The sequence below is a fragment of the Zonotrichia leucophrys genome, chromosome 10, assembly GCF_028769735.1.
Source record: "Zonotrichia leucophrys gambelii isolate GWCS_2022_RI chromosome 10, RI_Zleu_2.0, whole genome shotgun sequence".
In the NCBI taxonomy this organism is placed as follows: domain Eukaryota; kingdom Metazoa; phylum Chordata; class Aves; order Passeriformes; family Passerellidae; genus Zonotrichia; species Zonotrichia leucophrys.
In genome coordinates, this window is record NC_088180.1 from 12,703,105 (window position 1) to 12,984,486 (window position 281,382).

Here is a 281,382-nt window from a genome sequence, read left to right on the forward strand (position 1 = left end):
AAAGAAGCATCAAATTTGTTGAGATGGAGAGAACAGCTTTTTTTTTTTAACACTGCTTCCACCTACAGGCTTAAGCTGAAGCTCCAGAAACCTTGCACAAAAAAAGCCACAACAAAAGCTGTCCTTCCCCAAATAAGCCAGACTCAGTCAAGTCACAAGTGATTTGAACAGTTTTAGATTCAAGTGCAAAACCAGGGCAAAGGAACAAGACAGAGACCCATGGTACTTCTGTAGTGGAGAGTTTCAGAAAGTCCACAGCACTAGCACTTCTGAAGGCTTGAGTTGTGGGGTAGGAAGGAGTACTCCTCAGAAAGGCTCTCCAAGTTTAAAGAAAAATCTCTACTTGATTAGACAAAGCTACAGGTCCTGCTGCTTTAAGAACTGTCCAGTTGCTCACCTCATTTTGGGAGACTTAGACACCTAAATTTATACTGTAGCTATTTGATGTGTACATGTGTTGTTTACACTCCACTTCTGCTGAAGTGAGGAGATATTTAAGTCATACCCAATGAATATTACATGAACCCTACTTAAGCAAAAAAACTGAAATGTCTTTTATGACATACTTTAGTGATGCAGTATGAATAAGAACATAACACAGAGACAAGAAATCCATCAGCTAAGAATATCCTTGCTAACTGATGCCCTAAAATAGTTCTTAAGGAACAGCCACAAGCACAGCCAAATCTTGCTGTAGCTTTACTTAGTTTCTCATCTTCTCTTTGAAGAAAAAAAGAAGCCCAGATTTACTGACTAGGAGAATGTGCAGACATCCACAATTCACCGTGGATCACAGGCCAAGGTGTTTGACCTAAGGCAAATGAAAGGAATTTCCTGATATGACAATGCATCTTTGCTACAATAGTTAATTATTGCTTTATTAAAATGAAACCCCACCTACTCAACCTACTTAAGTTCAGGGACAGGGCAGTCCAGGAGGCTTGTTCCCCAGGTTTGTTGTTACCAGCCTGAAGACTTGCAGCTCGTTTCACCCTTAAGCTATAAATTAAAGTGCCTGAACACAGACCAAGGCTGAAGCAATAAAGTGCTGATGAGGGAAGTTGTGACAGGAAAAGAACTTCACTGACACTGTGATAAAGAAACCCTATCGATGGATTAATGACTCTACAATATTGAGAGAACAAACAGTAAGGGAAAAAAAAAAAAGATTTTTACCACTAGTTTCAGTCTCCAGATTGTCATGAGACAACTTTCCTTTAATAACTATTTTGGCACAGACCATAGCTGCCACTTGAGGGAAAAGCACAGGTGAGTAGCCAGCTTTCCTGAAAACAGCTTTCACACTTCACTTTGCACATTAAAACTAGAAGGGGATGTCTGGTTGTGGAAAAAAAATTCTAGTGAGAAAGAGCCCAATGTCTTACTGGAGCCAGTAATCCTACAGATTACACAGATCTGAAAGTAGTCAGCCATGCAAAGATGTCATTTCAGCTGCACAGGGCTGGGGACACCAGTTCCACATCAACTCTAAGGCAAGTCACATGTCTCAAGCCCACCTGATGCTCTGAAAGCTAATGGGAGGAATTTTGGTATTATTTACCCTGACATAAAGGGAGTAAATCTAAACAGATACACCCTACCCCCCACCAATTAATCCCTAAGAGAGTACAATAGCTCTCCATAAAATAGTCTTTCAAGCAAATTGAGCTCAGAAAAAAATCCTGCAGATTCTTAATCATGGGTTTCCATTTGGAAGCTAGAGCCAGCTTTAAAAAGACCCAGGTCAAACAAAGAATCCAGTACTGAAAAGATAACAGTATTTCAAAAGAGGCAAAGGTGACAAGAAGGTGACTGATCAGGTCCTGAAATGAGAACATGTTTACACAGAAACATTAACTGGCGTTACCAGGCTGCAGCTTTTCTCTATTTGGAGATGCAGCATAAAGCCACCCCAATCCACTCACAGCTCAAGCATGGAAAAGTTGAATACTTTTAAAGTGATTCACTTGTGCAAGTGCATTCCTAGGTACTAAAAGGTTTCCCTTGAGATGGTGCAAAGCTGACACTACACTTGCAGTCAAGCACCTGTTTTTCCAAGCCATACTGTAGTGGCTTACAGGCTGAATCACTCACTGGCTTGTGGCTTGGTACAGGGATTTTCCAGCACCCAGAGAGAGAAGAGAGCCACAGTTATCCCATCATCTACACTTAAACAAATGCTGCAGATCAAGTTTTTGACCAGCAGGTAAAGAGATTTTGACATGTGAAACTTCTGCTATATTAAAGCAAGCAGTCTTTAGCTCAGTAGCCCTGGAACAAGCTACAGACAGCAACCCAATTCTTCAAGCAGAGCAAAATTACAAATCCACGTGACTGGATATCCAAAGAGGCTCTGACCAGATGTTAACCTCTGCTTTAAGTCAATTTTGGAAAAAAACACATGGTGATCAAACCCCAGCCATAGGATATCAAGGAGAATGGAGACCTGAAGCAGCAGGTGAGGGAACAAGATGTTCCCAAATAGAGATTTACTGAAGTGATCCAGAGTCTTTGGGTCGATTACTCCTGGCCAGACACAGCCTGCTCAGCATCAGAGCAGTGAGGCTTTGTCTTCTCCCACTGGCAGATGGCATTGGCATACTGCACCACGAGCTTATCCATCCAGGTAAGAGGCTCTGGGAACAGCACAGACCCCTCAAAAAATCCCAGGTGGCCTCCATGAAGGGGCAGCACATGCATGACATTCTCCTTTTTCTCTGTAAAAGAAAAAGAGGCAGAAAGTTCCAGGATAACATCTTCAAGCTGAGAATGAAAGCATCTTGAGTTGCCAGGACAAAGGCTGCCCCAAGAGATGCTGCTGACTGGGCCCTAACAGTAATAATAATAATAAAAATAATAATAAAAATATTGCTGTAAGAATGCTCATTCTTTAACAAATGAACACCTTTAACTCACATTCCCTGGAACTAAGACTGTTTGCATCGTGTCAAGCTGCACTAAGCTCTGATAGAGCATTAGCCATCTTGTTGCATGGACAGTGAAAAACTCCCTGTGCTTGCTTCTCTCTGAAAGCAGCTGGGGATAAATTCTCCGCTCACAGCCTCTGACCAGGAAAAGAATGAACCCTGCTTCCATCCCTGTACACCCACTCTTGGTGTGATGAAGCAGCAGCAGCAGCTCCCTCTTCTGAGCTTCTAAGTGTAATTTACCTTCTGCCTTGTTTGAAGACAGACAGCTCAACTCCTTGTAAGGGAGAGATCCCAGTTCAGTGCCAAGTGACAGAGCCATGCATGCACTGTCCCCATTTCATCAGCAAAGGGGGAGTTTATCTGCGCTTCCTCCAGACTGTCACCACCACCCATCTTCCTACTACATCCCAGTGAGCAATGGAGATGTGAGGAAATCTTTTTTCATCCAGGAATGTAACCTGCTGCTATTAACACAAGCAACAGGTGCCTGAAAGGACTGAAGTTCCTCCTGCTCAGGATTAGCCTTGTTAGTTCTAGCAATTGGTAACTTAAAGAGGCTTAGCACACCTCCCACAGCATTACAGATGTAAGGAGGCAGGTCAAGCTGCTTTGAAATCAGGAATTGTGATGGGAAGCAAGCTGTAGGTACACAAATATGCCCAGCAGGAGGAGACTGTTTCAGCATACCTGAAAGAGCTCTTGGAATTGACAGAAGACTCTCATGAACAAGAGGGTCATCAGCAGCATTAACCAACAGAAGAGGAACATTGATCTGCATCAGGAAACACAACATAAAATGAAGAAACCAAACCAGAAAGGGGTTAGTATTTGAACGTCAATCTACCAACTGTAAAAGTATCTTAGCATAACTCAACTAAGATCTTATTTCAGAGTTAATTTTGCCTCAAAGAAAGAGGCAGAGAGCAAACAGACTGAGTCCTCACTCTTAGAATTGAAATAACCACACCCTTTTTTCACTCTGCATTGCTTTGCATGTCAGGCAGCTATTGCCAGCTCTGTTATGGACACCTTGGTTGAAGTCCAGGAAACTCCCTTGGAACATCTCCATTCTCTGATTCAGTAGAAAAAGGAAGAACTGATCTCAATTACACTTTGGCAAAACTTTGCTCAAGCATCTGCCTGTCAGTGTCCTTAGTCTCCTCCATAGAATCCACTAAGCCTTTCTTCCTTGGAGGTGCAGGCTCCATGCAGGCACCCATTTCCCACTTTATCCTCACACACTCAGAGCAGTTCAGCTGAATGTGTGGCTTTGTCTCCATCTCTTGGGTGCTATCACCTACTAAAGTTATATGCACTTAAGAGCCCAGAGAATTCAGCCCCAGTGTTAGAGGCAGCAAGATCTGAAATTCCACTCCAATATACTGTGGGTGACTATTTCTGAAAATCCCAGCTGAGGCATCTGCAGGTATCAACAAAAAAAACCCCACAGAATATTTTCCCTTAATGCAAGAACAGCCTGCTGCAAGAGCTTACCCTGTGCAAGTAATGCAGGCAACTTTCCTCTTCATAGTATTCCTTCAGTGAGCTGTAGCCATGGAATTTCCTGAAATAGAGCACATTGTCATTAATATCACCTGTTCCAGCCATGTCACTATTACTTTTAAGTGAGGACACATGCAGAAACGGAAATAATGGCTCAATTTCCATAGACAATATTTTAATACCCAGTCTCTTTGCAAAACCCTTTTGCAGCACATGCCTTGATGGTTTCTGTGCCTTCTCAAACATTCTGAGAACATGGGCAAGTCAAACATGCAAACTGAAGAACAGCAGCCCTCAGGGTGTTTCTTTTAAAACACCCCACTTCACTTAATTGTACATGTGGATGAAAAAGTTAGGATCTTGTTCATCTTTCCCTAAAAGTCTTTTCAAATACAAACCCAGCATAGCTTATAAACCTCAAATTTACTGAACAAGTCCCCCAGAATTCACCATGGTTCTACTTGATCTTTTCACACCAAACCAAGAATTCAGTAGGCCTATATTTAAGTGCCTTTTTTTTTTTTTACATAAGGGACAACATAGCTGTTGGTCCAAACTAGAAAGGTCTCAGTGATGGGGGACAAGCAGGGAGAATTCCCAAGGAATGTTTTTTTTTTTTTTATAAGCAGCCAACCATACTCCCAGTTTGCCAAAAGTGTCATAGCTTTTTAGCTAACACTTTGCAGCTTTATTTTGGAAAGGGGTCAATGCCTGATACAGAACATGCCATGGTATGAACACTGCCACTTAAAGTGCTATGTTGCTGTCAAGGACACAGGCAGTAACAGGCTACTGCTTAATAAAGCAGAGCACTTAATTAGGTGTTAGTATGACAAATAAGAAAGGTTGCATTATCTCAGCCAGCCCTATTGTGTATTGAGAAAGCAGAAGTGTTTCATGGGGAGAAGACTTTTCAGAGCTAAGGAAATCCATGAGGAGTTCTGAGCTTCTTTCCACATTCCCCTTTTTTATTGCTAGAGCTTGGCCTCTTCCTACCTTAGTGACGGCTGCAGGTTCAGGTGTTACTAATAAAGAAATGCCTCCTGGATGATTTTAAAGAAGCTGTGACTGTAAACAGTAAGTTTGTCTTTTTCCTCTCTTCTAAGTTTTCTCTAATGTGGAGGCAAGTAAGAGTTTGAAGTTGTGTTCACTGTACTTCAGCAGAGTCCCACAGGCACAGCAAGGGGCATGCAAGAGCAACACTGGGAAGAAAAGGTACCTGGAGTTCTACAGGGGAGCAGGGAATTGCCCTTCATACCTCATAACATTATCATCAATCTGCATAAGTGATGTTGCTGTATAGAGCTTGCCCAGATCAGCTTCTGACAGGCTATGTGGCTTCTTCATGTTATCTCCAAAAAGAGCTTGCCTGGAAGAGTGACATCAAGAATTACATCCAAATAACACAAGGGCAGCAAAACCATGACCTGTTCAAGGACAACTGAGTTTACCAAATCTGACAAGATAAGATTAGAAGTGGGTTATATAAACATGAGGCTTCCTTGGGACCAAGAGCAGCTTGTTTGTCCACTTACCTTAGCAGCAAGACATAACAAACCCCAGAAGCCTCTTCATAGGAAAAAATGTTTCCCTTATCTACTGAAAAATTGCATGAGGGGGCCCTCCTAAAAGAAACTTCCCAGAACAGAAGGCACTAAGGGTATTTGGACTTGAGGCTACATGTTAGAGGGAGAGATTTTTGGCTTCAGATGAAACCTGTGGGTAGTCTGGGTGAGAGCACCAGCAATGCTGGGCACAGCATCTCCTGCATCATCTGGTTCTAAAGTCCCAGCACAGACTTCTGGCTACTACACACAGAAATTACTCAGGGTATTCCCTTAGCAGAAAGCTTTTACTATGGACACTTGTCATAGCTGGTTATTGCCCTCAGGGAAGGATGTGTTTCTTTACCAGAACAAACTTCTTCCCAAACTAACAGAACAAAGGCCACAAGTTGGAAAGGGGTTTTTATTCCCTTTGAGAGGCAGCTGCAGGGCAGGCTAGGTTTGATTTGGGCAAGGTAGAGCACGTGATTCAAGTGATTATGGAAAAAGTTTGCTTAACACACTTCCTTTCAAATCAGCACCAGTCTTTTGTGGGTTAAGAATTTAAGCACCGTTTAATGGGAGCTTACCTAACTTCACTTGTCAAATTTGTTCAAGTTGTCTAAATATTTGTAAACCTGGAATGAATTACGTGGATCATCCTACACTGGCCACCCTCCTTCTACAAGTGTTTCATACTGCACAGGAGTGTAAACACAGAACCAGAAGTCTGAAGTGATACATGCTCCTTCAATGAAATAGGCCTTAAGATATTCCCCTCCTTTCTCTTCAGTCAGGCCAATTCCAATAGAGATGAGGTATTTTCTTGCCTACCAAGTACCACCCAGAGAACTTTTGATGGGGAAAACACCAACATGAGCATGTCACCTGTTTAGCACACAAATTTCTTTTGTTATGCAAGAGCCACGGATCAGCAAGAGCAGCACAAGGATCCTACAGCACTCCAGGAACAGCAATGTTAAGTGTTTTGCTGGCTACATGCTCTTTCTAGAGGAACAGCTAGAAGCCAGAGCTACAGGTTTGACTATTTGCTTATTTGATATGCAGCAACTCCATACAGCAGATCTGGAAGATTAGTCCTACCTCAGGTAGGTGGCAGAACAAGAGGCTCCTTCAATAGGGAATTCTTTGGCTAGAAGTAAAACAGATGCAGAGTACTCCACTTTGAAGTCTAATTGCAATGTTTTCCTGTGCATGTCTTGTTTATTCATTAAATAAGTTTCCACAAAACACAAGGAGACAACAATGTCTTCCTCCTAACAAAATGGCCAAAGCTTGTTTGTCTATTTTACAGTATAATGAGATTGACAGGGGCTCACCACCTCTGTTGATTCATCTAAAGATCTATCAAGGAACTTGTGCTAAACCTGTCAGGAGTCCTATTTTAAAGGACCAGGCAGACAAATCCAATACTGCAATCGACCCAATCAATACTGTCAGTGTGAATGATGTACTGCAGTACCTGTGAGAAAGAATGATCTTCTTCATGTTATCTGCCATGAGGAAGTTATAAAATCTTCTGCAATGATCCCACTGCATGAAGGTTTCCTGTGCCCTAGAAAAAACACAGCAGAACAAACAAAGCTGTTAATGGAGCCCTTGAAAGATCAGATTAATACACTGTTAACATCTTATGGCAGCCTGGGGGCTGTGTAAACAAACCTCCAGGCCTTCTCTGCCACAGCTTAACCTTTTCCAGGAAATGACTTCCACTTTGATGAAGTCTGTTAGTATCAGAAAACAGATCTGCAGTCTCATCTTGCACAATACAATTAGCAGTTTTGATCAGAGCATTTAAGAGCCATCAATCAAGATCCATAACACTGACAAGAGGATTTTAGTATCCCTTTGCAGAAGTTGAATGTAATTTACATAATGGGACTTTCAAGGAAAGGGCTAAAACCTGTTGCTCAACAGTGTTGTCTATTGTGTAATACAGCTCTGCAGAGGAAACAATTTGTGCAGATGTTTCCAATATATACAGATACTATTATTGTTTCAGTTCATTGGCAGGAACTGTAGGAATAAATACTAGCTGCAGCTGCAAGTGGCATCTCAGTTGAAGTCTTTACCTATTCTCAAAGCAGAAGAGCACTTCATAGCTTATCTGTTGTTAAAACAGAATTTAAGCCATCCAGAGTTGTGTGAGCTCTGGCAGACACCAGCACTGCTTTGCTATGCAGGGTCATGGGCAGGTTAGAGCTTTACTCCTAGCAGGGTTTGCTGTTGCTGAGGGAACACACTATCATTTACTGAGAGACTCAAGAATGCTGGGAGCAGCTTCAGCTACTGAAGCTCTCTTACCACTTAAACATTAACATACCATGAGAACTACTGTAGATTTAGCATGACCTTCCAAGCTACAGCTTGCAAGTCCCCTGCCAGGCAGGAACAAACTGTTTTCTTGTAATTAGCCATGTTGGAGAGTATGGATTTTAAAAAAAAGAAAAATCCATTATCTTTTTGTCTAGCCAGGTTATACCTACCACACTTATGCCAGGGCAGGGGAATGAAAGAAGACTGGAAAATGCACATTTCTTTCTTCACAAAAGGTTTTCCAAGCAAATCTATTAAGTTATCACAAGATGTTTGAAGTTGAAGCTACTACATTTCCCTGCAGTTCCTGTGGTGTACAGCAGTTCTCCTAATATGAAGAGTTGCAAGCATTAAAAAAAACCCCACAGGCAGCTTTCAGTATTGTGAGGACTGCCCAGGTTTCAGAGCTGAGGTCTCTCCCCACAGCCTGGAGCTATGATGAAGATGCATTCCACAAGATCAAGAAGCAGAATCAAGCCTATGCAGGCAGAGATTAAGGAATAAGGAGACCTGTCCCTGTTTAGCCTCAGGGAACACATTCCCTAGCCTGTGTTAATTCATTAAAGATCTCATTGTTCTGGCAGGTCCTAGTATTGCTGCTGCTCTGCAAAGGCTTTACTATTTGAAACATTTGGTTCACCTTGCTCACTAAATTTTTTTTCCTTTGCTTATGAAAGTTATTTGGGGAATAAATGCTGGACAAGCCAATATTAAAAAAAAAAAGAACTGTAAATTAAACTGGTTATGTTACCAGGGTAATCCACTTCCATGTAGCCCTGAAGGCTGAAGTCAGCTATTTTCATGTACCAGACCAAGCCCAGGAAGCCAGTGGCTTCACCATTCTACCTGGAAGTGCTTTACACTTCCTCCCTCCCACTTCTATAACCAGGGCACAAGGCACCCCCTCCTCCTGCCCTTTGCCCAGTAGATGTTGCTTCCCTCTGGTTCTTCAGCTAATTAGCACTTACAGCAGATGTGGGTATTAGGAAGGGAGACACAAGACCTGAAATCCTTCCCACTGGCTGTCCAGTAATACAGAGCAGATGTTTTGTGGCAGGAGCTTTGCTAGGAGATGTTTACCCAGCAGGTGGAGGCAAGAGCTCAATAATCCACACAGCCCACACCATGGGGTGCATTAAACTCAGGGGGAAAAAACCCAGTGAGTTGTTTTTCCACACAAATATCCAAGTGGAGAATTGTTAATCAGGTTGTCCTTGCCATGCAAGCATAATAGCATTACTCACAACAGCATTGTGGAGATCAGGAATACAATATTGCATAATTGTAGAAGATGAACCAAGTGGACCTCAGCCAGATATCCCTGCAAACCCTCTCTGATGGTTGCAATTAAGGAGCTGGCTTCAAAAGGATGCTCTGTGCTCTATGCCAGAATCCCAGGACAGCTAAGAACATTTTACTTGAAACAAAACAGAACAGCTGTTCCTGTAGCATCTGTTCAGATTTTGAGGGTGTGAACTAGCAGCAGATTATACACGTTTTTAGCAGTAGTCACATCTGACCTCGAAAGGGATTAGATAGCAAGAATATTACAAGCATATCAAGCTTTTACTGACATCTTAGTGCTTCCAGAAAAGCTTTTTGCTTTTACCTGTAAGAGCCCAATTTATAAAAGGTGTCTTCAGGCTGCTGAATAACAAACTGGCCCCTACACAGACAGGGCATCATCAGCATCAAGAGTTCCAGCTACCCTGACCAGGCTGTGAGGCTGAATTCCATAGCAAGCCCCTCACAGACCTGCTACAGTTTCACCATTCATATCAGCCCAAGGGATTATGACTCAAATACCTGAGTTCTAACAGTCCCTTTTGGCTTGTAGGTAGTCTCACAGCTCAAAACTGCAAGTAAATTACTGCAGAGTCAGCTGCACCTTAGTAATTGTCCATATGTACAGACAGTAAAAACTGAAAACAGCAGTTTAGCCAGTTACAGAGTTTAAATCTCCATTACCTGTGCATACATGGAAAGGTTAAAGTGCATTAGTTGAGTCCAGTTTTCAAGCAGCACTGCTGTGCCTGGACCCTCCATCAGCACATGCAAGTGAAGTCATCACAGCTCCTAAGTGCCACAACCTTGTCTTCCAGGTGGGGAAACATGAATGTTTTCAGGCTTAAGGGCTGTAATACTTTTCCACCCCACCTTCCCAGTCCTATAACACATCTGTGAGCACCTCTCCATCCCTTGATCACCCACAGCACTGTTTCAGTGACAAACACCAAGAAAGGAGCATAGACTGACAGAGTCTGTGCTGTGCCTTTCCAGTCTCCCTGGGTAAGAGCTGCCAGATGAAACTGCACACTGAGGCCAAACAAGCTATTACAAACCATGGGATATTTCTCAGAGTGATGAGACAGTGTAAACTATTGCTTGCAGACCTGGCAGCAGCTCAGCAGCTGCTCAGGCTGCCCAGCCTGCCTGGTTAATTACACCAGGATTGCACAGGGAATGCCTCCTCTTCACTCTAGCCATGAGACAGCATCACATGCACAGACCAGAAGCTGCCAGCATGTACCTGGACAGGTACACAAAACCTGTTTGCACTGCTGACCAAGTTTACTTGTGCTTGCAAATCAGCAGAGCTCCAGGTGCTCCTTCAGGAGGGTGTTATCCTACACAGTCTGTCAGACCAGTTCATGCAACAGAAACACCCATCTTCACCTTGCCCTTCCAGAGATCTGCTCCCTCCTGCACTTCCAGAAGAGAGGAGCACAGAGAAAGCTCCAGACCCACCTGAGTGCGCTGTACCCCTGGCACAAGCTGACACAGCACAGCACTCGCTCCTGGTTGGCCTGGCTCTCTCCCAGGTATTTGCACACTATGTTTCCACCCAGGCTGAAGCCCACAACAATCAGCTGGGTCTGAGGGTAGGTCTTCTTGATGTAATTCACCATGGCACCAAATTCCCAGGTGCATCCTAAAAAGAAGAACAAAGTTTAAAAAAATCATCTAATATATTTAAATTCTCATTTGAAGCCTCAGTTGCTTTGAATTCAGCTTCTTACCCTTTCTGACTTTTCAATAGCCTTAAGGTTTTAACAGCTCTGATTCACATGTGTTCATACATCTGTGAGTCCTGTGGAGCTTAGCTCATGCTTAAAGCAAGTGCCAAAGCAAGATGAAATTTAGTTGCTTAAAAATCACGGTGACAGTTAACATGACAATCAAAACGCTTTGTTTCTAAAACAGCTTTAAAAAGCAGAGTCCAGCAACTCTGGGCTTGACATTACCATGCAAGAACAGCACACATCATTGCTTTCCTGAGGCAGTTTGCCACTTCTAAAGTGAAGCGAGGTATTTGGAATGCAGTTTCCTCCTTTGTTTTTAAGCAAGACGATATGGATCCCTAAATCCACACTGCTGTGGGGAGGGGAAAGGAGTGGCTTGCCAGGAAGAGCTCCCAGCAGACTGCTGCAGAGCCTGACTAAGCAGGTGATCTCTGGAATCAGGGAGAAGGGTTTAAGCTGAGATATTCAACCCTTTGTAGCCAGTGAAAAGGTAAAGATACTGCAGCTCCCTGAAAGACACATGGGTATCCCCACATGAAGAGAATAGTTAAGTGTCGCTATAGAGATCTGTTCCGCTGTCAGTAAACACCCACTTGCATCCCACAGGCACTGAGGGATCCAGTTTCTGGCAGTGCTGGCATCCTCCAACTGTTTGACAGACTTGAAGGCCTCCACACATACAACAATGTGAGTACCTACAAGTATTTCTCCTGCTTGTGAGTATGGGAAAAGGAGATATGGAGCAGCAGCTGCAATAGTGATGGCGTTAGTACACTGGTTTCAAGTGTTTATGCAGCTTGTTAACCTTCCCTTTGGATTTAAGGCTGCAAACCACAGGAGGCATCACATGGACAACAGAAATAGAACTCCAGATGTTTCTTCTTGTCCAGAGTCAGAAACTCAGCTCTATTCTGTGGAACTCATCCAGAGAGATAAATCCTAGGATTCCAGCATTCCACCCTGTACTAACCTAACACTGCTCCACTGCATCCCCACCCCATCTGTAGCATCCTCAGTGGACAGACTCCAACTTAACCTAGCTCTGGAGTAAACCCTGAGCACCAGAGCTTGTTTGCTTCAGTGCAACAGCAAGCTCCTGTCTGAGTGTTTCAGCAGGGCTTGGGCACTTCCTTGTGAACATTTTTAATGAACAATCTTCAAGATAAACTCTGCACTGCTCTGGTTTCCTCTGGAAGAAGCCAGCGGTCAAAGTACTTGAGTGTTTGACCTTCATGATTTCAGGGCAGCTCAAAAATCCAAAACTATAAAATCAACAGGTCAAGCTTGATATAGAGGCTGGGATTCAGCAAATCCCAAATTTAGGCTACTTGTTCCTCAGCAAGCATGCCTGGAACACAGCAAAGCTGAAAGGGCACTGAGTTATTTGGGTAAGAGGCAGAGTAAAGTCTACTGGACTTGCTGGCACGTTACTTCAGAAGCAACTCTGCCAAGTGATTTACTGGCTTACTCAAAGGAAGTGCTAGTCATTCTTTGCCCTTTCCAGGGCTATAAAAGATTCAGAAAGGTATGTCCCAAGAGATGCACTACAGAATAGCATCCTAAGGCCTAAAGTAAAGCTTCATGAAAGCAAACTCTTAACTTCTATCAAAACAGCAAATGCTTTAACATTAAAATTTAGTTTTCAAGACATGGTAGTCTTGCAGCCATAAGAGCCCAGGGTCTCACTACAAATGAGGGTGTTTGGTATTCCTGAAGTGTTTCCCAAAGAGGAGTATATTTAATAATTCTAAAACAAGCAACAAAGCATTATTATTTGCCTGCCAGACTTTGGCATCTCGAAGCACAGTATTTCTGTTTTGACAGTTTAAGTGTTCAAGATAACTATTCCGTTAATCCAAAATCTAAGCAGTAGTGCAGCTAACTTTAAAAAATAAATCCTAAAGTCTGCTAAACACAGAATTGACAGGGTGCCTATAGATACTTACAGTAAAGAGGGAGATGAGGGCTCAAGAGAGCTCAGGAACAAGCAGATTAGGTCACAGGCAAAGAGGCCCCATTCTACAAGGATCACATTACTCACCAAAAGGGCAATTAAGGCTGGAGTCACCCTTCACACAGTTTCAGATCATTTATTCCTTTTAATTTCTAGGTTAAGAAAGACTTCCTTATACTCAAGGTGAGAGTATGCCACAATCATGGCAGTTAAGCACAACCCACTTCTGTAGTTTTATTGTCACACTCCTGTACTCTTGCTGTTGTTGACTTGTGTTACATCCAAGCGCAAATCCTCACATGAACCCCCTAAGATATAAATGTACTTTCTGGATAGGCTGGTACAAACTCCTCTCAGGCTGTATTTTACAAAGCCTCAGAAGTGGCATTTATCCTTCAGAGACGTGTTTGTTTCACATTCCATCAAACTGGCAAATTTAGTATCACTAAAATCATTTGAATAGGCTCTGGGTAGGCACAAAAGGGCTTTTTTCCCCAAAATTTTTCTTACAAAAAACTGCTTCCTTGATGAGACTACATGTGTAAAAGCTTGCAGAAGAGACAAAAGTGAATTTAGTATTAGCCTCCTCTCTTCCTACCATGTAAATTCAGTTTAGTTCTTAAGAAACAGTACAAAACTGTTTTACCCCCACTGAGGTACAGCAGTTCTGTTATTCTGGAGGAGGCTGATCAATCCCTAGAAGTTCCATGAGGCTGAAAATAAATTGCCCAGGTGCCATGAAGTACCTACCATAGGTAAACATCCGTGGTGAAGTGAGCTCAATGTTTGGCAGGGCTCCCAGGTGATTGAGCACAGCACATCTGTAGCCATTTTTCTGGGCATAGTCAACAAAGGTGCGGATGTACTGCTTCTCACTGTGGTTGGCAATCCCTGGGCAGATCACCATTGTGACATCCTCTGTGTTCAGAAAGAGAGGGAAGTTAAGCAAATGTCACTTCATGCAAATTAAGAGAGTCAGAAGGTTTCCATTTCAGATCCGTGGGAAACCACCCACCACAAGCAAGCTAGAATTCCTACCAGTCTGCCAAAAATCCTGTATGGGACAGGAGACCAGCAGCTCTAGTGCTTCAGATGGGAAAAAGTCATTCATGCTATGGGAGAGGAACAGTTTTTAGCTTCAGGGAAAGCTGTGCAAACAGTCCTCCAGGCACTGATGAGAGACCCAGAGTACATTCTTCTGTCTGAAGGACATTTTTGATGCTACACATGTTCTGCCTTCTGACAGCCTGTTGTGACTGCAACGTGCGTGGAAGCTGTGAAGCCCAGCACTCCAAGGAGATTGGTTATGCTATTTCTCCCTCATTTCCCCTCTAGAGCTGGGTGTAATGCAGATTTTCCAAATGCAGCTCTGCTAAGCACAGACATTCTGATCAGCTGACATTAACCATCATCTACTTTGTGGCTAATCTAATGATATTTGATCTGCTGACACTGTTCACTAGTTTAACAAGATATCATTTCATCAACCAAGAAAGTAATTGCTGTAATTCAAGTAAGCACAGTAAATTACATTCAGGATTATCATATGCACTTCAAATTAACTGTAACTCTCTTGTGCAAAGCTCCAACATTACCAGCTCTAGCCACTGAATTTTTATCTCATTAGAAAAGCACTGCTCACAGCAATAAAGATAACACTAACTGTCCTAGTGCAGCACTGTACCACGAAGATCTCAACACTGACAGTTTAAAAAGAGAAATCTGCTTTTTCTGAGGGCCAAATGGGAGCCACAGGCATCTGTAGATGAGGGACAGAGCACACAGTCAAGGTTAGCAGCTAGATGCAGGGAGCAGCTGTTGGACTGACCTCCAGTGCAGTGCTCAGAGCGTGGCTCAAAGAGATCAAAGGTGGCTGTTGCTCCATCTGGCATGGTCAGGTACTTGCGATGTCCATTTGGATGTGGTGATCTCACTCTCCCCATTTTTCCATAAAGAGCTGTCTGGATATGTCCACTCTTTCCCCAGATGAGGGGTGGAATGTACCTGAAAGGCAGTAATTGATTGCTTACCCCTGCTGTGTTAACAAGCCCTTGAGAACACATCAGCACTCCCATAACAAATCTCACCAGCTCCCAAATAGAGCAACAAATATGGAATTGCTTTTGCTCTGACTCAAATGGCAGCAGTGATCTTTGCAGCCTTACACAAGGGGAGAGACCAAAACACTCTCCAAGCTGAAAAATCAGCACTCATAGCAGCAGCAGGAGCCAAACCCCAGACATTCCCTATATTGAGATGTTAGAGTGCTTCTCTATGTTCTCACTAAATACACAGAGGCCTTGTGTCTGGGCGAGATTGAGACTGCCTGTTGCCAACCAACCACAGTGACCTCCAGAATTGTACAGTGCTGTAAATCTGTTTTAATTGAAACACTGAAGCCTCCTGGGTTGAGCCACATGAACCTGTGTAAGCACTTGACTGTACAAGCCAGTGGCACAAACAACAGGATTCACACCAAGTTCCAGAAAATGGAAAGCCCCAAGACTTGCTGGTTGGGACCATTTTACACAGAACTGTTTGTTTTACTAAGTTAAGCAAAGAGCACAGTACAGGCTGATTTTGCCTTTCAGAATTAGGTAAAAGTTGGGACAGTGTTAAGAGAATCAGTCAGAACTGACCAAACTTCACTGAGTAACAAATCCCTTTCAGTAAGAGGGGTGAGTCTACCAATTACTTATGCTTATCAAGGGTATATTTAAAGCTATGTGACAAAGCAGATTGTCTCTCTTTTCCTGGCTTACAGGGCCTCAAAAAAGATATGTGAGAAACACTGCTATGAGCTGGAAAGCATTAAAGGCTCTGTTATCAGATTTTTTTAGCACAAGCAGAACTGCAAGTGGTTTAACAGGAAACATACTGTGCCCTAGCACCACCACCATGTGGGCAAGTCACCTGGTCACTCTAAGGAGACTGAGCCAATGCCTTGAAAAAGAGAGTTACATCAGCTCTGAACAGGAAAGCATGAATGATTTATTGTTGAGGAGAACAGCCATCCCAAGGAACACACTTCCAATTAAAGAACTGTGGTCTCTGGTGCACAGACCAGGGTACCCAGAGGAAGCTTGAGAGCTTCTGACTTCACCTTGGATCCTGAGGATTAGCAACGCCCTCCCTGTTGTGTTTAGGGCTTCCTGCAATTATTCCTTTTCACTTTGAGAGAGCTTATGAAGCAGAGATCGTGTTCTTCCGTGTTCACAAAAAACCTAGGCAGCTCAGCACACAAATTTACTGCTTAAGCCCATAATCCACTAGAATGTGGCAGAAACCCTACCTCTGTGCTCTGACACTCCCTCTTCATACAGCTGGACCTTTCCCCATGCCAGTGCTTATGTGTCATATCCGCAACTCCCTCCTCCCCTACACGCCATAAAAATGCTTCCTATCAAATAAAAACCACTTGGGGTTGTTTAGCAAGACAAAAGCAGCAGTATGGCCTCTTTCTCCCCATGCTTTTCCCTCATCTATGAGGGGGACTTCTTACAGTCAAAGCTTCAGCATGAGTAATGTGCATAGCACTCTGATGCAGAGATTTGTAACCCCTACTGAGGCATTAGACATATTTCTAGTTTGCTCTAGAAATAAGTTTTAAAGCAGCTGAAGCTCTGAAATACATGCAAGTGTTCAGGCAGAAGCTTTTTATCTCACCAGTCTTTTTGTTTAGGCCCATCAGCCTTTAAGCAACAGACTTGTGAAGCAAAATACATTCCTTAATCCAGGCTCAGGACACTGAGCACGACGACACTTTAACAGCGAAAGGGAAGGAAGCTGCCCAGATAGCACAGATCTTGTATGATCAGTGGAAAAACTAAGACAGATTAGAATTTACCTTACCAGATTGATGCAAAACCAGGCAGCTAATAAAAATATTACTTCTGTTTACCAAGCCAATTTAACCTACTACAAAACCCTGTAAAGCCTTTACAGTAAGAGTGATTCCTCTTTTACTGAATTCAGGTAAAATCTGTTCTCAGCTGAGGACAAGGTACCCTTATAATCTATAGCAGAATCAGACATATGATCTGCTTGTCACACTATTTCTGTTGACCCTCCATTTTGCCAATGGGCAAATCTATTTTTGAAATCTTCATGTGACTTTTATGTCTCTTGCTGAGACAAAATCTACAAGAACTTCCAAGAGCAAGTACTGAGCCTAATGGTGCAAGACTGCACAAGGCTGAAGGATGGCTCATCTTTTTATACAGGGTTAGTGTGGACTTTCAGCTTTCTTTTACTAAACCCACTGAAAGAAGAAAGTATGGAAAGAACTCTTCAGTCCTGAAGGTACATGATACCACACTGGTGAGGGAGAAAACTTGCCAGGAATTGTGCAAAAGCCTTTCTCCGCTGAAAGAACAGATCAGATCAATTTTATTTAAGCCTATCATGTGAAAAGCAGCTCCAAAGACATTCCTATCCTCAACTCAGCTGAAAAAACCTAACTACCCAGTGCTGATAGCAAGAGCTAGAACAGATTGTTTTGTAGTGAAGTTAACATTCCTCCGGGCAAACAGCTGAAAAAAGATGCTTCTCCAAAACAACCATCCTGCAGACAGAAGAGCATGTACTCAGGGCATTGTTCCTGTGGTTTACCTTAAGAAAACAAGCTCAGCAGGATGCAACACAACCATGCAGACTGAGCAACTGAGTATTCAGTCTAAGGGGCATTTGAATACTGCCCTTCACATTTTATGCTAAAACTATAATTACTGCTAAATTTAACCATGTCTTCCAAACAAGAGCCCTTCACTCAAAAGCAGGTAGCTTTCCTCCAGCATTCATAACAAGTAGAAACAAGGAAAGCACTCAAGGACACAGCAGATTTTCAACTCCTTCCTCTCTGTCTGCTATAAGCTGAAATGCTTCTGAAAAGCAGTGTGCTGCAGAGATTACTTCAGCACAGCACAGAGATGGTTCAGTACATATTCCTCTGTGTCCTGCTCCAGAGAAGCTGCTCCCAGATGTACAAAAACCCAGGAACAAACACCATGTCCCATAAGCAGCATTTCCACTGTTATGCAATAGTGGCTGATGGTGACAGGAGCAGTGAACACCAGCCAGGAGGACCTCTTGCCAAGGCCTCCATATGAGGACAAGGACTGCATAACACCACAACCCAGACAAGCACGTGCTGATGATAAAATTCCAAGGGAAAAGTTGCGTTGTACCAAAAATGGAGATTTTTATTTCTGTGAACCAAAAATGGCTCCTGAGCTTTCCCCAGACACAAAGGCTTTTTAACTGATTCATTTCCCTGTTTTGGTCAGTTGCAATAGATAGCAGGCACCCTGAATCATGATAAATATTTAAAGCAGTTATGTCTTCCAGTAAGCAGCCCTGTAGCTTCCAGTAACTCTGTAACAGAAGGCAGAGAGAACAGGCCTGGGGATGACATTTACTCATTATGGAAGGTCACTTACATGGCCCAGCAAGTACAGAGTTCACCACTCCTAAGTGGCTAAGTGAATTCACAGCCAGTTACATAAATCTGCTCACCAGTGTCAGTGTTTGAGCTCCAAACCTGCATTCCAGCTGTGCAGCACAGCCTCACATCTTGATAGGTGGCTGCCCACAGTGCTCAAGAACAAGACAACTCTTCAGTTTTCCCAAAAAATTTATCCTGGCATTTTAATATTTAAAACAATTCCAACATGTGATTATAGATTAAATTTAGTGGCTCTCAGGCAGTAGATTATCATTTTAAAGCACATACATAATCCAGTATGCAGGAATTTAGGAAAGCAGCAGCTGTATAAGCAGCTCACACAAAGCACATAAAAACTGTGCTATTTTTATTAGCAGGCATCAGCATTCAGGTCCTCAAAGATGTGAAGTGGAAGTTCAGCAACAGGCTTATTTCTGGTGCATTGCTTCATTTCATCTGTGGAGATTAACACTTTAAACATTAACTCTTACATGGCCTTTATGTGCACACTGGATACTGATGGTGAGAAAACAGTCTACAAATTGTCAATGTCAAGATATTCTAAGAACTTTTGCTTGCATTACAACAGGTAAGAAATTATTTTCCCCTTTACAGAGCAGTTTGGAGGTATTTAAAGAATGCTTTACAAAATCAAACTTTGATCCTTGTTCTTTATTTGATGCTAGGGAATGCAAATTAAATTCCAATCAAGAAAACTCTTATAAAAGTCTGCAGGGTTCAGCCCTTGATCCCAAATATGTAGAAAGCAGCTTTTTCTGCATCAGCTCAGCTAGACTGCTCAGTGCGATGAGGACACAGCAAAAAAAAATTGCAAGAAAAATTTTTAAGCAAGTTATGGAGCTTCTACATTCCCTGAGTCTCAAAAAAGAAACAAATGGAGTAGAAGTGTTTGTCTGCTGCCCACAGCACCTGTGTGAAGTCAGAACTATTTAAAAGTACTGACTGACCCCTTGGCTAAACCACCTCCTTCACCATTTAAGAAGCTTTTATTTAGCAAAGAGCCCATCACACCCCTCCTCCCCCACTAAAATACAAGAAGTATTTTAGTCAAAACAAGGCATGAGGATTTACAGCACTTCAAATCTCCCTTGCTGATAAGAGCTGGAGAACACAAGGCTTCTGCCAATACCACAGCACCCAGCAAAAACTCAGACCCCCGAGGCTGCTTCCTCTGCAAGGTCAAAGCTTCAACTTACCAACAGGGAGCTGCCATTCTCCTCTACCTCTCAGCATGTTCACTTGCCAAAGCTTCAGGGGTAATACTGTTCTTCTAGTTTATTATTCTCCTGGAAGTGTTCCTCCCAGACTAAAACACCTAGGAGTTGACAGGGATCAAACACTGCTTTGCTATTAGGGGGAAGAAAAGAGCACTGAAAAGCTTGAAGACAGCTTTTCTGACTACTCATCTCCTTGCATCTAAGAGAAAAGCAGTGACAGTGTAAAAGAGTCTTCTGGTACCAGGCAGCCTGCTCACCCAGCATAGGTTGGTGTGCAAACAAAGGATAAGAAGGATGTAGACTGGATCTTTGACAGTGTTTACTAACAGGCTTGACAGTCATTTGCCTCAATCTTTGAGGAGCTTGCCTTTACTGATGATAAAAAGTGTGCAGACAGCAAGGATAATTATTTTCGATACGGATGGCACGTGCCACATCTCTACAGAAATAAAGATACCCACACTTTGTTAGAATAAACTGTAAACAGCCAAAAATGTCTAACCTAGCACAGCACGCACTGGCCAAATTTACCCTCATGAATCAAAGAGCCAGCACTGCATTTCTACAGGAATAAGAGCAGATGAAGGACTTTCTGTACCCTTTTGAAAGGCAGGAAAAGGACACAGCTGCCACCAGCAGTTGGGCCCAAGTGCTCAAGGGCACCAATAGCTGTGCTGAATGGCAAGAGCTTCCATATGAGAAGCAGCAATTTGCATGGAAAAGCCTGATTATGGTACTTCACTTGGTAAGCCAAAGTACAGAGCTGGACAGGGTCAGAGCAATGGAAAAAGGGGTAAGAATATGAGCTCTAGGAAGACAGATTCTCTTGCTTCCCAATGTTTGGCAGATACGTAGAAGGTTTCTGGCAGTTTACAGAACTGTAAAAACCAGTACTAACATCTACAAGTACAAGGTACCTGGCACACAGCCATCTCAGGCAGTTTTACAATTCAAAGTTCTTAAATTATTCATCCACCACCACTTGGCTTACTGAATGACACCACAGTTACAATGCACTGAATTAGACCAGAGGGGAGGATTGCGCCATAAAGGGAAAATAAAGTCCAAAAGTGTTTACTCTAGGAATTTTTAAACACCTGCATAGATAGCAGAAATAAAGTTATTCTTTCTCCCTGCCAGCCTGTTTTTCATAGCAATGCCCTCACCCCTTCCTCCCTTAGGCAGGAGCTGAACAAGCCAGGTCTGAAAGTCAGCTCACAGCTATGAACATTCCTCTGCACCAAAGAATTGGTCTTAAAACAGATTTGACAACAAACCCAGTACTAATAGAAGGGATTGCTGGGCTACTTATTTTGCTTTCATGGTAGAATCTGAAAAGAGCTGCTTAATCAGCTTTCCTAAGACTCTGAATAATTAGCAAGTAATCAAAGCCTTGCAAGATTTTTTGGTGGAGTACTGCACAAGCTGTTTTCACATAGCTTTTTCCTAATTATCCTACAAACAGTTTCATGCATAATTGCAGGAATTTAAATACATTTGTTTCCCTGTAGTCTCCAGGTGACTTTTATGCCTAAAGACAGGATTTCTTTGATTTTTAAAAAATTCCTACATTGAAAAAAAAAAGTTTGTGATAACATCACTAGAATAGTAAAAAGAAATAATCACATATACATCTTAGAGCTGTCTTTCCTGTAAACCCTTTCAATACCTAACAACAATTACATTCCTAACAGTGCTGTCTTCCTTAACAGAGATAGAGAGGTTAGAGGACTGAACAGTTACCTATTGACACATCTTGTTTGTTTCAGCTGAGTTTGGTTCCTTTTGTCATGGAAGTCTTTCAGACAATATTTTGCCCAAGAGCCAGGTACTGGAGAGGACTGCTACAATTTTCAGAGAAGCTGGCAAGCCTAAGCTCAGCTGATCCACAGAAAGCAAACAAATCAAACTTGCACACAACCAACACAACACCAGGGTTCTGCAAGCAGCTCACCACTCCTGCAATTAATGCGCAACAGATGCCTAAATACTGCCGGCCATGTTTTGCATTTTCACTCTTTTGGGAATGCTGTATTCTCCAACTGAAAGTCAATAATACAGCAGTGCTAGGAGCCTGTGCTGTGAGAACAGAGCTGAAATAGCAGGGAAATGGACTCTAAATTAGCTTACAATCCATTTCCAAAGACTAGCCTGATACCAATATGCCTTCAAGGCAGGTAATCAGCTTCATGCTTGCTCCTTCAGTGACTAGGGACATGTCATACTGGAGTACAACACTGGGATGGCAACTACCAGAAGTACCACGTAACTCAAACCCCCTCAAGATATTTTTTAGGAAAGGAATTGCTTCGCATTTAAAGCAGTACACATAATCAAGAATACAAACACATTTATGTTATCACTAACATAATGGAGTACATCACAGAAACCTCTCTGGGTTCCAATTTCAACAGATAACAATGCTTTGTTTCCTCTAAAAGTTTACAGATCCCATGGCCTAACATCTTAAACCTTATGTAATCAAGGCACTGAACACAGCACTGCTAAAAGCCTCTCATCTCCCCTAAAATGACTATCCTTAAGTCAGCTTGACTTTTGAGATCCAAAAGGAAAGTTCATGCAGCTGCACTCAGCACTTACTATATAATTGATGTACTTAGAGCTTCTAAATAGGACTTGCAAGTTTTCAAAGTGATTGCAGAAGAGAAATACTGTAATCAAAGTCCTTGTCCCTCCAAAGCCTCATGAAATTGTACTAAATGCTTGCTATTATTGGAGAATGTTCTTGGTGAAGCTGAGGGCAGCTGCACTGATTCTGGGGGTCTTGGAATGGAAGATCAGGGATCAGCCTGCTCAAATACACAGCTGACACAAGGTCAATTTCAAAGTGCATTCAACAGGCTTGGAGCTGACCTCTATGTCATTACTTTATTAAACTAGTTAGGATGTGCTCTACCAGTAATAAATTTCATTAGTTTTCAATCAACTTGAAGTACTTCTGATAAGAGCAGGCACTTTAAAACTAATAGCCAACCCTGTGTTCATTATAAGGGCACTGACACACCATGAAAATGCTTCCCTCCTGTGAGCCCCAACAGACTCCTTCCCTAATAAAAAGGAGTACAAGATCATGAACAAGTGCTAACTGCATCCATCCCTCCCCTATTTGCACAGTGAGCTCTTGGTGCTGCTATAGTATAACATCAGCATACAGATGATATTCTGTATCTTCTTCTATAAAGATGGACAGTGATGACTTTTTCTATGTATCTGTGAAAGACTTCACACAACAAGGCTTGGTCAAATCCAGGTACCTGAGACGAAGAAATGCTAAAAAGATTTATTTTAGTAACCGTATACCCTGACATTCATTTGAACCCAAGTCTATGAAACACATGAGGAAGAATGGATAAATGCAGGTCTTCTTCCTATAATACAGGTCAGCATGGAAAAAATATACCACTTACTCTTTGGTCAGAAGTGGGCAGGATTTGAGTAGAAAGCGAGCCAAAGCTGAGTCCTGGTAAATGAGTTCAGGAGGGGCAGTGGGGCTTTTTAAATTCAAGCAGCGAACGATAACATACAGAACAGCAGCAACTGCAGCTAGCTTCACCCCATCAAACACTGCTGGCAGCTCAGAGGTTTCCAATATTGTACTCATTTTCAGCCTGCAGATAAAAAACAACATTGCAGCTTCAAGAAATATAGCATTGGATATGAATATCAACTGTCATGTTAAATACACAAGTAGATTTGTCAGCCAACACTGCCAGGAAATCCTAGCATACCAACATCTGAGTTGGAAGAAAATTTAGTTAGTATTGTTCTAAACACCCAGACCAACAGAAGGAAAACTGGATGATCAGCTGTGAAGGAGATTTTTTCCTAATCAGTGCTGCCCTAGAACTGCACCAGTGTCTCAGGTATCAGCAGCCAGTCAATAAATGCAGGATCCTGGCCAAGACTAGCCAGGTCAAACAGGAGCTGGGTGAAAAGACAGGCTATAAAGGCACCTTGGCAGCTTTGGACATGTGTTCCTTCACAGGTGTCCAAGCCAGATTTGAAAAGGAGCACCTGAAAGAACTACTGTCAGCTCCTCAGCCTGAGTCTTGCAGTTCCATGAGAACACTGGTACTAAATCCTGCCTGCACTTAAGATGGCCACTTTATGTATTGGCATTTTCAGCATTTCTTTTTATTCACTGCAGTTCTGCAGCTGAAGGACTAGATGAATATCTAGTCTTCAGAGTAAAGGAACAGAAGCAAAGTAGTATAAAAAAATATATCCTTCCTGCTTGAAATCAAATTCTTAAACTGATCCAGCTTATTTTGAATATACAGTTCAAACAGCTGGCTGCATTTACTGGTGAAAGGACAGGTTTTTCCCTGGGTCTTTCCTAAGAAACATGGGTAACCCAAATAAGCTAAGTGACAAGCCAAGTCTTACCTATTTCAATTTTCTTCAAGCTAGAAAAAATTGCCAGTCCTCAGCAGACTTGTCACCGATCCACGTGCTGCCTGAGCTACCCTGTGTGGGGAAAGCAAATTGATTATTAATGATCAAGCTGCATTCCTCAGCTGGAAAGGATGAACATAAATTTATACAAAGGTACCATCACAGACATGGCAAGCTATTTATGTAAGTCATAACCAACTCTGATCCATCTGCACGTGAAATTCATTGAAAGTGGACAGACCCCAGACTAGCTCACTTGCCTACAGCGTTAACTCATCTGCAGTGTGCAAATGCAACTTCACGAGCAGAGAGACTCCATCTCTGCAAGGCAGCGAGACATTGTACTCAGAAAACCTACCCAAATCTGTTCCTATTTAAAGCACTAGGATTAGCAGGACACTCTTCTCTACTTTGCAGTATCCACAATGCTACTGAAGTGTGAAGCCAGTCTGAAAGAAGTTTCTGCTACTTTTATTCAAGATTAGCAAGGCAGCTCACTCCTACAGATGGAAGCTTGTAAACACTCTCTGCCTGTTCCCACACTTGCTTTTTGAGATGTTACAATATATCACACTTCACCACGGTGGGAGCCACAGGAGGCTCAGACACAGCCACCTAATTAACACCAGTGCACATGCAAGAAGGCTTGTTACAAGAACTTGATGCTGCCAATAAAAGAGAAAGCTCTTTCACAGCCTGTGCCCATACCAGTGTAAGCAATACTTGCCATTAGAACTGCCTTCCCACAGGCACAACAAATCGATGGGGACTCGGGGCTTCCAGGAAAAGCTCCAGAACTGTCTGCTCCCTACCACAGCTGCTGCTTCCAAATGGAAAAACACTACCAGCACACACCATACCAAAGCCTAACTCTCCTTTACAGCACGAGTAAAGAGCCTCAGAAGTACTTTCTGTACTCAGTGCAGCTACATCAAAACCCCTTGGAAGAAAACACGTGTGACATCAGCTATTGACAACAGCATGCTGGAAAGCTTCAAGTTTCTGCCACCACAACCATCTGCACAGCAAAACAGATTGAGGGAAGCAGAGACATTTAATCTTAGACAACTCTTCAGCTCTTCTTTTCCAGTTCTGAGCAGCACAGCAGAAGTGAGAAGATGGGCCACAAAAAGCCTCCTATTCTTCTGCATGGGCATCATGAGAGGAGTGCCAGTACAATGTTTAGCTGCAGGATGTTATCTCACATCTCTGCTTGGTAATATTTCACCAACACTACCATCAGTTCTGTAGGAGACAACAGGCAAAATACAGCAATGGTTTCACCAGGGAAGGCACAACTGGCTGAAGAGCAGACCAGGTTCCTGAACTCAAGGACAACCAGGTGCTCAAGCAAATCTCCCTCATACCAAACTCCCAGAAGTTCTGTTGACATCTTCCTATCATTGTTTTATTCAGAAAGTTAAGAGGTACTAATACCTGAGACCATCCTGACACCTGGATTTTAAGCTAGTTTACTGTTTACAACTTTCACCTTAGTGAATTTTTAAAAATAAAACTGAGCACAATTAGTCATTAGGATTTTGTAACAGTGACTCAGTCTAATTAATCCAACTAAACCCTACCTCCCTTAAAATGTTCTCTCCTATTTGATCTTCAGATTACAAACACACCACATCTTTTCTCATACTTTTATATCTCATGTTAGCCTGTCACTCCCTTAAAACAGCATACAAGCTTGCCATTACTTTCAGAAAAATCAGCTGTTGGTAGGCAGGATTATGTTTGACACTTATGAACTAGTATTTTCCATTTTAGACAGTCTAAAGCACACATTCACAGAACTTACGCCACAAACATGTGCTAGAGGTTTATGTATTTGTCAAAATCTTTACCCAAAAGCTCAGATCAGCCTGTAGATGTAACACAAAGCTGGCACTGCTTCAATGGCACAGCTTTCTGCAGTGATTATTTCAGCAGTGGATGCAGCCCATGAAGACTCCATACTCTGTGGATTCAGCTGTGTCACTTGAGGCACTTGCATTAAAGCCTGGCATTTCTGAAGACTCAAACACACCTGTCTCAGCCAGGGCAGATGTGCAAGGGCTGAGTCAAGCTCCAAAATTTCAAGGGTTTAGCTTACTAAAATGGATTTGAGCTTTGCCTCTAATCACCTAGGACAAATGTCTCCCTCTTTAACCAGCTGCGATGAGGTCACCTTGCTTCTGTTTTGTTAAACCCTTTTTGCATTAATAAATTTGCATTACCCAATAAATTTGTCTGTTTAAACAAAAAAAGATAGATAACCACAGGGTTGAGCCAGACAAATTTTAATCTAGAATCTCCCCTATCTGGGTCGCCATTAATCTAAGTGGACACACATCTGGCTTTTTCCATATACAAAACATTGGATTGACTGCTAGGCAAAATTACAAAAAAGCACACCACTGGAAGCAATCTAGCCTGTCCATCCATCAAAGCATTTGAAATTAAGGAACCCAAGGAAGTTGAAGCTCTTGGCCTCAAGCATGTTATTCTGAAGCATCCTAATTGCAGAATTCTTTTTTTTTTTTAAACCACTTACAGGCATGACAGCCCCAAAGACCTGCAGGCCTCTCAAGCAAAGTTGTTAAATCCCAATTTTAACTGAGGGATAACTTTAAAATTAATCACTGGACAGTGAGTGCTGGATTTGTGACCTTGTCATATGCCCTTTCATCACAAAAAGCTGAAAATCATGTTACAGGAAAGATTTCAGCATTACTGTTAACAGAGTGCACATCATCTGTACAAGTATAATGAGAAAAAAAATCCCAAGTCTCACCCTTTCCAGACAGAAAGACAAGTACAACAAAAGCCAGTAGAGCTACAGTAAATTCTTTATGTGGCCTTTCAAAAACACTGGGTTTTTGGGAAATCCATCATCAAAATATTTACTTGTTCAGTAAGTGAGTTCATAACTATCAACAAATCCAAGACCAGTACACATTTCAGTTTCTGGTTTCCTGTGGAGAGGAAACTTCCAGAGACAGAAGCCACTGTGACTCAACAGGGCACACACAGGATTTGGTAGCTACCAAGCTTTACAGCTCCTCCACCCACGAAAGCAGAGTCTGACTCTTCATACTGGAAAAGCAACACTAAAAAAGCAAAGATATTAAAGGGAGCCATTCCCACAGGATCCTCCCTCCTTTTAACAAGCCATTGAAAGCCTGGCAGACTCATTTATTTCACTGAGGCATTAGAAATGCTTTGGGCTAATGCAAGGATGCAGCTTTATGGAACACAAAGAGCAAAGGGGCTGCACTAACAAGATGTGCTATTCTCCATTACATGGCCTGAAGAATCTGGAAGGAATGCCATTTCCAGGAAGGGCAGCTTGGTACAAAAGCCTCGTGGATGCCTCCCCACCCCTCAGCATTTGGGCTGACTGGTGCTCTCAGAGCTCAGCTGGACACCACAACACTGGAAACAATGCCTGGCCAACAGCGAGGCTTTAACAATTCCCTTTCCTATTCAGTTACAGCTTACCAAGCACAGTAATACCCACTAGGACTCAGAAGAGCCAGAGAGGCCATTTCTGACAGATATAAGCAGGCAGACTTTGTTAACTAACATATTCGACATTTCTCAGAGTGGCTTCATACATTTTAGTTTGGGAATAAAACCCTGAAAACAAATATATCAGACAAGAGGAAAGCAAACCCACCCTACTTTAGAGTTGCACCTATGCAGACTGAGATGAGAAATAAGGTGGGGGTTTTTCCCACCTTTTTAAGGAGGAAGGCTGAAGTTAGTTCTTTATGGAATGTTTCCAGGAAATTAACATCTTTAACATCAGCCAAAGCTAATGACCTTTCTGAAAGATACACTGCAAAACCAGAAGGTACAGGCTTGTCACTGCCAGGTAAGATATTTAGAACCACATTATGTGGAAAGGAACTTCATTAAGGAAAGGGTCAAAAGTAGAGCCCTGCATAGTTTTTTAAACAAAGACAAGTTTCGTGCCAGCATATTACTCAAATGTCACTCCAGAAGTGCACAAAGTGTCACACTGCTGAGCTTTCAGCAGTTTAAATGCAGAGGATAATGTTTAAAAACCATGCAGACAAAGATGAAAATACTTGAGAAGGGCTCTGAAGCATGTGTCCTGATGGGAAAGGTTGCCATACTAAGCACTGGAGGACAAGTACAGAACCTGTGTAAGAGGACTCATGAGGAAAGCCTCAAGCTTTATTGCACAGTTCCAGATCCTTTTACCCAGCAGCTCTATAAAAAGTGCCTTTGTTTTCATGGGAAAATGTTAAGTCTAAACTGCTTTGTTCCCTGAAAACTACACAGGCACAAGTATTTTAGGGCCACACCAATACTATGCCTCATCAGCTTAGGCACAAAAAGCAAGTCATAACAGCATTTATCTTGAGACTGGCATCTACCCAGTCCAAGCTCACCCAGTGCAGAACCTCCCATTACCTTCAGCGTGGCTCAGAGAACACGTCAGAGGCAAATGCTGAGATCTTGATGCATCACTCAGTACTTCTGGCCATTTAAAAGAGCCAGCTAAGTCTCAGAGCACAGAGGGTATAATTAAGAATTAGCTGAGCACATAAGGCACTTAAGTTTAGGGTTAGATGTGGCCATGAGAGATAAAGTGCAGTCCTCAGGAGTTTGGCAAAGCCCACCACAGGTTTGTTGCCCAACATGTGACAGATTTCATCTCCAAAATAAAGAGGGCACACTGACATGCCCCATCATAAGGATGTTTAAAGAACACTATTTGGACAGCCTTTTGAAGTCCTCAGTGCAAATCCCTCCCTGGGCCAGGGCCATACCCAGGTCAGGATTTGGCTGGTTGGCAAGTACAGAAACCAACAAGTATTGTTTACACCCTGCTCTGAAAAAAATTCTTGGCTGGTGCCTTCATTGGAACTTGACCTTTTCATCAGCTACAAACTTGGCCCACACTAAATTCAGAGGTACTGTGAGGTTACAGGGATAAAGTTCACAGCACAAAGAACCATCAGCACAGTCAGAAAGACAGGTGCCTTGAACTAGAGCTCTTCACCTTGCCCTTGAGGAGTTCTACACCTTCAGAGCAGAAATCAAGCATCTCAGAGGGCTGGGTGTACAGCCCAAGGCAGGTTGCTTAAAAATGCACCCAAGAATAAATCTATAGCCAAGAGGGGCAAAGGCTCTTCAGCACTTTCACTTCTCCAAGAATGTTAATTTGCAGTCAAATGAGCCTTGATATTCACTTCCTCCTAACTACAGGAACTGCCATTGTTTCCCCACAATATCATCTTAACTAAATCAGAAACAGTTCTATTTCAGGACAGGCAGCTTTTAATATATTAGTTAAGGTTGCTATGTAGAGTCCTTGTTATATCACCTTATCCTGGTTCCTGTTTGTGTCAAATGGATTGAAAACCTCTGCATTACCTTTTATTGCACACACCTCATGAACATGATTAAACCAAGACAGGAGCAGACGCTGACTTCACTGAAATCTATTAATTGCAGTAGTCAAATTATGTTTGCTCAAATAACATGAGCCTTTCCTATAAGATAAGGTGCAGAGACTTGGGACTGTCTCTCCAACCACTACCTTATGTAACTATAGGTCCTTGAAGAGGTCAAGATAACTTCCAGGTACAGAGAGGAATGTTGGATAACACCTTTGCACAGTCCTACAGCATTAGCAGGTGTGCCTTGCCTACCACATAACTGTGCCAGGAAGCAGCATTAAGCTCCAGGGAAGAAATGGAGTAAGCAGACTGTAGAGAACCCAACAAACCATGCTCAGTAGCTGAGGGAATGCTGCTGGAATCAAGCCACAGAGAGCTAAGTGAGCTAATAAAAACTGCATTATAGACCAACTCTTCTCAAGGAAGACTGCTCTATTCCTTCATTATATTTTGAAGCATCACATTGTTAAAGCCTCATTTATCCTCTGACTGCAACTCCTCCATTCCCACACTGCCACAGGGCTCAGCTGAACATACTGGAGGAATAGCTCAAAGTCCAAACACATCACAGCTGTTTGCTCAGCCAGAGGGCTGAATACGTGGGGAACAAGCTCCACAGACAGCAGAGAAAGCCCACCTACAACAAATCACAGGTAAGACAACTTTATTTGACAACGGTCCAGTTCAAGCAGCCCGAAAACAAAATATTGAACAGGATGAAAAGCTGAGGTGCTGTTTCACTGAGGTCTTTAATAACAAACACCTTGCTTACTTTGTTCCCCTGAAGAGCAGCTCCTGTCCGCAGGGGAGCAGGAGATTTGCAGAGTCATTCTCTCACAGCCTGCCCATGACAGATAGAAGGCTTGCACTAGAGGAGTAACATAATTCACACAAGTAACATTGAAATTGAAGCAAAAACGTTTCAGGACAGAAGAACTACATACAAAGAGACAGGCTGACCAACACACTGCCACCACCATTGCTGAATACTCAGGTTCTCCCACACTGCAACCAAAAGAGAGGTTTTGGAGCACTACAGCAGTCACCAGCAATTCAATGTGCAAAGAGCTGCATTGCCCTCTCTCCTGCTGAATCAGTGACAGGCTAGGGGTATTACAGGCTCGTGTTTTAGGACATTTTGTCCTTACCTCTTACAAGGAGGGTCACTGTAAATGACTGTGCATGTGCTTATTTCACTTAGTACAACCCTTCATATTCACATATGCTCTACCAACACTTCACAGAACTGTGTGTTCCAGATAAGAGCCAGGCTTGAATCCCCTCTGCACAAGCTTTTTGGAACCTGCAGCTCTATACAAAAGCATCTTTGAGGATGCTTTGAGGTAAGTTTAGAAGCAGGACAAGGTACTCTCAGCAGCAGTCACTTGTCCCTTCCTGTGAGGAATCTGTACTATACTTTTTGAGTACTTGACGCCCTGAATAGGGCTGCAGCTCAGTTACCTGCAAGTAAGACATGAGACAGTTCAGAAAAGTTCAGCATTTCCAAGAGCTCAACTCATTTTAAGTTGTCAATGTAATTTGTTTCAGTCAGACTGAACCCATGATAAGAAGAAATGAAAACATTACTCAACAGCAGAGAGAGTAATAAGCAGCTGTACAGGTTGGTCAGTCTGGAGATACAGATAAAATCTGTTCTCTGCCAGGCCTGGCACTGCCTTCCACTGCCATTACCTCTAAGAACTCAATGACGTTTCAAGCACCTGGTTTGTACTGAACTGCTTTGCAAAGCATTTTCAATTACTGCTGCCTGACACTGGCAGAGTAAGGCTGGCAAACAGACACAATCTTTATTATTAAGTCAGCTGAGGGAGCTAAATGAAAGGCAAGCCCTTGGGTGCAGAAGCCTTGCTAGAGCCAGAAAATGCTAAGACAGCTGCCCCACAGGGCACCATCCCTGCCACCCATGTATGCTGGGCAAGGGGGATTCTGCTTCTGCACAAGAAGGACAGTCTGCCCTTGCACACTGAAATGAAATCAATCGAAATTCAATCAATCAGCTGAGTTTGATCAGATGTTTAAATGCATATAAGAGTAAACTCTGCAAGGTATATAGGCAGAAGAAGGGTAAATACTCGCACACAAGATCAATTGAACTACAGCACATTAAGAACAGCAATTCAGAGTGTAACACATCACAAAACACACTTTTCCAGAGAAACTCAGAAGTGTAGATGAAGACTCCAAAGCACTAACAAACCATGATTGTTTAGGCTTTTGCTGCAAAGTCCAAGTGACCAGTTTCAGGCTGGTCTTGGCACCTTTCAGTAGGAATTACAAGCAGCCAAGAACCCAGCACTTACACTCCTAACAGAGACTGAAAAATCCTGTTCTTGGTTAGCTTAATCCAAGTTCTGGTACAGAGCTGGCAGTGTGGAAGTCTGGATGAAGAGACAAGAGAGATGGATGAAGAAAGGTAACAGGACACTGTAAAGCCAGTAGCACCCAGGCATTTCACTGCTCTAAAGCACTCATTTCCTATCCTACACCAAATCCCACCTGGAGTATAGCTGGAACTTAGAAAACATCTTCATGTGCCTGTGTCAAGGTCAAACAGTCTTATTTTGCCACCCTTCCTTCCCAGTACAACTCTTTCAATGTGTTAATCTCTGAGTTTTCACATGACAGGTTTAATAAAGCAGCTTTATGAAGCACTAAGAGTTTAAGCTGCTATTCACTCTCTGAATAGAGAAATACAGCTTTTAAAGGAAAATAAGAACAAGTTAATTTTTAAGTTTCTTCAGAAACAGTTCTGCAAGATAGAAGGTTTTATCCACAACCTCCACCTCTCTTCCACACCTAAAAAAGACTGCCTGGCACAATCTTAGGTCAGCCTCATCTTTTGTGCAGCTAATTCACTCAGTAAGGCAGAGGACCTCCCATGCAAAAGCACTATTTTCAAGACTAAGACAGGAGAATGGAAGAACTTAAACATTAGCTTTTACTTCTCTTTTCATATCCTTCCTGCTCTTACTCTTGACGTTGAGACCAAAATAAGTGAGGTCTAGAATAAGAAGAATGGCTGAATGTCCTCTGATCTAAGAAGAGGCAAGAGAAGCTATTGAAACTTCTCTTGTGATCTGAACTAAGCAAGCACCTTAGAGAGTGGTGAGTCATGAAAGATAAGAGAGCAACCCAAGACAAAACTCCCTGCACAGGAAATACACCTTATCAAAGAAAGTCTAAAAATGAGATATCACAAATACAAACAACTGAACTGAGTGCTCTATGGACACCACATCAGCAGGGACTTGAATATATCAACCTAAGCAATATTATGAACATGGCTGAGCATGATAACAATTGATAAATGAGGCATGGAAGATGAACACACTGTACCAGCTAGCTGACTAACAAGCCAGGAACATTTGTTACAGAAGGACACACCAGCGCTGTGAAAGCCAAAAAGCAATCTAAGAGGCTGACAGGAATCTTTATACTTGCCAGATCAGTGACAATTGTTCATCAACAATAAGAGGAAGCTGCTAGGAATTCTCTGAGAGAACCTACATGAGACTGAAAGTACAGAATGCAATCCCTCCAGCCATAACTGCATGGATAAAACCGCTCCTGACATACCTCTGCAAACAAGATAGCATCAGGTGAGACATCTCAGCAGCTGTAACTCATCAATTGTGATAGACAGATGGACACCTCCTGTGCTGGAGGAGATGCACAAGTTACACCTGAAGGTGCGGGATGGAGCAGAGCCCCATCACACAGGGTAACAAACAGCAGGCAACAAAAGGGAGCCTGCAGCTGATGCACGATGCTGAGAGCAGGGTCAGGACCTTGGAGCGGGAGCACCAGGGAAGAGCCTGATTTATCGGGAGCAGAATGGCCTGACAGGGGCACGATCCCCCGGCTCTCATTTACACAGGACCATTCTCCGCTCGGCTCCCAGCCCCGATCGCATCCCTCCCCTCCCCTCTCTTCCCTGCGAGCCCCGGGATCGCTGCCCACACTGCCGCCCCTGTCCCGCACCCCAGGCAGCCACGGGGGAAGCTGTCACCGCACCGCCATCCCCAGAGCTCCCAGCGCCGGGAGAACCGCGAGGGGCCCGGGCCCCAACCGCCACAGCCCCACCGAGCGACATCCCCACCGTCCCCCGGGCAACGAACACGCGGGGCCGAGCGTGCTCACAGCGCACGGCTGGGCAGGGACCGCCCCGGCCGCGGGCAGCCCCCCAGGCGCGCCGAGAAGAACCGAAGGAGGTTCAGCCGTTCCCCGAGCCCTGCGGGAAGGTGCTGCCGGGCGCCCCCTCCTCACCTGCAGCCCCGGCCGGGCACAAGGGCCCCACCGGCTCCCACCACAGCTCCCGCCCGTCTGCCCCGGGCCCGCCGCCCGCTGCCCTTTACCGGCCGCCCTCTCCCTCCCATTGGCCACCGCAGCGCCGCTTCCGCCCAGACCCGCGAGCTGATTGGTTAGAATGCTAGCTGGGGGCGGGCGCTCCATCACTGACGCGCGGGTGCTATTGGCTAGAGCAGAGCGGGGGGCGGGACACTGCGGGCCCAATGGCTCGGGAACCTGTCAGTCAGGCGGAGGACGGTGATTGGCAGCGGCCGTGAGCTCAGGGCGGGGCTATGGGCAGCGGCGGTGGCCGTGGTGTCGCGACTATGACTGAGCGGGGCCTGAGGGCACGGCGGGCTGGGAGGGGTAGGGGCAGCCTTAGCCTTTTCCTCAGCTATATTTTCAGTATACCGCCACTTCCTGCCGCCACAGTCACTCCCCATGGTGTGGGGGACGCAGCCTGGGGAGCGGCTCCAGCTGCAGGACACGGTTGCTCCTCCGTGCTACGGAGCTGGGTGGTGTTGAGGAGCAAAGATCCCTCCAGGCTGCCGATAAGCCGTGTGATGTACCCGCTGCTGCTTACATAATACTGCGTCTTTTACAAACAGTACCTTCGAGCCTTAGGAATGATGGCTGGGCCGTCAGCACGCAGGGATTGTTTATCGTGGGCCCAGCTCTGGGTGCGAACGCTGGGAGCAGCCTTGGCTCTACCCTGGTCCCTCGGAGCAGCCTTGGGCTGTGCTGGCAATGGTGAAGGGTCCCTCAGAGCTGGCAGCAGTGAAGGCTCTGCCCTGGTCCCTCAGAGTGCTCAGCACTGTCCCACCAAGTGGGGTCTGTGATGGGGGCAGCAAAATCCTCTCAGGTAGATGGACCCTACCCCATCTCAATGGCACTGGGAGGAAAATAAATTATAAGTTAAAAAACTGTCCCTGATGTGATGTTTATAAGCCTGTGTTTTTTATATTCTTCCAGAAGAGCCCTGCGTTACGTTGTTGGTAACATCAACCGTTCTGAGCTGTGTTAATGGTTGCTTTATATAACTGGATGGAAAAATCCTTCCTCTCATTTCAGATATTTTAAATGTTTCCTCTGTTTACTGGGTGTTGGAGCTTCCTACGTGGAGAAAGCTCTCAAGGAGCAAGTCACATTTTCCAGGGCGCTGTGTACGTGGAGGGATGAGTAACTGCTGTAGCCTGAGTCACAGGGAAGGAGGGAGCTCTGGGTAAGGGCAGAGAGGGAAATTCTGGAATGAAGGTGGCAGGACAAACAGCATCCTCCTCTCTCCACGCTTGCTACAGGTGTGATCCCACACCACTCAAGTCAAACAGAGTTGTATTCCTTATCTTTTAATTAACCTTGTGAAAATACCCAGGGTTTTATGGTTGCTAAATTTGTCAGTGGCTCAGCTGGGCTGAGGTTTGGTGTGTCTCAAGGCAGCTATGCTTGTATCAAGTTAGCAGATAGGCTCAGCAGATAAACATCCGGTATCAGACTCAGCTTTAGGTATTTGAGGAATGTGTTTGAGTTTGATTGCAGAAAATTGCAGTCCAATTGATTCCAGGTGTACCTTAGCTCTTTCACCATCTGATCCAGGCAGGAAAAAACAGATCCGGGCAGGAAAATATGTCTCAAACCCGAGCTGAGCCTCCAGGCAAGGCTTTTATTTTAAGTCCTTGAGACTGTTGGAGTGAGAGAAGCTCAGCTGTTAGAAGAGAGCATTGTTACAGACCTGTCACAAAACCAAGCAAACCAAACTTGCTGCTCACTTCTTGATGAGGAGAGCTGAACACTGAAGGGGTGGCAGCATAAATTCACAGGTGGCTGTGGCAGTGTGAGCCAGAATCCTGAGCTGTGTTCCCAAGGAGGGAAGTGATGGAAAAGGTGCTGTGTCTCCAGAAAGGGAGGGAAGAACCAGCGCAGGTCACTGGTGTTTTACTCTGGGCAGTGTTGAGGGGTTCCAGCTGCACCTTGTAGTGTGGGAGCAGGGATGTCTGAGGGGAAGCAAGAACATTTTGGGAATGCAAATCTGACTTTGGGCAGTTAAAACAGTTGGTGTGTGGGGGGTTGCTGTGGCTGGTGGGCTCTGCAGGGTTGGTGCTGCAGCAGCCCTGGGTGCCCGTGCCATGGGTGGAGCACTCTGGCCCAGAGCCAGGGACAAGGCTGTGCCACTCACAGTGAACAGCTCATACCCAGAAAATGCCATCTGAGCCTGAGCCATCCCCAAAGGAACAGTGCTGGAAAGAGCTGAGCTTCATTTCCAGCCTTCTAGGGAAGGATTTATCTGCTTCAGCCCAGCAGATATTTCGGCCTGCTGGTATTGCTGAGAGGTGGGGTGGGAGTGTCCAGGAACACCCCAATGCTTTGGAGACAGGAGGATCCCTCTCTGAGCTGTGTGGCAAAAATGGACAATTGTACATGCTGGGAACTGCAAGCACAGGAAGAATGCAGCTTTGCCTTGTGCTTTGGGCAGGCAATTACCTCTGTACAGAGAGGCCAAAAAAAGCCTAATGAAAATCCCACCTTTTTAACTGCAGCAGTTGGAAAGGTACCAGGCACAGAGAACTCCACGTGCTGCTGAGCCAGCCTGAGACACCCCCGTGCAACACCGTGGTGACAATCACCTTTTGTTCTTCACATCCCTCTCTCTTTTGGCTGTTGCTGCCACAACTCTGAACTGTTTTTCTGCTTCATTTCCCCTGGCCCAGCTTTTCTCCTGCTCAGCAAACGTGCTGTGCACTGAAGGACTCCTGCAGACTTTGCACCCCTGAGGAAACCGTTTTGCCAGAGGAAACATCAGGGTGTTCATCTATGGCAGTGTGTGGCAGGAGCAAAAAGGAAAACACCTCTTAGGCAGGGTTTGATTGCCAGCTGAAAATAAGCAAAGTGCCTGTCAGTGACATGTGAGCACAAAAAAAGCTTTGCAGATGAAAATAAAGGCAATGCTTTTTCCTCTTCTCCTGCTCTGCCTTCCCTGCAGTGCCAGTGAGGCTTTGGCTTGTGGGCTGCAGAGCCATGCTGTTCCTGAGCCTGCTGGATCTGGAGGCACAGTGCTCTTTGGACTCTTACATATTTTCTGAAAATGGTGTCTAAAAGAGTAATGGGCACTTTGCAGAGCTCTAAATAGACCAGCCTCTGTCCTGAGGAGCTGGCAATGAACAGAGGCAAGTGCCAGGGATGGGAGAACGGCTGCATCATACAAACCAGCTGGGGAGGTGGCACGTGGCCCACCTGATCTGTATTTTTCCATCACATTCTCATTCAGCTGCTCCTTGCCAACTTCCAGCTCTGTTACACTCCTCAAAAGCTTCTACTCTGGGTTTATTTAGCACGCTATTTATTTCCTAATTATAGAACTGAAGTGATTGACCTCAGCCCTTCTGGGTACTGCTGTCCACCTTTTTGTCCCCTCTAAATCATAAACTCTGGTCTCCTCTAATGGCTGAAAGCCATTGCTAGAGACTTTATGACTATTTTTTTTTGTTTGTTTTTCTCCCAAACCCCAGAGGGCTGAGACTGCTTGTACAGAGAGCATCACTGATCATTTCAGAGCAGATGGGCTATTGCATTCCCAAATTCTTTCGGCCAAAAGAGAAATGCCACTGAGCTGAGCACTTTACCATGCTGTGTTCTGCTGCTTCTGTCCACAGTTTCCTAGCAGCCAGCTCACTGCTTTTATCCCACATCCAGCCACAGCTGCTGCCCAGAGGAAGAGGTTTTAAAAATCACTTCCTGGCATCAGCAGTGCTGCTGGTCCTGCTTTTGGTTGCTCCATGGCGCTTGGACCATGCCTGGCTCCACAAACAAACTCAGTGGTCTGGGAGAAGGATCCATCTTGCATCTCCCTGAGAGGAACCTGTGCCACGACACTACTCCAGGGAATCTGGTTAGGTGAAATTCCTACCTTCAGGATGCCTTCTGCCCCAAAAGCTGCCAGGCTGAGCAGACTTGCTCTCTGCAGCCACCTTTAATGCCCCCTCTAGTTCAGTTAGAGCTGTTTCTGCTGATTTCACACATTTTGAACTTAAGATACAGCTGCAGGTGCCAGACAGTGCTTTGGTGTGGCACCTGTCCCTAGAGCCACCTGCAGAAGCAGGGGAGTTCTGTGCAGGGAAGGTGGCACCAGAGCAGCAGGTGTTTAGCAAGCACCAAGAGCAGGGAGAGGAGGCATCTCTGGGGGAAAGCAGGGTGGATTCAGAGAAATGGATGTACTGGAGCCAGAAGGATGTATGAGCTTCTGGAGAGTTTCCAAGATGTCTTGCTGAATAAAGGAAACCACTAGTCTTCTGTTTAATCCCAAGTGGTCTGTCTGACATTTGCCACTATTGCCTCAGTGTGTTGCTGAGGTTGGAGTCTGGAAAGGCTGTGATTGTCCCACCTCAGAAAGCTGGCAAAGGAGTCTACTATGGCCACAGTCTTATGGGGTTTTTTTTTCAGTGGCTGCTTGCAAAATTCTCTCTGTGGGAAAGTTTCCATAGAAGTAGTGGTGCCTGAGGAGAATGCAGGGTTGCAATCCTGCAAACTGTTCAGTGAACTGAACAATGGGATTAGCAGTCCCTTGTAAAAATCCAAATTTTAGTATTGCCTGAGGAATGGGCCTTTTCCTAGAGAGCAATATTCATGGAAATAAATTGAGTGGAGGCGGAAGATTGATTTTGTGCCAAAATAGTGGGAATTGGGATAGATGGAGGAGGAAGGGAGGGAGGGAGGGAGAACACAACATTGTTTGGATGATGGCAAGTACAAAAGAAATGGTTGCAGTTGTGATTTGGGAGAATGAGTGATGGTGTCTGAGAGCAGAGAGCCAGAGCTCTGTTTCCTGGAGGTGTAGAAGGAAGGCAGGGGTGAGAGGAAATGGGCTTGATGCTGGTGCAGGGAGGAGGGTTGTGGGTGAGGCTGGTGGGTCCATGTGAGCCAGAGTTTGGCAAGGAGGGTAGGTGAGCAGGAAGCTGCAAAGAGCTGTGGGATGGCTGGGATGAAAGGCTAATCCAGAGCATCTCCACCTGCCTGATGGCTTCCTGGGGATGCACTGGCAGTCACAGCCAAGCAGTGAAGATTTGCCACTATGGCCATGGTGAGCTGAGAGTGACCACCCTTTTCCACTCACAGGCACCTGGAAAGCTGCAGATCAGTGTCCCAAGGAAACAGAGCAGCTGCAGAGCTACTGGACTCCATTCCTCTGGCTGACCTTACCTGTTTTTGCAGGAGCAGCACTTCCCTTTGTACCATCTCTGATTTAATGCATTGCATGGGCAGGAGGAAATAAACAGTGCTGCTGATGCTGTGTAATGACCCCATCTCCAGGCTGACTCCACCTTGGCTCATTGCCGGCTCCACCTTGCAAAACTGATGTCTCAACTTTTGGGAAATGACGTCTGATTTGCCACCCATCTCCTCAGAGCAGACCAGCTCTAAGATCCTGAGCTCCGGATTCCCATGAAATCCATCCTGGGATTTGGCAGTAATGCTGCAGGAGGATTTTGTTATGCAGGAGTTATGCGGGGAGCAGGGCTGGATGTGTGGGGAGTGTGGCAGGATGGGAGGATGCGTGGCTGAGTGATGATGGTGAAGGTTCTTCCTTCCAGCTCAGGAAAGAGCTACCGCCCCGGCGGAGGCTAGAGGGTGCTGTGCTGCAGGGAATGGGTGTCCTCCTCCTTCCCTGCTCAGCATCCCTTCAGAGCCAGGTAGAAATTTGCAGGAAATGCTGCCTCTGAGCTGGGATGAAGATGAAGGTGCTGGCTGGAGTTAGGAACAACCTCCAGGGCTTTTTTTCAGACCAGAATAGTTCATTAGTTCATTATTCAGCACACAGAAGGTGGCATACAGAAAAGAAGGGTGGCTTTTCTCAGATGGGTATAAAAACAAAAAGTGGATAAAAGGAGTGAGAAAATGAAGAACAGCTCAGAAGATAGGGAAGCTGAGTGGAATAAAAGCAGAGAATAGAAGGATGAAGAAAGAAAATAAAAGGATAAAGAAAGAAAATAGAAGATGAAGCCAATGCAGTTGATCACATCCACTGCTGTGTCTAATTAAGGGCTTCAGATCTGCTGAATGATGAAAGGGAGATTTACTTGGGAGAAAAATAAAAGAGCACTTCTTGCTTGCGGCAGCTGAGGCTGCAAAGCCCCTGGCTGATGGGCAGGATCAGCTCCTGTTTACCCAGCTGAGGTGTGGCTAATCCTGAGCACCGCAAAGAGCCGGGCTGAGGAGCGAGGAGAGGCCGGGGGGAGATGGGAGACAGGGCTGTGTTTGTACAGCAGCTGACAGGCAGCTGCAAGCCCAGGCAAAAACACAACATGCTCCTGAACAAGCAGCTCTGTGAGCCGAGGGCTGCTCCCTGGAAAGCCTGCCAGGAACCACAGGCAGCAGGAGCAAACGTGCCTCCTGCGTGGGGCTGCACGTGCTCTGCAAAACACAGCCCTGCTGCTGGCCTGAGGCTGGGGTCACTGTCCTCACAGCTGGCAGGGCTGCTCCCCTCTCCTCTCCCTGCCTGCAGATGTGCAGGTGTAGCTAGAGCAGGAGGAAGCACAGGTAGATGTGTTCTTATGTTCTCAGGTCTTGCAGAAAACAACCCACCCTAAAGGGAGAAGATACAGGCAGACAACAGAGGAGGGAGACAGTAAATAAGCCCCGTTCACAGCTAAAGGGACTGCACCTCCCTCTGGGCCGAGGGGAGGTTCTGGGGTTCTTTCAGGTGAGTGGTGTGTGCAGCACAGTGTCAAGAAGCCAGCCCTGCTCATAGAAATGAGCCACATCAGATCTTGATGTGACCTCCATTCTGTTTTCTACCTCAGTGCTGAGGTGGGTTAGCAAGGAGTGGAAGAGAGCTTCCTAAATTGGACACAGATTACCACACGAGCCCCTAATAACTGCTCTGGTGCTAAAGGAGGTGCTGGGGCTGGATCTGTAGGTCCCCGGAGGACATCTTAAAAGAGATACAAACAAACCTGGCCCAGAGCATGGACCAAAGGGAATGCTGTAAGCTGCAAAGCCCTGTTAGGAGCTGAGGGCTGTTGAACCCACATGTTTTCACTCTGCGTCTACTCTGCATGTCTGCAGTGAGAGTCACTGTTTTACTGCTGGGGTTTGCAGGGCAGCAGCCCATTGCCAGCTGGGGACATGTAGTGGGACTCAGCACTGGAGCTGCAGCTGCTTAGCTCTCCAAGAACACTAGATAGAATAGGTGGGATCTATTATTATTAACTGATCTATGGAATAGAACAGGGAGGTGAGAGGGAACAGTGAAATGTGAAAATGCCTGGAGGGGGAGTTGATGGCAGAAGGCAAATGGGTTCACGCTCTAATAAAGGCTCTGTTGGAGGCTGGACAAAGTAGTTGGTGTGATGGGAGATCCCACTGAGAAGGAGGGGTGATTGCAGAGGACATATGGAGTATGACTAACAATGTCAGTTGTAAAAACATGTTGGTATAAACCTCCTGGCAGGGATGGGGAAACACTTGGGAGTCTTCACAAGGGCCACACAACTAAGTGCTAGGAAATATCACTTGGAGGAAATTTGTCAAGCAGGTAGGGGAGATGGGTGGATATCCCTGCCCATCAACTCACTCTTGTTTCTTCGAGGGAGCTCTTCACTGCTCCAAACAGTGTGTATGGGAACTGTATGGAGACATCTGTGCATGTGCAGAGCTATCAGCTGGCTCCTTGCCTGGAAGTTGTTGTCGCTGCTGAGAGAGGAGGTAGCACAGCCCCAGGCAGAGTGCTCAGAGAGGACACAGCTGCCTGGCCATCCCGTGGCACCCCCTGCTCCAGCCTCGTGTCCCCTTGGGTGCGTGCTGCCTCTGGGACTGGCTACGTGCGCTTCTCCATGGTAGGACCGGACACCCTGACCAGAGCCCAGTGGGACCATGGCTATGGCTCTGACAGATGGCTTTCATTGGGGACACACGGCTGCCTTGGAGCTTGTTTTTATTTCCTTCTGAGAGAAGGAGGAGCCATGGGAGAGGAGTAACTGAGTGGCTGAGCCGGCTATCCTGGACACAGAGCGCGGTGCCAAACAAGCTCTTGCTGCGGTTTCCGCTGCGGCTCCGGAGGCTGCAGCCCAAGGGGCAGGAAGTGGTTGAGAAGGAGCTTCAGCTGGTGTGCCAGCAGTGCAGGATCGATCCCGGATGGGAGAGAGACAGAATCATCAGGGGAAGGCTGTGATGGGTCACGGGATGAGTGGGATGTTTGGCTCTGTGCCAGCACAGGAGCTCCTGCAGCAGCTCCAGCAGAAGGCACCGGTCACCAGGAACTTCCTTCCAGAGCTGAGGAGCCAACATCCTGCATCAGTGGTCACCAGCCTCTCCACTTAGGGGCACAAGTGGCTCCAGGTGGCCTCCAAGAGCTGCTTTGGCCTGGGGGAACCAAGGGAATAAGGAGCTGCTTTTGAGATGTGATCACCCTGGATTCCCTCACAGGGTCAGGTGTGTTTGTGAGAGAGAGGAAGGTGTGCAGGGGCTGATGCTTTCCTGCTACGTCAGCCATGGTTGTGGTTACTGAAGCGTGTTTTAGAAGGCCACAAAAATGCTTCTCTCCAGGAAGGAGAGAATCCTAGAGCTGGGGCAGCTCTCCCCTTGCCTGCCAGGTTCTGAGGGATCAGAGCAAGTGGGAGGTATGGAGAGGGTGGGACGGGCAGAGTTCAAACCTTCTCATTATGCTTCGAGATACGGAGATCAAAAGACAACTTTACAAATTATAATAAAGCCTCCACCTGGGCAGAGCCTCTCTCCATGGATGGGCGGGAGGGGAGCGTGCACTAATGAGCAAACTGCCTCTTCTCCACCAGCCGGTAGGACAGGTTCTGGGCTCCTGCAAACAAACCCTGTGGTCTAGCTCGTTAGAGTTCATTAGTGTTGTTCCATATTCATACAGCATTAGCGCCATCAGGCCCATGTTTAATCAGACTGTGAGCTTGCCTTAAGCCCTGCAGGCGTTGGAGGACCTTCCATCAAGCATGTGCCAGAAGCACATGCACCAAATTGGTGCCCTGAGTAAGGAAGGGTCTTGTGAGCGTGGTAACAGGGTGAGGATCAGAAACCTGCCACAGAAACCTGGGTTATCAGAGGGACCTGCATAATAAAGCTATCAAGTACACAATTTAGTGCTTTGTGTCAAGGCAGGAGCTTGCAAAAAGCTTCCTGAAAAAGAACAAAAGAGCCATGGTTTATCTTCCTGTGGTATCTGCTCAATGCACAGGCCGCTTGAAGCTTCTAATCCATCAGGGATTAAGCACCCTGGTGTACCACAGAGTTTGGGCTCGTGTTACAGGTTGGTGCTCCCAAGCAACAGGCTACAGAGGGACTGGACTGTGCCCCCGTCTGTCCTGGGCAGTGCTCTGAGATGAGCACCACAGGGAGCCACTACCACAAAGGGCTTTAATCCTGGCCTGAGGTCGATGCTAATCCATCATCAGTGAGGAGACAGGTATTTCCCAGGGTAATTCCTGCTGTAGCATTTAGAAATGACCTTAGGAAGTGGTGCTGTTACCACTGGCTGATGAGGCCATGTGTTAAGAGGCCAAGCCTGCATGTCTAGCTTTTGGATGGACAAAATAAAGGGAGACACATCCTTCCCTCGAGCCCTTCCAGCCCTTGGTTTCCAATCTGCGAGATGAAGATGAAGGCAACACCTTTTCTGCTGGAGATAAGCATGGATAAATCCTTAAAGACTGCAAAGGATTCAGAGAGGGGGGTTATATAAAGGTGCTTATATTAAGTACCTTACACAGACACACCAGCTCTAAGCTGGGTATAATCTTGTTTATTTAGGTTAGAGCAAAGGACTTGAAGTTAAACTGGCTGGAATCTCATCTGAGCTCCGACAAGATCAGCAGCAGGCAGCAGAGCGAAACCAGGGGATGGTGCTGCCCTTTGCCTTCTTCCTTTCAAATCAGAAAGTTTTAGATATCCTGAAGGGCTCTCAGTAGCCTTATGGAGCTTTCCATGCCCCAAGGATATTCAGTATCTTGGTTTTTTGATTAGTCCTGAAGATTTCTAAACAGTAGCATCCCTAAGTGTACAGCCTGTATTTAAAGAAGCTATTACCCTTTTGATGGAGAGGGCAGAGAGTGTGAAAGGCTTTTGTTCCTCAAGAAACTAAACAGAGGAGTCAGGCTACATGCAAGGGCTGTCCCAGCCAGTGGATGTCTTGGGCAGCTGTTGGAAACCTCGTGCTGGTAGGCCAGTGACACTGGCAGGGGCTGCAGGAGGTTAGAGGTGCTGGCACAAGCCCTTGGTTATCCTGTTAGAGGGATTAGGAGCAGACTGGGGCTTAATCCACTGCTGTGGTGCCACAGATCATTTCTCCTTCCCACTCCGAGTGGCTAACACGTGTGGCAGGATGGGAGGCCTGATCCCACATGACAGGAAACTTTCCCAGGACCTGTGTTGTGGCCTGAACCACAGCTTTGAACTCTTAAAGAGTGGTGCCGGTGAAGGATGAGGGCTACCTCTGTCGGGGATTTTTTTGGGGGCTCTCAAAACTGGGGTGGGAGAGGAAAACCACGTTTCAAGGAGTTTTGTGGGAGCATTTTGGGTGAGGAGTCCCTCTGGGGTGTAACAGCTGACTTTTGAGATACACCTAAACCAGTGAACTCCTTTACAGAACAGATAGTTGAAACAATAGGAGCTGCTACCCAAAACAAGATCCATTCAAGGGCTGAGCGGGGGGTGGAGGAGCATCTTTACTACCTGATTCTGGTGGGGAGAGGTCCTGTGAGTTTCTGAGAGGGAGTGGAGAGAAGGAACATGAAATTGTGCTGATACCAAAGCTGTCGCTGCACATTCATCAGCCACGAGACGCGCCCTGGTCAGTTTTATGGCAGATGGGGGCTTTACACTTGGGCAAGGGATCACCTGTGCAATGCTCACCTCTCTTGTTCACAGGAAAACACCTTTGTATAGGCTGGAAAATAAATAAGATAGCATCAGAGAAATGCATGGCTCCCATCTTCACCTATTTTCTCTTTATCACCCCAGCTACGGGAAGCAGGCTATCTGCTATCAGCACAGCTTGGAAAGGGTTACGCAGAGCAGAATCTGGCAGATCTCTCTGCAGAAGAAACCAAACCCAGTGGTAAATACTGCAACAGCAAGGCCTAAGTAGTCCCTGCAGAAGGGAGTGAAATTATGCCTGACCTTCGACCTACCCAGCTCTTTCAAGTGGAGCCATCCCTTGCAAAAACTTGGCGCTGTAGGAGCCCGGGCGTGGTGCTTGCCTGTGGGAGCTGCCTCTGTTCCTCCTTTGTTCCCTGTCCTTGACAGGTTGTTCCTCTCTCCTCTCTGCTGCCCATGTCCAGAGCTTCCCACTGGGACAGCAGAGACACTTCCCAAGTGTGGTTTCTCATGGAATGCCCCTCTCCATCATATCATTCAAAGAGCCACTGGAACTTGCAAGCAGCACTGTCCCTGTGGAGAGCATTGCTGCATCTGGCCTCCACAACTCGCTTCTTAATATCCTTTCCCATGCACGCTCCTAGAACATTGGCATTCATGCCTCTGGGGACAGAAAGAAAACATTTTGCTTTCTGTTTTTAGAGAGGCTGATGCTTTTTCTGCAGCTCCCTCTGGGTCGTGCATTCTCTCTGAGACTAATCCAGGCTGTAGCCCCTCAAAAGGCCGAACAAACACCCTTGTCCTAGTTGCTTGTGCACAGCCCTGGGAACCTTGCCCTGAGCTCTCCTCCTCCTGACCTTGTTTTCCTCAGAACACCACAGCAGTAATTACCCTGAGGTTGAAGGGTTATTCGAAAGCAAGTCCTGTGTCTTGTGTGCTCCCTCCTTTCCAGCTGTTGTTTCTCCCTACACTGGAGTTAAACTCTACCTGGAGTTTTCCTTGTGTGGTTGCTAATTTAGGGAAACACCAGCAGTGAGGGTGGTGGGTGTGGGTGGGAATACGTGTCCAGTCCCATGTGTTTCTCATTCTCTGATGCCCTGAGAAGTCACAACACAACAGGGCAGCTGGATCTGCTACTGGGTCTCTCCCTAGGGTGCTGCTCATGCTCTGGATGCTCTCATGGGCACTGCATCTGACAAAAGCATTAGCTGGGCACTGGAGTGGAGGTGGGAAGCCTGGTCAAAGTGCATGGCATGAAGCTGCACTGCCCAGCTCACAGATGACTGCGTGGCTGCATTGCCAAAGGCAGGAATGTAGCAACACTCTGCCAGAGTCAACACATAAATATGAGCAGCCCAAGTGTCTGAGGTGGGTTAGTTAATGCTGAAATGGAGGGTTTTGCAAGAAGAGATAAAATCAGCTTCACCTTTAGGAGGAGGAGGGTTTGGAGTGGATTTCCATGACAGGGTCAAATGATCCAGCATTCCTGTGCTGTGCAGTCCTCTTTTCCAAAGAATTTGCTGCTGAATATGGATTTAGCCTGAATATGCTTTAGTCTTCCAGGGCTAAATATGTTTTTGCCTTCCAGGCCAGAGCTCCCCACAGGGCACCAGCTCCTTTCAAGAGCGTGGCTGGGCTTTTCCAGCTCTTGGTGGCCAGGCACAGCTCAAAAAGGAGCTAGTTTGTGGTCAAACCAGTGGAGCTGTGGCACAGTGCTTTGGGCAGAAAGCTGTTATGTCACTGCCAATCCCTTTCACATATTTGCTGGACCTGGCTGCAAGCTGATTTCCTTGATGCTGGTTAGGAGGAACTCGGGAAAACCCCATGCCACTGGCATGCTGGATGACACAGGGCACACACAGGGCACACACAGGGCACTTGTGTTCACCGTCCATCGGAGGGGAAGCCCTCTCCAGCTTTCATCCCACCCAGAGAGAGAAAAGCGGGGTTTATGCTGCAAAACAGCTCTCCCTTTGCCAAGTGCTGGCAGCCCCCAGCACATTCCGGTCCAACTCTGCACCCTGTGCCTGCCAGCCAGGGCCAGGAGCCGTGGGCACTGCCAGGCTCGGCAAGTCCCTCCCGGCCACCCGAGGGACATGGGGTGAGCCAGCAGTGTCCCTCGCTGAGCATCACCAGCGTGCCCGTGGTGGCTCTCCCTTGCAGGGACACTTTCGCTGCTTTGTGGCTGTACCCTCCGTGCTGCTGCACGCCGGGGGCGCGGACCCTCGGCCGGGCTGTCCCGGGCCGGTCCCGCCCCGGGGGCGGGCGGCGGAGCACGTGGGGCCGCGCCGGGCCGGGCTGAGTCACTGCCCGCCCCGAGCCCGCGGCGGAGCCGAGCCGAGCACAGCGGAGCGGCTCGGGGGGAGCTCACGGCGCGGCACGGCACGGCTCGGGACGCAACATGAGCGCGGCGAGCTTGTTTCGGGTGCTGCTCGCCGTGGCGGTGGCGTTCCCGCTGCTGCTGGTCGTGTCCGGTGAGTGCCGGGAATCAGGAGTGCCGGGGAACCGAGGATCAGGAGTGCCGGGATCCCGGGGATCTGCGGTGCCGGGGAACCGGGGCTCAGAGGATGCGGGGTGCAGGGAAACCTGGGCGCCAGGCAGGCTGGAACGCTGTGGATCCTGAGCGGTGGGGATTTGGAGTGCAGGGCTGTCCGGTGTGCAGGGATTCCGGGGTGCGGGGGGCAGGCAGAGTGCAGAGAATCTGGAGTGCTGGGTTGCCTGGTGTGCAGGGGATCCGCGGTGCAGGATAGGATGAGTTTGGGGGGATCCAGAGCACAGGGGAGCCCGGAATGCCGGGGATGTGGAGGGCAAGGGATCCGGGGCGCAGGGGGTGTCCGGGGTGTAGGGGGTGTGTGTAGGAGTTTTGTGGTGTGTAGGGCCACCCGAGATGCCCGGGATCAGCGGGGCCGGGGATCCGTGAGGTGCAGCGAGAGGAGCTGGGGCTGCAGGGTGAGCGGGTCCAGAAGTGGGACAGCGTGCAGCCCCACGGCTGCTTCTGCTGCTGCTGCCGGAGCGGGGATCGCGGGTCCACGGCCCCGTCCCTTCTCCCAAGGCGGGAGTCTCTGGGCCGGGCTGTCCTGTGCTTTCAGGCTCAGATAACCGTGCTCGCAATGTAAACAGCGTCCCTGGGACCGCCTGGTACGCGCCCAGCTGGCCTGGCCAGGGCAGCCCCGGGGAGCAGCAGCTTCATCATAACCCCGTGGGTCATGCCTGGGGCGCTTGGCTCCCAAAGGGATGGATGAGATCAGGGAAAAGGGGAGCAAAGCCTAAGTGGAGGCTCCAGGTCAGGGACAAAGGGCAGCAGGAGGGGGTGAGAAAGGCCTTGTTTATGTTTGCTCTCCCTGCATGGTTGAGGTGCCCTTTTTGCCCTCTCAAGACCTGACTTCCCCCAGCCCCGCTGGGATGAGCTGTCCCAGTATTTGGAGGATGTTATTTTTGCCTCCCAGCCAGCCTGTGGGTTCATATAAGCAAACATTTCCAAAAGCGGTGGTTGATCTTTGTTGCCTTGGTTCCTGAGTGTTCAGCCTGTGACAGCTCTGTCCTTGACTGGAGAAAAATGTGTATGTGGAGGATGGAGATGCTGAACAGCTCTGAAACCAGGCCTGAAACAGCCCAGAAACAGGAGCATCCAAAAATGCTTGCTACAGTGGAAAAAGTGACCTGTGTGCCTCACTGCTAGGCAGGGGGCTGGCTACCAACATCCACTCTGTAAGGGATTATTCCTGGGAGGGGATAAAAGGGAGTCCAGTTACTTGCAATAGCTGAAGTGTAAAACTTGGACCCCTCCTGCTGCAACCCTGGGAGGAGACCTTGCTGCTTGTCACACCCCAGACATTTCTGTCCTGGGGGCAGCACTGATGCTGGGGAGCATCAATGTGCCTGGGGGAGCAGCCATGTCCCACTGTTGAATAAAAGTAGCTCAGTCTGTGTGGCCTTGACTGGCTGCTGGGAGAGATCCGTGGGATGGAGTGGGTGGATGTGCCCAAGACCTTCGGAGGGGTGGAGGGGCGTGGAGCAAAGGCATCCCCACTATCAGCAGGAGCCCTCTCCTCCCATGCTGTAGCTCATGGCAGCGCATTGATGGAGCATGAGGTCATGCAGAGCAGGCTGGGCAGCACAGGCAGTGATTTGAACTGGTGCCCAAGTTTTTCTGCCTCCTGAGGCTGGGCTAAGGGAGCTGCAGCATCCTTATGGAAACCTCCACCTGATGCTGGCCTGCCTGCCACCAGTGTGTACCCTACACATGTGGAGTGTCAGGAAGAGTAGGATTAACTCGAAGGAGTCCTGCTATTAAAGGACTAATGAGTAGGAGCTCACTGAGTAGTAGCTTAGGCAAATGAGAACTGTGTTGTTTGGTGTTCGTCTGGGCAGTGAGCCCACAGCTCATCAACTTCCACCTTCTCCAGGTCATGCTGGTAGTGAAGGGTTATTCCTAGGTCTCCACCTGGGTTCAGCCCTTGTTCTGGCTTCTGCAGGGTAGCAGAGAAATGTTTGACATCAAGGGATGTGCTGTCCTGTTTGATGAGGAGTTACTGAGGCTTTCAACCAGCCCTGTGGAAATCTGGTCTAGGTTTATGGAATGTTGCTGCCTTGCAGCTTTTAGGCAGAATAAATTGAGGGTGGGAGGAATTTCAGCCCAGCTTTTGCAATCTGATTCAGCCCAGCAATGGAGCGTAGAAGGTTGGAGGGTGCAGTGGGTTGACATCATTCACTTCCCTCCTCAACAGGACAGGGTGGGGAAAAAAAGGAAAATATCCAGAGTGGATCCTTCCCATGGGCTGCAGTTATTCATTAACTGCTCTGGTGTGGGTCCTTTCCATGAGATACAGCCCATGAGGAGGAGATTACTCCAACCTGGAGCTGTCTGTGGGCTGCAGTGTGGAGCTCCCCGTGTCCTCCACAGGCTTCAGGGAGACAGGTCTCCTCCATGGGCTGCAGTAGAATCCCTGCTCCTGGACCACTTCCTTTCCTTCCTTATTCTCTGCCGGGGGTGTTTGCAGGGCTGTTTCTCTCACATTTTTCTCACTCCCCTTCTACAGCTGCTGCACAGTATTTTTTACTTTATCTTGGATATATTATCACACAAGCCGTGCTGGTGATGGGCACCAGCTTTGAGCAGCAGAGGGTCTGTTTTGGCATTGGCTGGACTGGCTGTCTCCAGCATGGGAGCAGCTCCTGTTGTCCTCTTGCTGAGCCACCTTTGCAGTGTGCCCTGCCACCACCACCTTGTCACTTAAACCTTACACCATGGCAGATGCTGGGGATGGATGAACAGGCAGGGAAGAAGCTGCAGCCTCACCAGCTCCCTCAGGGAGCCAGGGCAGCCTTGTGGGAGCTGCTTGGGGAATGATGGAGGTCTGGCAGGCGTCCTGCAGAGATGGACCTTGTGCTTCCTCCCTGCCTGACTCCAGCATCTGGGAACTGAGGAATGCGAGCTCCCCCTACAATGATTTTTCTTTTTGGTGTTCTTACAAGTGCAAACTTACATTAGCAAACCCCAGCAACAGCACCAGCCCCATTCCCTTGAATCATTCTGTCCTTCTCATGCATGAGCGAGCCCCAGCCTGGCCACTCACATTTTCCAGTCAAGTGTCAAAAACATTTAATGCACCAAAACCTGGGTTTCCCCTGTTTTCACTTTGTCATATAGTGTCTGCTCAACCTCTTTTTCAATGTGCCAGCACAAGGCAGGTCCTTGCTGCTGGTTATGCTCCCAGTCTCAGCCATTGCATTTGAATGCCAGCAGCCCTGTGCAAGGTCCAGCAGCCTGTCCCTGCCAGGCTCCCTTCCCTGTGGGGTTTGCAGCAGAGCAGTTCCTGCTGTTGGGCTGGGATGCCTTTGTGTGCGTGGGGCTCTGGTGGATGGATGCCTTAGGGATGGCTTGCAGTGACACCTGGCTTTACTTCCAGGTGACTTCTGTGACGTGAACCACTGTCAGAATGGGGGCACCTGCCTGACTGGGATTAATGAGGCCCCCTTCTTCTGCATCTGCCCTGAGGGCTATGTTGGAATTGACTGCAATGAGACAGAGAAAGGTGAGGAGCTGACCCTTTCCCAGGTGCTCCCCTTGTCCTGGCCCTGCACCACTGGGGTTCAGCCCTTCTGATGGCTGATGGAGACACAGAGCACAGATCTGAGTGGGGATATGGTGACGGGATAAACTTGGGGGCAATGCAATGTCTCTGGGGAGTGGAAACACACTGGATGCTCTCATTTTCCACCTGTGCCTGTATTACAGTTGTTTTTCCCCTTCCCCAGGGCCCTGCCACCCCAATCCTTGCCACAACAATGGTGAGTGCCAGTTGGTCCCAAATCGGGGCGATGTCTTCACTGACTACATCTGCAAGTGCCCTGCGGGATACGATGGGGTGCACTGCCAGAACAGTGAGTACAGCGGGGGACAGGCGGGGGAACCTTGTCCACTGAGAGCCTGGGGACCCCTGGGGTGACAACTAGGGGCTGTGAGCAGCTGTAACTGTGTGGGGCACCAAGCTTACAGGGATCATGGGCTGGTTTGGAGCTTGCAGGTTGGAGGGAAGGACCATGGTGTGGGGTGGGTTATGTCTGAACCTTGCTCTGCATCTCTGGAGGGACTTGATGTCTCAGCTGATAACACAAGGGGTGCCTCAAGGCTCAGCCTGCTCCATGCAGGCTCCCAGCCTTGATGTGACTGTGTGTCCTGGTGCACCTGCATGGCTGCACTCTGTGGGGACACAGCATAGACAGATCCTTGGGTTAGAGCTTCTACCTGTGCCACCCTCTCTTCAGGGACCCTGCCATGGCCCTTGTTCAGGGGATGCCTCCCCCTGTTCTTGTTGCACTGAATGAGGGGTCTCTTCTCTGGGGCTGGTTTTGTGATTGCCTCCTGAGCTGCTTCTCTCTCTCTCCCAGACAAGAACGAGTGCTCCTCCCAGCCTTGCAAAAATGGAGGCACCTGCCTGGACCTGGATGGTGACTACACCTGCAAGTGTCCTTCTCCATTCTTGGGCAAGACCTGCCACAGCCGTAAGTCTTTGGCACCGGCTGTACTGAATTCCATTTCCCTCCTGTTCCCCACTGTCTGTCCCTCATTGCCAGGAGGGATCTCACCAGCTGGTTTAGGGCTTCTGGAGGGCAGCTGTGGCTATCCTTGATGCCAGCAGGCCTGGTGCTAATGGAGGGAACATCCTTAGGAATTTCTCCTCTCTGGAGTGTCCCAGGAAGGTCCTTTCTCCTCCAGACCTCTGTGCTGTGAGGGGAACTGATGGATGGTGTGGTTTTGTCTAAGAGATGAGGAGGAGAGGACACCTAGGGGACAGCCAGGCACTAGGGCTGGCCTCCCTCTCCTGTTCTGCCTCCAAACAAGAAACAAATGACCCCTAGTTCTGCTCCCTGGTTACTGTCTCTCTTGGATCCTGATCTCCCCTCTGCCCCCAGGCTGTGCTGTTCTCCTGGGCATGGAAGGAGGAGCTATCTCTGATGCCCAGCTCTCAGCATCCTCTGTCTATTACGGCTTCCTTGGCCTCCAGCGCTGGGGCCCAGAGCTCGCCCGCCTCAACAACCACGGCATTGTTAACGCCTGGACCTCCAGCAACTATGACAAGAGCCCCTGGATCCAGGTACCTGTGACAGGACTGGAATGCCAGCACAGAGAGCAGCCCAGCAGCCATGGCTGGTCTTGCACTGCTGCTGTTATGCTATTTCACTGCTCCTGGTGGCAAGTGTGGGGCTAAATTGCTGCATCAAACTGCCACCCAGGGGTGTCTTGGGATGTGCCTGGAGGAGGCAAGTCCATTGGAGGAAGATGGGACATGGGTTGATGATCCCCCTTGCTCTGCCCACCTTGGGATGCAAGGCTGGAAGGATGGAGTGCTTCCTCCCTAAGGAACTTCCAGCACCATGGGCAGCCCCTTTCCTTGTGCCAGTGCCCACCCTCCCACGCAGACTTGGTGATCCTAGTGGGTGCAAGGGCTGTGCAGGCCATCCACACTGCACCCCAGTCATCCTCTTCTCCCCCCCCAGGCCAATCTGCTGCGGAAGATGCGGCTGACTGGGATCATCACGCAGGGCGCGCGCCGCGTGGGGCAGCAGGAGTTTGTGCGCGCCTACAAAGTCGCCTACAGCCTGGATGGGAGGGAGTTCACCTTCTTCAAGGATGAGAAAAAGGATGTAGACAAGGTGGGCTGTGATTCTGTGTAGGGGATGTCCCAGCTGTCCCCATCCAGCGGTGCTGTGGGTGGTGGAGTGGCTGGGAGCTGCATCCCTGTGTGTGGGAAAGTGCTCCTGACCTGGGGCAAAGCTGCATTGGGATGGGAACTTTGCTAGCAGGGAGATGGCACAGGCAGTTCCAGTGCCAAGCAATACTCCCTGCCTCTGTTTAATTGACCATAATAAGCATAACCAAAGAAGCAGCACTGCCTGATTTAGGTCATTCAGATATTATCTTTATCACTGACACCCTGTGGGAACTGGGCTTGGTCTGGGAGTGCTACTGAGCAGCTTGGGTAGCTTGGTGATGTATCTGCAGGAAGCACCAGCTGACAGGGTGTCTCAACATGGGAATACTTGTAGCTTGCCTACTCTCCACTTGCAGTTCTTTATGGCAGGTGTCTCCTGCTGGCTTTCTGAGCATCCAGGGAATGGCTGGAAGTATCTGGTTTGCTTTAAAAAAAATAGAAAAATTCCTCTTGTTTCTGCAGCAGTGGAAAAAGTGTGTGAAAGGCAATTTGATTCTATTTATTATGTTAAAAAGGAAGAAGTGAGCCACCTCTCTGCTTGTCATGATTTGAGGAGCATTGTGGTGGTGGGAGTGGGTGTTGCTGCATGTGTGGCTCTGTGGGGGTGACGATGAAGCAGGGAATGTTGCAAAGCTCTGTTGGGAGTGTTGGAGCTCCTCCAAGGTCCTGCACTGTTCCAGGGCACAGAAACAGAGCCCAGCTTCCCCCTCCGTGCTCTTTTGCCATTGGCAGTGCCGAGATCTCTCTGTCTGCCGTGCAAGGGATTTGCTGCAGGGGTCTGTGAGAGATGGAGCACTGAGCCCTGCTCACTGTTGCAGGTTTTTGAGGGGAACGCGGACTATGGCACCATGAGGACCAACATGTTCAACCCTCCCATCACAGCCCAGTTCATCCGCATCTACCCCGTGATGTGCCGCCGTGCCTGCACGCTGCGCTTCGAGCTCATCGGCTGCGAGATGAACGGTAAATGCCAGAGCTGTCCCCTCCCAGGGCTGCAGGCCAGGGGGTGACACAGGGCAGGGCAGCACCCCTAGGCCTGCTTCTGGTCCCTCAGGACAGGGGGTTTGTCAGTGCTTGCTTTTCCTCATGCTGGTGCCTGGGAATACCCAGGGGTGCCTTTGGGGAGCGCAAGGCGTTAATCCCATTGGCTCAGGCAGCTCGAGCTGCATTCTCACCCTGCTAACACCTTCCCAAGGCAGGAGTTTTTACCGTGCCCCTTCCCTGTCTGAGCTGTGAACCCGCTGCTTTTCCTGCTGGAGAGCTTGAAAAGCAGCAGAGGATCAAAGTCCTCTGGGAAATGTAAGGGATCATCAGCCTGAGCCGTTTCCCTGTGCCTCCTGCATTCCTGCCCTGCAGCACATCCCTGGGAGCTGAGTGGGACTCGCCTGTTGGTGTGGGAGTGGGATCTTGTGGGGGCTTGGGTCCTGTCCTGCTGCTGTGTGGGTGTGGTGGCATCTGTGCTTTTGGCTGGGGATGTCTTTGCGTTGCTCTTTCCACATCCTTCTCTGCTTCCTGCCAAAGCTTTCTGTATTCCAGGGCTGGGCTGGGCTGGGCTGTGGGGCCATCTACTCATCCCTGCAGCAGGAGGCACTGTGAGCCAGGGAATAGCTGGGAGCTAAAAATCCCGGGAAAAGACTTCCCTGCTCATCTGCAGAGCGTTTCCCTGCCCGGCCCTGGTGCCTCTCTGGGCAGTGGAATGAGAATGTGGGGATGGCTTCTGACAGGTCTGCGGGGTTGTGCTTGCACTTGTCTCTTTCCTTTTCACTGCCTGTGTAAACTGTTGTGTTACAGTGTATTTCAACACGGCAGGTTGCTCGGAGCCTCTGGGCATGAAATCCCGCCTCATCTCCGACCAGCAGATCACAGCCTCCAGCGCCTTCAAGACCTGGGGCATCGATGCCTTTACCTGGCACCCTCATTACGCTCGGCTGGACATGACAGGCAAAACCAATGCCTGGACAGCCCTGAACAACGACCAGTCCGAGTGGCTGCAGGTGGGTCTCTGGTCTCTGTAACCTGATATCTCCTCACCAGCTCCTCAGCTGTGCCCAGGGCCACCTCCTGTTTCAGGGGAGCTGAACAGCTGGGTTGGTGTGACCAGAGCCTTGTTGCGGGTCACAAAGTCCAGCAGTGCTCTCCCTGAGCGGGGATCACAGGGGCAGGCCAGGATGGGACAACAGCCACCGGTTTTAACAGCAGTCCTGGAGCTCTGGGTCAGAATCAGCCCATAGGAGCAAGGTGGTACCATATCTGCACCTTTTGTGGGGTGCACCAAGCATGCAGCACCCCAGTTCTGTCTCACCCCCTGAGGCAATGCCATCCCAGCCTGGAGTGACAGTTCCAACACACTCTGGCTGCCCAGAACACCATGTTTCTGTTTTGCAGGAAAAAAATCAGGCTTGCTTTTCTCTTCTCAGTCTGGAATAGAAACAAATAGTTTTGAAATTTCCTTCTCAGTTTCCCTTGCTCCCCTGTTTTTGTACTTTTCACATGATTCCATGACATAATAGGACAAAGCAGTTTAGATATTTGTCCCTCTTTTTATTTGGGAAATGATTAAAAGCAGCTGTCTCAGAACTCTAAATAAACCAGCTTATCGAGACATTGGCTGATGACAGGGTCAGGATGACACGCTGAGCTGGGCTATTGCACCACAGCCTGCCTCTTTGTATATATGTGCATAGATTTACATGTGCACTCAGGATTTATGTGTATTGTATCGCTGGAATTTTCCTCCATGAGCATGAAAACAGAGCTAAATTAATGAGGCTTTCAGCTCCTTTGGTGGTTTACCCTGTACCGTGCCAGCAGCAGTAAACACAGTGTGGCAGAGCAAAGAGAATAGAAACCGTCTCGCTTAGAACCCAAATGTCAGATTGTGTTGAACTGCATATTTTCTCAGCCAGAATTACTTTCCAGTGGAAATGCATTTCCTCTGTGAATCCTGTATTTTTTTTGAGTTGAAATTTTTTGCTGTCCTTCCCACACTGGTGTTTCCGGCACAAAATGTGGAGGTGGCAGGGGTGGGCAAGGGAGCTGAGATGGGTTTGTGCCTGCTTCTGGTTGCTTTGAGTGATGCTGTGAGTGTTGAAGGATGAAATATTTCACAATCATGTTTTATGATTTGTCTGGCGTGGGGGTCAAGTGGTGTTTTCTCCATTCTTGACCCCTGGGGGCCAGCTTTTCCTGACTGCCTCTGGAGCGTGAAGGGTGCTGTAGTATGGGAGCACTGCTCCTGCAAGGAGCTCTGACAAGCCTTGTCTCTTCCAGATTGATCTTCGGGACCAGAAGAAGGTGACAGGCATCATCACACAAGGAGCCCGTGACTTTGGGCACATCCAGTATGTGGCAGCTTACAAGGTGGCCTACAGTGACAACGGCACGTCCTGGACCCTGTACAGGGATGCCCAGACAAACAGCACCAAGGTGGGTATGAGGAGGGCAAGGTGATTTCCTAGGGCACAGGCATGCCATGGTGGTGTTCACAGGGATCACAGGAAGAGACGAGGATCTGACTCTGTGTTTCACAAGGCTTGATTTATTATTTTATAATATATATTATATTAAAACTATACTAAAAACAAAAAAGAAAATATTTCATCAGAAAGCTAGCTAAGAATAAAAAAATGATAACAAAAGCTTGTATCTCGAACAAAGAGTCTAAACTAGCTGATTGTGATTGGCTATTAATTAAAAACAACTACATAAGACCAATCACAGATGCACACTTTGCATTCCACAGCAGCAAATAATTACTGTTTACATTTTGTTCTTGAGGCTTCTCAGCTTCTCAAGTGAAAAAATCCTAAAGAAAGAATTTTTCATGAAATGTTTCTGTGACATGCCATGGTGGGGAGGGATGAGGGGTGGGGCTGAGGTCACAGAATCACAAAAAAATGCTGAGTTGGAAGGTACCCACAAGGATCATTGAGTCCAACTCCTGGCCCTGCACAGGGCACCCCAAGAGTCGCACCATGTGGCTGAGAAAGGCTTCTTGAACTCTGTCAGTCAATGCTGTCACCGCTGCCCTGGGGTCCTGGCAGCCCTGATAACCCACCTTTCTCCTCTAGATCTTCCATGGCAACAGTGACAACTACTCACACAAGAAGAACGTGTTCGATGTGCCCTTCTACGCCCGCTATGTGCGCATCCTGCCCGTGGCCTGGCACAACCGCATCACCCTGCGCGTGGAGCTGCTGGGCTGCGATGAGTAGGCACGGGGAACAAGGACGGGGCTGCTCTTCCCCGCTGCCCAGCCTGCACCCTGCCTGCCCTGCCCACTCCTGCTCTGCCCTCACACCCCCCTCTCCACATCCCCACACTCAGGAGGCAGCCAAGAGGGCTGCCCTGCCCCGCGGTGGTGCTGGGGCTGCAGCACTGCGCTTTACGGGGCCCTTGCAGGTGGGATGTGGGGATGGCTCCTGCCCTCTTGCTGCTCCAGCCAGGGCTGAGACTCCCTCCTGCAACTGGGGCTTTCTTGGGGACACCATCCTGCAAATGAGGCCTTGCTGGGGGACCCTGTACTGCCCAGGGCTTGGCTTTATCTTCTCAGCTAAGCCTGGGGACAAATTTTCTCCTTCTTGCTTCTGCTTCCAGCAGAGAGGCTGCAGCCAGTGGCAGCCTCTTGCCTGAGCTGTGTCGTGGGGCTCAGCAGTTTTCAGGGTCTTAGGGCAGGCTCCCCTGGCTTCCAGCCTCCAATGTCCCTCCTGGTCCCTGCTTGTCTGCAAGCAGGGGCTGTGAAAATCCTCTGATAAATCTCAGCTGTTGTCCCCTGCCCATTTTGCCAGGCCCTGAGTCTCCTTGCCTGCGATGTCAGCGCCACATAGTGCGAGTGGAGTGATGAGACAGCTCCTGTCGAGAGGCACCAGATCCCCACTGGTGGTGGCTCTACCTGCTGGGCACTCTGGCAGGCACTGCCCATTCCCCTTGCTGGGATGCCAGCTCCAGCAGCCTCCCAGGCTCAGCATTGCCATCATCCCCAGCTTACTGCAGTTTGGCATGCCTGGCCGTCCCTTGTCCTCAGAGCCCAGTGGTGACCAGGGGGACTGTGATCTGGTAGTGGGGAGAGTTGGTTTGTAGCCAGAAGGATGCAAGGAAAAGATGGGAAAGGCGGTAAGTAAACCACCCAAATGCAGTGGGCAGAGGGCCATGCCATGACCCTTTTTGTAACCTGATTTTTTCCCTGTACATGGGGTGGAGGGGAGCCTCTTGCAATGCTCAAGCCCTCGGGATTAGCAGCAGGAGATGAGTGAGCCCCAGGTGGGAGCATGGGCAGGCTGTCCTGGGCTGGCAGCGATGCTTCCCCTGCCTGCTGGGATGCTCACAGCCGTGGGGCTGGGCTGGCAGTGGGTTTGCTTTGGCAAGGGCTGAGGGAACCCAAGTGGGATGGCAGCGATAGCCCCACTCTGGGGTGTCTCTGACAGTATTAAAACCAGCTGAAACTTTTGGGGGTGTTGGCTTGTTTGATCTGTGCCTCCCCAAAGGCCATCTCCCAAAGCCTGGCTGGTCTGGTGATCCTCCAGGATTGCCTCTGAGCCCCTCCACCCTTGGGGGTGCCAGCTGCTGTGCTGGCCCTGCACCTCTCCTGCCTTCACAGACCCTCCTAGCTCCCTTCCCTGCCTGAAAAACAGGGTATCTCAGGGCTTTGTGTGCATCTTTCCCACCGTCTCCACCCTGTCGCAGCTGCTGGAGTCTGCTCGCAGCTGGCCAGGCGCGGCGGGATGGGACCTGGGGAGGGGAAGCCTCTATCAGCACCCACACCCTGTGTCTCCTCCTTTGGCTTTGATCCTGGAGCAAATCCCCCAGCTTGGAGCTAGATCGGCTCTTACACCCAGGCATGCTCCCAGGGCTGGAAGGAGCTGTGAATTTTGCAAGAGCTGCCTGTGGGGATGTTCCCAACAGAGCCCTCTTGGGGAGGGCTGGGGCATGGATGCTGCTGGAGCAGGATCTGCCTGCACTGAGGGTGTGATCCCATGTAGGGAACATTGCAGTGAACAGGACAGAGGAGCTTTGCTCATGTCCAGAATCTGCCACACTGGGCAGGAACCCCTGAAATTGGCATAAATAGCCAAGTGTCATCCATGTTTTACCACAACTCTCTGTCCCTGCAGCTCTGGACAATCTTCCTACATCTCCCTGTAGCCAGCAGTGCCTTACTCAGCCAGGCATCTCCTCCTTGGGCCTTGCCTATGGGAGGTGGGCTCTTGCCTTGCCCTGGGAGTGCCAGCCGTGGGCATCAGAGGAGCTGGGGATCTGCTTGTGAAGACTGGGCTGACTTCATTGTGGCTGTGGCTGCAGCTGCTTGGTGACAAATAGCAGCCACAGACAGAGACAGGGACAGGGGGAACAGTCTGCCCAGTTCACCTCCAGACATGCCACCCTTATCATCGGGAAGCTGAGGCAGAGATAAGAGCAGTTCGCTTTGAGTCCAGCCAAGAGAGCCGTGAGCCAGGGATATGGCAGGGGCTCCATGAGGAGGGTGGTAGGAGCAGATGCTGCACACCAGGGTGGGGGATGCATCCTCAGCCCCCTGCTGCTGCTCCCCCTGCCCATTGCTACCCCCCAAGCAAACCCCTCTGATGGATTCTGAACCCCTTCCCAGCCTTGTGGCATTTCCTTCATCCCCCGGAGGATGGGGGGATTGGGAGAGCCAGAGTGCCCTCCCCACCATGCACAGCCCCTCAGGGCTTATCCCTATCTCCTGGATGCTCTTCCCGGACGTGGCTGGGTTGCTGGGACAGCAGGAAGGCCGGGATGGCCGGCAGGCTGTGGCACCCTGCTGGCTGCTGCCAGCTGCTGGCAGCTGGATCCTCAGGAAGCAGCCGTCGGGGAGAGCATCCTCTCACACCACCCGGAAAGCCCAGCACAGATCACAAATCCTCCTCCATCCCACCAGGAATGTGAGTGTTCCTGCTGGAATCATCCTGTGCAAGCAGCATTTCATGTACAGATCTCTGGTGAGGCCACAGCAGAGCTGTCAGGCGCTGGCTTTGAGGTGGGGAAGATGGGGATGACACTTTTATGGCTCCCATTCAGCCAAATGTTCAGCCAGCCCTAGACACGTGCCCTAAACATGTGCTCCCAGGTCAGAGCTTCCCTGACCCTGCACAGCTTTGCTCAACCTGAAACCTGTGGTCACACCCAGGTACATCTCTGGGAATAGAAAACAAAAAGAGGATGAGAGGTGGGAAGGAATGAAGGAGATCCCTTCTTCCTCAGGGTCTGCTGGTGGCCAGATCCTTCCTCATGCCTCTGCTCTCTAGGAGGAGATGGAGAAATCACTGCCCATGTCCAGACAAGAGTGGCCCAAGGTGAGGCAGGAGCTAGTGCTGAGAAGAGGTGCCAGAAACATCCTTGTCCCCCTCCCTGCTGCTACTGCTCCCCTGCTCAGGCCAGGCAGAGGATGGCTGCTGGCAGGTGCTGTGGTGCAGGCAGTGCAGGACACTGTGGGGCTTGTTCCTCGCTTCTGGAACAATGGGACAGCTATGCCAGGGAGCAGCGTGCCCCCTGTCTGTTCTCTGCACAGCCCGGAGGTGGAGGGAACCATCCCAACTGCTGGATCGCCAGAACAACTCGGGCAAGCAGCTGCAGCGGGGCACTGACAGCCAGGATGCAGCTGGGACACCATCCCACCACCTCCTCCGGCCGAGTGGCAGGGCTGGGGGTCAGCAGCGACCCTCGGCCAGGATGCAGGCAGTGCATGGCCCCATGCCGGAAGGTGTAATTGTGCCTGCATTGTGGGCAGCGGGACAGGCTGCTCCGGGCAGGCGAGCGGGCGGCGCGCCCGGCCGTCACACTCCCGGGTCCGGGCAGCCCGGCTCCGCCGCGTCCCGCCTCGGGGAGCGCTGCCAGGGCTGCGGGTGGCAGGGAAAGGAGAGCAAGAGAGAGCAGTGCCTCCAGACCCCGGGAAACAGAGAACGAGGAAGAGCAGTGCCTCCAGACCCCGGGGAAAAGAGAACAAGGGAGAGCAGTCCAGACCCCGGGTCGTGCAGGGAGCACCCCTGGTCGAGGAAGGCTGGCAGGGCTGGGGGTGTGCAGACACAAGGAGAACAAGGAAGAGCAGTGCCTCCAGACCCCGGGTCGTGCAGCCATCCCTGCTCGGGGCTTCCCACGGGGCAGCTGTGGTGCCGGCGCTGGCGGCTGATAACGCCGTTTCCTTGCTGGCTGCTCGCTATCAGCGCTGCGGCGGCGGGCAGGCAGCATCGCACCCCGAGCGCTCCGGGCTGGGCTCCCGGCTCCCTTCACCCCCAGCCAGCCTCGGGCCGTTTGTTTTTACACGGGTTGTTTTCTTTCCGGCTTGAAGCCATCCTGCACGGCGGCAAGAGCTGGACAGGGGCCCCCGCGCCTCATTTCCTCGCCGTAAAACAACAAAGTGGGGGGCGAAGCGGCGCGCTGGGCTGGGAGAGCGGGTCGATGGGTCAGGGCACACGCCGCGTCGTGGTTCCTCTGTTTGTCCCTTCTGTCTATCCCCTGACCGGCATCTCCTGGCGGTGCCGCCGCGGTGCTGCCCTTCCTGAGTACTCGATCCTCCTGGAGCTGCGTCTGCCTGCCTGTGTGCCAGGGGGAGCTGGCATGGAGGGCATCACCCAAGTTTAGGGATGATGCCCCCACATATGGGTGCAACTCGGCACTCAAGAGTTTTTGCCCTGGTTTCTGTACCTGTGCCTTGTCCCCACAGCATCAAGCAGACCCTGAAGAGGCTGAACTCCGCAGCTCAGCTCTGTCTCTCCTGAATTCCAGAGCAGGCAGGCAGGCGCTGGGCACGGATCACTCCGTGCCACAGCCCACCTGTCCCGAGCTGCTTGTGCCTGCAGTGCTCCTGCCACACGTGTGTTGGACACCTCCTTTGTCTGGAGACTGTGGCCAGTCCCCTCCAGTGGGATGTGGCACAAGGAATGTCTCTTCTTCCCTGGCACTGGGGCTTTGCTTGGGACATCACAGGATCCCACTAGCCCCAACAGGACACGTTTCTCCCCACTGCTGCCCCTTCCAAGTCGGGGGCAGTGCAGGCAGCTGGCACACCGCAGATAAGGTGTGTGAGCAGCATGTGGGCAGTGTGAGGACACACGGTGAGGCCATCACCCAGGCATGGTGGGCAGGCGGGGGCCGGGGGCACCCACCCCAGCTTCGGGCTGGGAGCAGGGGGTTGGGAAAGGCGTGTGTTTCCCTTTAAGAGGCAGGCCCTGGAGCTGCTTCCTCTCAGCCTTGCAAGAGCCCTAAACACAGTGCATCTGCCTGCAGCCTGCCTGCACGCCTGCCCGCAACCAGCGTGAGTAGGGCTTGGCCCCAGTGCCGGGGCTGGGGAGGGCTGGCACCCCGGGCGATGGGCACCCTGCTTGCCGCGAAGGGCAGGGGGGGATGGCATTGCCATGCAGAGAGCCGGGCATCCCTGCTGTAGTGCCAGGCATCGCTGTGCTGGGTGCTGCAGCACGATGCTCACAGCTGAGAACGCTGGGCACACTGCACATCGCTGGGTTCTGGGGGGTCACCCGGTACTGGGGCGCAGGGGGAGCGGGGCTGGCGCCCTGCACAGCGAGGTGTGAAGCTGCCGAGCCTCGAGCCCCCCCTGTGTCGCGTGGGTAGCACGTGTCCCCGCGGTGTCCCCGCGGTGTCCCCGCCGTGCCAGCAGCGCCGCGCCAGTGCCAGCTCCCAGGCTGTGCCCGCACCCTGCGCCCTCGGGCACCGGCTATGCTGGCCACACTGCGTGGTGGCAAGGGTGAGCAGAGGCACTGACTGCAGGGGAAAGTCAGGGATTGAGCAAGCTTCGGTGGGAGCAACTGGTTCCATACCCCGGACCCTGGAGAACACCACTGCACCCCGTATTGGACCCTTCCGGGTTGAGCATCTGCTCTCCCCCAGCCCGCTGGCCCGGGATATCTTTGCAGGCACTCGTGAGCCTTGTCTAAGCAGGGCACGGATGTCAGACCCCCACCTCGGGATGGGAAGGGGTCTGCCGGAGGCTTGCCGGGTGCCGGGCCCCCTCTGCCGGCTCCGGGAATGCTCACAAGCAGCCAGTTCTGCTGGTAGCGCCCTGGGTGAGCCCCGGGCAGGGCACTTTTTAGCGTCCTGGCTCCCAGAACTCGGGACAGTGCACATTTCTGGTGTCGTGGGGTAGCCAGGCTACCCCTCACCGATAGGATGTGCTTTGGCAGCCAAATGTGTCGCGTGGGGTCGGTGCCAGCCATGTCTGTGATGCAGAGGGGCAGCCCTGAGTTGGAGCAGGGGGTCCTTGGCCAGGACGGTGAGTGCTGCAGGGCTTTGTCCCGAGCCGGGGCAGCGGAGGCAGCCCGAGCTCTCTCCCCCACTCCTGGGTCGGGCTGCACGCTCGGCTGCCTCTGTAAACCGAGCTTGCAGCTTTGCAGTGGGGCTCAGCCACTTCTCTCCCCCTGCACCCCTGCGTGACCTTTTCCCAGTACTCCCTGCCCAAAGGACACCCTGGGATCCCATTCCTCCAGCTGCCCCGTCCCCAACTTGCTCTGGGGCCAGGTGCTCCCCTCAATGGGCACCCCCACGATGGGCAGGGAATGTGGAGGTGTGAGCCAGGCGGGAGGATGAGGATGGAGGGGACTGGAGGCACGGCTCAGGTTGCCTGCACTCTCCCCTGTGGGCAGGCAAGCTGCTCTGCTGGCTCTTCCCACCCTCTCCTTGCACCCCTGGTATGGTTGGCACCACTGCCAGGCAGTGCTGGCTTTCTCCTGGCTATTTGGGGGTGTCACAGCAGTCCTTTCCCCCTCTGCAGCCCGGGTTTGCTTCCCAGCCATGCTGCTGCTCCCACTGCTCCTGAAGGCCACCCTGCTGCACCTGGCCAGTGGCTCCTACCACCCCTTCCACAACGGCTTCTACTACAACCACATCATGAATGACAATAGCGACGAGCAGGACAAAGGTATATTGAGGACAATGGGGGCTGACAGGTTGTCACAGGAGGCCGAAGTACCTCTCTGCCTGTGGGTGGGGTGGAGACTCAACACTTGTTGGGATGTGGGGCCCAGAGGAGTATGTGGGAACACTTCAGGGATACTTGGGGGATGCTCAGAAGAGGTGGTGGCTGGAGGGAAGATTTGGGGATGCCCAGCCCTGGATCCTGACATGCCCATCACACCTTCCTTCTTCCCCCCAGTGGATTACTTCAGTGGATCCAGGCTAGTGGTGGAAGCCTCCAGAGACCCTGTCTACAGCTACAATGGTGCCAACGTCACCCTGCCCTGCCGCTACCGCTACGAGCCTGACCAGGGCCCCAAGCACAAAATCCGCATCAAGTGGTCCAAGGTGCGGGACGACTACTCCAAAGAGCAGGATGTGATGGTGGCCGTTGGCAAGACCTACGTGGCCTTTGGGGACTTCAAGGGCCGTGCCCACATCCGCCAGGCCGGTGAGGAGAGTTGGCATGGGGCCTCGCTGGTCATCAGCGACGTGCGCTTGAAGGACGATGGCAAATTCCGCTGCACGGTCATTGATGGGCTGGAGGACGAGAGCGACGTTGTGGAGCTCCGGCTGCAAGGTGGGGGCATGCTGGGGACCACACCACCCTCTGTGCCGAGCCAGTGAGCCTGGCCTTCCTGTGGTACCTTCTCCTTTGGGCTTTGGGAGCTTCATCACAGCAGAAAAGGGCTGGGATGCTTTTGGCTTGGGGCTGTGTGGCTTTGGCCTCAGGAGTGAGTGAGCCCAGAGCTGCCTGCCCAGCTGGGACACCAAGGGTGCTGTTGGAGTCAGAGTTGGGAGTGACCCCACAGCCGCAGCATTTCCTGCCTTTATCCTCCCATCTTTCCACTGTGCTGCATTACGTGGAGCTGTTCCCTCCCCTCCCAGCTCTGGATATCCCGATGCATCTTGTGCTGATCCTTGGTGACTGCTCCAGCCTCTCTTGCTCACTTGTCATGAGGGACTTGACTCAGCCCTGACATTGCTTTGAGCTCAGAGCTGTGGAAACGTCCCCTTTGCTTGTCCCTGCCCCACCCCCTTGGTCCCTGGCCCTGCCTCCCACAGTGACTCGTCCCTGCCAGTCCTTGTGACTGTGTCCAAAGTGATGTTTGTGGTTCTGTTGTTCATCCATCCCCGACAGAGTTTCATTCTTGCCCATGCTGGTGGTCCATGTGTCCCCTGGCATCATGGGGATGCTGACCCTTGTATCCCTGTTCCTGAAGCCTGTGCATCTCCATGGCAACGATCTCTCCATCCCCACAGGGGTGGTCCATGCCTCCCTGGGACCACTGTCTGTGTGTTGCCAGGACCGTGGTGGTGCTCCCTGCATCCCCATTATAGTCTGTGCATCCCTGTACATGCAGGTGCTGTCCCCGTGAGGGGGTCGTTGTGTCCCCAGGACCGAGCCCGTGTGTCCCTGTGCCACCAGATGTCGCTGGCAACTCGCTGCTGGCGCCTGCATGTCCAGAACGACCCCATAACTGCATGCCCGAGCCTTTTCTCCGCCACACGGAGGTGGTCCCTGTCCCAGAGCCTGAATTTGACACGGCTCAGGGACCCCTGTGGCTCCTGCTGGGGCTGGGCTCGGATTGGGTGGGCTGCCCGCGGAGCCAGCTGAGTGTCCCATCTGCCTCCAGGCATCGTGTTCCCCTACCAGCCTCCCCGCGGGCAGTACAGGCTCAACTTCCACGAAGCCGAGCGAGTGTGCCAGGACCAAGGTGCCATCCTCGCCAACTTTAACCAGCTCTTCCAGGCATGGAGCGAGGGGCTGGACTGGTGCAACGCGGGCTGGCTGGCTGATGGCACGGTGCAGTACCCCATCCGCCTGCCCCGCAAGCCCTGCGGGGGCGTGCACCTCGCCCCGGGCATCCGCAGCTACGGCCCGCGGCACCGCCACCTGCACCGCTTCGATGCCTTCTGCTTCTCCTCCGCGCTCAAAGGTGCGTTCTGGGCCGGGGAGGGGCTGGGATGCTCGGAAGGTGCTGTGTGTCCCTCCCTGTTAGGGTCTGGGTGGGGCTGTTCCTGGCGTTCCAGATGGGGATGCTCGGGATGGTGCTCCCCTCTCACGCTCTGCTCTCCCTCCTAGGAGAGGTTTTCTACCTGGACCGCCCGGCTGGGATGACGCTGGAGGAGGCCAAGCAGAGCTGCCAGGATGCCGGGGCCGAGATCGCCCGGGTGGGGCAGCTCTACTCGGCCTGGAAGTTGGCGGGGCTGGACCGCTGCAATGCCGGCTGGCTGGCAGATGGCAGTGTGCGCTACCCCATCGTCACACCCCGGGCCAACTGCGGCCCCGCCGAGCCCGGCGTCCGCAGCTTCGGCTTCCCCAGAAAGGGCAGGTTTGGAGTCTTCTGCTACCGAGAGAGATAAGGAGCCGGGAGGGATCCTTCTTGGATGAAGGACGTTTCCATCCTGCCAGCGCCCAGTGGTGGGCATTTCCAAGGGCTGTTCTGGGGGTGACTGGGGGAGGTGGGGTGGGGAGAGATTTCTTTTTGTTTTGTTTCTTTTTGTTTTGTTTTGTTTTGTTTCCTTCCTTTATATTTTCCACACCTTGCTCAGCAGCTGGCACCCACAGCTGTTTGGGGTGGCTGCCAGCTGGGCAGCGTGGGACAGTCCCTGTCATGGGATGTGTGCAGGGATGGTCCCCATGGGCTACTGCTGCCATCCCCCTTGGCCGTGCCACCCCATGGGTGGTGGCCCCTTCCTGCAGTGCCAGGTGTTCACTGACACCCACCTGCCCTTCCAGGCTGGTCCTGCCTCCCAGTCCATGAGGCAAGGCCATGAGGGAGAGAGGCAAGGCTGGGTTTGGCCAGAGCAGAGAGCAGGAATCTCCATTGCATCCTGGCCCCTCTTCCAGCCCCATCCATGTCCTGCTGAAGGATGCCATTGTGCCTGTCCCTGCTGGAGCACAAGTGCCTTATCTCTACGTGCCCCTTGCCTGAACTCCATTTGAACTCTGGTGCCTTCTTCTCTGAGCATTGGCTATGAAAAGATGTGTTTTTCTGGACATCTTCTAATAAAATGGTGGAGAAAGCCCTGGAGTGACATGGCTGTGTCCCCATCTCTATCCCAACATAAGGGTCTGCTGTGGAGAAAGGATTTGGGGGTCCCTGTCTGTCTCATCCTTGGCTGAGCATCGTCTCATTAGTGCTGGCTCAGCTCAGCTCCTGCAAGGGCCTCGTGTTCCCTCATTAGTGAGTGTTAATTAACCCCCTGGGTGTCAGGACTGAAAGCTGTTCCTGCTGGTCATGGGTTTTAGATGGGTTTTAGGCATGTGGGTTAACCCCCTCCCAAACTGAGAGCTGAGCAGGGAGAGCAGTATCCTACTCCAGGGTCCTTTTTCAGTGAGGGCTTGGGACACCCCTCCTATCTCCTTTAGGTCCTTTAGGTACTGCCTGGGGCTGAGCCATTCCTGTGTAGCTTGGAGCACCCTCTTTGGGTTCCCTTTCCTTCCTTTTTGCCTTGCCATGGGAGACCCCTCTCCTCCCAGCCCATCAGACATCCCTCTCTGCTATAAAAAAAACCAACACTGACCAAGTGCCCGTTCCGATTTCGCTTTCTTTATTATTTATCATTCTTTCAAAATAGGATATGTTCAAAAATATAAATAGGTGCAGGGAACGCTGGTGCCCCGCACGGTCCCCTGGAAAGAGCACGTTGTCCCAGGACGAGTGCTGTGCTGCAGAGGGGGCAGTGGGGAAGCACGGAGGGGTCTCAGCACCTGGGTCTCAGCATCCCCTCACCTCCCTCCTCCTACAGCTCCTTCCACCACAGCCCCCCGGCCCTCCCCACTCATCCTGACATGCTGCAGCAGTAAAAGGATTCTGGAAAAAAAAATAAAATAAAACCCCAAAAGGTGCTGCTCACCCTGGAGATTAAATAACAGAAATAATTACATTGTTCGTGGATAAAATCAGGAAAAAATAATCATCTTTATTATTTAACTTAACCCCCTGCCCTTTGCAAACCCACCCCCCTCCCTGTCCCCAAAGGCACGAAGATAATTGGAACCGGACGGTTAGTAAAAATGCTGAGATCTAATTCGTTTTGCTTTGGTGCTTGGAAAAACAATTTTTTTTTTATATATATACACAAAGGTGGGTTTGTCTTTAATATAATTTTTTTTCCTTATATGACAAAAAAAGCAACAAGAAGAAGAAGAAATCGACTCTGTTAATATAACTGTTCCGTTAAAAATCTCTCTTTCTCGCTTTCCCCCTCTCGCCCCGCTCTAATGGGTGCTGTGCGCGGCGCTGCCGCTGGGTTTCGACCGGCTCCTGGGGCTCCTCTTGTATAGCCTGCGCTGGTAGCTGGAGGCTGTGAAGGAGAAGAAAAGGCACCTTGTTGGCAGGAGAAGCCGGCACAGAGAAGCTGCTTGTCCCTCGCTGGCCGCCCCGGCCCCCGGCTGCCTGGAAAAACACGGGGGCGCCAGCCCGCCCGCACAGCACAATCGGCCCTTCTCTCGCCCTACCCCGGCTCTGCCTCACCCAGGGGAGAAGGTGCCTGTGGCTCCGAGAGAGCCTGGGCAGGAGCATCATCTCCGTGGCTGCTCGTCCCATCCTTCCCTGTGCTCGTCCTCTCATCCCCATCTCATGCATTGCCCTATCAATCCCTAAATCCCCAACCCCAATATGCATGCAGTGGGATGTGCTCAGGGCACAGGAGGGGAAACAGCCTGGCTTGGCTGACAGGGACAAGGTTTCTGCCTGATCTTTGCTGCCACTCTCCCTGGAAGCTGGTGTGTTCTGGTGTGATAATTGCAGGAGGGTTTTGGTGGAAGCAGCAGCAAAAGCTGGCTGGGAGCAGACCAGGACTGCCAGCATCTCTTGATCTCTAGCAGTCCGTGCTGGGAACAGCCTGCAGCTCTCCAGACCCACAGCAGAGCCAAAGGAATCAGCATCTTGGTCTGCACCAGGCAGCCGCCCTTGGACACCTCCTCCATCCCTCCTCCTTTCATCTCCTCCCTGGGCAGAGGTTTGTTCCTTAAGCCTGTATCAGCTTTCCCTGGCTGTGGGACCATTGCTTAATCTGCCTTATCTGGAATTGCCCAGCAGGACCTGGCAAGGAGGCCACCGGACAGATGTGATTTGTCTGAGGCCAACAAAATTCTTGGGAAGCTGCAGGCAATCAGGGATGGGACACGGGTGTAGGCAGGCCTGGGAGTGGGCTGGGACACCAGTGGAAGAAGGCTGACTGCCATCAGCTGGAGGCCTGACAGAAAGAGAGTCAGGAACCCAGCCCTGTGCCTTGGCTTGTATCTGCTGCAGGACTCCTGTCTGCTCCCAGGGCAGGGGGACACCAGGGAAGGGCTTGGGGGCCCCATAGCTCTCCCATCCTCTTCTCTCTGTTGATGCAAGTTGTACCAAAACCTTTTAGAAGGTTTTGGCACAACCTGCATCACCCTTTCAGAAGCCATTTACTTTTCTTTCTCTGAGTAGCGTGGGCCATTGCTAAGCTCCATATTGCCCTTTCCTGACTCTGAAGCTGCCCCTACTCTGCCTTGGTGGGTCTCCAGGGCAGTCCTGCAAGCCAAACTCCATGGTCCCCACCTGCCCCAGAAGACACCACCTCCCATGTCCCCATCCCAGGGGAAACTGCCAAAAAGTCAAGAGAACCACGGCATTCCCTTCTGCCTGGCTCAGAGCTATCCTGCCCCACAATAATGCCCCACATTCCCAGCTCCTCCCAGCTGCAGGAGGGCACCAGCCCCAGCCCAGACGTACGGTTTAGGCAGGATATCCGTGGCTGCTCCCAGTGCCCGTCGGGCTGGCAGCGGATGGTGGGCACGTGTCTCTGGATGAAGCCTGGCTCGCACTGGTACCGCACCATGGCGTTGATCTCGTAGCGCTCCTTCTTCCTGCCGAAGGTCCTGGCATTCTCCACGGCAGGGGGGTCCCCGCAGGCCACTGTGGGAGGTGGGCAGAGGTTGTATTGCACTAAATGGTGTATTTTGTTTGCTGTTTTGCACTGGGTTATTAGAGATTTGAACTGAGTAGTCTTTATATTGCACTGAATACTTTATGTAACATCACGTGGTTTGTTCTTCCACCTCTCCTATCGCATGGCTTCTCCCTCACCCACCCCTGTCCCCAATAACCCCTGGTCATCTATTCCCTGGTCACTCCCTTCCCTCAGCCCTCCTTACTGGTATCCCATTGGTCCCCCATTCCCCTGGGATAAAAGTCTCCTGCCATGAGCCATGAGGTCTCTTCCCAGGTGGGTTTTTCCATCTCAGGTCAGTAAACAGAGGACACTTGTCCCTACATGGAGAAGAGCACCTTTGGTCTTTTGCTTTTGTCTGTGTAAAATCATTTGGGCTGGGGTCCATAGCTAGCTGGATTACACCCTAACAGCCCAGACACGTCCAGACATGGTTCTTAAAGGCAGAGACTGCAGAGTGAGTGAGAGAGCACCAGCCTGGCTGAGCAGGCAGCTCACACCCAGGGCAGGCTGGGTGGGCAAAGCCTTGACACTCTTCCACAAATAAAACCTGAACTCCTTCTGAGATTGCCTCTGTCCACTAGGCTTAGGGGCAGGGGGATATGGAAATTCTGTGGTTTGAAATTAAGGACGGGTTTGCCTCAGTGCTCCTCTCATGCCTCCTGGAGAGGCTGTGAGAGCTGAGCATCACAACAGCTGCCTGTGTCTGTGGGAGGGCACAGAGCTGGTGTGTGTGGGAGTGATGCTGCAGCCAGGCTATGACTCTGCCTGGGGGTGTTGAATCTTAATGGCTTGTCCTATTCAGTTTCAAGTCCTTGAGAAACTTTCTCCTATACCCTTGGCTAACTTCTGTTTCTAATTCCTTCTATCTCTTTGATCATCCCTGGCAGTAACAAAACCCACATCCTGGGCACTGGGCTCCCTGCTCCAGACCCACAGCCACCTACTGAGTCCCTCATCCTTTCCAGTACGGCACAGGGTGCTGACCTGTTCCTTTCTTGCAGGTGAAAGGGAGGTGATAGTTGCAGGGAACGTCGTTCCATTCGCCTTTCTCGTGCCAGATCATCACAACGCAGTCCTCGCCCGCCGAAAAGAAGTTATCGGGTTGGTTGGGCCGCCAGTTCTCATATTGCTGCCAAGAGAGGACAGTCCTTCTGCTAAGGTTGGGCCCTGGTGCCTCTTACTCCCTCCCTCATCCTCACTCCACCACTCCTACACCTCTCCAGCAGATCCATGGGTTGCCAGCACCACCCCACACCAGTTATTTCTGTTGTGACGCTGCCTGGGATTCAACCAGCTTTTCTATAGGCTTGGAAAAACTATGAGCCTTACAAAGTTTAAGGTTGCCTCCACTCAATGCCCAACCCATGGAGGCCATGGGGTCCTTCCCACCACCCCAAAAAGCTGGTGCCTGCTCGTGCTGTGGGCTCCAGCTCACCAGGGAGTGCCCGTCAGACCAGCGGAAGTCGTTCTCCACAGCTCTGTCACTGAGCCCGATCCACTGGTAGTCCTGTGCATGACCTGGAAGAGCAGGAGGGGGAGAAAAGAGTCAGGAATGTCCTACACATTGCTGGAAGCATTTCTTTGCCATCTCAGCTGTCCCTGGAGCCTCTGGCTCATTCAGCTGCCTCCCAGTCAATATTCCCTGATATTTTTTTTCCTTACATCATGCTTGTCCAGCTCCCTCCCCTCTCAACTGCCATGAGCATGGGTGCACCCATACAACGATGAGGCTTTGTCAGGATTCGTGGTGATTTTTACACCACTTTGGATAAATTTGCATGTAGAGTCAGAGCCCAGTGGTTGGACCCATGGCCAGTCTTAGGCTGCCCTCAGCACTCACTGTTCACAAACTCTTGCTCCTCTGGGGTGATGATGCTGCTCAGGTGGGCTTGATGTTGTCGGCACCTGGTCTCTGCATCCATCCAAGTCTCCCTCTCTTCAAAGTGCCTGTAGCAGTGGCCCTGGAACTTGATCCAGCCTTCCTCACAGTTTTCCAAGTCTGGAACACACAGAGGGGGGATGAAAAGGAGTTGGTGCATGTGTCTGAAAGCTTTCAACTCACCTCTTAGCAGCTTGTGTTCCCATGGCATGGGACAACACATGGTTATTTTCACTAAAAACCACACCCTGACCCCTTTGCCTGTAGGAATTCCCTGGGAAAGTTGTCAGAAGGCATCCAAGGCCCTGTGTCTGCAGTGACACAACCAGTGCTACTGGAAAGCTTGAATGATACAGACTTATTCCTGAGAAATTCAATCCCTGTGTAATGTTCCTGAAGTCTGCTTTTGAGGAACTGACCAAGCAAGAACACCTCTCTTCCCACTTGTGCTGGCCTGCAGAGTTTTCTTGCTTTGGGAAAAACACCCCAAACCCCATACCCAGATATCCAGAATCAATGCATATGTCTTGAAAATGAAAGAGGGGACCACCAGAGGTGGTTCCACCACTTGGTGTGATTCTGGAGCTCTGGAGGAGAAACAAACCGACCAAGATGGGTGAAAAGAAATGGGGACAGAAATTTACCACAGTGGGGAGAGAGAACTAAATCTTAATGAAAAAGCTTGAAAGCTGCTAAAGAAGTACAAACATTTCTCAGCTTTTCAGAAGATCTTTTACCATCTGAGAAATATTGAGGAACTGAACCCACTCATTAAGAAAAATAAAACCACAGATGGGGGAAAGTAGAGACAAATGGACAAACCACCAGAAAAGACCTTCAGTAGTACCCACACAATGCAACACCACACATCTGTCTGCTACATGTGACTGAAGGAAACAGAAAATGAAATGAGTTTAATCTCAGCCTTTCAGATGCCTGATCTACCATCCTTTCTCTCAGGCCCTTGCTGCTCTGAGAGTGGTGGGCTTCCAGGAGCCCTCATGCCTCCCTCCCTTTTCAGTAAGGTTTCCTGTGCTCAGTTTCTTTCTTCTTTGTTAAACTTGGTAGGTCAAAAGGACTTGTCACTTTCAGTAACTCTAATTCCTCCTAATCCACCTTTCTTCCAGCTGGAAATTGCAGGAACTCCGTAGATGTTGGAGTAGTTGGTAGTTAATTGAGACATTAAAAGCATTTCTTGCCTTCTTCAACAGATCAGATGGGTTATCTGCAAGTAGGTGAAGCTCAGGGGATTTTTTGGTTTTGCAGGCAGATCTCTTGCAGAAAGTTAATGGAGAACTTGCTCTGTCTTTTGAGATTAAGACTTTTTCCCATTATCTTTAATGGCATCCCTTGTTGTCACAGACTGGGGATGGGACAGTACATGATAAAGAATCTCAGCAGGCCATTTTCTAGGCTTTCTTACTTAATTTTTTCTTACAGTCAAATATGACCAAAATTTTCATGGAAAAGAATGATGAAAATCTTGTTCCCTGGTAAGGACACTTTCAGGGTCTGTGTGCATTGTTCACCTGCAGTGTCCCATTGTTCTTGGACACCAACAGCAAGGATGGTCAGTCTGAAGGGAATATGAAGATTTTTATTTCCAACAAGTTTTGGGGCACTGGCTTCCTCTTGCATTGCTCAGACACCAGAGCCCATAATTCAGAGAAAAGAGAAAATTAAGTCTGACTTGGATGAAACAAGATCATAAGCAGCGACAGGGTGGAGAGTCTGTGGCTGGATTACAAGGATCTTCAACAACAGGTATCATGGGTGGGTAAATCAAGAGCTGGTGAGGTTGCATTGGAAAATTGATGTTAAGACAGAACAATTCCTGCTCAGAAGGTCCAATAATCCTGAGCCTTCTCCTCTTGGTCCACTCCATATGTTTGTATTGGAAGCAGAAAGATGTGGAGAAAGGGAAGGGGAAAATCCAACATCTATTATCATTATTCATGCCAAGGTGAAGAAGACACTGCAACCTTATTTCTCTTTTGTTTGAGCAAGGCAGGAGAGCTTCCCCTCAGCTAAGCCGGTAAAAATTTGGACTTTCATCAGCTTTTAGGAAAAAAACTCTTTTTCTTTCCTTGTAGAAACAAAAAGAAGCATTAGTGCACTAATTTTGATGGAAATATAGGTTGCTTCCTGTTTTTTCAAAGACACATTCCCTGCTGATTTTGCCACAGGAAGCCAGTGGAGATGACAAAAATGTCATGCTCTGTCAAATCAGTGGAGATTCCTGGAGTGAATGATGCCTCTCTCAGCTGCATCTTCCCTGAGAGAAACACAATCATTTTTCATGGCTCAGTTGAAGCATTCCTCCACGAAGTTCCAGTCTAGCAGAGAAAGTTTGCCTGGGGTGAAGATGTACTCAGAAAGTTCCCTATTGCTACAGAAGAACAGAATCACCCTTGACCCAAAGAGACAGCAACTTCCATGATCAACATTGCTCTGATCTGTGTGGAGCTTCACCAGAGACACGTGAAAAAGAGAAAGATGAAGAAGACACCAGAAACTCCTGCTCAGGAATCTTAGAGGAATCATGGTGCTGTGAGGAGCAAACTTATCAAATTAGACACTCAAAAGTCTCAAAGCTTTTCCCTTGTGTGTTTTAAGCTGCTGTTAGAGGTTAGCTCACTGAGATGAGGGCAGCACTGGTGGGATCAGCTGTTTTTGGGGGGCAGAGTGGGAACAAGGAGATGTTAGTGGGATTAGCTGAAGCCAGGGAGGCCGTACCGATCTCACACAGGTCCCCTCCGTAGCTGGGAAGGCAAAAGCATTTGAAAGAGTCGATGCCATCGACGCAGGTGGCTCCATTCACACAGGGGCTTGGGTGGCACACATCAGTGTCTGCAAGAAATCAAGGGCGTCCATTAGGGCTCTGGGAGGCAACTCCACCAACAGGAGAACTTGTTTCCTCGCTTGTGTAGGAGGGAATATCACAGCCCTTGGGAGGGTTGTGTTTTATAACATAACTGCCACTGCTGCTGCTGGAAGAATGAAGGCAAGAGACCCAACCCACCCTACAAGGAGGACATTGTTTTTCTGGTGGTTGAACACCACTCTGAAGATATCAGGACAAAGTTTAGCAGGATGTATCCAACACACAGCACTGCCTGTGGTAATTCTTCCTTGTCTGCTGCATCCTCTGCCTGATGCATCAAACATGTAAACTTGTGTCTGTGTCTCCACCAGCTAAAGGTCTATGAGGAGGAATGTGGAATTCTTCCATAAGTCAGAAACATCCTCAAATAGATCTCTATGTCCTAAGCAGTGTTCCTGGGTCCATTCTCACTAATAGTTTCTTCCTAACCATAATTTAGATGAAGTTCTGCATCAAGAAATCTCTTCTCAGTGAAGATGAAGAAAGTGCAGAGAAGAAAAAAAGTGGGTTCAAAGGTGGTTCAGAGCCCCTCAACTTTTTCTCTTTGAGGATCTCAGACCTGGCTATGGGTGCTTATTCCTTGGTGAGGGATACTGCAGTGCAGTGACATTTTCTCCAGACCTGTCCCCACTATGTGCTCTTCTGCTTGTGCTGAGAATGGAAGAAGCTGGTACATCTTTTCCAGCTGTGGACTCCATATTGGTGGAGAGAGCTTTGGAATCAGAAGAAGGGTCATTCAGAATGGAATGATTTCAGATACATTCAACTCAGAAACAAGGGGGAATACTGAGGAAGGAAATGGGAACACATCCACGCAGGCTGGATTAAATGATGGCTGGTCAGATCCTCGTGTGAGACAGCGTTCCTTTCACACTCAGGAGAAATGTAAGGCTTTAAAAGTGGTGACTCCATGCTCTTCTTGTGGATGACAGGGTTAGCAAGGAAAGATTCAAAGATGATAAACACACTGGCTGTGGAAATAGCAGAGCAGAGAGTCCCCAAGATCTGTGTTCCTCTTCTGACTGGGGTGTATTTGGTTGGGTATTGTTTTCTTGGAGCTGAGGCCCAGCTGCTCAGTGTCCCCAGGCACAGTAGAGCAGATGGGCGTTACACTCCCTGTGGCTGTCCAGTGACTCAGTGGCCAAGGTCTGGTACGTCATCTAAAAGCTGACATGCTCTGTAATGTGCCTAAGTGATAGAAAAAATCCTTTCTGGCCTTGGATGGTGAATCTGCGTGTGCTTTGGAGCAAGGAGATTGTCATCTTTACTCTAGGCTGTATCACTGTGAGCAGTGAAATCATTCCTCAGATGGCTGATGAGCCTTTACTCCAGTTTTGCAGTTCTTTGAGAGAATGAATTTTTCACTCTGGATTGCCATTCTAAATCTCACGGATTCTTTTTGGATTTCTTTGTTCACTGCAAAATGAAGATAATCCCTGTTTCCATGATGCTAGCAAATACTTGAGACTTTGCAGAACAAAATGGGAGTCACAAGCCTAGAGGAAGAATAGAGGAGCTGAACTTGGCTGAGTATTGCTTATTAGTCACACTTGGAGTTCCTAGAAGATAGAGAGCATAGAGAAAAACAAGGCATCCTGAGGGGTGATTGCAACTCAAGAGGTCCTTTGGGCTTCTTCAACAGCAGTGGCAGCAGAAGTTCATGTTGATTCCAGTGGGCTCCAGCTGAACACGTAAGGAAAGGCTTTCCTTCATTCGTCAGGCTCCATGAAGTGGAAAGAACACTGCAGAGGAGGGAGGGAAGCACTCACAAGAGCTCAAGCTGAATGTTTAGCAGTGGATAATGAGCCTTCAGCTGTCTTCAGCCATGTGGAATAAAACTTGGCGTGTCCAAGATCTCTTCTGAGATGCAGGAGACCTGCTGTGTGCTTCCCTGGCCTTGGAGGAGGGGGAGCTGGCACACATGTGCAAAGTCATTGTCACAAATTTCTAGCTGGGAAATAAGTCTGGAACAGAGTTTCCTTTTACAGATATTGCATATAATATGGTTGCACATATTATATATGCAGTAAAAAAAACCTCTGATTATAATATATATGTTACATATCTCTCCACACGTATACATATATATTTTTGTATATAACATGTAGAGAAAGGGTGTGTACTTGTAGGTAATGTTGGAGAAAAAAACATCAAATACAAGTGAGACATAGGCAGGTTTTTCCCCCAGAATTATGCTTCAGTGTTTTAAACACGTGATGGTCATAAACACCAAATTCCCCTTCAGCCTATTGGGCTGCCGAGGCAGTGACCCTCTCTCCATCTAGATGTAGAATCACCTCACCAAGCTGATATTGAAAAACTCAAATATATCTGTCAGGTTGGAGAAAGTGTTGCTGATTCTGATCCTCCCAGAAAATCTGGATCTCAGAGGTATTCAAGAAAGGTCTAAATGGTAAATTTGGCAGTGACATCACCTCTGGAAACCCTGGCAATTGGTTTGTGGGTGTTTCTAAGATAAGGCACGTAAGCCACAAACACGATTTAGGAGGTGAGAACTCCATTAAAAAAAAATCCATCTATTACACAACACTTAGTATTTGTTTGTGGGTTTTTTTTTCCATAGCCTTTTATATGCTATAAATGTGCCTAATTCCACTTTGTTCAGAGCTAGATGGGGTTAGCAAATCACTGCACGCCTCTTGAGGCAGCTGCAGAGCCTGCAGCACGCTAGGACAGCACAGAGCTGCCTGCCAGGTACCCTGACACTCAGGCCTTAGACAACACGAGCTATTTATTATTTGCTTGGCTGAGCAGTCATCCAAAAAGTCAGTGCTGCTTCGCGAGGCAGCTCAAGCGCTTATCAGCTGACAAGGAGACGGGACCGCTGCTATTATTGCCCGAGCTGACAAAGGACAGCGATAGGCGATAGTCGAGGAATGCAGAGGGGAGACAGCGCTCGCCTTCGAGAGCTGCAGCTGTAAAACAAAGACGGGGAGAAAATGCCTGGCTGTGCCAAGAATAGGAAACCCAGTTAGAACTGTGTTATTAACTCACTTCTTGAGGATAACGCAGAATTAGCAATTCTTCTAAAGAGGATTCATGCTGCATTTAATATTGCCCAGAAGTTGCAAAAATTCCCCCAATTCTACTGTCACAACATTTTCTATTTTTTGCTACTAACAGGACCCAAGGTCTAACTTTTAGATCTTTTTCTTTTCTTTGTAGTAAACCAATTACAACAAAATGGACAATGTAAACCAGGTCTTGCATCTGGAAGATGTAAACTGTTGGCTGGAGAAAGCAAGGGGAGTCACACAGCTGCAATGCAAAGTTTGAGTTTGTTCCACCATTTTCTTCCTAAGACTTCTTCTCCATTGCCAGATATACACTATATTTAGTCAGAATAATTTTCTTTTTGTGCAACTAAAAGCAAGAGAAGTATTCTTGTCATTGCTGACCCTGGTAGGGGGAGGCTTGAGCTAGATCATCTTTCCAACCCTGACCATTTTATGACTGTATGATTCTCCCAATGCCTTTGAAAAAAAATTTTTGTACTAGATCATGGAAATTGGAAAGAGAAACATGGAAGAAATGAAAGAAAAATAGTTTGGCCCTGGTTTTGCTCAGAAGGCAATGTAAAAGTGAACATGCAGTGTCAGTGGTGAGAAGGAAATACTTTTGAAATTCTCCATCTCAAGCTGAGACAACAACACCAGAAACAATGCTACCATTTCCTAAAATAGTGCAGTCTGTGCATTTCTCTCCATGGCTGCCTATATGGAAGATGAGCAAGAATATCCATTAAACAAGGTTATCTTTGTGCTTAAAACATCTACCAGGGAGAAGCAGCTGGTGAACAGAGAGGATGCTGTCACCCAAACCCTGAACAAACTGTAGTTTACCTGAAGCTGTGAGTAAGAGGTTTAGTAATATATTCTATGATATTTCTATACCCTCCTGTTTTTGTTCTACAGAGCAGAAAAGGTCAGAGAGAAGGGCAAGGCATTTTCAGGATGCCCAACAGGATCCCCTGTTGTGCCCCTCACCCTTTCTTTGTAGGCCTTCTTGTAAGTGCAATTATCCAAAGAGGGAATCAGAGACCAACTAGATAATTATCTCCTAGAGACTGGGTGAAAAAAAATCCAGGTACAAATTAAATTTGCTTTTCAGAGTCTGCTGGGAAGTTGGAACTACTGATCTGATAGCTCAAACATCAAAGGAAAACATTGGAACAATTGTAGGGTGAGTCCTAGAAGAAAAGAATAGGGTGAGTTGGGGAAACCAGTTCTCTCACATTTTAAGTTAGATGCTAGTATTGAACATCACGTAGCCAGCCACTGACTTACAATGAGCAATTAAGTAATTAAAATAATTAACTACAATAATTGAATGAAAGCCTCCCTGCAGCAGAAGGGGCTGGCATTGCTGTAGCCTTAAAAAAACTATTTTACTAGAGACTGGGAATTTCCAGGAGGATTTGTTGATCTGTTGGAACCTTCAATTTGTCCAACGCTTTCATAGAAGAAGAGCTCAAGAAGTTTGGATATCTCCGTCTCCGAATATTATTTGTAAAAGTAAATGGACGTGGAACTAACACCAGTCCAAGACTGCAGGCTAGGCTTTGTTTAAGCAAATTAACTTGTGATGCAAAGCAGACAGTGGGTCCAGGAGACACCAAATCACCTGCTTGGCCACAAAGGGTCTGTGCCTCTCAGCCAGGACTGGGACCTCCATCTCTTTCTTGAGAGCATCATTTGCACTCCACATTGGGTGAAACATTCTGAATCAGGGGAATATTTTCTTGACTTTTTTTCTAGATGATTTTCTCTGGACCGACAAAACTCAATCCCTTGGACTTACAGGTTGTGAAGAATGAGGAAAGCCCATTGAGACCCTTCCTCATTTGTATTCTAGCCTTCTCCTGTGTGGGGCCATAGGCATCAGACTTTATGGACTTGTTTCACCAGAGACAAGCAAAACTTCACATAAAAAGATGCCATTTCAGCACATTTCTCTTTTCCCCCACAATTGGAGTGAAGTTTTTCAGTCGCTGACTGGTCTGAGAGCTCCAAACCGCAGCCTTTCACTGAAGTGCCAACATGTTTTTTCAGCTAATAATTATTTGTCTTCAAATGTTACCAGAAGCAAAAAGACCCGCTGACTTGGCAAAACCCTGGGTGAGGAAGCCAAGCCTATGGACAATTCTTTCAGCTTGTGGGGTTCCTGTCCTCATGGAGGAATCAAATGCTGACTAAAGACATGTATATGCACAGCCTTCAATTTGGTAAAACACTAAAACATACTGGCACTCCAAGTGTTAATCTTCAGTCTTCTGGCTCTGGCTTTTAGGGATACTTTTAGGCTCCAGCAGAGCAGAATAATATCATTCTTTTTAAATCATCCCACTAAATAGACTGCTGGATCTAACTGGAACCCTCCAAAAACAGGGCCAGAGGGCAAAATCCACATATCTTCCTGTTCCTCTCTCTAAGCTCCTGGAAAGCTGAGCCAGCTTCACCTGTGCTTTAATGTCAGTGAAAATCCCTGCACTGCATGGGCACCCACTGCACCCTCCAAACCCTGAGCACAGTCCAAGGAATGCACGTGGCAGCTGACAGTTTTTGCAAGAGCTAAATTTCAAGACTGGGAAGCTTCAAGTGAAAAGGCAGCCACAACATGGAAAACAGCATTTTGGGATCCAGCCTACTGTTCTTCCATGTAGACTTCCCATGTTCACAATCCCCAGACCTCTGTAAAAAGTAACAACCCAAAAAAAGAAACCTAGGATTCCTTTTTTTTTCTTTTTTTTTGTACTTTTTTTTCTTTTGTCATCTCTTTGCTGTAATTCTCTAGAAAAGGTTTGCTTTGTTTTAGGGGTGTTCTGAATTCATGGTCAACAAACTTTATTGCCACCTAGATGAGCTTACTTCATACCCTGACCAGGACTGCATTTAACTCTGTAGGGACATTGTAGTAAAATTTACCAATATAAAGAAAAGTTTCACCCTAGAATATCTTCCCATGTGGGAGTTCCAGCCATACACATGTGTTCAAGCCCACTTCTAATTTATAAAATGTACAATTAAATTTCAGGCAGTGTTTGCTTACCTCTTGCTGTCTCCTGCTAAGAAACCCCAGCTGTTACATTGTCCTCTCTGTGACTTGCAAATACACATATTCCATTTCAGAACATTTTTCAAGATTCTTCACACATGAGCTGCTGAACACATGGTTTTCTTTCAAAATACTTCACAAAAATGTTGGCTAACAAATGGTCTGAGGAATCTGGCAATTGCCTTGTGGTTGATTTTTAAAAAGAAAAAGCAGTGGAATAAAATCCATATTTTGGGGCCAATATTTTTTTTAATTTTTTTTTTTTTTTTTTTTTTTTTTACTAAGCCTCACTGTCTTCCTTCCTTCCCCTCAGTGCTGCCTTTGCTGGCTTATTTTTGTCTCTGGGTTTGGACGTGGCAGTGGGCATGGCCCAAAAGCAGAGCCTGCTTTTGCAAGAAGGGTTTTTGGGGGTCCATGACTCCTGTGCCACCCGGTGCTGTGCCAGGCTGGTGCGGTGCACTGGGAATGACCCTGCTGTCATTATTCTGCCCTCACCCACTCCTGCAGCATGGCCAGGGCACTGCTCAGCACGGGCAGAGGGCACTGCAGGTGTGCTGTGAGCAGGGCTGAACAAAGGTTTGTGATTACCTGTGCTCACAGAGGGAAATGCAGTGACTCATCCGGGACACTTAGGGGGTGGAAATGACGTTGGAAACCAGGCTGAGCTTCACAAAGCCCTGCACTTACAGACCCTTACTGAGTCCAGAGCTAGCCATGCTGAATGCTGTAAATTGACCCAAAAGAAGCAGTTTAGGAGGTAGCATGGGAAGCAGTGGAACTGATGACACTTTTGCCAGAAGGAAGTGAGGAAATCTCTCTGCACATCCATTTTGTACCATACTTAAGCAATGTGTGGCCCTGCAAGAACATGTGGCCCTTTGAGAACTGAGGACATGCAGGACATTAATACAGCAACACAAGCACTGATGGCTTTCCAATGAGTCCTGTCCCCAGGTGCCAGCTCCTGATGGCAGCAAAGGGAACCAAGCTGTGTCCAGGGTTGCTGCAGGATGTCCTGTGTTACCAGGACTGGGCATCTCCCTTGGCCAAGAGGCACAATATTTTCCATTTTGGTTTTTTTTCCTCCCTATAGTGCACCGATGCTTTCACAGCATGCAAACTCCTCTCAGGAAATGTTCACCAGAATGCCAGGAGAGCAACAAGGGGGCCCAACCAAAGACAGAGCACTAAAACACTAAAAAGGCAGGGTGGGGAGAAGGGCATTTATCAACAGGGCTGACAAAAGCTAGTGATGCTCTGAGCATTATCTCACACTTTTATCCCATTGTAGCTGCAGAGAGCAGCATAAGACAGACCAGAGGGTGGCCACAGGCTGAGCAATACTTGGGGGTAGGCAGCAAGTCAGCCCAAATGGAAAAAGAAACAGGACTGAGACTAGCAGCCCATCTTCTCCAACTTGTCAGCTGCATGCAGGCTGGAAAACTCTGGACATGTAGAGGTGGCACTGAGGGACATGGGTTAGTGGTGGACTCGGCAGTGTTAGGTTAATGGTTGGATTCTGTGATGATAAATGTCTTTTTCAACTTAAACAATTCTATGATTCTGTGATCATGACCTGTGGAAACCCCCATGTTTATGGCTTTCCATCAGAACAATGCTCTGCTCAAGTCTGCTTCCGTGTTAATGCTCTCTGCTGTATAAAAACCAAAAAAAAAAAAGTGACAGCTATGCCCCCTCCTTCCCTTCCACAAAGCTTTCCCTTCCATATGAGACACATTACCTTCTGTAGTGGGTCCTAATGCGTCAATTGCTTCTTGTGAGACTTGGGGCAGGGCAGCAGTGGTGGTGGCCAGCAGATGGGGATTGTCTGGAGCAACAGCTGTCTCTGTCTCTTGTTCTGACACCACAGGAGGGGAAGGCTCCATTTCAAGCTGAGCCTCTTCAGGGTTCCTGAGTCCCTGTGTTGGTTCAACATCTGGAGTCCTGGTACTAATTACAGTGTCTGGGGCAGAGGTTTCCCTCGAAATGCCTGCGATAGAGTGTGTCACAGCTCCAGATGTTGTGTCAGGAATCTCCCTCTCCTCAGGAGTACCAAAGGGCTCCCCGCTGGCCAAAGATGTGGCAGCTGTTTTGATGTTATCAGTCGGCAATGCAGATGCTTCCCCACTGGTTTCATGGAGTGTGGATGTTTCTATGCTGATCTCAGGAAATGTCTCTCCGCGGGCTTCTTGACTTGTGGGTGTTCCTATTCTGATTTCAGGAAATGCAGAAGTTTCCCCACTGACTTCTTGAACTGTGGATGTTTCTATGAAAATTTCAGGATAGGCAGATGTTTCACTCCTGGCTTCTTGACTTGTTGGTGTTTCTATGCTGAACTCAGGGAATGCAGATGTCTCCCCACTGATATCATGGACTGTAGAGGTTTCTATGCTAATCTCAGGAAATGTGGATGTTTCACCTCGAGCTTCTTCACCTGTGGATGTTTCTATTCTAATCTCAGGAAATGCAGGTATTTCACCACTGGTTTCATGGATTGTCGAAGTTTCTATGCTAATTTCAGGAAAAGAGGACATGTCCCCACTGATTTCATGGACTGTAGAAGTTTCTATGCTGATTTCAGGAAACGCAGAAGTTTCCCCACTGGTTTCATGGACTGTTGAAGTTTCTATGCTAATTTCTGGGTAGGCAGATGTTTCACCCCTGGCTTCTTGATTTGTGTATGTTTCTATTCTAATTTCAGGAAATGCAGAACTTTCTCCACTAATTTCATGCACTGTTGAAGTTTCTATGCTGATTTCAGGAAACGCAGAAGTTTCCCCACTGGTTTCGTGGACCGTCGAAGCTTCTATGCTGATTTCAGGATAGCCAGATATCTCACCCCTGGCCTCTTGGCTTGTGAATGTTTCTATTCTAATTTCAGGAAATGCAGACGTTTCCCCACTGATGTCTTGACTTGTGGATGTTTCTATTCTAATTTCAGGAAATGCAGATGTTTCCCCACTGATTTCTTGTATTGTGGACGTTTCTGTGCCACTTCCAGGAAACGCAGAGGTTTCCCCACTTTCTTCTTGACCAGTGGATGCTTCTATGATAATTTCAGGATACCCAGATGTTTCACCCCTGGCTTCCTGACTTGTGGACGTTTCTGTGACAATTTCAGGAAATGCAGAGGTTTCCCCACTGATTTCTTGAATTGTTGATGTTTCCGTGCTAAATTCGGGAAATGCAGATGCCTCCCCACTGATTTCATGAATCGTGGATGTTTCTGTACCCGTTTCAGGAAATGCAGATGTTTCACCACTGATTTCATAAGCTGTTGATGTTTCTAGAGCACTTTCTGGCAGTGCAGATGTTTCCCCACTTAGTTCACCAGATCCAGAGCCTTCACCACTTGTCCCCAAACCATAGGGAAACGTGACAGTTTCCCCACCCAGTTCCTGTGATATCGTTGGTCTTGTCACGACTTCTACTAAATCAGAAGTGACTAAAGTGATTCCTGGGAGCCCTGAGGCCTCCCCACTGATATCAGCCACTGTTGAAGACTGTCCACTCAGATCTGTGGCTCCAGAAAAGTCTCCGCTGATGTATGGGATTCCAGATGGCTCTCCACTCAAGTCTCCTGAGGGAAAACCACTGGTCTCCACAGCTCCAGACCCTTCTCCAGATAGTCCTCTGTCTCCAGAAGTAAATCCACTGATTTCTATCATCCCAGATGGTCCTTCTCCCACTTCTTGTGCCACTGATGGCTGTGTTACAACTTCCACCAAAGTGGTATCCACAAGAGACACCGTGGGAAAGCCAGAGGTGAGTCCACTTTCCTCTCCAGAGAGCAGACCACTGGTGACATCAACTCCAGAGATGTCTCCGCTGCTGTCCGTCACTCCGCTCGGGTATCCGCTCATCTCCAGCCCTCCAGAAGCACTCCCACCAAAGTCTACATGCCCAGAAGTCTCACCACTGATGTCTAAACTCCCAGACACCATGCCTGATCCATCTTCATCACCTGAAGGCAATCCACTGGTTTCCAAAGTCTCTTTTGCCTCTGCTCCTGTAACTGGTGAGGTTGTTGTCACTTCCTCCAGAGTGGCATCTACGAAGGTGACGCCAGAGGCCTCGCTGCTTCCCTCTGTACCAGAGGTAAGGCCACTCAGGTCCACCTGGCCACTGATCTCGTGTGTTCCAGATGTTTCTCCACTGCCATCCAGTCCTGAGGGAAAGCCACTAAGCTCAGACCCTCCCGAGGACAGCCCGCTGAGCTCGGGTACCCCGGAGGGCTCCCCGCTGGCCTCAGCTCCTGAGGGCAAGCCATGGGTTCCACCACTGCTGTCCCACTCAGAGGAGGGTAGCCCTGACAGATCTCCCTCACCGCTGACTCCAATGGACCCTTTTCCCTCCTCTTGCCGTTCTGTCGCTGCTGTTACAACTTCCACCAATGTGGTATCCACGAGAGACACAGTGGGAAAACCAGAGGCCACTCCACTCTCCTCTCCTGATGACACGCCGCTGATGAGCTCAGTGCCAGAGATTTCTCCGCTCGCTCCAAAGGGCAGCCCGCTGCTTTCCACTTCAGGTGGCATCCCACTGATTTCTGGTATCCTTGAAACAGATACCGATGTCTCCCCGTCTGCAGAGGGCAGGCCACTGATATCAACAACGCCAGAGGACACACCGCTCAGGTCTCCTGAGGGCAGCCCACTTTCTCCAGGTGGGAATCCACTGGCATGCAAGTCTACTGATGGTAATCCGCTCTCTCCAATGGCCGAGTGGTCTCCACTAAGATCAAAACCTCCAGAAGCTGGTTCTCCACTTGTATCTGGAACTCCAGGAACCCACCCAGACGCTGAAGATTCACCACTGACTTGATGCTCTCCAGACTGAGTCACCTCCTCTGACACTTCGCTGAGGGAAGCGTTGGTACTGGTTTCCTCTGGTACTATGGTAGCTGGAGGAAAAGCAGATGGACTCACTGGAAAAAAAAGAACAAAGAGAAGGAGTTGGGAAAATTATTCATACTTTGTGAGGGTCCCAACCCTACCCCACCAGCCCAGCACGACACAGACTACAAGGAAGCTCTGAACGCACCTGAGAGCAGTGACACATCTGTTGGAAAGACCTCTGTGCCCCAGGCTGTCTGATTCTCAGGCTGAGTGGCAGACTCTGTCTCCATGGTCACCTCCTCTCCTGAGGGCACCCCCTCCACTCCAGGGATCACTTGTGTTGCCAGCACATCTTCAAAGAACGGGGTGACCCCCTCCTCCTCCACAGGAGGCAGAGCTGGAACAAAAAGACATTGGAAGGAGTTTCCAAAAATTCACAATCCAAGACGCCGGTGATGTGCTGCGTTCAAACCGGCACTCCAACATTCCCAGCCTTCCTTCTGAAATCCCTTTCCCTGAGGAGACAGGTTTCTGTGCCCTGCAGCGGCGGGAGGCTATTGGAATTATTACCAATATAAGCAGATGGGACGTGCCTGAGCTAGTCTGGCCTTGTGTTTGACCAAAGGTGGCAACTGTGGTGTTTTCACCTCAGAGACACCTTTAGCTAGCTGGATGCTGCAGCTGCATGCTAGAGACAAGTCCAGGCATGCAGGAGCTCAGGTTTACCTCTGGTGGAGAAGTTTTAAGGTGAGGTAAAGGAAAAGGAGTCAGGTTCTGATGGAGGGTTTCAATCCAGAGCTTTATTCCTGGCCCACAGGCCTCTGAATCCCATAACAGCCCTAACAGAACCTTGAACCATGTGGTTGCTCTTCCTTTTAACCCCGGGGAGAGGGAAGGGGTAGGCATCCCAGCAACCAGGTAAGGGGTGGGGAAGTCTCAGGGGACAAATGACACTTGGATGGCCCAATGTCCTCCACGGCTGAGAGGCATCTTTTGAACTCTGCCAATCACTGACAGACAGCACTCAGCAGGGCAAGGGATGGGGAGGGAGAGGTGGCTGGCAGGCCTGGGGAAAGACTGGGATAAACTGAGGCAAGCTATGGCCTCACACCACAACAGGAGGGTGGGTACCTCTGAAGCAGAAGGCGTGATGCCGGGACAGCGGGTCGGGGAAGCCGGTCTGGTTGTGGTGCTGGTACACGGTTCTGACGCCCGGCGCGTCGCCACCGCACGCGGGCCGGGGGCTCACAATGGGGTAGCGCAGGCTGCCGTCCGCCAGCCAGCCCGCGTAGCACCGATCCAGGCCCTGCTTCCAGGCGGCGTGCAGCTGCCCAACAGAGGCCAGCGTGGCGTTCTGGCTCTGGCAGAACCGCTGGGCTTCGGGGAAGGTGAACTGCTCCGGCTGGGTTGCGAAGAACACATCGCCTGAGGGGTGGGAGGGAAAACACGGGTGAATCCCTGCATGCCAGACATCTACAGATAGAGGTGGAGGTGTGGGGCACATTTCTGCTCCACAACAGTGCTCAGGGGCTGGGGAGGATGTACCCTTGAGCCTGTCGATGTAGCAGTACACGTCGTAGGTCTCTGAGGCCGGGCGCATGCCGTATGACCGCACGCCTGGAGTGTTCTCTTTGTCTCCTATGCAGTTATTTCGGGGATTCACAATGGGATACCTACCAAAAAAAAAGGAAGAGAAGAGGTAATCCGAGGTCAGCCTTATGTAGCCAGAACTGAAGAACCTCAGTGTGCTTGGGAGTGGGACATGAACTCTTCACTGTTTGAGGTGCTCAGAGCCAGCAGTGTGACTTGGAGATCACTTACAGCTTGAGGCAATAAATACAAATTTCCTGCTACTCTTCTTCCACACCAGGAGGGCTCACTGATGCAAGATGTATACACAGGTTAAGAAATGAGGAAAAGAAGTGGGCAAAACCATGTCTGTTGGCTACTGAATGTCACAGCCTGGAGAAAATTTTGGGTCAACAAAGCTTTTGATCTTGAGGAGAGCAGCAGGACAACCCAGAGTAAAGCCTCAATGACTGAATGGCCATTTTGAAGGTTGTCTTCCCCAGGTCAGTGTAACTTTACCTGACTGTCTGGTCCCGCAGCCAGCCAGCATCACACTGGTCGAAGCCAGCCTCGTAGGCAGCCTGGAGCTGCTGGGGGGTGGCAATCACAGCGCTGTTCTCCAGGCAGGCCTTCTGGGCTTGGACAAAGGAGAAGGCGTATCTGCTGGTGGCTGCACGGTAGTGAAACACCACGCCTGGGGAAAGAGAAACTGTGGTGAGACAGCTGGTACAGGACTCCCCTGCACTGAGATGTGTGACCAGAAATGGTCTTCCAAAAACCAGTGCAAGGACCAGGCCCTCTCAAACCCCTTTTGATGGAAATGCCTCATTCATGGAGCCCTGCTGCCATTGAGGATGATGTTCTGGGGATCTCTTTAGTTCTCTAAGGTCTTCTTGCCTTGACTTTCCCCTTCTCAGGAGTCAGGGGGATATGGGAGAGGAGAGTGTGACCACTGCAGCCCAAGTATCAGCCAGCTGAGCTCTAGTCAGCACATGATGGGGTGGCCCACAGCCTTCTCCTCTCCCCTCCCGCTCCACTGTGATGGAGGCTCTCAGCCTGACCCCTAACAGGCCTGTGCACCTCTGTGATGGCAGAAACTCAGGCTGTTTTCAGCTGAATGGTTACCTCTAGAATGAGCTGGCCTTCAGGCTTCTCTCAGTCCTGGTGCCTTACCTGTGGGGGAGATGGGCTGCTCGGGAAGGTAGCCGGCACCGGGGGCAGCTGTCACTCGCACAAGCTGATCTTCCACTGTGAACACTGAGGCAGACTCCAGTTCCGGGGTGGCAGTCATCCCCACGACCTCTTCCGCCGAGCTCACCTCTGCTGTTTCAGTGCTGCTAGCAGTGCCAAAGGCTAAGGTGGTGAAGGCAGTGCCTAAATCTATGGTGGTGGCCTCTTCAGGTACAGTCCACACCGCTGTGCCATCCTCCCTGGTCACATTTTCCTCCTCTGTGGCAGCTGTCTCGGGTGTGAGAGCGGTGGTGAAGAGATCAGGCAGGGCAGTGAAGCTCTCGTCCAGCCTGGTGGCCGTGGGCGTGATCTCAATTGGCTCCAGGGTGGCGATGCTGCCGCGGGCCTCCTCCTCCGTGGCGTTGCGTGACAGGGGCAGCTCCACCTCGGTCTGGGTGACAGTCTGCACAGTGAAGGCACCGCCCAGCCCGCTGCCCAGCTCGTCAATGAACTGCCCCGGGACCAGGCTCTCAATGTCCTCCCCTGCATCAGGACACAAAGCAGCAATCAGAGGGGATAATGTCTGTGACAGTGTTCACAGGGGTCTGAGGATGAGGGAAGAGATGAGGATCTGACTCCATGTTTCAGAAGGCTTGATTTATTATTTTATGATATATATTATATTAAAAGTATACTAAAAGAATAGAAGAAAAGATTTCATCAGAAGGCTAGCTAAGAATAGAAAAAGGAAGAATGATAACAAAGGTTTGTGGCTCGGACAGAGAGTCCGAGCCAGCTGACTGTGATTGGCCATTAATTAGAAACAACTCTATGAGACCAATCACAGATGCACCTGTTGCATTCCACAGCAGCAGATAATCAATGTTTACATTTTGTTCCTGAGGCTTCTCAGCTTCTCAGGAGAAAAAATCCTAAGGAAAGGATTTTTCATAAAAGATGTCTGTGACAAATGTCAGCCTGATGAGCTGAGCTGCACGGGTGCTGCCTCCAAGGAGCAGCTGGGTGTCTCTGGTACGGGAGGATCAGGGAAATCATGACAGTTTGATAAGAGAAATGGTTTTCCTTCCTCCACTGTGGCTCTGTGCAACGCCTCAGCACGGAGGGCAGTGAGGAGGCACTGAGCCACCTCGTGCTCCAAATGTGGTCAATCAGCGGGGACATTGCCCTCGCTCCTGCCAGTTCCCCTTCCCGGGAACACCTTGCCCATATCCGAGTCTGCACTGACCCCTAGTGCCTGCCGCAAGGAAATTGGGTTGGACGGAGGGAAGTTGGGGGAACTTGGATAACCTCCACGGCAGATCCGTCTGAGAAAGACAATGGGATCCTCACACTCGGTGCATGAAACCTCAGCAGGATCACGATCTCCTGCTCTGCCTAGGCAGTGACTTGAGCTCATCCCCGTATGAGCATCCTAACCCACTGCCAGGACAGCCAAGGCCAGTTGCTGTACCAAACACACTGAAACAGCTCCCACCTTTCCCCTTCCAAATCACTTTCCTGCTCAAGTCATATCCCTTGGGTCTAGGACAACGTGCTTTACATGGCACTGAGCAGCTCAGCTGACAAGGGCAGTGGTTTGTAGAGCAGCATGAAACAGAACTGTGAGGGCACCTAAGGGAAGGGTGGATCACATCTTGGATGTGCAGCAAGGCAGGTCTTGGCTGGGGAGGAAAAAAGGATGAGACAATGCCCAGATTTTCCTCTAATAATGCTTTCCCTGCTCTATTTCCAATTCCATTTTACTGCTGGTTCATTTTAGGCAGTACTTTTCGGATCTCAAGGGATTCAGAGATTTCTATAAAGATGCTCAGAAAAGGACTGACCATATGCGGCAGTTTCAGAGGCAAACCCTGAGATAACCAAAAGGCTGTGGCTTGGTGGACCAGTCTTTAGCTTTGCCACATAACTGGGTACCTCCATGGGTCTGGGAGATGTACCTGGGCACAGCAGATTTGATCATAAGGGTTTCAACAAATATTTTAAAATACTGTTATTTTTTTAACTGTGGCAATCCTACTTGAATGTTAGCTTCTGGTTACCCTGAGTAGACAAAATATCACTGTTTCCCCCTCTTCTCGCTGCAGGGAACAGTGTAAAGTTAGGAGAAAGGGGGAGCAGCTGGGATGAAATTTTAATCCACAGTTTCCCAGAGACTGCATCAGTCTCAGATTTATCCCAGCATGGAAAGTCAGTCACGCATCTGTTCCACACCACATCTCATCACTACACACATCTTCAGGGTCAGACCTGTTCTCTTTCTCCTTCACCTCCTTCTCCAGCATTCAAAGTCTCCTATGTGAAGCACCTGAGCTCTGCTTCGTGTCTCCAGGAGAGCTTTAAAAGCAGGAGGGTGTGGGAGGACTGGAGAGATGGGAACTGTGTTACCCCCACCTCCACAGAGCCCCCCATGTGCAGGTCAAGCAGCCTTTCTAGATCTGCTTTCTACCTCAACACGAGCAGAGGACTTAGTCCTTTGCTAAACCTGCTTTCTCTTCTCTCTTTTTTTAAAATAACCTCAACATCAAAGAAGCAAGAGGTTGTCTCTGGCCAGGGAGCTCCTCTGTATTGTAAAAGCAGAGTGGCCCTGACAAAGGGGGGGAGAATGACTGCATCTGACTCCATTGATATCAGAAGGCTAATTAATTACTTTATTATACTATATTATTCTATACTACATTACACTGTATTACATTACATCTAAACTGAATCTTCACAAGCACCCAACTCAACTCAACTGCCCAGAATCTGGTGACTGTCTCCTGACCCACAGGAGACAAGTAGAAAAAAGGTCTCAGGATTTTCCACTGCAAGAAAACTGAATAGCAACTTCTAGCTTAAACTGTAATGTACTAACTTTTGGTGATTGGAGAACAGTAACATGAATGTGGTAATTATAGTAGTTGTGATAGGCTATAGATAATAGTTAAGGTATAGATTGGTTTTACTGTACTAAGATGCCCAGCAAAGAAAAGTTTATAATGCAACGTAACCAAAACCAAAGGGTCTCCAGGCCTGCCTGCAGCTGGAGCTGACAGCTGTAGACACAGGCTCTGGGCTGCTGTAACATCTTGGATGGAATAAACTGCATTTTGGAGAGCCCCTGGAGTCCTGCATCCGTCATTTCAGCTCTTACACAGAGTCGCTGTGAGCAGCAGAGATTTGAGACTCACCGCTGTAGCAGATGGCGTCGTAGCGCGAGTCGGGGTGCGGGTACCCGGTCTGGTTGGCGTGCAGGTACACCGTCCTCACGCCCACCAGGTTGCCCCCGCAGTTGGGGCGCGCCCGGGAGATGGGGTAGCGCACGCTGCGGTCGGCCAGCCAGCCCGCGCTGCACACATCCATGCCGTCCTTCCAGGCCAGGTACAGCTCCCCCGTGGTGGCCAGGCGTGCTCCCAAACTGCGGCATTTGTCAAACGCTTCTTGAAAGGTGAACTTCTCCGGGGCGGTGGCGTAGAAGACTTTGCCTGCAATCACATCATCCGTTAGCGCAGGAATTATTGAGAATCAAAGGAGACTCCAACAAAGGGGAGAGAGAATGGTGCATCTGACTCCATCATCAGGAGGGTAAAAATTACTTTATTATACTATACTATGTACATCGCATCTAAACTGAATCTGCCATGCACTCACTCTTGCTCACAACTGCTCACACTGCACTCATCTCTCCTTCTCTCATGACTGTCCCATGATAATCTGACACACACACACACTTCTTGGCCCTCATAGGCCAAGGGAACAAAACATCCTCACTTTGGCTTGCTGTGCCTGTGTTGTGCTAAAGTAGAATGCAATCTCCATATTGCGTTCTACTTTAGCACAACACAGGCAGAGCAAGCGAGATAAGAATTGTGTTTTCCTTCTTCTCTGCTTGTCTCACAGCTTCTCTCAGTTCAGAGGGCATGTGAATACCACAAGGAATTATCTGTTAGATTCTAATCACAATTCCCTTTCTGGCTCCCTCCCACTCATAAGAGTTTGGATAAGATGAGGACTCCTGTGTATTAGAGCTGAAATGCAAGCCCATGTTGGTGACTTTGTAAAGACCAGAAGAAAGTGAGTCTTACAGACCAAATCAGATTTGAGCAAAACACACCACACCAGCTGGAGCCACAGGGCAAGGGGGAGATAAAGGACAATTGCATTCTGTTGTGCTGGATATTTCAATATCATAAGCATGAATGATTAGTGCATCTGAATGTCACACTCAAATGGCTGACCAAGCAGGATGGCGTGGACTCTGGTGGAGGTTAGACGGACTCCACCCTCTGCACTGCATTAGTCATTTGACATTAAAATTGTCCAAGGTCTAATAAAAAGACTGTAAAGAACATCTGGGCTGGCCAGGGAATGTGCTTTTCCAGCTTTAACCTGTCTTTTCTCTATTTGCTGTTGTCCGGTCTAGGCATGATCAGGGCTTTGACTGCTTCTGCCTCTAGTAACAATAAAAACCCCAAATCACCTTGCATTTGCTCTGCATAGCAGTAAACGTCATAGGTTTCATCTGGCTCACGGACACCATAGGTCCTCACTCCTGGGAATTCGTCCTTGTCGCCATAGCAGCGCTCCCGGGGCCAGTGGATGGGGTACCTGAGGGAGAGATTGTGGATAAGCAGGGGAGGCAGGACCCTGGCAGTCACCGAAGGCTGGGAGGAAGCTGCAGAGCACTGCCCAGTGGGGTGATTTGTGGCTTTTCCCAGATTATGGAAAAGTGAAAGGATGATCTGCTGTCCTGCCCTCACTCTGATGGTCCTTGGAACCCTGACCAAAGACACCAGGACAAGGTGCCTCCGCATGGAGGGGATGCACAGCTCAGTCTGGTTGAGCCAGAATTGTGCATCTTGGCACAGCACTGGTTTTGTTCGGGGAAGATGGAGGATCAGGATGAAGCCATTGTCCACTCAGTTGTCACCACCAGCCCAGGAGGACAGTGGTCTCTCTGCTTTCCTACTAGAGATCCACCTCCAGCAGAGAACGACTTGCAATCCACCACCCCTTTGGAACACCAGCAGTTACAACAGCTGAGATTTAGCAACCATTTGCAGTTGGTGGCTTCATCACAGGAATCCTTCCCTAACAATGCTGCTGTGGCTTTCCCTTCCCCTGCATGGCTTCTCACCTGACAGTCTGATCAGCCAGCCAGCCAGCATCACACTGCTCGTACCCATCCTCGTAGGCAGCCTGGAGCTGCTCGGGGGTGGCAATGACAGCACTGTTCTGGATACAGGCCTGCTTTGCCTTCTCAAAGTTCAGGGTGTACCTTGTGGAGATCGCTCTGTAGTGGAATACGATGCCTGGAAAAGACAATGGACATCAGTCACAACCACCAGCCCCTGCCTTCCAGAGAAGGCACAAGAAAAAGGCAAAATTAAACCACACCCTGTACAGTCCTGTAGTGGAAGCAGTCTCCCTGTCTTATACAGAAAGCAAAAACCACAAAAAAGAGAAGGATTGCACAAAACTTTCATTATTTTATCCACCTATTACTAGGACAGGCTTTGCAATATGGCAATGGAAGTTTTTCCAGAACAGCCCAATTCTCCAGATGAGGGCATCCCATCTCTTAAAATGTTTGGAAAAAATTAAAGGTCTGATAAAGGTTCTGTTCCAGCTTTACCCATTTGAGTAATAACCCAGTGTGTCCAGTACCACCTCCTGACAAGGATGTCGTCTTGCTGCCTCTGTAATTCACCTTTTGCCAGAAGAGACATTTTCTTGCCATATTCTGCCATGAGTCATTTTACTGGTTTGTTTAGTCTGCTCCTAGCCTGCTAAAATATATGCTTGGCCTGTGGCTTCTCCACTCATCACCTTATCTGTGACCTGAGAGAAAGGGCTTAGTCCTACAAGGAAAGCACTGCATTCTCTGCCTGTGTGCCTGTCCTAGGTTGACTCTATGATGCTTTTATCCCAAATCATCTTTTTCTGCTTATGCTGAATAATAAGTGTTGTACCTTTAAGACTTGTTACAGAGAGTGAAGGGGGGAGAGAAGAAGTGTGCAGTTTGTTTTCAGACACTGCACTCACTCCTCCACATGCCTGCTCCTGCACTGTGTTGTCTGCAGATGGACAGACAGCGGGACAGAGCTCTCCTTTGTTTTAGTTAGTTTTAGCTAGACTGTGAAGGCTTTTTCCCTTTTCTTTGGAGCTGTTTAAATCTGTTCTGGACTGAACACCCGGCAGAGCACAGCCAGCTCCACCTGTGGCCTACCAGGCCAGGCCGGGCCTGCGACATTGCCAGCACTGAGGGACTGACCAGAGACTGAGTGAGCTGAGCTGCAGCCTGGGGAGGGAACTTTCTGAGTTTGTCATCTCTTTTGGAGCAGCAAGGGGTTTTATTGTTTAATACTGTTTAGGTTTTATTGTTTAATAATCACCTTTTTTCCCCATTTCCCCAAGGAGATATTTTCTCCCGCAGTGGTTGGGGCGAGGGGCCAATTGAATTTGCTTTTCTAGAGGAGCCCCTTTGGGCGTTCTCTCAAAATTTGCCCTGAACCAGGAAAGTGCCTCTTCCTCCCTTCAGGCCAAGCACAAGACACAGAGAGAAAAGAGCAAGGTCAGCACCCCACCTTTGACCAGGACCTCGATTGTGTCCTGTCTGTCCTCAATGCCGTACATCACTTCGCAGCGGTAGATCCCGGTGTGGTTGGACCTCAGCGCCTTGATCTCCAGCGTGGCATCCGTGGGGATGGCAGGGTAGTTGGGCAAGGAGATCACCTCCCTGTACTCGCTGTTGAGCCGGATCCTGCCACCCGTGGCCACCAGCAGGACAACCTCGGTGCCGTTGGACAGCTTGCTCCACTTGATGCGCGGGGTCAGCATGACGCTGGTGTCCTGCTCCTCAGGGATGTTGAAGTAACAGGGGATGTTCAGGGAGCTTCCCAGGATAACACGCAGGGGAGACTGCTCAGGTATCTTGACTTCCAGGCCATCACTACTGTCTGCCAGTTCCCAAACAGAGCAATGGTTGCGTCAATGACACATGTAATACAAAATGTCCTGTGTTTCCATATGATCCAGTGCCTGTATGTGCTGTGCAAACCCACATATTTAGACATGATCTTTTTGACTAGTCTACAAAGGGAAGTTGTGGCAATGACCACTGCACCATGGCTGCTTTTGGGATTTGGACCAGTGCTGGATTTGGGAATGAAGGCAACAAAGGGCTCTGCTGCAGCCTAGCTGCTGCCCACACTATGAGTTCACACCTGTTAATATTTCAAAAGAGAAATGCTGAAATTCTCTTCATTTCCCACAAATCTGCAGCTATCTGCCTGGCTTCCCAAGCACCAGAGCATGAGAGGCTGTGACACAGCAGCCATCCAAACAGAGGAGCCTTGTGTGTGCACAGCACAGACCTTGGGCACATTTATTCATTTATTTCTGAGGGCTGCCTGTCCTTGGGGATGGGACCAGGGTGCAGCACATGCCTCAGTCCTGCTTTGCCATGCCCTGGACACGTACCTGAGAGCTCCACAGAGTCGGCTGCGGTGATGGCTTGCAAACACACAAACACTAATAGCAAAGTGGTCATAATTTACCTGCAAGAAACAACACAGGGAGAAAGGATTTGTGTATGTCCACAGGAGCTGAGTGCTGTGCATGCTGCTGCAAGGCAGTGCAATGCTTTCAGCTGCCCCTAAAGCCTCCTACACTCCTCACACCAGCAGGGAAAGCCTGTCCTTGGGGAACGATTCTGCCCCAAAGTGCTGCTTGCTTTGGGACATCAGTCCATGGGACAAATAAATAAGATGCTCTGCTATGTACCACAGTCTGAAGTGTTATTATACACCATTTAATATACTGCTCTCCCACTCCCTCTCTTGTGATTCAGTCTTACCTATGGAGCAGAAAGACAATTTTACAACAGGTTTTACACACTTGTTATGTATTTACTCATGAGGGACCATCGCATCCACTAAGCTTTGTCTCAGAACAGGAGCTGTTTCTCACTGGGCATCCCAAATCAAGTCAGCACTGGCTTTCCAGATGGTTGGAAGAATTTTCTATTCCTTAAAATGCTCTGAAGGGAAAATTGCCCTCTGCATGGGGGAAAAGGGAATAGTCACAACTCTTTTTGCACAGAGAGCCAGCATATCCTCAAGTGCAAATTGATCCAGAACTAATACAAGAAATCCACAGGGTACAGTTCTGGGTATCTTAAATCTGCCCTAAAAATATCTTCTTGGGATCCCTCCAATTTGTCAGAGCAGCCTGCTCCTTCTGAAGGCTTCAGGAAAAGAAAGGATGGTCCTGCTGACATTGAGTGACAGAAGCAATATAGGGAGGCCAACTAATTTAATCCTAACTGGATTACCATGCATAATATCATGCTGTGTTAAATCAGCACAAAGACTCGAGTTGGTTTCAATATTTCAAATAAAAAACAGGTCCTCTGGCAACCCAGCATAGTTTGGCATCACTTTCCAGCCCTGACTCAGAAGGAAGGACCACACCTACTGAATCACTGGTGTTTCCTTTGAGGTCTGGATATTGGCTGTTTCACTCCTGTGATCTAGAAAGATTCCAGATGACTTCAGCTGACAGGTAACATTCCAGGTATATGCCTATTGGACTTGTAGAAAACTCCATTACATATCCTCACTGGCACAAGAAAAGGTCTGAAATAAACCCATCATGTACAGTTCAGCATTAACCTTTCACCTGTGAAAAAGCTGAGCTACATGCACTCATTCATTTTAATCTGACACACCACAAACACTTATCTTTAGTGAACAGAGACTGCTCTGCTGGCAGAAAATGGGAGAAACAGGGATGGAACACATTGGCAGAGGAGTGTGGAGACTGCAGTTTGCAGCTGTAGGGCTGAACAAGATCAAATGGAGATATTTTCTGCTGGGTGTGGGATAAAATTCCAGGTAAGAGCTAACCTCAGGGAGAACTGTGGGAGCTGTACATGTGTTTGGGTGTCTCTCTGGTGAGGGGTGATGTCTGCACAAACAATGCATTACAAACCTCTTCTGCAGATGACAGCTGACTTCACATTTCCCTGCAGGGATGGGCAGTGCAGAGCCATTGCCCTGTGCAGGGGAGGTCAGAGGGTCTGGCAGCCCACAGGATGGGCTCTGGGGGCAGTGAAAGGCCTGTTGCTCCTCAGCAAAGCAAGGGGAGTTGGAAACACCAGCCTGGAATCAGCTGGGCCAAGCAGTACCCAGGAGTCCTTAAAGAGCTGGCTGAGCGAGCTGCTGGCCCACTGATGCTCGTTCATAATCTCTGCTGGGGCAGGTCCCAAGCACTGGAGCTCTGAGCCCACAGCCAGCCAAGATACACAATGATGAGCCTCACAAATACGTGCTACTTTGATTGACATAAATTCCAGACAAAATAATGGAAAATCTGATCCAGGGTTCAGTTCATTAAGCGCTGAAGAATAGATGTAATGGTAATCTTAGTTAAGGCACTTGTGTATAAAACAGGTGCTTCCAGCCTTTTATTATTTGGCATGATTCTAAGCTTGTTTGATAAAGCTGCCTGCATGGCTGCAACACAATGTAATTAGATTTTGATAAGGTTTGAATTTTTCAGTGTTCTATGGTATGAAGATGTGTAATGCCAGTAGTACACCCATTAAAATGGCTTTGCAGAAGCCAGGCTGGTGGGTCCCTAATGGGATCCATCTGAGGGGCCTGGAGGGAAATATTTCTAATGGGCATCTACAGGGTTGGTATTAGAGCCAATGGGTTTCCATATAGACTGTATTTTAATAGAATCAAATATAAAATTGTGCAAGAAATGCATTTCTGACAATGGGATGTTGAGTCTTAGAAAGAAGTCACTCAGGAGAGCTACTGCTAATATCCAACAGTAAACCAAACAGGAATTCCTCTATGTACTTAGAGGTGAACAATGGGAATACTTTGCACACCCCTGGGCTGTCATAAAGATATCAGGAAAAAAGATAAAGATATCACTAGCAAGGATCTGAGGGCTGGACAGATGCTATATGGGGGAAGATTAGAAAATAGGAAGTTTGAACCTAATTATTGTAACAAATAAAAAAAGAAAAACTGAGAAGTTGACAACTGTGCACAAGTAGCTTCAAGCAGAGACTGCTGGTGCTAAAAGGCTCTTTAATCTAGCAGAAATTCATGACCAGAACTAATAGCTTGGAGACATATGTTGAATAAAATCAAATGGGAAACAAAGCCCACATTCTGCACAGTGGGTGATGGATCACTGAAACTGGTACCAAAGGAAGTGATGGAGTTTCTGTCAGGGTGGATCCTGCAGGGCAGAAGGGATTTGGGTAGAGGACACTCTCCTAATCAATAGTAAAATACCTGTTTGAGCATTGAATAAAAGCTCTTGCTTCTCCAGACTGCTTAGATGAGGTACCTTTAACTGACTTGCATTTTGCCAGAATCAAAGCAAGCTGAATAGCTCTGAGTGTCATGAGAAAGACAGGCAGACAGCTTTAGGCCTGGGTTACCTACTAAGAAATAGAGATATCCTAAAGCAAGGAGACACAGATATTTAAATATAACAGGAGTTGCCTGCTGAAAAGACTTCTAGGGTCTGTGGCTACAGCAAATAGGTGTTGCTCTGAGTTGATATTTCTGTGTACACTGGCAGTGGATAGGAGGAGAGCAGGTTCATCTGCCCATCAGGTAGGCATCACACAACAGAATGTCCTAACCAAGAGAAATTTCCTTTGTCCCAAAAGCTAAGACAAGCTCATGTACTCTTATTTAAGCTTTATACTGATCTTCCACAAGGGAAAACAGCCTCATATGACGACAGCTGACACCAGTGGTGTCTTTGCAGTTTGCTTTAGCTATGGAGGAAAAAACCCAACCTCCTCCTATCCCACAGAAGCCCAGAGGAAATGGATTTTCCTTGTGAGCAGCGGTTAACAAATCAGAATAACAATGTTTTGGGTGTATTCCGCGAAAGTGTTGAGTCCCCGCCAGCGAGAAACCCAACCTACTCCTCAGGGTGCTGTTTGCAATGTTGATCTTCATTTTTCACTGCTCTGCAGCATGCCAGAGATCCAGCCCTGAGTCTGCAGGCAGCTCTGGTTGGATTCAGTGCTCTGGGGATGCCTTTGATCCCTGTCCTGCTGTTACAGCAGTGGTTCCATGCTGCAATGCCCCTGCTCCCTGGGGTCTGCAGGGATGGATGTCCAGGCACAGGATAATGGGTAAACAGCTTCTTGAAGAAGCAGCTCTGGGAGCAAATGAGTAAAGAGGGAGGTCTGTGTGAGCAGATGTGGATAGCATGGGTGGTGGAGACCTGCTCTGCCTTGACAAGGGGAGTGGGGAGGTTGATCCTGTCATTCTAAACCCCAGACTGAGCAGGGTGAGGAGCTCCAGTGTGGATGCTGTCTCTTACTGAGGTGTAGGTTCAGGGCACAGGAAGGTGCAGTTCAGTGTGTGAGAGGGTCAGTGTGTGCTCACTCAGATGGGATCTGGCGCAGAGGAACAGTGCTCAAGGATAAGGAAAGGCTTGGTGTCACTGTCATGTTTTCTGAAAAATCCCTTCGCCATGATTTCTTCTCCTGGGAAGATGAGAAGCCTCAGAGAAAAAACAATATTACCTCATTTGCTTCTCCCTGTTTTGCTGCTTTGGAATGTGGCTGGAGATTGTTTACCAACAGGTGCATGTTTGATTGGTTCCATGTGAATTGTTTTTACTTAATGACCAATCACCATCAGCTGTGTGGGACTCTGAGGAGTCAGTCACAGAGTTTATCTTTCTTGTTAGGCCTTCTGATGTATTCTCTATTCTTTGGTATAGTTTGATTATGGCACTCTTTATTATCATATAATAAAGAAAAATAATATAAAATAGTAAATAAAATAAAATAAATATAGTATTAAAATAAAATAAAATAATAATAATAATATAAAATAATAAATTTGCCTTCTAAGAACATGGAGTCAGATTCTTTCATCTCTTACCTCGTCCTGGGGACCCCTGCAAATGCCACAGCTCAGTACAGCCTGGAGCAGGCTAAGCAGGGGCAGGAACATCCCCTGCTCAGGATCTTATTGGTTGGCCCCCTTGAATGGCTAAGGAGAGAAGCCTTGGAAACATGCTGGGAGCACAGCCAATGCCCCTGCCATATGTGTCATAAATAACACAGGCCTCTGGACATGTCCTCCTTTGATTTCTTTGAAAATCATTGAGGTATTCTGGCTACTAGAATAAGGAACTGCCAGGTCCCTGCTGGAAAACTCCAGTTCAGTTGCAGGATCCTTCTCTCCTGGCAGAAGCTGTTCTGCACACACTTTGGTGGAGCTGAAAAGAGAAGTTTGTCCAGGCCCTAGTGGGGAGCCCTGTGAGGGGTAATTCCTGCAGCACAGAGCCCTACAGACAGGCAGCAATGATCACACCATGCTTCCTGCCAGGTCCATGCTACAAAAACACCATCCCTGCAGACTGTCCTCCTGCAAAACTCCATTTGCACCTTCTGAGGGAGCAGCTGGAGCAGGCAGGTTTGTGGTGAGAAGAGAGGAGGAGGCAGGAGGAGTTACACAAGGTCAGGGCTGTGCCTCTGTCCCTCTGCGGGGTACCGAGCAGCCTGGAGCAACAAGAATCCAACCAAAGTGTCACAAAAATTCCAGCCGTCCTACCATCTCCAACCAGTGCCCAAGACAGAAACAAGGCCCTCTCCAATTCACCCTGGAAGAATTCAGGAAAGAACTCTTGCCTTTCTGAGAAGGACAGGGTTGGGAATTGCTGCTCTGCTCAGGAGCTCCCCATCCCAGAGTACAACTGTCCCTTTCACTGAAGTTTATTGCCACTCTATTTTACTCCTAACACTGTGCTTCTGTGTCAGGTTGTGTGCAGTGTCCTAAATTGGCTGCATATAAATGTGTTTATTTGAGAATCCAAGTGTGTGTGGAGGGAAGTGTGTGCCTGTGTGCAGACAGGTTTAATCCCTTGCTCTCCCAACCACATCCCCACCTTTTCAAAGGCCTGAAGAACATAGAGGGAGCAAGAAAAGGAGAAGTCTTCTACTACAGTGGAAGTTCAACAAAGTACCTACACAGTCAGACTCTACAGTGGAAAATAGCCAGATGGCCCAAATTTGCAGCACAGTCAAAGATGCTTACTGGAAAGCATTTTCTGTTCTAGTCTATTTTAATTGAGTCCCAGCTGCAGTTTTTCCTGTGGCCTTTTCTTGCTCCAGACCATGTTAATCACCCTTGTTGCAATTGTTTTCCTTTTTTTTATTTTTTTTTTTTTTGGGCAGAGGTGTCATTTTTAAGCTTCCTTCTTTCTCAGTTTTGGAAAGCCTTACAGTACACTTCCATTTTGCTTCTGGCAGCTGACAAAATGTCACTCATTACCTAGAAGATATGTCTGGATATAAAGGCATGTCCAAAGACAATATTTCCTCTAAAATTATGGATATAAAGAGGCTCCTGAGCAGGAGTTAAAATCACTTCTGTTTATTTAGCCTTGGATTCTCTTTCTTCAACAGATTTTCCATCCCGAGCTTATTCCCCACCAGGAATGGACTTTAGTTTCTCTAGGACACGTGGTCGCCTCCATTCAGCTTTATCTCAACATTATAATTTTCAGCTATCAGCATTTGAGACCAGGGGTCTGAGGAGACCCCATCACCCAGCAGGGGCATCAGGAGAGCACACCCCATGCCCTTGTAGGTTTTGGAATCAAGCAGTGGTTTCTGCTCTCCTCTGTGAACCTACAGACTGCTCCTCTGTGATCTCTACTAACAAACACTTTATTGTCCCTCTGTGTGTTCTCAGCCTCTGTGCTGGAATCAGGGTTTGTCAGTTAAAAATCTCAGACAGGTCCAGGAAAAGGGAGGGAAGGAAGGGGAGGTGGGTGAAGTGAGTGAGGCAGGCAAAATCAGTTTTATTTCTTCTTTTCTTTATAATAAGGCAAAATTTTGGAACAGAAACATGGCAATAACTGCACTCCTGTAATTTTTCATGTTTTTTCAGCTGTAAAGAAAATAAGAGAAATATTCCATTCTGTCTGGCTTCCTAACCATTCTGCAAGGTCTTTATGTGCAGAGCAGCTTGGATGCTGCTCCTGCCTGCTCAGTTCCTGAAACTATCCCTGCAACAACAAAGTCTTTTCATTTTTTTCCCAATCACAAAGACACACGGCAGCAACTGCTCAGACATTTTGCCATGGAGGCATGTGGTCCTGACAGCCCTGCAGGATTGCTCCAGGGGATGGCAAGCTGGTGGCACTGAGGCACTTTAGGTGCACAAAACAGACAACATTTATTGAAGATGAGGGATAATGTGAGGTTTCACCTCAAGCCTCAGCTGGCTCCTGTCCTCAAGCACCCCTTGCCACTGCAGGTATGGACATGGTCAAACCAGGGTGTCTTTAGCCATGACATGAGTTCCAGAGCTCCTCTCTGTCCTCCCACACAGACAGCCAGAGCTGGTGCTTGCTCTGCCCTTTCCAGTGTCTTTATGACTTCTCTTCCAATAAAACAGTTGCAGTCTGTTATAATTTATCTGATTATACTGTTCACACACTACAGGAAAATCCAAAATGTTCAGGGTTGTAGGCTCATGCTTTGAATGAGAAAGGTTCCAGAGGAAATCTTGACAAAACCTAGAGTCCCATGCTAGGTTCAGTTAGTGATCCAAGCCCAGACAGATGGGCTGGAACCAAACTCCTACAAAATACAAAAGGTTTCCCAAGCATTTATCTGATATCTGCCACAGAACTGCTCCCATCTTCCCCTGATGTACATTGGTTTTACATTATATCTCCACTGATTTCAGCAAGAAGTTAAACACACAGGCTCCAGGACACCACCAGTCATTCCAAAAACATCCCTCCTGCAGGAAAACCAGAACTGTCCGCCACTAGCAACACCCACCATGGTAATTTTTCTATCCTTCGAGGACAGGGAAGTTGTAAAACACCCACTATGGCAAGCAGATGAAAGCTGGAGCCTTTCAGGCAAGGTGTGGGATCAGCACCAAGCCCTGGGCTGCCGTGGCTCCAAGTGTCTGCTTGATATGGAAAGCCAGAGCTACACTCACACAGGCACTGGAGCCTGTGAATTCAAGGGAACAATGAGCCTTTGAGACTGGCTGAAGCTCACACTCAAAATCCTCTCTAGTCCAAGAGAGGAACTGAAAGTTCTTAAAGAGCAGTTAATCTCCTTATAAAATAGGTGTCTGAGCTGAGAACCTTTAAAGAGGAGTTCAGCCTTTTCTGTCAGCTAGAAAGGGAGCCTGGAGCACTGTTAGACATCTAATTTTTAGAAATTTGTGGGTGATTATGCACTCCATAAAGTCTTCTTATATTCTGTCCACTTTTTCTGGAGCTGCTGTCAGCCTTAAGTGAAACTCCCCCAGACATGGGAAGGAAAACCAGCACAACAAAAAAGAAGAGAAATCAGATTCTCCCCAGATGTGAGGTGTGAAGATGGCAGCTTGGGCCATGACCCAAGGAGAGACCTTAAACTGACAACTTTTAATATAGACCTTATATAATATTTAACTTTTAATAAGAGACCTTAAACTGACAACTTTTTCCACCCAAATGCACAGGCTCACTATAAATCCCATGAAAACCACAAAAGCTGTTCTTTCTGTGCACACAGGATTGGAGCTGCCAAAGCCCAGTATGGAGGAGGAGGAAGAAAAGATTGAGGGGCCTGGAAAATCCTCTGAGGGAGATTGTGTAGGATGGGTAAAGCTCATCTGAGGGGCAGCATCCTCTTGTCCCCATCTCAGGATGTCCTATTGCTCTGCTGGAGCGTGTGGATGATGCACAGACTGCACTGGAGATTTTCCCTAGTGCACAGTTTGACTTCTCTCTTGTTTCAGGAGAAGGCCGAAACGTCATTTGTACAAAGATGTGGCCTTAACAGTGAGAAATCATCCCTCTCTGGCTGCAGAACAAGATGTGAATGTGGCTACAGGACAGCAAATCTCTGCAGTGCTTCTGTGCTGGCAGAGGATTCCAAAGAACCACGGAATGGTTTGGGTTGGAACAGAATCTTAAAGGGTTCATGGACAGCCCTTCTGCCCTGACCCAGCTCAGCCCTTCAGAAGAATGGCTTTCCAGAAAGTAATGAAGTCTTTGAAACCATGTTTTATTAGAGAATCTGTAGGCATGGAGACCTAAATCTTCACAAGCTCATTACTGCCCAGGTCTGGTAGCTGGTAACACTCTGCTATCCCAAATCACCTTGGATGCTCCTAAGAAATGCCATGTGGAAGTTCACCTAACAGGGCACTGGGTGGCACTGGAAGAGACACTGCAAAGCTGGTTCCTGCTTGATTTTTCCAGGTGGACAGAAAACATCAAGCTAGCTTGGACTAACAATAACCTCAGGAGGCTCAAGGTGGGAGCCACAGGACCCTGTGTGTGGCTGTAAGGTCTCTCTAGTCACTGTGCCACACTGATGCCATGTTGTAACCCCATGGCCCCATTGCATTAATGTTATTAATTAATTAATGGGAATGGACACCTCTCACAAGATACAAAACTGCAGCAACCTCTGGCTAAGGACACTTTCTCCTTTCTTCACACATCAGACTCCACCATGATCTTGGGTGAGGCTGTCCATCCTGGGAATACACACAGCTGGTGATACTAAGCCTCCTCATGGTGTCACAAAAAACCAAAAAAAGATAGGTGAGCAATCAAATCCTATCTGTGCCTTGATTTAGAGTACAGTATGCTGCTGGTGCTTAACAGCAGTAAAAGCAACCTTTCATCCAGCTTGGAGGAAGAGCTTCCAGCTTCATCACAGCCTCACTATCTGCCTCTTTTTGCTCCCCATTTTCTCTTTCCAAAGTTGGCACCTGAAAGTTTTCTCTGCATTAATTCCAGACATTGTGTAAACACTGTGCTTAGATTTACTTAAATGAGGCTGTTTCAGGCCCAGTTTTCCTCCCAAGTGGATTTCCTGTCTCATAAATTCAAGACATGAACAGTTTAGTTTTGCTAGGAAGGTGGACTCTCAAACTGATCCTCCCTTTGGGATGACCTGGAAGACAAAAGGGAAAATGGCATGGGAGAGGGCCTAGGTTTTTCTGATTACTGCTGAAAGAGGGGAGCCATCCTGCCATGAGCTGTTCAGGATGCAGTGCCAGTGCTCCAGGAGCCTGTTGCTATTTGCCATAAATAATCTGCAGCTTTTGAAATCTACCAATTTCTTGGCATATTTTTTTCCTTCATAACGCCAGAAGATGGAGAACAATCTTTTCTTACTGAGCAGATCACTGGTATTTTCATTGGAAAAGTATTTTCTCCTGCATCCAGATCCTCAAAGTATTTGTGACTCCTTAGAAAGGCACATGCATACCAAATGTTCCCACACACTCTTTGTGCAAGGCAAGCAGAGGAAGTCCCAGGAGTAAAAGAGCTTTTCCTCCCAGCCTCTACTCATTGGGACTTCAGGTAATTTCTCTGGCAGCAATGTGAACCCCCAGCCACAATGAAACTGTGAGTTTTGCTAGTGCTGCTGAAGGATCTCACACACTCTGGTGTCAAAAGAAAGGTCTTTGCCAGAGCATTGAGGTGGGTTTTCACCAGAGTGGTCTGTTGTCTGGGAATTATATGATCACTCTCAGTTCTGAAGGTCCTGGGCTCACTCTGCCTTCCAGCTTATGGAGAGGGCATGCAGCACAAAGAGACCACAAGCTCCACATTCAGACTATAAATGAGGGTTTTGCTGCCTTGGCTGTGTTGAACAAGACTCTCCTACTTCTCCATTTCCTCTGCCAGCAAACTTCTGACAACTAAATTGAGCACAAAACATCCATGCCAGCTTGTATTTCTCCAGGAGGTTGAATGGCACAGGAAGGATTAAGGAAGAGAAGCAGCTTTTCACTCCCATCTCTGGTTCTAGGAAAACTCAATCAATGCCTGGGCACTGCACCCCCTGAAACTGCCTCATGCATGACAGCAGGAGAATGGTTCGCTGTCTCCTCTCATTTCCTCCTCAACCAGCTCTCCCAGACCACTTTGTCCCCCTCTTGACAGCTTCAGCAGTGGTGACAGGTTTTGTGGGTCCTGGACAAAGCTCTGCCTCTTGGTCCGGTCCAGGGATGGAGCCAAACAGCCGGCGGGTCCTGGTTTGCCCTGGCTCTGCAGACCAGGGCCTTTCCTGGAAGTGTGTGGATGGCTTAAGGCCCTGCTGAAATCTCACCAGATAATCTCTTCTTTCATGTTTTCCCTTTGTATTCATCCCCAGTCACTCTCCCAGCCGTTGCCATCTCATGGCACTCATAGAATGATAGAATGGTTTGGGTCTGATGGGATGTTAAAGATCATGCAGTGCCAACCCCTCTGCTGTGGGCAGGGACACCTTTCACTAAACCACTCTGCTCAAGGCCCTGTCCAACGTGGCCTTGAACACTTCCAGCCATGGGGCATCCACAGCTTCTCTGGGCAACCTGTGCTGGTGTCTCACCACCCTCACAGGAAAGGATTTCTTCTTAATATCTAATGTAAACTCCCCTCTGTCAGTTTGAATCCATTCCCTTTTGTCCTGTCACTACATGTTCCTGTCCCAAGTCCCTCTCCAGCTCTCCTGCAGTGCCTTTAGGCACTGGGAGGTGCTCTAAGGTCTCCCTGGAACCTTCCCTTCTCCAGGCTGAACACTCCCAGCTCTCTCAGCTTGTCTCTAAAAAGCGCTCCAGACCTCTGAGCATCTTCATAGCATTGCATGCCTGCACAGTTCCTTCCTTTTTTTGTGTGCTCAAACTCTTCCTGTACCAGGAGACCATTCTAGTGTTTCTTAGTGTTTCACTCTAAGCTGAGACACACAGTGTGTGTTTAACTTAACTGGCTCAATCAATAAGTTCTGTGTTTAATTTAGTGCTGCTCCGTTCCTTTTGGAGAACAGAGTGCAGCCAACTGTCCTGTCCTGCACCAGCCATTCCAAGGGGATTTCACAGTGCAGGGAACACCAAGGGATGCTCAGCTCTCCGTGCTAGGGGTGCTTCCATTGGGCACGGACACTCACCCACTGCTTCTATTCACTTGTCAGGTCACTTTGTCCAAACAGTAATTCCTGCCTTTGGTTCAGACTGTCCTTTTCTTCTTGGGAAGAAACCAACGGGGACTCCAGGCAGAAAATAAATCTCTCCCTTGTGTTTTTCTGCTACGGTGGTGCTTTAGAATGGAGCCAAATTGTACAGAGGAGAAGAAACCACAATGAGAAAGAAGATAAGGACAAAATGGCTCACAGCCAAACTAGCTTGTTTTGGGGCTGCCACAGAGGGGGACCATCCATCAGAGACCTCAAAAGCTTTAAGTCCTATTTTATGAGACTGGCAAGGGAGCTGGAAAGAAAGGAGTGATGTGATGGAAAAGATGCCTAAGAAATTGTTCTCCCTGCAATGGATGTTGTTCTCTGGGTGATGTATTCACCCACCCAGGAGGAAGGTAATGGGACTCTGCATCATAAGAGAGAGAATAAGGGGCAGAAGAGTTTCAGTTCCTTGCCTTGAGATTCTCATCTTGGCTCAGGCCAAAACATCACCAAGAAAACCCTTCAAACAAACACTTCCTAAAAAAAGCAACACAGATAAAAGGGTAAGATTTTAATCATATGTGACCCATTGCTCAGTCCAAAACTCAATCACAGCCTTTTCCTTTTTTCCCAAATGAGGTCTTAGTGTCTTCTTGAAACTCTGCCCACACTGAAAAGTCTGTTCCCCTCAAACACATGGTGAAACTATGCTAAAGAACAGAGACACTGCACTGGAAATACAGCCAAATTCTGTGACCTGAATGTACATTTTGTATATAGAGATCCTTCAATCTTATAAATCTTATAAATGGGTTTAGGTATGGTATAACTTAGGAGAAAACTGTGTGGATGTGACATTGAAAGAGAGAACACGAGGAAGACAATTACCCTCTCCAAAATGGGTTTCAGTCAAGGGTCAGTGAATGAATATCAATAATCTTTTCATTCCAGCTCACATCTCTGGGCTCCCCTGAATAACCCCAGCACAGACAGATGACAGTCTCTGCCTTAGGGATCTTGGAACCTAGAAAGGTTCTGCTGGCCAAGCTTAGACAGCCCAGATGTGAATTTGGGGAGACCACGGGAATCCTGAATAAAAGCAAGGCTCTAACATGAAATATAAAATTATTCTGTAAGGTGTAGACTGTGAAGGGAAAGAAATGTAACCCTAACACAAGCCACAGACATTTGGAGAGCTGCAGCTGCTAAGCCCAAATTTGCAGTTTGCTAAGCAAACTCTGTATGTCATACGTTCAAAAAGAGAAAGTGAGGTATGGAGAAAACCCAAACAGCAATTAGATGAGAAAAACAAGTTTTCTGAGAGGTAAATAAATAAATTCCTATGTATGAGATGTGGCTGAGGAAGAGCTCCAAAATGTTGCCCAGTGTTTGCTGAAGTGTTCTGTAAGGGCAACAAAAAATGTTTTTCCAGAGATATGTGGAACACCTTAAAACTAACAGTGCCCACATTTTGAGGCACAGAAAGGCACCAACACAGATCCCCTTGTAGGCAGAATAACTGCCTAGCAAAGAGTTTAAAATATGCACATATGGTCCAGCGTTGATGGAGGAGATGTGGGCTTTAAAATGGACCCTAGAGCACATTATGCTGGTATTTAAACTCAAATATGCAACAATATTAAGGGAAACTGTATAAAAGTAAATTTGTTTTGTACTATTGGCATAAAAGACCAATTCAAAGGCAAGTAATAGTTATGATTTATTTTAACCTATCTTGTCATTCTTCCAATAAGACAGGCAGGTAAATTTTTTGTGGCTATATCCAGTTACCACTGGAATCAGTAGTAAAGATGCCATTTACCTCTGAGCCTGGGAACATTAATCCCAAATTCTTCTATTAAAACCTAGTCTAGACAGGTAACTGCTTGCAAGTCCTGAAAAGACAGCAGGGAGAGCCCTCAAAAGGATGTCTAAATCCCCACAAGTTTGCACAGAGAACACTGCTTTCAGACAGAAGAAGAATTGATTCCTTAAGACAATACAGCAAGGAAAATGCACTATAGCTTTTACACACAGTGTGAGAATTGGATGAAATCATACATAACATTTGGGCACTGTCACACAGCAGCCTGCAGAGCATGGAAATTCCACAGCCATCACAGCTTTAGTGGGCATTGATGCACCACTGAAATAAACCACACAACAGGAGAGATGCTCAGGAAAATAGCTGACAACTAAATGTTCAAACCAAAAATATTCTCTCTAACATTTAGAATGAGCATTCCTGCAATCACTGTTAAATGAGTCATGTTTTCAGTTAATGGTTTTTAGTGAAAACACAATGAGAAGGTGAGGGCCTACAGTGAGATTCATTTTGGCCCCTTAAATTTGGTCCATACAGACTCCAGCCTTGTCCAGGCAATATCTAGAATCCCTTGAACCTCCTGTGGGCATTGGGAATGTACAAAATCCATCCAAAATGTACAGAGGGACATCCTCTCCCTTCAGGCTGTGAGCCCTGTGCCTGCTCTCTGCACAGCTCAGTGTATCTCATTCCCACCATACGGAGATTGCAAAAGGGAATGAAAACTAAAAAAACCCAAAAAATTAAAAGCAAGTATTTTGGAAAGCAAAAGACACCAGACCCACTGGCCATTAACAAATTTAACGGATTGCTTCTATAGGTGCTTTCAAGGATCTTGAGTACAAATTTTGACATTATAGCAAAGGGTATAGTGCTTTCTCATGGGATGCTGTGAGATTTCTGGGGATGTCAACACTGTGCAGTAAAACTCTGCTGGTCTGCCCAATTGTGCAGGCTATTTCAGAATTTAGAGATGCAAATGGATGAGGAAGGCACATAATGGAATTTGCAGAATTGCTTCTCTCTGTCTTTGGGTACTCTGCTGTAAAACTGGCTTTGAATCCCTAAAGCAGCTTCTGGGAAAGGACTGATTTTATAAGGGAGATAAATCCAATCAGCTATCAGAGCATCTAATGACACTCGTAACCAACCAGTTTAGTAACATTATTGTTTAATTATATCAAACAGCACAGAAGAGAGACGTCTCTAATGGGTGAGGTACTGCATGCAGATTTACAGAAACCCAGTCAGCTAGACTTGGTGTTACAGAGCAGAAAGTAATCCAGTTGGAGAGTAGAAGAAACTGGAAATGAAATGTGCCAGGGTTGAAGAGAAGGTGCCAGCCAATGTATTTATCTTCTCTTTTGCCAATACACACAATGGAGAAATGAGTAAAGCCTGAGTGTTAAACTGAGACTGCAGTGTGAGAAAGTTTCCATTCCAAACACAAAAAAACCCCAACCTTCTTGTCTTTTCTGCTAGACTGTGATTCTGAAGTTGCTAGAACACCCTTTCTCCATCAATACCTGTGCAGATGAGGTGCCATGGAATACGCAGGAGGAAAGAAGAACTTTAACATCTAGGAAAGAATAAGCATAACATTCACAAAGTACATGTGTTTATGTCAGTTCAATATGCTTATCCAAGTAGGAGGCCAATGGCAATTGTAGGCAAATAACCAAAACAAGAGCAGAAGTGAGGTGTCCTGTGTGAATTTAAAAGCTGAAAAGGGACAGTGTGATATTCATCAGAGATCAGCTCACTTGAGAACTTTTTTCTCAGGAAGGCTTCACAGACCACACTGAACTTGAAGCCATATTTCTCAGGGGGGTGATGGTGCCTGGGTGAGATAATTCAGGTATATTTTATGCGCCAGTGCGAGCTGGAAGCACATCATTGAAGGTGAGCTGAAATGGAGATCTTAGTTGTCTCTGGGTTCTTTATTAAATTCTTCACATTCCTGCTTGCATATGGCAAAAGAATGACCAAAATGGTCCAAAACACACTCATCTGCTGATGGGTATATGGAAGGTGCATGTGCCTATCTCTGTGCTGATATGGGAATGATTTTGCAGATAAAATGGGTGCAGAACTGCAGAGGGGATCAAGGGCATGCTGGGGTTGGCCTGGAGCATTCAAAATGCTGGACAGATTCAGAGCTGAGCAATGAAGAGCCTTCTGTCCTCTGCTAAACACATCTGAACATCATTGGTGGCACAGAATCCTTTCATGTCTCCTGTGACAGGCAGGAGCCACACAAGAGGACCAGCAGGTGATCTCTGCTGTAAGCAGCACCAAGGGGTTTTTCCAGGAGACAAACTGCAGGGAATCTGGGAATTATGAAGGCACAAGTATTTTGTTCTGACTCTGGAAAAGTGCCTCCTGGTTATGAAGGACACGAGGAAGGGTCACAATCCCACAGGCTGGCTGGCTAAGCAAAGGGGTGATCCCTTTTCCTGCTGACACAGAGAGATGGCTGCAGGGTAGCTTTAGCTCTGTGGCCACTGACCACCCTGTTTCATGAGAGAAGGCCCAGCTATCAGTGGTGAAGGGCTGAGCTGGCAGCCCAGTGTCCCTCTCTGCACAGGGCTGGTGTAGCAGGCAATATTAGCAGAGTAAGGACCCTGCAGCCTGATGGAATCACTTACATATCAATTACTACGAGGCAGCAGGGTATTATTTCTACAATAAGGGTATTATTTATACAATAAGTGCTATACAAAACAGCAGAGCAATATTTAGAGGGCAAATACTATGGACAGGAAAGCTACAATTTGCTCCGCACCAGCAGGATGTTCTGTGCACTCCAAAGTGCCAGGCAGGATGAGGGTGATGCTCACATGCCAACTACTCTGTGAGGACAGGTTATTATTTAAACCCCAGATACAATGGTAGGGAAAGAGTATTATTTACTAACCAGACCAAATGCAATAGCAGCAGTGGCAGTAACTGCATGGTGTAATTTACAACAGAGGAAAAGACATAATTTGCAGGCCAGTTATTACAGATTGGGAGGGTGTTTGTTGTGGTGGAGCACTGAAGTATTACTTTGAAGCTGAGCACTACAGAGGTACAGGGTATTATTTATACACCAAACACCAGAGAAACTATTTTTTTGGGGTAAGTAACAGTGACAGTTAATCATTTATATGAAAGCCATTCTGTAATTTCCAATATGTAACCTACATGACTATTTCAACCTTGAAGCTGTGGTACAGATGATGTAATGTTAATTATACTGAGATCTACAGCTGCTCTACCACAGGACTGCTAAGCTGGAATAATCTTCTGCAGTCAGTAGATTTAGGCCAGCAAAACTCCTGAATCTGCCCTGCCCTGTGCAAAGCCTGTGGGATTTCCAGGGGTGTTTATCCCTGACCCTATGCAGGGTCCCAGCAGGAGCTGCAGGTTCTGCCATGGATTACAGGTTATTCAATCACCAGCACAGCCACTGCTCTCTCAGCAGAGGTGCAAATGATGGATGGGAGCTCCAGCTGGAAGGGATCAGCAGCATTTTCATCTGTTTATCAGCTGCTGACCTTTGCATTTTTTTTTCTACACATCTTTCTCGTCCAGTCTGTGATCTAACCTCAGGCAGGAGATGTTCCTTGGTTATTTCCTTTTAGTTTCCCCTACAGATTTTTGTGTCCTGTCAAATTATTCCTATTAAGTCAAATAAATCTGTATGTCCTACAGCCATGACAAATGATTTCTTTTGTCTTTCAGTGGTTGTCTACACGACTAAATAAACAAATAGTGGTGTCCAAGTCTTCTGCCCACTGCTAACCAAGGGCACTGAGAATCCAAAGGCACATGGAAATTGCCAGACCAGATGAAACCAATGGTGTGTGCTCAGACCAGCATCCTGTCTTAGACAAGACCTATATTACCAGCCTCAGAGCAAAGTTCTCATCATCGAAAAATAGGGAGTAAATTGCTGAGGAGGAAGTTTCTCTGAACACGAGGCATTTAGTGGTTCCCTTCTGCCTTGAAGCATGAGTATTTACATTCCATATTCTCCCACTAATGTACACCAGGTTTATTTGGCATGGTTTGATAGACAATTTTACTCCTCTCAGGCCTAACCCGTGAGCACTACCCTGCCAGAAGAGATTTCCTGTCCTGATCACTTCATCCCCATGACATGAGGTGGCTGCTTTTGCCTTTTTGTCTCTTGTCACTTGATGTGGGCTCTGTTGAAGTGAGTCCCTTTCCTCCAGGACCTGCCCTGCCCAGCGCTGGGCACAGAGGCAGGCTGGGTTCATCTCCCCACACCAAGGTGTCTCAGGAGATCCCTGGCTCCCTGATAACCTGGTGGCAACCAGGACTATCCAAGTGTTCAAGGGTCATGTGGTGCCTCACTAATATCATAGCAAGCACTGGGGTCAAGCTGTGCAGACCTGCTTCTCAGGGGACATCCCCTAACCCAAGTTCTTCACAGCAGTCACTGCTCCTTTCCATCATAAGCCCCCATGCAATCAGGACACAGGAATTGAGCAGTGAGGTAGGGCTATTCATTCACCTGAGTTAATTTTGGGTCTTGTCCAAAATTTTCTTTACTTCTTCAAGTGCCCCAGGTATCCTCTGGCTTGATCTATTCTATGGAAAAGCCATGAGTTGCATAAAGCCTTGGTTAACATAAAGAGAAACTACAAAGGTGAAAACACAGAGGATTATGCTTGTCAGAGGTCTTTAATTATCCTGCTTTAATGTTTAATCTGCTCCCTTCTCTCAGCAGAACACTTTCTGTGGCTCTCCTCTTGCCCAGCTCCCTAGCACAGCAAGTTTTCCCCTCAGCCATCCTCAGGAACTGCCAGACCCATGGAAACCCACCGGCAAAGCAGCTTCCAGGCCACTTCCATGCAGCATGTACAGCAGGAATGGGGTCCTGGCGGCCTCTGGACATCACTGTGTGACCAATATGCTCCACTCACAGCATCTCCCTTATCCTTGCTTGGTCACAGCAACAATGATACGGCTCCAGCTGCCTCCATCCATCTGCTGGAGCCTTTGGGAGCATTGGATCACTACAGCTGATGGCACAGCAGTGGGGCTTGCAAAGCAGGGGAAGGAAGTGGGAGCAGGATGCTCCATGGGGCTGCTACTTAACACTTCAGGGCATTTCAACAGCTGAAGCACATGGAGGGGCTTGAGGTGCCCAAGCAAAATGGTTCTGGTGTTTCTCATCCTTCCCCCACCCCTCTGCTCTCTGCTCTGTACGGATCAATCATCGGCGAGGGGGGATTGAGACGTGGAAATTTTTCTTAAAAAAGGAAAGTCCAGTGAAAAGCATACGGAGGGGAAAAAAAAAATCTCGGTGTGAAGCGTCTCAAAAAAGACTGCGACAAAACCCCCTGCCTATTCATCAGGCCAACAAAAAGCTTCTTTAGATTTATACTGTGAGCCCATTGAGAGGGAGGGGAGGGAGGCAGCTCACACACCGCCCTTGTGCACACAGCAGAGCCCGCAGACCTGCCCCGCACACACAGGCCGGGCTGTTCTGCCCGCTCACAAGGAAGCTCTGAGTTCTTAAAAGTAAACTGTAAGGTTTCCGTTGTTGCACTGGGCTCAAGTAATTTTTTTTATTTTTTTTTTAAATATATATAACAGCTCCCTCTCTTTGCCTGTCCCTCTCTCTCCTGCACTCTTTAAACAGCCCCGGCTGCTCTGGGCTGCTCGGCAGCCGTCGTGTGCTGGCTCCCTATGTGGTCCAGAGCCGCTATGAAGACGGCTTTTGTTAGGGATGCTGGGAAGCTGCCTGAGAGCGGCACACACAGCCCAGCTTGTTCCACACGTGGAGCCTGCACAGGGCTCGGGAAGGGGGGGAAAGGAGGAGGAGGAGAGCAGCTTGGGTTAGGATGTCTTGTGGTAGAGAAGCCGTGCCACCGCTGGCAAGGGAAAGGGGGAAGCAAGGGGATGGAGGAGGAGGGTGGTGGAAAAGATGCCTCAGGCAGCTAAGAAAGGTCCCTTTGATTTTTAAAATGGGACCAGCTGGCCCTCCACCAGCCCACGTTGCTGCTGGGTGTCAGTCAGCATGGGAAGGCAGTGAAGTCACTGGGTCCGTGCAACTGGCAGGGGATCTGCCCCGGAGAGGGAAGAGGAAGGTAAAGATGGAGTGGGTCTTGGAGTTCTGCAGCCCCTAATCATTATGTGCATTCCTGCACTTAATAACAATCTCACCATTCTTTCCATGTACATTCATTTATTTCTGTCTTTAAAGTGATATCTTCCATTCTCTTTTCCTTTAAACCCCTTAATATTCCTCACTTATTGGGAGTGTTTTACAGCGATAATGAGCTGCAGTTTGCTCTGATGGAATCTAAGTCTGCTGAATCTTGTTTAGTGTCCTCTTTTCCTTGGTAAGTTTTCCCCTCCACCTCTTTCACACCCTCAATTTCCTATCCTGTCTGCCCTCCTTGCCCATCCATCCCTCAGGCCTCGTGGTGCTGTCAAACCTGGCTACTGTACAGGGAGGTGATTATATGAAACATTAAACAGCAGCTCAAGTGGAACAGATGGAGCGCCCCTCCAAAGGCTGCCCAGGCTGCAGAAAGAGCTCAGCCTCTGTCCCAGCCAGCGATGGTGGGAGGTGATGCCTCCCCTTCTCCACTCTGACAACAACGTGAAACATCTAAGAAAGAGGCAATGTCCCCTTTGACCTGTCAGGGTAGATACAGTCTCTTCAAGCCGGCAGGAAAATATAACATCAAACAGCCAAAGCAAAGAAAGGAATAGTTCAGCTTCCAGTAGTGCCTTTGCAAGACTTGAAATCCCACAAATTTCAGTCCCCAAACCACTGGCCCCTCTGCCCAGCCAACATCCCTTACCGGGAGCTTATAGATGGAAACCAAAGTCATAAGGAATGCTAAGAAATTCCTCTCTCCCAACTATTTCATTGTGGGATGTTTCCCCCTTTTCCACATCTGGCAAAGCTATTTTAGAAACCAAGGAAAGCTTAACAAACTGACGTCTTTTTAGCTAAACAACTCAAAAGGGAAAGGTTAAAATGCACTCTTTATTCTGTGTGCAGAGCTCTACTGAGCACAAGATGTAAATGAGAAGTCTTAAAGAGTAGCAAATGAATGGAAAGAAGCAATTTCTGATCGAGATTCTGACAAATAAAACCTTTTTTTTTGCTCACTCTACTTCTGGAGAAGAGCTCAGTTCCCTGAAAACTATTGCTAAAAATATACTTCATGTGTGAATAGCTTTGGAAAACGAGCAGGTACTGAGGAACACCCAGAGCAGCTCACTGGAACCAGCCCAGGGGGCTCTGCCAGCCTCCAGCCCTGACATCCTCACGTACGGGGAGAGCTGTCAAACCCTCAGGCACCCTGGATATTTTCATTCTCTTTCTGAATTTTTCAGCCCCTCCTGAGCTCAGCCCCTGAATTTTTCAGCCCCTTCTAGCTCAGGGCTCACCCTTTGCCTGCCCTGTGGCAGAGCAATGACACCGAGCAAAGCCCTGACCACAGGAAACCCCTGTGCTGCTTGGGAACTCTCCACAAATCAGCAGGAGAGCAGCCTCTGTCCCCAGAGCTCAGGAACAGGAGCAGACACATCACCTGAGCTCCAGCAGCAGCTGAAATCCACACAAACACACACTGATGGCTCGGAGGGAGAATGGGATAACCCTGTCTCTGCTCTCCCACCTCATGGTTCTGACTGCAGCATCTCTGAACCCATCCTTGCTTCCCCTCTCTTCCCCGAGCCTACAAACAAACTTGGCACATAGCTGCTGCCCCTGGCTGGGGGTCTGCTCCCCATAAGGTGTGGGGTGAAGCTGAAGCCCAGCGCGGGCTCCCCTTCACAGCTGGCAGGACAGAGAAGCTCCGGCTCAATATCAATTTTACAACTTATCTCACATTTCTCTGCTGGCTGCTCAGCAGGGAAACAACCAATCCACTGAGAGCCTGCTTCTCCAGAGCACTTAGGAAAGTTAAGGAAAAGACACCAAGGAGAGAGAAGGGAGGAAAGTGCAATACATTACCTTTAACAGTTCAGTGCAGTGCTTCCAGAATCTAAGTCCCATACACCTGGCAGAGAAATGAGGTCTTTTTCGGTGTTCAAGAAGTAAAGAGCTTGCCACTTCTTGCTGTTACTGTATGTCTTCTTCACAATCTCCAGATGAATTTTCCTGCGTTTTTGATTTTTGGGTTTTTTTTCCTTCCCCGGCTCCCCAGAAGAAATCAAAATTCCCTATGTGGTATTTCAGGTCCTTTCAGGCAGTGGCAGCAGCAGCAAGCTTGAAGAGAAAGTACTGTGTGTGAATGGCAAAAAAGAGAGAGAGGGTTTCAGACCACATTAGCTGCCACTGGCTGCAAAAGAGACCATCAAACTCCTGTCAGCCTCCTTAGATACCTCTCGAAGAGCTGGCACTCTAAGTGTATTGGATCCTCCTCTGGATTTTAGAGTAAAGGTAGGCAGGCATCCAGGGGGCAGGGGGAAATAGGAGGGCTTATGGACCAAAAAGGAAGCCCAGCCTCTTGGAAAGAAGGAGGGAAAAAGGAAAAAAAAAAAAAAAACAAAACCAAAAAAAAAAAAGAAAAAAAACAAAACCCAAACCAAACACCCAACCCAGAAAAGAAAAGAAAGGGGGAAAAAAAGCATTACTGAAAAAAAATACTGTAAATGGAGAAAGCCAAATGGGGAGTGGGGGATTAAATTTAGCCCTCTGGTTTGGAAGCAAACTGGCTGGGGCACCACAAGTGGTTGAGAGAGAAGAAATAGTTTGTGTAATAAAAAGAGAACGTGGTTTATGCAAACTAAAATAAGATGAAGCTAATTAAGGAACCTGAGCAAAATGTGGGTGTCTGCAGTGCAGTCAATATCACTGCAGTCTGAGCAGAAAGGAGCTGCTGGGCTAGCCTACTGGGATAGCCCAAAAACAACAGCAAACAGGACAGTTCAGGGAACTTCTGCATGGCCCCACTTGCTGCTGAGGTAGGGAGGCAGGTGATGGAGGGAAGGAAGGGATGCTCCTGGAAAAGGGAAGCACCTGGAGCATCAGTGACTGATAAGTGATATGAAGGCAGAGAAAGGAGGTGTTTGGGAATAAGTTTGCTTAGAGGTTATCTGGGGTGAACTGGGGAGAAATGGAGAGCCTGTACACACACCTGGTAATGGTGGAGCCTGAAGAGACTACCCCAAAACTGAGGAGGATTCCATAACTGAATCCTGGGCAGTAGTGAAGTTGTGAGAAAGTGCTGAGAGAACTGTAATGTGTTTTCTTTTTCCTTTTTTTATTCTGTGGGGGTGCTGTTACCTTTGAGATGGATAAAAAAGCTGTGACTGGGGGGAGGAAATGGGTCTGTGACTGCAGACCTACACCTTGGCTTGTGCAGGGGCCAGATGACAGCTGGGAGCAGGTGGGAAACTGCTGAGGTGTTCACAGTTGAGAAGCACTTCTCTTTGAAAAACTGTTGTTTCTAACGTGGAATAGAGCACCACCAGCCTAAAGTAGAGATAAAGTCTGAAACTGAGCACAGGCAGGTCCCCCTGTGCACCAAAACCACATGGCTACCCTCAGTATCTCTCCTTCCATTTCTCTTTTATTCTGATCTTTAATATCTGCACTTCCCGCTCTTTTCCCAAGATCCTGCTTTTCTGTCTGGTTTGTGATATAATAGTTTTTCCTCTCTCCATAAATTATTTCGGTCCCATGCCTCACTTCAAAACTTGCTTCCTTGACTGCCTCACTTTTTAACCTGGGGCTCATAACCACCAGCCCTGCATCCATCACCCTGACAGGTAATGCTCCCAGACCACAGAGCATGGAGCCTCACTTCTTCCTGCAAGTACCTCATTCCGTCTCAGAGATTCAATACCAAATTTTGGTTGTGAATTTCCCTTTGGATCACCCCCACACACCTTTTTTTCCCCCAGTAGATACCAATTTCAGAACTTTCCAGGTGCCCATCTGTAAAAAGTGCAAAGGGCAGTGAGGGAAAACTTTGGGGAAAGTGTCTTTGCCATGTGAAACACTGCTTTTGGTGCAGCCCAGGGCATGGTTGGCTTTCTGAGCTGTAAGTGCACATTGTTGGGTCATTCTGAGCTTCTTATCCATCAATACTAAGTCCTGCTCCTCAGTGAGAGTAAACTCTGAACCTGTTCTCTGCCCAACCTGTATTGTACTTGCTTCCCACACCTCACAAACCTGTCAGTCTACACAAATGCTGTCAGCTCATATCAAATTTAATTCTTCATCTGCTGAGATAAACCAAGGCCCTACTCAAAGGGCATTGGATCCATCCAAGGGCTGCCACCACCTGCAGGTGCTGGGTGGGCTGGGACAGCGAGGGCTGTGCTGGACCATCACCTGCCTCCCCCCTGCACTAGCTGGGGTGTTTCCTCATGGACAGCACAGTGTAGCCATGGCAATGGAGGGAGACAGGCAAAACACACTGCAGATGGGCCATGACAGCTCATGCTCCAGGCAGGACTCGGTATTTCCAGCTGGGCATAAAAGACACATAGACAGGATCTATAAAATGTGACCTGGCTGATTTTGCTCAGACTCACGTACGTGAGACACTCCGAAACAGCTCATGCCTGACCACAGCCCTTTCTCCCCTGTAACATAAAGATCTTTTGGGAAATGTACATGTTTAGTTGTTTTGCTGTGGAATAACTGAGCCCTCTGTACCCTCTGCTGCTGCCGTGGTTTGGCAGAGAAAACCTCATTTGAACCTTTGGTGAGCTTAAGCCAGGGAACAGAGAAAATTCCACTTCAGAGCTGACCATTTAGGAAAATGTGATGCTCCACACATAGTGGTTTCTTAGCAGCTTCAGGAAAGGGATAGAAACTGCTCAGTACCTGCTGGCTGTCCCAGTTTTTTGTCTGCATCAGGAAGGATTGGAAAAACAGCTAAATATGTTCAAAGAAATTGTGATTCATAAACTGCTCTTGTGTTTGTTTGTTCTTTAAGCTGAGGAGCGGCCAGGTCAAAAAAAAAAGTCACATAGATGACTTTTGTTTTTTGTTTAAAGAAGGAAAGCAACAGTTCATGGCTTTTTGAAATACAGGTAACACATTGCAAAAGTGCTTGCACTTAGGTAAGTTTTTTACATGTCATTATAAAGTTAAAAGGAGGCTTATGTCTATTCCCAGTCAAGTTTAGCCTTCAGGGTGCATGAATATTTGAACAGAGAACAAACCCTGTGGCCAAGTAAAAGTAGATAATAGTTTTTCTGTGAAAACTATTGAATATCCAGAATTTATATAGTGGGAGCAGTCACTGAATGAAAATGGCCAGAAAAGGGAAAAACACCAGACAGAAGAAGGTTGTGTCAATTAAGGTGATAGTTGCAGTTTTTCAAAAACAATCAAAAATGGGCTAGGATGGGTTTTCAGGCAAGAGAGAGGGAAAGAAAAAATAAATAGAATAATAGTAGAATAAAGAATAAACTTTTCAAACTGCTTCAAAAAATTGTGCTAATCAAACCACTCATGGTTGTGAAGTGCTGCTCCTTTCCTACAACTACCAGAGCAGTCATCTCACAGCTGCCAGCTTGTCTTACTCTCAGAATGAAAAGGGGGGTATTGTGTCCCTAAAACACTTATCACTTTTGGAATGATTGTGTTCTATTAAAATATAATTTGGCATTTTTAAAAAAACCACTGGGGACACAAGAAGGGGCTGTGGGATCCCAGCTGCTCTGTGCACAGGTAGAGGGGAGTGCACAATTTCAGTCTGTGCACAATTTCAGTCTAAGAACACTCTTTGGTTCTGAGGATTTAGATTGGATTTTTGTCCAAAAAGTATTGTTCATGCTTTTACAGTCAGTTATCTGACATTGCAACAGACACTTCTTGATCAGCTGCCACAATTTCCTTCAGAGATCGATATTTGAGCTCTCCCTGCCCTGCGGTGCTGCCGAAGCTCTGACACGATGCTGAAGGCACACAGAACCCAAGTGCCTTGCTCAAAGCTATGAGTGAAGGCAGTCTTAGAGCTAGAACATCTCCATTCCCAGCCCTCTTCCCTCTTTCAAAGCCAGCAAAGCCCTTATCTGCTGCAGCAGATCAGGAGTATGTTTGCTGCTCTGCTAAGCTGTTTTTATGGGCTGTGATGCTCTGTAGAGATGAAGCTGCCATCTCAAATTTGGGTTCTGCATTTCTCCAAGCCTAAATCCCATGATGGAGATAACATTGTGTCATATAGAAATGTCCATGCCATTTCTTTAGTCACAATGAGGGGGGTCATTGTATAGCTTTACTTTGGAGTTCCACTGGAGGGATGAAAAGGGACAGCGCTGACACACCTCTAGCTGAAAATTATGAGGGGCCCAAAACCTCCCAGGAGATGCTTTGTCTACTTCAATTTTATCCTGAAAGTATGGAAATGGACTGAAAAGAAATGAGTCAACATCCAGGGGTAAAAAGGACACAGAGGAACCTCCCCACCACACACAGCACCTGTGCCCCTTTATTCCAGCGTGAATATCGGCCTTGTGGGTGCAGGTGGAAAACTCACCCCATATTTGAAGAGCCAACCCCATACACACACACATCTTCTCTCAGGCCTGTTTGCATCCCAGATTGGAAATGTTGCCCTTCCTGAACCTCCTGTGCTGGACAAAGCACCTATTGAAGCTGCAGTGGCCAGGAGCTCTCTGAATGAGCTGCCTTTGCTCCCAGCCCGTGCCAGCGCGGGCAGACGTAAACAGCGGGGCTCGCCCCCACCCCAACCTTGTGGCTTCTTCATCCCCTGACTGAAATAGAATCCTGGGCTGGAGGGTGGCATGCTGCACACAGACCCAGGTTTGTTTGGTGGTGGATTTTTTAAAAATGTTTTCTTCTTTTTGCATCTCTTGTCCCCTTGGTGTCTTTCCGATTGCGCAACGGGACCATATGAAGGGAGTGGGGATGGACACGTTTGGTTAAAGATTTGGACAACACTGGATTGTAGCTATAATATTTTCTGAAAAATCTTTTCTTTAGGATTTTTTCTCTTGAGAAGCTGTACAAAATGTAAACAATGATTATTTGCTGCTGTGGAATGCAAAAGGTAGATCTGTGATTAGTTTCATGTGGTTGTTTTTAATTAATAGCTAATCACAGTCAGCTGGCTCAGACTGAGAGAAGCTTTTGTTATTAATTCTTTCTTTTTCTATTCTTAGCTAGCCTTCTGATTAAATCTTTTCTTCTATTCTTTTAGTATAGTTTTAACATAATATATATAATAAAATATTAAATCAAGCCTTCTGAAAATGGAGTCAGATCTTTGTGTCTTCCCTCATCCTTGGACTCCTGTGAACACTGTCACACTGGATCACCAAGATGAGGCCTCTTAAGCTTATCCTGGCTGCTTAGCATCTCATTTTCAGCCTTGAATGGCTAGAAGGAAGGTCTGGAGGTGATGGGCACCACCAGCTTAGAATATGTGGTGTCAGAGCTCACACCAGCATTTGGGCTGGGGTTTGGCACTCAGAGGGAATAGCCGGTGTCCTGGGGCTGCTCATCCCTCTGTTCTTCTGGAGGGCTCCCCAGGGATACTTGCTCTTGTGTTTTGAGGTGCAGGGAGGGGCTGACATCTCCTGGGTGAGGGGAGAGGGCAGTGGTGAGGTGTCAGCCTGGGTGGCACAGGGCTGTTAATGGGATGAGACATGGCTTCACAGTCCATGGTGCACAAGGGACTTGCTGTCCCTCCCGCTGCCCAGCACCATGCTCACAGTGTGTGACACATGTCCAGCCTTCCTGGCCATCCCTGGGTGATGGTGAAACAGCTTTTGTGCAGGCGGCACAGTGTGGATTGCTCCCTTGGCTGGGGCGAGGCTGTGCACAGCTCCCTGCCCTCACACACAACTCAGGGCTGTCCCTGTCTCCTTTTTCCCCCACTTGCCACACTCATGCCCTCACCTCACCTTGTTAATCAGCTGCTGGGACTGAGCCTGGCTTCGCCCCCCTCCCAGCCTCCCTGATGGAGACTTGCAGGCTCAGCAAGGAAACGTGGGGGTGGGCACGGCGTGGAGTGTTTGTACAATGAATAAATGAAAACAGCGCTAATTTTATGTTCCTCTCGACTTGGGACGGAGCAGCACGGGAATACAGCCCTTTTTGTACGGGCATGGGACATCTCCTGTGTTTGCCTTTCTCCCAGAATGCCTCTCCTCGCCCTGCACAGTGCAAACAGGGCGCTGTTGACCTTGGAAGCCTGGCAGGGGTTACGTCAAGCCCGGCAGGTTTGCTGGGCTGGGTATTTCCAGCCTTGCACCCCTTGCTCCAGCAGGGCTGACGTACCCTTAGCGCTCCCAAGGGGGGTGCCCACCTCTGCCCGTGGCAGCAGGGAAGCCTGGAGGTCTCCCTGACCCCCCAGTGAAATTTGCTGCTCAGGGGAAGCTCTTCAGAGAGTTTCTCCTGTAAGCTTTTGTTTGCCCTTTTTGTGGAACAAGGTTTTTTATGGCATTTGTGTTGTTCCAGTGGAAAGTGTTTGCTTGTCTGAGGTCAGCAAGGAAGAGGCAGGGAGTGGATGTGGGAGAGCAAAGAGCAGGAAGCAAACAGGCTCTGGTAGCAGGTGTAGCTCCATCTGCCTCCTTCAGAAAGCCTCTCTGGGCTTGGTGGGATGTGCCAGGTGCTTTGGAGGTGGGAGAGGTCACTGGCACACCTGAGCACACCAATGCCCCTTCACTAGGAAATGCTGAGCTGATTTGTTGATGGTGAAAAGAAAGCTCAGCAGAAACACCAGCAGCAACCTGACCCATGGGAAGGGCTGCTCCAAGCTCTGGGTATGGCTTGTGCTCTGCACAGGCTTTGCTGAAAAACAGGAGGGATGAACCTGTGCCCTCAGTGCTGAGAGATGACTGAGGTGCTCCCACCCAGAGTCTCTTATTTCTGGAGGGGTAAAGGCTTTCTCCTGAAAGCTGGAAGAAACACTTCTGTATTTCCCACCCTGAAGGTCATTGCCACTGTGTTGATAATTTAAAGCCTCTGCAGAGGACCAGGCCAAGGCACTTGGTGGCAAAGAGCTTTCCAGGAATCCTCCAGGCTGAGCAGCTTCAGCTGAGGAATAAAGGGATTGCAGGGAGACTTGGCTCTGCTGGCATGCAACAGCCCAGAGGTCATTTTGTAAGCAGACTGTCCAAGAACACTCACAGCAGGCAGTGGGCTTTTCTTACAAACTGGTTTTCAGCCCTCAGCAAGAAGTGTATACTCATCTCTTGGCCTCTTCTGTCATCTCATTAACACAAGAATCCCCTTGAGCCTCTTAACCCTCTCAGTCCTGCCCAGAATATTCATTTTCCCTTTCCCATTTATATCTCACTTCTTAATTTGCAAGTGAAAGAGGTTTCATTCTGGTAAACAAGAAAATGTTGTAAAAAAGTCGATCTCACAACCAAAACCCCCGTAAAAGCTTCCCTCAGCTGGGCAGTAATTGCACAGACCCACATATAGCAGATGTGGATGTAAGATCAGTGCTGGATGTTGCTATCTGCAGCTGCTGGAGCTGCCAGAACTCAGCTGCAGACCTGTACAAATGGAAAAGAGTGTGGGGGGCTTCTTGAGGCATGACACATGGAAACCTCGATAAATTATCCAACCTCAGGGTTGGCACTGAGCAGGGAGCTTGTTCCTTCCCCTTCTCCTGCATTTATTATTAGTCTTTCTCTTTCTTTTTCAGTTTAACTATGAAATCTCATCCTCTGGTTCCATCATTCCACTCTTTGTTTTCCAGTCTACAGCAAATGTGTGTTTTTGTTTGCAGCAGAAGAGAGGACATATCTCTTTCTGGATTGTTGGTTGGGTAGGTGGAGCTGGAATTTTAGGTCGAAAGGCCCAGAAATATCCTCAGGGTTTCTCCTAATAGCACAACCTCTGCTTTTTCTGCCAGTGGAATATATACCCCGCCTCACCTTTCAGCTCTGAGTACTCAGGGGGACAGATAAACCTCCCATTAACAAGACCATGGTTAGAGAGGAGGTTGTGACCCCTCTCATCCTTTCCCCAGCACTGGACTGTGGTGCTCAGGAAAGCATCCAGAGTCAGGGAGATGCTCATATGGTTCTCCATTATTAAACACGCCTCCAGCCAGCCTCCTCCTTTTCCTTAGCTCTGTGCTGCTGGGCCCTTCCCTCAGGCTGATGTCTCTTTCTGCCCTCTGCTGAGTTTCTGGCTGGAAGAGATGTGTGACGGTGGTCACAGGGGTTTTCAGGTGAGGGAAGAGATGAGAATGTTGACTCTAGGTTCAGAAGGCTTGATTTATTATTTTATTATATATATTACATTAAAACTATACTAAAAAGAAGAGAAGAAAACGTTTTATCTCAGAAGGCTAGCTAAGCTAAGAGTAGAAAGGAATGAATAATAAAGGTTTGTGTTTTGGACAGAGAGTCTAAGCTAACTGGTCTGTGATTGGCCATTAATTATAAACATCCAAGATGGGCCAATCAAAAATCCACCTGTTGCATTCCACAGCAGCAGATAAACATTGTTCACATTTTGTTCCTGAAGCTTCTCAGGAAGAAAAATCCTAAGAAAGGATTTTTAATGAAAAGATGTCTGCGACAGAGATGAACAACAGAGATTTGTGCCTGGGTTGAAGCTCATGTGGTGTGGCTGATAAGAAAAACCTGCCTTGGCTTGTGCTGGTTTTAGGAGAGAACATTTTGAACTGCCCCAGGCTTTTGTGACTGTGCTGGGATCAGATCTGCACTCCCTTCCAGTGCTGGGCCCAGCAAGGGGAGAAGTCCTCAGAGCACCTTCCCAGCAATCTGTACATTCTACTTCCCTGCTTTCTTAAAAACCCAGCTGGGACCCTGCTTGGAGCTCTAAACAGGTCTCCCTTTGACCACTGCTGCCTCCTGGCATCTGTACATCTTTGGGAAACATCCCCTGCAGCTCCGAGAAGGCATTTCTGTGCCTCTCTCCAGAGGTTCCTGGGGCCTGGAGCTGGGTCAGGGCTGGACAGGTCCACCTGAGGAGTCGCTATAGTGGGGAGGAAAGCAAAGGACAAAAATCCAAATTCCCCCATCTTTATCAGAGCAGCTCTGCAGATTGCGGGCTCTCAGGGTATGTTATTCCTCAGCTGGGATGTTGAGATCCCAGTGTCAATATTTGTGAAGTGGGAAGGGCCCTGCCAGACGCAGCATTCCCAGAAACAGCCTCTGTGCACAGGCTGGGGCTCAGCCTGGGGCACCCCACACTGCTGCAGAAGCCCCTGGCCATTCCTTGAGGGCTGGGGGAGGCAGAGGGATGGCTCTGCTCACAGCCCTAATCTGCCCCTTTGAGGCTGGGGTGAGATTTATCTCTGTTTTTCAGAAAAGCAGGCAGCAAGCATTGCCCTAATGCTGTAGAGTTTCAGCAAAATGCATAAATGAGTTGACTTGGATGCTGCAGCAGAGCTGTATGAGGGCCTGGAGCAAGAGCCTTGAGACCTGCTCAGGAATGATGCTGTTCCAGCACAGTTCCTGCACCAAAACTGTGCCTTCCTTCCTTCCTCCCTCCCTCCCTCCCTCCCTCCCTCCCTTCCTCCCTTCTCCATATGGATAGTGTTCCCTTAAGTGGTAAGTGCTTGGTATCGGTGTTGAAAAAACAACAGCAACCATAACAACAACAAAAAACCAAAACAAAACAAAAAAAAATTTCTTGCATGGAAGGAGTGGCATCCTTCACCTTCTGTCCCCTCTTTCCCCAAGCACTGTTAGAAAAGGATACATGCAAATATGTCCTGGATACAGGGAAAAGCCAGATCCATTGCATGGGAAGGTGGAACAGAGCAGCAGCTGAGGCTGCAGAGGTGGAAGCAGAGTTAGACCAAGGAAATCCCCACACCAGGGAGCGAGGGCTGTGGGGATGTGCTACCCTGCCCCTTTCCTCTGCTCTCTTCAGCCCCCACATGTAGCACAAACATTCAGCAGACAGCCTGTCCTTTGGCTTGGGGCTGCTCAGGTGGGAAATGGTCTTTCAGGGCTTTTGATTTGTTTTACCCTTTCCTTTGTTGGGTCCTTTTACAGGAACCCAAAAGTAGCTGTTTTGAGAAGACAGCAGAGGCTGTGTGGACCTTTGGTAACTTTTTTGACGACTGTGAGACCTGCCAAACAGCCCGAGAGAAAGGATCTTACTGTGTTGATTTGTTTTCTTTGGTTTATGGGGGAAAAAAATATTTCACACATAATTAGCACAGCCACAGAGAGATTGTATTAAGGGCGCTTTACTGGAAATTTCAAGGGACAGAACAAGGGAAAGCTGTGTTAACACTAGCAGCCAGGAGAAGGACCCTGCCTGCAAAACCGAGGGGAAGGACAATGTGGAGTGTTCAAGCTGCAAGAAAGAAACTGTTCAGGAGGGCAGCATGTGCACCAGGGGCTGGGATTAAACTGAGCTGCTGCAGGCCAGGATGCCCCTGCTGCCTTCCCCCAGCCCCACCAGGGCTGCAGGCTGGGTGGTCAGCCCTGGGGGAGACTCCACTGCCATGCATGGAGGAGAGCAAGGGCCAAGACACTGCTCAGTATCAAAATCCTTGGTGTCTCCTACAGATAAAGCCACGCAATTTCAGTTTTACCCCCGTGCCAGTGTGAGAAACCAGCCAGTCCTTCTGTCTTCAACATAATATAAGAGCTCTCGCCTGCTTCCTCCATCTGCTGAACCCACTCCTAAGAAAACAGGAGTTCTTTCAATGCAAAAACTTCCAAGACAAACGCAAGCTGCTCAGCCTTGTCCATACTCTGGTGAAAAGCCCACCACAAGCCTTTCTCTCCCTGGGTTTTTCTATGAAACCAATCACTGTGGGCTCTGCATTCGCTGGAGTTCTGAGTTTCCTGGTGGACCTTGCTTATGTCCAAAAAGATAGTCATGTGAGTGAGGTATGATCTTCTCAGGTGGCATTTTTTGATCTCTGGAGCTCAGTGAAATGCCTGAAAATGAAGAACCTAATTTTCTGTTTTACTCTAGTTTGAGGGGCGCTGATACAGGAGCAGAGGACTGATGTGTCCATGAGACCCACACTGGTACCTTATTGCAGGGCACCTTCTGTTGAACTGTCTGAGCTCTCTACCCACACTGAAGTGTCACTTTGACTTCAGACACACAGAAGTACCATGATTTAAGAGCAGAGATGTGAAGTGCACAGCCCTGCCCAAGGCCATGTTAAAAATCTCTGCTTTACACGTATTTAGCTGCCCACAAATCAACCTACAGTGCCCTGCTACAATTGTTCCCAGGCAGGGGAAGCAGCATTTAGACTCTCCTGCTCACAAATCCTGCTGTTTCCTATGAAAATAATGTGCTTGCTGCTGGCTGGTTTGTCTTCCTTATTGTTTCTGCTTGTTTGGTTTTTAAAGCTTACATCACTCTGCAGCCAGCAGTGTCTTGGGTGTCATACAAGAGCCACTCTTTCCCAGGTTACCTGAGGGCAATGCCAGGGCTGAACAGCAGCTCTACAGAAGGCAGGAATATACTGTGGCCATTTATTTCCTGCTGTGCTGTGCAGAGGAGTGAGGCATATTTGTGGTGGCTGCTGTTGGACATCAGGGAGGAGCAGTGCCTGGTGGTTCCAGAGGGATGGGCAGGGGCTCCTGGGTTACATTCACAGCAATGCCACTGGCTTTGAGGGGCAAAATGACACGACCTGGGCTCCTCATCCTCATCAGTATATTTAACTGTTCCACAAGTGAGCTGGCAGCACCTGGATAATTCAGTAATTCAACAGCAGCTCAATTGTTTGTGTGTCACCTCAGCTGCCACCGAGTGCTCTCTGGCTGCAGGGTGGTGCTTGGCACAGCACACACACTGAGGGGTGCTGAGCAGGGAGGGCTGTGGAAATAAAGCAGTGCAAAATGCTACATTCACTACATTCAAGTTCTACCTATCCATTTTTCTTGGGAAATCATCTGTACCCTTCTCCTTCCAGACTTTATGCCTTCCCCTGTACAATATTCCCTGCTGGAATATCTCTTAGGCTCTCCTGAAGCTTCTGACCTCTCTCCAGTCTGAAAGGTCACTTTTTTGTGCACATCTCTGGCTCCCAGCTCATGTTCCCTCTGCTTTTCCATGCGCCAGCTTTACAGCAGAAGGCAAAAACACACTGAGGCTGTTTATTTCCTGCTGTGCTTTGGAGAGGCGTGAAGGCTGTTTGTGGTGGCTGCTGTTAGCCATTGGGGAAGGCCAGTGCCTGGTGCTTAGTGCAGGGACTGGAAAGGTACCCAAAGGACCTTAGGCAGGAGGATCTGCCCAGGGAACCCCCCTGTCACAGCTGAAGGTGCTGCACTGGTGCTGAGGGGCTGAGAATGGACCTGAGGAACACGGCATGCATCAAACCCCTGCTGGCCAAGGAGAGCAGGGAACTGGGAAAATGATTAAGCAAATTAGTGTTTATTCCCATTACTAAGCTGCTGCCTGTAACTCAGGCTGCTGATTAATTGGGAAGCAGTACCAGGAGGCAGGGCAGGCCCTGGGACAGTGTTTACAGCTCCTCTTTGGCACAGGGTGAAGGTGGCCAAGAATAACCCTCTGTTAGCCACCAGCAAGGTGTGCTGGTTGGATTTTTCCATTTGCCCTGTGTGTGGCTCTCATCTTTGTCCCTGACTCTGGAAAAGCCCCGGCTCCAGCTGTCCCCAAGGAGGCTCCTCTATTTAACACTGCTCAGGTGTGGGGATGTGGCTGGGGTGGGAGGAAGGACAGCTCCCACCTCTGGGAGCCCTGGAGACACTCAGGCTCCATCTGCCTCTCCACTGCCACTCTTCTCTCATTTAAAGCCACAATGTACATCCCATTCTGGCTGCAGAGGTGAAGGGCTGGCTCAAGGTGGCCTCGGGGCAGGAGACAAAAGATGGAGGAGGGAAGTAGGGCTGGTGGCAGAGGCAGCCAGGTCGGCAGGGATTTTCCTTTGATGTGTGTCTGGCAGCACTGCTCCATGCTGCTGCAGCCTCTGCAATTATGGGCCTCTCTTCCTTGCCAATTTTCCGTGTCCGTTAGTGCTGAGGTTGGGTTGTGACATTAATTCTTTCTCTGCTGACGTGGGCAAATAAGCTATTGGTGTGTCTCTGATTCAGGAAAGCCAGTGGTCCTGCACTCCTGCCACAGCCATGCAGAGTGTGGCACACCACAGGCAGAGGACAGCAAAACAGGGCAGCAGGAGTGGTGGGAAAGGGGGAGCTGGAAACCCAGTGCCGCAAAGTGTCACAGACATCTTTTATGAAAAATCCTTTCCTTAGGGTTTTTCCTCCTGAGAATCTGAGAGGCCTCAGGAACAAAATGTAAACAATGGTTATCTGCTGCTGTGGAATGCAACAGGTGCATCTGTGATTGGTCTCATGTGGTTGTTTCTAATTAATGGCCAGTCACAGTCAGCTGGCTCAGACAGAGACTCCAAGCCACAAGCCTTTGTTATCATTCTTTCCTATTCTATTCCTAGCTAGTCTTCTGATGAAATCTTTTCTTCTATTCTTTTAGTATAGTTTTAATATAATATATATCATAAAATAATAAATCAAGCCTTCTGAAACATGGAGTCAGATCCTCGTCTCTTCCCTCAACCTGAACCCCTGTGAACACGGTCACACCAAAGCATCCTCCCTTCCCACTGCCTGGGAACTGCTGCCCCACAGCCCAGGGGTCCTTTCCACAGAGCAGAGTGCTGCTCTCAGGAATCCCCTGCCTCCAGGAATGCCTGGGCCAGGTGCAGGATCCCTGCCCCAGCTCAAGGCTGCAGTCCCTATCCACTCAGAGTCCAGCACATTCCCAGCCATTTATTCAAGTGGATGCTGAGAGCATCCCCTCCCTGCTGCTGGCCCTGCCAAACTCTCTCACTTTTGTCGTCTCTGACAGTCTCATAACAAAGACACTTCAAATTTACCTTGCCTGCATCACTTTAACCTTAAAGGCAGTTTGAGCATGAGAGGTAAACTGCCTCCTTTCTGTGTGACAAGGAATGACTCAAGGATCCCAACTCTGAGCAGGAATCTCATTTGAAAAACACCTGGCAAATGAATACAAGCATATAACATGAAACAACAATTCAATTATTTTAAAGTCCCTCAAAGCCTGGAGAGAGTTGATGGGAAACTTCTGCCTCAAGATCAAAATCAGAGATCCAGGATCAGAATCCAGATTGGGATATAAATGGTCGTTTTTATATCCCACAGCAAAAGAAATAACATGATATTTATGAGGCTGGGGGAAGAAGACATTGGTCTGGTATAACAGCTTCTGGCTTTCTTGACAGCAATGTATTTGCCTCCCCACCCTGGGTCCAGCCTCTCCATGGGGCCTTTCTGCACTGCAGGGAGCTCCTGCTCAGGGAATTCAGGGTGTAAAGATGGAGAAAGAGGTTTCCTTTCTAGGTGTGAGCATGAGTGCAGGGGAGTGAAGGGACTGGTCAATAAGAGCTGAAGCCTCAAGGAGAGGCTTGACAGAGCTCAGAGCAGGCTGACCTCAAACACACTCAGACAGAATCTTCTGTCCTGGGGTGGTTGCTAGCCTGTCTTCTGAGAACAGCCAGCCTGCTGCTGTTGGAGATTCACAGGTTCTGACTGCAGGGCCTGTGGCTGCCTTCATATTTCACTTCACACATCAGACACCTCTGCACAAGCTCCAGCACCCAGCGGGACCAGAAAATACCAGCAGAGAGAAAGCAAGAGCAAGAGAAAAAGAGATTTTAAGGTTTGATCAGAGATGCATTTCCCCTGGCTGGAGAAGCACCTGCCTGGCCAGATGTATGTGTGGGATGAAGGGCTGGAGGTGCAGCACAGTTTGGGCAGGTCTGCATTACTGCACTCACACATTAAATTTAGGTGGCCCTGCCTTAATTTAGGTGGCTCTGACTGTCAAAGCCGCAGACTGCAGTGATGGAACTGTGGGCTCAGTGGTGTGCTGGGTGTCTCTCCTGGTGACACTGGGGTGAGCCCAAATCCTGGCTCCTTACTGGGGAACAGGGCTGGGTCCACAGCACTGAAAGCTGGACACCTGAGGCTGGGCTCCTTCCAGTGGTAACTCATTTAAAGCTCCCTGGATAACTGTGCACACATGGCCTGAGAGCAGCCTCTTCACAGAAACTCATGAAACACTGACTCAATGGCTTTAAAGGCTGGGACCAAAGCTGCAGATGGCCCTGGGGCTGAAAAGTGGGAGTCTTCTTCCCAGTTCAGTGCTTAGTTCACTAAACAATCCACTTCAGAATATTGAAAAGTCCCTATCTGAGACCAAGGACAGCATTAGTGTCTCAGCAGAAAAGCCTGCTGAGCTCTAATCAGCTGTAGAGAGGGATTTTATGGAGGATGTCTTTTCTCCAGGCCCTGCTCCAGCTGCTAGGCATTTGTTCCAGCAACTCACCAGTGAATCTTCCTAAAAACACCAGTGAATCTGTTACAATAGGTTATGTTTATTATATAATATAATAATCCATCATGAGGTATCCTGGCTGGGGAAGAGGCAAAGTCCTCAATTTCAGAAAAGTCAGAAGCAGAACTTAAAGCAGTATGGTGCTCTGGTGTGAAAACAGCCAAAGTTTCTGAAGCTCTTAAACAGGAATCTACAGAGGTTTTAGGGCAGTGCCTGTGTGGGGAAAGCAGCAGAAATATGATGGGAATGAGAAGTGGCCCTAACATAGCACTCAGGGTTTGAAGGCACCAATGAGGACATAAACCCAGGGCTCCTGCCAGTGATGGCAGGATGAAGTCCTTTGGGAGAAGGTTAAGATTCATCAGAAAAACAGCATGAAAGTGCATGGAGATGGGTTTCTGGGTGATAAAACAAAAACACTGAGGACTGTGTAGGCTTAGAGTACAAACTGGATTAGCTCTGCTTGTTGGCCCTGATTTTCTGATTTTCTTTCAGGCCCTGGGCAAGAATTTAACATACCCTCCTGGTCTTAATGGTAGCACAGATAGCACTGCAACCTTCAGGTAAAAAAAAAAAAAAATTAAAAAATCTATGTTTAATTTAAAGGAATATGTTAGGCCAATAAGCAAGTTGCATAACTGTGATTTGAGGAGAGAAGAGGCAACTCTGGTCATCTTGTCCTGGCTGCCAGTGCCCTGGAGCTGGTGACCACAGGCATCTGGCAGGGAACAGCAACTGAAGAGCTGGACTTGTGGAAGAACTGGAAGTCCTGCAGCTCTCTGTGCACAGAGCACTCTTGTCTAGCAGGGCTCAGAGTGGGCCCTGCACTTTGCTGCATGCTCCTCAGCTTAGTTGGACAGCTGTTTTCTACCTGTCACCCTTCCTAAATCAACAGGCTCCTGTGCTTGCTGCTTTTGTATTTTTCCCCGTAGAACTCAACAGACACATGCTGTTCAATCCTTTAATGGAATTCAGTGGAAGTCAAGCTGTTATCTGGGGTTAAATGGTTATTTGTGAAGTCTGAGAGCAGCCTTGAGCTTGGGCAGTGCAGAAGTCAGGCTAAAGCCACCCATGGCATCTAATGGAGACACCACTGCTCCTCCTGCTTTAGCAAAGCTGAAAGCTTGGTGAGAATGTTGGAGGTGTGAGGAATGGCTTGGTGAGGTGGTTGGAGGTGTGAGGAGTGGCTTGGTGAGGTGGTAGGGATGCTGCTCTCCAGTTCCCTCCCCTCCCATTTTACCATTCCGGGATCTTCAGAGCAGGATCACTGATGGCATTGGGGCATCACAGAATCAGAGTCACTAAGGCTGGAAAGACCTCTAGGATGATCAAACCAACCATTTACCCAGCAATGCCAAGCTCACCACTAAGCCATGTCCCTTAGTGCCCCATCTACACAGCTTTTAAATACCCCCAGGGATGGAGACTTAACCACTTCCCTGGGCAGCCTGTTCCAGCACTTAAAAGTCTTTTTGGTGAAGAAATTTTTCCTGCTATCCAACACCAGGAACCTGACTGACAGCAAATCTCTGTCAATAAATGACATCATACAGCAATAAATGACTCCAAGGAGTGCCATGAGTCAGACTGCAAGTTGCATTAAGTGCTTTGTACTTAGGGGCAGTGATAAATTGCAGTGCTGCTCCCTCCATGGGTTCCCTCCACCCCGGTGGGAGGAAGGATGTCTGTGTCATGCAGCGTTGACCTGTTCAGTTCCCTGCATTGCCTCTGAGTGGACATTGTGGCTTTTGTCCTGTCAGGAATGGGATTTCCTGTTACAGAACAGGAGTGGCAGCACTGCCCTAGCACAGGTGTGTGATGGTAATGCCTTTGAAGAGCAGAGACACAGGAGTAATGAAAACTGAGGAATGAATTCAGAACTGACCACTGTAAGAGCCGAAATGAGAGATGTGTGACTCCAGAGGCTCTCCAAAATGCAGTTTATTCCATCCAATACATTACAGCAGTCCAGGGTTGTGGGTGACAGAGCTCCAGCCTCAGGCAGGCCTGCAGACCCTTTGGTTTTGGTTACAATGTGTTATATACTTTTCTTTGCTGAGCATCTTCATGCAGTAGAACCAATGTATACCTTAACTATTATCTATAGCCTATCATAACCACTATAAATACCATAGTCATGTTACTGTTCTCCAATCACTAAAAGTTGGTACATTACAGTTTAAGCTAGAAGTTGTTATTCAGTTTTCTTGCAGTGGAAAATTCTGAGACCTTTTTTCTACTTGCCACCTTTGCTGACTTGTTTGCCTGTGCCATCTTTCTGCTTGGTAAAAACATCATCTTGTTTGGGGTGGGTTTATCCTTTGCTCCAAGCCATAAAAACCCCTTCTAACTAACACACCCTTTGCCTCCTTGGTTAGCCAGTGAAACTGGCTCAGCAATTCTTTTCTTCTGTATCAAAACTTGCTTCCATCTCTATTCCTTCATCAGACTCCACATTTAAAAATTTTTCTGCTAAGCATACATATCTGTGAGATTTTCTTGTCAAAGTTTCATCCTTCCCAACAGACTACCTACTGCCCAGTGAGGCTGAAGAGGGAGCCAGGTCAATGATTTATCACCTGTACAGCAATGCAGCATGTCACCTTTCCCCTTGCCCAGACAGAGGGGACGTGCTGTGCACACTGTGTTTCTGTGACAGAGAAGGGTGACTTGCACAGGCCCCTGCACTCCTTGATAGCTGCAAAGCATGGAAGGGGTAGTTGTGACATTAAATGGCAGGAAAATCATGAAGCTAAATGTTCTTGATGATGCTGTTTGGAGTAGAGGGCAGTGACACTTCCAGAAACCCCCTCAGAGTTACATGATCTCCCATCCAGCTTACCAGAGAGTTTGTGGGACACATTTCAGGGTGGGAGAAAGGGCCATAAATAATGAGCTGAAAGAGCTAATTCAGATCCAAAGCATTAAAACTTCAAAGACCCCCTCTAAGGATGCTAAAAAGCAAGGAACTAGTGTGGCTGCATTCACTAGTGTGATTACCTGCAAATGAAGGCAGCAGGTCTGACTCATGTGCTTATGGAGAAGAATTATAAAGAGATCTGTATTCCCAATTATTCCCCAGGCTGGAGGACAGGAGCTGGGAGATAATGGGCAAATCAGATTCAGAGGTAGAAAAAAGATGTTTCTCTTTCTCTGCATGGCTGCATGAAGCCCACAAACATGAGATTTGAATTTTCTTATCTCCTACATAGCATCAGCTTAAGAAAATATGGGCATGACTCCACTGCCAATATTCAAACACAGGAGCTGCCTTGGCAAGCTTTTGCAGTATCACACCACAAACAGGGCTGGAGGCACTTGCTGCTGGGGGATCAGGGCACACCCTGACCTGAACCCTGATCCCCAAACCGATCCTGAGGCTGTTCAGCTGCTGAGCTGGGGAATCATTTCATAAATAAAGGCAAATGAAATTTGGTTTCACGCAATTCCCTCCAGTTTCTCTCCTGCTTACTGACGGAGAGGAAATGCTTTTCAGATGCCAGCTGGTGACACTGCTTCATTATAAATTGCTCATGTCCCGTTTTTAAATAGTGACTGCAAAATATTCATCCAGCTCTCAAATCAGGCTGTCTGTCCTCTCTGGCTCATCTACTCCTTCTTGGGCTTGGAGTTTGCTAAGAGCTGTCTAAAGATTTAACACCTTTGCCAGCAGACAGGCTTGGAAACCCTGAGTCTGTCCAAGTGACCCCTCCATTGTCCTTGTAATGCACTGGATCAGCTGTGGGAACAGGGCCAGCTGGAGACCTTTTCCTAGTGCAGCCCTGCAAGGACCAGGTCCTGTATTCCCTGTGCCCTCCCTGCTCCCACTGCAGGGTCGGTGACCCTCGAGGCCCTGTGAGAGCACCACAGCCCCGTGTTAAATACCACAGCAGGGCTGTGAGTGTGTGCAGGGTGTCTGAGAGCCCCACAGGAGCAGGAGGAGGAGGAGGGCTGGGAGCTAGCACTCCCTGGTACTTTTCCATCCTCCTCCTCACAGCCTGCTGGCTGCCTCGGTGGGAGCGGCTCGTAGGGCTGAAGCCAAGAAGTGCCCGTGACGTGGCAAAGCCTCCTGTGCCAGAAACCACCTTTTGGGAGCCTTTTCTCCCTCAGAGTCATCTGTGTTTTCATTTCTCTCTCCCAGCTCTGCAGGGAAGGGAAGGCAGCCAGCGAGCTGGTGGGGATGGAGATGTCAACTGCACGGGGAGAGGCAGGAATTTAGCAGTCCCTGGGCAAACTCAGCATTTCTGACAGGCTGACTGCCATTTGCACACCTTTTGTGCATTCCAGCCCATCAGAGGTGCTGCTGGTTTAACTCCTCCAGTGGCAGTGTACCACAGTGACAGTGATGATTATGGTCCTTTCCCTCTCAAAAGGCATCTCCTTTCATCTCCTTGTGACACAAGATGGTGGTCAAGTAGGAGGTTGGGAAGTTCCCCAGGGGCAAGGAAAAGCTCTGTGGCTCATTTCTGTGCCTTTCTGAGTAGCTGAGATAGTTTTTGGCCTCTGTTAGGGCAGCATTTCAGAAGCAATATGTGTCTATGGTCAGAGGTGTTTTATTTCATAATGTGACCCTTCCATGCTGTAAAATCAATAGAAGTAAAAAGTCACCTGTCAAAGCAAAATTGAAAAGAGGTCTTCAGAAGCCATGTTAGCCTTAAGAGCTGGAGATTTTTAACCTAGTCCTAAGGACCTTGATGACATTATAGATGGGAGCACTGATGTTTGTGAAGGTTCATGTAGAACCCTGCTTGACCAAGCTGGCAGTGTCCCATTGTAGACACTTCACAAGCAACAAACACCTCAAGGAGGAGAGAGGATGTTATCTAATTTTTCAGCCAACTTCAGTGCACCTGTTAATTGCCACTGGGTGATGAGGTTTGTCCCAGTGCAAGTGAAGGGTGGGGTGTATGGATGGCCACCACTTCAGGGCTTTACCCCTTCAGAGTTCCCTCAGTGCATGGCAGAGTTTCCTGTCCCTGTGTGAGGACAAAGGCTGTGCTTGAGGCACAGAGCTGCATCCTGTACTCACCTCCATTGCAGCTCTCCGTCAGGTCTTGGGTCCATCCCTTCCATGCATTCTGTGATGGTTTTTAGCACAGACACCATCACAACCTCTGCATTTACATGGTGAGGCAGAAGAGAGTGACAGGACCAGGCTGCCACAAGAAAGCCACATTTCCTGGAGAAGAACAAGCAAACCAAACCAATGTGTCTCATTTCACCAGAGCACGCTGACACCAGCTCACACACACACCACAAGTGACAATAAACAACAGGAAAAATACAGACAAAACCAGTCCTGGATGAAAAACCCAACCATGAACAACACTGTGTTTTGTATTCTGCTGGCACTTGTGATTTGCTGGGGTTTTTAAAAAACATGATGTTCCTTTGGGTGGACAACAGAAAGCTGTTTGAGGAAAGGGGAGCTCATGCAGCTCCACAAATCCCTTGGGCCAGCATCCCCATAACGCAGTCCCCTCCACTTTCCTTGTCCTTTATTCACCTGAATCTCTCAGTCACTTCTGCTCTGTCACCATTTTCCTCCTGTTCACAACTCAGAGCATTCCCTGGTCTATGGCTCTGGCTGGAACAAGTGAGGACCTGTGTCTGCTCCAGCTGGAGCCAACTTCTGTGTGAAGGGATTGAATACAAAAATTAGAAATGAAAAGGAGATTGGGGTGAGGCGGCCAAAGAAAACACACATGGCAAGCGCATGGGGAGAAGCAAAGCTTGTAAGATCCCTGGAACTGGGCAGCACTTGGAGTGCTCTGGCAGATGCCAGGGAGACACTGTGGCCTGGTTTTGCTCTTGGGGGCAGTTCTGCCAAGCTCACAGGACAAGGTCTGGTCACATCAGGGCAGGTGGCAGCACTCTTTGCCCCAGGGATGTTTTGGAGAGCGAAGATGGGCTGGGATTTATGAGCAGTCCTCAGGGGATGGTGCAGCTCTGGGTGTTGCTGTGGGAGCATTGTGTCTTTCCCATAGTTTGGTTTATTGCAGAGCTTCCCCCCAGCTTGCCATTACTCCCTGTTTCCTGTGCAAAATCTTGCTCAAGCCCAGCTTCTCTTTCTGTCTCAGTTCACCTGGAAAGGAGATGCAGCTTGGGATGGAATTGATGGGAATTGAATTGATGCTGTTCAGCATCCTGGCATCCCCACCACAAACCCTGGCATGGGACCAGGCCCTCAGCATGTTCTCCTTCATGTTTTTAAGGAGTTATTGAATCACCCCAGCCAGCCCATGGGCAATCTGTGTGATGCATCCTTCACTCACTTGGCATCCACATTTGGCAATTGGCCACCAGAGTCCAGCACCCTGGGTGTATAAAGCATATTTTCAAAACCAGGACAATAATGATGTGATTCTCCATAAACATCTCCTTCACAGGCAGGTCTTTGAGATGCTGGGTGCACTGCACTCACAAATATTTTTGCAGGTTCCCAAAGGCTGGAGGAATGTTTGTGTACAACAAACATGACCCTGGTGCCAAATGGACCCTGGTGCCTTTGGGGGGAAGAGTTGTCTCCTGCACAGCCAGCAGAAGTACTGAGAGAGCAATACAGCTTTTCTCTAGAGCAACAATCTCTGTTTTGACACTGGCTATGTCCAAAAGCCATTACAATCTGGTAATATTTTTAGTTGCAGGAATTGGGAAATCCTAGTTTTGATCCCAGTGACAACGTGTTTAAAACCAGCAGCTGTGGAGTTTGGTGTTGCCTGGCTTGGTGATTTGGCAAAAGGATCAAGGTCACTCTGTGTGCTCCAGAGTCCTCCATGTGCTTCTCCCACCAGGTTCAGCTTATCTTTGACCAATACTGACTACTTTGACCTTACTGACCAATGAAAATCTTCTGTCCCAATTCTGCCCAGACTACCTGCACCGATAACTAGAGGTATCAATCCAAGACGCTAAGAATGTCTTCAGAGAGTTGACATACATTGAAAAGATTTCAAATTTCCCCTGAAAATCAGCTTCATAGCAATTATGGGGACACAGAAGTGTATTCATGCAAGCCTGTAGGGCACTGGAATTGAGAGGTGAATTGGCTGTGAAATGCACATCAGCCATGCTCCAGTGAGCAAGTGGAGCCACACTGTTTTGTCCTGGCTGAAGATCTGATCACTAGGACACAGATAATATACTGTAGAGAGCGAGAAATTCAGTTTCCAAAAAGGAAAAAAAAAAAATCCACAATGGAATCATATGCCCAAATCCACAAGAGGGAAATATGTATTAATGTTTATTTTCCTTTTTGCACTTATTGGTAGGGAACCAGCTACAAATATGTTTCAGGAGCAGAAACCAAGGGCTACCTACATCAGTTTAGTGTAATCTCAGAACAGGGGTCGTGGGAAGAAGGTGCTGCTTCCTCAGGCTTATGTAGACATACAGAATTCAGCCGAGTTTACATGGGCTGCAGCTCTGCTGCTATGGTCTCTATTACAATGGTCAGTATCAAAAGAGAAAAGGAGAGGGGGGAAAAAAAACCCCAAGGGATCATAGTCTGAGTGTGAGAAGTGAAAATGCTAACACAGGCCAAGAAAGCTTTTTCTCCTGCTGAAAATGTGTTGTGCTCACTCTGGAGCAGGGAGCTGGCAGAGGGGCTGGAGCCGTGTTCGTGTTGCTGAGCCTCCCTGAATGGCCCTTTTCAGCCTTTTCTGAAGAAAAGGGGGAAGGAGCCAAAACCAGGGTGGAGGAACATATAAATACTATGTGTAAGCAGTGATATTTTTTATTTGGAAGCAGAGCAATATAGTTGAGACTCACCTTGGATAACTCGCAGTGGGGGTTGGAGAACTCCTCCCACCTCCACCCACTACCAAAAAAAAATTGGTTTTAGGAGGATTTTGGGAACTGTCTGTGCATGCAGAAATGCTTCGAACAGCTCCTTTTGGTCCCAGACATTGGGGTGGGTTTTGCCACCCTAAAGGTGATGAACACACTCCCAAATTCCCATGGGTGAGGCTGCAGGGAATATTAATGAAATATGTGAGGTGGGACTCACGTACAGCCCAGCAAGAACATCCAGCCAGGGATCTGTCACAGAAATACTGTCCTGCTGAATGTGGCTCTGCTGCAAGTCCCTGCTGGGGACCTGCCCTAGTCTTGCAAGGGACACCTTAATCTGATGTTGCATACAGAGAGTATGACTTGGGTAAATAGAAAGAAAAAAAAATCAACCTTCAACCCTCCACATCCCCAGCTGTTCTTGAGCCATTCCTTCCTAGAAAAATGAAGAGCAGGGTACTTTGTTATGAAATAACCAATTGATGTATTTATGCAGGATTTACATGCTTAAGCTCCACAGAAAGTCACAGGGAATTGTGCAGGAACAAAGCAAACAACATGAGTGTCATGTTATGAGTCCATAAGAGTGTGTTGTGTGCTGGAGGGGCTGTGCAAGGGAGTTATGATGTTTTCCCAGACCCAAAATCCCACAGAGCTTTGCAGTGTCCAGTGTGAGACTGTCCAGCTCAGTAGAGAGTGATATTAGTATTAGGGTTTTTAAAAATTTTCCTCATGTTGAAAGGTCCATTCTTAATTCATTTGGGTGAGAGGTATAATTTAAAAAAAAAAAACAACCTTGGAAGGTTAATAATAGAAGAGATATTTTTTTTCATGTTGTGTCAGTATTTTGGGTCTATGCTCCTGTGACAAATACCTGAAAGTGCTGCAGACAAATGGAAGATTTTGTTTGCTTTTAAATCTTCTTCTTTGGACCAAGGACAATCTTTGTCTCAGTGTGGACATGGGCAGGGGAGCAGTGCAGGTGGCTGTCCCTGGAAGAAGCATTGCTGGGTCCTCTTGAAGCCCAGAACAACTTGAGGTGTTGTCCTACACACTGGTCCAAACTCTGACCTCAGCTACCCTATGAAAGAAATCCCTTCCTCCAAAAAACCATGTAGCTTTATGGAGGTGTTGCTCATGACTCTTCCAGAAGAACCCTTGCTGTGGCCTATCCCCTTCTTTGGGAAGACCCTTGCTCTTCACCAGCTCTCAGTCCTCCCTCTCATGGTCTCCATCCATGAAGGATCTGCTGCAAGGGGATCATCCTGTAAACTTGTAAAGGAGATGGTGGACTTGGATCTTCCTGCTGTGAACACCTGTGAAAAAAGCATTTGTGTACCACAGAGGGAAATATTTCTATGGTCAGTGGATGGAGCAAGGATAGAAGCTATAGAAACATCTGTGCTGGCATGGAGCCTCACTAGTGAAAACATTTCAATCCAGCAGTGAAAACATTTCAATCCAGCAGTGTCCACAATTCCTCCAGGCCTTCCAGAAGGACAGGGACCATTGCACACTGGGATCTGTAGTTCCATTGAGCTGCAAATGTCCTGTCTTCAGGGAGAGGAACCTGTGAATTTTTATCTGAAGAGATGGCTCCCGAGATAGGATCACACTTAATTCATCTCATCTGAATGGTTTCATAATTTTCTTTCCTTGAAAAGAGAAATAAAATCTTGTTTTTAACTCACTGCCTCCTTTCCCCTTGACTCCCCTCACCTTGAGATGATGCTTTGCTACCCCCAGTCACCACAGGAGAATCTCCCTGTGCAGGAGTATTCCTGGTTAAGGCTCATTCCCTGTATCCCATGTTCTGGGGAGCACTGTAGTGCACCAGTCATCCTGACATGGTAAATCCCAGAGCTGGATGCAAATGGGAGCAGCCCAGAGGCAGCAGCAGAGAGGTGTAATTTCTCTGTCTCAGCCCCAGGCATGGCTGGAGCGGCACCAGCAGCACAGAGCATTGTGCCCAGCTGGGCGATGCAGGCAGGCCTGGGGCTGTTACCCACTTAAGAATTCCATGTCAGGCTGGTCAGATCACCTCAGTGTAAAAGTTATTCAGGGGCTTTTACAGCATTTTTCAAATAAACATGCAGTGCAGACTATTTTCATTACTTTCCCAGCCTCCTGTAAAATTTGTCAACAGAGTGCTTGAGGAAGAAATTAACTGTGTGTGTGTCTGGGGTGGAAAGCTCAGCAAGGAGAAGGTCTTCTGCCCCTCAGTGCTGCTGTACAGAGTCCCCATGCCTCTTTCTCAATGCAGGAGGCAAGAAAATGCTCTAGGCCAGGCATTAACAGCCTCCTGAGCCCAGGGCTGTCTAAGTATGTTAAAATATACCAACACCAGTGAGGCTAAGAGGGGTAGATTTCTCCATGGCTGGTAGGAATGAAACAGTGCTTCCCATGGGCACCTCCCTGGGGATGGAGATGAAAGTCTCCCAGGAAGAAACTTCAGTCCTGTGCTGGTGGGCTTCACAGGGAGCATTTCATCTCGGTGTGTGTCCATGGAGCATGGCTGAGTGGTTGGGTTTACAGCGGGTAAAATCATTAACACTCCATCAGCATGAATGAATGCCCCACTTCTGCAGAGCCAGCTGAGACCTGAAAAGGCCCAAACATCCCCCAGCAAATGGGGCAGCTCGTGCTCAAAGGAGACTTTATGGAATTTTTAACACAATGTTGAAAAATGCCCATTAATTAGCAACGCCCATTTCTCTTTGTCCATAAGGTGACAGAGATTCAGTCTCAGGATCTTCCTTTTCATTTCTACCAGTTTCCTTTCCCAAGAACCGTTTTTCTTTCATGTGTTTTCATTGTTGCCAAAAACACCAACAGCGCCTCTCTAAATGCGGGAACAAAAGCTCGTGCTGTGGTTGCCATTCCTGGCGTGTTGGGAGATGCTCCAGAAGCCTCCCTGGTGAGCTGGGACCTGCACTGATCTGCAGCCAGCCAAAAGGACTGTACAAGGCAGTGATGGCAGCACAGAAAAGGGCAGTCCCACAGCCACCCATGGCTGGGATCAGACCCCTGCTGCATCCTTTCCCACACCAGCCAGCAGAACCACCCCTGAGCCATTGACTCTCAGGCTTTCCTTTAGCTGGAGAGCTTAATTTTTATTTTCATCAAACCAAACCTCGTTTCTAAAGCTGTGAGTCCTCAACAGGAGCCTCAGAAGAACTCTAGCAGGAACAAAGCAGACTGCATGGAGAATGGCTCTTGAAAGCCCTTCTGTCATATACATGCTTAACTTTGCCACTCTGAGTCAGCATTTGGCCTTACACCTCTGCTTTTCCCAGCCCAACCAAGAGTGGAAGAACTGCAGTTCCTGAGGATTTAGTAACTAATGTGACTAAGGAATAAAAACAGTGATTCATGTATTTATTTCTGAGCTTGAGCTCTCTGTTTGAATTGCTGCTATTTACAGGTGGTGGAACGTTGTTTCTGGGTGAAAATATTTGCAAACCCCTGTGTTCATTAAGCATTGCCTGTCCTCTGATCACATGTCCTCACCATAGAGGTGCTTTTTTTCCTGTTACTCTTTTAAACTGATTTCCTGTTCTTAATTCAGAAAGGGGAAAAAACCAAAGTCAACACACCCTCAAGAACAAAACCAAACTCAAACCAAAATCAAAAAACTTGGTGCTGCTATTCAGCTCTTGAGTGGCACAGCATAAGGAGCAAATAGGAAGGAGCCATTGTATACTAAACCCAAAATCACTGAAGAGAGGTTCTATTATAGGTGATTTGGAGTTGCAAGTGTTCTTAAAGAAGTTGGGGTCACTTCACTAGCAAACTGATAAAAATGCCATGCTCTGGCAAATGCTGACATAAAGAGGAGATTGTTGCTGCTGTGGGAATTCCCAGCAAATCAGACTCCAAACTTTTCCAGTAGTGAGATATTCAAATAACCAAATCAAGCTTTGCCTTTGTGACTGATATATCTTCTTTTTCCATGAGCACCTGATGTGGTGGTAATCCCTACCTCTGATGTAACCCAGCCATTGCACTTTTTGGGCTACCAAGGTTTAAAAAAAAAAAAAGAAAAAGAAATACTGAACTGTGGCAACTCCAAATGTTTTTTTCCATTAAAGCTGCTTGGCACAGTGATTTCCCTTCTGTCTCACCCTTTGGACAGCTGCCTCACACTTTATCCACATTTAGGTTCAGGACGTCGAAATGTCTGAGCCCGAGTGGTTTGGGAGTAAACAGGGCTAATGGAAATACCTCTGGACAAAGCCTCTATATTTAAAAGGTAACTATATATATTGTGTGTACAGACTATTAATGGGGCTTTTGGCCACACAAATGAATTCAGTCCCTGGGCTTGAGAGCACATTTGGTTATTAGTCATATCCCTGACATCTCTGAGATGAATCCCACTAGGAAGGGCTGTATGGGAGCTACAGCTTGTGTCCAAGAGGGCATAGACCTTAGCCAGATTAACCACAAACCCACTGGGATGGGTGATTTAGATACAAGGCTGTTAAGGAAGAACAGATTTGTTCCAGCCCCTTCCAATGTCACCAAATAATTCTTGTCATTAGTTGACATGGATGCTACAGTCTGTGTGGGAAAAAAAAAAATCAGATTTATTGAATCCTTTTGTCTCCTCTGATTTTACAGTTGTGCTTTTGTTCCTGTCTCTCTCATTGGTATTTCCTTGGCAGCTCATGAGGGATTTCTTTTTTTGAATGATTGAGCTCATTTTGCGCCAAAAGAGAAAGGAGAGACAACCATTCTCCAAAGCTCAGGAAATGTGACATCACTCAAAATGCAGACCCAGCCTTTTGGCGGCCAGGTGGTAAAATGAAATATTCTCAGCCATCTCAGTATCTCCACTGCAAGGAAATTAGAAACAGAAACTTGGGATGACAGCCCTTGGCAGCTCTATTCAGCTCTGGTTTGGGACGCTAAAGGAGCCAGCTCGGTAAGGCTGCTAGAGAGAATAATAAAGGGCCTAAATTTTGCCAGAATTGTGGATTTCTGCCCCGCTGCTGAGCAGAAGCTGATTGGTGACTCACACGTCGCTTGACAGAGGCTGGCACTGCTGGCACCGCGTGGGGCTGGGGAATTGTGGAGCTGCTGCTCTCCCAGCCAAGCCCACCGCCTCATCCCGGCAGCCCTGGCACAGGAACGGCAGCGCTCGCACACCCAGGGGCACGGGAAGCTGGCAGGAGAATGGGCATTTCACTCTGCATCCAGACAGGCTGCTGAGCATGGGAGAGAACACACATCCAACAGCAGAGCCACAGCCAGGCCAATTTTGGGAAGAGCGTGTTTCCGTCTCAGCCATGGGCATCAGCAATGGGCATCAGCAATGGCTCTCAACAGGGCTTAACACTCTGGGAAAGCAAAATGTGGCCAGAAGCCTTGCAGTGGGCTAACAGGCTGCTAGGGCTGTGGGAAGCAGAGCTTTGTCTCCTAGAGGTATTTCTCTGCTCATTGATAGAAGGAACAATTTCTGCCCTTGTCACTTGACATTTTATGGACTTGGTCTATTCAGGGAGGTCTGGTGAGGAAACCACCAGTTCTGGTCATAAAACCTTTGCCTCTTTGCTTTTTAATGTCTTTATGCTTCAATTAGCTTAACACAAGCTCTTTATGTCGGGGTGGATTTGGTAGTTTTATGCTGCTATGTGCTACCTACCATGAGCAGAACAGGCAGGAAGATTCCTGAGGTGGTGTGTGTGAGCAGAGTCCTGCAGGCTGAAATTTGTTCCAGAGAGGTGCCAAAGGCTGCTCCAATAACCTGACCTACCTGGTCTTCCTCACCAGGGACAGCACAGATGCCACTGAAGGCAGTCACGTGTCCATATATGTGGTATAATTCTGTTGCAACCTCTGAGTATTGCAAGCCTATCTCCTCAGAGAGGTTTCAGCTGTGGTGTTTCAAAGAGGCTTCATGACCTTATAGCAGAGATAATAATACACCCTCTCCCAGTACAACAAGGGTCACCTTGAACTGGGAAATAAACCAGAAATAAAAAATTACCCACATATACCTTAAGTGTGCTGGAGTCACCCAGCCCCTTCTCAAGGCTGTGTGCCACCTGGAGAAGCAAATTCTTAGAAGGGAAGGATGGACCCAAGCATCACTGATAGCAGCACCATAAACAACCCCATGAGCACAGTGAGGGTGCCACAGCTCCACCGTACAGTATTGCTCTTGTACAGTGGAGTAAATGCTCTTTGCTGCAGCAGCATCACACAACAAAAAGACAGAATATCAAAAGCCAAGCATGTGGCAGAGTAGGACAGCTGGGCCAGCCACCAGTCTAAGACTTCTCTCTACCCATGGCTGGATGCAAGTGCAGAAGGAGTTCCAAAGCCACGTGGAGCTTGCTGGGTACCAGACTATGCATTCCTGCAGGCCAGGGTACATGCTGAAGGACTGAGCCATGGTGCAAAGGACTCATCTCCAGCTCCACAGCTGCTTTTGAAATAACCTGGCTCTGGTATCGCGACACTGCACCCTGTTGGACTGTTTGGCTGAATCCCTGCAAGTGGGATTAATGGGAAAGTGGAAGGAACAGCCACAGGTCCTTGACAGTGATCTTCACTCCATGGTTAACCTGTAGTCACAACCACTGCATCCTGCTGGTGCTGTGATGGCTGTTTGTTAGGGATGGCAAAGATGCTAGACATGGGGAGCAAACACCTTCTTTGTACTCCCTTCAGCTCCTGTCTTTTTGGCTTATTTTCACTTGGGCTGCAGAGTAAATTTTTTTCTCAGTGGTATCTGTGATTGCTTTATTTTGAATTAACCTGGGGGTAACTGCTTCTGTTTGTTTTTAGAGGACAGCCTGTATGGAAATGTTCTTTTCCTCCTCCACCCCAGGGCCAGGTTCAGTGAGGGGGGGGAAATGTTGAGAAAGGCAAAGAGAGGGAGAAAATAAAAAGCCTGGCTCTTAGCTCCCACACATGCGAGGAGACCCGAGAACCAGGTAGAGCCTTCCTGTGCTGAGTCCTTAAAAGCTTCATTGTGATGCCTTTGCAAGAACATATTTATTTTGTTTCCTGAGCCGTATGAGCAGGGCATTGTATCTGCTGGATTAAGGCAGCTCTGTGCTGCTTGGAGAACTATGAAATCCCTTCTCTGTCAGGCTGATGTGAAAGGATCCCATTCATCTGGGCGCTCCCGCCCGGTGGGGTCTGCTTAGCATTCATCCCTGAGTGCAGCAGAACTCCTGCTGCTATCTCTGCTCTCACTGCTCCCGGGTGTACAGGAGTGTGCCTGAGTGTGCCCAGGTGTGCCTGAGTGTGCATGAGTGTGCCTGGATGTGCCCGAGTGCGTCTGAGTGTGCCAGGGTGTGCACAAGTATGAAAGAATGTGCACAAGTGTGCCCAGGGGTGCAAGGGTATGCCTGGGTGTGCAAGAATGTGCCCAGGTGTTTCTGGATGTGCCTGGGTGTGCCTGGATGTGCCCATGCTTGCACCGAGCTCAGCCTGCATTGCTCTGCAGAGTGAATTTTTTCTCAGTGGTCTTTGTGATTGCTTTATTCTGCATTCCCCTGGGGCTGTGGTGTCTGGAGCTGTCAGGGCCAGGAGGAGATGTGGATCAGGGCAGCAGGATGGTGTTGGTGTTGCAGGGATGTGGAGGAGATCAAGGCCTTGGTCAGTTTGTGCTTTCTTGTCCTATCTTTGCTTGAATGGCAACCAGACATTGAGTTTTGTTCATTCACAGTTTGTATTCCTGATATGGAGCCAGGTACCATATATTTTCTCCAACTTTTCTAACCTCTCTCTAGGGCCTGGCCTTTTCTTTTTTTAATTTTGGCAACTACTGGTCAAAGACAGTGTTGGGGGAAAATTGTGAGGACGGCTCTTGAGAATTACACATTGCCCAAGACAGACACTAAACAATGTTTCCTTCTTGCTTACACCTTATTCAGATGAAATTGGACCTTGGCCTGGACATCTGTACCTAAAAAGGCTCCCAAACCACTTGTACCTGAGAGATAAGGATGACTCTAAGCCAGCCCAGCCCATGCAGTCTGTGACTCTGAAAGAGCAGCTGATGCTCAGAGCTGTTTCTCCACATGATGTTCATTACTGTGTAGGCATGAATTTTCAGCCTTGTGCACTGAAATTTAACATTGAGAAATGGGTTGGGCAGCTTGGACTGGACCTTTACGCACCAGGCAGGCTCTGCTTTTGCAGGTCAGCAGTGGCAGATGGTGTTGGAGGCACAATTCCAGTCAGGAGCTGGTGTCTCATCCTCTGCCCAGGTCCTGGATGGGATGGGGTACAGAGCATCCTCCAGGAGATTGTTCCATCCCTATCTGTGGCCCTTGCAGCAGAAGGAAGCATCTAAAGTCTCCTTGGGAAACGAGGAGCCTACCAACAGCACAGGGAGCCTGCCAAGCCTCACAGTGTGTGGCCACATTGGACCTCAGCTCTGCTCATCTATAACACCCTTTATTGTTTTTAGAGGGAAAAATACACATTTGTGAGCACAAGATTTCCCAAGCTGACTGCTTCTTTGGAGAGGGGGAGAAAAGGGTCTCTGGCGTGGCTGGAAGGCACCACTTTGCTGCCTTCTGGGCCCCTCCAGAGGCATCACATTTCACTCAGGTTGTCATTTCTGGTTACACCTCCAGCCCTTTCTATTAACGGCAGGCAAGAAACAAGTGCCCCATTCTTCCCATCACAGTTCTTGCACGGGTGTGCAGGGGGAAGCCAGCCCCTGAAGAAAGGACTACTGAGGAGGGACAATCCCATTGCACGCTCCTGGTGATGTCTTGGCCACATCCTGCTCAGGGAGAGCTCCTGAGAGCCAGGAGTGGCAGAAACTCAGTGTGACACCTGAGCGCTGACCTCACTGGAGACATGACGCAATCAGCGAGCTCCAGAGAGAAAGCCCTGGGGACTGGCAGCTTGAACACTGCTGCCTTGTGCCTGGAACAACACTGCCAGTCTTCCAGCCTTGAGAAGCTCCAGTCTGTTGGCAGGATGCTGCTCAGGGCTGGTTGGACTCGGAGAGGCTGAGCACTGGCTCCAGTGGGAGCCTCAGACCCCACTGATGCCTCTGGAGACCTCTCCCAGTTGTGTCTCTGGAGCAGTGAGTAGGGATTTTTGGTGTCCAGATATTTGGTGTTTGCAGTGGTGTGTTTTGCAGGATCAGCTGTTGAATGCGGCAGAAGCAGTATCTGCCACTTCCACTTGGTGTTATGTCCCTCATCCATTGTGGTTCCCCTGCAATCAATGGAGTCACATCTAAGGAGTCAACACACCTGTGGTGTTTGAACACATGCTTTACACACTGACTGACATGTGACTGACATGTGACTTCAGCATGTCACTTCTGGCTGTCACTGTATCACCTGGGGCCAGCACACAACCTCAGTGCCACCAGCTCCCTTGAACCCCAATCACATTTTTTTGGTGGCACTCCCGAGGCTCATACTAGCAGGTTCACAGGCAGGCTTGTCCAGCTCCCTGGGAAGGAGAATATAGCCTCAGATACAAAGATGGTGAATTTCTTTCTGAGGAGGAGATAAAATCTGTATATTCAAGAGGACTCCAAGAAAAAAAGAGGTCAAGAAATAAAGGACTTCATGATACTATAAAAGACAGCAGTCTCATGACAGCTTGTTTCATGTGGCATTTGCTAAATAGAAGCCAGCTCTCTCCAAGAATGGGTTTTCCCGAGAAATTCCTGCACTAATGTGTGCAATCTGCCTGTGGAAGGGGTGTTGTGCATCCTCTTGGGGTCTCATCCAGCATGAGTGTAAATCAGCCACAGTTCCCTGGGGCTCATCTGAGCTCATCATTTCCAGAAGGAAAAGTTCAGGCTCCTGCATGCTCTGTGCATCGGCTGGCCTATACTGGCCAAGCTTCATACACGTATGGTGCGGAGCTAAGCATGCAAACCACACCAGATATATTTCCTGAGTGTAATTGGCTCTTAAAAGTCAGCAGCCTTGCTTCTCAGCATTGCCAGACTCCTGTTCCTCTAGCTACACATGTGTGATCCAGCTAGAGAAGAGGTTTTAATGGTACTGAGAGCAGAAGCTGTGATCCATCCAGCTGGACCAGCTCAGAGATGAAGGCCCTGATGTGGTCCTAACTGTAGTTTGGATCTTTGGGCTGCAGGCAGGGAGGATCAAAGAGTTGCAAGAGTTTCAAGGCTTCTGGCTGTGTTAGTCAGCTCCAAGTCTAATGAGGGATCCATCCACTGCTTTAGCTGGCAGGCGTGAGCCCCAGCAGGGAGCACCGTGCCTGGGACTGACCACCCAGCCAGGATCAGGTGCCATGCAAATGCTGACTGGCATTCAGAGGAGCAGAGATCTCCAGCAGAGATTCTTTAGTCACTGCATGATTCACACACTGGCAATGTGAATCCGTCCTGCCTTGTGTGATCTGAGGCAGTCTGCTGTCCCTTGTCATCACAGGAAAGATGGGCTGGGAGACAGACCAGCTCAGAAGGGGACTTAGAGACGGAAAGTCTTTGATGAGAGAAAAGAAGCATTCAAATGACACTTTTCTCAGTAATTTTTGCTAATTATAAAGCCATTGACTGCTATTCCCAAAGCCGCCCTGCGTGAAGGAGCTTAATCACTGATGACAATTTTTTGGCCTTTTTCAGACTTGTCACTGACAAGAACACACACCAGACACTCCACCCAATGGCAACATCTGCCTCGACGTAATGAAGTCTCCACATTACTCTCAGCTCCACCATTCACTCTGTCAAATTCTCTGTTTGCCCCACTAGTCACACCACAGTGTTACCTTAGGGTAGCTTCAGGTCTCAGTTGTTTACAGAGCATCCTTCTCACAAACAATGCAAACTTCTTCTCCTTCCAAAAGTCTCTTTGTGGCCTGCAGTGTCCAGGAGAGGAACAGACAGACCACATTCATGGGCTGTGCTATCCTGATTGGAATAGTATAGCATATAGTATAACAAAACTGAGGAGTTTGTTGATGGAAAATTCCATGAACATTTTCTTCATGGAATGTTCCATGAACAAAACTCCTCAGTTTTGTTTGTGGAACCTCCTGACCCCTTTTGACACTGCTGGTGTGGATCTGGAGACTCTGCAGACAACTTTAATCCCCAAGACAAAACCAGCAAAGAAACAGTGAACAGGGAAAAGAAGGAGCTGCTTGCCCAGGAACTGGCCTGTAGGATCCTGGGGCAAGCTGTGCCTTACCTTGCCAGGCCTAGGCCCAGTTTAAAGCTTCACCCAAGTGTCACAGCCAGCCAGCACTTTCAGCCAGCTGTGGGAGCAGTCTCAGCTGTGAGCCAAGTCTCCTGTGCTGAACATCCAAAGGTGCTGGCTAAGCCCCTTCCCTCTGCAGACATAATCCTAATTGCCAACGCTTGGCAGCCACTCCGTCATGAGCAATAAGGGAAATTCATATTTTGTGTTTTAAATGTGTTTATTAGCCAAGAAGTTATCACCTGAAAGTGGACGCTAGGGCATGTCCAGAAACCTCTTTCCCTAAGGTTCCCCCCAACAATGTAGGCACTGTAAGGCCTCATGGCAGCTTGGTACCAGCTCCACGGCTGCTGTGCAGCAGCCCAGAGAAATCCAAGGGTCTTTTTTTAATGTCACAGAGCAACTTTTTGAATGGCTAGCTCAGAAGGAAAGTTTTTTGAAAAGCTTTATGGTCACTGGAGGAAATTTGTGAGCTGCAGTGTGTGGCTGTTTGATGATGGAGAGCACGTAAAATGTCCTCTTGGGACGAGGCTGGCACGCCGGCTCTTTCTGCCTGTGACCTGGTGCACATTCAGGCTTTGGTCTCAGAGTGTGAATATCCCACTCATCTGACTTCTCCACACCCCCAGCTAATTACAACTCTGCATTTCCTTAAAGAACCCCAGGTGCAAACACACAGATTAGAGGTGGTTACAGGAATAGGTTGGTTGGCTTGCAGAGCTAAAAGGTTATTGTTGTTTCCTCAGGGGTTTCACACAGTGTGCATGTGTCTGTCCATACATATATATTTATATTTCAATTATATTTATGTTATTATTTCAATTAGAACCATCCATCTCTTCATAATGCCTGATTTCATTCTGCACCAGATTAAGTCCTGGTTGGATGCCAGCTCTGAAACGGCATGAATGAGTCCTCACAGCATGGGGAAACTTTCATCATGAAAGTCTTGAAATAAATGTCACCACCACTCTCATCTCTTTCTCTGAAGCACTCTTTTGCCCCATCCCTCCTTCCTGCTCACTGAGGACACTATGGCTGTGTACTGACTTGTGAATAGAGACTCTTCTTTAGGTCCCATACATGCCCTTCAGCAGCAGGGAGGTGGGGAGCCATGGACAGTTTGTATTCATCTGCCCCTTGGGATGCTGTGACAAGGGTCTTGTCTTCCCTGACCAAATAAAAATAACTGAAAACCATTATGCTCTCAGCTCAGATTCAGGAGTGAAGAGGAGGCATTATGTGTTTTTTGCAGTTAACCTGAGCCAACCCTTGGCACTATTCTCGTGCTCCTTCCCTGAGATAAACACATACTTATAGTTAGGAAAGGTGAGATCAGTGACTGTCAGGATCATACCTGACCCATTGCTGTACAACCAGAGTGAAACCTCAAAAAAATACCTGTTCTATTTAAAAACAAAATCAGGCATCCATTTAGCCAACTGCAAACTGTTGAGCTGTCTTAAAGACTGTACATCAGATCAGGCCACTTTTGTCATCCAGCATAAGGACTTGCAAGGAAATATCTCCCACCTTTCCTTGTGGCCTCTGCTATCAACACTGCCCACAGCTGTCTGAGGGGGTTTAGCTGCCGTGAGAGGATCTTGTGGAGCACAGAGCATGAGAGTGTCACTGCCCAATGCTTTGCATCCTCATCTTGGGGCATTTTGTATTCTAGACACATTCTTAGGAAGAAGTGACATCAGGATGCCCAAATGGGGAGCATGTGAATCATCGTGTGGAAAGCCACATCTGAACAATAATCAAATTCCTGAGGATTCCTATCTTCAGAGCTCTCAGATGCACCCATTCCAGGAGGAGGAAGTATAATTCCAAACGAGACAGTTTGAAGTCTGTTCTCTAAGGGTCCAGAAACCATTTTACAGCTTCCGTCATTCTCACATGCTGCAGTTATTGCCTTAGTAAATATATCAATGGGGAAGCATAAACTGCTTTAAAGTCAAGGAAATTCCAACAACTGGATGAGCTGCTGTGAGCATGGGTGGAATGAATCCCAGGCTCCTGAGGGCTAGGGTGATTCAGGCTTTGCATTCTCATGGTTTGTGATTCCACCAGATTTCCTTGATGCAATTATTTTCTTGCGACTCTGCAGTCTACAAATTCTAAATATAACCTTGCCCATAAAATAATACCCTCATTTCTGAAACAGTCCCTTGCCAAAAGTCCTACCAAACAGTTGCTTTTTATATTACATTAGTCATGAACTGTGGCTAACAAGTTCTTCTTTGCAGACCCCTCCCAGAAATCTTGTGGAAAAGTCCTTTTTTTTTCTCTTTTTAATAATTCCAGCCTAGCTGAGCATATCAGGCAGGAAAACATTAACATTTTCCAGAAGTGGATGATGTCTCATGCTCCCTTTAACAGTTGTTGCTGGTCCTTTAGCAGATGTGTGGGAGAGAGGCAAGTGACTGAGCTGGAAAGCAGTGACATTGCTCAAGAGCAGTAAATACACATGAGGCCAAGCTTTGAAAATAGATTTTATAGTCTAGGAAGGATGAGGGAGTGAACCTAGAGATGTTCTGTGTTAGTGGTAAGGTGCCTTGCTGAATCTGAGGCTCAGGCTGCCACCATTTCATCCTTTCTGTTTTTCTCAGGTGTAGAGAGAGATGAAGGGTGTAAAACAAGCAGAAGATTGAAAGAGTTCTTCAGGGCTCCCCCACCCAGGGATGGAAGAGACATTCAGTGCTGAGAGGTGGAAAAGCCATCCCTCTGCCATGGGCAGAGCTGTGGGTGTCTGCTTAGGTCAGTGCTGGAGAAACTTCACCTTCATCACCTGGCTTCACCCATTCCTGCTCCTCAGAATAAGGCAGGAGCCATGACTGTCACCATCAGATTTTCTGAAAAATCCCTTCTCCAGGATTTCTTCTCCTGGGAAGCTGAGAAGTCTCAGAGAAAAAGGAAAACAATATTATCTCATTTGCTTCTCCTGTGTTTGGCTGCTTTGGAAGGTGGTTGGAGATTGTTTATCCAACATGGGAATTGTTTTGACTTAATGACCAATTACGGTCAGGCTGTGTTTGACTCTGAGGAGAGAGCCACAAGTTTTTAAGTAATATCTGGTTAAGCTTCCTGTAAGTATCCTTTCTCTACTCTTTAGTAGAGTTTTAGTATAGCATTCTTTTATATAATATAGATCACAAAATAATAAATCAGCCTTCTAAGAACATGGAGTCAGATTCATCTTTCCTCCCCATGACGGGGGACCCTGAAAATACCACACACAACTGCAGCTATCTCTGCACTTATCAAAGGAAACAGGCTTAGATGACTGGAATGGAATGGAATGGAATGGAATGGAATGGAATGGAATGGAATGGAATGGAATGGAATGGCATGGCATGGCATGGCATGGCATGGCATGGCATGGAATAGAATAGAATAGAATAGAATAGAATAGAATAGAATAGAATAGAATAGAATAGAATAGAATAGAATAGAATATTTCAGTTGTAAGGGACCTAAAATGATCATCTAGCCCAAATTCCTTCTATAGGGAAAAGCAAGCCCCTATCCCTTTGCCATTTTCTGAAAGGGACAACAGCTGCAGCCCTTAGGATATCATTGCTCACAAGCTGGTGCACTACAGGGACTCCAGGACCTCTCTGCCTCCCTGCCCTTTAACACTGACCCAACACCTCACATCATGTCAAAGCCAAGGTAGTGGGATTTGAGTCAAGCAGAGTGTGGCACTGTGCAATAGGATGTCCATGGCAAACCAGGCTGGAATTTGGTCTCTGTTCAAGTACTGCTAGGAGGAGGGGAAGGGAGAGGAGGTGCAGGGTGTGGTAGCACTGCAATTTTTTAGAGGCAAAGCCAGTTGAAGTTCACATCCTCCAGCTACTCTTCCTCTCTGAAGTGAGGCAGCTGGCCACCCTGCTCCATTGTGCCAGCTTGTGCCTAACTGGGTCAGGGATCCGTGTTTAAAAATGGCCTTTGAGAACAAACACGAGCTTTCTTATGAACCTTGGAAATTCCACTGCTCTTGAGCACAGCGCAGGTGCTTATCAACAGGAGTTTGAGTGAGGGAAGGAGAAAGCAGAGGGAGTAGAACCTCTCTTTAGTTTTCCACCAAAATATGGATTCAAACCCAGTCAGCAGGAAGCTAATCCCCTTAACAGGTAACCCACCTTTTCTCAGCAAACACACAGGGATCACCAACTCTCATCCCAGTGCCTGAACCCCCTGCCAGGGTGGTGTGGGCGGTCAAAGGAGCCTGCAAAGCAAGTGCTGGTGTCCTTCCACTGCCAGCTGCAGGGATGGGGCTCTCGTGCCCGATGATGCCCTGCAGAGCCCATGGATAGCTGGTGGCATGAGGAGTCAGCAACATGGGGCTGGATCTGCTGTCACTGTGGCTGCTCTTCAGGGACCCAAAGAGCACATTCCTAGTCCTTGAACTCCAAAGTGTGTCTATTTTAACCCTGCTCTCCATGGCAACACAGACTAAGCAGTGCCATCTCTGCCTCACGTTCCCCCCTGTTGTTCTTGTGAAGGCTTTGCTCAGAGCTGACCACCTGAACCAGGGGCTCATAGCTGAGACAAGCCTTTCCCACCCTCTACATTTCCTATTTTCCATCCTCTACATTTCCTATTTTCCACCCTCCACATTTCCTATTTTCCACCCTCTACATTTCCTATTTTCCACCCTCTACATCTCCCGGATGAAATTCTTTTAAGAATAGCTGGTTCCTTTTGGGCCTTGGTATTAGAATTAATAAATCAAACTTGGATACAGCTCTCGAAACCTTCCCCCAAGATGCCTTTTAATTAAAGCAGTGGAAAGAAAAGATCAGTCTAAATGTTCTAAGATTTTTAATTAGTGAAGCCTTTATTTTATTTGCTAAACAACAAGATTACATTTAAGTCCATTAAAATGAGTCCTTCGTTGGAAGGCTTTACAGTGTGTGTGAAAGGGAGATTTAAAGGATATTAATAAGGGCTTAAACATCTTAAACATGCTGAAACAATTGAAGAATGATATTTTTTAATGGAAGAACTTAAACAACCTTTTATTCCCACCACAATGAGTGTGTATATTTGTGTGCTGATGCCTTTGAAGTTTCCTCGAACAAACATGCACCTGCCTTCATCCAGACCCACCCATTCTTTTATCCCTACTGCCACGGGGAACTGTAGTCCTTTCCCAATAATTCCTGAATAAAAATGTGTTTCTCAGACAGGAAACACATGCTACAATCATAAACACTTCACCTGCAAGTCCTCTCATTTTTGGTCCCATGAGTTGTTTATTGCAGGGGAGGACTCAGAGATGTTTAGGAAAGGGATTGCATAATTTCTGTAAAAATTACTTAACATTTTAAGAATCACTTACATTTTTTACAGCTATCAGAGATATAAGAGTAACCAGACCAATTCCTAAAGAGGGTGGCAAATGTTCCTTCTTGGACAAACCTGAGAGTGTTGTCTGCTAATGGGTCTCACTGGTTCTGACTTAGAGCAGGGAGCACTCACGTGCTTTCATCCTTGGCAATGCACCCCAGGTTTTAATGAGCAATGCTCTATTCTGTGAGCATTGCTGACTGAGGAATCTGCTCAGAGAAGGCAGAGTTTGCCTTCACAGCCATGCAGCAAAGCTAACCTGCTGTACCTGCCTATCCATGAGGATCTTTTGGAAGCACCTAATTCTATCACAGCTTTGCCATTGTGGAGACAGATCAGTGTTAGCTGGCCACATACCTGGATATTCTGTCCATGATGACCTGTTTTCTTTCTGTTTTGGTGGTTTGTTTTTGTTTTTTGGCTTTTTTTTGGGGGGGGGGGGGGGTGGTTTTTGGGTTTGTGGTTTTTTGGGGTTTTTTTGTTTGTTTGTTTGTTTGTTTGTTTGGGGTTTTTTTTCAGACATTCTTTTATGGCCTCTTGTCAGTGCTCATGAAAGTGAAGAGACCTATGTGTTGTCTGTATATTACTAAAGGCTAAAAGAGGCCTCAGGCACCCAGAACAGCTTTTCCATGGTCGGATGATTGAGAGGAAAGGATGCTGGAAGTACTTTTCACAGTGTCAAATGTTGCCTGTTCTTGGTCAAAACGTTTGGCCTGATTTCAGGATTCCTTATCATATAACTCCATTTCCTGTCTTCTCTCAGAGACCATGTCCATGGTCATCATCTACAGGAGGTTCTTCCAGCTTCAGATCATGCTCAAGCTAAAGCACTTTCCTGCTTTCCAAACACAGCAGCAAAAACCAAATCAAGCCAGGTTTAATTCATCCATCCATCCCTTCCTGGATAAAGGGGACAGCAGTGGAGGGATGCTGGGGCACATCTCAGCATGATACAGCCCTAACCCTCCCCCCAGCCTTCCAAAGACCTATTCCTTGTGATAGTAAAAAAGCACTGATTACTATTAAAAACCCAAACCCTCCAGGAAAGCAGGGAGGGGGAGTTTATGGCCATTGACCTTTTAACTCAGGTAGGTTTATAAAGAGCTGTCTTTCTGTTGCACCACTAGGATTGTGCAAGTTTCTTGGCCATGAATGGGAGCTTTGTAGGATTCTACTGTGTGGTCATTCACGGGCAATCTGTTGGTCTTTTTAGAGACATTTAATAAAAAAAGAAAACCTATCTAAGCTAGAGGAGGAGGAGGGGGGCAGGCTGAGTATCAGCTAGCGGCCCAATCAATGAGGGAATGTGTTTGGGGCTCCTCCCGGAAGAGAAAGCTTGTTTTAGGAATTTAGCCTGGCACTCACAGGCTTCTGTTTGTATGGCCCTTTCATTTTCAAAAATACAGGCAGGCAAGCAAGGAGAGATGGATTGGAGCAGGCATGGGGAGAAGAGGCAGGGAGGGAAGGGGAACCAAGGGGGGAAAAGAGAGCAACTGTTAGAATTGGGAAGAGGGCAACAGTGAGGATGAAGGCAGAACCAATGGGATGTTCTCATTCTGTGGGCACCACACGGCTCTCCAGCTGATGGAAAGTTGCTCCCTGGGATGGAGGAGTAATCCCCAGGGTTAGGAGAACCCTGGTCCATGGGTGGTGGCGGTGTTGCACAATGGTGTGCCAAGGTAATAACAGCTTAGGCTGAACATACAGCACCAAAACTCCATCAATCAACATCCTTCATCAGGAATGGCACAACGAGGAGTAAAATCCAGGGGATTTTTGCTGATTGTGTAAGAACAAAGCACAGTGGGGCATTGCCAGGATTGGGATGGCTGGACTCTAACACACTGTGTGAAAACCTTTCAAGTTTCCCCTGGTACCTGATGGAAGAAGGGCACTAACTCTGCACTAGCAGCCTCCAATAAAGCTGCCTCAACAACCCAGCCAGCAGCTCTGCTTGGACACTGTGCTTTCCCTTTCAAGTTGCTGCCATTAAAAACTGAAATAACCCCCCCCCTCCCCTTTTTCAGTGGTGAGGGAAAACTGCTCTCAGGTAGCATGATAAAACATCCTTGGCTCCTTATATGACAAAGCCAATATAAATGCCAGGCTCAACCCTTAGCTAAACTCATTTTCTCCATGTGTGTGTGTTTATACATATATAATATGGATATATAAATCTTTACCTCATCAAAATGTTGGTCTGTGTAATTTTCATCTTGCAACATGCAGCTTGTTAAATTCTCTGCATCACCCTGTAGCAATAAAAAAGGCTCTCACCTGTGCTGTCCTATCTCTGCTGATAGGCCTTGCTATCTATAACCTACTGGCCTTTCCTCCTCTTAAAGAGTTAATTTGTGAATAGTTACAAAGAACATTTAAGGATAAAATAAGTATGTAGCCTGGGGATAAGAAATGTTCCCTGTTCTTCACTGGTGCTCTCAAAGAGCTTAAAGAAAACATCTCCCACCAGCTGGTCTACAAAGTGTGTGACTTGCACATTTGTAAACCTGGAAAGTCAACAACCATATATGATGTTAATATTTGCCAGCCAGAACCCACAAGACATATACAGAGACCTTTGCTCTGTCCTGGCTAAGTTGAGGACTGGACTTTAGCTGTGATTTGGAGGGAAAAAAACCAACCTTGTGAAGGAAAACTTTCCATTAGCATAAAGCCAAAAGCACCAGCTGGACGTGCCTGTACACCAGGGCACTTCAGGGGCAAGGAGGGGACTGGGGGGTGTCCCACAGCACATGCAGATAGTCCCTAAATTAGACCAGCTCCTGAGCTGGCCAGCAAATGGTGGAGAGCCTGGGCGGGAGAGCAGTAGCTGTGAGGTCTCTGTACCCACAGTGTTGAGAAAGTGATGCCTGCTTTGGGAAAGGAATGGCTCCTCATCCCTGAGGAGCTCTGAGGAGAAACAGGGAGGAGATGAAGTCAAATTCTCTGGGTCCTGCTGCATTCTAAGCCTGGGGCTGTGTGTCCCTCCTGAAATGCTTAATTCCTAGATATTCCTTGGGAAAATGCTGGTCTCTCTTTTTCAAGGTCCTGAGGAGCTGAAGCAGAGGCCAAAGCAAACCAGGGTTTGCCATCAATGACTCCATTGAGGGCTGGGGCAGGCAGAGCACACAGCTGCAGGGCATGGGTGCTGAAGTGAGGGGCCTGCCCTGCCTGAGGATCTGCAGGATAACAAAGGACTGGGAGGGAGGACGGGGTGTGGGGAAGGATGGAGAGGTTGCCACTAGAAATGGAAACTGCACAGGCTTGGAGCACTTCATCCCTCTCCTGGCTGCCTCGCTAGGCACTGAAGCAGCAGGACAATTGCAGAGGTGGGTGATTTTGATATCAAACCCTTCCTCCTCTCCTGATAATGAGAGCCCCTTCTTCTCTCCTGATAATGATTATCTAATGAGGCTTAGATAATGGCTCTGAAACTCATGTACATTAAATACTCACTTAAATATCCCAGCCCCAGACTTCCATGGGGCAGAACCTACCCTGGCCCTCCAGCCAAGAGCTCTGTCCCCAGAGGAAGGGAAGACAGAGGGATGTGCACAAGAGACAGGGATAAGGTCCTGTCAGGTCAGTGTGCCTCGCTGCAAGGATAATAATCAAAGGAGCAGGGGTCTCTGGAGGGAGGGAGCCCAGCAGGATCATCCTTTCTGCACACCCCCTGCTAAAAAAACCAACAAAACAACCCAAAAAACCTAACAAAAGAGAGGACCAGGAAGAGACAAGCATATATCCTGCACTAATCACCCCTCACCTAACCAGTGCTGGATGTGCTGTCCAGTGTCTCGAGGCAGGGGTGCTGCTCAGAAAACATCAGCACGTGCTGTGCTGTAAAGGCAGCTCAGGATACTCTTTCCAGCACCTTATGGAGTTTATGTCTTTAAAGAGCTGATCAGACAGCTGTTTCTGAATGGCCAGAGCACTGAGATAGTTGTTGCCACAGACAGTGTGGACAGGTGAGGTGTGGGCTTGAGGGACTGTGCCCAGGGAAGGTCAAGAACAGCCCAGCTTTCCCCAGCCTGACAGGATGGGACAGGCCTGGGAACAGAAACATCCACTCCATGTGCACTGAGGCTTGGAAAATGCTTATGCTACTTGAAGAGCAACCCTTGCTGCTCTCCCAGCAGCAGTGACAGGTTCCAGTGCCCAGGTTCCAGCCCTGTGAGCTGCCCTGCAGGTTGCTGGGTGGAGAGAGGAGTCTGTGCTGTGCAGACAAGCTCAGGCTGGCCTGGGGAAGGGACATTGCTGGGACAGACTACAGCCCAGGCTATGGCTCATCCCAAAGCTTGGCCAGCCCAGTGAAAGCTGGAAAGAGCCCTGGGATGACAGAAGGAGCTCTCAACTCCTCCTCTGACTACAGCTTTTGTGAGTCAGGTTGTGTTTGCATAAACTGGACCTGGTTGCTAGCTGCAGGTTTTCCTGCCCATAACCGCTGTGCCCTTAAAGAACTTCAGCTGTGCCATTATAGAATTTATTATGGTGACTCCATCTCTGCCTTACTGCAGACACATTCTGGATGGAGCAGTCAGAGTGTGGTAACACTAAGGGAATAAGATTATTTGGGCAATTTTTCTTCTTTTGACAGCTCTTGAACTATGAGAGATTCCAGTAAGAGCAATTACTGGCAGAATGGACATGGAAAGGGTGATTTTTCTAAAGCAGATATTGGAGAAGGTGTTTGGAGTGAGGGATTGAGAAAGAAATTTGCCCTGTGTCCCATCAGTGCAAGCAGTGCAGCTTTGTCACCACAGAGGTCCTGCAGTCCCCAGCCTGGGGAGGGAAGGAGCTCAAGAACTCATTTTGAACAAACACACACTGTGCAGAAATCTGGGCTTTCTTCTCCAGCAATGGGCAAGCAAAAAGGCAAAAGACTTCAGCAGCCCACATGCTGACAGGTTTCTGCCCATTTTGATGGAGTGAAGGGAAGATCTTGGCCAACACTCTCCAAACTGTGGGTGTGCCAGGATGTCCTCAAGCTCTGCCCACGTTCACAGCCTGACTCATCCTGCAGGAGCCTGTTGGGTGGAAAGTGCCCTGTCTGCAACCTCCATGGCAGGGCTGAGTGACAGGAGCCTTTGGGTAAGCCCTGGCAGGGACTTCATGGAAGAATCCTTGACCTTCAAAGCCTGCAGTTCAAGACAGAAAGCCTCATTCCACCCTGCCTTGCTCACATCTTTGACAGTGGAGGTCAGAAATGGGCCATACTGATCCCCCTCCCCATCAGAGCTGCAGGACTTGCTTCAGGGCATGCTGTGCCAGCTTCAGATTTTCTTACACAGCTCAGATTCACCTGCCACACCTTCCCTGGGACAAATGACAATCTCTCCAGAGCCCAGGAGTGGCTGGCACCACACCTGCTTACAGTAGGAAAGCAAAACTGCCAGAGGACTCAGCACTGGGAAAGGCTGGACTGTCTCGGAGGGGAAAAAAATATAAAAGCCATGTTGGGCATTTATGGCTTTTGGAAAAGAAATGTCAGAGCAACAAAAGAAAATCCAGATGTGCTGCATTTGCATGGTAACAGGCTAACTGGAGACAGCCCCACCTGAATTCTAGCAGCTTAGCATTTCTCTTGCAGTTTATTGACTCAGGATTTTTCATTATTGGCTCATCTTTAGGAGAAAATACTATTCTTGCTTGGCATTTGATTTTCTTTCAGAAACACTGGTTTTATCACTATTCTTTCAGCAAGTTTTCCTAAGCAGAAACTGGAGACCTTCAAGTTCAGCTGGAGTTTTGCCATGGTCTTCTTCTCAATCTTGGTGTAACTTGTATCTTATCTAAAAAATCCTTTCTCCTGCCCTGCCGAGGTCCTTTCAGCAGGTCAGTTCCAGGCATGCCCTCAGGGCAGTGTTATGTCTTTATACTCAAAACTACCTGTACAATATTTACAGTAACTTTCCAATACCTATCACCCATGTAAGACAGTGAGCTTCTACTCTAGACCAATCTGTAAGTGCCAACATCACCCAGAAGATGGAGGCCAAGAAGAAGGAGGAGAAAGACTGGACCCACCTGGTTCCCTCCATCTTTCCTCCTGAACCCCCATTCTAAAAACCCCAAAATCTACTTTTTTACCTTGTGATAAATTCACTATAATTCTACTTAATTTGTCATGGCTTGCAGATCTTCATCTAAGGTTGGTAATTTGCTCCATGGGTCATAATCAAACCCACAGGTGTTTTGGGCTCTGTGCCAGGGTCTCTGAGCCCCCTGGCAGGGGTCTGGGCTGCTCAGGACAGCCAGAGGGATGTCCTGGGTGCTGACAGCCCTGGGCTGTTACACCAGGCAGGGCTTGGCCCCTAGGACACAGCAACCTTGCTGAGCTGAGCCACAGGTAGGCACATGCATGCTAAGCCTGGGATTGCTCCCATTCCTGAAGTTTGCTGTCCCCCACCAAGCATAACCCCAGCCCAGCTTCCTGCCCGAGCAAGGCTGAGGAAAGCTCATATCCAGCAGGACAAACCTGGAGTGGAGTGGGTTTCAGCAGTCCCAGCACAAGCTGAGGAAATTGAATGAATTTCAGACATTTCTGGAATTTCAGCTGCTCCATGAAGCAGCTGTGGCCTGCCACAGGTGCTCAGGGCTGAGGGCTGGCAGGGAGGAAGCTGAGAGCTCAGCACAGGGAGAACACAGGTGGAAAAAGGCCAAGGGCAGGCTGGTCCCATCCCAGCACCAGCTGCATTCCTGCCCATCTTACAGCCCCCCAGGGCTCTGCCAGCTCCCTCTGAAACCCTGGAGGCACCAAGTAGGAAGAGACAATCTCTGCCTCTGGCTGGTAACACAGCATTTCTCAGACACCTCCCCATAGCCAAGCTTTAAATTCTGCACTTGGGGCCACCTGAGCCCAAGGCAGGTGCTGGCTGACACCCCCTGGCAGACTGTCCTGAGGCTGCAGCCACCTGTGTGTGACAGCAGGCACAAAAGCTTGGTGGCCCATCACAGGAGACATTTCTCTAAGGGGTGGAACAGGCAAAAAGAATTTAGATCAGTCCTCTTTGGGATTTTCAGTGGTGTAATAAAAGTCCCTGTGTCCTGGATGCCAGGGAGGTCTGGGGGAGGGGGAAGAGAGGGTGAAAGTGAATTAAATGGGCCTTTCAGAAGCAAAGAGAGTACTTAAATCTTCTCTAGCCCATTGAGTGCAGATGCTGCTGAAGCCTGCCTGCCATGATAGCCAGCAGAGCTCACCCATAGTGTCTTTTGACAGTCCCAGGGGAGGGCTGAGCTGGCAGAGAGGAGCAGGGCAGGAGGGCAAGGGTGTGTGCTGGCTGCAGAAACAGGCACACGTTTATCCATGCAGGATGAAACCGGGAACACTGGGACAGCATGTACCTCACCTGGGGATGAAACACAGAGTTTATTTCAACTTCACCCTCCTGTGAGACACATTAGCTACAAGGTGGGGTGCTGGGGAGAGCATGAAGTTGTGAATTGAAAGCATCTGAAAGTCACCCTCACATGTGCTCACCCATGATGCCAGAAGGGAACCAACATCTGGAAAGTGGAGCAGGGTCCAACTGGGAAAAACAGGCAGATGTTCTGTCTTATGTTCAATAAAAACAGCACCAGAGGCAGCTCCAGCTTCCTGCAGGACAGAGGACACAGGTGAGCAGAGCATCCCTCACCTGAGCCATCACCTCATCCCAGCACCAGGGCTCTGTAGGAACATCCTCATCAGTGCCCCTTCCTTCTGTGTGAGGATTTAGGTGACAGGGGAGGGAAGAGAATCTTTGTCAGGCTGCTGGTGTACAGCAGAACATGTAGAGCCAGGGAACGTTGTCCTGAAGGAGATGAGGAGGGTAATAGGAATAACTAAAAATAAAAACCTTTTGGATTCTAAGAATTTAAAAGAAAGATAGTTTTTAAACACTTAGTAGCTGCAGCTGGGGGTCAGCAATGCTGCCTACCTGAGGCTGTGTGAACTAAGAACATTAATTGAACCTCCTGGGTATGTAAGCCTCTTATCTACTTACACACAGTGCTTTATCTGGGCAGGAAAAAAATTAGATTATTAGCTAGTTTTAATGAACAGCAGTAGGATGTGCGTGCACACTCTCTTTGCTGGAAGATCCTTTCCTCTCTCTCTCTGTTTTTCTTTATAACTATTAGCTTTTTAGCATATGAGCCAGGACTTCAAAAGGGTGTAGGTGTCAGAGGAAGGGAGATGGCTCCTATTCATCTTTCCGGGGCTGAAGGTGTTCTCAAAGCTTCTGCTCTGCTCCTTAATCCTACAGGTGCTTCTCACTTTCTCAGATCTGGTAACTCAAAGGTGTGGGGCTCTCCCTGCCTTGCTGAAGTGAGTCCCTGCTTGGCAGGGCAGCCTTTGAAGCTGCTGGCACCTCCTGGTGCACACCCAGGCACACTCAGACGCACTCGGGCACACCCTGGCACACTCAGACACACCCGGGCACACTCAGACACACTCATGCACACCCTGGCACACTCGTACACACCCAGACACACTCGGGCACACCCTGGCACACTCTTGCACACCCGGGCATGCTCTTGCACAACACAGAGTTTCCCAAGGCAGACTGGCTGCAGCAAGGGGCTCCAGGGAGCCCTGCCTGTCCCCCTGCCCCTGTGGTGCCTCCTGGCACAGGGATCCCTGCTCTGGGTGTCCTTCTGATCTCAGGGTGACTTCCACCAGCTGCTGACTTTTCCTTTAATATCTCAGGGAACTGTGTTTGCTTTTCAGATTCCCCTTCCTGATTGTTTTGAAAGACAGATGCCCTCTGCTCCTGCTCCCGTTAAAAGCCACGGCTTTCCTTTTTTCTGATGGGCTGTAAACATCTTTCCTGTTACAAACCTGCCCTTTCAGTGGCTCTCTGGCTCTAAGCCGTGCTGTTTTTTCCCTTTGTAAGCTGATTCTCGTTTATTACCCTCTTATCCATAAGCTGCTAAGGTGGGCAAGCAGAGATGGGGTAATTTCCCCTCTTCTAAGCTCCCCTTCCTAACTAAATTACACCTGGATCTACCACTGACATTGAGGATGCTGTGCTTGAGAGAGGATTCAGGCCAGGATGAGGGTTTGAGAGAGCTGCAGGGCTTTCTCCTTCTCCTCTTGTTGTGTTTGTACCTGGGGCTATCAGGAACTTCAGCTGTAGGGAATCCACAGTGGTCTGTGGCTTGGCCCAAATGATTTCTAAGTAAGGCCAGGGTGAGAGGGAGGAGCAAAGCAGGTCCCAAAGCAGGGTGCTGTAACTCTCCCTCCTCACATCCAGACTGAATCCGAGGAACTGGTCAGTCCCTCTCTCTGCAAGAGCCAAGTATGCCACAAAGATGGAACTTGAGGCCAGGCCTTGCAGCTCTGATTCCTCGCTCTCATCCTGCCCTGAAAGGCTGATTCTTCTCCAAATGCTTCCACAAACTTCCAGCTCCATTCTCAGCTTGAGTTTTCAAAACTGCCTCTCCCACTGCACATGAGGGCTCATCTAACATCTTCCTGCACATCTCACTTCTTGTCCCAGCTCAGCTGCTGCTGCCCATAGGAAGGAGAGATTGGGGGGGAAAAAACCCTGTAATTGAGAACCTCAGAGTGGTTTGCAAAGCTCCTCTGTCCCCACTGTGATGCTGCTTGTTTTGGCGGTGGGAAAAGGTGGAAATCTACAAAATTAGAAGGTTTTGAGAAAGCTGCAAAAAGCAGGCCTCAGAGGAGTAGAACTGTGATTAGAGGTAAGCAGCAGCCATGAGATTGGTCAGCAGAAAAATTATTTAAACTGTAGAAAAGCAAGGACAAATAGAACAATGGTCTGTGTATTAACGCTTGTCTAGAATAACTCTCTAAGCTACAGAAAAGTTTATCTAGCAAGATATTAGGAAGTTTAAAGCTTAATAATGGAGCTCTGTGCATTGTGTTTAAGGCTTACAAGTAGGTATTGTATTCAAAATAAGCAAGCATTGCTTTAACCAAAGGTTCATGTGCTTATAGTGGTTGGATGGAACTACTGTCAATGTGTTTTTGCTTTGTGTGAATGGTCAAAAAATTTATAAAGTAAGTTATAACATTATGTTCTTCATCTGCTGCCTGAGATGTGAGCTGGTGGCATCTTCCCATTGTCATAACCATGTAACAAGACTGATGCTGGAAAATAAACCAGCTCAAGGCACATTCCACAGCAGCCCCATCCCGTTTGTGATTTGTACACAGACCCCAGCCAGTGACAGGAAAACTGAGCCAGGGATGGGGTCATGAGTATCTCAGGCATGGGAGCACCAGAGCAGAAGCAGTTTGCTGGATTCCCAGAGCACAGCCACTGCTCTGCTCAGCCCCTGCAGTACAAAACAGGCTGTGGCTGGCAGAGGTTGCTTTGAGCTGCAGTCTAGCAGTGCCAGCCCTGGGATGGTGACGATGGTTCAGGTGGGGGGGCCATGAAATGGAGAGGTGTGACAGTGTTCACAGGGGTCTGAGGGTGAGGGAAGGGATGAGGATCTGACTCCATGTTTCAGAAGGCTTGATTTATTATTTTATTATATATATTACATTAAAACTATACTAAAAGAATAGAAGAAAGGATTTTATCAGAAAGCTAGCAAAGAATAGAAAAAGAAAGAATGAATAACAAAGGTTTGTGCCTTGGAGACTCTGTCCGAGCCAGCTGACTGTGATTGGCCATTAATTAGAAACAACCACATGAGACCAATCAGAGATCCACCTGTTGCATTCTACAGCAGCAGATAACCATTGTTTACATTTTGTTCCTGAGGCCTTTCAGCTTCTCAGGAGAAAAAATCCTAAGGGTTTTTCAGAAAATATCATGGCTAAGAGAGGGAGCTTTTAAGACGCTGCAGGGCTTGGCATGAGGCAAAGGAATACAGCAGGGAGAAGGCTCCCTTCCAAACTTATATATATTATTTAAAAAAAAAAAAAAGAGAGAAAAAAAAAAAAAAAAGGAAAAAACCCCAAAAGCTGGAGCTAAAATGGCAGCTTGAGGAAAGGAGCTGCTGGAGTTTTCCGAGAAGGCTCCCAAGATGCACAATGGGAACATCTGTGCCTGGGCTGGCGCCTTGGAAGGGTCTCAGCCCGCAGAGCGGGGCTGGCGTCAGCCGGCTCAGCCCTGCCTCGGTGCCTCCCCTCCCCAGAGCCCTGCCCGATTCCTCCCGCTGCCCTCCAGCCTCGCAGCGAGCCGTGAATCCCCGTTCCCACCTCCGCTCCTGCTCCGCCGCGCTGGGCTCTGCGGGCTCCGGGCAGCGCAGCATCCCGCAGCACGGGCAGGGATGCAGCAGGCTTGGCCCTGGAACAAGCGTGCTCTATGCTGCCCGTGAAAGGCAGCTTCACAAGGCTCCTCTAAAACGTCCCCTTATTGGGACCTGCTCTGGGGACACAGGCACAGCCCCAAACACGCAGGGCCTGGCCTTGGCAGTGCTGTTCTGCTTTTGGGGCTCCCTGAAGGACGTTTAGGCTGCTGATGCTGAAAGCAAACATAATTTCTTCTCCATTATTTCCAGCTTAATCTATCAAAAGACCCCTAACCCCAAAAACCAACAATATGAAATTGTAATAATTGCAATGTATATATGATAGAATAGAATAGAATATACAATATATATTATATATATATATATATATATATATATATATATATATATATATATATATAATAAAATTGTAATGTATAAAAGCTCCTGGCCTTTGTTGCTCCATCCCTGATGTCTGGATGGCTCTGCAGGACATGGAGCAGTGTGAGTCCCCATGAATGGACAGCACTCAGGGTTTGTCTGAGAGAGATGAGCAGAGATGAGAAACCATTTTTGGAGAAAATGTTTCACCCTAAACTTCAGGTCAATGCCATCCTAAAATGACAATTGCTGCTCTGTGTAGCTCTGGCTTTGATGGTTTCCATCACTCTGCTGTTTTAGGAGACCAGAAGATTAACAGGGACTGCAGCATGTTCCACAGTGCCACCACAGAGTGGCCTTGTGTGCCTTGGCCCCTGCATGTTGCCACTCACAGCTGGGATCCCCATCTTATAAAGGCAGGAATGGTTTCCAATAAAAGGGAAAAAGGGGTCTCCATCCTGTCCAGGTGAAGGCCAGGTGCAACCAGACCCCAGTGCTGCCCTGGAGCACCTCTGGCTGTGCCTGCCCTGGGTGCATGGGCGGTGCTGTACCCACAGGATGCCCTGCATCCTTGTCCCAGCACATCCTCCTGCCCATGGCAGGGCTCTCTTCCCTGACAGACACAGCTAATGGCGCTTTATGCCCCTGCTTTTACATTCCTAAATGAATTCCTACCCTCTGAGTAACACTAATGGGTGTCAGCTTGTCTTCCTCCTGTCTGGTGCTCAGGAACTACAGCTGAACATGTTTTTTGGTGACAGTTAATGGATGGTTAGTCGCTGTTTTACTCAAATGCATTCACGATGGAATTGCCTCTTTGTCCATTTCCTCCTCCTGTTTTGGGGCTGTCACCATAATAGCAGCAGAATTTTAAAATACTAATGGATTCAGGAAGACCTGGGCTATGGGAGAGAGGCCAGTGCTTGCAGAGTGTTATCAGACCTCAAAGACCCCAAAACATGCAAGGATTTAACTGAGTGATATAAGTGGCCTTCATGCTGCTTTTGTGCTTGTGAGCTTCCTAAATACATCCTGGGAACCCAGGGCAGAGCCGGGCCCCATCTCATCTCATCTCATCCCATCCCATCCCATCCCATCCCATCCCATCCCATCCCATCCCATCCCATCCCATCCCATCCCATCCCATCCCAGCCCGTGAGGGGATAATTCAGGAACCAGCAGCCCGAGGGCACCATCTAGTGAACAGCCAGGACTGCAAAAACCTGAAATGGGCAGAAATTGAGTGAATATTGGAGCTGGGGGCTCCCCGGGGGTCAGTTCAGGGGGTTGGGGAGTCATGCTTTGTGCTTTCCCTCTACTCCTGTTTTTTTAATTTTTTTTCCATCAGGTTCCCCCAGAGAAGAGCGTTCACAACCCTGCACCCTTTGTGGCAGGGATATTGGAGCACATCACACTTGCTCTTCTGCCCTGGCCAGTGGTGCTGGAAAGATGATGGCATTATATTTTCTTGTTTGGTAGGGAAAAAAAAGGATTATTTCTAATGGTTTGTGAGGGGACACAGGTGTGCAGGAGTGGAGAGGAGGAGGCAGCTCTGTTGTGGGGCAGGTCTGAGCTGGAGGTATGGGCTGTTCTTTCACCCTTTAAGGTGAAAATTTAAAAAAGCTACAACATTGCCCCCCAAGGTGAGCTGAGAGGGCAAAAGGAGAGGCTGAAACCCCACACATTTGGTGCACAGCTTCAAGGTCCCTGAAATGATGCAGCAAACAGGGATGAAGGAAACACCACACCCCTCTCCTGCTGTCCCCAGTGCCAGGGCGCTGAGCTGGTCCTCTCCCCACATTCCCCACACAAGGAATTGCAATTCCTTAGTGGGCATTGCACACCTTGCCAGGAGAAAGCTGTCCTATAACCTGCTGCTCCCCAAGGAAGATGGGTTTCTGCAGCCCAAGAGCAATTCCCTTCTTTGATATCTATTGCCATTGTTACCTGCAATGTGTCCCTGCTCCCTGATTCCAGCCAACCCCAGTGCCCCCATCCATAAGATCAGTGGTCATTTTGTGATCTGGCTTTCAGAAGGGCTATGGTTATGGCATGGGCTTATGTTCATGCATTCAACCTCACTGTCCTTGGAGCTGCTGGAGGAGAGAATCCCAGGGCAGGAGCAAGGAAAGGTCACATCCCCAAGCAAGACCACAGCAGTGACCAACCCCTCAGCTCCTCCTTTTCCTGGCAGTGCTGGGGAACACCCCACATTCCCTTTGTGCTGCACCCCACCAATCCCTCCTGATCCAAAGGTGGCACCTTCAGCAGCTCATGGCCTCCATGTGTGAGAGTGTTCACAGGGGTGCAAAGATGAGGGAAGAGATGAGGATCTGACTCCATGTTTCAGAAGGCTTGATTTATTATTTTATGATATATATTAAAACTGTATTAAAAGTATAGAAGAAAATATTTCATCAGAAGACTAGCTAAGAATAGAGAAAGAAGGAATGAATAACAAAGGTTTGTGGTTCGGACAGAGAGTCCAAGCCAGCTGACTGTGATTGGCCATTAATTAGAAACAACCACGAGACCAATCACAGATCCACCTGTTGCATTCCACAGCAGCAGATAATCAATGTTTACATTTTGTTCCTGAGGCTTCTCAGCTGGAAAAATCTTAAGGAAAGGATTTTTCAAAGGATGTCTGTGACACTCATGAGCTGTTGGCATCCAGCCCCTAGGTGACCCCGTGAGTGCTGTGGGGTGCTGTGGTGGGCTGAGCCATTCTGGGGGGGCTGCCTGCACGGAGAATGGAAGGGGGTTATCCTTGGGGGCTTCTTTGTGTTTTGCTGCAGCAATCCTTGCCAAGCACCCCGAGCATTTGTGGAGCAGCACTGAGGGGTACAGGGGTGCTCAGGTCAGGCCACCCCACCTGTCCAGCTCACCATTTGGAGCCCCCTTTGGGGCCAGCTCCCCCGGGAGGATGGAGCTGCTGGGAATGGTGCCTTTCCCTCCCGTATGCACACAGTCACGATGGTTAGTTAAGTGGCTTGTTTTTCATTAGGAAGAGACTGTTGCTAGGCCACCCTGCTCCCCGGCGTCGGTCGGGAAGGGGTTTCGCAGCCAATCCGGGCTGCTGTGCCGGGCTCTGCACACGCACACATCACGCACACCCCTCCTGCAGCCCAGGTGCTAAGCGGCTGCCAGATGTGCCTGCTCATTTCCACATCGCACCTATCCGCTTCTTCCGGCCAAGCCGCTTATTAAGGCTCCTGAGATTTTAATTTAGAGTTGGCCGCGAGTTTTCTGCCTTCTAATTTACCTCGGGGAGGAGAGGAGAGGGGTGGGTGGGGGTGCAGGGACATGGGTTCTCCCTCTGCTTTGGTCTCTGATAAAATACTCGAGTGAAGCCTCTGAAACAGGGTGACCTGTCCCTCTGTGTCCCCGCAGCGAGGGGACACACTGCCCCAGCTTAGGGGCTTGCTCTGGGCCGTTATTAGGTACCAGCATTGCTCCACCACAAGATATTCCTGCTGTGATTTTTAGGAATGTCCTGTCCAACACCAGGTGTCGGTGAGCTCCTTCTAACTTGGTGATTCTGTGATTTGGGCTCTACGTGGCATTTCAGCCGTGTGTGCTGTGATGAGCAGAGCCAGCAGCAAAGCAAGCCAGGTGATTGATTGATCAGGGGATACTGCTCCCAGCTGTGCTCCCCATGCAAACAGCCCCTGGCAGCTGGGAGAGGAGCTGGACCGTGGTCAGGCACTGGGGATGAAGGGCAGACACATCCCTGCCACAGCTGGAACAGCTGCTGCTCTGCCATGGTGTAGTTCCAAGCATCCTCTGGGTATCCAGCACCCACCCAGCAGAATCCCTGGTGCATGGGCAAGGGAGGGAGCCAGCTGAGCCCAGGATATGAGCAGGGTGGAGCCTTTCACAGCTGCAAATCTCTCACCATGGCACAAAAGGAACGGACACCAAAACATGCAGGAAAAGGTGGACAATCCACTCAAGCCTCAGTTTTTGAGTGGCCCCCCATGAAAACCCCCATGTAGCATGAGGAAAGCTCAATAAAAGAGGGAGAAAGCATTGAATTGTGCCTGCTGCTCAAGGAGAAGCTGTTGCTAGACAGAAGTAAAAGCTGTCACCATCGGCTCCCATTGGCTCAGCCCCACTCCAATGACGGCCTTATCGGTTACCTGCACTCGCAGCTGCCTGGAAAAAGCTCATTTGACAATGTTTTCCCTCTGATAAAAAAGCCCAGTGCTGGATTCATGGGTTTGGGTTAATCATTGTTCAGGGGTTGTTGAGATAACAGCTGAGTTTTCTGCAGATTCTTCAATTATCACAAATTTTAGCGTAAATGGGGAGCCAGCCCAGCTCTCCCATCTAAAGATGCTCAGCCTCCCAACAGCAGCTCCAGCAGGCTGCCCGTGAGATGAGCCCGAGCGTGTGATGAGCTGGAGTTTGCTCAGCCATGGCAACTGGAGCTGGCAGGGAGGTGAATATTCACAAACACCTGTGAAAATCCCCATTAGCTCTGAGAGGCTGGAAATGGGGCAAATGTCACCACTTAGATTATTCAGAGCAAACATTGTTGGCAGGGAGCAGATTGCCACCACGTCTAATCGTCCATCTGAGGTCTGCTCAGCAGCAGCCCTATTTTGGGGGGCTGCAGTACACAGAGTTGGTGTTTTCCAAGCCCTTCAAATCTGATGGAAATGGGGATTAACCCTCAGATTTGTTTCTCACCTTGCCCAAGAGGTGGAGATCATGGCGCAGAAGTAAAGCTTGCAGACCATGACTGCCCCAAAGGGCATCTACCTCCAAATTTGCCTCCAAAGCAGGGAGGGTTAAATCAGTGTATGGTCAATATTTTGGAAATGCTTTTTTTTTTTCCTTAATTTTGCCTTAGGCAGGCTGAGTCACAGGCTGGTAAAACTTTCTCCAGGTTCACCCCAACACACCTGTGTCTCACACTGACCATCACAGAGCTTAGTGCAAGGCAGTGAGACAGGGGGCTGGAGGGGCAACAGGCTGGGGCTCAGGTGGAGAAATAATTTGGGAGCCATGGAATGCCCCATATAAGCTGTCCACAAGCTCATGTACACCCCAAAGGGATGTGGTTACACAGGCCAGGTTATATGGCCATGAATGAAGCTCTTCTCTGTCCTTCCTCCAGGTCTGCTTTCCCAGGAGCACAGACAGCACTGCTGCATCACTTTTGGAATGCCACCATCTACTGACAGTGGAATGCAGAGCTTTCACCTTTCCTGCAGCTTTGCCTCCCTCCTGCTCTCCTGGGGGAGGTGGGGATGGCAGGGAGGAGGAAACAGAACTGCACCAGCTGTGCTCCTCTGTGTGCCTTGTGGGATTCAGGTCCAGCTGACATTGCACAGCTCAGCTGAGCTGCACCCTGAGCTGGCACAGAGGGTGCTGCTGGCCCTGTTTTACACCCTGCTGCATCAGGAACACACCTGGGACAAACTGGAACAAGCAGGATTTAAAGGACCACATTTCCTTTCCTGTCAACACCATGAGCTCACGGCAGAGCCCAGGTTATTGTATCTGTTGAAGGATGGCTGTGTTTGGGCCGCTGTGAAGACAGAGATTTTTAGATGTGTCTGACACGTTTCAAAGCATTTCTGAGCTGTTCCTGGCTCCCTCTGCCAGGCAGGGAGGAGTTAAGATGGGAAGTGCAAGATGTGTCTGGTAATGGCACTGATGTGTGCGTCAGGTGTGCCTGCGTCACCCGGCTGCCTTGGCCGCTTCCCAAGGCTGGGGCTCAGCTCTCCTGACCCTCCACTGCCTGCAGGGAAAAGCCTGGGATGGTCTAGCCTGGCTGATGGGGTCATGGACTACATGCCAGGGCTGGCTGTTGTACCCCCTGTGCTGCAGCAGGGTCCCCAAAGTCCCCAAGGTGCTGGCAGCCCTCCAGCCTGCTCTGCCACCTCCCTCTCACAGCCCAGGCACTTGGGACTCTGCTCAGGGGATGCCCCCAATGGCTGCCCTTAGGGCACATTGTGAAGAAACATCAATTTTCTACAACCATGGCTGTTCAGTTCCCTGGTGAATCAAGTAATTCCCTGTGTCCAGCCCCAAACCCCTCCCTGGTGCTCACACATCCAGCTAGGGCACATTTCTGCAGCCACAGATCATCTACGTCACCTCCAGGCAGAGGCACTGCAGATGAGCAGCACCCTGTCCCCACACTGTGACAGCAGCCCATGTCACAGCTCACAACATTCCCACAGTGATCTTGCTCCCAGACCCTGGCTGAGCCCATCCCTGCTCCTCCTGCCACACAGGGGTGTCCCCAGAGCAGAGGGGACAAGCCTGTACCCCAAGGAACTGCCCACTCCAGCCTCTCAAAGCACCTCTTCCAGTTGCAGGTGGGTTTGAAGCCCTAAAACACAGGATGCTACTTGGGCACCTGTTTGCCAACCCCATGCCTGCCCTCTCACTCCTGGAGAACTGCCAGATCAAATAATGCAGAATATACACAACGGGTTTAGCCAGAACAGTTTTTAATTCAGAATTGGACAATCATGTGAATAATTTATTTAAAATTAAGTGCATTCTGTGCTCTCATCCAGGCTGGACATTGATTAGACCCAGACTTTCCTCTTGAACTTCATTGTGCAGGTGGATCCCTCTAAATCAATGGGGCCTGATGGGATTCATCCAAGAGCTGCTAATGTCATTACAGAGCTGCTCTACTATTTTTGAGCAGTCTTAGGAATCCAGAGAGGTCCCAGCTGACTGAAAGGTGCCAAATGTTGCCCCAGTTTTGAAGGGCAAGGACACTGGAAGATACAGCCTGTCAGTCTCACCTCACTGACAGGTAAAAGGATGGGAAGTATTTTTCTAGGAGGATTTGAAAATCACCTGGAGCACAATGCAATCATTGCTCACATCCAGCATGGCTTCACCAGGGCAAAGTGCTGCTCACTGAACCTGATTTCCTTCTACAGCAGGGCTCCCACCTAGCTGATCAAGGGGCACCAGGTGATGAAATCTTTCTGGACTTCAGCAAAGCTTTTGATACCATATCACAGTATCCTTCTGGAGAAAACATTCAGCACACAGCTGGAGCTGAGCACTGAACAGGCTCCCCAGGGAAGTGCTCACAGCACCAAGCACATCTAAGTTCAAGGAGTGTTTGGATAAAGCTCTCAGGCACATGATGGGATTCTTTGGGTGTCCTGTGCAGGGCCAGGAGTTGGACTCAGTGATCCTGATGGATCCCTTCCAACTCAGCATATTCTATGATTCTATGAAAGAAAGTGAGCAGCAAACTGGCTGTTTAATGGCCCAGAGGGTTCTCAGCCTTTGGACATCAGCAAAACACCTCAGTCCCTGCACAGGAAAGCTTGCCCCTTGCTTCTGGGAGGACAACCCCATAGCAGGCATGGAGGGTGTTAGCAGCCCCCATTACACACCACAGAGGCTCCTCCAGGCTGACACAGGACCCTGCTCATCCCCAAGTGACAGATGAACACAGCACAGTCTGTGTGACAGCTCAAGGCTGCAGACAGCATTTTTGGGAGGTTGCTTGTGTCCAGGTGTCACCATGTCTCCATCCCTGAGCAGAGCAGTGCTGGGCACAAGCCCAGGGGAGGAGGTCAGCAGATACCTCCACCTTTAACAGCTGAAGGCACCAGGATGGCCCAAACCACACAGAGGTGACACTGTCCCCATCACAGGCTGCTTGCCATCAGCTCTGTGGGCCAGTACTGGTCATCCAGGTAGTGGCTGCTGTCTGCAGCAGGGTCTGTGATGGGGCTGGGGGGCCGGGGGGGCAGGCTGTGGGCCAGCTCCTTCTCCCACTGCACCTCCACCAGTCTGTACAGCTCCATGGCTGTCTGGGCATCCTCCACCGATGAGTGTCCTTTGCGGCCCTCCTGAGAAAAGGGGAAAAAAAGAGAAAAGGGGAAAAAGCCTCATTAGATAAAAGGGGCAGCAAAAATCTCAGAGGTCATGCCATCTGCTTGCTTGGAAGGACACAAGTGATGTGGGTTTTGGACACAGCAGAAGTTTGATGCAGCCAAGGCCATACAGGTATCTCTTCCACCCTTTTTGGAAGGCACAGATCCTGTCCCCATTTTACTAAGATAATAATTGGTCAGCTTGGGAGGTCCTTGGCTCTCCCAGCTTATTTATAGTCAGGAGCACAGGGTGAACAATGTTCATCTCCACCTCACAGAGAACACACATGGAGGTGGGACAACCAAGCTGACCACAGAGGTCCATAGTTAACCCAAGGTTGTTCCCCATCTCAGGGTTCCTGTCGCTCACCTGGATCTTTTTATGGAGCAGGTGCCTGGCCAAGTTCTTGAGGGAGACATTGGCTCTGATGGGCAGCCCTGCCCTTTTCTTCAGCGCAGGGCTCTGGCTGGTGTCTCGAGTCCTGTCTTTCGGGTGGAAGTACTTCAGGGCTTGGAAGTCATTGTGGATGGCGTGCCCTACCACAATCTTGTCTTTCAAGATCTTCAGGATCTGGAAGAGTCACAGAGGGTTAGACTGACACTGCAGTGAAAGAAATACCAAGCATAAAATAAGCCATTTTCTATTAAATTCAGCTCCTTGGCTTCTACTTTTTAGGTTCCCAGAAGGAATAACAAGCAAGCAAACCAATCCACTGCACAGCTTGAGGCTCCCATTCCTCTGTTGTGCCTCACAGCAGCCTAGCACAGGCCACCAAGAATCCCAATTTATGCTTGACAGATAACACAGAAGCTTTTTTATTTTTTTAATTTTTTTTCCCCCTGACCTCAGCCTGGGCAGCCTTGAAGGGAATTGCATTCTTCATGTGCTGCTTGGTGATGCCGCTCCAGCGTGTCCGGTAGTCCACAATGGGGAGCTCGGGCCGGACGTACTTGTCATAGATAACATCCCCCTCATAGTTCACAACGGAGCACCGTGCCAGCTCGCTCAGCTTGCCCTGGGGGCCCGTGCCCACCATCTCACAGTCGATGGCCACGTACTTGCCCGGGCGCAGCACCAGGGAGGACGTCCTCACCCTCCCGGAGCTGCCGTTCCCCTGGGACAGCAGCACCGAGTGGTGCCTGGCTATGCTGTCTGGAGAGGCAGATGGAGACAGGGATGAGGACACGCTCTGCTTGGCCTTGGGGACCTTGTCACAGCTCTCGGTGAGTTCAGTGTGTGCCTCCAGCCCCGCCTCGGGGCTCTGACTGCCTGGGTGCCTGTGGGGGCTCAGCAGCCCCCTCTGCTCCAGCACTGCCCGGCGTGCCATGAACCGCTGGTGCCTTCGGCTCCTCTTCTTGATGCGAGCCTGCGGCGAGCCGGGACCCCTCGGGGCCTGAGCGCAGCCCCCATGGGTGCCCTGCAGGGTGGGCACGGCGACCTTCGGGGCGGGCAGCAGCGGGGTTATCTGCCCTTTGCCTGGTGGCATTCCTAAGGGAGGGTGCACAGGGGGCCGTGAGTGCCGTGCAGACCCCAGTTTCTCCTGTCAGAAAAGGACGCACAGAGCCCAGGGCAAATCCATCCTCCCACCCACAAACCCACACTGGGGACACCGGGGGTGGCACAGGCAGGAGAAACGGGGCAGGGCAAGGGGAAGGAAGGAACATGGACAGACTGTCGCACCCTGTGACACACCACGCCTTTGCCCCCTCATTCCCGGTCCCACCCCGCCCCATTCCCGGCCCCAGGGCCCTGCCCACCGCACTGTCCCCTCTGTTCCGCCATTCCGTACTCCCCACGGCCCTGTCTGCCCATTCCCGGCCCCAGGGCCCTGCCCACCCCCTGCCCACCGCACTGTCCCCTCTGTTCCCCCATTCCGTACTCCCCAAGGCCCTGTCTGCCCATTCCCCGCCCCAGGGCCCTGCCCACCGCACTGTCCCCTCTGTCCCCCCCCCGTTCCCTACTCCCTCAGGCCCTGTCTGCCCATTACCCGGGCCCTCTCCACCTCGCTCCAGGCCCCAGCTCCCTACCCGCCCCGTTACCCATCCGCAGGCCGCTGCCGGCCCCCCTGGTGTCCCCTGTACCCCCCGGTGTCCCCTATGCCCCCTGTCCCCTCTCTACCCCCGGTGTCCCGGTGCTGACCGCTCCCGGCGCGGCTCACACGTGTCCGGCCCGGAAGCCGCTCCGCGCACATGCCCGGGCAAGTCCAGCCGTGGCCACGCCCCCCTGCTTCCCCATTGGCTGCGCGGAGCGGCTAATCTGCATACGGGGGCGGGGTTTCACCGCCCCCGAGGGCGGGGCCGTCGCGCTTTTGGGGCTTTTTTGGGGTTTTTTGGGGAGCTCCCATCCGGAGCTTCCAGTCCAGACTGGGTGATGCTCAGGCCTTCAAGCCTGTCCTCACCTCTGCCCCCGGTGGAAGGGACCTTCCGTGGGGCTGGGTTTGGGGTGGGATGCACGCTGCGGTTCCTAGGAGTAAACTAGTGATGAAGATGAGATTTGCCTGGGGGTTCATTAGCAGGGGAGCGAGTTGAACCATCATTTTCGGAGTATGGTCCCGATAGCTTGTTTAGCTGACCCTACTAGAAAGTAATGTAAAGGAAGTATGGAGGGTTTTGATTCCTCTAGTGTAGGTTTGATTTCTGCTTTTCTAAGTATTAGGAGATGAGAGGGCTGGTATAGCTCCATGTTCACTTTATCATAATGACCCTTAGTGTTCAGGCACATTTCCAGTAGGGCCTTAGGTAAGGAGTAGGCCCGTGTAGCAAATTGACATGCTGGTATGTCAGAGGCAAAGGGCTAGTGTGAGTGGCAGGAAGTTTTTCCATAGCAGGTGTATCAACTGGTCGTATTAGAATCATGGGTAAGAGGCGTGAACTCATAGGAATCCTGCTGATAAGAGCAGTACTTTTGTGGCTACTAGGACAGAGAATAGTTCTTGAGGGAGGTTGAAGAGGCTTGGGTTGAAACCAAGTCCATGCAGCTCCACACGGACACACAGCTGTGCTTTTCCCGTGTGTTCCCTGTGTCCCTGTGTCCTGCAGCTGGGCTGGAGCACGACAGCTTGGGGTGTACATCCTCCAGGCTTTCCCAGGATGCTCCCCGGAGTTGTGGAGGGCAGCTCTGGCTGGGGCATGGTTGAAGGGGGGGTTTCAGACCGGCCTCTCGTTGCTTCCCTCTCAAAGCTTACAAAAGCAATGTCCAAGGTGGTCAGAAGAGGAGAAGGGCAGCCCCAGCCAGTGGATTGTCCCCGTGCCTTCAGCATCGCTGCAGAGGCCGTGTGCCCTAGGGCAGACTGTGACTTGTTGTGGTGGGATGAGCCATACAACAACAAAATCACTAGTCTTCCACAGGGAACCAGGCACCATGTCCATCCTCATACCTCTGGGCCTTGCTGGGAGGGTTCCCTCTCCCTGCTACTGATGGGGCTCACAGGGATGCAGGACAAGTGTTTCACACTCCACTGTTCTCCTTTTCCATGACCCATTAGCTTCCCTAGCCTCGTAAGAAAGGAAAGATTTAGGTTGCCCTCTGACTTATTTATTTTCTGTTTTTCTTTTGGTCAGTAAACCTCATCCTTAAATCAGTTGCTCCATGTTTTGCATTTCTTACATCCATCCCTGCTGTTCAATTAATTAATCTCCCTTTAATGAGAGCCACTCAAGTGTCTCTTAATATCTTGCTAGGGAATCCTGTCAGGTCTCTGTGTAGAAACTTACACTCTTTTCTGGTGTTTTTGGTGAAACTGCATTACAGCTCTTGGAGATGTTTCATTTCATATTCATGGGCATCTCCACTGTGTTTTTCTCCCAGTAAATGAGGTGTGAGCTCCCTAACAGCATACAACTGGGAGCAAACTCAAGCCTTGCTGTGAGAGACATGGGCTTGTGTTTCTCCTCCAGCTCTGGGTGGATAAGGAGGTGGTCACTGCCTGCTCTTCTCCCTCACACCCTGCATTATATGATGAAAGACTCAAGTGCCTGGCTGAGAGCTTCTCCCTGGACATATTGGTGGGTCTGATCACTCTTGGCTTGTCCACAACAAACCCATCCATGTTCCTTCTGGTCTTCCCAGGATGTGTAGTTTGCATTCTCTTTGAGAGTGCAAAGTTTAGCTGGCTTCAAAGAAACCTCAACAGACGAAGTTATGACCTGTGGGGAGGAAGAGAAAAGCTTTTCCCTGTTTTCCAGAGTGGTCAGGCTTGAGAAACCAGATAATCCAGAATGCAAGGGAACAGTGCTATCATTTTTTCTCCCTACCACATATACAAAGATGAAAGTGAAAAAAAAGTCAAAATAACTTTGAAAGGTGAGTCAAAATAACTTTGAAAATGTCCCGTGACCTCCTGTGCTCCCACTGACCCCCGGATCCTCAGGAGATGGCTCCCCCACAGTAGGTATTTCCCCCTTTGGTAAAAGCCTCGTGTTGAACAGGGATGCTACTCACCTCCCCAAGGTCCTGGGGCCATGCTGGGGGTGGAGGGTTGGGCACCAGATGGTAGAAATCACATTTCAGATGTGGCAGATGAGCTGAGATGAAGGCAGAGCGCGCCAGAGCCCGGGAGAGGTTTCTGCGGTGTTTGCACAATTTGAAATAATAACGAAATCTGTAAAACTCTGGGTAGAGCACGACTAGAATAACAGGCTAAATTTGTCAGATGAATAATTTACTAGAAGTGATTGGCCGTGCTCCAAGTGAGATGAGCACCAGGCTGGTTCCAGGCTGAGCAGCCTGGGTGTCTCTGTCCTCAGCTGGGAGCTGCTCCCTCTTCTGCTGCCTGGTCACTGCTCTGCCATCAAAGCTGGTCCCTAGACAGGATGCCTTTCCCCAGGTCATCCCTGCAGGATTCCTGCAGAGCTCCTGGTGCCCTCCAGAAGGTGCCTGCTCTTTATTTTCAAGGTGCTGCTTTGCAGAGAGGAGGTGGTGGAGGTGGGTGTCTGTCTCTGGCTCCAGGCTCGTGGACTCACCCATCCTCTGCCTCTCTCCCTCCTCCAGCCACTTCTCTGTCCTCAGTCGTGGTGCAGAGCGGATGGAAGAACAGACACATCTTGACATTTGGGGTGGGAAGGGAGCTGAAATCCCAGTGCTGAGAGGAGATGGTGACTGCAGCCACAGCGAGCAATTAATGTGATCATGTTTATGAATGCGGATCAGTAATTCCAGGTAAACTCCCCAAGAGCAGTGTGCAGGCGAACAAAGCCTCCTGCCCACCCAGGGGCCTGCCAGCAGGCCCTGCCAGTGCCAGCACATCCCTGCTGTGACTCTAAACTGCTTCATTTCCTCGTGCCAGCCTCAACATGCATCGTTTTGTCTCCTATTACCTCGATGCCAGAGCTCCTCTTTGCGGTGTTGGTTGCACCGTGTCCTCCTGGACCTCTCTGTTCCCTCCCTGCCAGGGGGATGATTGGTGGGAATGGGATGGGTTCACTCAGAGAAGGCAGCAAGGACCCAGCTTTGCCTCCAGGGGTGGTGAGGGATCACTTCATGATCCTGGGCTCTGCAGGCTGCCTGGTGCCTCCCCATCACCCACCTGTGCTTGGGGAACCTCACCAGGGCTCTCTGAGCTGCTCCCATCACCCTGAGTAGGCTTGTGGCAGGGCTGGTTTGTGCCCAGCAGCATCTAGAAGATCAAACAGAAGCTGGGAAGCTCAGAAATAGGTTGGGGTAGTGACCAATTTCTGGACCTTATTTCCTTTAGAGCAAGGAAGTCTCATCATGATGGAGCTCCTGGAAATACCAGCACCATCCTTTGGTGCAAGGGACCAGCTGGGGCAGCCAGTGCTGTGTGACTGAGGTGTCACCAGCACAAGGATGTCAGCACAGACAGGCACCATGTCACCCCTGGCCTTTGCTGTGATGGAATTTGGAGCACTGCAGCCATCCTGGTCCACAGCAGAGACCCAGCACAGGGATTCCTGCAGGTCCCCTCCATTGCCATGCTGAGATCCCCTTCCTGAGCCCACCTGTGCAGAACCTTCAGGAACTTTGCTAGGAGACTCCCTCCTGGCTGAGGATGAGGATGGACTGTGTGTGAGAGAAGCTGCTCAGCCATAAAAACCATTCAGTGCTGGAAAGCTGTGCTTGGAAGGCACAAAACCTTTCCCTTAGAGCACCAGAGCCTCCCTATTCCTCTGACACTCCTCCAACACTCCATGAGAATTGCCTGTATCCCTCCAGCACAGACAGATCTCCTCTTCAGACATGTCCAGGGGGGTGTCAGTGCTCCGGGGATGCTGCTGGGGATAAGGAGGGATGGGTGCTCCCAGAGCAGGAGGTGAGGGAGGATGATGCAGCCATCCATCTTCCCCCTCGCTCCCCATTTTCTGGCTGGCCCCCAGGAGAGCAGTGAGCAATTATGGTCCACGCGGAAGCTTCATTATTGCCCTGTCGTGGCCTCGTTTGATGAGATGTTTTATTGCCAAACTTATTAAAAGTGAAACGTGCAGTTTCTGCGCAGCAATTTCCTGGCTGCAGTGATAAGCTGGGCTCTGCCTGCTGTGTAATAAACAGTTATTTTTATGTACAGCTCTGGCTGGGGTGACAAGGAAGGGAGAGGCCCTGGCTCGTGTTAATTGTGATGGTTAATGGGATCTGTGCTGGGAGCTGCGTGTGAGGAGGTGCCTGCCCTTCCCCTGCCACAGTCTGTGACAGAGGTGCTCTGGGTGCTGGCAGTGGGGACTGGGCAGGGTCTCCTCCCCACAGTGCATGGGAACAAGAGGGATTAGTCTGAAAGCTCCTCACCTGCCTCCTCTCACTCCTTCTTCACAGCCTGAGCAAATGAGGGACCTGCTGTGCACCCCCATGGTGTGAGACTCCATCCCCTGCAGGGGCTGCCCCTCAGCTCCATTGATTGCACCCCTGCAGGAGGCTGGAGGGAGCTCCAAAACCTGGGAGCTTCACTTCATCTTCCCCAGATCCTGCTCAAGAACCTCTCTGTCTGCAGCAGCGTTTGCAGGTGATGCTGGAGGCCAAAGCATCACTGTGGAGCATCCACCATGTCACCTCCCTCTGTCCCTCCCTGGCAGCAGACAGGTGCTGGAGAGGAGACAGTAAATTCAACAGGCACACTGATGCCACAGAAAACATGTGCCACTGCTGAGCTTGGAGCAGCAAAACTCTGATAAATATCAGCAAAGCTGATAAATATCGTTCTATTTTGTCAGAAACAAAGTGTCCTCATTAGGTGTGAGGTCTGTTTTTTGGTTTAATTACATCTTTTAAATACATTTTGAAAGGAAGCAGCTTTTTAAAATGCAAGGTGTCAGAACTGCATTTACAAAAATCCTGATTGCCTTTTTTTTTATTTTCCAGACCTGGCCAAAGCTATTAGTTCAACTCAAGCTGAAAGTGCATAACTTTCCCCAATAAACAATTTGTCAGAAAAATTCCTTCTGGCTCTGGGAGATCTGTTTGTTATTTGTCAGCAGTCAAAACCCTGTTGGGTATTTCCCATCTGACTTCTTTTCTTAACTGCATCTTTATTGGTCTGGGAATTAACAGCTGAAGATGTGATACTTGCTATTCATTGCAGTCATCCCAAATGTCACTCATCTCATCAGGCCATGGCTCCACAAAGCAAAAACCCCTCTCCTTTTCTTCAGTGCACCATTTTTGGGTAACCACGGGGTTTTTCATCCCAGATTTCCTCCCTTCATCCTCCTGATCCTGCAGTGTGCAATGGTATTCCCAGGTTTGGGCTCACATCCCTATCTCCCACATCCATCCCCATCCCTGCTGCCCATCTCAGCCTCTTGCTGGGCAAACTCCCTGCACTGCCAGCTCAGCCCCTCATTAATTTGTATTGCAGCGTGTGTTGCGGGCTGACGTGTAATTAGAGCTCCTGAAGCCTGTCTCATGCTGTAATTGCCATGACAGGGGCCACAGCATATCCGCTTGTTAATTAGTAAACCACAATATCCCGGGGGCTCGTTGAGAGCCGCCTTAATTGTATTTCAGCTGGAACAGAGGGATAATTACCCTTTGCTAGCACTGCCACTTTTAAATTCTTAAAAAAAAAAAAAAAAAGAAAGAAAGAAAAGAAAGAAAGGAAAGGAAAACCCAAATCGAGCTCCTCTGCTGCTTTCCCTCCTTTGGCTGCCCAGGGACCTGGTTTCATCCCCAGGCTGGAGGGGAAAGGCTGTGGAGCTCAGCAGTGTGGGAACAGGATGCCAAGAGATTTGCTTGGGCACACACTCAAACTGGTGGTGACTGAGCTCTGAGGGCATTTCTGTGTCCCTGCACTTGGGACTCTGCTGGGAACCCTATTTGTGGATGCAGGCTGGCTTGCTGGGCATCCTGTTTGATGGGAATCCCATCCTGGACAGTGAGCAGTGCCCTGGCATCACCACCAGGCACCTCCACTGGCTTGGAGGAACAGGAGTGAGCCAAGGTCTCTCTCCTAAACTCACATCAGACGAGTAATTCCCCTTGGAATGGGAGTGGGAGCTGCCGCAGGGGAGGCTGTGGACCTTGCAGTGCTCAGTGTAACAAGTGCACATTGCTGCCAAGGGTGTGCTTGTATTCCACACACCCAACACTCTCAGGGTAGCAGCAGGACCTCAGCGAGCTCAGCACTGGAAGCCTCTCCTCCTACAAACTCTGCATCAGTGTGGGATCAGCCTGCTTGGCTTTAATGGACCCCAGAGGTGAATAATCTCCCTTCTTGATTCCTTTCTTGTCAAACTTCACCTCATTGGGAAACTGGGAGGCTTCTGGGACCTGGTTAAAGCTTTTTGTTCCCCAGGAAGGATGTCCCTGCAAGGCACATGTGTGTCTGTGTCTGTTGTAGTGGTTGTGGGGGGACCATGGAGCTCTGGTGAGAGATGGAGGAGCTGAGGTGCAGCATCACTGTTCTGTGGGACCTTTGGGGGAGGTTAACCTGTGCAGAGAACCTGACCTGTGACATCCAGCCCTTTTCCTGTACTCCTCCCTGAGCCGGCACAAAGAGCTCAGCCACCATCAGCCCTGCTGGTGTTCCCTGCTGTTCCAAAGATCGTGTAATGGACAACTGGCCTTTGGTTTGTGAATTGGCATGAATAACAGTCCTGGCTCTCTCCTGGGAAACCGCATGGAGGTCAGCCTTGAAGAAAAGATCAGTACAGCAGCTCCGAACATTAGTAAAAAGACATAACCGAGGCAAAGAGCCTTGAACATAATTACAGCCTAAGAGCTGTGATGGGAACTCAATGACCTGGAGCCATCTCCTGGACTTGAGTGCAATCAACAGATTGACACTGCTGGGTCCTGAAGGCTGGTTTTTGGAAGCCATGCAGCAGGGTTGAATGCCAGAGCAGGCAGCGAAGCAGCACAGGTGCCCGTTCCAAAGAGCAGAGCTAGAAAAGGGTCTCAGATGCCATGGAAAAACCAGATGGAGGCAGCCACTGGAACGCTCTGCACGTAATTGAGGGCACCTTCAAGGGTGAGCACAGGGTGGCTGCCCACCTCCAGGATGCTCTCCACTGCTGCCATGCCAGTGACTGTCATTAGAGCTGGGCACGGAGTTTATAGTTGAGTAACCACAACAACTTTGCACAAATTAAACAACATACTGTGGGTTAATTAGATTTCTTACCGCTGCTTCCATTAACCTAGCCCTGTCATCGGCTGTCAGAACCCCTTCAAAATTCATATTCCAGGCATTATCACTGGGAGATGTGGATGGCTAAGTCCCTGGGCAATCTTACCAGTGTGAACATGGGCGGCACATGCCACCTTCTCTTCTTGGAAACCCCTTGGTGCAGCAGTTTGGACCAAGCAGAGAGGTAGTTATCCTGCAGGAGTGCTGGATATCCCAGCTGGCATTTCCCACCTCAGATGATCCTTTAAGAAAAATAGGTGTTTTTGCAGCAGTCTGTCTCTTATTATCCACAGGGCGCCGTGTGAATGCAAATAAACAAATGAGACCCCTTCAACAACATCTGAGAATGTGGCTCCATATTTTTTAAGCCAATTTCCTTAGACTGTGTCAGGGCCTGTTTTGTGTTTGCCAGACAATGTGGCTAATGAGGACAGGCATGGTTACATCAGGCGGGATTAGGAGGAATAAGGCATCAAATGTTGCAGTGCTTAAGACAACTGCTAACTAATGGGGGCTTGGAGGGCACGTCCTGTGGGCAGGTGGCTCCTCACAGGAACTCTGCTTCTGTTTGGAAGGAGATGGAGCAGGCAGTGGGCAGGCTGGCCAGAAGGTGAGGAAGCTGCCTGGTCCCTGCAAAGTGGTTGTGCCCATGGGAAAGGAGAAAGTTGGAATATTTAGGGGAAGTAGCACCACACAGCTGACCCTCAGTTTGTCCCATGAAGGTAGAGGCAGACATGAGTGTTCTGATGCAGAAGGAGGCACCAGCTAAGAACACCCCATAAGTGCAGCAGAAGGGGATCAAAAGCAATGGGGAAGCTGAACCTCACCACTGAGATCACCTAGAAATTGGTATTTTAGCTGAAAACTTCCCATCCTGACTCGCTGGCAATCAGCACAGGCTCTGTGCAGTGTTTTCTGCAGGGCTGTGGATGTATTGCACCTCTCTGAAGAGGGTCAGGAAGGAAATCAGGGATGATGCCCAGTGCTGCAGTGAGACCCCACTGTGAATGAGACCCCACTCCCTGAGTGACATGGGGACACGTGCACAGCCAGCTGTGACTTTCAGGTGCCTCCTCCCAGCCACCTCTCTGCCAGCTCCTCTTCTGCCTGTCTGCCACCACCATCTCCCATCAATACATGAACCAGATTTTCCCTTGAGTGCTGTCTGGCTGTGCCTCTGCTCCCAGCAGTGCCCTTGGGCATGTTCAGTGAATTCCTACAACTGCAGCACCCTGGGAGAGCAGCCAATGCTGCCCAGAGAGGTTTTGTTTATTCCTCTTTGGACCCCCCTCTTGCTGAACTCTCATCCCACATTTCAGCTGTGTTTTCTACAGAAACCTCTCAGCTGGAGTGAACAAGGACATGCTCACTGCAGAGGGACGGATGCACAGCCACAGCTGTGGCAGAGGTGCCTCCACATGTCCATCTGAAGACCTGAGCAGGAGACTGTCCAGACCCAACAACCTCAAGATGTCAACCACCCTTGAGCCACATTTCTGAGCCAGCCCTCTGTTGGATCTTATCACAGCACAACACAGACCTGAGCACCTCATGCTCATTCACCTCCCTCTCTTGTCAGAGCCAACAGGGAGCTTAATCTCAGAGCCCTGTGGTCCACCAAGCCACCCTGAACTCCAGGGGCCTAGGAGAAGCACAGACAGCTCATGGAGACACCCTAAACCCTCTTGCTGACTCTCCTCTATGCCCAATCCCAAGCTGTTACCCCAAACTGCAGGCCCCAGCACCCCAAGGACCCTTTCCCTGTCCCCACCTGTTCCTGCCACCTGCCTTCCTGGAAGAAGATGGCACATGTGCTGGAGAGCTTCCCTTGAGCCCAGCCACTGGATTGCTCTCCAGGTGACTAATTTACACCCTAATTGGTGTGGAAACGAATGCCAGAAAGCACTGGAATACCGAGAAGTGAAGCTCTCCATCTTGGTTTCCTTCGGGGAAATGGTCTTAATTAAGTGTCTAGCAAATAGAGATAATTCCCAGCTACGTGTTGGAACAGGAGCCAGGGTGGAGGGTGCAGATGAGACTGGCATCTTCTCCTTGCTGGGTCTGCTTGGCCATTGCAAAACTGTGGGTTCCTCAGACCTCTGTGTCTCCTGGACCTGCAGGACATCTCCATGGCTTTTACACCTCCACTAGTGTCCCTTAGCCCCAAGAACACCTTCCCATTTTACCAGCCCATCCTGTACTGACTCCACGGGAGTCAACACCATCCCTATGATTTCCACCAGTATTTATATTATGGTTGTTCAAGCTTCATGTCACTCATTAATCAACCTTGAGCTTTCCGCTGGTCCTCATTCCATGTGAATTTACTCTGGACAGGGAATTCCATCCCCACTCCCCATGGTGGGTGCTCCCAACCATCCCACACATCTGGCAGCCCTCCAAGCCCTGCCAATGGGAACATGCCAAGCAAACTGGAGTGGCCTCATGTTGCTTTACTGGGCATGCTGGAGCCTATGGCAGTGTGCCAGCACCACAGGAGACACCCAGCAAGCCCTGGCACAGGCGGGAAGGGGACTCTGGAGATGCAGTCTGCCATGGAGAGCTGCTGGACCTGGCACCACTGCCTTCAGAGCATGGCTGGCATTGAGATGCCCCAGCCCCTTCCCCATGGCCTCGCTGTGCACAGCTGTTCCCTTAGAAATAGCTGTTGCCATGGTTTTCCCAAAGAAAACACATCTTCCCCACCACCACTCCCCACCGCCTTAACCTTGTGACAGCAGTGATGACGCGGCTCCCTAAGAAAGGCCACTTCATGTAGCTATGGTAACAATTAGCTTTCTCTTGGCTTTACCTCGGGGGTGACGCTGGGGAGAAGGGCCCAGAGCTGCTCTCCTGGAGCAGGTGCTTCCCCTGGCCTTGCACCCAGAGCCGGGGCTGTCAAGTGCCCACTCTCTGCTGCAGCATCCCAGGCAGGTGCGTCACTCATAGGGGTGTCTGCAGCCTGCCTTTATCTCAGGTGCTGGGGACAATCCCCCTGAAGCTGGATGCACCTACAGAAGCCCTCAGCAAGGCTGTGCTGGCCTCCAGCAGTGGCTGGTGCAGGGAGATGCTGGGGAGCATCTCCCAAGGCACAGGGATGGTGGGAGCATCTGCATCGCCTGGGCTCACTCTGAAAGCGTGGGGGAAAGAAGAGTGGGAGGCAGCCAGTTGTGCTGGAGAAGGATTGGGAGCCAGCTGGGATTTTGGGGCTGGGAGCATGGCAGGGGCATCCACAGCCTGGATGGGAGGTCTGCAGTGGTGCCTGTGCTCCCGGCAGTGGGAGGGTAAACACAGTGCAAAGCCGCTCCTTAGGTACATACGAGTCACAGCTGTCGACTGCAGCAACTAAAATAAGCATTTTCCTGCTTTTTATTCCTCTGAGCCCAGCAGAGCCCACTCAGCACCAGGAGAGGAGCTGGAGTCTATTCTTAGCTCTGCAGGGAAGGCAGCAGGAGTCCCTGTGCTGCTGTCATGCAGGGTTGGGGGCTGCCAGGTCCCATCCCCTCATGGTCCCCAGGTCCTGGCCTGACCCCAAGGTGGCATCAAGGCAGGAAGGACTGCACCCCAACAGGGACAAAGTCCTACTTTTTCAGCCAAAGAGGAGTAGAGGAGGCAGTGGGAGGGAGGGAAGCCCCAGCACCTCCCTCAGCATCGCTGCAGGATTTGGCATCCCTGAAGGAGAGGCTGCAATGCAGGTGGCTGTGGAAGGAATCCCTGCTCTCGCAAAGCTGCTTTTCTGCCTGGGCATGGGGAGAGTGGGGGACCTCAAGTGACAGCTCCTGCTGCCTCCAGGGATGGGAGTTTTGAGGGGAGTTGAGGAGTCTGAGCTGAGAGTCACCCATTGCCCTGTGCTGTGCCAGGGTCAGGCTTGCTTTGCCCAGCCCTAGCCATGAGATGCTGGCACTGCCCACCCCAACACTTCCCACCCCAATATTTCTCACTGTTTTCTGGCTGCAGATCATGGTGGCCAGGGGGTCAGGGAGCCTCTGGCCACCAGCACCACATCATCCCTACATGGCACTGTGGGTCAAAATGTGGGGAGATTTGGGGTGACCTCCAAACCAGCCTGCAGGAGCAGCAGGCACAGTGCAGGGAGGAAATCCCCCATACCAATCACACCGTGGCCAGTGCAGCACTCAGCTCTGCTCTCCATCCAGCTCCATGAGGATCAGGGTGGGATGGGGGGCAGGCAGGGATCCAGCTGTGCATGGGGGCCATGGGGAAGAAGCCCCAGCTCCATAGCAACAGGTACTCTCCACGTAATGGAGTCCTTTCCGCTCGGCCTCCGCAGCCGCCAGCCTTATTCACATGGCCATAAATAATTCAATTTTCTCATTCACACACATGAATGCTGCGGGCCGGGACTCCGGGTGTGTTCAGCCTCCATCTGTCTGGGGGGGAAGGGGGAGGCAGGGCCTGATAATAGACTCCAGCATTTGTTTAACATGGATGAGTGTGGCCAGATGGCCTGGGGACAGGAGGAGGGGATGGGGAGCTGGGAGGTGCTGCTGGCACCCTGAGCCTCCCCTGGATGAGAAGGGGAGGAGAGCAGGGGACTGTTGTGGGGATGAGCTGTGGCACCTCGAAATCAACTCTGGGGCCTCCAAACCAGCCTTGGATTTGTGGACTTTTGGGCTGACAGTGGGTTAGGAAAGTCAGGCAGACCTTCCTCTCACTGTGCCTTTGTTGCATTTCCAACAGGGAAGAAGGAGTGGGAGATGCTCTGTGCTGTGCTGAGAATTGCCCTGATCCCTGGTGAGACTGGGAGCAGGGGCATCAACCCATGACTGAGATCATTTAGCTGAAGGGGAAGGGGCAAGGGATGCTGCCAGTCACCATCCTGTCCCACACTGCCAGACAAGGGCCAGCAGTCCCCAAAATAACACCAGAGAATAAAGAACAACCCCAGTGATGGAGACATGTGGCCGCTTACTGGGGTAATTAGCAGGCTCTGGGCCATCCCCTGGCAGAGGGACAGCAGGTCTGGCAGGAGAACACAGGGGAATTAGCAGGGTTAAGAGGCTGTGCTGGAAAAGCCTCGGTGCCAAGAAGCCAGTGTCTGCTGCTGGCACAAGCTGAGCCAGGTTGGGAGGTGAGGGATGCTGGCGACTGCCTGGTGGCAGCAGCTCCTCACCTTTCCTCCCTGGGCTCGGGCAGAGTTCAGCCTAAAGCATGCCAAGGCTTTGATCAAAGCTGGCACCTTCATCCCCTCTCTGTGTTTGACCAGAGGGACCCACACTGTGTTTGTCACTCAGGCACACAGTGACATCCTGAGCCTTGGGTGGGCTCAGAGCCTGATGGGGAAACACAGACCAGCGAGAAATCTCAAAGCTGGAATTGATCACTTCATCCCAACTCTCTCTCCCATGCCCAAAGGGCTGGGCTGAGCAAGGTCCCAGCTTCATTCCCCACCCTGTTGGAGATCCTATCCTTGTTTAAGACCCTGGCAAACGGGCATAGCTCCAAGCTCCTGCACCATATCCAGCTGAAGCTCACAGAGCTGGCAGAGGGGATTTGGGTGATGCCAGAAGGAGGGTCAGGAAAGGAGCCCGCGCTCCGGCAGCGATATCCATCAGCAGCAGCGTCGGAAGAGTTTTCCCCGAGGGGATGGGGGAGGTGGAAGCGCTTGCCGGGGGGGAGCTGGGAGCGTAACCAGCTCATGTGCTGGCATTCCCCGGCTCCGCGACGTATTGGGGTAGGACACGTGTGTGGATGTGTATATTTGGGTGCCCTCGCACACAGGCAAGAGTTCCCTGCCGGTTACACGCTGCTCTCGCAGGATTTGGAGGCAGTGAAGGAACGATGGCTGCACGGTACATCCCTGGATCATCGGGCACAGCCGGCAGCTACTCCACAACTCCTCCCGTGCATCGCACATCGTACAACCCCCGCCTGCTCCGTGTGATATCTGCACGAACCAGACCCCCACCCCACGCCTGTTCAGCTCTGCTTGCACCTTTTAGAGACACTGGAACAACAGCAGCCCTCGCCGTACCCATCTGATATTAAATTAGCTCCAACAGCCCCTGCCCACACAACCTGCAGGAAGGGGGTGAGCCTGACCTTGGCAGCCAGCCCCCCAACAGCTCTCTGCTACAGACCCTGCTCGGAGCATCTTCCAGGGAGCTGCCCACAGAGCAGCAGCCTCGGGTTCCCCAGAGCTCTCCAAAGGCAGGAGGTGCACCCAGGGCTGCCCAGCACAGCCACAGCTCCCCAGTTCTCTGGCTGCACCCACAGCAGCAGGGGGGCCACAAGTGACAGAGCATCACAGGGGGCTGTGGGTGTCCCCCCCAGATCTCCCAGGTCATGTGCCAAGTCCAGGCTGTGTCCCTGCACTTCTGCTGCTGCCAGGTGGGCAAACGCCAAGACCTCCCAAGCAGAAATTTCCACCTGTCAGACAATTCATATTTTTCTTCTTCCACCCAAAAACCAGGCCCAGCCCGAGCCCTCTGCATCTTTTGAGGGATGGATGGCAGAAACATGCTGCTGCTTATTCCTCCAGCTCCCAGCAGGAGCAGGGCACAGACAGTCCAGCTCTGGAGGGATCCCAGAGGCAGCTGCATCTCTGGCTTTGCTCAGGTCCTCAGGGATGGACCACAGAGCCACTGGAGCGTGGAGCACCTCCCCACCTGCCCCAGGTGCCCAGGCAGGCTGCAGAGGCAGCTGGCTGTGGGCTTTGTCCCGGTTGTTTTGCCACCCCTGTGGGACTAGGGGCTCTGTGCCTGCTGGGGGTCCCTGCAGGCTCCAGTGGATCTGGCTCTGCAGGCAGCTGTGAGCTCAGAAAGACCTTCCAGGACTGCTTGGTGGGAGCCATCGAGGAGTTTGGTGACTTGCAGGGTCACCAGTGGAGTGTGTCCGGCAGGAAGGGACACAGTTTTCCTCTCACACCAATCCCTGCATGCACATCTCCACCCTGCTCTTCTCTAAGCCTCTCACAGGTGCCAGACCCTTTTTCTACCTTGTTCACCGCCTGCACATCCAAGTGACATGGAACAGAGGCACTTACCTGCTCCTTGCCCCATTGGAGCTGGAAGGACAGTGGGACAAAGCCCTCAGGACAGGGCACAGTTGGTCCTTCTTCGCCCACCAGGTGAGGAGGGCAGATCCTCTCCTCCTCTCACCTGCTCCCTCAGCATGCACCGTGGCTCCTGGCATCACCAGGGCTTGCCCATGGTGGGTTTGGGGTGCAGGACATGCACCAGCTCTCAGGGTCCCCTCCACGAGGACCACAGCAGGGACAAGGTTTATTCCAGGCAGATACCCAGTGCTGGGCATCTTCTGGGGTGGTCTGGGAATGCCGGCTGGGGATGAGGACGCTGCAGACCCCCACAGCTCTCCGGCAGGAGCATCCCAGCCCCTTCAGCAGGGAGGGACCCGCCACCTCCGGGGGTTTGCTGTCCCAGGGGCGGTTCTGCTGTTCTGCCCAAGCTGGGGGCACCCATCCAGGCTTTGCATTCCCAGGGATCCCCTGAGGCTGCAGCCCTGGGTTTGCCCAGCGGCACTGGGGGCTGCAGCCCGCAGCGGGACGGGGGGCACGGAGCGCAGCCTTACCTTGGAGCAGGGAAGGGATAACGGGAGCCAGTTCAGGATCCCCGGCCCCGGGAGAGCTGCGGTGGTGACGGCAGGGGATGCAGGGATGAGGTGACACGGACGGGATGGATGGATGGATGGATGGATGGATGGATGGATGGATGGATGGATGGTCTGGGGGCTGCAGGTTTCCCCGCTCTCAGGTGCGGAGACAATAGCCAGGGCTCCTGTTGCAGCTGCAGACTGTCTCTTTAAACCCCTCATCAGCCCACAGGTGGCCCTGTCACCACCGTGGTCATCCATGACGTCATCGGGAGGGAGGGAAGGGGAGGAGGAGGAGGAGGGGGGAGAAACGCGATCCCCCTCCACAGCAAAAGTCCCCGAGCGCCCATGGCAACAGATTGCAAATGTCACTGCGCATCAGCCGGGAGGAGCTGCCGGGCTGCCCCCCACGGGCGGCACGGGGGACACGAGGCTGTCACCCCCATGGATGGCATGAGGGACACGGGGCTGTCACACCACGGATAGCACGGGGGACACAGGGCTGTCATCCCCACGAGTGGCACGGGGGACACGGGGCTGTCACCCTCAGAGGTGGCACGGGGGTGGGCAGAGCCATCACCCTGTGCGGGGTGTGTTGTAGGGGACAGCGTTGTCACCCCACGGTGGCATGGGGGACAAGGGGCTGTCGCCCCCAGGTATGGCACAGGGGACAGTGGTGGTGATTCCATCAACAGCCGCTAAAATTTGTCCAGTTCCACTCCAAAATGAGCCCCTGGCACCAGTTAAAACCAGAGCAAGGGATGTTTTGGTGACAAGGAAATATTTCCTTAGAGCTGTGAAGGTCCACCAGTGCTGCATCCTGTAAACTTGGCTTTGATGGAGCCTCATCCCAAAGAGACCTGCCCAGTGTGGGGAGAGGGGGACTGGCTGGCTGGATAGGACCTGTTCACCCCTCTATGAAAATGTGTGAATGTGAACATGAATCCCCCTGCAATGGGAGCCCCAAACTCTGCAAATGTGAATAAAGTCACTCCTCAGGCTTGGGGAAGAATCAAATATTTAATTACACCCTTGTGTTTTTGGAGAGATGAGATACACCCAAGGATTCCCTCTGTTTCCTTTGGTCTTTTCTTACACCAACAAGGGTTCTCCCCCAGCTGGTTTCTGTAATGACCTTTAGGATGCTTCACCCTAAAAAGGAGCCCATGGAGGCAGCCAGCTCCCACAGAACAGCCTCACTAATGCCTGCACACCCTGGGCTTTGGGGAGCACCTCAGGGCTGCAGCATTCCTTCCCCACACCAGGACCCTGTGCAAACTTCACCCTCTTATTTTACATATTAAGAAAAATTTAAAAATATGAGTAATTTTCTTTTCCCCTGCCCTCAGCTTGATGAAGGAGTTGAAGCCACCAAGCTCAGTGGCCATGAGAGGGGCTTGGCTCAGGACCTGGAGGGTTTTCTTCCTCCACAAGCATCCCTGTGAGGAGATGGTCCAAGATTTCCCCCAGGGATTTAGTGCAAGGGGTTGTGTCTGGTTGGGGGCAGCCAGGATGGGAGCAGCCACTCCTGTGACCTGCCCAGAGCTGTTCTCCTGTTCTCCTCACACACCCTCTCCAGTCCTAGGAAAGCAGCCACGGGATCCAGGGATGGGAAGCTCTTGAGAAATAGCCAAAGCAACAACAGCAGAAGGGTCTTTGCTTGAGGAACAGGAAAAACATCCAAAGCAGCCCAAATGAGCTGCATTATATTATTTTCTCTTTTTTTTTCTTTTTTTTTTTTTTTTGTTTAATTTTTAACCCATCTGCTGGCTCTGGATAAACCAGCTGGGGGTGGATGTGGCACTGGCAGGGTGCTGGTGATGCCACCAAGGCACGGAGCATCTCTTTCCTTGGCACACTGCTGAAGGGACTTCCACCAAAAGCAGCACAGTGACATCCAAAGCCAAGGACCCAGAGTGGCCCTGCAAGGCTGGAGGAGCCCTGGGCCAGCCCCCAGTAGCCAGGGACCCTCAATGCCCCAGCATCATCCACACCAGCCCCAGGATCAGAGCTCTGGGTGTTAGGTTGGGCTTGCCCTGTTCCTGTGGTCAGGGATTGCAGAGGGACACCCCATCTGTGTGCCAGCACAAGAGGATGGGGACAGAAGTGTGACCCCCATTGCTGGAGCCCAAAAGGTCCCACAAAATGCTGTGGGATGTGGGAAATGTCCCAGGAAATATCTCAGGAAATGTCCTGAGCCCTCAGCTGCTACCTGGCTGAGGGTCTGGCACTGTGACCCCACACCTGCTGCCTACCCCCAGGCCAAGATAAACCAAGACTAACTTTGTCCCCAGCCTTGTGCCTGCTCTGGGATTTATTGCACAGGATTCCCATCCCTACCACTGGCTGGAACCGGCCCATCGAAGGCTTCCAACCCCTTCCCAGAGCACAGAGGGGGCTGAGCTGTGAGCAGGCTGTGGGATGAAGTTCTCGGCTCTGGGAGCATCAATCGCTGCTGCATTAGCGGCTCTTTTGTCCGGCCAGGAGCTGCGGAGCTGCCCTTCGGTGGTGCCGCTCCTTTTCCTGCCAGCTGCTGTGTGCTCGGATGTTCTCCGCTATTTAGCTTGATCCTATTACGGTGGATCTCAATTAATTAGGCAGGAGGCACAGAGACAAAGAGGGAGGCCAGGGCCATTCGTTGTAGCCTTGTCATCGCGCCCTGTGCCCCCGGCAGGGACGGGGACAGCGGGCAGGGACGGCTGAGGCTGCTGGGCACCAAAGTGCTGAGAGAAGCGAATGGGGCAGGTAGCTGGGGAGCACTGGGGTCACCCCCTGCTCAGGGGTGCCAGGCAGGCTGACACCCCACAGGAAGGCAGCTGGAGCCACTCAGCTCTTATCCCCTGGGGTGGTGGGGTCTGGCTCTGTCCCAGCGCTGCTGACACCCTACAGCATCCCATAAACACACGGGTATCCAGCGGTTTGAGCTCTGCCCAGCACGAGCATCCCCCTTCCATGCAGGTGACACTGGCTGCTGTCACAGCCCTGGGAGGGAGCACGGCCACGGGATGCAGGGATGGCATCCTGTAGGAGCATAGTGGGGGTAGGATGGAGACCAGAGATCTCTGAAGCCGGGTCATGGAATTTGGGGTTTATTGCAAAGGGCCTGGGTGCAGGGCCCTGCTGGGAGCTGCCAGACAGAGCTCAGAGCAGGCCCGAGAGAAGAGAGGGGTACAGAGGATGAGAGAGTAAGAGAGTAAAATGGTAAGAGGCGAAGTTCCCATTACAATACAATAAATCTTCTTCTGTGTTGATATATTCTGATTCTCACTAATCAATCTAGTACAAGATACAAATCCTATAGCATTTCCATACAGCCTATCAGAATCACTACATTACCATACTTGCCACATTTTAAACCCTAAAAGCTCCTCTTTGGGCCCCTTCTGCCAAGCTGGCAGGGTCTGCCCTGCCCTTGGAGCTGTCTGCAAGCAGAGGGTGTTGTTCCATCAAAAGGGGATTACCTTCAGCGGCCACACCATTGTTTTCCCGTTGTTCAGAAACTGAGGTATCTCAAAACTTGCTTTCATTTCGATGTCGCTTACAGTTTCTATATTCTCAAAATCTTTTCCCAGGCAATCATATTTATAAGGATTTCCTGTTTCATCTTCCTGATCAGGATCCCCTGGGCTCCCCAGCATCCCTGGGTCCAGCCACCCCACAGCAGAGGGAGCACAGCCCTGGGATGCAGGGATGGGATTTCCTGGGCTCCTCAGCCCCTGTGGGTCCAGCTGCCCCACAGCAGAGGGAGCACAGCCCTGGGATGCAGGGATGGGATCCCCCCCAGGCTCCCCAGCCCCCCGGTCCGAGCACCCTGCCCCTCTCCAGCTCCCGCTCCCACGCCTGCCTCTGGAGTGGCTCCGAGAGCCCTGCGTGGGCTCAGCCCCGGCGAGAGGCCGGCAAATGGATCTCAAGGGCCGCCTGACATTCCTGCTTGCCTGCCTTTGAAGGAGAAGAGCCCCTCAGAGCTGCCCTCGGCGCTAATGCACAGGCAGGAGGGGTGCTGCTAAAAGCCAAGGCGGGCAAAAGCTTTCAAACCCTTGGGGAGGCCTGAGAGGTGCCCGGGGGTGACCCCAGTCTGCTGTTAGTGTTGGGGTGTACCCCAAAGTGCTGGAGGGAGGTGTGGTGGAGTCTCCTGTGGTGTCCCCATGCTGGGAGTGATGGGGCTGTGCCAGACCCTTCCTGGGGATGGAGGAGATGCTCCAGGAATGGAGGGGTTCAGGGGCAGGGAGGGGTGAAGGGCAATGTAGGGGACTTGGGGATGGTTGGATGGGGTTTGCAGAGTGCTGGGATGAGGTGGCTGGGCTGGAGGAGGGTGCAGGATGGGTCTAGGGGAGTACAGGATGGCAGCAGAGGGGGCACAGTGGGTGCAGGATGGGTGAAGCCAGTGCTGGAGGTGCAGGGGGTGCAGTGTGGGTGCAGGGGAGGCAGGAGGGGTTCTGGGGTGCAGAGGGATCAGGGCGGGTGCTGGGGCTCAGGAGGGATGCAGGATGGGTTCTGGGGTGCAAAATGGATGCTGGGGATTCAGGAGGGTGCTGGGGTACAGGGTAGGTGCAGGATGGGTTTTGGGGTGCTGTGGTCCAGGATGGGTTTTGGCTCAGGGTGGATGCAGGATGGGTTTTGGGGTTCAGGATGGGTTTTGGGGTGCAGAGGGGTCAGGGTGGGTGCAGGGTGGGTTTTGGAGTGCAGAGGGGTCAGGATGGATGCAGGATGGGTTTAAGGGCTCTGTGGCTCAGGATAGGCGGGGGGTGCCCGGTGCAGGGTCCTCCCCGCCGCCAGGGGGCGCACCAAGTCGCTCGCGGCACTCTGGCCCGGCAGGCCCCATCTCTCTGGTGCGGGTGCCGGAAGCGGAAGTGCGGTGCCGCCCCCCCCGCCGCTGTGCCGTGGCGGAAAGATGGCAGCGGCCATGGCTTGAACGGGACCCGGCGCGGCCCCAGCGGTGAGCGTGGCAGACACCTCTCCCCGGTCCCATACCGGCGCGGAGACCACCGCGGCCCCCAGTCCCCGGTGTCCCTTTACCCCTCGGGCCGGCGGGAGATCCCCAATACCCCTGGCGGGAGGGCCCTCAGCTGCCCCCGGGCTTGCCTGGAGCTCAGTCTCTCCTCAGCCCGGGGGACTGGAGCTCCTGGCTTCCCTCTCGGCAGGTGGGCCCGGACACATCGCGGGTGATCCTTCCTGTGCCCCTTCGCCCCCAGCTTCCTCCGTTCTTCCCAAGCTGTGCCCTGTGCCTGCTGCTTGTCATGCCTGCATTTATCCTGGCTTACTGGGTGTATGGAGGCTCCCTTTATTCCCGTGGTGTCCAGCTGTGCCTGTGCCTTTTCCTGGCTCCTTCCTTCGCCTCCTGGTTCCCCGCTGTGTCTGTTCAGCAGGCAGGACTGCCCTGGAGACATCTCTGGACTGCCGTCGTTTTCCTGGTCTTTCTCCCAGTCCCTCCCCCGTGTCCCTCCCGTGCTATTCCTCCCCCCCCCCACCCCGTCCCTTTTAGCCAATCCCCTCTGTTGGGTGCTATGGGTGCATGGGTTCCCCGTTCCCTGAATTCCATGCCGGTCCCAGGGCACGTGTGCTGTCCCCGCAGGATGAAGATGAAGATGAAGTAGAGCTCTGACCATGGACCATGAGGCGCCCACCATCAGGCCCCGGCGCATCCAGAACCAGAATGTCATCCACCGCCTGGAGCGGCGCCGCATCAGCTCGGGCAAGGCGGGCACGCACTGGCACCAGGTGCGCGTCTTCCACCAGAATGTCTTCCCCAACTTCACCGTGGTCAACGTGGAGAAGCCGCCCTGCTTCCTGCGCAAGTTCTCCCCCGACGGCCGCTACTTCATCGCCTTCTCCTCGGACCAGACCTCGCTGGAGATCTACGAGTACCAGGGCTGCCAGGCGGCCGAGGACCTGCTGCAGGGCTACGAGGGGGAGATCCTGGCCAACGGCAACGACCAGAGGTCCGTCAACATCCGCGGGCGGCTCTTCGAGCGCTTCTTCGTGCTGCTGCACATCACCAACGTGGCCTCCAACGGGGAGCACCTGAACCGCGAGTGCAGCCTGTTCACGGACGACTGCCGCTACGTGATCGTGGGCTCGGCCGCCTACCTGCCCGAGGAGCCGCACCCGCCCTTCTTCGAGGTGTACCGCAACAGCGAGTCCGTGACGCCCAACCCGCGCTCCCCGCTCGAGGACTACTCCCTGCACATCATCGACCTGCACACGGGCCGGCTGTGCGACACGCGCGCCTTCAAGTGCGACAAGGTCATCCTGTCGCACAACCAGGGGCTCTACCTGTACAAGAACATCCTGGCCATCCTCTCCGTGCAGCAGCAGACCATCCACGTCTTCCAGGTGACGCCCGAGGGGACGTTCATCGACGTGAGGACCATCGGCCGCTTCTGCTACGAGGATGATCTGCTGACCCTGTCGGCCGTGTACCCCGAGGTGCAGCGGGACACGCAGACGGGAATGGCCAACCCCTACAAGGAGCCCTTCATCAACTCCCTGAAGCACAGGCTGCTGGTGTACCTTTGGAGAAGGGCCGAGCAGGATGGCAGTGCTATAGCAAAGAGAAGGTTCTTCCAGTACTTTGATCAGCTGAGGCAGCTCCGCATGTGGAAGATGCAGCTCTTGGATGAGAACCATCTGTTTATCAAATACACCAGTGAGGACGTGGTCACGCTGCGGGTGACAGATCCTTCCCAGGTACAGAATCACACAGTGGTTTGGGGTTGGAAGGGGCCTTAAACACCATCTAATTCCCACTGCCTTGCTAGAGGTCCACTAGACCATGTGGATCAGATACTGCCTCCCTCTTCAGGCTGCTCATTGCTTTGGGACAAGTGCTCAAGCATTACAATGCTGTGAGCTGTTCCTTAATGAGCCTGTAAAGGTTATTTAGGATCCCTAGTTTTTTTTGATGCCTCTGATATTGAGTAACTTCTGTATCTTCTGTTTTCTTAATTTCATTGCTTCCTTCCTTCTCACCTGCAAAATGAGAAAGATCTGATGTGTTAGCAAGTTCCTTTCTCCAAGGATTGTTCCCCATGCTTGCAGATGCTCCATCCTCTTTCCTTCCCCAAATCCCCAAATGAGTTTAATTTGAGCTGATATTTTATATACTCCATTTAAATTGTAGAGGTAGTCTCTCCCTTTTCTCATGTATCTTCAAGCATGTTTTTCAAATATAATAGTCTTCATTTTCCCTGGTACAATTACCATTTCTGTTCTGCCTACGTACTTAGTCTTTCAAGCTCCAGTAAGAGGTAGTATTTATGATCTCTCCAAATTAGAGTAGCAGCTTTTAGATCAGGCTAATGGGCCAATTGCTTCTCTTTTCAATTTATTACTAAAGAAGTGGAATTAGAGCAAATGTAGCTCAGTCAGTGCTGGGTTCCTCCAGATGTTTCACAACCCTGCATGTTGATCATCTCTTTTTACTGCTTTTAGAGTGGTTGGTCACGTTTTGAGCCCTGTGAAACTAAGGATTTTTTTTTTAGCTAATTTTTATTCCTTTAATCAGCTTGGTTTTATTCTGTTGAAAGTATTTAGCAAGAATTTGTGATAAATCTCCAATGCAGCATGTAGGTCTGGTTGTTCCCCAGAGGTTTGTTTTCTCTCATGCATTTCTCTTCCCCACATCTTTGCCAGGACTTAGGTCCTAGAAGAAATAAACAATAGCTCTTCGTGTGTTGCCTTTGTCTGGTAATTCCTGGGAGATGACTCTGTTTTGTTTTGTTTTATTTTCCTTTTCTGTGGTGTTTGTTTGGGAGAGTTGCTTTGGGAGGAAATAGGTAAGGCTTTATCTAATCCATGTTGCCCATTGGTGTAAAGCTGAATGTCTGTCTCAGAAATACGAAGGCTCTGTGGAAGTGCCCTGCAGGGTTCTGCTCATTGCTGGTGTCTGGAATGAGCTCCTGGCCCTGATGTAAATGTTTGTGGCTGGCTCAGCTCTGCACTCTGCTGTGGTTAGTAGGGTTTAGTGCCTGGTTTGCTGCAGGGAGCTCTCCAGTCTTTTCACCCCAGGGTTACTTTAAGATGCAGTTTGTGGTTTGTTTGCAGTGTGCCTCAGGCACTGGGTTTTGTGTTGGGGGAAGAAAAGTGCCTCATTTCTCAGTTCTTCCAGAGATAATTCCAGATGTGGAGCAGTTTACACAGACCTGTCTGAACGCAGACATTGTGTTAGGGCTTCCTGAATAAAACTTGGCTCACAAAATAACTACAGCTCCCATTTTTCTTCAGTCTGTCAGACAAGGAATATGAGGTTTCATCCAATTTCAGGGTCCTTTCTCCCCTCTGGCTTCTCTGGCAAGAAGGTTGAGGAGTTGCTGTTCATGGTTGTGGGTTGTGTGGTTTTTGTGTGGGTCTGCACTGTCCTTTGAGATCTTTAAGAGTATGCTCTGCATAGGTAGCTTGGGGGTTTGTTGCTGTTGTAGGCTTGTGTTGATAGGCTTGTCAGCGTTGCTGTGTGGTTTTTGTGGCACTCAGCTGCTGCCTCCAGTGCTGTGATGATGTTTTGGTGGTGTTACAGGTGCTGCAAAAGCAGTGAGGGTTTCCCTGCTCAGGGACATCCTGTAGATGTGTCTCTATGTTAACCTGGCAAAGAAACTTTAAATTAAAAAGTTGGAGGATACTCCCTGCAGTCTTTAGTGATTAAAATAGTTTTTCCTTCTGCTGTCTTCTCTTATTTTCTCTCTGCTCCAACCCTTTATTTCAGAAGGGCTTCCCTTTCCTCAGGCAGTAGTCTAGTGAGTAACCTCATCCTGTGTGTTTCGTTTGGACATGTGGGGGCTGGATTGTATTATCATAGTTTATTTTGGGGCTGTAAAACAAACAAACCTTGTGATATTTGCAGGTGGGTGGGGTGGGCAGAGTGCCTGCCATCATCCCTGAGCATTGTTTGGGAGCAGGAGGTGAAGCATTTAGGAATTGCCTCTATTGACAGAAGATTAAATCAGATGCCATGGGAATTAGTTCCCTTTGAAGTGGGGACAGGTTCTTACTTTGGGGTGCCAGCACTCCTGTCTCTAATGAAAGCTACTTTTAATGATCAAGAATTAAATATGCCCTTTCCCAATGGGATGGGAATGTCATCTCCCTTTGCTGTAAATGTGCTGACACAATGTCACCTTTTTTCCCAATTTCTTGCTCATTCGTGCCAGGATTCATTGCCATTGCCAGTCCACAGCATGGTACAAGGGCCATCTTGCAGGAGAATGTCAGCATTAAGAAATCATCAATATCTTTCAGATTTTCATTTCTGTGTTGGCAGGGTACCTGGAGGGCACAGCTTTTTGTGGGTAGTGATGTAGCGCACAGTAGATAAAAAGGCTCATCTCTGTGTGATGCAGATATTAAGAAGGGGAAGAAACTAATATATCTATGCAGAGGTAAAAATAATTTAACGTCAGCTAGCATTGGATCTGAAGTAATTTTTTCAGCAGGAATGAAGATTAAATTTGGCACTTGAGTAAGTGTTTTGGGTTTGGTGGAGGACAGAGAAGAAGAGAAAACAGTATGGTTTCATCTAGTTCAAGTTTAAGAATTGGAAGCCCATTAAGTTTTCTTAAATAATCTCAGCTGAGAGGTGGATAATTGGGTACATGTTGAGGCACTCCAATAGGAGAACGGATTAGTGTGAGGATGTAGGATTCTCCTGTGCTGTGGAGAAATTTGGATGGGGTCTGTGGTGTGATGTGTGGAGAAGGAAGGGACAGCTTTGCTCTCCTGGGTAACCTCTTCCTCTCTCCCCAGCCCTCGTTCTTCGTCGTGTACAACATGGTGACCACGGAGGTCATTGCCGTGTTTGAGAACACATCTGATGAGCTGCTGGAGCTGTTTGAGAACTTCTGTGACCTCTTCAGGAATGCCACCCTGCACAGTGAGGCTGTCCAGTTCCCCTGCTCAGCTTCCAGCAACAACTTTGCGAGGCAGATCCAGCGCCGGTGAGCCATTCGGAGCATGCTTTATTCCGTATAGACACTCGCTCAGCCCCGTCTGCTGAAGGCCAGTATCAAATACCAACCTGAGAAAATCAGTTCCTTTGGCCCCCTTTGCCAGGTGGACTATACATGGTTCATTCTTGCAGCCTGATGCATCTGATTTTACATTCCACAGCATTTACCTTGTTAGGGGAAGGAGCACAGCAGTTGCAAACTGCTGCTTAGAAGAAAGGAAGGGAATTTTGAAAGATGTTTCTGTCTCTCCTTGAGCAGTAACTCTTTTGGAGGTTATTAAAGTGTTACTGCCCAGTAACTTTGGTCCCTGAAGATAGGATTTGTCAAGATGCTGGCATGATCCAGTTGTGTGTATTTTGCCAAGTGACATTCTCAGAATTTGGCATGTACCAAACTGTGTTCGGTAGCATTTCCTCAACATCAGTCACCAGCTTGTGGTTATCATCACTGTACTAGGAGAAGGGAAACTCATCTGCTTAGATCTGTTGTGAAAGCTGAACAAAATACCAAAATAACCTGGGTTTCTAGAATATGCCTTAACAGTCAGATGTGGTTTTAATGAGGCAGAGTGTGTTATTTCTCTAGGAAAATTTTGTTGTGACTCAGGTGTTTTTTTCTTCCAGTGACTTGTTTCTCATCATCCAAAGTACTTGCCATCCACTTCTGGGCATCAAGCTTCTGTTGACTTTAGGCTGATGTCACATAAGTCTGACGAAATTGACTATGTCTGTAACTTTCTAGAGCAACCTGTCAGGAAATCCATAATGCTTAATGGGAGAGAGAATGAGAGGACTCACTGAAGACTCACGAAGAACAACTTCAGCCTTTTGTTAGAGTAGATAGGAGAGTATTTTCCTCCCCTTGCTACAAGGGCCTGTAACAGGAGTGTTGTAGCTTCTACAGCAAAGTACCATAGAGCACAGTCCACAGTGAGCTGGCTTCTGGCTGAGTGTTTACCCTCCTTATTGTCCCTGCAGATGATCTGACTGTTTTTGTACATGTAAAGTTTCAAATTTTTCTTGGAAAGAGAAATCTGGCCTGTGTTAATTTCTCCACCAGGAAGAACTTTCAGCTCACTGTAGTTTCTGGAGAGCTTTATGCTCCTCCTCAAGGTTCTTCTTCATCTAAGGTTTCACCCTTTATGCATTTAGAACAGTGGGTGAAGAGAGGAGGATTATCAAGAAAACATTAAGGGCTCAACTGTTACTGTGAAAGCCCCTTGGCTTTTGCTCATGCTGTTTCCAGGCTTTGTGGTAAAACTTGGATTGACTGATCAGCTGCTAATCTATCTCTCCCCGTTTCTGATCCTCTTCATTTCCTGTACTGCAGAGCAGCTGGGCCCAGACGTTGTGGGTAGGCACATTCTTCTCCTTCTGTCACTCTGGACATTGTGACAGTAATGATAAGGGAGGATGAAAAGGTTAGCAGAACTGGTTGATGTTTGAATCACTGTGATACATCTTTGGAAACGAGCCGTTCTAGTTCTTACACCGCAGCTGTTTTCTCTCCCTGTCAGTTTTCCTGCTTGGTTTGTTTAAGATGTGCTGTTCAGCTGTGGCCTTTGTGAACAGGAGGTGTCTCTTGCTTTGCTGCAGGTTCAAGGACACGATTGTGAACGCCAAGTACGGAGGGCACACGGAGGCCGTGCGGCGCCTGCTGGGGCAGCTCCCCATCAGCGCCCAGTCCTACAGCGGCAGCCCCTACCTCGACCTGTCCCTCTTCAGCTATGATGACAAGTGGGTGTCAGTCATGGAGCGGCCCAAGACCTGTGGTGATCACCCCATAAGGTATGGGCAGCTGTATGTGAGGAGAGAGTCGCTGTAAATCACCTCTGCCATGTGGCATCAAGTGTGCAGAATAGGGAGTAGATGGAAGCCTTTCTCTTAAGAAATCCTTTCACCAGGGGATTTGTTTCACAAAACTTGGCCTCTTTCCTTTACAGTAATGGGGATGTGTGGGAGGGCTCTTCATGTTTCCTTGCTGAGCTGCTCTGCTCTGGGGAGGGTTTGGGTGGTGAAGTCTCAGCCTTTTCCATATGAATGGTCTTGTTCCTCCTCCTCTTCTTGCAGTGCAGCCGTTGTGTTTGGGTTGCAGAGTGATACAGCTCTGATGTCTGCTTTCCTATGCTGGAAAGATCCTCTCTGAGCATGTGGGTTTAGTTGGCAAGGATTGTCTGGTTTGTCCTGTGAATAAAATAGTATCTGGGCTAGGTGTTACTCAGAAAGCCTGTGGTATTGATTGAGCTGTTTTCAGACTTCCCTTGTTTACTGTTCTCACCATGGGAGCTGTACTCCTTGTCATACTCCTTCTCTCTGTGATCTGTAGGGAATTTCTGTCTGTAGTAGGAATTTTAGCCAGGTGCCAGGGCCATTCTGTGCCTCTTCTGTCTGAGTCTCGAATGCTGGCAGAGGGAGTAAGTCTGAGCTTGAGAATAAGGAGGTTTGCAATGCTTCTTAAAGAAATATCAGGACTATTTATTTCTTTTTGTTGGCTGCAGCCATGGCTGCAAGAGGAAGTGGTTAAAAATCCAACATCTCCAGCTTGACAGGCTCAAAGAGCCTGAGTTACCCAGGCAGAATAGTATTTCTGCTCCTAGTACTGCAGAAGCAAACCTATGCTCTGAAAACAAAGACAGCCTTCAGTGCCTGAGTGCTTTGTTTAGTGACTGCACACGTTGGGGGCTCAGGCAGCCTAGGGAGATCATTCTGGACTGCTTCCCAACTTTATTTTCATCAATGCATTCTCAAAAAGTGGTTTCATATCTCCCCTGGCCCTGACTCAGGTGGCGGGGAACTTCTGATTATTCCTGTGCTCTCAATTCCCAAATTATGTATATTTAATTGATTCTTCTGCCTGTATGATTTGGTTTGATCTCCAGCTTCCATGTTATCTGCAAAGAAAGCCTGCCCTTTTCCCCCTTGTCATGCTTGATGTTGGGAAAACTTGCAGGGTGGCAGTTGTCTGCCAGCGCCAACCTGCGCCGGGCTCCCGCAGACAAAAGGCAGCAGAACCGCAGTCATGTGCTGCGGTGGAGTCTTTGTAGTAAACAAAGCCAAGTGCCACCTTCCCTCCCTCCCCTGAGCAAACCAGCGTTTCAGAGCCAGAGCTTTTAAAGCTCAAAGCTGTGCAGAGTCAATTAGGACTTGAATAGAGCCTCGGAGCAGTGGGGCTCCTGGTTTTTTGGAAAGTAAGCAGAAGATGAGGCGCTAACCTTAACCATTCAGTAGCTGAAATAGTGCTGCTGTGGTTCTCACGTGCAAAACAAAGGGTTTAATAAAATAATGCCAGCTGCCTGTTGGGGTTAGAGGGCTTGGAAATGAGGGACCACAGGATTTGTAATGTAAGTCCTGTAATTGTCTGGAATGGAAAACTCTTCAGTAGCTAAGGTTGTTATAATATGTGTGCAGTTTCCTGGCACGATGTGTGAGCTAGGAAAGCTTCCAGACCTTTTCCACATCAATTCAATATTTCTGTGCACTGCGTTCTTTTAACCCTTAGTGCTTGTCTGCATCCCAGAAGGTTCAATTCTGCCTACTTAAGAGACCAGTGGTTGTTTGCTGTTAGGTGGGAAGGACTTTAGGTTCCCCATCACCACCACCTTCCAGTCTCTTTTCAGGAGGCCTGAAGAGATATTCAATGGGTGAAATGATGGCACTTGAGGGAAGAGGCTCTAACACAGCTCTACCTATAGCAGGGGGTCTCTAAAATCCATCTAGATGGCTAATAAGGAGCCATTTAACCAAAGAATTGGTCTGCAGATAAATCTTCCATTTTCCTACGGTTTGAAAAGGCTGGTCTTGCTGTTTCTGTTGACATACAATTTTATATTGCAGTGCCTAATTTATCCCCAGAATGAGAGCCCATGGAAATGGCCTCTGATTGCAGAGCACTTTTAAAAATACATTTAAAAATACCAAACTGAGCACATCTTTTAAGATTACAGGGAGCTTCATCTTGAGTAGTAAATTGTTGTGAATTGGGGGAGAGAGGAACAGATGGGGGACTGTGCTTTATTTAAAGAATGACCCTCTGCATACCCAGCCTTGTGTAGGAGGAAAAGGGCTTTTTGAAAAGCCAAATACCAAGATTGTGACTCTCTTGCTGGGTTCTTGTGTGCAATTTTCAGGCAGGGCTGGCTGGCACTTTTGATTCAGAGGAAGGGAGAGGAGAGTGGCCCTCCAGGAAGAACATGAGGTTCTCAATAGGCTGTGTTGTTAAAATGTGGAGTATGTCTGCTCCTGAAACAGCATCGCTGGTATCTGTCATCATCCGTTCTTCCAGGCTGAGAGCTGAGTGCATCGTGTTGCTGGCGGGGGGGAGATGTGCTCAGACATTAAAAGCATTCTTGGAGTTAAAATCGGAGGAAAATGCAAAATACCCGCATGCACTAAGTGTTGGTGGAAAAGAAAACAGCTGGGAGGCATAATGGCAATTCTGTGCCTGAAGTTGGAAGAGGTCTAATGAAAATGGTCTGACAAACAGAGACAGCTTCAGGGGAAGGACTTGAGTTAGAGCCCAGCTACTTGGTGAAGTACCACATCCAGAAACCTCCACCACTACATCCCAGAACCCTTCTCCCAAGTCTTGGGGAGGGTTGGATCCCCACAGAGAGTCCTGTGTTCTGACAGCAGCAGTGGACAGTGGCGTTTCCTGGGCTTGTGTCAGTTACACAGAGTGTGCAGGGGAGGGTCAAGAAGCAAAGAGCTTCCCTGAACTCACCTGTCTATTCAGAGCTGTTTGTCTCATCCCCCTGAAAATGTTCCCTCTGTGCTGGAGCTGTGTTCCAGAGCTCACCTGGAGAGCATATGTGCTTGACCCACAGGCAGGAGATGCATATGTGCTTGACCCACAGGCAGGTGTGTGGGTGACAGCAGCAGGTCATAAGGTTTTCCTTGACCTCTGTCCTTGCAGTGGTTATTGAATCCAATTCATCATGTACCTCCTGCACAGCCTGTCTCATTAATGCTTTATTGGTGGCAATCTAAAAGGAATTGCAAAGCCTTGCTTGAGCTGTACACTACAACATGGCACCCTTGAGCAGGATTGCAGCGACTTCCTTGACTGAACAGGCACAAGGACAGCAGTGTAAAGCCTTCACTGGCAGTACCACGGGGAGGAAAGGGTGGCCTGACACTCTCAGTGAAGGCCATTGCTAAGGGAAGGGAGCTCAGTTCTGTACAGTATATCTGCCTTGGGGATCAGGGGAGCAGCTTGCATTAAGAGAGGTTGGAGAGCCAGCACAGGTGGGGCCTGAACCAAACTGACTCCCTCTTGTGAAGTCAGCTTTGTCCATCAAAGTGACAGGCAAGAGTTCTCTCATTGCTAATAACAAAATAAAAGTGATGTTTTTCTAGACAGTGGAAAACAACTGGCCCGAGAGGGACTTCCCTGCGAAGCCAAGAGCCAGGCACCCAGCTAAGGACCTTCTGCTCCTCAGGGAGCACCAGCGCTCCAACGAGGCATTGTCTCTGCATGCAAAGAGCCCAGATGGCAAAGTCAATAGCGGGGAACAGCCCTAATTGACTTTCTCTTCCTTTCAGATTTTACGCCCGTGACTCTGGCCTGCTGAAGTTCGAGATCCAGGCGGGCCTGCTGGGGCGCCCCATCAATCACACGGTGCGGCGCCTGGTGGCCTTCACCTTCCACCCCTTCGAGCCCTTCGCCATCTCGGTGCAGCGAACCAACGCTGAGTACGTGGTCAACTTCCACATGAGGCACAGCTGCACCTAGAGGGACTGGGGTGCTCTCCTTGCTGCTGGGCCTCTGCCACTGGTGCACCAAAGGCAGACACACCTTCTGGGAAACCAAACCATCGCTCATGGAAAGAAGCCTCACCTGGGAGCTCCCACCAGGGCTCTCAGCCGTGGATCAGCTGATGCACCCCAGTTATGGGAGTGGGGGGGCTTCTTCTGACCCTCTTTGTGCTGCAGAGATCTCCCCACTGTCCTTCCCTGCTCCTATTGGTGAACAAAGTGTAGCTGAGGTTCCTTTCCTCTGTTTTCTATCCAGCCGTGGGTCTTAGGATGGCAGAGATGGAGCTTTGCATCACACTTGTGGAGCACTCACTTCTGCTCTGTTGCTCTCCTATCACGTTGGACAAATGACCTGTCACAGAGGGAAGGGATGGGAGCCATGGGGAGGGCTTGGATACAGCTACCCCTGTTTGTATCTTCAGAATTGCTAGGGAAATGAGATCCTGCTCTCATCCACACAATCTACTCATGTCATTTTAATATGCAAGAGGTCAGGAAAAAAAAGGTGTGAGAAATCACTACAGTTGAGAGACATGAGGTGTGTTCCTGACCCTTATGCAAGTCACTTAATCTTTGTGCCTTAATAAAAGCTCCTAAGTGAGAGATAGTGTTACACCAGCAGGCCAGGGCAGCTGGTTCTGTCTGCAAAGCATTAGAAGGAAGGAAGGAGGAAGGTGGGTGTCTGGGGAGCAACAGCAGCAGAAAAGAGGAACTTTTCTGCAGCATGGGGGTTAATCCTCATGGCCATCTGCAAGTTCTGCAGCTGAGAAGAGGGACACCCAGCTGCTGGCACCCTCCTGTGTGTTGGAGTACCAGGGTAGAAAATGAGTAGGAGTTGCCCAGGAAGAAGGGTGGAGACCTGAATTCATGTTCACTGCTGTGGGTGGGCAGTCTGGAGATGAACTTGTTGACTTAGGTTGCTTACTTCTGTTTGATACACTGTTCTCTGTGAGAACCCAGATGCTGTTTCCAGGCTTCAGAGCACAGCTGGCCAATGTGGCAGTGTTGGCTGGACCGTGGCAGTGTTTGTGCTGCTGATAAATTAAGCTCCTGTTTGTAATTATCTGCCACTGTGGGCTGGTGAGGATGCTGGCCTACCCTTCTCTCTTAAAAATGGAGTTTTTGGTTGTAGGCCAGCATTTGGGGGGTTGTTACATGAGGGCTGGTTTATGACTGCTGCCAGGCAGCACAACCATCCCAGCATCACCATGTGCTCCATCAGAAGCTGGAGCCTGTTCTTGTCCCATTCCTTTGGGAGGTACAGCGGGGGCAATAGAAAATTGGTGCTAATACACAGGAGACCCTCTCTGTTAAAGGACCCTGTGGGTGTCTAAATTGGACCAAAATGAGCTGTGGGTGATGTGTTGTGGCCACATGCCTGTGAAGAGGAGTGTTGGAGTCATGCATTAATTTTTGCTGGTGATGCACTGGAGAAGAGCTGTGTGGGTGCCTGCTCATGGTATGAGTGGTGGGCCTCAAAGTTAAGGGTGTCCCGAGGTCCTTGAATCAGCCTTCGCTCTCTGCCTCACTGTACTTCTCTCCTGGCCTTGCTAAACATTATTTCTAGGCAAGACATTGCATTTCATTGCTCTTTTCCTGGTGTTTGCACTGTTGGTGTCTCAGGTCTGTCAGGAGTGCCGGCGGGTCAGGAGACTGCTAACAGAGGAGGTGTCAGTGCTTTAGCTGCAGGTTCCTCTCATCTAATGACACTATTTGTCAAGGTTTTAGGGTTTTATCCTGTGATCTGCTCCTCAAACATTCAATTAAAGCTCCAAGTGGAGAATGGTTTGCACACTGTATATCATGGATTTGCCTCCCTCTGCACCACTCTCACAGCTGTTCGCACTTCAGTATGAGACTTTTTTTTCCCCCCCTAAGCTCTCAGCTGCTCCATCTGAGACTCTGTTTACTCCTTGGTGTCACAGCCTCAGGTAGTCAGTGCTTACTAAATTAGCTGTCAGATTTCCATTGAGACTCTTTTTTCAGTGGCAAAAATATAAACTTCAGCATTTCTGTAGTAGGGGCTTTTGCCAAATTCAGGCTTCCCTGTGTGAAGCAGAGTGTGTGGCATGGATTGTTGGACTTGGGGCTGAGAAAGAGATCTGTTCTTAGCTCTGCTATTAAATTCTGAGGCTGGGGGCAAATCTCTTCCTTCTCCAGCTGGTGTTTTCTTCTCTGTAAATGAGGCCAAAAACATATTTTCAGCTTTTATAAAACACTTAGAGATTCATGGATAAAAAGTGCTGGATAAGTGCTAAGTATTTTCTTATTATGTTTGCAGACAAACTGATCATACTGGGTACTAATTGCCTTGGAGTAGCATAGCAGATCCTGTAGTCTTGGCTGCTGCATTTTATATCAACAACAGAGTTAATTTTGTTACAGAAATGTATGGAAAGAAAAGTCTCTCATGCTTGAAATTTTGATGCTTTTATTTAAGAAACAAAAAGTGTGTGTGGTGGGGAGGGTGGGAGAAAAGGGGAGATATTTTCTATCTGATATTTTTCCTAGGTTAGGGCAAAGATTTGTTAGCAACACAAGACAAAACCAGAATAAACAGAATTTGCTTTAAAAGTCTGATTTATTGTCTTTGTCTTCCAAAAATTTGAATGATATAGATGGGAATTCCTTTGCTAAGAAGAGATGGCAGGGCCTTGGACTGTGCAGACATATCCCATGGGAGCTTGCTGCCTCTTCCTGGCACTTGGAGTACAAGTGTCCTTAAGAATGTTCCCACCTGAGGCATTTCTGTAGTTCCTGCAGATTTCTCAAATTCTTGTCTACATGAACTAATGCTGGGAGAGGAATTCTTGGTTACATTTTTCCCTTCGCATATTATTACTAGCCCAGCTTGTACTCGGGGACTCTTCCTTTATTCCATGTTCAGCATTTATCTAGTCTTTTGGACATTTTCTTCATGATCAAGGGATGAAAGCTTGTTGTGGTTTAACCCCAGCTGGCAGCTCAGCCCCACAGAGCCACTTGCTCACTCCCTCAATGGTGAGAAAAGTGAGAAGACTTGTGGGTTGAGATAAACACCGATTAATGGGTAAAGCAAAAGCCACATGCAAGCAAAGCAAAACAAGGAATTAATTCCCACTTCACATGGTCTGGCAGGTGTTTAGCCATCTCCAGGAAAGCAGGGCTCCATCCTCTGTAGCTGCCCCAGCCAAACCAGCACAAAGCTGAACACACCTTGCTTGGCAGAACAGCCTGGCCACTGCTTTTGGATTGTGCTGAGGCACTCAGATTGTCGATGTGCTGCTCCCTGCCTCTTTGCAATCTGGCTGAGAACTCGGCAGCATCCCTGTTTGTGTTAGTTCTCCTAACCATCTGCATCTTGAGCATGAAAGTGATTTTCCTTTGAACCTTTCCTCCATTTCTCTGATGCTTTCCTGTGCAGACCTTGAGCATACCAGAAAGCTCTTGAGCCTGTGGCTTTTCAGGCACTAAGTGAGGAGGAGATGCTTGAGCTGGAAACTGCGTTTGACTGGCAGCAAAATCTCATCTTTTGTTACTTCTTCTGCTGCCTTTGCTTTAAGAAAATAAAAGTAGTGAAAGCAGGACAGCTGCATTATTTCTTTTATAAAATACATTAGACAGCAAGGCACAGAAATCCCATTAGAATCAAATGTATGGATAGGTTTAAGATGTGTCCCTACTAAAGACTCCTATCAATTAACCTTCCACTGCTTATGGCCCTGATTTAGCTCCCTGTGTGTACTGAAAGGACCTTCCTTTTGCTCAGGTGCTGCATCTATTAAGCTCTTCCCTTGGTCATTTTGACCTAGCTAGAAGAATCAGATTTCTGATGCTTTAAGAAATCCCTTTGTTTTTCTTCTTTATGAGCTGTCTTGCTGCTTTTCTGCCAGCTTTTCCTGCAAGGATCTCTCAGGGCTGTGGGCAGAGAGATGGTGAAGGCATAGCAATGAGATATGTGGCTCTCTCACAGCTGTTGTCCTTCTGGGAGCCTTTATCAGATAGGTACATGCTGCAGAGCAAATGGATGTCCTATGGACAATTGAACAGGATTTTGTGTGTTTGCTTCATCCTTGCTATGCAAGTTTCAGAGCCTGTGTCCTTGATATGCCTGAATCTTGTGCTTTCTTGAATTATTACATGGTTATAAAAGCTTTTCTGGTAAAATAATCCATAAAAAATGGATTATTTTACCAGAAAAAAAAATACAGTTTTAAACTAGCAATGTGGAAACTGGTATTTCATGGCCAGCTGCTGTGGTCTTGTATGTGAGGAGAACTGGAAAGTGACACATTGCCCTTGGTTCCTGCTACTCAAGGCTGTGCTGCAGCATCTTGGTAACATCTGGGTCCTCACTTGACTAATGAGTTTAAGACAGTAATGGAAGAATGTGCTGGGATGGCTCATGGATGCCCAGGGCCCTTAGATAACACTACCAGTGCCCCAGCATTTGCTGCATTCTGCTTTGTCCAGGTATGAATTAGATACCTCCTCCTTTGGAAGAGTTTATTTTCTGTGGATGACAAAACTAGTTTGAGTTCCATCTTTTTAAAGCCAGGAACATGCTATTTCTACTTTCCGTGGCAGTCTTCTTCCCTTCTACCCAGCAGCTTTGCAAAATGCCAAATGTAGTCCAGAGCAGCCCTGGCTTTGCCCAGAGGACTCCCTAAACCCTGTTTTTGGCAGCGACTTGTCCCTCTGAAAGCTACTCTTGCACAAGTTCATCCCTCCCTCTGCCAGTATCCTTCCTCTATTCAGGTGTGTTGCAACAGCATCAGGTATGGAGGCAAAGGGTAGAGAGAGTTGGGTGGCTGAGCTCACTGTCACTGTCTGTAGTGAGAGTCCTATGTATGGGATAAGTGGGTCCTAGTTACTCTAAACGAGCTACAGCTGTGAAGTCCTTAGTTGGGCAGCAGCTGTAGCTGCTGTGAAGAGAACTGGAATAAAAAGGGGTGGATCAGGAGAAGCCCCTGTGGAAGTCATGAGGAACTGTGCTACACAGAAGAACTGCATGGTAGAAAACCAGCTAGAAGGCATGGACTTTAAGAATATAAAAACAACAATATGGGACTCTAGAAATATGAAATATAACAACAACTGTCCCAGTGCCTGACTGGTCACCTTGGATTCGGCAGGTGAGGGTGTACTGGCAGCGCTGACATCAACCCTGGGGCTGCTGGAGCTGGGATGTGTGGGACCACTTGCTCAAGGGGCTTGGAGGGCTGAGAACCAGGCAGGTGGCAGGGAAGCCCTGCCAGGGCCATCTGGCTGCTGTTGAATGTGATTTTCGGGTGTTTTTAATCGCAGTGTGTAGTATCCCTGTGAGTGCCTGCTCGCTGCCCTGAGCTGGTCATTTGATACCTCCCCGGTGCTCCTGGGAGGCCTAAAATGGAGCAGCGCCGGATTAGATGTACCCAGTGCCCTTGGTGAGCTCCGCCGAGATACGATCCTCGATCCTCGCCCTCCCGCCTCCGACCTGCTGGCGCCCAGCGCCGTCGCCACAGCAACGAGGAGCAGCAGCCCATCCGCATGGAAACGGCCTTGCCGTGCCCGCCAGCGCCGGGGGACAGCGCTTCAAACAGCCGGCTCCGAAAGGTGAGGGGCACCAGCACCTCTGTGCCGACCAGCAGGCAGCCTTGGCCCGAGCTGCAGGGCTGAGCACACATCCCGTGGGTTACTGCAGTGCTGGCACTGTCCCTGCGTGTGGGACTTCATCCCAAAGCGCTGGCACTGCCCCACGTGCTCTGTTGGCTCTGCCCGTGCTGGATAATTTTCATTGCTGCTGCCCTATTTTTTTGGGGCTGGTCCTGAAGTCAGGGTGAGGTCCAGATTATCTGTGCTGATACCTGCAGCAGCGTAGGTAGGTCACTGGTTCACCCCTGACTGGTTAGTACTTAATGCTTGTAAAATCCCTCTTTGTAAAGAAAAAGGAGCAACTGGCAGCTAAGCAGGGTCTCCTGTAACATAGGACAGACAAATGTCATCTCGACAGCATGATTGTGCAGTGCAGCCTGTCTGGCTTTGGGCAGCAAAGTCTGAGTTAATCTCTCCTCATCCTGCCTCCTACCCCTTAAATCCCCCCTCGGCTGCTTTCCCAGAGAGGGCTCAGGTTTGAAGGTGATGTTGGTGCTGATCTGCTGGCTCTGATAAGGGCTGGGGAGAGCAGCTCTGCTGTGCAGCTGCTTGTGGCCAAGCAGGGTTTGTTCCAGTTTTACACTGGCCCTTTGATGACTGTGTCTCTTGGATGCAGGATCACTTGGAAGGGACCTCCCCAGGCAGCATCACTTCTTTGGATGGATTTTGGTAAACAGGCTGGTTTTACAACCATGTCCAGGGACAGATTATCCCAGAGCATCTCCCAGTGCTGGAGAAAGCTGCTTTCCAGCCATCAGCCTTACTGAGAAGTCCACAGGGCTGACCAGTCTTCAGTAATTTGCATTTCTTGGTCAGTTTGACCCTGGCAGGTCAGGAAATTACTATTTCTGTGGATTTGGCAGGAGTGAAATGAAAGGCAGCACCCAGATTTTGCCAAGGGGCTGTCTGAGAACATGGCTGGCAATTAGGAGAGCAAGGTCTGTGCAGGCTGGTGCATGAAGAGATGAATCCTACTTCCCCTCCCCTTGGGACCTGCAGAGGGGGCAGAGGATGGGAGACTGGTGGGTGAAATATGTCATTCTGCCTGGGGCCCCAAGTTTTATTTGCTACCTGGAGCCCTGTGTGTGTGGGAAGCCTGGCCTGCTGCTGTGCAGAGGAGCCCCTTGTGCCCAATCCTTTCTCCCTTCTGCTTACTTTTTTTTAGAAAAACAAGCAGTGAGGCTGCTGCTGGAAGCAGCTTTCCCAAACAATGGCTGTTGGGGCTCCAGAGCTGCAGAGATGTTTGGGTCCAGGTGCACAGCCTCCACTCTCTGTAGATGTGGGCACAGGAGGAGGGTTATGGACTCTGGAGAAATTAAGGACCCTGCCAAGTGGCACTAGTGCAGGGGAAGCTTGGAGAACTCAGCAGAAGAGGTGTGAGTGGTTTCAAAAAAACAAATATCATCAAGGCTTGGCTCCCCTCTACATCTCCCCAAGAGGACTCTGCAATTCCGCTTCACCTTCCTGTGGGGGCTTGTATGCTCTTATGCTGTTCATTAGTAAAACCTCTGAGCAGTTCCCACTGCCATGAGTACCCATTAATGCCTCTTCAGGGAGAGGAGAACATTGGGAAAGCAGAAATCCAATCCGAGGGCCCTTTATCTCCTTTTGGTCTGAGAGGTCATGGGCTGAGGTTGGAGGGGAAGAGGGGCCAGGTGGGGATGCTAGGCATGAAAGCAGCACCGTGATTATCTGCTGAAGTCTGAGTGCAAAAACATTACCTGATTTGAACTGTTACTTCTTCAAAACTCCCAGGGGTGCTTTAGGGTTATAAACACCTACTCAGTGACCTTCTTTGTGCACATCTCGAGCCAGGTATTCCCACAGCAGAGGGAAAGCCAGCAAAACCTGCACAGATGTCTCTAGCAGCTGTAGCCAGGCTGCCTTAAGCCACCCCTGCTGCTACAGTTTATTAGCACTGCAGGGTCTGTCCCCTTCTCCCCCTTCTCCTTGCCTGCTTGTGTGTACAGTCAGCTGTTAAAGGACACTGACATCACTTTATGGTTTAATTGAATCTCACAAAGGGATCCAAATTGGCTGCCTGAATCTTGTCACTGAGATGCTCATGGAAGAAATAGTAAATCACCAATTCAGCAGATAAAGCTGCAGCTCTGGGCAGAAGGTCCTTGTTGCTGGGGATAGGGAAGTAATTCCTCTTTGCAGAATAATACACTATTAGGGAGATGGCTGAGGGCTATTTTTCCAGGCCACCAGGTGCCATCCCAGGTCCAAAGGAAGGGTAACTAAGTTAGACTAACTCCCCAAGGTGGTGTGGCACTCAGTAAGGGGTAAACAGACCTGAGGCAGCATTTTATCTGTAAGTCAGGAGAGCGTTCCGTGTTTTACACAGGGATTTACAGGGATACAACGCAGAGAGGTCCATGTGACCGTTTATTTAGAACGGAACGCAGAATCCCAGGAAAGGCCAGGGATGAACCAGGATGAAGCTTTGCAGTCAGCAGCAATTTCTGAGACTGTTTCTCAGAAAAAAGTAATCTTTGAATGTAGGGAATCAAAAGTTAGGAGGGAATGGAGAGCAAAATGTCCAAAAGCAACAGGGAAGCCCAGAGGGAGAGGATATGACCCTAATGAGAGTGCTAATGCTGTGGCCATGCTACTGACAAATAAAGTAATTGCTGCTCAGGAGGAATGTGAGCCAGTAGAAAACAGCTTTCCACCCAGATGCCAAGAAAAGCAATTAGAACTCGTAAACACCAGTGGCTGACTAAAACCAGACCCTTAATTAATAGTTTCATTTGAAGGGTAAGGAAATCGTTAAGCACTATTGGTGTCTATTAATTCCCTGCAACACAAACCACAATAGAGTTTTAAGCCTTCTTCCACTGTACAGTGTGTGCAGGAAGGAGCATCCAGCCCTTGCTTTGTGCAGCTGTGCTCCCTCACCTCACTGACTGCCCCAGAGCCCCAGGATGTGTTGCAGGATAAACAGCTGAGACTGTGCACTAAGTTAGGACATGGTTTTGGGAGTGCTCCATCAGGGCAGGAGAGAGGGTGGATGGGAAATGTGATTTCAGTACAAAGCTGTACCGAGTACAGGGAGGTGGGGGTCTGAAAGATTTTGCATCATATTGTACAGATCCCAACCACTGAGCCATGGAGAACAGTGTCAGCCTCTTCTGTCCAGCACAGAGGGTGCTATGGGACTGTCAGTCAAAATAGGCAGGGCAGGGAGGGCCTTAAAGCTTCCCACTGTATAAGCAGTGGCAGACCTCCTAAAACCTTCACAAACACCCAGAAACCAAGAGCATTGCTGCACTGAACAGGCTGTAGTAGAGAGAGAACAGCAGTGTTTGGTCTTGTGTGTGTTAGACAAACCTGCTAGCACAGCCTGGTGCCCTTCCTTTGTCAGGCTGATTGCTGTGCTGGGCACAGACACCAGCCCAGCCTTGCTGTAAACACATCACACATCCCTTCCCCAGCCAGCTGACTGCATACTGAGAGAGTTCATCTTGGCAGTTTATGGCTGACCTGCTATCTTCTTCTTAAAAAGCGGAATATTAAGTGCCTAGTGCAGCTGTATTTCTGGAGTGAGGGGGAAACTCTCCTAGTGTGGCAAACATCTATGGAAAGCCTCTCTTCCTCACTGTCAAATCTGTGACAGCTCAAGGAACTTCCCTCTAAGATCACCTACCCTCCCTTCAAATTCAGAGTTGGACTAAAGTAGGAGATTTGTCTGAATCTTGTTTTCTCCTGTCAAATGCAACTCAACAGGCTTTTCTAAGCAGAGTGATTTCTTTCAAAACCTGCTGTATGCCATTCAGCCCCATGAAGGAGGTTCACTGCCTTGTTGCTATGGTACCCTTTCTCTAAAGAGGAAGAAAATAGTTAACTATGCAATTTAAGAAACTACAGAGGAATGACAGAATGAGAAATAATAGAAAAGAAGATTCTGCATTTGCAATAGAACTGCTGGTTGCTTTGAAATACACCATGTTTACAGGTGAAATACTTGCCCAGAGCACGTTGTATAGTGCCAGGGCTTCTCTGGCAGCAGGGATTTCAGTGAGGTGCCCCTTGCTAGGCACTGTGCCTCTGCCATCCAGCAAATCCATCCTGTAGTCAGTTACTGCTTTTACCTTCCCTGCTTAATGCTCCTGACATATTTCCTTGGCAGAAATTCTGGATGGAGCTAGGACAGCAATAATACATCACAGACCCACAACAAGCTCCTGCTGCTTGTGGATACACAGAGGTACAAGACTTAAGTGCTTTGTATCTCCTTGGCAGCATTTCATTATTCCTTGGGCCTACTAACCCCTGCTTGCTTTCCCCAGGACCCTGGAAAATCCAGTTTGTGGTGCACAAGGCAGGGCCAAAGAGACTGCAAGCATCAAACCTGGCAAGATCCCAGCAGCCCCTTTAGAAAGTGAGGTGCTTTCCTTTGCCAAGAGCAGTGGCAGGTCAGTACAGCTTGGGTGAAACAAAGCACTGCAACAGATCTGTGCCAGGAATCAGGAATGGATCCAGGCTGGTGCTCTGTGAACAGGGAGAGCTGCCTCTGACATGTAGCTCTGAGCCAGGGGGAAGGAAAGAGTTACCCCACACCTTGTTTCCCAATGTGAGCAGTGAGACAAAGAGGGAAGGAAGATGACCTGACCCTGTGCAGTTGTTTACTACAGATGACTACAAGGAGATTGAGATCTCAGGCTCTCCTTCTGTCTGACAAGGGCACTAATGGCATGGAGGGCTAGACAAGAGCCACATATGGTGGTAAGAGGAAGAGAGCAGTTGAAAGGAAGTAATAAGCCAAAATACTTCTAGGAACACAGCAGGAATGGCTGTCAGAAAAGCAACATTTTAATCAACAAACTTTGTAGACAAGAGGCTTCCCACTAAGGGAATACACGGATTCCTGCTTTTACCAGCAGCTTCTACCTCCTGCATTTTCAAGGCTCAGCATGTTCTCTCCAAGCTTCCCTCAACAAGTATTTCCAGGGAGGGTGGCCTTCCAGAATCAGTCACAGAAGCAACATTCAAGTCAGTCCCTGGTGAACTGACACTGAAAGCTGTGTGTCCCTTGCCCTGCCCCTCAGACTCTCCTGGGTTTCCGTGGGCGGCAGCCGTTGTGGGGGACCGGGCTGTTGTCGGTGATGGAGATGATCTCCAAACCTCCCATTGTCAGCCCCTTGATGGCAGCCTGAAATGAAAGCAGATGACAGCTATCAACACACAGAACAGCAGAGAAGGGAAAAAGCTCAGGGCAAAACAGTTTCATCCCCCATCTGAAAATCAACTTGTTCCAATGCTTCTCACTTCTCAATTCTTAAAAATAAGTAACTCATTCAGAAAACCCAGTTTGAACTTATCTGCTCTAGTCCGCTCTTGAGCATTCCTACTGATTTTCCTATTTTAGCCATAAGAAGTCCCAAATACAGCTTTTATTCTACCTCCAACATGGTATTACTCTAAAATTATAATGACTCTAAAAATTCATTACTGGGCACTTGGGTGAGGAATCCTTTACAATCAGCTTCAGAAAAACCAAGTTAATTGAAACCAGTTTGAGTTTAGAAAACATCCATGATAGCTGAGAAAATAAAGTATGGAAAAGAAACTCCAACACCTACTTTGCGTCCAGGTCCCAGTCCTTTGACCATGACTCGCACGTGCAATACACCCTTCCCACGTGCTTTCTGTGAAAAGAACAACCAGTCAGTGTTCTCTCTGACAAACTCTGGCTCCCCTGGTGTCTTTCATTTTCATAGTAGTATTTAAATAAAATTAAAGATCAGGTAGTAATGGATAGAGAAGGCATATATGAGGATTACTGTAGAGACACTAAGAGCAAACGAGGCTGGGCCATGGCAGTTCAAGAGAACTTCTGTGCTCAACTGTGAGCTCTGCACACAGAGAAAGCTCTCAAATCAAACTATCTGTGACCTAAAGCCAGAGCAAAAAAGGACATATCCATGGATACGTGACTGAAGTGGCAAGGGACTAACAATGACTAATTCTAAGTTGTTTTCCCTTCTCTAATGTGGCGACTTCTTCCCTGTGAGCGGTGGATTCTTTCTGGAGGGTAAATGAGAGAGCAGGCAAGCTTTAGATTTGCTGCGCAGGAGTCCACACCTTCAGGGCAAAAATTCTAGGGGTTTTCAAATTGGAAATGAAGAACTGCTGTACAGCACAGCCCTGCTGCCACCACGTGGAGGGAGCCACCTCTGGCTTTCTTTCTCATTGTGCTCTGGTGCAATTAACGTAACTAACTACTTCAACAGTGACAGAATCAATCTGTCCAAGCACTGCTACGCAGCTATTATCAGGCTCCAACGAGCACAGATTAATAGTGAAGATGTTCTTATATCCCTCTGAGTCAACCACAATAAGCTGTTGGCCAGCAGTGGCACCAAACTCCTCTGGCATGAAAGGCTGAAGTGAGTTCCACCTAATTTAGGGTAAGGATTTTCAGTTTAACCTTGCCTTATTGTGCTGTAATGAGGACTGTGACACAGCCAGCCTCAGCTCCTCCACCTGGACACCCACATGGTTTTTTTCAGAAAGAGTTACAAGAAAGGACATGCAGCTGGAATGAACAGGTGCAAGAACATCACTTCCTCTGACTGGAACTGCTGGCTGGAGCTCACTTCTGTGGCAGAGAGCAGATATAAAATATCCAGACAATAACTACAGCTACTTCTCAGCCCCCTACGGTGCAGAACTTGAACTGCTGCTGATTCAGGGTCTACATTCCCCAAATGACTGAGAAATGTTCACTTAGGAAAAGAGGAGGCTGTGCAGACCGCTGCTAGGAAAGGACAGGCTCCAAGTTACAATCACACAATCACACATTGCCAATCACAACCTGCACAGTTCAGCTCCCACTTGGGGCATTTCTAACAGCTCTTTCAAACACACTTCGTGTGCAAATGAAACTCCAGCACCACAGTGCTGCCTGCAAGCCAGGGCTGTGCCCAGGTGCAGGGCAGGCAGTCAGAGCTCCCTTCTGGAGGTGGGGATGACAGTGGGCACTCACCACTGCTGCTGCCATGGCTGCAGTCTGTGCTGCGATGGCTGTGCCCTTCTTGGCGTTCTGGAAGCCTTCTGTGCCGCAGGACGTGCGGGAGAACGGCTGGTTGTCAAAGCTCACCACCTGGATGTGTGTGCTGCAGAGGGAAGAAGCAAGCTGGAACAAAGCTTTATTCTCCAGTTTCTCGCTCACCTTACTGGCATAACTGACTTCTGTCTCTCTTTTAAAGTATCCCACTCAAACCCACTGCAGAGACCACCCAGCAGTGACCTGGTCATCTTACAGACCCCAGCAGAAGCTTTCTGGAGTAGGTGTGCTTTATCCCACTCAGCCCTTTCACATCCACCTCTCACTGCATTTTATCTCTTCTATTAAAAAAAATGCACAAGACACTTTTAGAACTTGAAAGAGCCTTAAGCAGTAACATATCACAGGAGCAATCACTGATGAAACACAGCTGTCTCATGGAGAATATGATAATTTTTTTAACACTTGCACAGAAATAGTGCTATAGCATGAGCTGGAAGTAACCTGCTGGTAAAACTATCAGCATCTGATTATTCATATCAGAATGTAATCAAAATATATAAAAACAATCTCACTGCTTTTAAGACACTCCAAGAACAGGTATGCTCCCCGAACACCACTGAGGTTTAAATCAGTATCATCTTCCCAGCTATGAACACAACTCCCTTGCCTGTTTTCCTTTGAGCCTTTAGATCACAATGATGACAGGCCAAACCACGGGTTCAAAGCTTTGATTTCACACGCAGAATGAGAGAGCAGGAATGGAGGAGCTCATTTGCTTACTTGTTGTAAGTTGCTTTGATGTGAGCTATCGGGACCTCTTCATAAACCTTGCCATCCCACCTCATGGAGTTCCTCTGCAGGATTAAAGAGCTGAGGAGCAAAGTAAGAGTTGTCAGGCCTCGCTCTTTAAATATTACAAAGTTTCATTTCATATCGGGAAATAAAGAAAGAAGGGAGCAAACCTCCGAAAAACACAAGCTGCGTTTCTGATTGAGTCAAGCGGCTCCCTCCCCTTCCTCGCTGAAAACCCACCGAAGGCGATAAAACCTCGCAGCAAGAGGCAGATGGCAGCGCCCTCCCGGCGCGGCCTGGCCTCGGCTCTCACCTCTGCTCGGTCGCGCTCTGCTTCTCCGTCTCCTTGGCAGCCGCCCCCGCCGCGTCCTGCAGCCTCGGGGGGCCGGAGCGGAGCCCGCGGCACAGGGCGGCGGCGCGGCCCCTGAGGAGACAACAGCGGTGAGCGCTGGGCGACAACGGGCAGCCCCTAGCGGCCACCCCGCAGCGAGGGGGGCCCTCCCCGCTGTCCCCCCGCTCCCCACTGCCCGTCCCGCCCGCTCCGCTCACCCCCAGCCCAGCACACGTAGCCCGGCCAGCGCCATGGCCGCACTCATGGCGGCGCTCGGCCCGCGCCGGGGAGCGGCCGCGCGGAGCACGCCGGGAGCGAGGAGGGGACATGGCGGGGCATTGTGGGGCGCGGGCCATGGCGGCGCCCCTGGGGCTGCGGGCGGCGGGCAGCGCTCGCTGGGTTTGTAGCGCTGCCGCGCCGCGTCCCTGGAAGCTTTTTGGGGCGATGTGCTTGTTGAGGCTTCCCCGAATCACGCAGCCTCTGGAAAAGGAGGAGGAAGAGGTGGCGGCGCTCATGGAGCAGGTAGAAGGGGATGTGGGGGTGTTGATGGGGAAATGGCGCCCTTGGTCTGAGGCATGAGGGGAGAGGCACGTCAGGGGCTGGTGGCCTCGCACACACCGTCTGTGATGTTGCTCCCCGAGTGCTCTGCCTGCGACTTGCCCCACATCTCGTGGGTGTTGGTGGTGTCCCCATGGTCACCTCATTGGTGCTGGTGTCCCTCTCACACGCCCTGCTCAACCTCAGGAAATTCCTGTTGCCTTACTGTCCTGAATTGGAAATAATTTAATTCTGCTTGCTAATACCTGTAGTGCTTGTGGCTTAAGAATTCTTTATGTTGCTTTTCTAGATAGAGCTGGAGAGGAGCCTCTATTCTGATCATGAAATGCGTAAGCTGGAGGAGGAGGAGCAGCTCAAGAAGAAGATGGAAAGCTTGTATGATGAGGATGAAGCTCATGGCAAGACGGTCATCATGGCTCAGGACCTGGAGGAGAAGTGGGAACAGAAGTTTCTGCGGTTCAAAGCTGCCCCACGGATAACAGGTACAGCCTGGAGTTCATGGTGGGTAATAACACTCAGATTGTTTGCCAGAATGCAATTCAATAGAAGGAAGACATTTTTGGGTCTCTTTTTTGTTTGTTTTAAAGAGAGTCTTGACTCTTTGGTAGCACATGTGTAATTAACTGTTTGACAGGGAAATCAGCATTCCTATGCTGCAAAAACTGTGTTTTCATGAAGGTAAAATGATGAACATAGATGTGGTTTCCAGACAAGAGAAATGTTTGGTCATTTGGTTCCCAAGCTCTACTTATTGCTTTTGTTTTTTGTAAAGGTAGAGATCCAGCCTGCTTATTATAGAGTCCTTCTGGATAGGAAAACAGCAGCTGAATCCTGCAATGACTTCTAAAGTGACTGAGAGCATTCCTGTGTAGATTTCTGTCATATTCCATGTACCCACATTTGTGCATTGTTTCTGGGTGTGAGGCACACAGGGTTGATAACCAAGGGGGTCACAGCATGCTGCCAGAAGACTTTGTTTCCAGCATGTGTTGGTTTTTGGCAGATGCTGACAAAAGCAACGATCGAACATCGTTGAACAGAAAGCTGGACAGCAACCTGATGCTTCTGGTGAAACAGAAAATTGGTAACCAGGAGCTGTGGCTCCTGCCTCAAGTGGAGTGGCAGCCTGGAGAGACACTACGGAGCACGGCTGAGCGAGCCATGGCTATGTTTTTGGGTATGTAGCTTGACCCTCCTTCTTGTTTGTCCCAGTGGTTTCCTTCCAGTGCCCTGTCTGAGGGATGTTTGCCATCTGCTGTAGTGAAATCTTCTCCCACTTCTCCCATCTGCTGGAAAAAAGGCATGTTGTGGCAGAGGGCTGGCACACTGGGAATTGGGATCTCTGGCTGTCAGCAGTAGCAGTGCCATGTCTGACCATCATGGGCCATTTTGGGGTATCACCAGATACTCCTGAATGTCTGGGATTGCTTTGGGCTTCTCTTTCCCTCTTGTTGCCCTGTAGTAGCTTTTGTGGCAGATGGATGATGAAGGGAAACACGTGTCCCTGCTTTTCACTCAAGATTAGCAAAGCTGGATACCCTCCCCTTCCTCCCTCTCCCACTCTAAGAGGACTCTCTGGTCTCCAAATGAGCTGTTTTTTCATGAGAAAAAACAACATTTTTTTCACAGTATTTCTGCCAAAGAGGGAACAGTCAGTCTGAACCACATACAAGGAATGGCTTATGCAGTGTTGTTATACAGGGAGCAGTTATTGTTCTGTTTTCTTATGTCTTACTCTCTTTCTCTTGCATTGCTGGCTTCTTGCAGGAGATCACATTCAAGCCAAAGTCCTGGGGAATGCACCATTTGGGATTTACAAGTATAAATTCCCCAAGGCCATCAGAACTGAGAATAACGTGGGAGCCAAAGTCTTCTTCTTCAAAGCCTTCCTCCAAAGCAACGATTTGTCCCAGGCAAAGCTGAAGGCAGATCATCTGTGGGTCACAAAGAAGGAGCTGGGAGATTACCTGCAGTCAGAATACCTGAAAAAAGTCAATAGATTCCTCCTGGACTTGTGAGCAATGGCCTGTGCTCCAGCAGATGGGGAAAGTGTGGAACATGGCTCCATGGAGAAGTACAGCTGGTGCTTTGCATGGGCTGGGGGTATGAGATGTTCACTTGGGCTCTGAAGGATAATTTGCCTTTGCCTTATTTCCCAGTTCTCTTCACTGGCCCTGTACTGAATAAATATTAACATTTATACTCGGAAGTGAAGCTTTCCTGAGGGAGTTCTTTGCTTTTGTTGAATTCTCCTCCTCCACCTCTTCTGGAAATGCATGATCCTTTCCTCTCCCAGGAGTGTGGTTCCCTGGGGCTGTGCTACCCAGAAGGTTTGCTTTCCTCTTCAGACTCCTGCCATAGGCTCAGCCTCAAAGGGTTTCTCCTTGCTTTTGCTAATGCTTATCAGTGCCACCTGCTCTCTGATAAGAGCAGCACTGGAGGGTTATCTGTGTGTCCAGGTGGGAACAGACTCTCCTGAACGCCAGCCAGGACAGGAAGGGTTTCTGGGGGGTTGTAACAGGGATATTCACAGCTTATTAACTTCTGGTGTTAGCTGCCTCTGGCCTGGAGTCTGTGGTGCACAGTGGCTGTGGAGGACACGGATCCATGAGGAATGGGCAGCTGCCTTCCCACCCACACTGCCTGCCTGTGAGCCTCAGGTTACAGCAGCAGACACTGAGGGAGGATAGCAGCAACAGCAGCTGCTCTCTGTCTGGGCTCGAGGCTCATTTTTCCTGGGAGGGGAAGGTGCTTTAGCATCGCTGTCTCATGGGAGCAGCCTCAAAGGTGTCTCTAGGGACTTCTTGGCTCCCATTCCCACGGCATCAGACCAGCACAGCTGGGTCTGCCTCAGGTAGCCTGACCCTATTACCCCAGTTTCTTTATTAGAAGCTCTATCCTGAGCTTATGTGATGCTGTCTTGGCCCTCTGGGGCTGGTTCTGTTGTTGGAGGTTTTTTCTGGTTGTAAATGTTGCTGTTCAGTAGTCAAGAGTGCTGCTGGACCTCTCAGGGAATGAGCTTGCTCCAGCAGCAGGGAGAGAGGGAGGAAATAACTGTCATAAATCATCCAGAGAGAGTTTGGACTCCAGGGGTGGAACTGGAGATTGCTGTGTGTACTTTATCAATCCTTTGGGAGCTGTTGAGCTCCAGGCTCAACAAATTAAAGTTATCCTTAATCACTCTGCAAGACACTGGGGTGGAGGGTAGCACAGCAGCCTTCTATTTTCCAATGCTGGACAGACTGGGAGCTGCAGGTTTGCCATAAATTACCAACAAAACTTGGCTCCTGGAAGCATCCTCATAGGCCTGGCAAGGAGGCTGAGTCTGCAGCAGGGAGCAGTGGCAAGAGGAAACAAATGTGGAGGAAATAAATGTGGAGCAGAACATGTGCCTGAAAGGCTGCAGATTTTTGGCTGCTCTCTAAGGTCAGCACTCCTATTACCTTCTCCAGGACTGGAAGCTGCTGAAGCAGGGGAAGGTGAGTCCTTTTCTGAGGCTGTGCCCCTCCTGTGGGGTGCAGTCACTACAGGTTTTCTCTGCAACTCTTGTTTCAGGCTGTCCCTGGCTCCAGAAGATGCAGCTGAGACCTTGTGGCCACAGGTTTAAGACATGCCCTTAGCTAGAGAGCCTGCCCTGTTTCCCACACCAAGGCAGGTTTTTTATTGCTGGGACAAAACTTTGAAAGCATAAAAAAATGCTGTTTAATCTGTGCTTGCTCCCAAAAGACAGAGCACAAATGAAAGAAAAGGATGCACTGAAACCTTGCTGATCTTCAGACCCAGGCAGTTCCTATTTCTGGATTACTCAGGCTGCAAGTCTTTGGGCATTGTCTGTGCTGAGAGATGTGTAGCGACTTCGCAGTGGAAAGGTCAGAATCAACAGCATCCCTCATTTTTAAATGCTTTTTCCTTGTCCTCAGACTTTCTCACAGGTAGCATGTGTGTGAGAAGCTTGGTCTTTTCTGAAAGCTGAAAGTGTTTTTTCATCACCTGAAATAAAAATTCCTGCTTGCAACCTGTGTGGGAACAGCACCATCTATTTATTTATTTAAATTATTTTTATTTGTCCTGTAGTTGATCTTATTTAAAGCCACTCAGCCAGTTGCTGCAAACAATCACAGATCCTGTAACTCAGAGGCTTTTGCTCAGTTCTCCTGTGTGATCTCTTTTCTTCCCAGCCTTGGGGAGAGGGAAACTGGAGGATCCTAGAGGATGGTTTGAATCTTCTCATTTCCTCTATTCCCAAACTCCTGCAGCAGATCACTGAGGCTGTTCTTTTCCTTGGGGAACTTGGTGGCTGCAGGCTGCCTTTCCACTCAGCATGAACCTATGCCCATACTCAGAGATGCAGAAGTGTGAGCAGGCTGGTGGTAAGTGCTGAAAAGGCAGGACAAAGCCTGAGAGCCTTTTCTGGGAGAGCAGAAGGAACCTGTGGAATTGTGGCTGTGTGAGAGCTGCTGCAGTCCAGCACAAAGAGCAGGGGGAGCATTTACTTTTGTTGAAACACAAAACTCCCTTTGCAAATGTGATGGAGAGCCACCAGAGTTTGTCTAGGTGTTGAAGGAGGCTGGAGCTTGTTTGCACTCAAACCCTGGAGGGTTTTTCTCACCTTGACAAAGTCCCCTCACATGAGATCTCTGCCAGAACCTGAGGTTGCATCAAGTGCCTGGGGAAGAAACTGAGTTTGTTGTGGTTCTTCAGTGCAAGGCAGGGTGAGGTCAGTTGAAGAGCTGTCCTTGTGAAGGGTGCACTGCAGAGAGGAATTTTGGAAAGGACTCATAGCTCCTCGCTTTGAGAGCAGCAATGTGAAGCTTATCTAAGCAGTTCCAGGTAAGATCCATGCTGCTGTTACCCACTCCTGACTGTGCACACCAGAGAGGATGTGCAGCTCAGGCTGCAGAGGCTTCCTGCTCCTCAAAGCCAGTTTTGGCATGGGATGCTTCCATTCTTAAGGGTCATACACAAAAAGCTTCATCCTTTCTCTCTCCAAGGGGAAGGAAGCATCTGAAGATGTCCTGGCCCTGGTGTGATGCAGTGCAGCAGCTGTTGCTAAAAGTCTCCAGTAGCAGACACAAATGGAAGGAGCAGTTGCATTCTAAAGCACTGGCATCTAAGCCGTTGCTTAAACCACCATGTTAGAAGAGAGACCTGAGGGTTTTCTTTGTGCCAAGTTGACACGAACACTCCCCTCCAGTGGAGAAGAAATATCAAGTCCTAATAAAAACACTTCTCAGCTTCACAGATACAGTTTTCCTTTACTTTTACAAAATTGTTGCCTACCTGACATCCCTCCTTGTCTGTGTAAGTTTTGGGGGTTGGCGCTGTCTAAGCAGAGCCCTGCTGATGTGTTTTTGTGATAGTTTGAACTGTTCAGGACCTCACAATTTCTCACATAATGGGAAGCTGCTGTCTGTTGCTTCAGAATTGGGAAGATAAATACATGTAGAGCCAGGAGAGGTCCTTGGAGCCACAGGCTACACCTCTTCCTGCTCTCAGAACACCTGTGGGAGGAGAGATGCTAATCTCCCAAATAGAACCATGGGCAGGGATGCATGCTGGGGGTGCAGGTAGCATCCTGAGGTCACCAGTGATATGAGTGGACTAAATCCCATCCTTTTGTTTTTGGGGACACCTTTTTCTTCCCTTTTCTTGTGAAACCCCTGTGGGTTGGTATAACCAGCACATTGGAAAGAGACAGAGTGGGGCAGTCAGAAGGCAAGGCTTGAGTGAATCTCTGCAAAAGCAAGAATGGATATAAAATATGGGGTACTGCTGGGAAACTTGTACTCAGGGTCAAATTTCCTCAGAAGCTTTGTTGATACTACCCAGTCCTTGACATCCATCCCTCAAAAACGAAAGAGGAATTTTTGAGGTGACTGTGAAATGCTGACAGCAGGAACCCCCTTCAGGTAGTACCAGCTACAGCTTTGCTGTCAAGGCTACTTTTCCCTAACAGATCTTGTGGGGTATAAAATCCTTTGTCAGGACTTCATAAGCAATGCTTGAAGACCCAGGGAAATTTCTTCAATTGAATTATGAAGTATCTTTCACCAATAAAGCTTCAAACTGAGGCACAGCAACAAAGCCTCTATGGAGAGAATGCAGAGCCCACTCCAGGAGCAGGACTGTGCACTGCCAGCAACTGGCTCTTTAGCTGGCTGCTGAACATCCAATTTAATAATTAACTGATGCAGCAGACCATCGTTAGGAGTTCAAAATAGCTTTAAAAGAACAAATATGTCTCAGAAATAAATGCTTTGTGCAACCTGCAGAAATAAAAGGAGAACTACTCATGCCTGCTTGCTGCTTTTCCGACAAACAGCTCCAGAGAGAAGTGGTACAAGCACAAAGCTGTCCTCTACATTCAGATTTCATCCTGCTTTCATGGGACTATTTTCCTTAAAAGCCTCTGGTGCAGTACAGCCCTTCAGAAATCATCCACTTGAACACACTGCAGAGTTGAACACTAGAAATTAAAGAAGACGCAGATTGGCATTTGCAGGGGCAAAATAATTCTCTGTCTGTCCTGTATTTATTAAAGCACCTGTTGTATTCCAACTGTTATTATATTCCAGCCTCCCCCTCCTCGTTGCACGGTTTGTGTGCGTGGATGTGGCTGTGCCGACGATTCGTGACACAAAGTAGTCCCACTCGGTGCTAGGAGCGCGGAAGGCGAATACGCGGAGGCACACCAGGTGTCGGTTGGCACGAGTCACGCGCTGCGGAGCGATCTCTCGCTGATGTGAGTCCTCAAAGTCCGGCAGAGGCAGAGACGCGGAAGGATACATGCAAGGCGCTGCAGTATTCGCCTGCTGTGGTGCCGTGAATAGACCCGGTGGCGGCGGAGGCGGCGTTACAGGGCACGGAGATGCCGGCTGTGGCCGGACAGCGGCAGGCAGCGGCTCGGGACCGGGAACGGGCTGTACCAAAGCTGCGGCGAAAGCGGGGGGGGGGGCGGGGAGCGCCGGCCGTGGAGATAGAACTGCGCATGCGTGCGGCTGATCCCGGAAGCAGCGCTGGCGGCGGCGGCGGGGGGAGGGGGGCAGGAGCGGGAAAACAGGGCACGGGCGGCGGCGGCGGGGCGGCCTCGCCAGCGGGAGATGATACCGGGGTGGCGGGGGGAGGAGGAGCGGCGTGGAGCCGGCGGGTGTCTGCTGCGGGGGGCCGTGGCGTGCAGCGGCTGGGAGCGGCGTGCAGCGGCTGGGAGCTGGGGTGCCGGCCGGCCGGGCGGGCAGGGCGGCGCTGGCGGGAGGCTGGACCGGAGCCGCGGCAGGCACGGGAGCGGGTGCAGGCGCCGCCGCGCTGGCACGGGGCGGCTTGGGGGCTGGGGCGTGTCGGTGCCAGCGCGAGCGGTGCTGTGCCGGGACGGGGGGAGTGCGCCGAAACGGCGGCAGGGATAGAGTGAGCCGTGGGCGTCTGCGCTGCCGCGGGACCCGCGGGCGGCTCGGGGTGTGCCACGTGCGCTTGAAAGCCGGAGCGGGGGGGGGAGCGGCTTCCCGCGGCAACGCGCACAGGGGGCGCCGGGGACGCAGCGCGGCCGCGCCAGGTGCGCTCGGCACCGCAGAGCCGGGAGCCGCCGGGGACTGCGAAGACGCGGCAGCGACGGGACTTGGGCCAGCACCGGCCCCGCTGTGTCGGCAGAGGGAGCGAGGGGGACTTGGGGGGTCCGGAGGCGCCGCCGAACTCGCGGGTGGTGGGGGGAAAGCAGGGGGGCTGGGGCTGCGGTGCGGCTGGTGGGCGGGCTCGAAGAGGCGGGACGGCAGAGACCAACGGGATGGCAAATACGGACATGGCGGGACCGGGGGGTTGGCTGCGGGCCCGGCTGTCGGGACCGCGACGGCAGGGGGCGGGACGGCAGGCGTTAACGGGGCTGTGGTTACCGGAGCCGTGGGGTCCGACATGGAGGTGGGGGGCGTGTCCCGTTGGAGACGCGAGGCGGCAAGGGGCGGAGCTAGGCGAGGGGCGGAGCTCGGCGGGGCGGCTGCTGCGGGCATCCCCCGTGCAGAAAACAGCTCAAGCGGCGCCCTGCAGGCTGGGAGCAGTGCCGCGGCAGCCATGGCCCGGCAGGAGATACTATTAAAGTGCTTTATTCAAAATGTGTCAAAAAGTCTCTGAAGTTGCGCTTTATAGCACCGCCCCTATTACGACAGTCGCGCTTTACGGCCCCGCCCCTATTACGACAGTCGCGCTTTACGGCACCTTTTACGACAGTAGCGCTTTACGGCAGTTTTACGACAGTCGCGCTTTACGGCACCTTTTACGACAGTCACTTAGCATTCGACAGCGCTTAGATTTACGGCAGTTTTTTTATTGACAGTCGCGCGTTACGGCACCTTTGCGACGGTCGCGCTTTACGGCACCTTCTGCGACAGTGATGCTTTATGGCACCTTTTACGACATGTCGCAGCTTTAGCAGTACGACAGTCGCGCTTTACGGCACCTTTTACGACAGTGCTGATTTACGGCAGTTTTACGGCAGTCGCGCTTTACGGCACCTTTTACGACAGTGCTGATTTACGGCACCTTTTACGACAGTCGCGCTTAACGGCAGTTTTACGACAATGCTGCTTTATGGCAGTTTTGCGACAGTCGCGCTTTACGGCACCTTTTACGACAGTGCTGATTTACGGCAGTTTTGCGACAGTGCTGATTTACGGCACCTTTTACGACAGTCGCGCTTTATGGCACCGCCTCTTTTTCTACCGTCGTGCTTTAGGGCACCGCCCTTTACAACAGTCCAGGAGCCGGAATCTGCACTACCAGCAACTGGCTTTTTAGCTGGCTGCTGAACATCCAATTTCATAATTAACTGACGCAAAAGTTGAGGCAAAGCGTTTTCAACTAACAGTTTGAATTTTAAGCTGAACGCTGTTTGAGCTTTAGGTGGTCGATGATATTGAAAGCAGATCATCTTCTGAGGGGCTGCTCTTGCTCTCAGGCATCTAGGCAGAGGGAGATTGGGGACATCATGACATGAGGCATGGGCCAGCAGTGCTGCTGCCTGCTGGCTTTCTGCTCCCTCTCATCTATCAAAGTAATTATACCCATTACATTTCTCCTTTCAGGTTTTACCCTCCCAAATGTTATTCCTCAGCAGTAAACCTGTGAGGTGAGTGAATTATTGGGGGAAAAACCTAGGTGTAATCCAGGTTTAATGGGCACATAGGAAAAACACACTGGGTTTGGAGGGTGGCGCAGCCAGCATCCTGCTTCTGCAGGCAAATAGAAATTTATCTTGATGTAAGTATATATCTAGTTTTGTGATCTGTGAGCTCTTAATAATTGGTTTGGTGACCTGCTGGCAGTATTCTCTCTGTGTAGAGCTTTCCCTAGCCCCCAGTTAATATAATGGGTCACAAATCCCATTTGCTTTTGAATTCTGAGTAATCCTTTTGTTAATGTTGCCTATTGCTTTTCTGGAAGCACTGGAGGAAACTGGAGCCATGTGCTAATCAGGAAACTTGGTTCTGCGGGTTCTGAAGCTGCTGCCCTGCCCCACCTGCCCTTTCCAAATGCCCAGTTTGTGTCAGATCCAAAGCTCTCCTCTGCAGAACAGCAACTACTTCCCAAGCTGGGAAGTGGCAGGGCTTCAAGCTTCAAGTGCCACAGGCTGCAAATGTTGGATGAGCTTGAGCAAAGAGGAATCTGGTGAGGAGTGGGCAGCCAAGATGTAAGGAGTTTGGATAGGAGGGAAATTGGGCGTTAAGGGTGTCTGATCCCATCAGTGCCCTGTGTGGAAGGGCAGTGAGTCCCCCATTTTAGGAGGTGGCACCCATGGGGACCCACTTTTCAGCCTCTGCTCCATCAGCACTCTTGTCCCTCCTTAGGGAATGTGGTGCAGCAGGCAGTGCCTTCCACCAGAATGCTGGAGGGTCTGTGGCTTGCAGAGGCAGGAGGCAGTGAGCAAGATGGACATTACCTGTCCAGATCTTTCTGGATTTCATATCCCTAAATTTTCTCTGCCTGCAAATAGGATTATGGTGAGTCTTGCCTGTTCTTTCTCTCCTGCCCTTTTGGGTAGGTTGTTATCTGAACCTTTTCAGAGGAGCAAGAAGCTGCCAGACACCCCCTAAGGTGATTCCAGGTACATCCCTGCTGAAGGAAGGAAGAGAGAGCATCAGCTCTCGAGATTGCCTGAAGACAAAGTTAAAATCACCAGCTACAGGAGCTTGGCAGGGACTGTGTTCTTGCTGCAGTGATTACCCATGGATTGAGCTGGGTGGGAATTTTCAGGGGTATGTCCAAGCACCAGAATATTCCAAGTCACAAAGCTGGTGTTTCTTGATTACTTTTGTTTGTTTCCTGATTTTCTTTAAGTTTTCAGTGTCCTGTGCAGCTGATAAGCCTCACCCTTCACCCTTTTCCCTCATGCTTCCATTTGTCTCCCTATTTTTAGCCTGTCTGTGGCAGTCTTCACACAATGCCTGTGCACACTGCTTTGATCAGAGCTGGTGACAATGATGACATGACCTTGAAGGCAGCAGCTTGCAGCAAGTCAAGCTGTGTTGTATATAGTTAGCTTCTTGTAGCTGGGCATGGTGTCACAAACCAGGCAGGCACACAGCATTGCCTCTCCTCACTCCCATGCTGTTTTCCTTGATAGTTCCCACCAGGACTTGGGCTATTGGTCTCCAAATCCATTCCCTGGCTCTGGCCCAGAGTGAGGAGCATGGCAGGGAATTATCAGTGCTGGGAGCTTGATGCTCAAATGTCGCTGGCTCTAATCTAAGAGCTAAATTCCCCAGAGGATGGAGGTGGATGCTGCTTGCTGCCTGTGAAACAGCTCAGTGCTAGGCACTAGATGGCAGGCAGTGACTGGGAAATCCTTCCAGTGGAGTATTATTTCCCTTTCCCCTTAAAACAACCTCCTGCTCTAGCTCTGGCACGCTCCAGCGTGGGAACCTGGAGCATGGAATAAGGATCAACAGTTTTTAACTGCTGCATTCAAGCTTGTACCTCTCACATTGAAGGATCCCAGTGATTGGCAGATGGTTGTCTTTGCTCCACTGAGGCTTGACAAGAAGCAGGAGAGTCCAAGGAGCTTCTAGGGCAGGGAGCAGGCAGGCAGCATGTGAGAATAGAGGGTGGATGGAGGGCAGGTGCTGAGGTCTGCCCGGGGCCTTGCGCAGGGATAGGGAGGGATAGGGGTGCATCCATATGGAATAGGGATAGAGGCAAAAAAATTATTGTGTGTGTTTGATGTAAACAAGGGGGAGTCAAGCAATCCTTAAGGATGAATTTCCTATAAGCCTAGCTGTGCAGCAGTTGCTTTGGAGAGGGCAGTGTTGAGGTTTCAGCCACATGCTGTCCCTCACCTTGCGAGGGGGAGGATGATCACCAGTCTCTGGCTGTGACCAGTCACTGGGGAGGGCCTGATCCTCTCTCCAGACTGGCACAGTATGCCTTTGATTTACTTGGGCTGGGTTTGAGGGTTTATCCCCAAAAGTACTCATAAAAGTGGACTCACCTAGAAAAATATATGTATACCCTACTCTACCCCAGTGGTGAAGCAGCATGTGCTCCCATGCACTGTTGGAGTCAGGAGTGCAAAATCCCTTCTTTATTGGCCAGGGGTTTATATTCAGCATGTCCCTGTACCCTGCTGTGTGCTGCTCCCACCTCTGTGGAGCTCAGGACAAGGCAGCACCCATGGTGCCAGGTGCCTGGCTGTCCTGTTCCCAGGCACCAGCACAGAGTCACAGCCCCTGTGCCACACTCTGGGTGTTGTAGGTCCTCTGTAAGCACCTTCCAACAAAAAGGGGATTATCTTTAGCTTGTTAGAGTCCTTGCAGGGAGGGAGAATAAGGCTCTTTGCTCTGAAACGTTTTCTTCCTTGGGATTACAAGATAATGCATATGAAACGACATTAGCTCAGCCAGGTTTATGGATTATTTGAAAATCAAATTCTTTTAATCTCATCCACCATCTGGCAGCAGCGTAACAGCCAGCAGCCAGCTCGCTGCCGCTCCTACCCTGACTGTGTCGGAGGCACTGAAAGTGTCACAGCCAGCGAGGGGACACCAGCATCCCTGGCTGTCACCCTACACCCTGGCACCAGCACCCAGCTCTGCCTTGTCCTGATTTCTTCCCCAAACAGTGTGGAGGGAGCGTGTCGCTGAGGAACTGGAGGGAGGCCTTGGCAAGCGCTGGGGATGAACAGACGGATGAGGAACGTTTCACTGCTTGTGCCTGTGTGCCCATGAGGCTCAAAGCCAGAGGGGTTCCCTGGCCTTGGATAAAGGTTAAGGTCAGAGCAGGGGGACTGCCAGTCCCACTGATGTGATTTGCAATGATCTCCTGGCTGGGCAGGGAGGGGTAAGGGTGCAGAGTTTTTTCCAGGGACGTTGTGGTTCCTTGTGGATATTAACTGGGAGCTGCCAGGGTGCATCTGTGCCCAGTGGTGGGGCTGGAGGCTCCATGGGTACCAGAGAGGCAGGGAGCACTTGTGCTGTTTGCCAGGGGCAGTACAAGCAGGAATTCTGTCCCCAAGGGGCAGGGCAGGGTGGGACAGCCTGCCAGAGGTGCAGCATGGAGCACTTGTGAGGCATTGCCATGGACAGCACCACAGAGCTCAACCTGGCTCCCTCTCCCTGGCTCACAGATGGGACTGGAGAGTGGTGAGGGATCCCTATGGGAAACTGGAGCTACCAGAACTGGGGGTGAGTGAGTGAGTGAGTGAGTGAGTGAGTGAGTGAGTGAGTGAGTGAGTGGTGTGTGCTGGGCACTGTCATCCCCACTCCAACTCCCCACCTGATTTTTCAGATGTCAAGCCAGCTGGGCTGCAGATCTGCTTGGTTCTCCTGTTTTTGGTTTCTGTGCTGAGCCTCAATACAACCATTCATCTCCTGCTGTCTCCTCCAGAACACTTCTGTACCTACTACCAAGGAGCGCTCTAATCTCAGTGCCCATTTAACATGAATAAAAAGCCTTCTGGGACAATAGGTCACGGTTATACAATTTAGCTCAAGTAGAGAAAAGGCCTTTATGGCTGGGAATACATGAATACTTAAAATATATATATAACATTGGTTAACATCAGGACTTATAAGCATAATATATATATATAGCACTGGGCTAACAGTCTTGAATCCCTCCACAGAAGGCTGTAGCTGTTCTTTCTATCAGCTGTGGCCCAGTGACTCTTCATGGCTGGAGTCAAAATTTGCCCTGCTGCCCATTTCTTGCAGGACTTTTGGTGTCGTGAGCAGTTGTTACAGGCAGGGAGCTCTGTGACTGCTGCTTGTGCCCTGAAGACAGTTGCATGCAAATATAAAATAAAAATAAAAAAAAAACAAGAAAAAGAAAAATTAATAGCTTTAAAGAAAAGAAATTGTCATTTCTGTAGGTAATTAATTACTAATTATACAATCTCGGCATTGTCTGTATCATTACAATTACTTGGTTTTTCAATACATTGTAGCTTTAATTAAATAAACCCTTAGATTCTTCTTTTTTCTCCTCCTCTCTAACACAAAGTAATTTTTTTTTTTTATGCCAAAGAATAAATTAATTGTGTAATTAGTGACTTTTACATTGTCACTCCTGAAAAGGTTATTTCCAGGTTGTTTGTATGAAGGGGCTGGAGGATGGTTGTGAAATGTTATTTGATACCAAGACTCCTGGGAATTACCTGTCTGTGACTGGGGATGCTGGTGGAGAAATTTGGGGAGATTTGCCAGTGGGATTTGCCAGTGCTGGGGCACAAATGGCAAGAAGCGGATGCTAGGGCTGGATGGAGGAAGCTGGTTATCCCCTTGCTTATTTGCATGTCTGTGAATAAATATATTTAATTTTGATGCAGAAATGCCCTCTAGAAGGCATCCTCAGACCCTCCAGAAAAGTGAATGGCAGTGAAGCTGTGGCTGCTTCTGTGTGCTCCCCCTGCTACAGGTGGAAAGGAAAGGAAGGAAAGGAAGGAAAGGAAGGAAAATCCCCAGGGGGCTGTGAGCTGGTGGGGATGGCATGTCACCCTCTGCCCCACCACCTGCAGGGGACGCTGCAGATCCCAGGCAGGAAGAGGGGAATTTAGCATGCAGCTAGTGATAGGGATAGATCTTAATAGATCTGCACTTATTATTTGGAAAAGAAAATCAGGATTACAGGCTTATGAAGGATTAGCAAGCATGAATGCATATTTCTGCATATAGTGCTCCTTTTGTAAGCCCATTGTGCCATTAGGCTGATATAGAGTTATACCATTACCAGCATGACATCAGTGTATCAGATAGTCTTGATTAGAAGGCCCAGCAGCTGCACAAAGGAAAACAGGGCATTCCTGCAAGCCTGCTGATTCTCTCCTCTTTGTACCTCGTGGTTTGCCTCAAAAACATTTTGGTTTTCAGACAGCATCCACACCACCAGTAGGACAGACACCCTGTGAGCACTGGCCCACCTCCTGGGCCTGTCAAAGTGACCACATGGAGGTTTTTAATATTTCAGCTGCCCTGTCCTGTGGGTTTTAAAGTAGCAGCAGGAAAGTGGATGCATGAGGATCCCCAAGTGTCTGCACTGAGCTGTAATGGTGGACAGAGATCTTGGATTGCTCAGAAGAGCCTGGATCACTCATGGATGTATGTGCAGGGGCCTTTCAGTGTGGCTGAAGCTGCATTTCTGGTTTTAGCTGGAATACAAAAGGATTCTTATAAAAGCGGTGTGTCTGCAGGCTTCGAGCACTGCATGTCCTCAAGAACAGTAGCTCTGGGAGCCCCAGAGATATGTGAGCCACCTGGAAGTGTAAAGAATTTGATATAAATGTGGAAAACTCCAAGACCCTGCCTGTACTTCATAGCCTGCAAGTCTTGGCCCCCCATTGGCTACCCATACCCTGTCAGTGTGTGGGTAACCTTAGCAAACCCAAGCCCTTGGCTGGAAGCTTCCCTAGAGGTGGCCTTTGTTAGTAGAGTTGTGCTGAGCAAGAAACTGGGATGGAGGAGCAGGAAGTGAGTGGTTATGAGCTTTCAGATCCTCTATGTGTATGAGTACAAGTTTTGATTTTTACTAAATATTTTCCCCTTTAGTTCAAACCATTGTGATTTTTTCCAGGGAAATGTAATAAGAGCCCATGTGTTTCTAACTAAATGGCAGCCTGTGCTTAGCAAACAACCCAGGGTCCAGTTTGGATGGGATCCCTGCGTTGATGTTGCTGGAAATCAAATAAGTTGAATAAGGCAGCTTTTCCTGGAGCTGCCCAGAGCTGTTTGTTTATTGGGCCAAAGGGAGTGAGGAGCCCCTGGAGCACCCAGGGCTGCAGGAAGCTCTGTGGGACAGCAGGATGTCTCTGTTCTGCTCTGATATCCTTTCCCTGCTGTCAGTCAGCTGTCACAGCATCCCAGGAATGATCCCAGTGCTGGAGGCAGCCAGCTCCATCCATGGGCTCCCCTTAGCACTCCTGCCTCTCACTTTGAGAGTGATTTCAGCAAGAAAATTTGACTTTTCCTACCTCTGTGGTCCACAAAATGCATCCACCTAGAGGTCTCCCACCTCCACACTGGGATGGAGAGCATCCCTTCAGAGTGAGTGACCTGCTGCTGCCAGAGGTGCTGGTCCCTTGGGCAGCCACTTCCATTCTGCCTCTTCTTCTTGCTGCAGGTTCCCTACCCTCTCATCCACTGATCTCCTGCAAGTGTCACTTTGCTGACACTTTAGGCTTGAACTGGGACCAGTTTCCTCTTTGCCCTGTCTTGGTCCTGGTGCCTTTAGAGCTCAGATCACTTTTGAGTGTGAGATTCCAAAATACTTTGAAATACTTGAAAAACAGTATACATTTTTTTCCTCTCCATTGAAGTGCACATCTGTGGGGGTTTTGTTATTTTTTCCTTGAACATGTTTAAAGTTTCTTTCGGCCATAATTTCTCCTTGTGATGTAAGTGTTCTGACAAACTTGACCCTATGCTGCAAAACAGTTCTGCATGAATGATCCAAGTAGGTCAAGCAATCTTCCTCTCTGCTTCTTTCTTTCCCCTGAAGTCAAAAATGACCCTACAACCACAAACCCAGCGTGTAGAACCCAGGGCACGCTACAACACCAAACCAGAGTGCACACAGCCCTGGCTGATGTTGATATGGTTTCAGAGGTACTGATGCTGCTGCTGGTGTGTCCTTTCTGAGGCCATCAGCGTCAGCAGCCCTGTTAGCTGTGACATGAGGAGGGTGACTCATGGGCTGCACTGACACAGGCAGTGCCAGGGCCTCCATGGGCCAGCAGGTTCCTAACCTGCGTCAGCACAATGAGGGGTGAGGAAAGGAAATGAGAATGACAACCAAACCTGAATCTGAATTGAAAGTGCATCTCCCTCTGAGCTTGTGTCCCCACAGTCCCCACACCTGACCAGGCACAAGCTGTGGTGGACCCAGCTCCAGACTGTGAGATGGGAAGTGCTGCTGTTATTTTTAGATGCTGGAAACATTGACTCTGGACATGTTCTCCAACTTTGTTACCATGCTGAGAGCCTTGGAGCATCTTCCTCACCTCTCCCTGCAGAGGCTTTTGAGGGGCTGATTCTTGTGGGTTGGCACCTCTGATCTCCTGGTTTTGCCATGAATATTTTGTTTGCTGGTGCAACAAACCTTCCTTAGGTCAAAACTGCAGAGGGAAGCAGATGAGAAGTGCTTAACAGTCCTGAAGCTGAGCAAGCAGCTGAGAAGGCTGGTCAAAGCAAAATTAAGACGCTGTGAACCTTGTTGCAATGATTAATGGCTCTTTTTATATGAAGATGTTCAGAAACTGACATTTACTGAAGAAATGAGAGTGAGGTCTTTGGAATAAACTAGGAAGGGTTGTTTAGGTTTTTTTAATAAAAAGCAATGTTTCAGCCAATACAAGCAATTAAGCATTCCTTGGTGCTTCTCCCTGCTTGCAGTCTGTAACAGAAGAAAAAACATGGAGAGACAAATGGCTCAGTTTGGATCATGGGACAACCAGACTGGAGCATGACCTGAAGCTATGGTGGCTTTCAGGAAGTGCTGGATGGGGGTGATGAGCCAGCCCATCCTCACCCTGTGTGTCCTTGACAGCTCTCTGAGCTGCAGGACAGGAGATGCCGAGATGGCAGGAGACAATCTCTGACCACCCCTACAGCAGCCTGGCAGCAGCTCCCAGCCCAGCCCAGCCTCAGCAGCAACAGAGCAGTCAGCAGCAGCACCCTCAGCACTCATCCCTGTACCTGCATCCTTTGAGCCTTCCCCCATCACCACCCCAAGCATGGAAAGCAGCCTGGAAAGCTGGGGGGGGGGTCATATCTCCCTGGATGCTCTCAACAGTGCTACCCCAAGAGCAAATCTGATATCACAAGTCAGTAATGAATTGGAGCTGGGCTGTAATGATTTCTAAAAACGTTTTCTGAGGCTGGCTGTCGATGCCACAGCTCAATCTTTAAAAGGATTTCACTGTTCCTAGAGCAGAATCCAAGAGAGCACTCTGCATCTGTTTACCATGCAGAAGAGTCAAAAATGGCTCTCCTCCCTCCTGGGTCCCTGCAGCTTCTCTGGCAGAATTAAAAGGCACATGTGGAGCTTCAGTGCTGGGGTGAAGAAGAGTGGGAACAGAAAAGAAGAATCCTCTGTTTCATCCCACCTGCTCTGCGATGGTGACTTGCCCCGAACAGTCTCAGGAAAATCCTGTGTAAATGGAACATAAATGTTTTATGAATTCAGCCCTGGTGGAGTAAATTAAAGGGTCATTAATGGCCTCATTAAAGAGCTTTGCACTTTGTTCTGAATTATGAAAGCTATCATGCAATGTTAAACTAAATGGAGTTTTCAGTGAGATTTTAAAACTCTTTAACCAGTTCCCTCTCCCCCTCTGTCTCTCTCTATTATTTTCTTCCCCCTGTTTTTTTGGTCTCTGAGAAATGTCTTTCGAGGGAGCTGCCTGTAGTGCTACAAACTAGATTTCAATTGTAAATTTTCTTATGCTCCACTAATTGCCCAGAATTTTTCTCAAGAGCTGCCTGAGGTTAATGCTGATGAAGAAAGAGCCCTTTTGTCTTTTCTTGAAATGGTGCCTCCCTCCCCCACCTCTGACGAGACATCAAGCAGGGAATTACCTACAATGACACCCAAATGGGATGCAGAGAGCTGCCATGGGGAAAAAAAAAAAGACAAATTTGCTGTGTCTTTGCTTTTGATACCTGGGGAAAATCCTTTGGCTCCTCCAGTATCTCCCAGTGTGGCTCTTGGTGGACCCCAGGAGCCTTCCCTGTCTCTGACTCCATCAGAGCTCAGCACTGGCCCTTGCCCTTTATAGGATATCAGCTGGTGCTCAGTGGGGCCAGGAGAGTGTAAGAGCTCACTCTCAACAAGATCCTGCAGAAACCAGGGCTGTAAGGACATTCCTGAGAGCTGTAACCCCAGGTTTGGGGATGAGGAGCCCTGGAGCCTCCTCTGCAGCATGGCAGTGACTCCATAGAAAGATCCATTTCGTGCCTTTGCAGATGTTGCTGTGGATAAACAATTGCCAGGCTGTTTTGGATCAGGCAGGAGTTTGTTCTGGGTGTTGGGTGGCCAGGTCCTGCCCCTGCAGCTGGGACAGGAGATGAGGGCAGGGTCCCCAGGTGTGCAAGCCCAGTGCATTTGGAGAGAGAGGCTCTGGAATCCATGTTCAGGAGCCAGCATCTTCACTGCTGTTGGGTTTAAGTGTGTGGGAATATAGAACCATCCTCTGCTCACCTTCCTGCCTTTCCCCAGGAAAGAGGAAAGGGGAAATCCCAGGGGGATGCTGAACCCCACACCTCAGTACAGAGAAAAGAACCCCCTCCTCCATGTCTGGGGGCAGCAGCCTCTTGCTTCAGATCCAGCTGCACTGCTAACATGGGCAGAAATTGTTCTAAACACAAAAAAACATTGATTTGCCACAACTTTTTCCCCTGGACGCAGCTATTTCACCACCAAGAGAAGATCCTCAAGCCTGGCCTGAAAATTCTCATGATGCTGGAGGCAGAGCTGGGTCTCCCCACAGGATATGGTTGGTCACAGCTGGGGCACTTTCCCCTCCCCAGCTAACCTCTGAGGCTCCTTGTTTGGACTTTGTGACTTAGCTTGCCCTCTGCAAGTTCTTCACACAGCTACACAACAAATTATGCCCCCTATTAACTAATTAAGCTATTTCTCCAACCAGGCAGGTTGCTATTATTTCTATTTTTAAATATCTGCGAGAGGCACATGTGCTTGAGCAGAGGCTCAGCCCAAGTAAGACACGAGGGGTGGACAGGGCCAGCTGAGAGGCCCTGCTGCAGCAACAAAGGCCCTTTGCTGGCTTTGCTGTTTAGTTTGCCACGTCTGGGACAGATTTGGGGAGTGAAGGTGGCAGCTGTGATGGGAGCAGCACGCAGGACCCCAGGAGGACGCTGAGCTCCATCAGTTTGTGACTCCAGCAGGGAGCCCAGGGGATCTCCCTGCCTCTGCCAGCCAGTGCCAGATGAGCAGTGGGTTTTAACCCCCACACTCATGTCTCTGGGGGCTCACAGCCTCAGGCACAGAGCTGGCAGCCCACGCTTCCCCATGTGAATTTGTTTGAGCCACATTTCCCCAGTGCCCAGCTCCCCAGAGCCTCCATCATCCTCACTTTCTCCTGGGACCACTCACATTTATTTTGGGAGGGCTTCCTTAGAGATCAAGAGCCACCCCAAGGCGGCCCTTGATGGGACTGGTCCAGCCCTGGGACATCCCAGTGGCCATCAGGAGATTCTCAGTGGGAATCTCAGCCAAGGCTTTGCTGCCACACTATATTGAGGCTCTCAGGATGCTCTTCAGGAGCATCCTGGCTGGCTCCTGGCAGCCTGCACTGCAGAGCTGCCCTGCTCAGAGGCTCTGTCTGCCTCATGGCTCCTTTCCTCTTAGGTGGGGACGCTGTGGCTGCTTCTGCTGCCCAGCATGTGGGAAAGGACGGGAATGCTGCAAGAGCTCTGCTCAGAAATGCTGCTGCAGCTGCCTGGCAAGCCCTGGCCTCCTTCCCTGCCCCAGGATGTGTGCCACTGGGACAGGGAGATGCCTGAGAGCTGGGGCCTGATGAAAACCACTGCAGATGGAACCACTGATGTGGGGGTCAGGAACCACTGGTGCTTCAAATCCAGCTTGATGGGGGCTCAAGCTCAAAAAATGGTGTTTGCCATAACTTATATATCAATTAAAGTACTGAGCCTGTCCTGGGGGAGCTGGGCAGAGTATTAACAGCAACAACAAAAAAACCAAAACCACTTCTATCACCAAAATGCTCAGGAGTGGAGGGTACTGGCAGCAGTTGGGTTGGTGGGGAGCTTGCTCTCTGGCCATTCTTTTTTACTTAGAGCTTAGTAGATTGTATTTTCTTTCCTCTGAGGGCTTTGTTTGCTTGCTTGTTTGGTTTTATTTTCCCCTTAATGCCTCCCTGCAGGGTGTGCTCAGGGGTGTGCAGAGGCTGACCTGCTCTCTGGCTGGTGAGGAGGTTTCCTTGCTGGAGGCTGCTCCTGAAGCCTCCAGCCTGTCACATCCCTGCCAGATGCCAACTTCCCTTTGGTGCTGTTTGCTGCTGAGGGGGATCTCTGAGCATCCCTGACCTCAGCAGAAGGGCTGGTGCTCTGCTGAGGGATGGAGACCATTGCACAGGGTGATTTAGAAAGGCTGACAGGCAGAGTGGCAGCCCTATAAACCATGTTTATGCTGATAGAATTAGCGGAGCCGTGGCCGGGCTGTGCTGGAGCCCTGCAGCTGGAATCAGCATCACAAGGGGCCAAGCCCTGCAGCAGCTGCCAAATCCCACTGGGGGTGGGCTGGGATGGATCCCTGGTGGTTTGTAAAGAGGGGGTGCATTGGGGCAGCAGGGCTTTTGGGGAAGGTGGGAGGACAGGATTTTTCATGAGTTTTCTCTCTTTCCACAGATCTGAAAAATCCAATCTGCAGTTGGATTAAACTGCATGAAAGACATGGATAGTGTTTATAGTGATGATGGTTATTTTAAGTATAGGCAGGTATTTACATGTGAAAAGAGTCAAAACCCCTAAGCTGTGGCATGCCTTGCAGTGTGCTATATGCAGTTTACTGACTGTCCCTGAATTGGCCAGTGTAAAATAAGCTATTTGAGTCTTAGATGCCTTTTGATGCCTTTGCCTGCTGGTGTCTGTGGACATGGGTTCTGCATGTTCCCAGCACCTACAGGGCTGTGGGCACAGACTCCTCTGCAGCCCGGTGCCACCATCCCTGGGGACACCTGGAGTGCTGGGGACTCGAGGCTGTGGGGCTTGTGGGGAGGGAGCAGGTGGAGGGTTTGGGGTCGGTGCTGTGGTGGGAGTGCCTGCAGAGTGTGCTGTGGCTTCAGGGATGCTGCAGTGACCTCTCAAGTGCCAGGGACAGCAGCTCTTTTGTGTTTGCCATGACAGCTTCCTACAGGTGCCATGAAGGAGGGATGCTGAGGAGCCACAGCTGGGCTCTGCTGCCTGCAACCTACTTGGGATTTGGGGGGCTCTGATTGCCCCCAGGTGGCTCTGGAGGAAGATCAGGGGTGCCACACCATGGATGAAGCAGAAATACTAGGATGGGAAATGTAGAAATGCCAGTGCTGGTGGGCAAATCCAGGGGTTAATGCCACATATGCTGTCCTTCTCCCTGCCACTGTCCCTGCAGGGCTGCTGGGGGTGCAGCATGGCCCTGCTGCCAGCAGGGATAACGGAGGATGTGACTGGGATGCAGAGAGCATCCTGTGCCATTCCTGGCCTGCTCAAATGGAAGGACAAAGGGACAGCTCCTCAGGCAGAGAGTTGCTGCAGGCACAGCTGAGAAGCTGTAGAAATTCTTTGCACTGTTTCCAGCAAAGTGAGTGATGGGGACAAGGGAAGAGGGAAGGATATGGGTGGGGAGCAGACTTAGCAAATGACTTCAGTGCTGATTCAATTTCTTCCGCACTAAAACATTGCAGGATTTGGGGAAAGAAGCACAAGTCTACCATGAAAAGAATCCCACATCCAGCTGTGGCCAGGCAACGAGGGGAAGGTGCTTGTAAAGTCATTGATGATGCAAAGCCACACCAGGAAAACGTGGGACAGGGCATGGCAAATCCCACCTTGTGCACACGCCTGAAAGAGAAATCTCCTTCCCCTGTCTAATCCATTACCACATGCTTATTCCTATAACAAATAACTGAGTCAGCGGGAGAAAACCAAATTCAATTTATATCTCAATCCAAGCAAATACAAAAAGGCTGCCAAATCTGACAATAAAACTGCAGTGATCTCAGATGTTTTCCTTCTATATATTAAGAGAAAAGGGGAGCAGGGGAGATGTTGGCCATGTGGCCACAGGTGGGGGTGCAGAGGCACCGGTGGGGTGCCTCAGTCTATGCTCAAGTGATGAGCACAGCTTTTGCTCTGAGGGACACCTGCCAGATGTGCTGGTACAGATGTGGCTCCAGAGCTACCCTGGGGAGAGCAAGGAGCTGGGAGCAGGCTGGCACTCTTGTCACCCTTCTGAAATTGTCTGGATAATCTCTGGTGGTAAAAAGTGGAGGCTTCCCACATCGTGTTGCTCCTACTGTGTCTCTGTGGGATTCTCAGAGGCATCCCCCTTCCTGCTCTGCAAACACTACAGCTGTCTCTGCAGCCTGAGGGCATGAGGATTTTTCTTCAAAGTTTGTCAAGTTTGCCAGCCTTTCACTGAAAGCAGAGCCGTGCAGTGAAGTGCTCTGTGCCAGGGGATGCTCTTTCCCAGGCAGGGTGGCAGCAGCACGTTGTGCCCAGGGGCTCCCCTCTCTGCACTGCCCAGTGTGTGATGAATGGGTGCAGCCAGCTGAAACATTGCTGTCCCTCTTGCAGGGAGAGTGCATTGTCTGTTCTGCAGCCAGGCCTGCTGCACGTGACTGGGATTTCCCTTGGAGTGAGGCAAACCTCTTTGCAAGTCCCTTTATTCCCATCTGAGCTGCCCCATGGCTGGGGTGTTCAGCTCAGCTTGGCTGGAGCCTGGTTTAGCTCTCTGCTGTGCCCAGGTGTGGGTGGCACCGAGGACATTTGGCAGTGGCACTGAAGGGATGTCCACAAAGGCAGTGGCAGAGCTGGTGCTCACACTTGCTGCTCCTTCCTCAGCCAGGTGTCCTCCCCAAACTGAGCCCTGCTCTCACTCAGGTGGTGCCCAGCTTCCAGTGATGGAAGTAGGAACAGATGGGAAAGGGAGAATAAGCAAAGAGTCAAAATAGACGTTTTGATTAACTATTTTCCTAGAAGAAGGCATTTAGCAAGCTCAGCTGAGCTATAAATATCCTATAATGTTCCTCTAATATGTGAGGAGAGCTGGGGAATGGGAAGGGGGGGATTTTCTTCATGTAAACAAATGCAGAGAAAATAGTGGTGAGAGGAACAAAAGGAACTAATGAATTCAAGTCAAACACCCTGCTTTGGCTCAAAGCTGAGGCATTTCTTGGGCAGCCTTTGACCACATCCAGGCAGTTCATTAGACTCTCCAGAACCCAAACTTGAGACTCTTTGTTCCCAAATTCTGGGGTTTTGCTGCTTGCCATTGTTCTTCCTTCTTTCTTTTTATTTTTTTTTTCCTTTAGCATAAGAAACAAGTTAAGCAATGTGAGAATGAAATCAAACATTTCATGTTGAATGAGTTTGTTTGGTTTTCAGCCTGAAAAGTTCCCACTTTATGAGCATTGCATAGGAATAAGGACTGGATTCAGTGCCTGGAGAACAGACAGAGGATGGATGATGGGGGAATCCATGCAAGGAGCAAGTGGGGACACACACCTGGGGTAAGCTCTCAGTTAGACCTGTACTTTGCTCAGAAAAACCTTGTGCCTTCCTCATGCTAATTTGCTTTTTACCCACTCAAACCAGAGAAGAGCAAAAGGGCAGGGAAGGAATTGCTGTTCCTAGGCTATGCTGGGAACAGTTTTGTCTCATTAAAATCTGCTTTCACCTGCTACTAATTTTCCTCTCATTACAAAGGCTTGAAATGATTTGTTTGTTTGTTTGTTTGTCTGAATGAAGAGTAAAAAAAGAGCTGTTAGAGGTTCATGGTGAGGAAATGACAGCCTGTGCTGGTGGGGGCATGCTGGGTGCTGAGACAGTGATGGGCACAGGGAGAGAATTGCAGCAATGAGATCCTTCCTGGGCTTTCACAGCAGCCTGAGCAGGATGGTGGAAAATTTCAGAGGGAGCTGTGCTGCCTCCTCTGCCAGTACAGGCAGGGCTGTGGGCAGTGGCTGCTCCCTGGGGCACATAGGAGCTGCTGTGGCATGGCTGCAGCTCCATGGGTGGTTTGCATAGAGAAAAATGTGCTGCTGGAGGATCCAAAATAGGACCTGCTCCTGCTGTCCTGCCTTTCCCCAGCTGTCCTTAATAAGCACTGGTGGCTCAGGGCTGGGGACATCTCTCTGTCCCAGAGAGGGGATATTTATGACCCTGAAGCACTGCTGAAACACTGCTCCCATCCCTGCAGCAACACAAGCCCAGCAAGAGGGGCCCTCCCGAGGTGTTTGTGCGTTGCTTTGGGGGGCAGGATGAGGAAATGGGAACCAGCAGGTGCGTGGGGAAATGACCTCAAGGGCTGAGGGTGGGGATGTGTGGCACTGAATCTCCATCCTCCCTGCAGGCTCGTGCATCCTGCTGTCTGTCCCGCCTGGGCCAGGGAGCACAGCACACGAGGGCTGTGCCTCGTTATTGTGACAAGTAATTAGGGTGACGCAAGAGGCTAAAAAATGACTTTATTAGGCAAAGGCAGCCTATAAACCTCCCGGAACAACCAAGTGCTTTAAACATCTTCAACCCCTGTGTGCAGGCAGCTGCTCTCCCTCCCACTCTGGCCCTGCTCATACAGACCAAAGGAAGATTTGACACCAAGAGAGACATTCCCCTGCTTTGCCTTAGCATCCCACCAGCTGGTGACATCCCCTAAAATAGGAAACTCAGATTGCAGCAATGACCAGGGATGGGTTCAGCCTGTTCTCTCCCTTATCCCCCTTTGTTTGACACCATCCCTTCCCTAGAAGCTCCCCAAAATCTCCCATTTGGAGGGGATGGGGCATTGTGGTGGCCTGGACACAGCTGGCAAAGCCCTGCCTGTGCATTGGCATTGGCCAGCAGCCCTCTGGGACGGGCTCAGTGTTAATAAATCCACGGCATCGGTGCTGCTTTAGTGTTGCTCTAATTGGAGCCATAAAGTTAAACTCAGCCTCTTAGGGTTCTGCTGGGAGCTGGGGCCTCCATTTGCAGGTTCCCCCGTGCCGTTAAAGGGCACCGTGCTGGCTAATAGGTGTTAAATTGGAGCATCACTTTTTAATAAGCCTCTTAATGGCATCGTGCACATCCTTGGCAGCCTGGGGATGAGGCTTTGTTAGGATACCTGCATACAAGGAAGGCAGGGCTGGGAGTGAGGGCTGGGGAGTGTGAGTGACGTGGGGAGCATTGGGATGACCCACGTCCTGCTCTGGTGCATTGATCCAGGACACTCAAGGAAATCCAGAGGGTGGATCTGGTCTGAAATCTGAGGTACAGGGACAGGCCAGGAGATTGCACTGCCTACAGCCTGTAGGACAGCACAGGGTGGTGTATCTGGTCCTATAGCATCTGCTTTTGGGTGGCTGGGAGGTCAAGCAGCATCACCTGGAGCTGGACACAGCAATGGCACTGTCTTCTGTGATTTATCCCTTTGGCTAATGCCACAGCCACCAGCAGCATTTCCTTCATCAGGACCTTCCTTTTGGGATGCTGCTGCTAGGGTGTCACCTCCAGGTGATGCTTCTTGCTGCCCCTCACCCCCAGAGATCATGGTCTCTGTTTCAGTGCACTCACAGCAATCTCACTGCAGTGCTTCTCTTTTACTGGTAAAGTTTCATAATTTCCCAAACTACAATCTCCCCTTACCCCTGCACCAAGACAAAGAGGTTTCTCTCTTCCCTCTATGTGGTTTCTGACCTAGAAGTGACATCATAGATGTGATCAGGAACTGTCCTGCAAAACAGGCACTGAAATCATCCAGGCTGCTTTCACTTGGGTAATGCTTAGAGAAAAGACTAAGATCCCAAAAAACAAGCACACTATTTTTATCTAATCCCTCTGCTTTAATAACTGAGAGTTGGAGGGCTTTCATTATTCGTAATTCAGATGAGGCTGTTTTGCAAAGTCCCTGGTGGGTTCTGTCTTCTGCCTCCAGCTCTGCTCACGCCTCAGTCTCCTCCTGCCATGTGGGACATGAGGAAGCATTTGCTGAGCTCATGATCACATCCAAACAGCTCCCCACTGCCCAAGAGCTTGGTGTGTAACCCCACACTCGCTCTCCAGGCTCAGCGAGGTCTAACTAAGAGACACCCACCGACAGAAAACACTTTGTCAAACTCAGCTCCTCACAGCATCATCCCCCCAGCACAGGGCAGGATGGACTTGCTGAGCTCCAGAAGGGAGACAGGGTGGGATTTGTCACCTCCAGGCCAGGCAAATTTGAGGCCAAAGCAGTGGAAGAGAATGAATACAATTTTTTGTCAGCTCCATCCGTGCCGGCAAATGCAGATCATGAATTACACACCCGCCAGATGACAGGCTGACATTTTAGCTCCAAACATTCTCCTATAATTAGAGAATCTAATGCAATACAGGGAATGGCTCCATTTTACACACACATTATCGTAATGCCTTTAAATAAGATAATTGATTATGCCTCTGCATAAGAAAGTAAAATATTCGGTGTAATTAAAACCGACATTCAGATTTTGGCATGCTGACAGGTGAGGCCATGTGTCATTTTATAAATCCTTAAAGTGATATTCACACCCACATCCGAGTTCCCAAAGTTTGGGGAGAAGGAAAAAAGAGTCCTTGTCACTGGGTTGCTTTTTATCCTGCATTCAAATGCCTTTTGAGGAGGGATTTCTCTTCTTTTACTCCCATTTATCTTCATTTCAGCCTCATATCATCAGCTGACAGAAAAACCTGAAGTGGTACTGCTGGGAGCAGGGATGTTGGTGGATCCCATCAGATAAGCAGGACTTGGCCAGCTCTGTGCCTGCAGCAGCCCCTCTGAGGCACTCACAGAGCTGCATTGGCAGGCAGAGCCTTCCAGCGCGCGCCTGCCCCGACGCCGAAACCGCGGCCGCTCCTTGTGGGCGCTCCTGGAAGGGAGAAGGAAAATGCTCCCTGCTGCAGCAGCTGCCAAAAAGCGGGAGGTCCTTGCAGAGGAGGGCTGCCTGGGAAGTGTGTGCTGGCTGAGATGGGTGGATGTGTGTGGTGGAGGATGAGGATGAGGGCACGGTCTGTGCTGAGCGCAGGGAGCTGTGCTGGAGGGTTCAGTGGATGCTCTGTCCCTGCCAGCTGGGCTGAGGGATTCTTCCTCTGGATTCTCCCTCTATCTGTGCTTTTATGGCAAAGACTGAGCAACACTGATTGCTTCTGCCATCCATTTTTATGGCTGGAGCTGCCTGTGAAGACTGTGTTTCTGATCCAGAGAGAAAGTGCCAAAACCTGCTTAGAGCCCTCTGTAAAAACTCCTGTTTGGGACTCCCTCCTGCTGCTAATGGATGAGGTTTATGTGACAAATCATCACTGCTGCCAGGTAGTGACACCTGCCACTGCTGGTCATGGTGTCAGTGATGGGGTAATGAGGTTTGGGGGCTTTTGGGGGGATTCTTTAGGCCTCAAGAAATCCTCTAAGTCAACATGGGTGCTGCTCTGCAGCCTTGACATTTGCTGTTACACCTTGGAATCTTTCCAAACAAAGGCTTGAACACCTTCAGCATCCCTAAATTTGTCCCTGTTGTCCCATAGCACATTTCACGTGAGATCTGGGCAGGATTTGGGTGAGGGATCTCTGTCTCTGCCCTCTGGATCCCTCCCCATCCCCATTCCCTATGAAGACATGGTTTCTCTAATAAATGGGAGGGCTGCTATCACTGAACCCACCTTCCTGGTAGCATGAACTTGAATTATAGAATTGTTTGGGTTGAAAAAGGCTTACAAGACCTTCAAGTCCAGCTGCTAAGTCCACCAGTAAACCATGTCCCTAAACACTACACCTACACATCTTCCTGCCCTCAGTTACCAACAGCTGCCACTCCCATTCCCTTCCAAACAACCAGAAGTGGTTCCTCTTCTCCAGCCCAAGTTACCTGTTAGTGAGCTGTGCCTTCCAGCATCCCCATTCAGTTTTCAAAGGCTCAGGAAACCTGCCAGGATAAGGTGGTGCTTCCAGCCCCATGTAGGGTCTGCTGGTGAGCTTTGCAGAAGGAAAGGTGCAAGAGGGTCCCATTGGATGGCTCACACCTGCCTGTGGATGCCCAGTGTGCAGCATGGCCCACGTCAGGTGCATTTCAGTGACACTTGCTCTATAATATTGCTCCCAACACTTTCAGCAATGACCTTCCTTGTTATGTACCTGCCGGTCCAGCCGCCTGCCTATCACTCTTTTCCCCATGGGCTCTATCCAGTGCATAGGTAATTAAAATCCTCAGTCAATTAAGTGGTTCCCAGCCTCCAAGCTGGCTGAGGAGGCCTGATCCTGCTCGGGACACTGTGCCCCTGAGTGTGGCTCGGGTGCAGCCAGCAGGGAAAGCACAGGGACCAGAACAGCTCTGCTGGAGCAGCCACCGGTGGGATGCAGGGTGGGATGGGCTTTCCCTGGCCTGATCCTTATGCTCCATCCCCATCGGGGTCTCAGAGAGTGTGATTTCCTTGGGGAAGAGAGAAAACCAGACCCTCCGAGCGACCATGTGGGATTGGCTCTGGCGAGGGGAGGAGCGCAGCGCTCGCAGCCGGCTCGGCTCGGCTCGGCTCGGTTCCGTTCTCCTTCCCGGGCCGCTCCGGCTTTTTCGCCGCTTCTCAGCCCGTTCCTGCGGGCTCACTCGGCAGCACGGCCGCCGACAGCTCTCCCCTTCCTCCGCTCTTAAGTGGGCTATGTAAAAATCAGCCTGGAAAACAGAGGAATGCTTCACCGGGCTGGCCTGCCCCCCTCGGGACAGCCTCCCAGCCGCAGGCTGGGTGACAAGGAGGGGACAAGCACTGTCCTGGCAGGATGGGCAAAAGCGGGCAGATGTGGCACGAACCCCCCCGGACCAGAAATGATACCAGGTACCAGCCCGAGGGCAGAGCAGATCACAGAAGTGTCTCAGCTGTTCTGCCTGGCCTGCTGCTGTTTTCTCATGTGAGAGAATCCCCATCTTCCCACTGTGCCTGGTGCTTCCAGCTCCTCCCTCACTGGCTCTGGGTGAGCAGCATCCCACCCGGACATCCCTTTGCATCCCCAGCTCTTAATGCGCCCGGAGAGGCGACCTGGATTCCCTGAGGGTCCCCGGGCTCCCAGCGTCGCAGGCAGGCTCCTGCAGCCCGTCTGACAGCCCTGCAAAGGCGCTGCCCCCGCTCGGAGCGCTCCGGGCACCCTCGCACTCCCCCGGGCCGGGTGATGCGTGCGGGGAGCGCTGCCGCCCGCATTACTCACCGCGCCCGGGGGAGGAGGCTCGGCAGCGCAGCAGCAGGAGCGGAGCCGCAACGTGCGGCAGGAGCACGGTCCTAGCGACAGCCACCGCCTTGGCACCTGCCACTGCTCACTGTCCCTGTGTCAGGAGCCGGAGGGGACGGGGAGCTGCCTGCCTGGGGACTCAGTACGCTGTTACAGGGCAGCGAGGGTGACACGGCTTCTATGGAGTGGAAAAAGCACCCGGGGAGCATTGCAGCTGGCCAGGAGGGAAGGCTTAGGTCATGCATGGAGTTGGTGATGTATGTCTGGAATTAGGTCCAGAGAGGGGTGGATTCACAGAAGTGTTTCCTTGCAATGGCACCAACACATTTCTGGGCATTCCTTTTTGGGGAGGAGGAGCTAGGTTTGAGTGATCATGGGGTGTCATGGTTTGGATGGATAAAACTGGAGGAGATGCACTGGAAAGGGAAAAGCAGAGCACCCCAGCAGGGTTTGGCTTAGTGATGGGGGGAGAAAGCAGGGCAGGGGCAAGGCAAGGCAGCTGTAGGGGTCTGAGAACCCTGTAAGTGTATGTGTGTGTGCATCAGAGCCTGTTTCTGCCTTGCCCAATGTTCACTGGGACACTCTGCACACCTTGCTCCGTGCCTATTTATATTTTACCTTAGTCATGCACTACATCTGGACTTCTGTGCTTACAGCTGTGAACTTTGCTTTCATCCTATACATCATCAGGTTGTTGGGATTACTTTCCCTGTGGTGGGCTGGATCATGGTGGGATTAAAAAGATCATCTAGAGTGGGGGAAAGAAACTGTGTTTTGAGGATTAGCTGTTGCACCAGACTCTAGCTCTGTTTTATTTCCCACCAGGGTTTAGTTGCCAGGTTCCAGCTGGCCTTTTTCATCCTGAGCACCTCCACCTTGCCAGGACAGATGAACAGAGGGCAACACCAGCTTTCAATAAGGGCTGTGGACCCTGGAACACCAATACATCCCTAGATGACTAATGAATCACAACATCACTTATGCATTAACTTCTTTGAAATGCAAAGCACTCCCTTGATATTTCAGCGTTTTCCACCTAGTGCAAAGCAAAACCCAACAGGCAGAGAGGAGACAAGTGGAAAGCTGAGCAAGGTAATGTTTCCACCTTGTGTCTGTTACAATGATTGCATCAGCTTTAATTACAAAGGGACTTTCTGCCCTTTAAAGCAGCTCAGCACACATCATATTCTCAGCTTTCCTGCCTCCGGCAGGCTCCAGCTCTGAAACAGTTTCTTTCATGCATTCAAAACAGTTTGTAATTAACAATCTCATTGTTTTCCTTTGAATATCGATGGAGATACAGAAAGCAGAGATTTGGAGCTGAGGTGCCGATATGACTATTATTTTGCTTCCATGAAATAACTTTTCTCATTTTACAGCAGATTTTGTGCTGATGAAAGATTCAGGATAGTGGAGAGACTTTGCTCACCAGTTGGCCTTGAAGCTTGGGAAGCTGGCTCAGACATCTGAAAAATTTCCTGCCATATCTATGGGAAAGAAGGAAATTTTGGGTCTGCTGCCCTATAATCTTTGGCCCATGTTCAGTGCAAGCCTATGAAGAAAAAATCCCTGACACCATTGCTGCTTTTATAAAATATCCCTTAATGGGAAACCAGCCGAAAAAAGTAAGTAAAACCAGGAGTATCTCTGCTCCACAGCTCCCTGAGCTACTCAGTCAGACCAGAGGGGGCTTAATTTGAAGCCTTGGCTCTGTAAACAAGAACCAGATTACAAACTTCTTCAGTTCTGGTGCAAAGCTTGGATGGGAGGATTGTTCCCTCCATCTGTTCTTCTCATTGACAATCTGCCTTTAAAGCCATCGCTGCATAAATCTGGAGGAAGCGTAAATGCAGGAGCACCTGAATATTGTTTAACAGATGGGGACACACATTTTTCAAGCCGAGATTTCCCTTACATTGCCCCATTTATTTCAGAGGGTGTTTTTCAGTACCATCCTTGCAATGCCTGGCATCCCAGTCTGAGGCTCGTGGCTAGCCAAATTGATTTTCAGGAGGAAACTTTACTGCATGAACACTGCTGTGACAGTTTTGGTCTGCTTTCACCCCTTTCAGTGTAATTCCCTTCTGACCAAACTCACATTTTCCATCCAAGCCTTTCAGGAGGACTGTTAGCTGTGAGCATTCCTTGTTTCCTGCTCCCACTCTGGAAAGGCTTGAGGAGATCATCCCCACACCTCGCTTGAAAATCATTCTGGCATAAACAAACAAAAGCCCGCAGGAATAAACACAAAGTAAAGTTTTGAACCCTCTGGATCTCTGCTTCACATATCCTTCTCCTCCTTCCCTGACAGGCAGTCTGGCAGCTCCCAGCCTGTTGACAGGGCTCTCTCTTGTTCTTCCACCTTCCATCCCACAGGATCCCTAATGCATTTAGCACCGTGGCTTTCAGCTTCCTTAGCTTAAGGGCCACTACAAGTTTTCTGGCAGCAGCACGGACGTGGACTGTTGAATGTCAGAGAGGAAATTACTTTTCTTTGCAACCTTTTCACAAATCCCTGCAGTCACTGGACCTCTGGGCCTGAAGGACCACGGATTGAAAGCCCCTGACTTACCAGTCAGCACATGGAGTTCACATCAGGTAATGTCTCCAGGTGGGAATGGGCTAGCCATCAAATTTAGCAGGCAGCAGCATTTCATGCAGATACAGGAGGGAATAAGAAAGCTACTAAAATTGCAGTGGGACTTTGGATATTCCTGAGAAACACTGTGCTTCTACAGTGTCCATCCGTGTAGTGAGCAGAGTCCTGGCTGGGAGACACAAATCTCTGCCTGAGGAGATGAGCCTGAGTCCTTCACCTGCTCTCCAGCACAGAGGCACAACAGATGCTGCACTGCTGACCCCAGACACTCAGAGTTTGCCAGTCTGGTCTCCGAATTCAAACAAAGATATTAAGTGCTGTTTTCTTTTCACTTGCCTTCTGGCTCTGTAACCATTAGGTTGCACTCAAATAGCACTCACAGCTTTTATTTATTTTTCCCCAACCACAAGAACTAGGACTTTTCCTTTTTAAATCTTTTTTTTTTTTCTCAGCGTAAGCCAAAACTGAGAGTCTTGCTGAATCACTTGTCTCCATGAACTAGGGCTTTAAGGGAAGTATCCAGTATTGGGAAGTGTGCAGTGTGTGTGGGAAACTTGGGAATGCCACTAGGAGACAAAACCCAAAGATGATGTCATCATGATGGGAAGGACAACATTGGGGTTGTGTTTGAGGTGTAGGTTCAGCCCATTCTGGCCTCCCTCCTCCACTACTCCTGCTCCTACCACGAGAGTCAAGGTACAGATCACATGTTCTGGGAGAGATGGGCAGTGCTGTAGGGTGCTGGACCAGCAGCAAGGAGGTGTAGGACAGAAGGTGGATGGTGCAGGAAGGAAAATAAGATGAGGGAAGAAGGGATAAGGCTTGGAAGTGGGAGAAACACATGTGGAACAGGCAGGCTGTCCCCAAGACAGCTTGAGTCGGACCTGATCACCTGCTTGTTGTCTCACTGACCCTCATTCCTGCTGATCCACTGTCCTGGACTTGGGGAAATGCAGCAGGAAACACACGGCAGCTCCCTGTGGTTGTTACATGGTGCAGCATGCCAAGGGCAGTCCTGTTCTTCCCGGGCCATTAGATCTCAAAATCCAGCAACCAGGAGAAGCTTCAGGCTAAGAAGAAGGGAAAAGAAGAAGAGAAAATATGGGCATAGATGATGGACCCCAAATTTCTCAGCTTTCCTATCACTTCCCCTTCCCCCTCCTTCTCCCTTCTTCAGTCGTTGTATTCTTCTTGGGAGAAAGTGTCTGTTGGAAAACAGAGAGAGAAAACGACAAACACTGCTGTGGAATTATTTAACGAGCCAGAATGAATTGCATTTGAAATCATTTAAATGGGATCTGGGAGTATTTAACTGCAGCACAGGAACTTAACAAGAGTGGGAAAGGATTTTGTGCTAATTGCTGGCAATGATATACCTATGGAGAGAGAACATGCAGCAATTAGTAAGCAAGGCTGTAATTTCAGCCTAAGGTCCCTGTCTACCCTGGAATATGGCATGGATTATCTGCTGGAAGGAAGACAGGGGCTCTGATCCACAGGTGACCAGAGAAAGGAGCAGATGAGATTCTCATTAAGTAGTCATGAACCAAATTCTATCAACACTGGGATGCAGGAGATGGTTTTGGTCAGACCCAGACATCCCTTTGCATCACTCCAGGTTTTTGTCCTGATCTCCTGCTCTCAAACCTGATTGGTAAAGCCAAAATGCAGCACAAAGCCTCTTCCCAACTCACCTGGTTTTGCCCACCCAGAGGTGGCAGGGACTGACCCTGCACTCTGTGCCTGCATAGTGGGGCTGGTGTGGGGAGCCTGGGGACCAATTTGATCATTCCTTGCTGAGAACCCAGCAGCTTCAGGGCATCCTCAACACTGCTGGATTTGGGGAACCAGCAGGAGAAGACCAGAGAGCTGGGGCGGGGATGTAGCATTGTTCATAGCCTGCATGAGGGCAGAGCCTGTGGCCAAGAGCTGTGTGCTGGGGGGATGTGGTGATGGTGGGGTGAGAAAGGATGAAGGGTAAGGAGACAAGGCAAGATGAGATGGGAAACTTTTGCAGGTGTAAAAACAAGCAGACAGGAGCCTGCACCCACCAGAAACACCCCAGATGGCCCCAGGTGTCCTTCCCTTCCTATAGTGGTGCCCATAGAGGTCCCACTCTGCCAAGTCCACAAAACTGGGCTACCATGGATGCCCAGCATTCAAGGCTCAGCTCAAACAGGGATGAGCTGCCATGGCTCTGGAAGGGACAGCCCTGCTGGCAGCAGCCCTGGCAGGGTGTCCTCACTGCAGGGAAGGCAGACAGCCGGCAGCTCTTGTCCTGGTGCCCAGCAGCTGCAGGCAGCCTCCGCCAGCCTCTGCTCATTGTTCCCTGCTCCTCTCCCCATCTCCATTCTCTCCCTGTGATGTGTCTGTCTGTGACTTTTTGTCTTTCAATCAGTTTTCATCTCAGTAATTCCCATTCAATGGTTAGTCCCTGATCTTTCTAATTGAGATCAGAGCTTCGTATAATAGGAATGGGGGGAGGGAGACTATTTTTAATTTGCTACATTCCCATTAATAACAAGTTCTAATTAAAAACCCTCCATCTTCCATCCTCCCAAGTTCAGAGGAAAACTCTCTACGACTTCTGTTGGAATCTTCTCCTGATAAATTGGTACCACAGCCTCCTAGAACAGCTGGTCCTCTTTAGCAGGCATAGTAATTAATGGGAATAATAAATGCATTCAAAGCAGGTTCATAACCCTCCTTTCTGTGCACTCAGACATCTCTTCACATTGCAAGAGACACACATCAACATTTCCACTTACAAAACAGGCCCAAAAGATCTGCCTATGTCTAACGAATCTGGGCTTCATTAGCACTCTCTGTCCTGCGATAAACCTTGTGATACAAAGGTTCCCCATGGACAGGGGTGTTCCCTCCTGACTGGGAATGAGGCTGATGTACAGAGCAGGAGCTGTGCCTGTGCAGCACCTCTGTGTCTCTCCAGGACTTCCTGCCAATCCTGAGTTTTATATCAAGGCTCTCCAGGATCTGTGGGGAGGAAAGCCATGTCCTGCCGTTCTCTGGGAGTGGGGAAGGGTCTCCAGTTTTACAGATCCACGCTCAGATGGGTGAACATGGGGACAGCTCACCTTGTCCTGAGCTGCTGGACTGTGCTGCCAGCCCAGCCAGGACCAGCCCCAGCTGTGCCTGTGCTCCTGGGCAGAGCTGGCCTTGAAGTTATGGCAGGGGAAGGCAAAATGAAAAGGGATCTCAGGGTGCTTTTCCACTTGTACAAGGAGACAGGAGATCAGGATTTTCCCTTTTCTCCAGCTCCTGTTCTGCTGTGTCCATCTTCCTGCCCACTGTGTGTTGGGGCAGGCAGATGTTATTGCCTTGCAACATCCACACAGTGAGACTGAAGAGAAGGTTGGAGTGGATGCCAAGTGAAGGCTGAAGTCACACCATGAGCTGGAGATGGCACCCTAATGTTCTGATTTCTCTTGCTAGACACCAGACCAACATATAGGGACAAACCTATAGTGAAGGAGATGGGGCCGTCTCCACCTGGGGTCAGCAGACACAGAGCAGCAAAGTACAAGGTCTAATGAGTGCACACCCTCTCCTCCCTTTGTGCAGGTCTCCATTTACACCAGCTGCTGACTTGGGCTTCCTTGGATGTGCAGATCAGCTCTGCTGGGGGTGGATGACCCCTCTCTGTCCCTTTCTCTTGCTTTTGTTCACCACTGCCGACTTAATGGACTCATCTCGGGAGTGGCCCAACCAGGAGCCATCAGTGCAGCTATCCCTGAGCCCAGCAATCTGTCCTGAGCACTGATTTCAATTAAAGGGTCATTAGTGTGAAATCTTATCCAGCCCAGCTCCCATTTGCCAGCAGGAGGTCCTTCTCCTCCCCATCCCAAGCCCTGCTCTGTGGTTAGAGCGCGCTGCTCCTGCTGGAGCCCTCCAGTTTTGCTAAAACACAGCAGCAGCTGCTGCTAATAAACAAACATATTGATCATAGAGATATGGCCTGTCAGGGACTTAATTCATGAATGAAATGGGCTTAAGAGCGCCCGGTAGGCAAGGGCTGTGCTTTAAGAGCTCCTCGTCAGGATGGTGCTTGGGGCTGGGAACTGAGAATCCCAGCAGCTACTCAGCTCCGGGGCTGCTGCAAGGATCTGGGGATGAAATTTCTCTTTGGGGCTGAAAGGAGCACAGCAAGTTTCCCCCTTTATCCTTGTAGCATCCCATTGCTAACAGGGATGTGCACAGTGAAGGGCTCCGTGCTTCCCTCGCAGTGTGAGCAAAAGGATTCTGGTTCTGCTCCAGCCTGCAGGCACCATCTGGGCAACACAAAAATTCAGGGATTTTGAGGAGAAGACTGTCAAATATCCCCCCAAAAACTAGTCCCTCTAAGCTCTTGTAGGTCTGGAACTTGTAGAAAAGCCAGAGTAGAACCCATGCCTGCCTACTGGAGTTTGTGATACCCATTTCAGGGGCCAGATGCAGCTGCAGCATCACTTAGAAGCTATGTCAGAGCCAAGAAGGGGAGAGAATCACAGCTCCAAATTGCCAGCATTTCTATTCTCCTGACAGCAAACAGGTTTTCTTAGTTTTTGATCAAATTTTCCTTCCACAGGCAGCCAGTAAAACTCTTTCTGCACATAAGACCAAGGCTGTTTGCATCACTGATGCTGCCATTGTTTCTGAATTGTCATCATTGTGTGGAGTCAGACTTAAACAAGGTAAAATCAGCTCAGAAATGGATCCTGCAGAGCCAGGGACTATAATTAAAAAAGAAGTATATTTGAATACAGTCTTTATAGGTGCAGTAAATTATACACAGCACATGAGGATATGGGTTGATCTGTAACTGGTTTCAATCCTTTGGTATTGGCCATGATGAAAGCAGCTGTTAAAATAGGTCTTAGTATTTATGGTCCTGGGATGTGAAGGCCTTGCTGAGAGTTTGATGGATGAACTTTCAAGGACAGGAATAGTTGTCAGCCTGAAATATTTATCAGTCTGAAATCTCCCTGCGCGATTCATGCCATAGTTTCATACTTCCATTTTTTCTTCCCATTTTCCAGCTGAGGTTTGTAGCTGAGGTTCCCTGGGCAGAAGGAGGGTCTCTGCTGTGGGGCAGGAAACCCCACTCTGGTGATGTTCTGTGGTGATGTTTTCTGTTCTTCCCAGGCCAGCAGTGGCTGCCGGTGCCCTGCACAAACTGTGCTGTGCTGCCAGCTCCAGGGCTGCTCCTGCTGCCCTTTGCCCCAGGGCTGTGTTCTGGAGCTTGCCAAGGACATTCCTGCTCCTTGCACAGCAGGGCATGGAGGATATGTCAGCACAAATGGAATGGCTCTTTAGGCACTCATGCTGTGATGCCTTTGCCATGGGCCTCCCCCATCCCTCTGGCCAAGGAGAGGCCAGGGCAACTCAAGGCCAAAAGGATAAAATGGGCTCTCCATTGCTCTGTACCTCATTTCTCCCTGAGATCAGCACAGACCCATTTGCTGCCTGATCTCCAGTGTCCCCTTGGCCCCTGGCACTAGCAGCATGCCTTGGAATCCTGTCTGCTCTGATGAGGATACTTTGCTCCTCATGGCTATGGGAGGGGAGGAGCTGCACGGTTTTACACCAGCGCAGATGAACTTTCCTCTTCTCTTTTGCAAACACAGCCCCAAACTCGGTGGAATGTGTTTCATTTCTGGCCCATCTCTCCGTGCTGCTTTTACAAGTCTGCTGGGTTTTGCAGCTAAAGTGTGAAGACCACGAGCAGTGCACGAGGCTGCTGCAGAGCCACATCCCCCTGCTGAGGCTGAGAGGGGCTGCTGGGCAGGGAAAATGCTGGTTCCACAGGGATGCACTGCTTGAGAAAACACTGAGCACCATGACTTCAGGTTTCTAGACTCCTCAGGTCTCTGAGACACCCAGAACCTGCAAGTTAATAAATGTCTAGACGTTATCCCTGAGAGAGGGGGTGAAACGCCCTGTGATTCACCTGCAGGAAATGCCAGCAAAGCACATTTGCTTGAGGTTTCTTGAAGCTACCACTGAAAGGTCAGATCTCTCAGTGAGACGAAAACCTCGCTTCTTCCTTCTAGCTGCTCCATCAATACTTGTTTTTCCTCTCCATTTACTTTTGCATTCCTGTTCAGAAAAACATGCACAAATAGGGGACAGAACGCTGCTTCCCATATCAGCAGCTAAGCAGCTTCTTCTTTCTGCCCATGGCCAGAACAAAGAGCGCAGTATGCCTTGGGGACAATACTGGATAGCAGCGCTGACAGGGCCAGAGCCAAGGCTGGTGTGAAGCTGAGGTGCAGAGGGGACATCTGATCTTTTTTAGACAGAAGTGAGGCATGGTCCTTGTCCTTTGTGTGCTCCCTTCAGCCTGGCTGGCTCCAGGGCCCTTTCTGCTCCTGGGGCAGGAAGATGCTGTGCACAGGGAGAAGGCAAGGTGGGAACAATGGGAAGCCTATCTTGTCTTCCATGGTTTTATGACAGCTATTGCTTTAAGCCTAGAAGAGAGGCAGCAGTTAGGAACAAGGATCCAGTTTCACCCTTGCAATGATTTCTCTGAAAATAGTGACCACTGTTATGGCCTCCAAGGAGATGACTGGAACCCAAATGGGAGGAAAGCAAATGGCTCTCCAAGCCTTTGGACATCTGCCATGGAGGTCACTGATCTGCTTTGGATAGCTCCTTCTTCCTACAGCCAGACAGCATGGTTTGGCCATGGGCAGCCACTGCTCCTTGAGGTGGGAAAGGAGCCCTCATTGTCTCTGTGCAGAGAACTGGAGCCCTCTCCTGCTCATCTAGTTAATGGCTCTCTGTTGAGTTATTCACACAACACCATTCAGGAATAATATTCCTTAACCCACCACAGGGCCCTTTGGTGGTGATTACTGCAGGTCCAGCTCACCCCTGTTCCTCTGGGCACTCCCACCCCTCCCTTCTCCCCCACCCCTGCCTTGTTTCTCTGTCTTGGTCCTTATGGGCTCCATCCAACAAAGCACTTACCCAGGTGTTCCAGGGAACAGGTGACCTGGCCCTCTCCATGCAGTGGGGCTGGAAGCCACCTTTGCCCTCTGGAAACCTGGGGCTTTTGTGGGTTGGGCTGTGGGTAGAGCAGCTTGGAAAACCCTTAGGTGACCCACCCGCTGTGATCTGCAGTCCTGACATCTGCTTGTGTGTAAAAAATGAAATAAATCACTGAGGATTTCCTCTCTGGGCTTGGGGAGTGGGAGCAGACCTGGGATGGGGCTGGGCCATCCAAGCTGGTGCTGCTGGAGGAAGGCTGAACTTTTCAGAGCTCTGCAGGGAGGAAGGGGTGGGAATGATGGGAGGTGCCTGGCTGTGGTGGACAGCTGGAGAGCCCAGATAGTGATCCCCACAATTCTCACCTTCCTTAGCTCCTGCAGGTGCTTTTTGTACGTGTATTCCTCATTTCCCATGGATTTTTCACCCGTCTCCCAGTGCACACAGTTTTGCACAACACCCAAGTGAGACAATTTTCCAAGCCCACAATATTAGAAAAGGTAGGAAATTATTTTTCTGCCACAAGAAAGAGGAGTGTCTCTGTGTGGCTGAGGAGTCTACCAAAGAGGTAGAAATATTTCCTGTGTGACCAGGACCAAACCCTCTGCCTTTTGCCCCAAAAGAGTGAGGCTCAAGGCTGGCCTCTCACACTGGTGCAACATCTCTCTTGCTCAGTTCCGTAACAAGCCACAGATAAGACAGTGGGGCTTACATTTCAGGACTTAAATATTCAATTAATCAATGGAATATTCCATTAGTGTAATAATCACTTGGCATCGCCTGATCTATAGGTACATCTCAGCTGGGCCTCACAAATTGATTTCTGATGAAGTTCTAATTGACTGCACAGGACTGGTCTGAGCACATTGAAGCAGGGCTGGTAAAGGCTCTGGCAGCACCACCTCCCCCCAAGGAAGGGGAAAAGCAGGGGGAGGTGTGATTTATGCCCCATTTATCACGACAGCCTCTACCCTATCCCGTTTTATTGCTCCCAAGTGAGGCATGAGAGCTTACAGCTTTAATGCGGAATTTGCAGGCAGCCGGAGACCCCCGTGAGCTGCTGACAGCTGCTTGTCACTTATGCAGTGGGTGCCAGGGGTGCCCTAAATCCTGAATCTCCTAAAACAGGATGCAGCCGTGCCACAAGGTCCTGTGGGGAGGTCTCAGGTTTCCTCTGGCACGTGTGTGTTTGCTAGCTGGGCTCTGCCACCCCTCTCTGTAGAGCTGTGGGGGTTTCTTCCTGCTGATGAGGTTCACAGCATGAGGGGATGGATGTGCACTGGGTGACCCACGTGTGTCCTTCTTTCTTGGCCATCCTGCAGCCCCTTATCCTAAATTCTCTCCTTCCTGGGTTTGGAAGTTGTCTCTGAAGGAGGGTGGCACAGCAGGAACCATCTCTGTTGCCAAAGGGATGAATCACAGAATAGTTTGGGTTGGAAGGGACTTTGGGGACCATCTAGTTCCAGCCCCCTGCCATGGACAGGGACACCTCTCACTAGACCTGCATGCCAAAGACCTCCAAAGGCTCTAACATGGCCTCACCATAAGGACTCACTCCAACCCTGCCCATGTTGGCAGCCTGGCTGTGAACTCCCCTGGCTGGAAGAGCTGATGGTCATGGCAAGCCCTAGGAAAAGTGTGCGATGAGTCTGGAGGTGCAGGCACTCAGAGATCCCATCCTCCTGGTGGGATGGGATTGCCAACCAGGTGCTGTGTGCCACACCAGGGGATGGTTTGTCACCCCAAGGCCACTCCTGAGTGCCACAGTCACATACAGAGATGTGCAGGGACACGAACGACTCGGCACGAGCTGCTGTGATGGCGAGTGCCAGCACACCAAGGGCTTGGAGAGCAGCACCAGCTGCTCCAACAGCCTCTCTTTCTGCCTCTGTGCTCTCCTGAAGGAGCTGCTGAAAGGGAAGGTGTAGGGGTTTCCACTCAGAGCATTATTGGTGACAAGGGGCCACAACACTGCTCCACTCCTCCTGCCTGCCTGGGCACTCACTGGCACAACTGGGTAGGGAAAGGTGGCAGGTAGTGATTTCAGGAAAACTGCAAACAACAACACCAGCGAAAGCAATCAAAGCATATGTGGCTGGCTGCTGAATTTTAACAGAAATAGCTGCATTTTCAAACACACAGGAGTGACTGTAACTTCCTCTCCATCCTCTGCCTGCATTAACTTAAGAGACAGCCGGGTGCTTAAAGGTTACTTTGCAGGCAATGACTGTTCTGTAAAGGGCTACTCATCTCTAACAGAGATAGGTTTTCTTTTATTGAACATCAGGCAGAGTGGATGAAACCTGATAAAAACCACAGAGTGATAGCTTTTTCCCCCTACCCCCTCTTTTGCAGTGAGGAATAATAACCAGTAAAATAAAAAGGCAATTGCCTCACTGTATGCCTGTTTTAAGCAACACTTTGTGTGGCAGGGAATGCAGCTTAGGCTGATGCCCAATTAGAAAGATTTTGTAGGAAGACCTCTGAATCATCAGATCTGAACCTCTCTCAGCACCATCACCATTTCTACCCCCACTATTTCTAGCCTCACCTACTTATGGTACAGGAAGGAGTTTTCAGTGGTTGGAACATCAAGAGTGGAGTTTATGAGACAAATTTGTCCCCGGGATCATTAGGGTTGGGTGGGCAGCATGGTTTGGAGGGGTGGTTTCCTCCAGACCCTGGGAGTCCATGAGTCACTTTGGGTTGTGTCTCCTTCCTGTCAACAACAAAAGGTGCTCTGGGATTTCTGTGGCTCCACCCAGAAAAGATTTTTGGCTCAAAAAAATTGTAATAGCAGCCTCCTACATGGGGAAGAGGATTTTTCCCTCATGCCAAAGCCAAGGTGGTGGGCTGTGCATCAAAGCCTCTCTGTGGCTGTAGCTGGTTGCTTCAGAGCAGTCTTGAGTGATGAGGTTTGAATGATTTCTATTTTGCTTGTTTTTGTTATTTTTAAGTGAGTGTTTTTAATTACTTGGTGAGCAGAGCCAGAAGTATAACCCATGCTGGAAATCCAGCTGAGAGGAGCAAGGCTGCAAATGGTAAAGAGCTCAAGGAGGAGAAACCCATGACATCCTCCCTCCTCTCAGGAGACCCCTTCCCCATCCAGCCTGGGCACCTGGCAGAGAAAAGCCCTTCAGTGCTTGTCTTGGGAGACATCAAGGACTCCCATCCTTGTGGAGACCAACCCCTCTGGTGCTGTCTGCAGACTTCCCTCTGTGTCTTCCTAAGCACAGGACATGGTTTGGTGGCCATCCAGCTCGTTAATGGGCTCAGCAGACTCACAGGGTGTCTTCTGGCTGTCCCTGCTGGGATGCACATTGGCTCCTGATGATGTTTATTGTCTGTACACGGAGCAGACCACACGTGGGGCTTCAGCATGGCCAAAGCACAGCCCTCTAGAGCTGAGCATCCTCAGGTAACCCCAGCCTGCTCCTGGTTACTGCACTGGCTGAGCACTGAGGCTGCCATGAACACAAGGAAAGTCCTCTCAGACCCTCCAGGCCAGGATTTGGCCATAACCATGAGCATCTGCTGTTTATATCCACTGCAGAATGAGAAGACCCTGATCTCCAGAGCTGTCAGCCCTAATTTTATCAGCAACATGAAATTTAATTAAAAATCACATTATTTCTTTTTTCCAGAATGCTGTTTGTTTGTCCCCCTCCTTTCTTTGAAAGATGCACGACATATGGGGCAACCACGCTGCGTGTGCTGAGAAACCATGTCCAGTCCTCCATGTGTCACAGATTCCCACACAAATATGGAGACTATTAGGCAGAAGTTATTAAATGTCATCATTAATACACTGGAATGTGATGGGAGGGGATTTATTTTTATGCCAGAGCCTTGCACAGATGCTCCCACCATGGCAGGGAGGAAGGGGAAAGGGGAGGAAGGAAGGAAGGAAGGAAGGAAGGAAGGAAGGAAGGAAGGAAGGAAGGAAGGAAGGAAGGAAGGAAGGAAGGAAGGAAGGAAGGAAGGAAGGAAGGAAGGAAGGAAGGAAGGAAGGAAGGAAGGAAGGAAGGAAGGAAGGAAGGAAGGAAGGAAGGAAGTGGGGGAAGGAAGGAAGGAAGTGGGAAGGAAGTGCGGAAGTGAGGAAGTGGCGGAAGTGGCGGAAGTGCGGAAGTGGCGGAAGTGGCGGAAGTGGCGGAAGGAAGGAAGGAAGGAAGGAAGGAAGGAAGGAAGGAAGGAAGGAAGGAAGGAAGGAAGGAAGGAAGGAAGGAAGGAAGAAGGAAGGAAGGAAGGAAGAAAGAAAGAAAAAAAAGAAAGAAAGAAAGAAAGAAAGAAAGAAAGAAAGAAAGAAAGAAAAGAAAGAAAGAAAAGAAAGAAAGAGAAGCCTCTTCAGATAGAACTCTAAACATGTGATTCAGAGAGAAATGAGCAATGGAAAGAGCTGCTTTGTGCAAGTCCTGCAGACAATTTAATCCTTCCCCCTGGGCAGGACTGTCCCTTGCCTGTTGTCTCACACACACTCTGCTGCCCTGGCTATGTCTGCCTGAGCTGCTTTCCTTTCTCCAGCATCTGAAGGGCTCCTGATGGGGTTTTCCCTCATCCTTGTCATCCTCCCACTCTTGTTGGGACTCAAAGGTCCCAACCCACCTTTGGCTGTGTCTGGGGAGCATGTCTGGAGATAATATTTCTCATCAGAGTGATTTTGGCTTTTCCCCACTGTGGGTCCCCCAGTTTGCTCCTCCAGCCTGGTTGTGGGGCATGGGCAGGGATGAACTGAGACCCTCCACCTGCTGCTGTCACCAGCATCCCTCTGCATCCATACAGGACATCCTTTTCTCTCCCTCCTTCCCAAGGGATGAGTTTCAACCTCTCAAAGAAAAACCCTCTTCCTCTCCCTGCTCTTCATTGTTTTCTGTGCAATGAAATACAGTTTGTCTCCTAAACGAGGCTACAGGCAGTTTATTAACTTCACTAATTAACCCATAATCAGCATTGTGTTCTCCTCTAATCACACCCTTGGTTCAGGGAGTGCAGCCCTGCTATAGCACATGTATTTATAAAAGGGAAAAAAAATCAGAGTGTGACATGGCACGAGCTCTCTTTGCAGGGATAATGTCAGCTCACTCAGGCATGTGGTGTGATCTCCCCGGGGCAGGGAACAGGGCTCAGGTGACTCCAAGGGGTGACAGTGAGCTCTGGAGCCTGTCATCCTCAGAGCACAGGTTCAGTGGCCACTCAGGTCACTAATGGCTGGCTGTCACTGCTGGTCAGCAGTGCTTTAGAAAGACCTGAGGATGGAGGAGATGCAGACTGGGAAGTCTTGTAGTCTCCATCTCTGCTTAAGCAGAACTATTCCCCAGGGGGTAATTTTTTTCAGCATGTTTCCAGCTGGGTTTTCCTGTCCATCCAGCAGAGATCTTTCCATGAATCTCTCCCAGATCTGCTGAAAATAAAGCATTTTGGGGAACGCACCATTGCTTTTTAATTTACTACTTTTTTACCTTTACTACACCTTCCCCAGCACCTGCATTTTGCCCTTCCCATCTTTGTGGGTGGATGCCCAGTTCTCCACTCTATCCAAGTAAAATGGAGTTCTCTTTTTGAACATTCCCTTGTAAATCAGATTTCTGATTATTGCTGCTGCCCTCTGAACTCCCTCCAATCCGTCACTCTGCTCCTGGTGCTGAGCTCCACCGACCATGAAGGGACAATGTTTGAGAACATCCTCAGCCCGGGTGGCGATCTAATGAGACAGCATATAAAAATATCGTTACACGGGGAGCTGAAGGCATTGTGCAGCTCTGTAATCATTTTCAAGATGGTAAAATCATTCTGCAAGGACAGCCTGTCTCCACTCTGATAAAATCAGGGCCAGAAAGGCAGTCCAGCTTAGAGGAACAAATTGGAGAGTTGGGGTTTTTTTCTTGTTTTTATTTTTTTTTTCCTTTTTTCACCAAGGATTTATTTTTAAGTAAGGGAGCTGTCACAAAGTGGGACAGATGCTGAGAAGAAATGAAACCAAAGTGGTGGTGTTTTAACCAAGTGTATGGTTTCATCCTCTGCTCCCCCTTTGGTTCCCTGGCTGTCCCTACACTGTCCCAGGTGTCCCCAGACACCCCAGAGCTCTCTCCCAGCCTTTTTGGAGCCACAGCTGAAGTTATTCTCTGCTTTGTCTTCTGCAGCAGGTGGGTCCTCCTCACATCTCTGCTTTGCACTGAAGCTGCTCTTGTGTTTGCAACCTGCTCTGCCATTCCATATCTGCCAGACTTGCTGTGTGTGAAGGGAGATGAAGAAAATGAGTCTGGTCAAGAAGACAGAAGAGCTAGGTGAGGAGGCTACACCTGTGCTAGAGGTAGGTCTATCTGGTGTCCACCAGTTTGCCCATCACTGGGAGACCTGAGTGTTGAAGGCTCCACAAAACATCCCCCAGTGTCCTTCCACCTTCCAACCCCATGAGACCCATGGGCTTCTCTTCTCTCTTCTCTCTTCTCTCTTCTCTCTTCTCTCTTCTCTCTTCTCTCTTCTCTCTTCTCTCTTCTCTCTTCTCTTCTCTCTCTTCTCTCTTCTCTCTTCTCTTCTCTTCTCTTCTCTTCTCTTCTCTTCTCTTCTCTTCTCTTCTTCTCTCTTCTTCTCTCCCAGTACCTTCCTTGCCTTGTTAATTTCTGTCTTGTAAACTGGGAAAAGGTGAATTTAATTACAGGCTAATGAAACTCACAATGCATTTCCTGAAAAGATGCAATTTGAGTTAAAAGAGGGTACTTCTGTTTACAGATCCTCTTGGCATTGGTGGTTTTTTTTTGCTCCCCTCTCTTTTGCATGGTAAACATGTATTCAATAAATCCTTGGCATGTTCATGGGATGCTCAGAACATTGTCCTGACTTGCCATTGTTCGGGGTAATTTATGTTGGGTTAGACCTCACCCTTTGGAGAGGGTCCAGAATCCTGGTGATGTAAATCTTCCTGATTTATGTCTCCCCCTCTCAAGACAACAAACAGAAAAAAAAGAGAATTTAAGGAGTCCCAAAGACAGGAGAATTCAGAATTCAGGACGATTTGCACCAATCACTTGCTCCTGGCAAGGAAGATTGGGATGATTTGGGGTTGGTAAGCACAGACCTTTCATCCATTCGTAGAAAGAAGGAAAATTAAATCTCATGGCCTGTTTGTGAAAGGAAATTGCCCAGAATAGCTCTGACAGAATAAGCTATTCCACAATAGCTCCCCATGCGGACACTCCAGCCACTTTGTTCCAGGCTAATTAGTGTGCTTCCAAGCGCAGTAATTATCCTGGAAGGGAAATCTCTCCTCTCCCACAAAGAGTGTCTACATGGAGGTAACTGTTTGGGAATGACACAAGCGAGCCATCTGAAACCAAGGCTGCTCCACTGACCAGTGCTCCCTCATTGAGTCATCCTGGTCTTGGAAAAGTCCCGCCATATGTGGGTGGGAGGTTTGGGGGTGTTTGGAGGAGGGCTGGGGAAACAGGGAGGAGTGTGGGTGTATCTGGCTGGTCAGCCAGATCAGGTGAGCTTGGGGGGACTCCCCCTGTGTGTGCTTACAGGCAGTGATTCAGAAACAAGAAAGGATTGCACCAATCCTCTTATTTCATTTAATCCTTTTTTTACTCCACTGTTTTATGACCACGCTATTAAATGTCTGCTCTGAGGGCTTTTTTTTCTTCTCTCAGATCAACTCACATTTTTCCTAAAAGCATTCTTTTTTTTTTTTTCTTTTCCTCACCTACTTTGCTACTGACTCACTGGAGAGCCTAGATTTAGTGTGAACGTTTCTCAGGAGACTGCCTGATGTCTCCCATGGCTCATTCCCCACGATTCACAGAGAAGTTCTTTTAATGAAAGATGAGGACGTGTGTGAGCAGGGACTTGTACCCAAAGCAGCAACAGTTTAGCCAAAGCTGTTTTGGGCTGGTTTTGAGTTCCTGGAGATGGCTCTGCCCTTCTCCAGGCTGCTTGCACCAGGCTCAGTGGAGACTGACTCAGGTGACATTTGAGGTCAAATCTCCCAGTAGCAACCAGTGTGAGGATCTGCATCTCTTGGAGCAAATCTCTGCTTGCCTGGCTGCTCTTTGAGTTCCTCCTTGTCGCAGACATCTTTTTATGAAAATCTTTTCTTTAAGATTTTTTCTTCCTGAGAAGCTGAGAGACCTCAAGAACAAATGTAAATAATGGTTATCTGCTGCTGTGGAATGCAACAGGTGCTTCTGTGATTGGTCTCATGTGGTTGTTTGCAATTAATGGTCAATCACAGTCAGCTGGCTTAGACAGAGCGTCTGGGACAGCTGCCTTTGTTATTCATTCTTTTCTATTCTTAGCTAGCCTTCTGATGAGAACTTTTTCTTCTATTCTTTTAGTATAGTTTTAATGTAATATATATAATGAAATAATAAATTAAGGTTTCTGAAATATGAAGTCAACATTCTTTTCTCTTCCCTCATTCGAAAACTGTGAACACCATCACACCTCCTGAAAAACTTTGGTAATGAAAATACAGCAAAAATAACAGGGGAGATCCTAGGATCCATCTCCATCCAATCCAGGATCCTGGAGGTGTTTTATAAACTGCTTATATTCAGGGCTTGATAGATATGGTTCAGCCCAGAGAATCCTTGCAGCTGCAGTTTTGTCCTGGAACTGTGGAGAGACTCAGCTCAATCTCCTGCTCTTCACACATTGTTTGGGAGAAGGGAGGCAAAGTCCTGCACTGTTTTTCTGGCATTTATAGTCCTTTACTTCTTGGTTACTCTTCCCCCAAGGCTTAGCCCTGACCAAGGGGTGACCTGGTGTTTGGAGGGGCAGAAAGAGGGGCTAAGAGGGTTGAATGACTCACACTGGATCTCTCCTTCCTCCTGGATAAAGTTCAAAACAACTTCATAAGCATTTTAGTGTTAAAGGGATTCTCCATGCCCATAAACCCTGGCATGGACTGTAATTACACATGATCTGCCCACTCTGGAAAATTGATACTTACATGGTCCACTGGGCCTGTGTCCCTGTCAAAATGCAGATCAGCCATTCCCTGTGGGGCAGAGGACTAAATGAAAATGAATGAGAAGAGTTTTTTCATTAATATCTTCTGTCTCCTTAAACTCAGTCTCCTGGGGTCCCAGAGAGACTCTGGGGGCATGTGATGAGAAATAAAGTGAGTTACTTCAGTATCTGCCAGGGATGTGTCCCTGTTTGAAAGAGTCTGGAGTGGACTCAGAAGCTGCTGAGGAGCCCAGGTGTGCCCAGGGGTCTGCAGGTGTCAGCAGGGCTGAGCCTTATGGGTCTCCAGAGTGGAGGAAACATTGAAGGAAGGATGGAGACAGCATGGATGGACAAGGGGAATTACTGGCCCTTGAGCTGGCAAGCTTAGGAAAGGAAATTATTACTGTAGAGAATTAATGTGTTCTTACTAAATCTGCTGGGCCCTAGCACAGCTCCTGCCAGGCACAGACTCTGATGCTGAGATCCCTCCTCTACCTTTGTGGTGCCCCAACCTCCCCAGCCTGGTGCTTTCTGCAGGCACCAAACCTGGCCAAACCCCAAAAGCAGGTCCCAAAAAGAGAACACAGGGAGCAGTGTGGCTGGGGCAAAGCAGTGGTGACAGCCATGGAGCAAAAATTCAGTTTCAAGGAGCAGGGGGGCTTTGCATTGCATGTTTTGTTGATTGCAGGGGGGCTTTGCATTGCACATTTTGGTGATTGCATCAGGGTTTGTAAGCTGCATCCTGGGGCTCCCACCTCTTTGTGGCAGGAGCAGGACATCCCAAAACCACCTCTCCATCTCCTGGCAGAGCCTCACTGAGGCACCAGCTCCACGTCTGGCAATTTATCTCCCAGACATCTTCTGTGTCTCTGTGCCTTCCTTCTGAGCTGACCCCTTGCTCCAGCTGAGATTTTTCTCCTCCTGAATTATGTTTCATCTGTTGAATCTGGAGGGATGAGCTGTGTGGAAGTTTTGTAGATTTGCCTGATTTCTGCCACTTTACCCAAGCTTCACCTGCTTCAAAGGGTGCAAATGCAAATATTGACAAGTTCAATAAAAAGACCCATCTAGCAGGCAAACAGCTAAACAGGCTGTCTAATGGAGGGGTGCAGGGAAGGTACTTGAAGAGAAAATCAGTATTTTTACCTATTTTTACATGCTGGTCTCTTTCCTAAACCCTAAATAAATGTGGAATATGGGCACATGGAGTTGTTACCCAGCTCATGTGAGGGAAGCAGCTTTCCCTTTGGGGTTGGAAAGCCAAAATCCCCTGTGTTTACTGAGCTCAGCACTTTCCATGGAGCAGCCCCAAAGTGGTGACATCCCAGGTCCCCCAGCTGCCCCCTCCCTTGGCTATGCAGCCCTGCCTGCAGCCATGCCTTGGCTGACACCTGATATCTTAATCCAGCCTTTCCTTAATGAATTTGCAAAGATTTCCAGTGGTGGAGCAGGATCCTGGCCACGGTCCCCACCGTGTTCCCAGGCTAGGGATGGGCTCCCCTGGTCCCAGATCAATCTCCAGATCCAAACTGGGGCTGTTTGATCTGCTCATTGCCATGCAGAACAGGGCACTGAGCCCAGGGAATGACCCTCCTTGGAATTAAACCTCTCTAACATGATTACAAATGGCTGTTAACCCTCGTGTCAGTGGGAAGGAATGGTGTCTAGGGGTAGTGGGGGAGAACAAGATGTGAAAGTGCCTTCTCTCTCTGTGCTAAATAAAAACAAGGGGTGCTTGTTACCAGGGCTTCCCCAGCTCCCTCTCAGGGAGTTAGGATAGTTATTCCACATTTGCAAAGTGCTTTGAAGAAGAGAAACATGCTATAGGTGCTGCAGGTACCAGCACAATTGCTTCCAAGGTTCAGGTGAGAGGATTGGAGCTATGGGACAGCTTCCACCCAAGGATTTCACAGCCCACCTCCTCTGCTGAGCATAAGCACAGAGTGTAAATATTATTATTGTCAGATTTTGGCAAATGGAGAGACAGGGGAGCTGCTGAACCTCTGTCACAGAGCTGGGATTAGGAGGGAAGAGTCCTCTTCCACATGCTGCTGTGATCCCCAGCTGGGGGACACTTGGACTGGAAGCCCCTGGTGTTTGGCATGTGCTGCCTGCCAGTGCTGCTGTAGGGGCACGAGATTCTCTTGGAGCCATGTTCAAAACCTGGCTTTTTCAAAAACCTCCATGTGTGGGATCAGGGTTAAACATTGTCTGGATCATTGGCTTTGCAATCTGAAGGACCCAGGACAGACCCAAGTGCTCAGCTCTGGCTGTGTGTCTCTCCCCCAAATCAAGTCAAGCCTCAAGCTCACCCAGCTCCTACAGCATCCCCCTAAGCCTCAGGAGGAGCTGGAGACAGGAGATGGGGATGTTTCACCCCAACAGTGTCCCTGGTCTGGATCAGAGGGCCCTGGAGCTATGATTTTGTTGGAGACACCATCTCCACTCCACAGGGCTGCCCAGTGCCAGGAGGGGAGGCTCCCTGGATGCCAACTGAACATCACACAGCAGACTCTGATGAAAACTAATTTTCCCCCAACCTTCCCATTTTGTCTTCACAGCAAAAACATGAGGCAGGCTGTGCAGGAGAGAGCTGTACCAGAACAAGCTTGGCTTGGTTCCCACTGCCAGTTCTGTTCCCTCCATCAACAATCAACCAGGACAAGAGCATCTGCTTCATTCAGGAGGGCTCTTAAGCATCATCTGTGCACCCCAACACAGAAGCCATGAGCCTTTCCCCCCAAAACTGTTATCAGTGTATAACTCTTTAGCCAAAGAGGGCCTGTAAAACCTCTTCTAGCCTTAATTTCTACTAAATTCCATGGCATGGTCAGGGACAGATGGAACCTCTGTCTCCTGAGCTGGAATGGGGATGTGTGCAGTGCCCAGGGATGTCCCCAAGGAAGAGGAGCAGAGGGTGGGAGGCACATCAGGGAGGGCCATGGAGGGTGGGGACAGCAGAGGCACAGGACATCCTCAGAGCACAGACAGTAAGATCCTGGTCCATGCTTCTCCTTTCTTCCCCGTGACAGCTTGACAACCTAACAGGAAAAATGAAGTCAGTGGAGAGAGAAATGCTATCAGGAGCCCTGTGCTAAGAGGGCAGACAGGCCAGATTGGAGGAAAATGAGAAGCTGTCCAGACTAATGCAATCATTTATCACATAATCTTGCTCAGCACTTGGGCAGGGAGACTGGCAGTGCCTGGCACTCTGAGGAGGCTCTCTTGGCCCCTGGTACCCTGCTCCAGTTGGTCAGGGCTGTTTCCCCTGGATTCTCCAAGGCTTGAGGTTTCCCTTTGACCACCTTGTTGTGCTGGTGGTACCTACCAGGTTCATTTTGCTCTTGAGGTTTTTCCCCACTTCCCTCCTCCTCAGAACCAGACTGGGGCTTGTGCTGCTTTGCTGTGGACTCTTTTTCAAGAAAAGATGACACCTTTAAAGTCTAAATTTTTATTTTTTTTTTTAACTTTAAAGTGATCTGTAAGAAAAGATCACTGCTTGTGCTGAGACATTTCATCACCGGCCCATTTTGGCTCCACACCGTGCTAGCCACTCGCCTTGTCCCTGGATTTACTGCTTCCTCATCCCTTCCTGCCCCTCCAATCCAATCAAACCAGGCATTGCTGAAAGGCCACTGCAAAAAGAGCTCAGCACGGGGGAGCGTTACCAAAAGGAAGCAGCCAGGGAATTTCCCTCCCTGCTCAAGTTGCATCCTGGGGTTTGCTCTGCTTTGGGCCATATGTGATCCTCACCCCAGGGGACAGCCGGACATCAAAGGGGGACTTGTGGCGAGGATGAGCTCACTGGCCCCGGCTCGACCTTTCCTGCCAGCAGGGGGAGGGACAGCAGGCTCTGTGACCACCCAGCAGCTCTATGACCATCTCTGTGACCAGCTCTGTGACCAGCTCTGTGGCCACCCAGCAGCTCTTCCTCTTCCTCAGGCAGGGCTCTGGGTGTCTGGGGCAGGAGCCCCACTGGCTGCAGCTGCCTGCCTCTGTCAGGACCTTCCTGCCTCTGTCAGGACCTGCATTTCCCCCTCTGAACCCTGAAAACCAGAGGAATTTCTGCCCTTCCCTGTGACCCAAGAACCCCCTGTGCTGCCAGCATGGCACTCAGCACGGTTCTGTCCAGCAATTTCACACTGGGGATGGGTTATCCAAAAAGTTTGCACATTGAAATTTCAGCACCTGGCTGCGGGAGCGGGGATTCCCACTGAGCCATTCTGCTCTGGATGTTCATGGGCTTTGCCATTAACTCCATCTCCTGGATCTCTGGGACACTGATGATGTGCCAAACCATACAGATCGTTTGTACAGCCCTTCACAGCCCAGCACTTAGCTGGGTAATTACCAGGGCTGGCCACAGGACCAGAAAGCTGATTTCAGCACCACTCTTAGATTTTGTTGTTTGTTTCTTTTCCAAGGAAAAGCAAATATTCAGGCAGTGAGAGATGAGGGCTGGGCTGGTGTGCAGGGCACGGCTCAGGGCTGGGCACAGAGCTTCAAATCCTCTCTCTGTGTGAATTATTTCCCCTTTTGGAAGCTTCAGCATCCCATATCCCTGATGCTCCATCTGCAGACCCTCTCCCTCGTGTCCTCTCACCTTTCCTGGCTGTGGAAAGCAGTTTGTTTCCAAGAAACATTTTGGCTGGGACTAAGATTTCAGCACTGCTGCAGCCAGCTCCAGCAGTTACTCCTCCGTCAGCTGCACTCCTGCTTGGGCCCCTCCATGTGTCCAGCTTCATTGCCATCTCCTCACCTCCCCGTTTCACAGCATCTTCAGCTTGTGCTTTTAACAGGGAGCTGCTCCTCTCTGAAAAAGCTCTGTGCCCTTTCTTCCCCCCAGCACAGCCTGAATCCAGCTGGAAGAGGTGAAGCCCTTCCATGCCCCGTGAGATCCTCCTCGACAGAGCTGATCCCCCTCCAGCCCTTGCACTTCCCATCCACAGAGCCATTTGCCAAATTTCTTGGACTGCTGTGTCCTCTAGGAATAGGAAATGTTAATTATTATTGATGACACCCTGTGACTTTTCTCATTAAAAATTCTAATTAATTGGATTATCGCTATTTTCTCTCTTGGAGGTGCATGGGGGTGGCAGATAGGAGTGATGGACATTGCTTTCAATACAGGAAAGGGAAAAGAGGGGCCTCAGGTGATGTTATTTGGGTAATAGAAAGTGGCAGAAGTGACAGGAGATCTGGGAGGCTGCTCCTAGAGGGAGCAGGGATTAGCAATGCCAGCACCAAACCCTCCACAGACTGGGTGGTGCAATTTAATGCATGGCTTTGTTATTTTCCAACTATAAAGACATAAAGGACTAAAACTAGTCCTGAGTCCTAAGACTCCTTAGCTCTTTGTCTGAATCAATGGTGAGTCTCTCCAGGTTTTTGGACAGGCCAGCAGAAATCTGGCAGCAGAGTCTCTGCACATGGCACAGAGCACCTTTGTCCCCAATCCTTTGTCTGGTCACACTCAGCCAGACCATCCATGGAGATGCCCAACACACCTGTCCATCACACCAGCTCCTCCTTGCCCTGGGCTTGGCATGAGAAACTCTTCCTTGTGGTGAGACCCATCATTAAATGTATGGCACAGCACCAGCTCACCAAAAATAGCTCTGCAGAAGGAGAGCAGCGTGCGCGGGGCCTGTGCGTGCTCAGAGTCTGTGTCCACAAACCCATTTGCTGTTTTAGGTGTCAGAAATAAATTTTACCACTGGAGTCTGCAGCATCTGATTAGTGAATTATTCAGTTTGGAGATTGCCTTTGCCATGACCTCATTAGTAACCCCGAGGTGAGCGGGACGCATTAGAGTAACCACCAGGCTGTCACTGAGGAGCAGAACTGGGGCATTAAAATGGATTAAAGTGCTTTACCAAGAAGTGCAGCACAACTCATAATCAAAAAAAAAAAAAAAAAGAAAAAAAAAGAAGAGAAGACAAAAGGGAAAAGAGAGAGGAGGAGTAGAAGGGGGAGAAAAGAAAGAAAGACCAATAAAATAAATAAACAAACCATCCTGGCTGGCAGCCTGAGGATAAACAGGCAAGCAGGTGGAGGGGTGCAGTGTCTGGCAAAGCACGAGCCTTCTCTCTGAAGCCAGGGCAGGTCTGTGGTTGGGAAGAGGCACCTGCAGGGCTCTTCACTGTCTGCTCTGCCAAGGGAGCCCAGCATCTGCTCAGTTAAACCAGCCCTTAGGCTTACAGCCAAACTCCCCTGGCTGCCCAGGAGAGCCTCCTTTTTGACCCCTGTTGGGCTGACACCCAGCCTTGGAACCTCCTCTGCACCAGGGAGGTGATGTGGAGCTGGAAAGAAGGTCCTCACACAGACCTCTAGGAGCTGGTGCCCACATTGGGATCCTCAGCTGTTCCATGCTGCTGGCTGCAAACAGGAATCTGGTGGGAATGTACACATCCCCCAGACTTGCATGTGACTGGGACTCAGCTGACATGGGGAGGAAGACATGGCCCACAGTGACCATTCAAAGACCATGGTGACCCCTTTGAAGGGGCATGATAGAGGCAGGTGGGGTGAGATACCCCATTTTGTCTTTTCCTGACAAGCCTACAGAAGGGAAAGGGGGATGGGTCTGTACCACACTCCCTCAGGGTCAGCTCTTCTTTCCTGGGGGGAGGCACCAGCTGATGTGAACAGCTTTCATCTGGGGATGGGCTCGGTGACTGATGTGGTCGCATTTGTTTGCTCAGCAGCAGTTGCAAATAATGGATGCTAAAAGGCTTTGTGGTTCATTGATGGCCATGCTCATAACCACACGCTCTTCATCCAGTTCTGGGGGAGAAATGCAGTGCTCTCCATTTAACTTCTCAGGTCCTTAACCCTGCCTTCAACTTGATGTGGCCTTGGTCCTTTCACTGTGTGCATAACAAGCCTTGTTGGTAAGAAATGCTCCAGCCTGGTGGGTGGACCCTGAGAGGAGATCCTTCAAGGGTCTGTTCCTTCATCCCACCACTACTAAAACCTTGGACTTGCACCTGTGGAATGACCCAGACCTCTGTGGGATCTTTCCATGGGATGCCTATTGGCTACACTCAGCCTCTCCCATTTCTTTAGTGACAACTTATTGCCAGCTCACATCAGGGCCAGATTTCTAATGGAGATGTTGGGATTTCCCTGTGCCATCCAGTGCTCAGAGGCATGGTGAGCTCCCAGGTTACTTCAATACAGCCAAGTGTTTACTTTCCATTTAGCTACATTGGTTCAGCTTGGCCCCATCTGTAATGGGGAAACCCCCTAATCAATACTGTCCCCAGCTGTCCCAACCCATTCATTGTAGGCCACTTCTGTACATAGGCTATTTCTGAGCCAGTGCAAGAATGGGAGCTTGGTGTGTGTCCCAAGGAGTTTTGGACATCTGGGACTTTACAGAGCAGGGCTGTGTTGGCTGACCCTGCCCCACTTGAATCCATCAGGTATGCCCTGGCCTCCCTTGGGAGGCTGTAAGGGGAGCAAGAAGGCATAATAAGGGTAGGACACAGCTACCTGAGTTTTATTAGGTTTAATTGTCCCTATTTTATTTCACGTGAATGCATAAAGAATGTTAATTGAATCAATTTCAAATACCCAGAGCAAAGGAGCCACTTGATGGAGACGAGCTGGGAAGGGAGCGATTCAGGCTGTCAGTTCCCGGGGCCTTTCCTGAATGCTCCCTCCTGCACCCACCAGGCGAGTACGGGAAATTTGTTCATTTATTGCTGCTTAATAATAGATACTCATGCAGAGTGTGTCCCGAGCTGTTTGCATTGTCAAGCCATGTGCACTGATGTGGAAGCTCTGCTTTCCCCCGTTGGTGCTGCTGGTGTTGTCTCCGTGCACTCGCTAACGATGACTTGACGTAGCGAAGGCAGAGATGCAGCAGGATTGAAAAATGACTGGGAGAGCCCAACCAGGGCTCTCTGTCATTGTCTCAGGAATTGCTGGACTGTATTAATTGAGCATCTATCACGGACATGCACTGTAGTAGGTCCTCTCCCTCTAATTAAAGCGGCCACGTTGGCTTTGTTTTGAAGGCTGGCCAAATTTCACTTTGGTGATTTCCAGGATGGTTCTTCTAGTGGCAGGCTCATCTCCCATGAAGAATTGTCCTTGTCTCGGTTTAGCCATCTCCAAAAAAATAATCAGCTTAAAACAGAAGAAAGTGCTATATCAGATAAATAGAACACTCCTTGAATTTCATTTTCCTTTTTCCAGCCAGCTCCTTTTGATCTGCTGTGCTGCTACAGATACACAGGGATATGGAGAATCTTTCCCTGGATTGCCAACACTGTCTCAACAACTCCCCACTGGATCTGTGTCCCTTGGCATCTTCTGGACTTGGGGCCAGACTTGTAAGTGGATTTTGAAGGCCAGAAGATCTGATCCCTTATCATATGAATGGGTTTCTTTCTTCCATCTTGTGTTTCCCATGGGAGCTGCTTGCAATCCATGCTTCCACTGATGAGCAGAGCTGTAAATCATGTCTTTTCACAAGGTTTCTCCCAGCCCCAGTTACTTGCTTAATTACTTAGAAAACTCCTTCTACCACCCTGGCCAGATGCTGCATGCCTGCTCATGGGACACAGCTTGGGATGAGAGTGCAGATATGGGAGCATCCCTCAGCATCTCCAGGTGCACCCTCCTTGGCACTAAATTATCCATAAGGAACCTTGCTCATCATCATGGATGGATTACCCACTGTACTAAAGCTGGACCTTCCTCGTACACTCACTTTTGCAAGGGACCAGTATGAAAACCAACACAGGACAAGAGCCCAATCCCATATTTCCTACATCCCAGCCCACCAGGCATCAGCACCCTCCCCACACTGGTGTTCCCTCCAACTGCAATCAGCACCCAGCTCTCCCTCCAGCCCTGGAGCATCTCCTTCCCAGCTCCCCAGCAGCCAGAAGAAGGTGACATCAATCCCTGCCTGTTTTGTAAAGCAAGGCTGGAGTTTTCTCTTGGCCATTTGCTAAACAGCTGGAGTGCTCCCTGTATCCAAGGAAACCTGCCTTAACCTGCTGCTTACAGGGAGGCTTCACTTGGGCAAGTTTCTCTCGGCTCCCAGCACTCCTGGGCTGAGCTTTTGGGATGTCTGTGAGGTGACAGCTCCTTTTTCTTGCCCTCCCAACCTGTTGTGCTCCCCACTTTGGAAATGGAGCCTGTGTAGAACAGAATGGGAAACCCCCTGCTTTCCTCCTTTTTTTTTTGCCACTTAGTTGAAGTTTCACAGAAATGGAGGCAGAGCCTGGAGGCTGCTTTTTGGCTTCTTTTTCACTTTCCTTTCTTCTTCTTCCCTACTCCCAACGCTTCCAGTGGGCGAAGTGCAGTGTTACCACCCACCACAGAGCTGCTCTGTGCTGCATCTTCAGCTGGGGTCAGGTGTGGGAGCTGAGCATCACCGGAGAGACGTGCATGAGAACTTGGGAGGAGGTGGAAAGAATTAAAATCCAGGAGCTCTGGAGAGGCTGGGAGAAACCTGTGACATTGCAGGTGTCTGTGGCTGCATGTGGGACCTTCCACCTCTCTTCCAAAGCAGGAAAGCTTACAGGGAGCAGAAGCAGCAGAAAGCAATGCTCTCAGGTTTTTCTAGAGCTTTTCTCTTCTGCTGGGCTATGTTTACTCTCCAGATGTGACTGTCAGCAGCTCCTTGTCCTGCCAAGCCACTCCTGCAGCCCTGATTCTCCAGAGGACAGGTCTTTGCACTGCCCTACAGCACCTGAACCCATCCCATCCCATCCCATCCCATCCCATCCCATCCCATCCCATCCCATCCCATCCCATCCCATCCCATCCCATCCCATCCCATCCCATCCCATCCCATGTGATGCTGTTACCATCCCATACCCTTCATCCCTGCCCCTCCTGCTTTGTTCCTGCTGTCCCTTCTCCTCTCTCAAAGCAGCACTGATCCTAGTTCTCCTTCAGAAATCTCACAGCCAAAAAATTCCCCTTTTCCTTCCCCACCTCTCCTGCTTGGCATCTGGGTGCAGCAGGAGGGCAGGAGAAAGCCACAGCCCTCTGGGTATATCAAA

The 281,382-nt window shown here is 49.3% G+C and overlaps 8 protein-coding genes and 1 long non-coding RNA gene across 12 annotated transcripts; 5 read left to right on the top strand and 4 right to left on the bottom strand.

Moving 5' to 3' along the window:
- Positions 1 to 2,377: 2,377 nt before the first annotated feature.
- On the bottom strand, positions 2,378 to 34,176 carry ABHD2 (abhydrolase domain containing 2, acylglycerol lipase). Its single transcript, XM_064721919.1, has 11 exons — positions 34,099 to 34,176; positions 24,380 to 24,460; positions 23,401 to 23,601; positions 15,120 to 15,295; positions 14,042 to 14,209; positions 11,063 to 11,246; positions 7,461 to 7,553; positions 5,692 to 5,802; positions 4,425 to 4,494; positions 3,618 to 3,702; positions 2,378 to 2,717 (listed from the first exon to the last, which is right to left on the bottom strand). The coding sequence occupies exons 3-11, from the start codon at positions 23,592 to 23,594 to the stop codon at positions 2,521 to 2,523; spliced, it is 1,278 nt and encodes a 425-aa protein (XP_064577989.1). The 5' UTR covers positions 23,595 to 23,601; positions 24,380 to 24,460; positions 34,099 to 34,176; the 3' UTR covers positions 2,378 to 2,520.
- A 13,074-nt stretch (positions 34,177 to 47,250) lies between these two features.
- On the top strand, positions 47,251 to 58,610 carry MFGE8 (milk fat globule EGF and factor V/VIII domain containing). Of its 2 annotated transcripts, none has more exons than XM_064722117.1 (10): positions 47,251 to 47,423; positions 50,859 to 50,984; positions 51,208 to 51,333; positions 51,841 to 51,954; positions 52,366 to 52,547; positions 52,951 to 53,106; positions 53,984 to 54,128; positions 54,957 to 55,159; positions 56,436 to 56,591; positions 57,236 to 58,610. In XM_064722117.1, exons 1-10 carry the CDS (start codon positions 47,351 to 47,353, stop codon positions 57,377 to 57,379), a joined length of 1,425 nt encoding a protein of 474 aa, XP_064578187.1. In that variant the 5' UTR covers positions 47,251 to 47,350; the 3' UTR covers positions 57,380 to 58,610. The 2 variants fall into 2 exon arrangements, with proteins under 2 accessions (XP_064578187.1, XP_064578188.1); XM_064722118.1 differs by having other exon boundaries at positions 47,253 to 47,423; positions 54,975 to 55,159.
- Positions 58,611 to 62,365: 3,755 nt separating this feature from the next.
- On the top strand, positions 62,366 to 67,123 carry HAPLN3 (hyaluronan and proteoglycan link protein 3). The gene is made up of 5 exons (XM_064722049.1): positions 62,366 to 62,433; positions 63,904 to 64,050; positions 64,285 to 64,665; positions 65,723 to 66,025; positions 66,172 to 67,123. Exons 2-5 carry the CDS (start codon positions 63,924 to 63,926, stop codon positions 66,450 to 66,452), a joined length of 1,092 nt encoding a protein of 363 aa, XP_064578119.1. The 5' UTR covers positions 62,366 to 62,433; positions 63,904 to 63,923; the 3' UTR covers positions 66,453 to 67,123.
- A 1,005-nt stretch (positions 67,124 to 68,128) lies between these two features.
- ACAN (aggrecan) lies at positions 68,129 to 117,258 on the bottom strand. Its single transcript, XM_064721958.1, has 17 exons — positions 117,232 to 117,258; positions 95,923 to 95,999; positions 95,028 to 95,399; positions 93,578 to 93,752; positions 92,921 to 93,048; positions 91,632 to 91,925; positions 88,444 to 88,983; positions 87,790 to 87,964; positions 87,247 to 87,374; positions 86,833 to 87,126; positions 85,907 to 86,098; positions 82,605 to 85,790; positions 71,866 to 72,024; positions 71,461 to 71,543; positions 71,010 to 71,154; positions 69,806 to 69,988; positions 68,129 to 68,399 (listed from the first exon to the last, which is right to left on the bottom strand). Exons 2-17 carry the CDS (start codon positions 95,990 to 95,992, stop codon positions 68,314 to 68,316), a joined length of 6,210 nt encoding a protein of 2,069 aa, XP_064578028.1. The 5' UTR covers positions 95,993 to 95,999; positions 117,232 to 117,258; the 3' UTR covers positions 68,129 to 68,313.
- Positions 117,259 to 174,854: 57,596 nt separating this feature from the next.
- On the bottom strand, positions 174,855 to 179,571 carry AEN (apoptosis enhancing nuclease). Of its 2 annotated transcripts, none has more exons than XM_064722457.1 (4): positions 178,413 to 179,571; positions 177,118 to 177,761; positions 176,643 to 176,843; positions 174,855 to 176,248 (listed from the first exon to the last, which is right to left on the bottom strand). In XM_064722457.1, the coding sequence occupies exons 1-4, from the start codon at positions 178,462 to 178,464 to the stop codon at positions 176,045 to 176,047; spliced, it is 1,101 nt and encodes a 366-aa protein (XP_064578527.1). In that variant the 5' UTR covers positions 178,465 to 179,571; the 3' UTR covers positions 174,855 to 176,044. The 2 variants fall into 2 exon arrangements, with proteins under 2 accessions (XP_064578527.1, XP_064578526.1); XM_064722456.1 differs by having other exon boundaries at positions 178,392 to 179,571.
- An 18,713-nt stretch (positions 179,572 to 198,284) lies between these two features.
- On the top strand, positions 198,285 to 211,525 carry DET1 (DET1 partner of COP1 E3 ubiquitin ligase). 2 transcript variants are annotated; one of them, XM_064722415.1, is made up of 5 exons: positions 198,285 to 198,352; positions 198,989 to 200,103; positions 203,152 to 203,342; positions 204,950 to 205,141; positions 208,895 to 211,525. In XM_064722415.1, the coding sequence occupies exons 2-5, from the start codon at positions 199,021 to 199,023 to the stop codon at positions 209,082 to 209,084; spliced, it is 1,656 nt and encodes a 551-aa protein (XP_064578485.1). In that variant the 5' UTR covers positions 198,285 to 198,352; positions 198,989 to 199,020; the 3' UTR covers positions 209,085 to 211,525. The 2 variants fall into 2 exon arrangements, with proteins under 2 accessions (XP_064578485.1, XP_064578484.1); XM_064722414.1 differs by having other exon boundaries at positions 198,307 to 198,557.
- A 2,560-nt stretch (positions 211,526 to 214,085) lies between these two features.
- Positions 214,086 to 219,461, top strand: LOC135452263 (uncharacterized). Its single transcript, XR_010441564.1, has 4 exons — positions 214,086 to 214,221; positions 214,394 to 214,681; positions 218,856 to 218,933; positions 219,016 to 219,461. It is a non-coding gene; the product is annotated as an uncharacterized LOC135452263 (long non-coding RNA).
- Positions 219,462 to 219,516: 55 nt separating this feature from the next.
- On the bottom strand, positions 219,517 to 223,235 carry MRPS11 (mitochondrial ribosomal protein S11). Its single transcript, XM_064722205.1, has 6 exons — positions 223,080 to 223,235; positions 222,844 to 222,954; positions 222,519 to 222,608; positions 221,715 to 221,844; positions 220,309 to 220,374; positions 219,517 to 219,878 (listed from the first exon to the last, which is right to left on the bottom strand). Exons 1-6 carry the CDS (start codon positions 223,124 to 223,126, stop codon positions 219,771 to 219,773), a joined length of 552 nt encoding a protein of 183 aa, XP_064578275.1. The 5' UTR covers positions 223,127 to 223,235; the 3' UTR covers positions 219,517 to 219,770.
- Positions 223,173 to 225,633, top strand: MRPL46 (mitochondrial ribosomal protein L46). Its single transcript, XM_064722204.1, has 4 exons — positions 223,173 to 223,383; positions 223,709 to 223,901; positions 224,423 to 224,596; positions 225,187 to 225,633. The coding sequence occupies exons 1-4, from the start codon at positions 223,189 to 223,191 to the stop codon at positions 225,435 to 225,437; spliced, it is 813 nt and encodes a 270-aa protein (XP_064578274.1). The 5' UTR covers positions 223,173 to 223,188; the 3' UTR covers positions 225,438 to 225,633.
- The last annotated feature ends 55,749 nt before the right edge of the window (positions 225,634 to 281,382 follow it).

What these genes read in the sequence shown, in the direction of transcription:
- ABHD2 (XM_064721919.1), bottom strand. Translation starts at nt 23,594, where the DNA reads ATGAGTACAATATTGGAAACCTCTGAGCTGCCAGCAGTGTTTGATGGG. An exon ending in TGCCCACTTCTGACCAAAGA is followed by an intron (nt 15,296 to 23,400) that starts GTAAGTGGTATA and finishes ACTGCCTTTCAG; the next exon opens with GTACATTCCACCCCTCATCT. An exon ending in CTCTGAGCACTGCACTGGAG is followed by an intron (nt 14,210 to 15,119) that starts GTCAGTCCAACA and finishes TTCTGAACACAG; the next exon opens with AGGATGTCACAATGGTGATC.
- MFGE8 (XM_064722117.1), top strand. Translation starts at nt 47,351, where the DNA reads ATGAGCGCGGCGAGCTTGTTTCGGGTGCTGCTCGCCGTGGCGGTGGCG. An exon ending in GCTGCTGCTGGTCGTGTCCG is followed by an intron (nt 47,424 to 50,858) that starts GTGAGTGCCGGG and finishes CTTTACTTCCAG; the next exon opens with GTGACTTCTGTGACGTGAAC. An exon ending in TGGGGTGCACTGCCAGAACA is followed by an intron (nt 51,334 to 51,840) that starts GTGAGTACAGCG and finishes TCTCTCTCCCAG; the next exon opens with ACAAGAACGAGTGCTCCTCC.
- HAPLN3 (XM_064722049.1), top strand. Translation starts at nt 63,924, where the DNA reads ATGCTGCTGCTCCCACTGCTCCTGAAGGCCACCCTGCTGCACCTGGCC. An exon ending in TAGCGACGAGCAGGACAAAG is followed by an intron (nt 64,051 to 64,284) that starts GTATATTGAGGA and finishes TCTTCCCCCCAG; the next exon opens with TGGATTACTTCAGTGGATCC. An exon ending in TGTGGAGCTCCGGCTGCAAG is followed by an intron (nt 64,666 to 65,722) that starts GTGGGGGCATGC and finishes ATCTGCCTCCAG; the next exon opens with GCATCGTGTTCCCCTACCAG.
- ACAN (XM_064721958.1), bottom strand. Translation starts at nt 95,992, where the DNA reads ATGACCACTTTGCTATTAGTGTTTGTGTGTTTGCAAGCCATCACCGCA. An exon ending in TCACGCCTTCTGCTTCAGAG is followed by an intron (nt 86,099 to 86,832) that starts GTACCCACCCTC and finishes TTTTTGTTCCAG; the next exon opens with CTCTGCCTCCTGTGGAGGAG. An exon ending in GGAGCAAGAGTTTGTGAACA is followed by an intron (nt 71,544 to 71,865) that starts GTGAGTGCTGAG and finishes CTGCTCTTCCAG; the next exon opens with GTCATGCACAGGACTACCAG.
- AEN (XM_064722456.1), bottom strand. Translation starts at nt 178,464, where the DNA reads ATGTGCGCGGAGCGGCTTCCGGGCCGGACACGTGTGAGCCGCGCCGGG. An exon ending in TCAGCACCGGGACACCGGGG is followed by an intron (nt 177,762 to 178,391) that starts GTAGAGAGGGGA and finishes ACCCTCCCTTAG; the next exon opens with GAATGCCACCAGGCAAAGGG. An exon ending in TCAAGGCTGCCCAGGCTGAG is followed by an intron (nt 176,844 to 177,117) that starts GTCAGGGGGAAA and finishes TGACTCTTCCAG; the next exon opens with ATCCTGAAGATCTTGAAAGA.
- DET1 (XM_064722415.1), top strand. Translation starts at nt 199,021, where the DNA reads ATGGACCATGAGGCGCCCACCATCAGGCCCCGGCGCATCCAGAACCAG. An exon ending in GGGTGACAGATCCTTCCCAG is followed by an intron (nt 200,104 to 203,151) that starts GTACAGAATCAC and finishes CTCTCTCCCCAG; the next exon opens with CCCTCGTTCTTCGTCGTGTA. An exon ending in GCGAGGCAGATCCAGCGCCG is followed by an intron (nt 203,343 to 204,949) that starts GTGAGCCATTCG and finishes GCTTTGCTGCAG; the next exon opens with GTTCAAGGACACGATTGTGA.
- MRPS11 (XM_064722205.1), bottom strand. Translation starts at nt 223,126, where the DNA reads ATGAGTGCGGCCATGGCGCTGGCCGGGCTACGTGTGCTGGGCTGGGG. An exon ending in CAGAGCGCGACCGAGCAGAG is followed by an intron (nt 222,609 to 222,843) that starts GTGAGAGCCGAG and finishes TTTGCTCCTCAG; the next exon opens with CTCTTTAATCCTGCAGAGGA. An exon ending in CAGCCATGGCAGCAGCAGTG is followed by an intron (nt 220,375 to 221,714) that starts GTGAGTGCCCAC and finishes TTCTTTTCACAG; the next exon opens with AAAGCACGTGGGAAGGGTGT.
- MRPL46 (XM_064722204.1), top strand. Translation starts at nt 223,189, where the DNA reads ATGGCGGGGCATTGTGGGGCGCGGGCCATGGCGGCGCCCCTGGGGCTG. An exon ending in TGGCGGCGCTCATGGAGCAG is followed by an intron (nt 223,384 to 223,708) that starts GTAGAAGGGGAT and finishes TTGCTTTTCTAG; the next exon opens with ATAGAGCTGGAGAGGAGCCT. An exon ending in AGCCATGGCTATGTTTTTGG is followed by an intron (nt 224,597 to 225,186) that starts GTATGTAGCTTG and finishes GGCTTCTTGCAG; the next exon opens with GAGATCACATTCAAGCCAAA.